Raw genomic sequence first — 281,962 nt, 5'->3', positions numbered from 1 at the left:
CTGCACATAGAGTGTTTATGAGTAGAGGGGTTTAAATGTAATACATTCAAGGCATTGAGGGCTTGTGTGGTAATTTTGCTGGCAGGATGAGCTTCTTGATATTTTTGTCATCTAAGTTTTCCAATCTTGTCTTGCATACTTTAAATCTTGCCTTTTGTGACAACATATCTTTTGTGAAAGCAAGTTGTACAATCTTTGGTGCTGTGATTCCTTTTCCCCCCCTAGAGAAACAATCTTTCTATTAATGCTTGGATAAACCAACCATACAAATTAATCATCCACAAGGCGTGATCTTGGAAGAAATACTAGATAAAAAGGACCGATTGTCAACCAACCTGGCAACCAAGGTGGAGGACTATATTTCCAGTGAATGCCTTGCTCAGTCGATACATAAAAGACACCTGCATGTAGAAATGTGCTCGTCTCTCAATGATCGGCCAAGTTCTTGACGTCCCATGCTTCCATATGGTGCGTAGGATGTAGATAATGTCCTACGATGGTTGTGGGGGGGACTTGGTGGCTGCCCATCAGAAAATTACAGTGGGCACCCCAGATTTTTCAAGCAGTGAGTTAGACATTGTATCTCATAAGCTGTCCTCTGGCAATGGCACGGAGATTGTTGGGAAGGAGATGATGCATCTTGTGGCTCTATTGAGAAGAACGAATAACCTTGGATCTTTTAAGTTGGAGAGGCAGGGTTGATAGAGAAGACGTGATGACCCTTTGTTGGCCCCACAACTATCCCCCAATTTGAAGTCCCACAATGCATCCTTTGGGTCTTGGCTACAATTCAAAGGCTCCCCAACGAAATGCGAGGCAGTTTCAAAGACAATGCGGGATCGTCTCCATACCTCTATCAGCGTAGCAATGGCATAGGGGCGAGCTTGGAGCAAAGGCATCGTAAAACTCTAGAAGCAGTCAGAGGGAAAGTCAAGATTAACTTAATGTGCTCCAACCATCCATCTTGGTATGTCACTCTTCGCAGAAAAAACAATTGATCCTAGGTGGCCCTCGATCTTGGTGCTGACCCTTATTACATTTCCCTCTGCCTTTCCTCGACTTTTGACTTGGGTGGGTGCTTGTCTTTTGGCTTGGCTTTCTAAGCCACTTGGTTATCCACGGTGCATTTCTTGGCATACCAATACTCCGAGAAATCATGCCTAAATTTGGTACCTGCATCACAATAGTTGGTTCTACACTTATCCTCATTGATTCTACATTTGCCTTAGATACCTAGATCTTGCAAGGCCTTCTTAAGCTTAGACCTAAGCTTCTCTCTTTTTGTTGACGTCGAATGTCTTCTTCTGCTTGAACTTGGTTGTCACCACTCTTTTCCAAGGAAGGGCTTGGTTCAAGATCTCATCATATGGCTTAGTTGGGTTCACAATCTCGGGTGGACACAAATCCATCTACCATGTACTCAATTGATTGATGAGGGCCCGCATATGTAGCACAAAATCATGTATAAGCTCGTCCTTTTTTTGCTTCAAGTCATTCAACTTGGTTCGAGCATCTTCGTCATTGATCTCTTGCTTGATTCTTTTAAGGAAAGCCTCAGATACATGCAATCTCAAATCGAGGTGACCAGATACCCAAGCTATGAGATGACACGAGCATGGGAAACATTTTGAAATATGAAGGTAAGCCTAACCATGGTTGATCTTTTGCAATTGGCTCCTTGCTACCATGACTTTCTCATCAAACCCACGTAGAAGTTGTACCAGTTGTGGATTTCCTAACCCCTGTGGTTGACGAGGCAGTCTTAATCATTATAGCAAAAATTAAGAAGCAACAATTTCCAAGTGTCATTGTGGATGGTGGTTCAGGAGTAAATATCCTTTCAAAAACGGTTCAAGCTCAAGAATGTGAAAACCTCTCCATTTCGAGTACATATGGCGGATCAAAGACCAGCGGAACCTATGGGCATGCTATCTGATGTGGTAATCATAGTTAGAGGAGTTCACTACACTGTAAGTTTGATCATCTTTGCTATGGTGATGAATGCCTATCCATTGTATTGGGTAGTCCTTGGTTGAAGAGTGCAAGAGTATTGCATGATTGGGGTTTAGAGATGATGACAATTAAGATTGGAGACAATGTGGTGAAAACCCTAACTAACCCGAGCAAGGTCCCGTGTAGCTATCAACCCAAGGACTTGGAGGTTGATGACCAATGTCCACAAGATGTCAAATCTCGATTGAAGAGATGCATATCTTGCTTCTCGATTTTTTAGGTGGTTGCTGACATCAAAAGATCAACGAAGATAAGCTTAAGGACTAGAAACAATTGTAACGCCAAGCATTTCATTGAATATTTCGTCAAGAATGAGAGCTAGCCAAGCCAAGGGTGACAATAACTCAACTCGGTACTTAGAGCTTGGTTCCCAATGTAGCCTAGGAACTGAACTTGGGTTCGAATGAAGAGCCCCACATAGTCTTGATTGGTAAAAATATTACCAATTACCAACTTCATGTTGTCAAAACTCTTTTTAATGCAATATATGAATGTGTTTGCTTGGAGCTACAATAATTCTTGTGGAGTGCCTTCCAATATATGCTAGCATCGAATTATGTTGATACCCAATGCCAAGCTAGTTTGTCAACAGAGAGCAAGTCAAAGCTGAGCTCGATTAGTTTATCAAAGCAAGTTTCATCTATGCAATCGATCAGAGCAATTGGCTATTTTAAATCATGGTGGTGCCCAAGAAGAATGGGAATCTTTGAGTTTTCATTGATTATTGCAAGCTAAATGCTCACATGGTACGAAATCCATTTACGATACCTTTCACTAACGGCATTCTAGACCAGGTAGCAAGACACGAGATGTACTCATTCATGGATAGTTATACTAGGTATAATTAGATTTCATTGGCACTTCAGGACTAGCAAAAGACACATTCATCACCGAATGTGCCTACAAAGTTATGCCATTTGCAATGCGGAATGGCCATCAACGTTCCAAAGATTTATGGTCGAGACCTTTAGGGAGCAGGTGAGTTCATTGCTTTTGATTTGGATGATTTTTGTGTTTACTTAGCAATCTTCCTTCATCTTGCTTGCCACAAGAAAGTCTTTGCCAAGTGCAGATAGGTAGGGTTCTCCTTGATGAATGTAGCCAAGTGTGTCTTTTGTGTCAAGATTGGCATACTAGTTGACCATGTCATTTCCAAGGAAGGCATCAAAACTGAGCCGACGAGCAAGATCCGAGAAATCGAGGAGATGCTAGAACCCAAGAATTTGACACAACTCCAATCATTTACTAGGTTCATTAGTTTCTACAAGAGGTTTGTAAAGGACTTTTCCAAGGCTGCAACATGTCTCTATGAGCTTACTAAGAAAGACATCAAGTGCTAGTCGAATGAGGAGTTGGATCAGCTTTCCATGCTCTTAAATATCAAGCAATTGTGACACCAATTATAAGGCAAACAAGGTGGGATGTAATCTTCCATGTTCATGGAAATAAATCACGGTCATCCATCTGCATCCATTCGGCACAACTGGATGGTAGTCTGGATTATTCGATGTACTGTGCTAATAAGCTTATGAGCCCACCCAAGTGTAATTTCAACACTATTGAGTGAGAAGCTCTTGGGATGGTTTACATTGCTCAAAATTTTTGACACTATTTGCTTGGAAATCCTTTTATTTTCTATGCTAATCACCAAGCTCTATTGTATATGATTACCAAAATAATCATCTAAGGATGACTAGTACATTGGATATTCCTATTACAAGAATTCACTTTATAGAATGTTTGTGTCGGTCTCTCTATTTTTGCTAGTCAAGGTTGTAGTAGTAAAATCCATGCCATTAAATTTTGTTGCAAATAGTACATCAATTTTTCTTAGAACTACATGCGATTTGTAGATGTCCCTATACAAGGACCTAGGATTCCTTTTCTTTGCAATCAATGATGCTTCGTTAGGCAGACGCTTCAATTCTACAAATGGCAATTTATGTAGCACATAATGTTATATCCATATTCCTATTACTGTCATTAACACAATATATGTTTGGTCCAATACGCATTCATTGATTGCAAAAATGATTTTTCTTTGGAAAAATTTCTCTCTATTTTGACAAATCATGCTTGATTCCAATTTATACATGTTGATTATGATTTTTGGAAAATCTAAGAGCCATTAGGGCCAAATAGAATTCTCTTAGGGCATGATATCAAGTATATTAATTTCAAAGGTGGAAGAGATTGATGAAATGGGATTGGAGAACATATGCATAGGCATAGAGAGGGAGGGAGCAGGTGAAAAGTAGACATTAATGGAAGGCTCGACTTTAGAAAGGGGGGAAGGTGGACCCCTTTGTCATACATTTAATAGACCCATGTACCTCCTCCAACCATGCCTAAAATAGGATTGGCATCTTACCAAATAACCAATTGCCATTTGACCTACCAAATTTTAGATAGACTTATCGGCCCTGCTAGGAGGGAGATGGATGGCTTTTCTTTCCAAAGTGCCTTACTTGTTTATGGTTTGCGTTGTTAAGGAGGCAATTAGTGTTTTAAATGATGACAAGGAGATCGTTAGTGTTTTAAATGACTTTAAAATGTTAAGTTAGCTTAGTCTTCTTGATCTCATCCTTTCATTAAACAAATCATTAAAAGCAGGGCCATGGTGGTTTTATTGTGCCCATCAAAATAGACGGAGGTTTAAATTTTATAAAAATCCTAATTTTATTTTTGAATGAAGTGATTTTATTTTAGCTGAGAAAAATGTCCAAAACTGGCATGAAATCTCAAGCATGCCTAAAACACCTCCAAAACATATTTTGCACTTCCAAATATCACCACGATTGAGTCAAAATTACACTTTCAACGAAATATATGAAATTATTTGTTATTTGAGAAGAGCATATGCCCCCAACGCGGTTGAATGCCTGCCTTAGATGGAGTGCCCATTTGTCCTCTGCAATTTTCTTGCTAACTGAGGGGACAAAATCACACTGCAACATGGAGATTTCGCTCCCAGATTGTCCTCACAAGAGATGTGAGCCTCGTCCAATATGTGGTATTGCGACTTCGTTGCGAGATCCCCCCATAGAACCCAAGATCACAAGGTGGCCGTTGCAACACTAGAAGTTAGACAAGCAGGAGGACGGCATGCCCCGCAATTGTCACAGGAGACCCTTATTCATAGATGCGAGTACCTACCTATGCTACTGTGAACAACCGAAACACACAGATGGATCATACAGACGAACAGGTGAACCAAGATCAAGGGAGCGATTGCACAAGCACTGGCATGAAGAGCACCCGGCAAAGCTAGTGGCTTGCTTGCACATTGGCTTACGAGTATTTACATTCCACCCAGCAAATGAATAGCAGTTATGCAGATGACCTTTCAGTAATCGATGGTCCCTCTTTCGAAGATCTCTGGAGAAGGCAAGAGAACGTGTTGGGGCTTGATGATGAGCAAAAGAAACACGCGCTAGCTTTGTTGCAAGGGCCCAAGGCGATGTGCATACCGGAAGTTGTGAATCCAATGCAAGCTACGAGCTGGTTCGCCACGTGCACCTCGTAGAGAGTGTGAGCCATGTTTAGCATGTCACTGCTGTGAAGATAATAAGATAATACTTTACTTCACAACTTTTGAGATTGGAGTCTTGAAAACATTGTAGTCTTGGACCAAAATATTTTTTGTGTTTGATTAGGTCTTGAAGGATGTCCTTTCTCCTTGATCTTGAGCTTGCAAAAGTAGCACATGGAGAGCTAATTTACAATCACATCCATGCCATCTTCAGGTATGCCAAATTTTCCCTTTCTACCATCTACGTTGTATCTTAGTAACGTCTCTACATTCTTTTCTCTTACATTTCACAATGAAAAACTTTACATATGCATGTAGCCATGTGTTTCTACTTAACGATGTTGCATGTGTGCTATGTGAACTACTTTGAATTAGGCTTCTATCATCAATGTGGCATGTCATGGCATCTTGTATATATGTTACGGCAAGGTCATGGTATCTTTTGGAAATTGAGCTTCATATTTTAATAAATCTCCTCTTAGGGATTGTAATTGATTGACATCTATTGCATAACCTGGAAGGCATACACCTTTCTAACATTAGTGCACCTATGTGCACATGGGTGAATATACTCAAATATCCTACTGTTTAAATCTCTATTATTTGTCAACAAAAAATTCTCGATATAAATGCCTCATAGGTTGCATTGACAAATTTGTTAATCAATAGAATAAAGGAACAAATATATTTATTTATCTTTGTTAATGTATGCATGTATAAATAGCATCATAGGTAAGGAAATCTTGTGAGTTGATTCTAATGAGAGGCTGTATGTGTAGGTTGCATGCAGAAAGATCCCATCTTTACATTTAATGATAATGAAAGAAAGTTTGATATTAATTCTTAGTGTCTTTCATTTGTTATTGCATGTCCATTGTTCATTAGGTGCATGCGTATAAAGATGCAATTGGAAATAGTAATGAAAAGATAGACATTCCTTTAGAATGTGGCAATGTTATAGTAGTCATAAAGCTACTATGCACATCTAAAATAGGTATATTTAGATTGCATAGAACTCTTAAATCTAGATAGAGGGAGTAATGATGAGCAACTAGGTTGTGGTAGGCTGCCTAAGGGGAAAACTATTAGAATGGATTAAATAAATATATGCCATTGTTTAAAACTATTTGCTTCAACTAACATGAAGCAAATAGACAATAACTCGAATTTTCTACAAAATTCGAATGTGGTTATATCAATGCATAAATGGCAATGTCAATACCTGGCTACAAATTAAGTAGGCAATAGGAGGCTGGAGTAAATCTCGAGGAAATAAGGCGTGTGTTTGCAAAACGATAGCATTCCCTTCTCAAGATCAAGTACCTCAAGACACAAAATCAAAAGCATTTAGAATATGTAAAAATAAAATACAACAAAGGACTAGAAATGAAATTTATTTTTTTGATAATATGTAATATAATTAGTATAACTACACATAGTGTTGGTGGGGAGGCGGTACACTTTCATCCCAAAGAGTTATAATCCGAGGGAACGGTCCCTTCTCTACGCACCAAGATTGAGAGCATCAAGAATATTAGCATCGAGATTGAGTCTTGCAAATATATAAGAGATTGACATATTACCAAAATGTCAAGGGTCATATTGTGTTACAAGTTGAGCATTCAAATTCTTATATGCACCACTCACATAGGTATGTTTCACTTTTTGCAAAGATGCAAAAAATAGATTCAAAATTGAAGGCATATTAAATATGGTGTCTATTATTGTTCAACAACAATTTATTTGTCACAAAACTTCATGTACGAATTACCATATCAATTGTTGCAATCGTAAGAGAAACTTTTTATGATATATTTAAGAAAATATCTTTTGTCATTGAGTACACACACACACACACACACACACATGCAGACACGCACATGCACACACACACACATATGTATATATGCTTTTTATATACAAGGAAAGCCAAAATTTTGATTTTTGCTTTTGAACGTCTTGTGCACATAGTATTATGTAGGCAAATTATTGCTTTATTACTTTATGAAATAGAATTAAAAAAGCTTCAGCCCAAAATCTATTCTATTTAGTTTGTTATTCAAGGAGGACGTTAATAGGCTAAATTTTTGACCCTGTGCAATCGCAACTTGATCACCATGATTACATTCTGAAGTCATTGTCCCAAGGTTCAGAACTTGGCTTAATGGTTTAGATGAAAAAAAATTTTAAGAGACTCAACGGACAATAGCTAGATTTTCTATATGACTCTCGGCAATCTCTTTTGCAAATTATCAATTGTGTATGTATAGTTTGCATTATATTCAAAATCCTTTGTCTCAACTCTATTACTCTCGTCTGCAGCAGTGAGGATTGATTTCACCTTGGTTGCATCGATTCATTTGCGAAACAGCGATCAATCTTTCTTTTGTACCTTGGATGGATCTCTGCAAACAAAAGCAAGCTTTGTCAATCATTCAATCAATTCAAGTTGTATGCTCTTCTACTCATGTTAGTTTATGTCCTTTCTCCCTCCCCTTGAGATAACCATGTATCTTTTGGCAACTTTCATGGTACTTTTTTTTTCCCTGGAAATAGACCGGCAAGGTGTTTGAATCCAATTATGAAGCATGGTTGGCCTTTTTCTAGCTCTCTGTGAGATGAAATGGTACTAAAAAAAATCTTCCTAGCCTTACCTTTTACACTTGTCCTTTGAACCTTGCCCTTCCCCATCCTAGAGTCACTCAGTACCTCATGTGATGATTGCCTCTGCTTTATCTTGGTTAGCACATGCATGAAATCGATAATGAGCTGCAATCACAGAGGAGTTGTATTCTCCCAAGCAAATGAGATGAAAATTCTTGCTAGACAGCTCCCAACACTAAATAGCCACCACCGGAGTCAACGTTGGCCTAATACAATGCGGCTTGAGTGTTTGCACACTCAAAGAGGAACCAGAGAATTGGGGAACTTTGTAACGTTTACAATATAAAGGTCTCAACTTGTAGCTTTCATTCTAGTCCAGATCGATGGATTGGCCTCAAATCTCTTGTTGTTCACATACAAATACATTACAAGGTCTTCATGTAGCCTGTAAATAAAGTGAGCCCAGTGCTTTCATCGATGATACCATAGCATCAAAGTATCTATGAAGGCTGTAATAGAAATCAAGTATATCACCACAAAAGCAACGACGATTATAGCATTCACCATTACTAGAACATAGAATATGATTAGTGCCAAAGCACATCAAAATCCTGCTCATCATGACGTTCCTAGAGTCCTCCACTTGCAAGGCTAGTAAGATGTCATTTCTCTTCTATGTAAAGCATGCAGTTGGTCATAGAGCTACTCACAATTCTCAAAGACATGAAAGCAGCATTGTTTTGATAGAACATTTCTTAACTCACTGCAGGTAGAAATGGAGGAGTTTCTCATCAAGCGTACACTTGTCGCTATTGACTCACTCACTTCTAGCACAATAGCAAGTGCATCTATGCATGTGCAATTTTTGATTTGGAGAGCTTGGATGGTTTTGTCGAGGTTGTAAAATGCATCATCATTAGGGGAATTTTGGATTAAAAAAGGGCATCTTGGATTAGTCCCTTAAGATTTGTGATTAGCAAACCAGCCAATGGGAAGGCTTGGGCATTAAAAGAATGGAGGATTCCATATTGGCCTCTCATTGGTGGAGAGTCCTCCTTGGTCCCCACTATGCGTCCACTTGCCTCTCTCTTGCCCCCACCACCTCTTGAGGCATTTACTCCCCCCTTTCACTTTTGGATGGTCCCCATACCCTCCTAGGCTCTCTTGGTAGGCCCCCAAATCCGTGCATTTTGGGTCACAATGCAACCATCTACAATAGGTCCATTCAAGGTTTCTAGAAAGGGTAGAGGAAAGAAAGAGAATCATTGGAAGGGTCGCATTTTGGGTTTTGTAATACAAAAAAAGGACTTAATGTGAAGGTTTAGCATGTGTACATGGCTCGAGACATGAACTTGGATCCTGCCAATCAAACTTTCTTTCCTTCAAACTGTATCTCTCTTTTACATTAACTTTTTTTCATTTTCAGTTCAATTGTGTATTCTAATGATTGTATGTGAGCATGCATTTTGAGAGAGGCTGTCTTGTGGTGATAGTAGAGGGGGAGGGGGGGAGGGAGAGAAGGAGGGGTGTTAAGGGGAGATAGTAGACGGGAGAGATTTGCATGTGTGTGTGTGTGTGTGTGTGTGTGTGTGAGAGAGAGAGAGAGAGAGAGAGAGAGAGAGAGAGAGAGAGAGAGAGAGAGAGAGGTGTGTGTGTGTGAGAGAGAGAGAGAGATAGGTAGAGAGTGAGAGAGACAGATTGATTGGCCCATTAACATCTTTCTTTGCTTTCTATGTAGATATCTTTCCCTCTACCAAAGTTGAAACCTAGCCTTTGGATAGTCTCACGGGAATATTTCAAGCTTTCCATTCAAATATTGGGGAATTAATGTTCTTAGGACAGAGTGCTGCCATCTTGACAAAGTCTAGTGTTTTTTTCTATAATTCATGTTACCAAGTTCCTTGAAGAGAAGGTGCATATGGAAGCCTACGTCTTATTCCTCTCCCTAACTTTGATAGTCCAAAATGGCCTCTTCTTGATCCATTCTCTAAAGATGCATTTAGAATGAAGATGAGATCACATATTCAATCATCAATGAAGTTTACTTTCAGTTCAAAATCTGTGGGTGTTAGTTGGTTCATGCCCTCCATTACATTTTATTTATTTTTTCAAATCAGTCTTCATTCACAAGGACAAAGACCATGTGGGTATGCAAAGGCCTAGAAAATGAATTTCTTGATAATCTTCTATACCCAATGTGGGATGTTAGGGAGAGTTTGCAAAAGGGAGACCATTTTCGATGTATACTTACTAAAGAAAGTATAGTAATAAGATATCAAGTAGTGCGGAGTATTTGCTACATGAGATATGCTTACAAACGTCGAAAAAATAATCATGGCCAAATAATCATGGCACATGGATACCTATGGATTGTGATGTAGTGGACATGATAGAGGTAGAGGTACATATACCCAATGGGGATATCCAATATCTTGACATCACAGGTAGTTGGAGCTTGAAGCACATTCGAGAATACATCACTGTCACCTTTGATGATAGTGATTTTTTCTTTATACTAAATGGGAAGATAGTAAGAAGGTGACTTGAAGGAACATGAATGCTTGAGAAATGGAAGCCTCCTTGTAACTTGTCCATTCATACTAGTATTGAATAAATGTAATAGTTTTTGAAGTGTGATGTCGTTTGTACTGGTAATGAGTATACTTAATAGTTTTTCATGTGTGTTGTAATAGTTTTGAAAATATGATATAGTTTTTGAAGTGTGTTGTAATATCACTTGAATAAATGTAAAAGTTTTCAAACTGTGTTGTAATAGTTTTTGACTAAATGTATAGTTTTTTTTAAGTGTGATTTCATTCATACCATCATAGGGCCCCCTAAATTCCAAAAAAAAAATCCTTTATTTTGGGTGGCGGAGGAGGCGAGAGTGCAATATGATGGCAAATTATTTAGGCCAATATATTACATTGTCCAATATTTTATTACCTAAATTGTAGTCATACTTTTAAGGTATTTAAAGAGACTGAAGTCAACTATATAAAGGGCCATTAGGTATGACATAGCCTTTATTGTCATAACCTCCTAGACAGCCTACTCTTGCCATCTTCCACAAACCTCCAATGGCCACACCCCGCAAGGCATACCATGAATTCATCACTTCTACTCGTCATTTGAGTAGAGAGGCAGAGTTGTATGACATTTTTGATCATCAGATAGATGTCATCGGCACAGTCCACAAGCATCTAGATCTCTTTAGAGATGTGGTAGATTACGTGAGAGAGAAAATCAAGCCTGACCTAATCCGGCTAGACATAGATAGAGTACAGTGGGTTCTTGTGAATCTCCTTATTGACTATCGCTAGGCTGATAGCACTTTCAAGTTTAGGTTGCAAAGAATTTACAAATCCCTTAGTCCAAAAAGTTTTAGAAGGATTTCCAAGGATGAAGAGTTGGATCTGCAAGCGGGTCCTACATGAACTCATTTTGTATCCCTGGAAATAGCCTATTGTGTAATTCTTTTGGAAATGGATGACACAGATGCACCTCCATTCATCAATGTAGAGCCAACTCTTCTTCTAGCAGCAGGGCAAGATGTGGACATTGAGGAGACTCTTGATGTGGTTGTGGAAGCCGCCATTGCTCTAGATTGGTCTAGTGCAACTTTGGACAAGGGAAAGCACACAACGGAAATACAACAGATGACAGAGTTGGTTGTGGTTCCCAAAGCAAGTGGGACATCATCCCCCACAGGATAGCTAGAAGAGGAAGAGAAGGAAGGAGAGCAAAAAGAGGAGGAAGAAGGTATGACGGATGAGGTTTTGATGCAAACCCTTCCATATATTTTGATTGAAAACAGAGAATATTTATTATTGATTGACATTCAATATATTAAAAATTTGAGAGAAGAAGTAGTACTGGGGGCACTCTCCGCTTGGGAGAGTCGTAGTAACATAGGTTACCCAAAAGAGGGGCTAGATAGGTGCACAGATTTAGCACCTGCAAACACTTTGGAGCATCCGATCTTAACTGTGTGGGAGGAAATGCATGACTCTACTAATGCAACAGTTATAGAGATGGAGTTCCATGAGGTCCAAGAAAGATTGGAGGCAAAGAGGGTGCAGAAATGCCAGAGACTTGAGAATACTACAAAGGCCTCATCATTGGCACCACCTCCAGAAATTGATAAGAGCAAAAGCTCCATCAATATAACTCGGCCGGGAATGGATGAACAAGATTCTACCCACATTGTAAGTTCATGATATTTTGTCAATATGAATGAATTTATGTTCTTAGTTTGGCATTGAGAAGATTACTGATGTTATCTCAATTTTCATGACATCATTGAAGTTGATAAGTTTGCAACACGTAAAGGGGGTCAGGGTGACAGCATCAGTGTGGATTCAACACTAGGACACTACATGGGAATGTTTGAGTGCCATAGCCTAGTGTGCTTCCATACTTTGTTCTCCCCTTATGGGAAGGAAGAGATGATAAACTACAGGGCACTTTCGAAGCTAGTCTCCCTTGTGCCTTTACCCCCTTCTACGTGTGAGTGTATTTTGGTGAGATGAGACTTGGTACTATCTACTTTTGGAGAGAACCTAGTAGGAAGAATCATGGCGATTGCTGTTATGGGTGCTTCGGTAGGTGTTTATGATGCTGGGAAGCTTGTAGAATCTTTTAGTGAACCCACTATTTTCTCAACTCAAAGGAGAGCAGCAATAGTAGCTAAAGTTAAGCAAGCAAATATTTTGTAAAAAGTGCATCTATTGGATGCAATAATATACAAGAAATATTGTATAGACATCAAATTTTAATATATATTTCTCTTGTTTTCCAGATGGGTGGTGTTTTGCATTATAATTGAGTTTCATTTATTGGATTTTAGTGTATCCTTAATTTAAATATACGGTTGATTTTGAAGAAAAGTGCATTCGCTTATCAAAGGTTTCAAGAATTCTTCAAGTTACTAGGTGTATGAATAGATGAGATCAAGATTGCCGATGAACTCTAATCAAGATAGCAACAAAAGGTTAAATTGGATGCACAATCTCAAACCTTTCATATTTAGATTCATCTTGGGACTAGAACAATAATATGGTGGCTAATTTAGTTATGTGCATGGTTAGTTGGAAGGATTAATGTAAATTAAGAGGATATATGCTCCATGATTGAGATGGAAAGCTCTCACTTATGCCAATGATTCCACATGGAGATGGCAATAATCCACACATATACTTGGTTGGTGTTTGTGTATTATCAAATTTGGATAGAGAACAAGCATATGACTGACTCAATCCTAGCATAGGAGATTGGGTTTTGTCTTTTATGGAAATTGTGGCTAAGGGGTGCTACACACAATTGAAGATGTAGGCCCTTATGGGGTAAAATGTTGTAAAGTATGCTAGGAATGGCCAAAATTGATTTAGAAGTGTGGCTTGATATTATGAAGGCATTGGTGATGACTGCAATGAAGTTTGATACAAAATGGTAAGGTTGACAAATGGACTGATAGCTATGAGCAACAATGGATTAAAATGATGTGAATAACATGACATATAAAACCATTATTCAAAGTGGGTCTCAATTTTGAATGCTAATGATCAAGATATGGGTTTATAAATTGGGACACATTTCAAGCATGAAGAAGCAAATTGATTTGGGCAAAATTTTTGCATCTTTGATTAGAAGGTGGCCATGACATAGGCACTTTTTTTTTGTTTTTACATGTTAGGACCATCGATGGCACAAAGCGATGGAAGGATTTTGCAAGCCATAAGATTTAACCTGATGAGTGGCGTCGCCCAATTGTCCGAGAAGGAAAAGGCTACCATACGAGCCGCGTAATGCTAATGCAAGCTAGGTTAGGTCAGATGGAAGCATCACCGCTGGTTGTGAGAAGAAGAGTGGCTGGTAGCATAGCCTTAGTTAAGGCATGAGACAAGAGGAATCCAATAATGCTTGCAAGGTCGACCTCAATAGTGGAGACTCAAGAGGAAAATGGGGAGAGGAAAGGAAAGAATACGGGATCTAGGTGGAGGAAAGTGGAAAAACGTGGGGGAGGAGAAAATAGAGAGAAGCCCCAGAGATCTGAGCTCACACGACAAGGAGGTATAGGCATTGCATGCTTGTGAGAGATGTAAGGTAGCCGGTGTCCTTGTGCGAAAGGTAATGGAATCTAGGCTTCACTGTTACATCTGATTTCCTCATGAGTGCCACAACTAAGATATGTACTCTTAAGGGTATAATTAAGTGAGTGGTCCAAAAGAAATGTGAGGTCCTTTGTTCAACATAGGGTCCTTGTAAGCATGAAACGTATTAATTTCGAAGTAATAATTATCTTACCATAGTCCCGTTAGTGGACCTAGTGGTAAAATGACCCCAAGGATGAAATGACGTCTTAAATACCATCTTAACAAATGAAGTCAACACCTAGGGGAGGGTGCTAACATCCGTTATTAGATGTAGCTAACACTGGATTGAGAATTCCCCCTACTGTAAGGGAAATATAACATAAAGACATATGGTAAATTGGTGCCAAAGGACAAGGCTTGCCAAATGATAACCAAAAATCCAAGGATAGGAGATATCCAATCTTAAGGGCATTTTATGGCCTTATCTAGCTAGATCACATTAGTCGTGAGGTGCCAAAGGGGATGGGGGAAACGGAAATATAACCAACCTTTAGAGTCAACCTTATGGAGAGGCATGTTATTGTACTTAAGAAGACAAAGCCAAGGTTAATGATGACGGAGTAAGAGAAAGAGATATCTTAGACAATCATTTCCATAGCAACATCGTGAGAGAATCTGACAAGGGAATAGGGGTGTGTGTGTGTGTGTGTGCATGTGCGTGTGCATGTGTGTACCCGCCCTAACTCGGGTCTGCACACCTGAAAAAGTAAGGGAGTGGGCCCCTACCTTTCCAGGTGTGGGGCCCATTTCTCAAGATTAAACAATAAAATGTAGTAGTAGTGGCAATCTAAATGAGTTCATCACCAAGTGGAGGTAATCTTATACCATTTCCCATTTAGGAGAGCCCTGGTATAGGCACTTTTTTTTGTTCTTTTTAATGTATTTCTTGTGTGTGTGATGGGTGTGTGTGTAAGTGATGGGGGATGCATCCCCTAATTAAAAAAAAACAAAAAATAGCCCCTAAGAGGCCCAGGTGCACGCAGACAACCCAAAGTCATGCCTGCGTGCACCTGGGCCTCTCAGGGGCTATTTTTTGTTTTTTTAAAATTGGGGGATGCATCCCCCATCACTTACACACACACCCATCACACACACAAGAAATACAAAAAAAAAAAAAAAAAAGCCCCTGAGAGGCCCAAGTGCATGCAGGCACGACTTTGGGCTAGACAAGGACCCCGTCTAGCCCAAAGTCAGGCCTACGCACACCTGGGCCTCTTAGGGGCTATTTTTTGTTTTTTTTAAATTGCGGGATGCATCCCCACACACCCATCACACACGCAAGAAGTACATTTAAAAAAACAAAAAACAAGTGCCTATACTAAGAAATACAAAAAAATAAAACAAAAAAAGCCCCTGAGAGGCCCAAGTGTTCGCAGGCATGACTTTGGGCCTGACGGGGATCCCGTTTGCCCAAAGTCGTGTCTACATGTATCTGGGCCTCTCAGGGGCTTTTTTTCATTTTTTTTAAATTGGGGGATGCATCCCCCATCACTTACACACACACCCATCACACACACAAGAAATACATTTAAAAAAACAAAAAAAAAGTGCCTATACCAAGAAATACACACAAAAACACTAAAAAAAAGCACCAGGGCCTCTCAAGGGCTTTTTTTTGTTTTTTTTTTTTGTGGATGCATCCCCCATCACTTACACACACACACCCATCACACACAAGAGAAACAAATACACCCATCACACCCTCGGGGGCTTTTTTTTTGTTTTGTTTTTTGGGGGGATGCATCCCCCATCACATACTAGTGTCTAATCACATTCTACCATGATTATTGTGACTAATTACATACTAGTGACTAATTACATTCTACCATGATTATTTGCCATCAACAATCAATTACGTTATGTACATACATCAGATATGGAAGTAAATAATACATTGCAAGATTCCACTTGAAAATGAAAGCTCAAAGTTGAAAATCTACAAGAAAAATAGTTTCCAAAGTATTTTATTACAAAAAATGTTTACAACCATCTTTGCACAAAATTGCTTTTGACAACCAAAATTGGTGTCCATAGTGAATAAAACAAAAAATCTGATCTATGGCCCAAGTTGTGGGTCTTCTCTGATCCGCCTTGCTAGCTGCATGTCTTTTGCCATGATCGTAACCATCTTAACATGGATTGCACACAAGTTTGTGTCCTCAAGAAGAGTTACAATCTCCACTTCTGTTGCTTCTTGTATGGCAACTAGTGCGATTGATTGAATACGATAGTCATCCCTATACGAGTGCATAATCTCTTTCACCAATCGAGCAAATGAAGCTCTTGGGATTAGAAGGTTCACGCTACTTTGATACTTTCTTATCTCTTGAAGCGCCTTCCTTCCAGGCTTTCTGCAGTGTCTTCTAGGGACTCCACCTCCACCTCCACCTCCACCTCCACCTCCACCTCCATTTGCTATGTGATGCAATTTTGGCAAAGATTTTCCACCTTGTCTAGAATGTGGAAAGTCCTGAGTAGCATTGTGCCATGCGGGTCGTCATTGTTGGCTCTCCATTTGTGCCCTTTATTGTTGATCCAACCGAATTTGCATTTGCTTAGCATCTTCTTATCCTTTGGCCCATTCTTCCAATCTGCATCTTTTGCACTCCTATTCTTCTGGTCTGCTTTCTAGCTCTTGAGGTGCCTCAGGCTGACTCTGAGGATTGGATTGCTCCCCATGATCTTCTTCATCGTCATCTGTTTGCTCATTGGTTTCTGTTCTTTCCTCCTCCCCCTACCTCCTCTTTCTTCTCTCTTTGATCATTGCATTGTATACATCGAGAGGGATTGGGAGCTTTGTTCTGGAATCAACCGGTCTTCTAGTCTGCTTTGTTCTTGCCATGTCAGTGATGGTGGGGCTATGGAAAATCTGATGGTAGGAAGGAATGCACTAGTATAAGAAAGTACGGTGGTACTGAGAAAATGAAGGTATTTGCATATATATAGGGGTATATTTATTTTGTGCATCATTATTAGTTAGCCCCCCTCCCTCTTCCCCCTTTACCCCACCTCAACCCCTCCTCCCCCCCCTATTTGTCATTGTCCCCTTGGGGGTTAGCCTCACAAAATTTTAGTGTACCACGTGCATTGCAAAGAAGTGAACACCTCAAGCTCTATAATAAGACATTTCCATCCCTTGAGCACTCCAAGCATTCAACGAACCATATTGGCAAAGAAACCATGGACCATGAGCATAAAGAATGTGCTGCATACATAGAAAAAACACATGAGGTAAACAAGAATTAATTGATTGCAATTAAAATTTTGAAAATAGCAAAGACCAAACACACCATGTAGTGAGTAATGTGTGATTCACCCCATCCATCTACCATGGCTTCAATGAACTCTTTCACTATGACTTTATATAGTTGCACATCATCATCGTCTATGGAAGGCTTCCTCAAGATCTTTACCAGAGTATCCAATTCTTTCTAATTACATATTCTCAAGGTTCTGACATGAGGATCAGCTTTCAAATTAGTCGTGCAATCACATAACTTTTTCCAATAATTCCAATGCAGATTTAATCGATGTTTTCCACCGTGATTGGACAAAAGCCTTGGTGCCTTAGAGCCAAATGTGCGTCTTTGATTAGCTTTACATTCCCCCCATGTAGACCCATGCTCGAGAGTAAAGCTTCAACCCTTGCATGTTCCATGCATATACAATGTGCAAGTAAAACAATTTATCAATGAACTGCATCTCCACATGTAACACACAAAAATGCACTCTTTGTAATGGAATGTTTAAAATCGGATCCCAAATTTTCTCGTTTTGATCTCTATTGGGTGCAACACCCTGATTGCAGCTCATTACTCCATTGCTCTAATATATCCGTTTGTTAGCCTCATCATCTGTGATGTCATTCATTACATCTTTAGCATTCCCAAAGTCTTTTCCTCTTTTTACTTGCTCTTTCCCTCTATGTATTCCTATGTTACTACCTCAAGTTTGGTGTGAGTGCATACAATAAAGACACAAATATGTCACATTTGCACTCAATTCCATTCCAAACATACACCTCAACATCTTAAGATCTCCTGCCATGTGCCATTTAACTTTAAATGATCCGAACCTTTCAACTTGAAGCCAACTTGAAGCAACTCTCCTTTCATTTGCGCATCTATGACACTTGGAATTTGAGATCTATCAAATACCCATTTCAAGAATGAGTGTGTCTCTTTAGGAAGTTCAAACGCAGCAAGCCACCAAATGTGCTTTTTTGATTGCACACTATAATCTTCCCTAATTTCCTTATCTTTGGCATGTCCGAGGGCTTTATTCATCAAAGTAATACTAACCCTCTCCAACTCGTTGCCTTTTACAAAATCACACTCATCCAATTTGATAACGAATACTAACTTTCCTTCACAATCTGAAAGATTAAAAGATTTACATGATTAGAAAAGATTTCAATAAAAATTCAAACTCTCTAAATAATATAATTTTAGCATACCCCATGCTTTCATGTTGTAAAACTCCACCATTGCAGCTTGGACCCTACGTACATCCAAAAAAACATTATTATGCTCTGTGTACTCAAAAGTCCTTGGTCCTTGCTTTGCCCCTTTAGTAGTTGTTCCTTCTTTCTTTTTGCTATGTTGGACATTTGTCTTGTTTGTGCCTTCCAACGTCATGCTTTCTGAGATGTGTATAAATCCACCCAACAAATCTTGAATAGCAGAATTTGTTTCTTTCTCGGCAATAGAGGGTTCTTAATGCCTCGAAGTGCATTTACAAAGACATTATACGTAGCTAAGTACCCATGCCGACTAATGCTAGTAGCATCACATGCATGGACAACTTCCGATGGATCTATAAGATTCTCTAAATTAGTTGCAACCTCTTGTAAAAGGGTGTCGGAATGCACGCTGACGAGGGTCCCTAAGAATAGAAATGAATTCTTTCTTCTTAATTACACTCTTTACGACACAAAGTTTGTCAAAGGAGTTTCTTCTAATAAGCTCCTCCATAAAATTTCTACAGAAATCATGATAACATTAGAAAAATAAATGATTCATTTGTAAGTAATGCTTCATAATTACAAAATAGTCCAAATATACATACCTTGTAGCTTTCCCTGCGCTTCCTTGCTCCACTACCATATGCCAAGCTCTCCATTTGTTGCACGGGCTTGATCCTATGCTTGTAACCTAGAGGGGTTCTTTTGATCCTTTCTAATCTCCTAGTCAATGTAGCAAGCTCTTATTAGATACACCAAGCCTTTTTCAATAGTTTGTTCTTCTCATCTATTAATCTTGTGATTGTCTCTTGTGACCTCTCTTTTGCAATTTCTGAGTCAGCAAGTTTTTTTTGTTCTTGGGTTAGTTGTTCTTGGAGGTTATGCACGGTGTCTCTAAGTATCTTTGTCTCTCCTTCCATTCTCAACAAGTGAACCTTTGCAAAGTGTGCTTCAGCATTGGAATGGCCGATGCATTTACAATATCCTAGTAAGCCTTGAAGACCATCACCTACGTATTGAATCAAACTCGTCACATTTTAAACAAAGGTGGAGCACCTGTCAAAGGATCCACTGAATAGAGTCCACCAACACTCCATAAGTCGACATGCTTTGTTCCTTGTTGTCATAATTAATCTAGTGTATCTTTGCTAGCAACCTTGTGGCCATAACATTGATGAGTTGTGGCATACTCTAGTGCAACTTTGATGTGCAAGGTGCTTTTTTGTGGCTTGTTGGTGTGATCTTCCAATGCCATGAGAGGGATTTAGAAATAAGGCCTTGGATCAGTTCAAAGAATAGAATAGCATCAATGGAAACAAGTTTGGGACAATGGAAAGATATAATAGGATCAATGGAAGCAAGTTTGGGACAAAATGATGAGAAGAAATTGGATTTGGGTGTTGCAAAGTGCTTACAATAGAAGGAGTATGAACATGGGATTGGAAGATGATTATAGGGTAAGAAAGAGTAGTATTTAGATGTTGAAAAGTGATTTGGGTGCATAGGCATGGTTTGGGGAAAAGTTTTGAAGAGTTTTGGGCCATTTTGAAAATTTTTAAATTTTTGGGCTAGGGTGTACCCGCGAGATACTTTTTGGGAATGTGGACCACCTAAAGGTTGTTAAGAGACTTAACGTTTTGAGAGTTGGGGGGGTGCCTCCAACTGGGAGAGGGAGGTGCACTTTTGGGAACCACCAAGGACCTAGGGAGATGTACTTTTTTGTCCCCATATGGGGTGATGGGACCCTTTGTAGGCCTTATTAGTTCTTAATCCATTTTGCTAATCCACTCCTTATGAGGCCCTTTTTGAGTCCAAAATTCCCCTAATGCTCTAGTTTGGCAAAGGCATGGTAACAACATCCACTACTATTTGGAGATTCCTCAGGCATCGTGGTTTTGAGAGATGTTTTGAGAGATGCAATTCCACTATCTTTGCAACTCTGAGGCATCCTGGCAAGGCAAATCATCAGGCAACTAGGGAGCAAGTAGATGGTGGAGGACTTCAAGCAGACTCTTGCCTAAATTACAATGGTTGCATGGCTTTCTTGTGATTTTCACTACAGATCTTGGCCTCATCTTGGCACATTCTTACACTTCTCTTCTTATCCTATGACTTTATGTTCAGCATAACTCTTCCTACCTAACACACTTCTTGGCAAAGAAACCCTCCCATATCACATAGAAGAAGGTCGTTGCATCCTCTTACCAGCCATGTACCGATCACTCTCCTATGTTGTTCTATAACTCCTCAAACGTATCCTTTATCTCGGCCATTAACAATATCTTCACGGCGGCTGAAGAGTCGATCATTTTGGCCATTAGCGCTATCCCATCAACCCTTTTGGCCCTTTTGGGTCTCACACTCGTGTTTCAATCTTGGGCAACACATTTGAAGCAGGTCAGGATCAATGATAACAGCACTAAAGGAGAGCAAGTGGAAATGAAGCTCGCTACTAGCTATGATATCTACAATGGAATTAGTTTGGACAAGTTCCCAAGGAGAACATAAGAAGCAAAAGAATACTACGATTGGTGGCAACAACTTGAGATTGGATTTGTGCAGCAAACCTCTAAAATTGCCAAACATTTTCAAAAATTGTTGTTTATCTATAAGACAATTGATTACTCACACAATATCATGGGTAGGACAACAACCATAAAAGTAAGCAATGCATTCTACTTTTTGAACATAAAACATCACACTAGAATGTCAAAATTTATGAAATACCTCGCTCGAACCGTCGCCTCCCTCGAATGCAGTCGCTCGAATTCTGGTAATCCTCTGCGGACTCTGATGTCGTATTGACATACAATCAGCTGGAGAAGCATCTTCCAAATGATCCTAGTGATTGTAATCATGGGATGCATGTCTTAATGCAAGTGATTGATAACCTTAGATCCATGGTAATTGTTTGTGTGTGTTTTGTGGTTGTTTGTATTGGTTTTACACTTCTGTGTAGTCTCTGATTTGGTGTTGTTTGATTTGCAAGTTTGGTATAGCAAGAATCGTGTTAGTTTGAAGGGTTTAAGCAAGTTTGTGAAGACCATTATGGATTTTGTTGGCTTTTCTGGAAATTTCTTGAATCTTAGTCTTCGTGCTACTCTTGCAACAAGGTTGGGGATGTGTAGGGCTCCTGAATATGTTGCAATAAAGGTGACAGGTCACAAGAGGGCTAATAGTCTTAGAAAGTATAATAGGAGCAAGTCTGTGAAGGTTGATACTGCACTGGAACTAGTTGCTAATCCCTTTGATGATTCTAGTAATTTGTGAAGCTAGGATGAGGTTTTGCAGAAGAACATGGAGTTGTTTTTTAGGAATGTTGATGTAAGAAGGTGGGAGTTGTTGATGCATCTAGTGGAGTGGGTGTTGATGCAGGGAAGGATGTTTTGGCAGGTGGTGGTGTTGGTTCTATTTCTAGTGTCATTGATGGTGGCTTTTGCGATGATGTTGCTGGTATTTTTAAATTTGTTTCTCATTGTATTCTTGGAGATGCTCCTCTTGGTGGTTGTATTCATGGTGTTCTTTGGTTTAAATAGGGTTTGTTGGTAGCAAGTCTATTGGTGGTTCCATTTCTACTGGATTTGGTGATTGTGGTGCAATTGGTGGTTGAGCAAGCTACGCATATTATGAAATGTATTTTGTGAATCACACAAAAAATAGCTACAACAATCGTGCATTGGATTATGTAAGCTAGCATATGCAATGATCAAAAAAGTTTTTCAACAAACAAATTATATTGTTTTCTATAATTATATTATACTTGTAGAACGGATTTTGAAATGATATTTTATAGAAAAAGTAAAATCTTATGGAGGAATATGATGAAATACCTATGCAAGATGAGGGTATTTATATTCAACCCTTGGACTCGCGTGCTATATAAGGTTTTTACATAGTGAATCCCTTGGGTCTTTGAGACACGGTAAAAGATGAATTCTGTCCAAGAGGAAATAGTTAGTACATACTAAATGCTCAATCATCACACAACTAGGAATAAAGTCTTAATCTATGGAGTATAGTAGCCCTTGACGAGGAGTTAGAGAATTTACAACTTGGTGGGACAAGGGTATCAATAGAGTGCCCTTGATAAATAGGAGGGGGAGGTTTTACAACTTGGTGAATTTAGCCCCTGATGAAGAGGAGGGGAAGAATTTAACTATGGAATACAGTAGCCCTTGATGAATAAAGTCTTTATCTATGGAATATAGTAGCCCTTTCTAAATAAAGTCTTAATTTATGGAATATAGTATCCCTTGATGAATAGGAGGGGGAGAATTTACAACAAGTTGGTGAATAAAGACTTAAGCTATATAGTAGCCCTTCATGAATAAGAGGGGGAGAATTCACAACTTGGTGGGACAAGGCTATCAATAGTGGTTAGAGAGTGGAAGGTAAAGTAAGAAAGGTGAAGAGAAGAGCAAGGAAAGAGAGGCAAACATCAATATTGAATGTCAAAAATAGAAATGGAGAAAATCAAGATTAGAAGAAGGGAAGTTTGTCGAGATGCCATTGGCAAAAGCAACAAGTATTATGATGTGGCATCAAAGTATAGGCAAAGATATTCTAATAAATTAAATGTTTAGTGATAGATCATAGGGTTCACGTAATTTACTCAATCAAGGATGCCGCTAAATATTACATTCATAAGTATCACTCACACCATGATGCTTACTCTTAATGGGAGTTTCCTAGCTAGACTAAGGCTATGAATCATGTTGTCAAGATTTAAACCATCAAGAGGAGACAATTTGACATTTTTAAGAGCTCAATAGCTCTAAGAGACTATGTTAAATTATGCAATTAGTGATGTGTACATCGAGATTCTAGCAAGCGTTGCTTAAATAATGCTAACTGTAGTCATGTTTCATAGGAGACCATATTGAAGAGACTCTATCCTTGGCCTCCTTTCAGATCCTCTATGTTAACGGATTATGCTACATTGCAGACAAGGAGAAGGAGGAAGTACTTGAGGAGGAAGAAATACCCTTGACAAATGAGGTGGGGATATTAGAAAGATAGTTGTAAAATCTTCAACATAGGCGCATGCATCAGGGTCATCCCTTAACTTAACAAGCCGTAGTTGATTTACAATGATTCACATAAGAGATCATTACATTGCTAAGGATACGAAGGATGTAACAAAGTGCCAAGTTCTAGTTATAAAAGCCTTTAAATTCATTCACAAGCTACAAAGTCTTTAACCTTGGTTATAAAGCGTATGAGATTTGGTATAAATCAATTTACATAAAAGATCATGACATTACTACCAGCTAAGTTCATAAGGATGTAACAAGGAGCCCACTTCTAGTGTAGAAGTCTTTAAAGTAATTTTAGAAGTAGAAACATGTAAGTTTTTAGCTTTGTTATTTTTTATTCCAAAGAAAAGGGTCCAAAGAATTTTTCAACGCTATCACAAAAATTTGCTCCTCACAAAAGCATGTAAACAGAACATGTAGTGAACCAACTCGCAGCAGCTTGCATTGTATTGACAACTTTCGGTATGCACTTTTCCTTGGCCCCTTGCAATAAAGCTAGAGGTTCATCCTTTCTATCTCCATCAAGGTTGTTGGTTGGCCAATCTCAGCCATCTTTGTAAAAACCTACAGCTTGGAATACCTAAATACGATAAACACCAACGGAAAAATCTTTCACCACAATAACTAACAACTCAGCATAAAACCATGGAAAGTAAAGCCATGTCATAAATTAAACATTAACAAATAAAAACACATAAACAAATTACACCAACAACAATCTGCCACCTATAACTTCCATTTATTCAAAAAGTCTCTTACAAAATGTTACTAGCAACCAGATAACAGACATCAAAACTACAAAATATTACATTTTTTGAAGAAACAAAAACAGAAACGATGGAAAATCTCAAAATCCCTTCTTCTTCATCACAAATGGAGCATCAACACCAGAGTTAAACACACAACTCTTGAAACTCCCTCTAGAAACCAAGCCGCCTCCATCTCCACGCACCATGCAGTACAATTCCTCCATGAAAATCCTGTCACTCACCTCCACAAATCGTCATCACCAACATCCAAAAATTATGCTACATTACAACCAAGAGAAGTAGAGATAGCACCACAAACTACTCTGCCTTCAACTCCACTAGTATCACAACTAGCAACTCCAAGAATAGAAGCAATCGCATAAGTAGAGAATGCAACACCAAGAGATGTCTGCACAACAACATTACCAGAAACCGAATACATAAATTATGCATTGCTTAGCAAAATTCGACAAAGTTGACATTTAAAATAATATACACATCCAAACTTACATATGAGACCAAAACATTACCAAATTGTCTACTTGAATGACATCATTAAATCATTTCAAATGCTTTTTTGCATGCACACTAAAGGAGAAAACCAATTGACAATAGTTGGCATAAGTTAGGAAGTGCATCTAAAAATATGTAGCCATATGATGTGGGTTCTCAATATAAGGGGTTTTTTAATCTTGCAAATTAAATAAATGTACAGATATTTAATTCACAAAATCATAAATTTTCACTTTTTTATGAAGAAAACGGAGTGGATTGTCGAAAAATAGATGACCATAGCATCCAATACCAATGGGTATATGTATGCCTAAGTGGAGTGGGTTGTTTAAGGTTCTAGTTGTGTGCTTGGCTGCAATACAGCAATCAGCTACAATCATCTCCTACATCTGAGACACTTGGAGGTGGAGTGTTTAATGCAAGACATGTGAATTATTGCCCTTGCCTATTTAAAGTCTTGTGCATAAGTGTGTGAGGAATCTTAGTCAGTAGGCTGTTGTTTTCTCTTTGTGATCAATACAAACTTTGCATTGCTTTATAATACCTTGTCTCTTAAGCTTTCCTCTTTGATCGTTGTAGTTGGTCTCTAGACTAAATCAAAGAACTCTCTATAGGGCTGAGGGCTCTTAGTAGTATCTAGGCTGGTCAAGATCCTTGAGTAGTGCCTCGATTTATTTAATGGTTGCCACTCATTGTCAAATCACCTCAATGACATTCTCTCTCTTTCTTTGTAACAACTCTATATTGACATTACTAAGAGACTTAATCTCTCTTCCTAGTGTATCATGAGTTGCCTCTGAGAAATAATGGTGTGGTGACTAGTCTTGTAGGAGGCAATCTTAAGCGATCCCATGGTAGCATTGTATTGATGAAGCAAGATTCCATGGTTAGCCAAGAGGTGTGGCCAAGAGCTCACCAGGAGCTATTTGTAAACAAGGGATATTTGCATCAAACTCATTCTCCAATTCCTCCACAAGATCTACAAGATAATCATAAAATCTATGAGCTCTCTGGTGTAGAGGCTATGCTCCTATTTCTCAAGAGGCACCCAAGTGGTAGCAATGTGCTATGATATGCGTGCTTCCTTGAGCCTTGTCTCTCTAAGTTGTTGCTATCAATTGGTATTGATTGCCTCCATGGTTTTGAGGTCTTTAGAATGGGATAGAGGGTGGATACCCTCACCTGATGTCCTCACTTGTCTTTCATTCTTTGCCATTTCCCACTCGATGTCTTCATTGCCATGTTGTCCTTGTCTAGGGTTACCTGTCTTTCATTATTTGGCTTAGAATTGACATGGCCACTCACATCATCTTCTCCATCTCCTTCATTATTGGCCCCCTCACTCTGCTTCTCAGCATTAACAACAATAGATTCTCCACCTATGGTCGTATTTCTTCTATCTACCTACTCACCTTGTCTCGCTACTCCACATTTGGCCTAATTGGTAAGGCTTGTGTGTAAGGAGGAAAGATTTCTTACTTCCGATTGGTTAAAGATGAGTTGATGTGAGAATTTGGGGAAGCTGGAAGAGGAGGTTCATATATGGTGTTAGGGGGAGAGACTAGCTCATGTGTGGAAGGGGGAGAATGGGAGGCTTAGGAATAGGCAGAAGAGATTTTCTATGGAGACGAAAGGTGGTAGACTGAGTTTGCTAGGAAAATTTATTTGGAAACAAAGGGGGTGGAGGAGGTTTAGATTATGAGCCCAAAATTCTTACCTTGTCCAAGTCCGAGTCTTCAATACTTGGCATGTGCCTACAATTGTCCCAAACCACTCGCTTTTTCAGATTTACTTGGTGCATATTTCCACAAGAGTTATGAAGTTGGACCTTCCAAACAAGGCGTCTCTAGCCATATCACACCTCCCAATCCCATCCTATGTCCCTGAGGGATTCACAAGGGATATCATGTGAGTGTACAATAGGGGGGTTTTTTGAGATGAGGCATAAGCTTATACATAAGGGGTGGGGGCCCTTTTTAATTTTTCTCAATCTTAAATTTAAGTTAGGGGGCCTTGACATCTTTGGAGAGGAGGAGGGGTATAGGGAAATACAAGTTTTTACCCCCTAAACATAAAATGTACACACACACATACACATTTGACTAGTGACAAAACAATCGGTCATGTGCCAATTGCGCATGAACCCAAGTCAACAGCTGAACTTTCTTATGATGTAATCCAAATTGAAAAGACGATCAGTTTTCCTTTTTGGAGCGTGTGCAAATTCTTCCTTTTTGGAGCGTGTGCAAATTCTTCCTAGATTGGAAGTTACGGCGTGTCGAAGATTCTGTGACGAAGAGGCCTTTGATGATGTGGCAAAGGGATTCACATGCTGCATTCACACTATGCTTCGCACGGGGTATGTGCTTAGGTGGCACTATGCCACGTGGCATTGTCTGACTAAACTGAATTAACCGAAGTCTAAGAAGACTGAACCATGGTCATTATGGGTTCACTTAACCATTGACCTAGGTTAGTTGAAAGCACCTCTGGTTAACTTGGTTAACTAAAACCTTAGAGAAGACTTTGAGGCAATCAGGAGCTTCAAAAGACGAAACAGGAGGGCAGTTCACGAAGTTCACCGGACGGATCTGTCGCAGAGTTTAGCTGGCTGGAGTTTGCAACAGCTAAGTCGTTGGAAGGCGTCAAAGAAGCCGGGAGCCATTTGCTATGTTGATTGCAGGAGCTACTGGAGTCCCTGGCACTGTGTGGTGCTGTTCTTAGCGTTGTTGTGTATACGCTGGAGCTTCCGTTCGGTTGAACGGGTGCTGGTTAGGAGCCGTGGCGCTGTGACTTAGTGAAGCTTTGCGAGCAAGAGGCTGTGGAGCCTAGACGCCGTTCATCTCCGTTGCTGTAGGCTTGAAGCTGTTTTGCATTCCCGTAAGCCACAGGTTGGAGGATCCGGTTGGAGAGGGCGTCGTTGTGAGTCGTAGAAGAAGGCCAAGCTTTTGTTGGAGGAGAAGCCTTGGGATGTTGCCTTTGCTATGTAGTCATTTGGAGGCGATTGGTGGAAGCAAGGCGTGACTATAAGCCATGATGACGAGTAGAGTCGGAGCACATCAGGGCTTGCCCTCGCCCTTACGATCCATAGGAATGGGACAACCAAGCAGTTCTTCCAGAGATCATCAACACATGCAGTAGATGTTGCAAGACTATGCAGCTAGACAGGACGCGCAGTCGAAAGACAGCAGCTCTTAGACATCGCCGCCTCCAGAGGAGCCGATACTCATGAAGACACAAGTGAGGCCGGAGGCGGACAAATCTACTCTCCACCATGAGACAATGATACGCATTGCCGCTTCAGACATAGGAATAGCACACCTGCTACATCGCAAAAGCCATTTTCAGTTTTGCTCACCATGGTCTCAATAAGCTTATCAGAAGGGCGTTGTACGGTGATGCCGTTGAAGACGGTTGAGCTTGTGAAGGTTGCTGAGAGCTTGTAGGTCGCGCTGAAGCCGTTGTTGCAGCCCGTGTGTATTTGGAGGCCTTGGAGATCCATCGTTTTGCATGCGCGCGGGCTGCTTGCTCGTTGATAGGAGGCTCTTAGTTAGGCTATGAGCTTGAAGGAGCAACGGGCTTGTAGCTCTTGTAGCATCAATCAAAGAGAAAGATCCCTACCGGCCTCGTTGAAAGAGGTCAAAGTAGTTGTAGGAATCTTGCTAGGCAACTCTAGAAGACACGAAGTCTTTCTCTTGGATCTCTCTCTCTCACAAGCAAGGTCTCTTCCTATCTCTCAATCGCAATCTCTCTCATAAGGATGGGTGAAGATGTCTCTCTCAATATCAATCTAGACTTAGCTAAACCTAAGCTCTGATACTATGTTAAAGTGCAGATCATACTAGCCTAATCTATCACTTAATGAGCACAAAGATCACTGAGGATCAAACCAAGTACGCAAAGCCATGGGAAACAGACAAGAAGTATGAAACACTCAATCTATTCTAATGTGAAGAGACAAGAAGTATGAAACACTCAATCTATTCTAATGTGCTATGTGAACAGTACATGATAGGCCTCTTATATAGAGAGTGCCCTTTGAATAGTCAACACATGTGGGATCCTCTGATCCACATCTCTCCTTGTGGATATCGTCAATCCACATCCCCACATCATATAGTCCACATCCTAGGGTGGCTACTTTAATTCTTTGTTAGTCCATGATCATACTCGTTGGTCTCCTCAGAATCTAGACTTTCTGTGGATGACTTCTCAAAATCTTCTTGCCAAAACCTTGAAAGTAGCTTCTTTATTGAAGGCCTCAAGTCATCCTGAACACAAATTTGGATCTAGTTCACTACTTGTGTCAGTGGTAATAAAAATTTACTTCTGCTTGCCTCAGCTAAGACTTAGGTCTCTATGAGCCACAACACAAACTCTACCTCCCTAGCCTCTACAACATAAGACAAGACTAGTTGGGGTAAAAATCCTCTTGCAACTTAGGCTCTACTCCTATATACTCAGACTCTCTCTCTGCTTGGACTAAGACAGTCAATTTAGCTACCTTTCTAACTCATTTCCACTGATTGCTAGGCCACTTTTGTTGATTGGCCCACAATTTCTCCCTGGCTCCTCGTATCTCCATAAAGTCTAGGGCATCGCTTGCCTATTAGTGTTAACCAAATCCTCTTGCTAATTTCATGCATGGTCTTGATTTGATCTAGCTCAATCCTAGTGGCACAACCCAAGTTGTGACCATGTCTAATTTTCCTGTTAACCCATGGATTAACACTAATAAATCTCTTACTATCTTTTGACTGCAAAAATAGTGATGTAATCAACCAGGTGGTCAATCCTCTTTCTAATCCTCTCAATTCCAATTAATCTTCTCCAACTTGGCTATCTATAACAAAAGACGTGGATGCTTACTATTTTTTATAATTGAAAGGCATGGCATGGGAGTACTTTCTATAATGGGAGGCTAGTGCTACTCTTTTTGTGCTACTATGCCTTTGTAGAAATGCCTATATGTTTTGTTCTACTATGTCCATGGAAATTCCAACCTAGTCTCTACTATATCCATCCACTGGCTATCTCTATAGGAAGACTTGATAGCTGATTTGTTGTCATTATCTATTGGATAGGACCTCCAAAATATATGAAACCAAAAATATGTTCCATATACACTCATTTATTCAAAAATGTCACAATTTTATATAATTGATACTTTTGCATGCCTAAAAGCTCATTTCCTAGTGGGTTAATGTGATTGTCTCATAAATCGACCTGATAACTTCCTATGTATTATGTTTTTCTATAGTTTAATGGATGTTCTTAGCTTGGTCAAATTGTTTTTCCAACTAGATAAGTGGTTGAATCAACTACGCTTTTTAATAGTTTAATTTATGTTCTTATCATGCCACCAACCCATCGGGCAAGTTTGAAAGCATCCCAATAGTTAAGCTAACTCGGTGGCTTAAATAGCATGTTGTTAAAGTTTAATTTATGTTTAAAAATTGTGGTGGTTGATAGATCCTTCGGTTTTAATTTAATTTATGTTCTCAATGTGGTATTAGCTCATGGTTGAGCCAATCAACCAATTGGAAAAAAATATTATTATAGTTTAATTAATAGTTTCATTTATGTTTAAAACCATCCTAGTGGTTGGAACAACATGTTGGATGAGTAGACAGAAGTGTTATCTAGATTTATGGCTGAGAACCATGACCTTCTAGGCATTGTAAGCCCTTGGTACATTAAGAAACTAAAAGATAGGAATAAATGTTGTTGCGAAATACATATAGATATTGACCTAGCCAAGTAATCTTTGAATGAATTGAGATGCATTCATGCTAGAGAATTTCTTCATGGAGATAGATACCCATGTCTTGTAAATGAATGCTTAGTTTGTAGGGCCACCTAGATCCTCATCATGTGTTCAAGAGACCAAGTTTGGTAGCCTCATGTGCTGCAAGGGAGACCAAGTTTGGTAGACTAAGGTCCGTTTTGGAGCCATTGCTCTATCAAAAGGGAGACTCTAAGTGGTACTCCATTAAACACATTCATGGAAAATGCTCACACTATTATGTGAAGGTGAAGCAGACATATCTACCTAAACAGAATGAGGGAAGAAAGCCTTGTTTTTGTAAAATGGAGGTGATTTGAACATGTTAATCTTGAAGGATAAGACAAAAAAGAGATGGCTACTATAGTACAAGAGCACTTAACTAAAGGGAGCTTATAGGTCACTTCGTTAAAATTCACCTCTATAGACGTGCTTTGCAATTTGACAGCTAGCTGGCAAGATAAGGAATTCATGACATGGCTTGATAATTTTCCTCATGACACAAATATCGAGTCTATGAAAGATTTTGCTAAAAATTATTGATTTTAAGAGCAAGGTGAGATACAAACTACTCACAAGTATAACAAGTACATGTTAGTGCATATCACATATAATCATCTACTTAATTCTTCTAGTTGTTGACTCATATGAGTCTAGGAAAGTGCAATGCATATACCATTTCTACATTTCCGATGATAGGAAACACGAACCTTTTTTATTCAGTATGATTTTCTATTGCATTGTAAATGGTCGAAGACTAGATGATTCTCCCCCTCAACTTAAATTAGTTCATGGATTCTACTTTGTCTCAAGGTTAAACGAGGTGATGTTATTCATGCCCTTAAGAAAAGTTCCATAATGCCCAATGCCCATGATCCTATAACATGGCTTGTTGTTAACCTCTCCATGAGGTCACAATGAACATACAATCAACAAATCCTCAACAATAGTTTAGCGGCACAAGGTGTTACATGAAGTCCAAGTGGGTGAATCACAAAGGAGAAATAACAGAGATTAAATGGGCATGCAGTTTGCATAGCATATGGTCCTTTTCTCGTCCTTTTCAAGCAATCACCTTTTAATCAAAACATGAAAGCTTTCTTGTTTTTGTAGTGCAGGCATCACATGGTATCATGACTATTATGAGGACATTACATTTGTGAAGCAATGGTAGCTATGTCATGTTTTTCCTTTATTGTGGAAACGGCTCCAAAGGGACACCAAAGACAAACCACAATTCAGGGAAAGTGTTAACGACCTCAGTGATTCTTTGGAAGAGGGGGATAACTCTGCAATTGTCATTAACTTTGAGAAGAATGAGGAAGATGACCCATACTTTGTGTTGTAGTGTACTAAACCTAAACTTAAGCTTGAGAAAGTATTTAAATATCATTTTAGAAAAATATATGAGAATTGGGATGTGGCGTGGAAGGTGGACCGACACATTGGGAAAAGAGGTAGATGAATCTCCTACCAAGGAAGTATGAAATGGCTATATCTGGGATCAAAAACATCCAAGAAAGACCACAATTACAAACTAATACATAAGAGTCAGCAAGATGTATGTGTACTCTCACTAGTGAGAGCTATTAAGTATCTAATGCAAGTAGTGTCTAGACAAAAGAATGGAAAAAGTATCTTTAAAATGGATTTAGACACACATGATCACATCATGGGGTATCTTGGAGTAGAGGACTAAGACAATGTAGAAAAATGTCTTATAATTGTGTAACTAGTTTGTTTATAGTCCACAATAAAATGATGGCAAATAGTAAGACTCGACCATGCTAGTTGTAGTTAATTCTAAACCAAGGAAAATGTATTTTTCTTATCCAATAAATTATAACTTATATTGGTTGAATAATCCTAAACCTCATATCTTAGAAAACCACCATGCTAGCTAAAACTAATCCTAAATCACTTAACTGGTTCAACAATTGTCTTAGTTACACTTAATCCCAAAGCCTCCATGGTGGTTGTCATTACTCCTAAACCAAGGAAAGAAATTCCATTTATCCAATAAATCCTAAACTTATTGTGGTAAAAACATGCTAAAGAGGTGCTAAATAGTGGTCAAACAATGCTAACAAGTGCCCAAAAAGTGCTCAAAATTGTTTTAGAAAGTGGCCAAAAAAAATATTAAATCCTATAAACCACATTGGTTGTATCTAATTCTAAATCATTGAACTTGTACAACCATCATGCTTTATTGCAATTAGTGATAAACCACTTATATTTTGCAACCACTGCAATGGTTGCAATTGAATCCTGAAGTAACTTGCATAAAGAAAAATTGTGTTCTCATACTAAACATATAAGAACTCTAGTAGAATGGTTTCATCAATAATTGAACATGTAGATCTCAAAAACTATTCGAAACCATCATATCTATGGCTTACCTTTTTACTTTGACAACTCTTCATCAAGTTTATGAGCTGATGGGAGCTTCAATTTGGTCTTGGTCTTGGTCTTCCCTTCATCAAGTGGCTTAAGCTTGAGCCCTTCATGAGGGGCTTACTTCCCTTCATCAAGGGGTTTCATTTTTCCTTCACTAGGGGGCTACTTCTTTCCTTCATCAAGAAGATCCTTTGTTTTTGTTGCCAATGCACATACAGCTACTAATTTCTTTGGGTGGATAGTTTCAGCAAGCAGGCACAGTTGGTCTCTACATGACTTGAAAATCTCACAACAGACTATGCACATATGACCCCCCATTAGAGGAGGGTATTCTTTTTATTTAAGTATTATAGTTGTCACGATTGCAGTCTTCACCTTAACCATGAGCAAGCTATTTCTTGATTCCTTCCTACCTCATCTTGAGAGTAGCGAGTGTTCGCCTTCCGCTACTCCACTTGGTTCTTGCGAATGGCAATAGCTATAAATCCAATTGTTCTAGGTGCAATTAAACCTCTTTAAATTCTTTAGCAAATTCACCGTAGGCCTCTTGAAAGATTGTTGGAGAAGTTTGGGTTTCAAAAAGTATGGAGGATTGCCTCTCCAAATTTTCAAAAGTTGCTCCAATAGGGAATTCTTCTTATCCTCCCAATATTGTGCCTTCTCTTTTCAATATTGCACCTTCTCATTCTACTGTGTGCTCCTTCAACTAGGTTTTTCTTTTCCTAATGGCTACTCGCGCTTGGTTCTCTCTTTGGAGCCTCATGTGTTCTACGCGAGACACAAGATTCATCATGGGATCTTTTCGTTCAATGACATTTGGTTGAGTCATGCTCTCTAAATGACACTCATGGCTCTCCATATAGGCATGCATAGGACTTTATGGACACCTCATGGATTTTAGTGATCATATCATAGTGGCATATTTGGAGATCAAGATGCATAGAGGCTTTGGAGCAGATACAATACACACTCTAGTGGCCATTTCGGGAGCATGCAAGTGTCTTCAAGGGTAGCCTCTACCAAGAGGTTCAAGGAATCAAGCAACTCCCCGTTCTTTTCAAAGTCTCACACAAGGTACTTTTAGCCTCAACCTTGAATTTTCCCAAGCTCCCTTATAGGAGTTTGATTTTGCCCTATTAGGGTTTTCTTTTTTAATGCCTCGCACGATGTAATTTTCCCTTGAGCTTTACCCTCGTAGTTTCTTTCATATTATTAATTAAAGTCTTTTCTTTGAAAAAAAAAAGGCTTAACATCAAATAAGATAGTACAAAATCTATAATCTAAGAGAGGGGTTTGATCATATCTCGCTCCATGACTATAACTCACTTTGCATGGATACACATAAATGAAAGTCCTCTAGAACTCCAATAAGAATCTATTTTGAGACCTCTTATAATGCCACCAAGCCACCTAAACTAAAGCATACATCTCTTTTGTATTGTTGTGCTATCTCATGTACCACATGCTAGAAGGAGGCATGAGGGATGAGGTTCTCCAAGGTAGTTTGGTACTTTCCAATCTCCTCGAGAGAGTTTGAGCCTGATTGCTTCCTCCTCTTCACCCTGGGAGCTTGTTGGTGTGCAGCAACAATATTCCATCTTTCTTCGGTTATCTTGTGCTTCCTCCTCTAATGTATCACTCTACTATACAATCATTTGCTTGTTGTTGTGTTGATTGTTTTTATAATGTTGTATTAATGCAAAAATTAAAATGTTAATGATATCCCTAATTGTTGGCCAAAATTCAAGTCATACTAGCTCATATTCACCAAGTCTAGAATAAAAAACAACAACACCTGAGATGTGTGACTTGGGTTATGGCATGTATCAATCAACAATAGGATTAAGTTTCGGTAATGAACGTTGATCATCCATTAACATTAATTGTGCTAGCCACTCCTTTGATGTAGCATCCCTGTTATTGGCATTGTAATTTCCATAAATTTAGCAAGAGCAACATTAAGCATGAGCATCTTTTTAAAACTACTATTTTTGGGGTTTTTAAACTATATAAGGTGTAAGAGAATTTGTTATTCACTTTCACTATTTGTAGCTAAAATTTCCTTAATCATCCTACTAGTCCCTCCTTTTTGTAGCACCCCTATTATTATCATCGCAATTTCCATGGATTCAACACAAGCAACATTCTATGATTTCATCTCAGAGACCTCATTTGTTGATAGGGAGAATGAGCTTTTCCCCCTAAAGGGCAGTATTTAAACCTTTACCAAAAAATTGATCTTAAGAATTAAAAAACCCTTCATATATACATTTTGGTGCATTGTTTGGATTGGATTAAAAGACCACTTATGTTTAACCTACGATGTATAGATACATATTTTAAGGTGCACATGCATGTCATTTTTAATGTAGATGGATGTTACTCAAATTTCCAAATACCTTTTTGAAATTGATGAATTGTTTGGATTTAAAAACCCTTTATATTAAGCCCATGCGAGTGGCAATTAAGTACAATTTAAAACGTCAATTTGAGCACTCAAGTTCAATGAGGACCTCCGCAACCCTCCCAAGACCTTCCAAACCTCCTATACAACTCTCTCTCTCTCTCTTGGCCGTGTGTGCATGCATGTGGATCACAACCAACATGTCTATCACTCAATGTTTACAAAGTTTTTGGTTGTGCTATGTACTTAAATTACTGTGTATTGCATGTTCAATACTTGGATTTAATCATATGTGGCTCTTGGTTTGTTCCCTGATGTAGAAACTCCCTCCAAACCCTTAAAAATAGTTGCATAACAACCAACACTTTTGCCGCTCACTGTGAGCAAACTTGTTGGTTGTGTTTTTGTACTTAAAAGAATATGTGTTGTGTACTTAAAAGAGTATGTGTTGTGTACTTAAAAGAGTATGTTGTGTGTACTTGAAAGAGTATGTGTTGTGTTCAATCCCCATACTAACGTCTAATGAGTAATATGTGGCTTTTGGCTTGTGCTCTAATGCAAACGCTCCCTCAAACCCTCATATATAATCACATCACGACGACTAACTTTTTTGTCGCTTTGTCGCTTACTAGAAGTAGACTTGTTGGTTGTGGTGTGTATTCAAAAAAGTGTGTGTTGTGCATTTGATCTTTGGATCAACTTTTGATGAGTCATATTTTTCTCTTGGCCTTTTCCTGGACGTAAAACTCCCTCAAACCCTCGAATATAGTCACATCATGACCAACTTTTTCCAATCGCCGCTACTAAGAGTAGACGTGTTGGTTGTGCTATGTACTTAAAAAAGTGTGTTCTATTTTCTCAATCCTTGGATCAACATATGGTGAGTTATATGTGGCTCCTAGATTGTGCCCTGATGTAAAGACTCCCTAAAACCCTCAAATATAGTCGCGTGACAACCAACGATTCTACCGTGTTTTGTATTCGATCCTCAAATCAACATCTAATGAGTCATATGTGACTCCAAGACTATTCCCTCATGCAAAAACCCTAAAAAGTGTGTCATGTGTTTGACCCTCAGATCGACGCCTAATGAGTCATATGTAGGTCCTAGCTTGTGCCCTGACATAAAAACTTCCTCAAATACTCAAACATATTTGCATCAGGAACAATCTTTTTGCAACTCATTATGAGCAAACCTGTCAGTTCTGTTATGCACTTTAAAATAGTGTGTTTTGTGCTTGATTGCATGGACCGATGTCATATGATTCATATATGCCTCCTAACTTGTACCTTGACATAAACACTCCCTCAAACCCTCAAATATAGGCGCATCATGAGCAACATTTCTACCACTCACTGTTGTGCGAGCAAAAACTTGTTGGTTGTGTTGTGTCCTTGTAAAAGTATAAGTTGTGTGCTTGATCCTCGAATCAACATTTGATGAGTCATATGTGGCTCTTGGATTATGTCATGATGTTAAAAATTCCCCTCAAACCCTCTCTCTCTCTCTCTCTCTCTCTCTCTCTCTCATACACACACACACACACACAAAAGAACTCCTCTTTAGTTTTTTTCTCTCATTTGCAATGTGACCAGCCTTTTCTTAGTAAAAATATTTTCTTTTCTTGTTATACCCAATTTCATCTGACTTGTCCAACCTCCAACTTGTCATTGCCTTTGATTTTACCTTGATGAACCAACTAATAGCTCATGGCCACGTCACCATGGCAAGATAGTCATGAACCTAGTCCCCATCCTCCATCCTCATTGTGAAAAGCTATTCGAGGCATGGTTCACCTTGTACATACATATAAAATCTTATGCCATACCTACAAGCTGGGGTGGGGTATGGCCAAATCTATAATAGTGCCAATTATCTTTGTATCAAATCATGCACTATTGCGCGATCTAAATGTGTTGTCACTTTGCTCATGAGTCCATCACATCTTTGGGCTTCTACTCAACTCTTTCCATGAATTCCAAAATCAACCTTACCAACAAAATGACTCTAGATCTTCACCTTCTAGATTCGATAGTTTGTACAATCCAAATTCTTGTTCCCATGAAAGAGCTAACAAAACTTGGATGATAAAGCTTCAAAAAAGTGCAGTCCTTAAAATTGACTCCAAGTCTTCTTCTCAAAGGGACACTTTCCGTCGAATTGTTGAACTAGATCACAAGAGTTCCATCTTGATTTTAATACCATGATAGAATAAGGGTGGACTCCTTATAGTAACCTTGTATAGCTCAAAATCTCTCAAAAAGTCTAGAAGTCTCAAATCTTCTTAAAGAATGGTAGAATGGTGAAGCAATGACTGTACAATTTATACTAGAGCAAAAGTACTCACCTCGAAAGACCTACTTAAAATGACTTACAAGCCTCCAACAAGAGCTGGCAAAAGTATAGCAAAGAAGTGTGCTATTATAGCATTAGGAAAGGGCTTCTATGGGATGGAATGAAGAGATCAATGGCTCTTCTTATATAGGGAAGAGAGAGCCAAAAATGACCAAGTGCACCAAGAAAAGACCAACCTAGATAGACTGACTTTTTGTCAACTAGAGGGGCAAATACTGTCTACCAAATGGATAGCTACCAACCAAGTCTGTTTAGACTCAAGGTTTGCCGGGCCCCCTACTATCTCCTACTCCTCGCCAAAAGTTGCAGCCATATAGAAACGACAACTTCCTCCAAAGATGTGGTCATATGTGCCCATCTACTCCCCCTTTCTCCTACCTATATTTACCCCAATCTATTGCACCCTAGTTTTCACATGAGGACTCGTAAGTGGGGCGCTGACTCCCGACACTTCTCTCATACAACACCATTTGTTCACATATTACATGGTAGCCAAAGCAAAGATATCATTAAGCAATGGCATCATAATGTGCTTGACCAATAATTTTTTATGAAGATTGCATTACAACTGATGGGATGCTCAATCATGACTATTTTCCATTTTGCATCAAAGGGCCTTGGATTTGGATTTCCAATATGGACGAGGTCCATTTTAGTCATAGTTTCTTGATCAATTGAACTTGTGCCACAAACCTAGATAGACCAAGATAGACTCCACGAATGTCCCCTTCATAATCGTATGCTAAGTCAACAATTGAGCCTTTGAGTGTTTCATGATTCAATCACAGAGATATCTGAGGTTTGTAAAAAATTGTGTTTTTTTTTTGGGTTAGAGATGGGATTGAAACCTAACAAAGGTACAAGATTCAAGGTAGGCAATCGTTGACTAGGTGAAGTAATACGTGGCCACAATGATGTAGTGTGCCTGTGTTTACTTAACAACTAACCATGTGGGTATTTGAGGTTTTCTTTTTTTTTTTCAAAAAGGGAGACAGATGACTAAGGCAATTATGGCAAGTATGACAAGTAGGGTCACTGGAGTTAACGCAAGTACCACAAATATGGCAATTATGAATATATTATTCTATGCTTTGTAGCATTTGTTTCATGCTGGTTAGCACATGTTATACTCTTTGGAAGAAGAGCTTTGGACATGCTAAAATCCCAAAGAGGCAAAAAATGTCAAAGTGTAGTGTCTGTGATGATTAAAAGCGAGCACTTGAGAGTGCAGTCTTGACAATAAAGAGAAGCATACAAAAAAGAGAGAATTTCATCATGAACTTGTTCGGCATTCTAGAGTAAAATATGCATTTTGGAAGAAGCAAGCTATTTCTCGTTCAAATGAGTACATGTGCGTTATTGTAAATGGTATGGATCAAAATACAACATTACCTCGATTCATTAACACTCCACTATTGGAAATGCAGTATGGTTGTTTACGAAGTGGTCTTTGAAACATGACCTTTGATATTTTAATATCATTTATAGAGTGGTCATTGGAGTAATGTGGAAAGTAGGGCAAATATGGCAGTTATGATTATTGCAATTTAGACCCATAGTATGGTTGTTTATGAAGTGGTCTTTGAAACATGACCTTTGATATTTTGGATGGAGTGTCCTTTAGTTAGGAGTAACTCCCAAATATGTTTGGATGAGAAAATCCTAAACCAAGAGTGTTCCTTATCAAACAATCTAATAGCATTTATGATATCAATATTTGGTACACATTAATGTATATTTCATTCTCCTTTCATACTTTCCATCGTCTTCAAGAACACATAGGGCAAATGGAGGATCAACACACGTTTGCTCACTCACATAATAAAATCATTCACATTATGATACAAAAGATAGGTACAAGTAGCAAGGGTTTTGTTGGTATGAGCACAACTATTAAAAAATAAGCAAGTATACCTTTCTCGACACTTTGGCTATATCTGTTTCCACCAAGTCTTCTTTGTACTTTGATAAGATTTTATTATGGACATACTAAACAACTAAAAGGACATGAGGTGGTGACACTATAGCAAGCAATGGCAAAAGATGATGATTAGCTATTATTACTAGAAATTCTAAGACCATGCAATCTATTACTGCGCTAATGTTGATTCCATATAAACTATGTTGGTGGAGACCAAACTTGGAAAGAAAGTTTTAAACTTGCCACCAATGTGACAAGCAATTATGTGCATGGCAAAAAAAAAGCAAGAGTCAATAATCAACAAAAATATGAAATGCAGTAAGGTTCAAGACAAAGACTGAAGTCCGACGATTTAATTCACGTCAAATTCCGACACTTTTGTGCACGTTCGTCGAACGACACTTTTTCGTGCACGTTTGGTACTTCCGTGCAATCTATCATCGTCCGTACAGACTTTTTCGTGCAACCCGTGTGTGTTCCGTACAGTCCCATCCTACAGAGTCTCTTCCGTACAGTTTACCCTATACGAACCCTGCCGTACAGTTCTGGTTTTTTGTAGCTTCATCAATCCTGCCCTGCTTACCTCCATGGAGGACCATCTTAAAAGTTATTCCCAAAAGGACTCGTCCCGGGACCCCAAAAGACAGCAAGTCGAATTCTCTACCTCAACCTCTGTAGATGCTCACTATGTTTTCGATATGCTCAAGGATGAATTTCACCACAGCCGGAAGGAGTGGGCCAAACCTCCCCCGGCCCTTAAGTATAAGCTGAAGCTGCCCTCATTAGTCACTCGTCTCCGGAAGTTCTCTCAGCAAGCAGTTATGATTTTCTTCCCTGGGAAGTTACCTTCTGCAAATGATGTGGCTCAGTGGGTTCAGGCTTTATTGGGAGGTTGTTTTGTTGAAGGAGTATACTTTGCTTCTCGAGGTTTTTATGAAGTGCACTTTTTGGATGCCTCATATCATCAGCAGATATTGGAGATGTCCCCTCTATTCTATGGCAGACAAATGGTGCATGTCATGCCATGGTCGCCAAATAAGGATTATCACGGTCTCATTCGACATCACTACCTTGTATGGGTTGAGGTAGTGGATTTTCCGGATTATATGAGGGCTGAGTTACCAAGTCCGGCAGCCACTTTGGGGCAAGTTGTATGCCCACCCCGTCCTTCGGGTAATCGAAATCGGTTTTGTGTTCTTTGGGATACAGATCACCCAACCCCTCCTTCCATTGCGGTAGAGGTGGAGGATGTTCCTCTAGGCAAAAAATATTTTGACATGAAATGGGGAGTATTTGCAGGTGCTTGTTTCACATGTCATAAGTTTGGCCATCTAGCTTCACAGTGTCCTGCAGTCCTGCATCAGCTCCCACCTACAGCTATCGCTCCAGAAAATACAACCCCTCCAACTTATGGTCCGGGGCCTAAGGCTATGCTTAGCAAGTTGGGTGATGTGGCATCTAAATCTGTTCCTCCCAAAGAAAGTGTGGTCCAGCAGGTTTCAGCCAAGCAAAAGGATAAGGGAAAGGGAAAATTTTCAGAATCTAATGCCTCTCCCCAGGGTGCCTAGCAGCAACCCAAAAAGGTATTTGCGCTTAAGCCACAACCGTTACAATCTCGGCATTGGGATGCCTCTACTTCCACCCCTGGTCAAGCCTCTACCCCTGCTGATAGCCTGACTTCTCGACTGTGGGTTGATGTGCTCAAGAAGGGTATTCTTGTATGTGACAATGATGAGGACTATAGAGCTAATGATCCAGGAGGCCAGGTGGACGTCGATGTCATGGCTGAGGCCTGACACCTTATATACTCTTGGTTCGGCTGTACATATCTTCTATGTCTGCTTCAATTACTTGCATTACATACAATGTTCAAGGTCTTTGCAATGTCAATAAGTGGAGACTTTTTTGGCACTATGTACATAGAATGCACCTCGATGTAATTTCCTTACAGGAACACAACCAACACTTCTTGGCTAGCCAGCAAGGCCACTTTGCAGGTTATGACATCTTTTATGCTGGTACAATGTACTTTTCGGGGGTATGCATGTTGGTGAAACATGATATGCAACCCACGGTTGCTCACAATGACCCCCAGGGTCGATGGATGGTGATCAGATGCATCTGTCATGCTGATCTTTATGAAATAGCATCGGTTTATGCCTCTCAAACTTCTGCGACAAGAGCTCAAATGTGGGCCTCCCTCAAACAATATCCATGGCTGTCTAATGCCTTTTTGTGTGGAGACTTTAATAACTCGCCTGCCATCCAAGACAACACCACTCATCGTTCTCACATGATCCCCACTGAGCTTTGACATTGGGAGGATATGCTTTCTTTCTTGCATTCAGAAGATTTATGGCTCTCAACAAGGGATAGAGATATGGGTTATACATACCGTCACAATGCCTTTACTCATTACTGGGCTCGACTTGACAGATGGTATTTGTTGCATGCTCAGCAGTATGCTAGTTTCACATGTGCATTATGGGTTGACCATTCCCTCTTGCTATCTGATCACTTTCCAATATGCTTGACATTATCTATAGCATGTTTGACAGATGATATGCCTTTTTATGGTCGTCGCCTACTCCATGTTAATAGTGCTTATTTGCTTCATCAACAATTTCAGAACATGGTGAGAGTGGCTGTCCGACCCCTTCTCTTACATGCTCAGGAGGACATGGATTTCGCTTGGATCATTCTTGCCCATCGCTTGCAGGCTATTATTCAAGATTATGGACGGAGTCACATGGAAAACCTTAGGCTTAAGCTGAAATGGGCTCAATCTCACAAGCAACAAATGGATGTAATCAGCTCTTATAGGCAGCTCACCTCCTTTGAACAGATTCTTGCGCTTATGCGGTTCATATCATCCATCAAAATGATCTTCGCAAATTAAAGAAGTGGCAAATCCGAGCTCGCATGAAACCCCTTTTAAATAAGGGCTACTCCTCCAAGGCCTTCTTTATAAGCCTACATGCGGATAAGCGAAAGAAGGATATCTGCAGGATCAGGCAGGATGATGGCACCTGGACCACCTCCAAATCAGAATTGGAATCGCAATGCTCTAGTCATTTCCAGCATCTCTTCTCTCCTCAGCCTAATTATTCAATGCAAGTGAATGCAGCTAGGTCTCAATTTCTTATGCATGTTCAGCCTATATTGTCTCGGAAACAGGCTCATGCATTGGAGCAACCATTTATGGTTAATGAACTGGATGATGCTTTGAGTCATTTACGTAAAGGCAGCTCTCCTGGATGGGATGGATTGACTGTTGAATTTTTCCGTGCATTTTGGGGTGATCTCAAGAACACTCTTCTTCTTATGATCAATCATGCTTGGGCAGAACAATCTCTTCCTCCTTGGAAACATGGCCTTGTCAAATTGATCCCCAAAAAAAGGTTGTGTGAGACAATGGCTGATTGGCGGCCCATATCTCTTATGCCAGTCATTTACAAACTCATTGCCAAGATGATTGTCCTTAGGGTTCGATTTATCTTGCAAGCAGGATTTCATCCCAGGCAGTATGGGTTTGTTCCCAGAAGGCAGATTACTGACAATGTCTCCAATGTTTTGCTTGCAATTGAGTATGCCAAAAATTCTAAACAAGATGTTCTCATTCTGCAAGTGGACATTGCAAAAGCATTTGATACTGTCCATTGGGATTTTATTTCTTAGACTATGCATAAATTGGGATTTGGCCCTCAGCTGGTCCATATTATTTACTGGTTCTATTCTCATGCCACTGCGCAGTGTCTGCTTGGTAGTGGGTTGTCAAGGACATGGACTATGACCCGTTCAGTGAGACACGGTTGCCCTCTTAGTTCGCTACTATATGCCATTGCTACTCATCCGTTATTGTTGCATATGGACCATCTTGCAGATACAGGGCAGCTTCATGGCTTGCAAATTCCAGGGGCACAGCCGTTTCTTGCACAGGCATATGCTGATGATTCATATTTCATGCCCAGGAATTCTCAAAGTGACCTCTCTCATTTGATGCATACTCTGAATGATTTTGGCATAGCTGCTGGACTGCATATCAACTTTCAAAAATCGAATCTTCTAGCATTAAAAGAAGCTGATTGGCATGTACTTTTTTGGCCAGGCCACATTATTTCTTCCCATACTATTGTGAGGCATTTAGGGTATCCCATAGGTTGGAATATTACCCCTCAACAACAGCTCAAACGGGTGCTTCAAAAGATTAACAAGAGCTGGAATACTAGCACTTGTCAACTTGGCCTTTGCATGTTCGACTTCGGATAGTACAGTCTATCATTATGGCATATGTGCAATTTTATTTGCCTCTTCTTCACTGGTCTTTTAAGCATTTGGCTTCCTATATGTCCCAAGCTATGGAGATATTTTGGAAAAGCAAATCTCACAAAAAGGCTTTGCGACTACTTCCCATGCAGTCTGTTTGTTCTCCTAAGTCTCATGGGGGAGTGAATATTCTCAATATTCAATTTCATATGTTGGCAAGAAAGAGCACTATGATTGCTGATTTTTTTCAGCAAAAACAACCATGGGCTGTTATGTTAGCAACTATGTTAGCAACTATGTGTGGATTACAAATCACTGGGAAGCAGTCATGACCACATTTCAGGGGAAAATTCCTGGCTATCCTGTTTCTACTGCTTTTATTCATGATTGGAAGAGAATTCTCTCTTATGCTAAATGGTCAGGTGCTTCCTCCCATCATGGTAATTCTCTTCGCTTGGAAAGCATCCATTGGAGCAAGGTGTTTGAATCGTCTCTTGCATTACAGGCACCTATTAAAGCATATAATCTTATGAAATTGGGCATAAGATTTGTCGGAGATGTGGTGGATCAACATGCTTATGTGCTTTCATTTCCACAAGCTTGCAGGACATTCCCCTTGGGTCTGCATTTTGGAGAATACTTACAACTATGTTGCAGCCATTTGTTCCTGTTTCTCCACTATTTGTACAGGACAGATTACTGGACTAGAATCTGACTTCCTTATCTCCTGCTACCTGTTCACTTTCAATGCATAATTTGGCATCCTCGATGGTCTACAGATTTCTTCTTCCACCACCATGGATTGATAAGCATGCCAACACTCTTTGGAGTTTGGATAGGCCTTTATCTTGTGACAATCACAACTCAAGAAAATTTGGAAAGCTAAATTGCCATTGAAACAGAGGCTTTTCTTTTGGAGATGTATAGTGGGAGCTTTTTCCATTGGGGTGAAATTGGAAGCACGACGTATTGCTTCCTCTTCCTACCCCCGTTGTTCTCATCACCGTGAGACAATTTCCCATTTGTTATGGTCTTGCCCGCACTCTCGGATATTGATCACTCGTGTCTCTCATTTGCTGCGGCTTCGGTTTCCCTCTATCAGATTCGGGAAACTCTTCTGGATGTTTGGATACTTCTCATCTCAGACGTCTCCATTCCTCCTTTTCTTTCACTGGGCTCGTTTTTGGATACTATGGACTATTTGGACACAGAGATTGCATTTTAGGATGGGACAACAGTTTCCTCAGGCATATGCTTTCTTCAAAATGTCCCTCAAGCAATCTTTATATGATAGTTATGCTGCGAGGGACTTGGATGCTACTGGCCTTGAAGTGTTTTCTGACAGTTTTTTAGTTCTTCCATTAGGCTCTCTTTTGGAGTCTAATGTCATGTACATTGATTTCATGTTAATTTTATAGTTACTGGTTTCACAAAAAAAAAAGCATGTACGTCAAATTACGACACTTTTGTGCATATCTGTCGGTCAAATTACCCATGTTCGTCGTTCTTGTACTTCTGGAAAAAAAGAACTTACGCTCACCCGCAGACCTTCCCAATTTCCTGCGTTACTCATGCAGCTACTTAAAGCAGTTTGTCCACGATCCGTTGATATATTGGCCTCTCGCAGAGCCGTCGCGATGCGGAACCTTTCGACCCAACATCGAAAGATTTCCGACAGTGAGCTGTGCCAGGTGCAGTTCGCACGACGACATTTACGTTCATGTATTCGGTTAGCGAAGCGGCTGTAGAGCCCAGTGTAATGAACTTATCAGTTTCCTCTCTCAGTCCTGTGTTCCAGCAGCCTTGCTCCCCCAATCTCCTTTGACAATCCTTGCAGCTTGGAGGCCTCCCTTGGGAGCCCTCGTCCAATAGAACATCCGCACCATGATCTGTTGTCCGAACCTTCCGATATTAGCTTTCCCCTTTTTTCAGTCACCCACTAATGCCGCCTTGTATCTCTGCTCGTCCCCGTTGTGGCCTCACGGAGCAGAGGCTCGTCGACCATGCTGCGTTCCCAACTTTGTGGCTCAGCTGTACCTGTTGACCTTCCACAAAGTTCGAATCCTTGTGCGACATCTGTCGCAGAGAAGCGTGAGACTCAAGACACCTTGTCCGCTCCATGTCATGATCGGAATATGATTTTGAGGAGTTTGACATTGTGTTGGATGCAAATGCATGGTCTAGCGTATATCTGCTTTCAAAGCCTAGACTCCCCTTGTATCGATCCTTCAGATCAGTAGATGTTTTCCAATCAACCCTCCCATTATCCCAAATAGCACGACCCCACCATATGGCTTCACCCAAACTGCCATCTCCTCACCGGAACTTTCCACACTCTTACTTGAAACCCAATTGATATCCAATGTTCTTGAAAAGGTTTCTGAAACCTGGCCGACTAATACTGTGTTTTCTAAAGCTGGTTTAATCAATCAATGGTCATCAAGAGAACTTGTTTGAAGAAACTATCTTCAAAAGTGGCTTATAAGCCCAGTTTAAATGAAAAATAGAAGCTGCCAAGAAACAGTAAATGGTGGGCAGGGCAGAATTCAGGATATTTGGCAGGGTTGTAGATTCGGGAAGGGCAGCTTTTTGCTCTGGAAGATTATGCAGCTTGGTCTCCCTGTGAGAGGCTGGATTGCTAAATGGGTGAATGTTAACCTGCCCTCTTTGTGGGGTTGCTGTGGAAGAGATCAAACATCTCTTTTGGGTGTGTCTTGTGACAAGAAGTGTGTGGAGCAAGATGGAGTCTGTGATCAGAAGTTCAGGGCTTATGGCCAGGTTTAGCTTCAGATCTAAATGGAAGGAAGTTCTATTTGGTGATACGGATGGATTTTCCTCTACCATGGCTGCTTGTTGGCCATATGTACGGGCTTTATTGGAGCTGGCTATTTGGTATAATAGAAACCAGGTTGCTTTCACGGGATCGAAAGCAGCCAGCCATGTCACTACTTCCATCATTGTAGCAGTAGTTGGTATGCTTCTTGATATTGGTGTGATAATTGCTCACAAGGGCAATGTTGTTGGGGAATGGTTGTTGGTGCTGGGGTCTCTACTCAGTTCAAGCCTTGTTTAGTTTCTTTTTTTTTGGAAAAGATGTTGGAATCGGAGTCCTAGTGTGTGTGGTCCTAGAGTCCTAGGAGTGTCCTACAGTTGTGTGAGTGTGAAGAGTCTTGAGGCCACTTGTGCCACCTCATGTGGTAGGTGTGATTCCTCCCCTAGATTATAGGATCTAGATTCTCTTGTGTGTGACCTCATGTATGAGGTGTCTGTGTGGGAAGATAAGGCTTGCCCAGCCTATAAAAGAGGCTATGTACTTGCTGTGATTAATCAATCAATCAACATCGGTTCGTGCCTCAGCTCTTGTTTCCAATCATGTGTCTCTCACCCTCTCCCCATTTTCAACAGTTGGTATCAGAGCAGGTCTTCCCTGACTGAGCCTTGCCTCACCAACTGCCAATCCTTTAGTCAGCTCTGAAGCCTACAAGAAGATCGTACAACCCATTGCAAATCAGCTGTATAGCCTATACGGCTTGACTGCCGTACGTTTTGTCCTGCTTGCCTGCCGTTTGTACTGATCGGCGATATTGTCACAACTACTGCATGAAGGAGCTGATCTACATCGACGTGTGCTACTGATACTCACACTGGATGTGCTGCCCATTATCTTCCTGAAGATGTTGCGCACCATTATCTCTAGTTACTGCCCGACATATTCTTTGAAGTTGCATCGCCTATCTACAGCTGTTCATCGCGTATCTCTTGGGCTGATTGCTTGAGTACAAGTAGCGAGGTAGGCAAAGGTTTCCTACGTGGCTGCTCTGCGTTTGCATTCTTCCCACGCTTTCCTCTGCAAACTACCCAGTTCGTGATTACCTAATTTGCAAGCTGGAGTCTAGATTCTGATCTAATGACGTTCCTCTTTCTCTATTTGGAGCCACGCTGTTGATTTTCTTCAAACACCTCCCTCGCAATCTGCTCACGCATCCCTCGTAATCCTACCCGCTACCTCTCTCCTCTGCTGGGCCACTCTAGTTCTCTTCTCCTTCCTCCAAACACTCCCTCTTCTTCGTTTGCCTCTCCACATGAGCTCCTACCCAAGCCTCATCATTGACTGCTCTTTAGCCTCAGCATCAGTGTACAAGAGCCCATATCAGCCCGGACCTATGCCTCTCCATTAACCAGCAAACAGGCCGTACAGCCGTACGGACTGTACGGACTGTTGCGCCGTACAAACAAGCCTGCTGTCCGCACACTTTTGCAGTATTGTCCGTACAGCCGGCCTTGAAATGTGCGCTATCTTCTGCAAACAGTCCGTCTGAGATATTCTGCCTACTCTCATGCTCACACTTTTCCTGCTGCATATCTGAGCCCAAAACCCTAAATTGCGCTTTTCAAGAATTTTGCCTTATTTTGGGTGAATTTGTTGGGGCTTTTATGATCTGAAGCTTCCCTAGTATTGCTAGAACACTATGCTCTAGGAAATTTTGAAAAGCCCCAATTTTCTGCAAACCCTAATTTTGCAGCAACCCTAACCCAAAAATTTAGGGCTTTTTTGTCCTGTGTCTTCCTTTGGCATAATTGAAGCTTCTACCATGTAAAATTTGGGCCTTTTTTGAAATTTGAGTAAACATTGTAAGGGATTTAGACACTGGCTGTAATAACAACTAAGACCTTCCCACCAATGGATAGCATAAGAAACTCCTCGTTCATCGAGAAATTCTCAGGGAGCAATTTCCCAACTTGGCAGATGAAACTCCGGCTTCTTCTTATGCGAGAAGGGATATGGAATATCACCAATGGCAAGGAGCCAAAACCCCAAAGTGATGATGCTAGAATCAGTTGGTGGAAGAACCAAAATGATAAAGCAATGGCTATCATTGGCCTAGCTTTAGCTGACAACCTTATCCACCATGTGGATTTTGATAAGACTCCAAATGACGTTAGGAAAAATTAGAGAATTTGTTTGGAAATAAGATCAATAATTCCAAAGTATTTCTCAAAAGCTCAAGATGAAGGAAATTGAAACCCTCAATGAACACTTGAGCAATCTTGGGTCAATTCCCATCCGAGCCATTGTTGAAGATGATGATCAAGTTGATGTACTTCTCTCAAGTATTGAAGACATTTCCAAGTACAATGAGATCCTTGTTGTCCTAAGAGTCAGCCGCAATATGAGCTTTAAGGATATGGTAGCTCATCTCATTGATGAGGACCGTAGGCTTAGAGAGAAAGCAGAATCTTCCTTCAAATCTGGCAAAGCATTCTTTCTCAAGAATAAGCCCAAGAAGAAAGGAAAACCTCTTAAATGTAATTACTGTCAGAAACATGGCCATCCAGAGGATCGTTGCTTCAAGAAGATGGCAAAGGTACAAGCCAAAGAACATGCCAATCTGGTTGTGGAGCAGAGCGAGGACGAAGACGATGAAGCTACACCTTCTGGACCTGAGGAACAAACTTGCACTGCTGCTGTTTCTGGTCTATCCCTCCATGAGGTGATAGATGAAGAGTGGGTTTTCTAGAGTCATGTGTGTTAGGTACTCTGCCTTGGGTAGTCCCCCTAAAATGATGTAATAATTTGTCATTTTGTGTGCCTTGTCCTATAAAAGGCTCCACTTATTTCCATGTACCCAAAAAGGAGACAGGGGGGTTGTTATGTCTTTCCTTTATCAGGCCTGGCCGAGTTCCAGGATGTTGGTGTACTCCCTAGACCTATGAGTTGGTCATGCATCCATGCTGAGATTTGAGTCTCTAATCACGTTGACACCTAAGCCATGAGAGTGCTTGGTTCAACCTCTAAATTATGCTCAGCTGTTAGCCTCTGAAATTGCCTGGGATGCACAGTCTGGAAGATATCATAGTTTCTCACCCTAGCTGCGAAGGGGGGTTTGTTGGAATCGGAGTCCTAGTGTATGTGGTCCTAGAGTCCTAGGAGTGTCCTACAGTTGTGTGAGTGTGAAGAGTCTTGAGGCCACTTGTGCCACCTCATGTGGTAGGTGTGATTCCTCCCCTAGATTATAGGATCTAGATTCTCTTGTGTGACCTCATCTATGAGGTGTCTGTGTGGGAAGATAAGGCTTGCCCAGCCTACAAAAGAGGCTATGTACTTGCTGTGATTAATCAATCAATCAACATCAGTTCGTGCCTCAGCTCTTGTCTCCAATCATGTGTCTCTCACCCTCTCCCCATTTTCAACAAAAGAGTGATATATTTCATTCAAAACAAATCATACAACAGGTGGGAGAGAAAGTACTCTATCCCTAGCCTCAACGATGTGGCAAAAAAGCCATGGAGGTGGTCTAAAATGCCACGACATCCCAAAAGGGGTCAAATGAAAAAATAATGAGCAGTCCCATGTCCTCATGAAGGATATAAGTCTCCCACAAGCTGCCAAAGAGGTGCCTGTACACCGCTCCCACTGACTCCTGAGAGTGAAGATAACAACCAAAGAGAAGTGCAAAGGCATGAAGAAAGAGCATTTACAAGAGCCGACCGGAAGAATTCCACTGAAAAATGCGAAAAGAAGCACTTCTATCGCGAAGAAGTGGGGGTTCTTGGGCTCAAAAGAAGTGTGCTTCAGAGAGGAATGCATTGAGAGGGTTTTGGAGAACTTTCATCGCCGAAAAGTCCTCCAAAACTGAGAAAAAACAGTCAACCAACGCGTGGGACCACTCGAAATTCAACAAAAAGCTATAGCTTTGGAAGAGGAGAGGCCCAGGAGGCCGTAGAAGCAAAAAGGTCCAGAAAAGGCCACTTTTGCAAATTCGACCGGCAAAAGAAGTGCTCAACTCTGCCCGTTCTACCAAACGCACGGAGGGAAAAGCATATCACTGTGAAGGAGACCAAGAGGACATAGTAGCCAATGCCCAATTGCATTCTCAGCCAAAGAGGAGTGCAAAGACATGAAGAAAGAGCATTTACAAGAGCCGATCAGCAAGAATTCCACTGAAAAATGCGAAAAGAAGCACTTCTGTCGCGAAGAAGTGGGAGTTCTTAGGCTCAAAAGAAGCGTGCTTCAGAGAAGAATGCATTGACAAGGTTTTGGAGAAGTTTCATCGCCGAAAAGTCCTCCAAAACTGAGAAAAACCAGCAACCAGCGCGTGGGACCACTCGAAATTCAGCTGGATAGCTTTGCAAGAGGAGAGGCCCAGGAGGCTGTAGAAGCAAAAAGGTCCAAGAAAAGCCACTTTCGCAAATTCGACCAACAAAAGAAGTACTTAGCTCTGCCCGTTCTACCAAACGCACGGAGGGAAAAGCATATCACTGCGAAGGAGAGGCAGAGGGGAAGCCATCGAGGAATCCAAATGGAAGTCGAGGATTCCAAACGGTGAGGAGTTATGAAGAAAAACGGAATTCAGTTGAAGGAAGCTAAGAAACCAGTCCAAAATCTCAACAAAGGGAGAAGATGAGAGAGAAAACCACACATGAGAAGTTTAGAAGGCCCAAGAAGGTCCAGGAATGGCAAAGGAGCATGTAGAAGCACTTCTGTCGCGAAGAACGCCCAAATGGAAGCGAGAGTGTCAGCCTCCGTGCATAAATGGCCCCCAAGGACAAAAGAACATCGCGAACACCATATCCGCCATAGGGTAATGCTGGAAATCACCTCCCAAGCTGACCCTGAAGCTGAAGTAGGCATGGAATCCTAATCTGGTACCGGTACCAAAAGTAAATCCTGCGGCTCCATGATGCTGGCCTCTGTGGAACCCCGTCTCTGGCGACGCTGCATGAAGAAACCGTGGTCTCCTGGCTCTGACTCAAAGAGAGTAAAGGCTCCAGATCCTCTCCCCCAAAGGGCAGCGCCCCAAGTCATCAGAAAGGACTCAGATGTAACATATGAGGACAACCTGAAGATACTTGTCCATACCACTCTAGAGCTGATGCAACTCCATAAACAATGCTTGCTAGATTCCTCTGCAAGCTGACAACGCATACACAAGGAGGGTCTACCCATCTACTGAAGCCAAGTACCCACAGGTATGGCCCTATGTATAGTGAGCCAAAGAAAGTAGGAGACTTTCCTGGCTCTACTGATGCCCCAAAAGTGGGTATAGTAGCTCTGCAAGAGCTCTGCACTAAGTCCCTGTGCGTGCCAATGCTGGGAAGCAGATGGTTGGTGATGAGAGTCTCTCTGCTGAAGCCTGTAACCTGCCCTCGTCGAGTACTGGAAAAATGAAAGAGGACGAACGCCTGCCACTGGAGCAGGCCATGCCCACTCACTTGGGTCCCAGTCAAGCTCCGCAAGAGGTCGACCCTGAAAAATCCAAAGTCTCCATCTAGTATCCTTTGCAATGGTCAACCTGGAAGGATTTGTGGCCCATTCCTTACCCAGGCAACCAATGACCCTGACTCTCTGCCAAAGGAGCTCCTGTCGATCCAGGGGCTGAGTGGGATACAATCTGTGAGAGGAGTCCGTCTCAAAATAAATAAACGGTGCCGGTCCTAAACGAACTCCAATGCATAGCCCAGCCCTACTAAAACAACCTGACCAAGTAGAGATGGGATGAACATAGGCGGGAACTGTAAGTATATCCCTCCACTCCTGAGGAATGGCTCTCATGATCAGTAATCTAAAGGCAACAATCTGTCCAAGTGGCTCATGTCTATCTCTGATCACTTCCTCTGACATCTCCACACCTCCCCTGAATCAATCTACGACTGTCACAACCCCCTGAGCATGCCATCTGGCCAAGGTAGTCCTAAGTTCGGTACCAGGGGAAGATCCCTGGTACCGAACCAAGGGGTTATGGTAAAGTGGCTGTCCGGCAATTTCCTCTCTGGAGGAGGGAACTACTCTAATGAGGTGCTGTCGAAAATGATCCCATATCTGAACAAGCCTTTTCACAAGTGGTGAGGAAGGCTAAGAATGCTGGTCCATCAGGAAGATCCAACTGACTCTACCTGCCCACTGACCTGCTGCTCTGGGGGTGCACTGGTGAATCCCATGCAGTAGGAACTGCTTCCATGGCTAATCTCCTGGAGTCAAACCTCTTACAAGAAGTTAAAAGGGCTCTCCTCTGCATCTCCGGATCAAGAACCCCGAGCCCTCCCTTCGAGAAGGGTAAAGTGATAGTATCCCATGAAACTCTGGCCCTAGTGTCCTCAGAACCATCACCACCACTCCATAGAAAGTTCCAAAGCAATCTCCTCACCTGACAGATCGAGTCAGCATGAAAGCACCAACATGACGCAACGTACCACATAGTCGCTAGTAGAACCTGGTTGAGTACCAGTGCTCTTCCGGCCAAAGAAAGTCTAGCCTACTCCAGTAGGCTAGCTTTCTCCGGATACACTCAAGAACTGGGGCAAACTGTTGCGTCGAGGACACCTCAATGCCAACCTGGAAGCCTAGATATCTCGTGGAGGTGCCTCTGGGTATCCATACAAAGCCTCTGTCTCCTCCCCATGCTGGGGTATCTTGCTGAGCTCCAGTCCAGATGCCTTTTGATTTGTTCCAATCGACAAGTCCCCCTGAGGCTAGGCAGAACTTGTCAATTGAATCCGCAGCAGTAGCAAGACTATATGCATCTCCTCTGACTCTCAGTGCCGTGTTATCAGAAAACTCAGTGTCCAGAAGCTCCTGCTCCTGCCGGATAGGCAGATGAAGGCCCAAAGTGCCATGACTGGTAGCCTGCATAAAGTATCCCATAGCCTCCGCTACGAAAAGGAAAAGGTACGGCGCAAGCGGGCATCCCTGTCGTACCGATCTAGATATCTGAAAAGCCGGTCCTCTGCCTTCACAGATCACCATCCTGCTAGAGGAGTGAGAGTAAAGTGAGGAGACCCATAAAATCCATCTATCACTGAAGCCTAGCCTCCTCATAGTGCCCTCCAAGAAACCCCAAACCACCCTGTCATAAGCCTTCTCAAAATCGAGAAGGAGAACTGCAATCTCCTGCTGACTCTCCTTCGCCCAGTGAGTGGCCTCCCAAAAAGTGAAGATATTATCCAAGATACTCCGATCTTGGATAAATCTTGTCTGAGTAGCTCTGATGATATCTGGCAGCATAGGCTTTAAGCGAAGAGCCAAGGTCTTCGCTAGGATCCTGTAGGCTGTCCCTAGAAGTGTAATGGGTCTCCAATTACGTAGGACTGTCTTGTCTCCCCCTTTCGGGATGAGACAAATCATACCTGTGCATAATGTCTCGCCCAAAGATCCTATATCGAGAGCCTCTGAAAAGACAGAAAGTAGATGAGGCCCAATCGTATTCCAAAGAGCTCTAAAAAGAAGTGGCGACAAACTGTCCTCCCCCGGGCATCTGTCTCTGGGCAGCTCATGTAACGCATCCGTGATCTCCAGGAGTGATAGTGGGCTATCCAAAACATGACTCATCCTGTCTGAGACCATCTGGGGGACATGACTCCATATCTCCTCTGTGGCTCTGATCATCTCCTCGGTGATTGGATCGGCGGTGTAAAGAGTGGAATAGAAATCAGAAGTGATCTCAACAAGACGGTGAGGGTCCGTCTGAAGAGACCCGGCCTCATCCATAAGTCTACGAAGACTGTCCGAAGAGTATCTCTGACCCACTGCCATGAAGAACTCTCTAGAGCATCTATCCCCCTTCTGGATCCAGAAAGTCTGCTGTGAGTAAAACCTGAACTGGGCCCTCCTGCCCTGAATCTCCTCTAGTCTCTCCTGAGCCTCCAAAAGCTGCCCTCTGATGAAAAGAGAATGAGCAAAACTCTGAAGTCTGGATACCTCCGCCCTTGCGTTCCGATCTCTGATTCTGAGCTTTTCCTTCTAATCTTTTGCCCTCAACTGGCAGGCCATGCTGACTCTAGCCAAAGCCCTCTACCCACATCAACCAGCCCTAATCCACAGGAGTGTCCTCTGACAACCAAGCCTCTCTCAACCGTTCCACGAACTCTGTATCCTGAAAAACAAAGTCCGGAACTCTCACAGAGCCTGTGCTCTCCAATTGAGAGGTAGGGAGAATCCGTAATAGGACTGGAGCATGGTCAGATAAAACATAACCCGGGCGGATCCCAATCTGTCCTCCTCTGGCCTGGCCCCATTGGCCAATATAAAACCTGTCAATTCTGACCAAAGAAAGAGAGCCATGGCAAACCCCGGACCAAGAGAACTGAAGACTGTCAGCCAAGTGGCGAAAGTCGTCCAATCGAGCTGCATCATGAAGTCCAGCATGCAAAACAAAACTATTCCACTCCACTCTCTCCCTATTAGAAAGGCCACCCTCTGTCTGGCCCGACTTGTCTTCAGAGAATTCAAACATGTTGAAATCTCCTCCAACAATCCAAGTGTCTGCCTGAGGAAGGGACTCTCTGAGCTGTCTCCAAAAAGCCCGTCTGTGGGCTGGATCTGTGGGAGCATACACATTGAGAACACCAACCGTTGTGCTCTCAATCTGAAGAATAACATAGCATGCCCTGCTCTCCACTAGTGTACCCTCTTGGGTGATCTCTGATGCCCACCTGGCTGAAACTGAAATGCAAACTCCCCCCCTCGTGCCATCCGCTGGGCTCCAATATGTCCAGCTCTGTCCTCTGAGTAAGGATCTGCATCTGTCAATCCTGTCTTGGGAGAGCTTATGCTCCTGGATAAGCACAATGTCTGGAGGGGACCCTGAGGAAATAAACCGAAGGAAGTCCATAAGCAACTGCAATCTAGGAACTCCTGATCTACGACCATCTGCATCTGAGGTAAATCTGCGGCCGTTCAGTCCTCTCACATTCCAAGAAATGATGGGCAACCTAGACATCGGATGAAAGTGAGGGGGTGCCAGTGGCAGTGGCACAAATCACTCTCTTTGACGGCGCAATCCAAAGTCGGTCTCTGATCAAACTCCAAATCTGCCCCAACTCATGTAAAATGGCTCCATCCAAGGGAATAGTACTCTGGTGCGAACTGAGGAGCTGAAAGTCAAACCAACCAGCACTCCTGGGTAAATCAAAGTCTCCCTGAACCTCAAAGAACAGAAACAGAAAGGCCCTGCTACCGAAGCCAAGTCGAAGAGTCCTAGGGCAAGAATGAATCTGCGAGCCGACAATACGGTGAACCGAAGAAAACTGAGTCATGCTCATGAGCTGTCTAGCAATCTCGCTGTCAAGTAACTCAGCTGACCAGCTTTCGCTCCCTCGAGATCGAAAGCTGCCTGTGGAGAAACGAAGAATGTGCCCCTCTCTGGAGAGAGTAACAGATCCCAAGTACTCCTCTACCTCCTCTGACCGTCAACAAAATACCGGGAGAAGTTCCAATCGAGTGAGGGAGTCTGTGGAAACTCCTCGAGCCAAAAAGGGCCATAACTCAACGGGCAAATCTCTGTCAACCATCCTGGGGTCAGGTCTAGGAGTTAGAAGAGCTGAAAAGGGCTGAGCCATCACATATTTCGCTCAGTACCCAGACAGGCGTGAGGGATGCTTACAGGCACCTCGTCGCAGATTCTTCCTCTCCCTCTCAACTATTCCAGGAGCAGAGTTAGTTTCTTTTTTTGCACATCTACGTAGGTCTAGGATGGTTTTACATCCTCTTGACCAAGTTTTGTATGGGTTTCTTTTAGGATACTAACCCACCCCTTTCTTTATAACATAGTCGGCTTCCACCCGCCCCCCCCCCCCCCCCAAAAAAAAAAAAACCCTGGACTCCCATTGGAGCGGATCATACGCACAGAAAGAGGACTACAAGCTCCCAATTGGAATCACACGTGTGAGTCACTTTTTCAATTGGTCACAATCAGTGCATATCACAGTCTCTCGAGAATGTAACTTTCATACGACAATACATGGCCTTAGTCTTATACGAAGGGCCTCTCTATGAAACAGAACCTTCTCACACCTGCCATTTGCAATGCATTGCATTTTCATGTGCGCAAAGCAACAGCAATGGCATGGTTATACTAAGAGGACATATTTCCCTTTTAAAATCATTTAAAGATGTATATTAATATTTCAAGGAGGCGTCAACATGGACTGCTTTCACCTTGCTTGACATGTACACAAATAAATACATACTACACAGCCAGTCTATTAATCCATTTTCTGCAAGAGTTATAAAAGCTACAGCAAATTAATGATCAGGGTAAACATACCCAAAAAATGTTATAAATAATTACCTCCTGTCAACACAATCGACTGATCTTTGGTCTTAACATGTCTAGAGAGTAGCACAAAATAAATATTTGATCAACTATTGGAGAAAATAGCAGATGGCCCTTGTTTACCTCCAAGAAGGTAAGACATCGAAGAGACCTTTACAAGAGGCGGTTGCATGATAGGAGGACCATCATGTGGAATTCCAAATACCCAGTCAAGCACATTCAAATATTTTGATCTGAAAACCTCTCTTTCCTGGGCATAACAATGCATGATTATTGATGTAGCAATACTGAAGAGGACAACATCAATACGCTTGGGGGTCTTGGCCTTTAAATTCCACGGCATCAAACCTCCATCACCATAGCAGATAGCAAAACTTTCCACAGCACGTGCAAAACAGTAGAGGGCTATCTCCATTCGTCTGCTCTTCTTCTCGAGCATCACTGCAAGGCCAGTTGGAAACTGGAAACATGGACAGTATAAATCAACATCCTCTGTGTGTGTGTGTGTATTTCACCCAAAAAAAAAAAAAAGTGTGTGTGTGTGTGTTCCTGCAAGGCTACTATGTCAGGCTGTAAATGACAGAGAATATTGCAAATGCCCTCCAATTGCCTATGTAGGAATAAAATATGCAAAATATACTCAACAGGATGTTTTACTGTTCCAAGTTGATATTGCTAAAGCATTTGACACAGTTCAGTGGGATTTTATTTCACAAACTATGTATGCATTGGGTTTTGGGCCAAAATTGCAGCACATTATTTATTGGCTCTACAATGACAGTAAAGCTGCTTGTATCCTATCTGGTGATATTTCTGAAGAGTGGACCCTTCAGTGCTCAGTACAGCAGGGTTGTCCACTAAGTGCACTCTTATATGCCATAGCCACTCATCCTATGCTTCAGTATATGGATTATCTCGTAGCCTCTGATGAGCTTCATGGTCTGAAAATTCATGACAGCAGCCCTTTGATTGCTCAAGCTTATGCAGATGATTCATTTTTTACTCGACAGAACACTCATCAGAACCTAGCTTGCTTGATGCAAGCATTATCATTATATGGATTGGCGGCTGGCCTTTATAGTAATTTTCAAAAATCTAAATTGCTGCCTTTGCATTCTAAAGAGTGCCATGCTCTTTTATGGCATGGGGAAATTGTTCCACCCAATCAAATGGTTCAGCGTTTGGGCTATCCTTTGGGTTGGTTGGTTACACGTCGCCAACAACCTGATTGGATTTTAGCCAAGTTGAAAAAAAAGATGGAATATTGGACGTTGGCAAGGCGGCCTCTTCATGTAAGGCTACGAATTGTTCAATCAATTCCGGTAGCTTATATTCAATTCTATTAGCCTCTCATATATTCAGCAAGGCTGAATTATCTTCTTTAATGTCCATTGTTTTGAAAACTTTTTGGTGTTCGAAACATGGCAGGAAGAGTTTCAGATTACTCTCATTACAGCATCTCTGTCCACCAAAACTGCACAGGGTATTAAATATCCTTAACATTCAAGTGCATATCCTTGCTCACAAAGGAAAGATGATGTTACATTTTCTATAAATTCTCAGCCTTGGGCTGCAATGATACGTCGTTTGTTATTACAGCTCAACACTCCTACTTTTGGATATTGGCAGCCTACACAATGGGATTTTATTTTGGGTTCAGTGGAAGGCAAAATTAAAGGTTGCCCTTTTGTTTCTAGCATGCTGCTAGCTTGGAAGCATATCCTCTCTCATTTGGAATGGAATGGATGAGATTCTTTATAAGGCAACTCTCTCAGAGTAGAAAGTATACATTGGTCTAGAGATTTTGTCCCTCCGTTGCAAGTGCAGGAACCTTGCCGCACTTATTTCCTCAGTTTAAAAGGCATCCATTCAATGGCAGATGTAATTCAAGATGATAGGTTTCCTCTTCCTTTTCCATTGGCTGCTGCAAAAGTTGACCTTGGTATGCATTACATATCTATTTGGCAAAAAGTTACAGCTATACTTCAGTCTTTTCAGCTCATTCCACCATTGAAGCTTCAAAAACATCTTCATGATTGGATTATTACAGCTCCAGGATCGTTCTTGAAACCTTTACGGCTGTCACATATTATTATCTCTTCATTATATAAGGTCCTTTTACCCCCACCATGGGTTTCTCACAAGCTCAACCAGCTTTGGCGAATCATTCGCATGGCAAAGTGGTGGCGCAAAAGATTGAGACATATTGGGCATTCTGAAATGCCACTCAGACAATAAGTTTTCTTGTGGCAAGTACTATTGGGCATTTTTCCATTTGGACAACTATTGGCACGCAAAAATATTGCTCCAGCTGTTTGTCGCAAATGCTTAGCTCCAGGGGAGTCTGTGTCACATCTTCTTTGGCATTGCTCCTCCACTCAGGATTTTCTTACTTTCCTTGGACAACATTGTGAGAAAAAGCGAGAGAGCAAGAGTGACACTGAACTTCTCACGTGGAAGTGCTTTGGTGAAGATGTCTGCAACATTGTCATGTGTTGATACATAGATCATACTAATCTCCCCTACATGCAACTTCTCTCTGACATAATGATAATGAACCTCAATGTGCTTCGTGCGAGCATGAAACACGGCATTCTTTGCCACTATAATAGCACTCTGACTATTCGTGAGAATAGGAGGAGGACCCTACAATATGAGACGAAGATCAGCGAACAAACGTTGCAGCCAAACACACTTAACTGTCGCTCTGAAAGCTGCCCTGTACTCAGCTTCACATGAGGAAGTAGCCACTGTAGATTGCTTCTTGCTCAGCCAAGAAATGCAAGCGTTGCCCAAAAAGAAACAATTACCACTAGTGGACTGCCTGGTATCATAGTCTCCAACCCAATCTGAATCACTGTAAGCATGCATCTGCAAGTCACCCCCCTGGGAAACATCAAGCCAAAAGACTTTGTGCCTTGCAAATATCTGAAGATGCGTTTTACAGCCTGCCAATGTGTTGTCTTTGGGCTGTGCATATATCTGCTCACCTGAGATACTGCATACTGAATATTGGGCTTGGTATTGCATAAGTATATGAGGCATCCAACAGCTTGGCTGTAAAGTGTAACATTCACTGATTCATCAGCATCATACATAGTAAGCTTCAGCCCCGGCTCCATGGGAGTGGCAATAGGCTTACAATCATGCATGTTGAAACTATCCAAGAGTTTCTGCACATACTTGGATTGAGACATAACAATGTCACGCTTGTCTTGTATAAACTAGATCCCCAAATAAAAATTTAACATGCCCAAATCTGTCATGTCAAATTCAGCTTTCAACTCAACTTTGAAATTTGCAATTATATCCTCATTTGACCCCGTGAGTAGCATGTCATCTACATAAAGAATGATGACCAAAATATCCCCCCCATCATTCTTAATGTCGAGTGCTTTCCCTAGGACTATTGTGTAATCCCTTACTTACCAGGAATACATCTATCTTGGCATACCATGCACGCGGGCCTTGTTTCAACCCATATAAAGCTTTGTTAAGCTTGCATACCTGAAGTGCATTGCCAGAAAGTTCAAATCCAGGAGGTTGTTTGACATAAACCTCTTCATTCAAGTACCCATTAAGGAAAGCTGTTTTTATGTCCAACTGATGGACATTCCACACAAAATTTGCAATAACTGACCGTATGGTGGTCATCCGGGATGTAGGAGCAAAAGTCTCCTCATAATCTATGCCCTTCTTCTTGTAGGCCATCTCCTGGTGGTCCTAGTGATGCCCTATAGGCCATGGTATGTGCCTTGTAGGCATAAATATAGGCACTTAGTGTTAGTGCCTTTTAGGCCACATAGGACACTTAGTTCTATGTGACACCTAGGACACTTAGTCCTAGGTCTAGGCACAAGTACCTTGTACTCCTTTTTTTTCTATTATCCTAGTTGATGTGACGGTAGACTCTATCGACTCTTTGCAACCTGCACTCTCTCTTTTCATTTCATCGATCCTATAGTGGTATCAGAGGCAGGTTTGAATCGTCTTCCTACCCCCGGACTCCCTGCACCCCCTTCCGTATAGTCCGTACGACTGTACGAACGATCGCACTCAAAGCCTGCATACAAGTCCGTACTGCGCCGTACATCTTCTGTACAAGCGTACGGAAGGTCTTATATCCATTTCGTACCTATCACGCCGTACATACACGTGGGAGTGTACCTACTCTGTACAACTGCCGTAGAGTTCCGTACTTCACCCACCACACAGATCCGTACAACTTGCTCAGTACTATGTCCGTACCAGCTGCGTACATGCGCCGCCGTACATTGTACAACCACGTATTTGCGTACTGTTCCGTACAGCCACGTACTTGCGCACTGTTCCGTACATCGTACAGCCACGTATTGTTCCGTACAATGTACTTACATCGTACAGCCACGTACTTTCTTTCATACACTGCACTCAATACCTACGCTGTACGTTGTACCTACACCGTACTTGCTCCGGGATTTGGTACATCATTTGGCACATGTGAAATCATTTTCAGACATTCTCAGAATTGGGGCTCTTTGAGGGCTTTTGCTCTCCTTATCTTCCTTCTACTGTTTGAAATCTTCTCAAGTCATTTCAACAGTTTGGAAATCCTACATCTTGAGGTCTATACTTTGGGACAGGTGCACTTTTGCAGACAAATTGTGGACAGCAGTCCTAATTTTGCAGTTGCAAGCCTTGAGGCTATTTCTTTTGGGATTTGATCTGCAATTTCTCGTTTGATTGCAATTCATTGGGTCAGATTGGAGAACATTGAGTCACATTTGCAGGACATTGAGTCAGATTTTCAGACATTGAGTCTTTTCTGCAGGACATTGAGTCAGATTCGCATACATTGGGTCACATTTGCAAAATTTTCAGTAAAATTTGGGACTTTTCTGCATTTTACCTCTTTTTGGCCTATTTGCCCCCATTAAATTTGGGGCTTTTGCCAGATTTGTTGTTTTTGCAGTGAACATTGCCTGCCACAGTCACATTTGGGTCAGATCTGCATTTGCCCTTTGTTTTCGGTTGGAAATTTGCAAATATTTGCTGTTATTTTTGGACAGCCAGCTTTTTGCAATAATAGCCTTGAGGCTTTCGGGTTTTCAAGTCTCTTGTAGGATATCACATTTGCTATCGTTGGGAACAATCAAGATCTATTTGGCGTTCTTTGTGAAGATGATAAGTTAGATGGCACCAACTATCCGATGTGGTCTTATCTCATGAAACATATTCTTGTTGCAAAGCATTTGTGGAATATTGTTTCTGGGGTTGATCTGAGGCCAGCTGATGTGATACATACAAATGTATGGGGTTATGCCCAAATCCACAGCATCAATGGTTCACTTTACTACTTGACTTTCATCGACGACTACAACAGATATTGTTGGGTCTACTTTCTGAAAGAGAAATCTGAAGTGTTTTCCAGATTTCAAGAATTTAAAGCCATGATAGAAAACTACAGAGGCAGAAAGATCAAAGTCATTGATCAGACACAGGAGATGAAAACATGTCTTCAGCATTCATGAACTTTGCTGGTCCCTCTGCAAAGGGTACTCCTCCTGATGCCTCATCTTCTAGCACTCCTACCACTGCTCTTCCAACTCAGGAACAGTCAAGATGGGATGCAAGAGATGCAAATGCACATCCATGTATTGCTTTATCATGCAAGAGAATCATTATTCCACAGATCCGGTCTTGCAGGACAGCAAAGGATGCTTGGGATAAATTGGCTTCTCTCTATCAGATTTCCAATGTGGCACGTGTTGCATATTTGAGAAGCCAAATACAGGAAGTCAGTATGAATGAAGGTGACTCTATGGATGCATACCTAACAAAGGTCAAGGACCTCATGGAACAACTTGATGAGGGGGTGCCAAATTCACAGCTCGTCAGTACCACACTAAATGGACTGCCATTATTCATGATCATGCATTTGCTTCACAGCAGACAGGAAGAGGCAAGGCTTCCAAGCCTATGGCCAAGCCAAAATCTGCGCATAGCAGCTGCAATTCCTCCCATGCATCTAAAAATACAGCAGATAAGTCAAAGAAGAAAAGATGCAACTATTGTCGCAAGCTTGGAGATGACATTTCAGAATGCAGGAAGCGCATTGCTTTGGAGAAAAAGAAAGCAGGATTGACAGTTAATGCCTCACATGCTATTGAATCCCATGAGCCAGCAGATGCTTCACATGCACATGCTCTTCCGGATGATTGGGCATGGGCTGTCCATTGTTCATTTGATCCCTCCAAAGCTGATGCATTCTTTACTGCTAATGATGCTCAGTACTGGTACTTTGATAGTGGTGCTTCAAAGCATGTCACATCTTGCAAATAGTTGTTTCACTCTTTAGCTGACGCACCTCGAGGGGGGTCTGTCACATGTGCTAATAATGCTTCATATGCTGTAAAAGGAATTGGAGATGTGCAGCTCACATCTATTTCAAGTCATCCTGTCACATTGACAAATGTTCTCTTTGTGCCTCGAATTGAAATCAACTTGATTTCAATTTAAGCAATTGCCACTTCGCGTTTCAGAGTGATATTTGATGGCTACAGATGCCTAGTTTATGATCTTCGTGATGACAATGCCATAGTTCTCACTGGCACTTTGCAAAAGGGGCTTTATCACCTTGATCATCACTCAGCTGCACTTTCTATTGAAGCATTTGCTATTTCAGATTCACAGCTTGCTGAAACTCATCTTTGGCATGAGAGAATGGGTCATCTCAATTATACAGCTCTTGCAAAGCTACATTCACAATAGATGGCAAATGATATACCTCAAACTCACACAATTTCCAAACATGTGTGCGAGGGTTATCTTTTGGGTAAGATGCATCAATTTCCTTTTCAAAAGAATTGTCCAAAACTCTCACAAAGGAAATTGCAGCTAGTACATAGTGATGCCTGTGGTCCAATGAGGACAAATGCCATTGGGGGGTACAAATATTTTATGACTCTCATTGACGACTTCACAAGATATTGCTGGGTATATCCTTTAAAAGTCAAATCTGAAGTGTTCTTATGCTTTCAAAGGTGGCTGAATATGGTTGAGAATGAATCAGGATGCAAGCTTGTCACCCTCAACATAGATAGGGGGGGGGAGTATATGTCAAAGGAGTTTGATGCATTTCTCTCTTCAGGAGGCATTATTTACTCATGCACTGCTCCTTACACTCCTCAGCAGAATCTTGTTTCTGAAAGGAAAAACAGGTCCACAATGGAGATGGCCAGATGCATGCTCAAGGCCAAGTCTTTGCCCAATAAATTTTGGCTTGATGCAGTAATGTGTGCCAACTATGTGCTGAATACATCACCTACACGGGCATTGAAGACTGTTACATCTTATGAAGCATGGAAAGGCAGGAAGCCTTCACTTTCACGCATGAGAGTTTTTGGGTCTCTTGCATATGTTCATGTACCATCTCAGCTGAGACATAAGCTTGATGACAAGGCAATCAAATGCATATTTATTGGTTACAGCCAGGAGAGCAGAGGGTATCGGTTATACCAACCAGATACAAGGAAGATTATTGTCAGTAGAGATGTAATCTTTGCTGAACATTCAGCTTCTCCTCTTGTGGACTGCAAAGCTAAGCCAGATCTTGACATGTTTGATGCCTTTGAATCTTGGTTACCTCTGCCATCCTGAGAAGAGGACTCTGACCAGCAACATGGCCTCCTACACGCCCTCCACCAAGCAATAATCAGCCACTACCCCATGCTGATTTGCAGGTTTCTCTTCCAGCACAAAATGATCCCACTATTCATGATGCAGTAATTTAAGAAAGAGCTGTCAATAGACAACAAAGACAAGTTCCCAGATGGCTTCTTGATACATTGAGGGACAGCAGACAAGATCAACCTTTTGCTGCCAAGGCAAGATCACTTTTTTGAGTTTGCGCTCCTTGCTACAGCTTGCAATGAAGAGCCCTTGTGCCATAAAAATGCTTTAGACACCAAAGAGTGGATGGATGCAATGAGAGCTGAGTTACATTCCATTGCTTAAAATGACACATGGGAATTAGTAGATCTCCCTCCCGGTAAGCATACCATTGGTACCCGGTGGGTCTACAAATTAAAAAGGTAATCTGATGGTAGCATAGATCGATACAAAGCCCGTTTTGTTGCAAAAGGGTATACCCAACAACAAGGCATTGACTTTGAGGAGACCTTTACTCCCACATCCAGAATTACTACCATTAGATGTGTCATTGCCATTGCAGCCCATCATCATTGGCAAGTGCACCAACTTGACATCAAGACTGATTTTCTTCATGGGGATTTGCAGGAAGAAGTCTATGTCACACAACCTCCTAGCTTTGAGGTTGTTAATTCTGAAAACAAGGTATGCCGGCTTAGAAAAGCCCTTTATGGTTTGAAGCAGGCACCCAAGGCATGGTATGCCAAAATTCATGCACACTCACTATCCCTTGGTTTTCAGAGTAGCCCCACAAAACCGACTCTTTATGTCCATGGGAGTGGATCTGATTTTTTAGTGCTGATTTTATATGTGGATGATATGCGCATCACGGGCCCCGATACTCAGCATATTGTAGCTTTCAAGGCTGATTTGAAGCAGGTTTTTGAAATGTCAGACATGGGACAGCTCCACTATTATTTGGGCATTCAGTTTGCTCATGTTGAGGGGGGTATCATGATGTCACAGTTCAAGTATATTGTACAACTCCTTGATCGTTTTCAGTTCGAGGATTGCAAACCAATTTCTACTCCAGTAGACCTGGCTTCAAATTCTCAGCTCATGATGAGAGCCCACCATGTGATATCACTCTTTATCAACAAGCTGTTGGATGCCTTATTTATTTATGTCACACCAGTCCTGACTTACAGTATGCAGTATCTCAGCTCAGCAGATTCATGCACATGCCCAGTTCACAGCATTGGCAGGCAGTGAAGAGAGTCTTCAGATATCTTAGAGGCACTTAGGATTTAGCCCTCTTCTATGGTAAACAGGGTTTACCTACCATACATGCTTACACGGATAGTGATTGGCAGGTTGTTCCGACACCAGAGTATCACATACTGGCAATTGTTTTTTGCTTGGCAATTCATGTATCTCTTGGCTCAGCAAGAAGCAACCAATAATTGCCACATCTAGCTGTGGGGCTGAGTACAAGGCAGCTTTCACCGCTACAATAGAGTGTGTTTGGCCTCGACGGTTACTTACAGATCTTGGTATTCACCAAACATCCTCCACTATTGTCTACACTGACAACCAGAGTGCTTTGGCCATTGACGTAACCCAGTGTTTCATGCGCGTACCAAGCATATTGAAGTTCACTATCATTATGTTCGGGAGCGGTTGTCAGCAGGAGACATAGAGTTGTCCTATCTTCCCACAGAGGACAACATAGCAGATATGTTTACAAAGGCACTTCCTCGTCCCAAGTTCGAAGTCTTTCGACAGGCTTTACACTTGGTTCCCTTTGTTACATGATCTGACATTCCTTGTACATTCATAGGTGGCTATATCCTTTTGGATGAACATGTGCCACCATGACCAGAAAATACCACGTATTCTGAGACGTTTCCAAAATACTTCAGCCCATCCCATGGAGGGCGGTTTGTAGGCCATCTCCTGGTCGTCCTAGTGATGCCCTATAGGCCATGGTATGTGCCTTGTAGGCATAAATATAGGCACTTATAGTGTTAGTGCCTTTTAGGCCACATAGAACACTTAGTCCTATGTGACACCTAGGACACTTAGTCCTAGGTCTAGGCACAAGTATCTTGTACTCCTTTTTTTTCTATTATCCTAGTTGACGTGACAACAGACTCTATCGACTCTTTGCAACCTGCACTCTCTCTTTTCATTTCATCGATCCTACACTTCTGTGCATAGCCTTTGGCAACCAGCCGTGCCTTGTACTTGTCAATAGACCCATCTGATTTGCTTTTTACCTTGAAAACCCACTTGGTACCAATGGCATGCTTACCTAGTGGCAAATCCACAACATCACAAGTCTGATTTTTCTCTATGGACTGCAACTCATTGTGCATGCCATGCATCCAATGCACAATATCCTTTGCTTCTTCAAAAGAGTCACGCTCCTCTTCATCAAGAAGAGTCCCTGCATAAGTTGTCTCGACTGAAAGAGCCCCCCCTGCGTGCCTTACTGCACTACGAGTCCTGCCAGGCAATGGGGCGTCAAGCCTACTCTCCCTGAGAGTCTAAAGCAACCAATTCGGGACTGTTTTGGCTGCGTGTTTCTCTTGAATCTCTTGCCTGACAACTTCATCCACACCCTGAGGTGGTACAAAATCAGCTGGTGGCTGAATCGGGGCATGTGGATCTGGAGGAGGTTGCTGTAAATTCTCAGTTTCTGCGGGGGAACCTAATGCTTTTTACCTTGAAAACCCACTTGGTACCAATGGCATGCTTACCTAGTGGCAAATCCACAACACCACAAGTCTGATTTTTCTCTATGGACTGCAACTCATTGTGCATGCCATGCATCCAATGCACAATATCCTTTGCTTCTTCAAAAGAGTCAGGCTCCTCTTCATCAAGAAGAGTCCCTGCATAAGTTGTCTCAACTGAAAGAGCCCCTCCTACGTGCCTTTCTGCACTATGAGTCCTGCCAGGCAATGGGGCCTCAAGCCTACTCTCCCTGAGAGTCTAAAGCAACCAATTCGGGACTGTTTTGGCTGCGTGTTTCTCTTGAATCTCTTACCTGACAACTTCATCCACACCCTGAGGTGGTACAAAATCAGCTGGTGGCTGAATTGGGGCATGTGGATCTGGAGGAGGTTGCTGTAAATTCTCAGTTTCTGCGGGGGAACCTAATGCTATAGGAAGCATCCCCTCAAACACATCATCTGAAGAAGCTGGAATCTGAAATTCAGCATGTATATGTGCTGAACTTTCAGAGAATATAACATCTCTACTAACAAAAAATTTGCGTGTAGCAAGATTGTAGAGACGATAGCCTTTGCTTTGTGAACTATAACCCACAAAAATGCATTTAAGTGCCTTATCTGACAACTTGTGTCTAAACTCCACAAGCACGTGGGCATATGCAACACAACCAAAAACTTTGAAATGGTCCGCTGAAGGCTTTCTCCCATGCCATGCTTCATAGGGAGTGATTGTCTTTAAAGCCTTTGTAGGAGCCCGATTCAGAATATAGTTGGCACACATGAGGCCTTCAAGTCAAAACTTGTGAGGCAACTTCTTACTTGTAAGCATGCATCTATCCATCTCCATGGCAGTGTGATTCTTCCGCTCAGCTTTGCCATTCTATTGAGGTGTAAGCCTCACTGTAAGCTGATGCGTGATGCCTTTCTCCTTCAAAAATGCCTCAAATTCATGAGACATATACTCTCCCCCTCAATCTGTGCGAAGTGTCTGCACCTTGAGTCCTATCTCATTCTCAACCATAGCCACAAAATGTTTGAAATGGATAAACACTTCTGATTTTGCCTTGAGACCATAGACCCAAGTGTAACTGGTGAAGTAATCTATGAATGTAACAAAAGAGAGAGAACCCCCAAAAGCAAGTGTCCCCATGGGACCGTAGACATCACTGTGAATAAGCTGTAATTTTCGTGTAGCTTTCACTACACCACCTTCTTGAAGAAAAGTCTGTGCATCTCGCACAGAAATTCTGTGTGCCTACCCCGTGATAGACTGTTAAACTAATGATGTGAAGCGAGTTAAAGATAGTGATTGTAATATTTTGGTATCAGAGCACAGTGTTTGGTGATTGTCGTGGTTTGGAGCTGCACATCGAGTTGACAGACTAACGATGAATTGAGATTGGAGGGATTTGGTGTTATCTTTTGTTATTGATTTGAAGGTGTGGAAGACAAGATTACAGGAGCCTGTGAGCACAGGCTAGATTTGCAATTGTATGTATCGTGATTCCGTTGGTAGTCAGGGCCAGTACTTATGTACGACAGTTTGGTGGTAAGCGGTGCGCTCACGATTCTTGCCTTTGTATGGTGCTAGAGAGAGTCCGTGAGTAGTTCATATAATTCTATCTGGTAATTCAATCGATGTGACCTATGGGTTGACGGCGGTCATTAGGCAAGATCGCGGGAGCACACAGTCTATTAGATGGCGTAGTGACTGGCTGGCGGAGCTTTGGGTAATACCAAAGGCTGGAGCAAAACATCATATGGTTGTTGGCGTTCGAATCATGGGTCAATTACTTCGCAAAGTTCATGCGTTACAGTAGTCAAATGGCTTTGCTAGTTGTGGGCTCGGCTATTGGGCCTAGTAGTCCGCAGAGCTATGTGCAATAGACTTAGCTTCAGCTCTTCATCTCTCTGGAAGCTGAAAACCCCTCATCAATTGCAGCTGGCTCACTGTTTGCCATACAAGATCGCTGCATGTGGGTTCTCCCCTCGCCTTCACATAGTATCCATGACTGATGATCCTCGTCCCATCACGTCAAGCGTTGTATCTATCAGCTACTCTGATCTTGAGGATAAGAACGCTGACATATCGAAGGAATTGGAGGCAGGATTTGGCCTGATGGTCTAGGCATCGTTGCTGTTCCTGGGGTGGTTGCAGGACAGATTATATATACAGATTGGGAGTGGCTTACAAGGACTAGTTGATCTCTTCATGCAGCAGAAATATGACCAGGGAGCTTTCTATACCTGTTAAATTTTGTTGTGGTATATGCTAGTTATTTGCCCTCGGTGTTTGCGTTATTTGAGATTGCAGATATTTTCCTAGTATAGGGAAAAGAGATTTACCTTGGTTCTCAGCTAATTTCAGTTGATGGTTACGCCTGTTTAGACACCTTTTGTGGTTATGAGATTGAAAAGCAATTTGTAAATACAGTTTTAGGCGGTGTTTTTTTTTTTTTTTTTAATAAACACCCCCATCAACCTAAATGGAAGTAGAAGAAGAAGCTTCTAGGGTGAATCCCGTAGAATCAGGAGTCCGACCAACCCCGCAGGTGTCGCGCCCAGCAGGCCATACACTATCTGGCAGAATTGCATTATTGGAGGATGCCTTGCAACATATTTTAGCGCAACAGTTACAAGCAAATGTAGGGCAATCTGAGCCCAGGAAAATGGTTCATAGTATGTCTACTAGACCATCTTATGAAGAGAAAGGTAAAGCTCCAATGGAGCCTAAATCCAGTGTTCATATGGTCGAGCCTAGGAGGGCTAAGGTGCCTAATATTGCCAATTATAGGCAAGAAAAGTATTCTGGTCGGATGTCTGACCGTAGTTCCGATATCATAGAGACTTGGTTACACAAATGGGACGAGGCCTTCGCCATTTGTGAAATCAGGAATGATATGAAGAAAATCCGCGAGGCCACTCATATGTTTAATGAGGCAGGTGGTGGATAAAACATCAAAAAGATGGAGTGGCATCCACTACTTGGGAGGGGTTTAAAAAAGAATTTAGAAAACACTTCTTACCTCCTAACGAAGCATCCCGAGCTTGGGATCAGTATCGAAATCTTCGTCAGAGAAATTTATCAGTGGCGGAATACACTAATCAGTTCAGAGAAAGTATAATGAAAGTTTATGAACCTCTACCTCAGTCAATCCAGGTAAAAGGTTTTATCTTTGGACTAAATGATCGGATCAAGATGGAAGTTCGGGCTAAGTATGCGAACACGCTAGATGATGCAATTGCCATAGCCCTGAACTATGACGATGCGAAAAGGAACAGACCAAGTGGGTTTGTGCAAGTTAGGACTCGAGATGAGTACCCGAAGAAAACTGGGTTTAAGAAGAAGTGGATTAGCAAAGGGAGTGACTTATAGCCTAGTGGTTAAGCCAAGCAGGCGAAGCCAGTTGAGACTCCTAAACCAAGTACCACCATTGGAATGAAAAGAAAATTAACACCAATAGCAGCCCGGGCTTGGTCGAAGTCTTCTTTGAACCCAGAGCAAAAAGAAAAAGCGAGGAGAGAAGGCTTATGTTTTGGATGCCTTCAGCCTCATCAGTGGAAAGATTGTCCATGAAACAAGCATCGTCGGATGGCTAAGATGGTGATCTCCATATGCGACGTCAAATTGGAGGAAAGTCCCAAAGCAGAACAGATGCAGATTCAGCTAGTGGAAGCTTCTCAAAGGTCAGTACATGTTTTGTTATCTATGTCTGTTGCTAAGCTGGTAACTAGTGCACCTGATAATGTCCTGTCAAAGCCCACAGCAACAAGGTATACAGCCTTTAACGATACATAGTTAATTAAGATGAAGGGGCAAGTAGCTAATCATGACATCATTGTGTTGTTTGACTCTGCATTAACGCACAATGTAATTAACTCCAAGCTTCTAAAGAGCCTGAATTTAAAGACTAGTCCATCTGACAATGCATATATAATCAGAACGGCAGACGGAAGTTCAACTGAAGTATGGGACCAAAGGGTTACCCAGTTGGAACTTCGAATTCAGGACTATGCTGAAAAGCTTGATTTTGAAATGACAAAGCTGGCTCACGCAGACATAGCCCTGGGTAAGGCTTGGCATTCTAGGAGAATCCAGCCATAGATTGGAAAAAGCACATTTATCAATTCAAGATGAATGATGTGATGTGTGTCTTACGAGGTGAAAAAGATATACCTCAAGGACCGTTGGTTTTCGTAATGGAAGTTCGAAAAGCTCAAGTTTTTGTTTCTTTGTACATCATCGGTAGAGCCGATTGATGGTCTTTCGGCTAGCACTAATGTTACCCAAAATGGAGAGATGGTCAAGCTGGCTGATCAAATAGCAGAGGAGTTCTCTGATTGTTTTAGCGCTGAGTTACCTTATGAGTTACCTCCAGAGCAGAATGTTCAACATAAGATTGAGCTAATCCCAGGGGCAGAACCCATAAATAGACCTCCCTATAGGTTAAGTTTTACCGAAGAAGCAAAGATACGAAGACAACTAGAAGAATACCTCGAGCTGGGGCAAATTCAACCCAGTTTCTCACCTTTTGCTTCGCCAGTGATATTTAAAAAAAAGAAAGATGATACTTTTCGCCTCCGTATAGATTACAGAGCATTAAATAATATCACTATTAAGCACAGATATCCGATGGCTCGGATTGTTGATTTGCTAGATGCGTTACATGGGGCCGTAATTTTCAGTAAGATAGATCTTAAATGTGGCTACCATTAGATCCGTATTAGAGCTGAGGATGTGCATAAAACCGCTTTTAGAAGCAAGTTTGGACATTATGAGTTTTTGGTAATGCCATTTGGACTTACCAATGCTCCAGCTACATTCGTCATGCTTATGAACGATTTACTACATCCGTATATCGAAAAGTTTGAAGTACATTTTGTTGACGATATTCTTGTGTTCAGCAAAAGTATTGCTGAGCATCACGAACACTTAATAATAGTGTTCAATACTTTGAGGAAAGCCGGTCTTTATGTAAATAAAAAGAAAATTGTACTGTGTATGGTAAGACTTGAATATTTAGAATTCATTATTACTCTTGAGGGGGTAGAAATGCATACAAAGAAAGTGGCTGTGATACTGACTTGGCCTATCCCTCAAAGTTTGACCGCTTTGCGATCATTCTTGGGATTTGTCCAATTTTATCGAAGACATATCAAAGGATATTCCGAAATAGTATCGCCATTGACTGATCTGACCTCAGATAAAGTACCTTTTATATGGGGACAAAATCAACAAGAGGGTTTTAACGCCATAAAACAAGCTGTGGTCTCAGAACCGGTGTTAAAAATAGTTGAATTTCAGAAACCGTTTTTCCTTGAAACCGATGCAAGTGGCATTGCGGTAGGAGCAGTTCTCCTCCAAGAGGGAAGGCCAGTAGCCTTTGAAAGCAAGAAGCTTTCTCCCTCTCAACGAAATTGGCCAACTCATGAATTAGAGTTGTATGCTATTATCCATGCTCTGAAAACATAGAGACATTATTTATATGGATCAGAGTTTTATGTTGATGTTGATCATGATACTCTGAAACATTTTTGTAAATAACCTGACTTGAGAGGCCGCCAAGCTAGGTGGACAGAACTCATGCAGGAGTTTAACTTGACGATTCGGTACCGAAGAGGAAAGGATAATAAAGTTGCTGATGCGTTGTCACGCATTATGCATAATATGAGTTTCATGGTATTAGAGAGTGCTCTAATGACCGAGATTAGAGAAACTCAAAAGGTGGACGGGTTCGTCCAGAGTCTTTGGCCTAAGGCTCATGTATTTAAACCCGGGGAAAAGGATGACCTGCCATCCAAAAAAGGCCAAACTTATGCAAGATATACCATAAGAGATAATATGCTGAAAAGAAATGGCAAGGTAGTGGTACCTAATCAAAATGATCTCAGGCAGAGAGTCATTCAACAATGCCATGATAGCCCATGTGCGGGACATCCAAGAGTCGAGAAAACGTATGATCTCGTGAAGCGAGATTTCTTTTGGCCGAAAATAAAAAAACATATTCATAAATATGTGACACCTTGTTTTTCGTGTCAAGTAAGAAAGGCAGAGCGGGTGAAGCCAACCGGACTTTTACAACCTTTGGAAAGAACACTAGGTAGGTAGGAGAGCATTTCCATGGACTTTATTGTAGGTCTGCCTACGACACAAGGTGGATATGATTCTATCCTTGTGGTAGTTGATCGTTTAACCAAGATGGCTCACTTCATTCTAACTAGAGAGTCTGTTAGTGCCCCGCAAAAGGCGGATTTGTTTATTAAACATATATTTCGTTTGCATGGATTACCCAAATCCATAGTGTCAGACAGGGATGTCAAATTTACCAGTCATTTTTGGACTGCAGTGTTTGAGACACTAAGGACTGAGTTGGGAATGAGTAGTGGGAATCATCCAAAAAAAAAAGGTCAGACGGAAAGACTCAACCAAATTTTAGAGGATATGCTTAGAGCATATGTGTCATTGAGGCAACATACATGGGACAAGTGGTTGCCACTGTTAGAATTTGCCTACAATGATAGAAAACATTCCTCTACAAGTTCAATCCGTTTGAGCTGAACTATGGTTATAGACCAGCAAATCCAACTACAGTTGGAGTACCTCAGAAAGTGCCTAGTGCCGCAAACTTTGTGGTTCAGATGCGAGAGATGCTAGCACTTGCGAGAGCTAACATCCGCGAAGCTATGGATAGAGCTAAGGCGTATGCAAATGAAAACAAATCCGTTAGAGAATTTAAGGAATGAGAAAAAGTTTTTCTTAGAGTTTCTTTGCACTCTAAGTCTTTGACTGCAGGAGAGTGTGCAAAGTTATCACCCTGATATTGTGGGCCGTGGTTAATTCTAAAAAGAATAGGCAAGGTGGCCTATAAATTAGAATTACCACAAGGTTGTAAGGTGCACCCAGTGTTTCATGTTTCTCGTTTAAAGAAACTTTTGAATACACGTGACTCACTAATCGAGGATGTTGTTTTGTTTCAGGAGATAGAGGATAATGCAAGACGCAAACCAATAAGAATCCTGGACCAAGGAACAATGTAAGTACGCAATCGAAAGATACCCACGGTGTTGGTTGCATGGCATGGTTTACCTCTATCAAAAGCTACCTGGGAATCCGAATACCAATTACGGAGAGCGTTCCCAGACTTTATCATCGAGGACGCTGATGCTGGAAGAGGGAAGGAATGTTATGCTCAAGTTAAGACAACACGACCTCGGAAGGGTCAGTCGACATTTTTCTTTAAAGAATCAATGTTTGTATTATATTTGTTTGTGCTTCACGTAAATGATAAAAAAGGAATTAAGGTCAAGGTCCTTGGTGAGGGTGACATGGCACAAGACTAGGTGGATCTAAGGCTAAGGGGTCTAAATGCATTAAATAAGCCAAGGGGCAAATGATTTCAATGTTATCCCAAGAAAGGAGTAAATGATGCATTGAGGAGATGCCCTCAAATGTAGACATGTGGCATACTAGATCCATCTAGGGAATTGGGGCTTGGTGGAATCTACAAGTTGGAGCTTTCACGTATGTGGACTATTCTAGAGTTTTGCTACCACCAAGGTTGGCTGGGAGAAAATTTTGTGTGCCTGTCCCGTGATAGACTGTTAAACTGATAATGTGAAGCGAGTTAAAGATAGTGATCATAATGCTGGGAGCAGGGAGCAGGTCTAGAAGGAAGTGCTCTGATACCAAATGTGAGAAAAAGCGAGAGAGCAAGAGTGAGCAAGATGGAGATTGAGCTCAGCGTAGTTCACTCCCAAATGTCAACTGAACTGAAGTGAATGAAGTGTGTGTACAAGGAAAAGTGACAAAACCCTATCTAATCACTAACCGTAGTTAGAGATTAGACTGTGGTGCCCCTAACTCACTTATTACATTACATTGGCCACTACCTAGAATATATTAATAATTCTAACATGCGTTTACATGCCAAATTTTCAAATGCTGTCTTTGGAAAGTTTTTTTGGATCTTTGGGATACAAAAGAGTTTGATTTCTTTTTCGTTTGGGTTCGTTCCTCGGTCTGGTGGACTCTATGGAAGGATAGAAATCATAGAGTCTTTTGTGATCCCACTTTTTCTATTTTTACTTTCTTTAGGTCCTCTCTACAGCGATCTTTCTATGATTACTTACAGACATAGTGCATAGATCATAATGTATATCTGTCTTATATTACGGTGTTCTCTTGATGTATTTCCCATCAACCTATTCTAGGATGATGATTTTGTACTAATAAAGCAACTCCATTTTCACTAAAAATGTGTGTGTGTGTGTGCGCGCGTGCGTATTTCCTCAAGCTTCTTTTATCAAGATTTTTTGGTTATTTTGGATCTATCCTCAACGGCCGGGTTTTGAGCTATTTTTACCTAGGTTCTCTATTGGGCATTTTGGACTCTCTAGAAACATAGAAACCACAGAGTCTTTAGTGATCCAGTTTTCTCTCCTTTTGTTTTTTTTGTTGGTCTTTGCAGCAATCATTTTTTGATTGTCTGCAAACGCGCTACATAAATCATGATGTATATTTGTCTTACATGGAGATTTTCTCTTGATGTAAACTTTTAGCTTATCTGTTTCTGGGTTAGCTCTCTTGTAATATAAAGCATTCAAAGTTCTCACCAAAAACAAACAAAAACGTGTGTGTGTGTGTGTGTGTGTGTGTGTGTGTGTGTGTGAGAAGTAAATCAAGAGTTAGTGCACGTAGTAGCTGTCCCACTCTAAGAGCTGTCCCACTCTAAGACAGCTATGAATATAAACGCTTTCTTAATCCAAGATTTGTTCTACAACCCCCCCCCCCACCCCCCGTTAAAAAAAAAGTATGTGTGAAGTAAATGGGCTTGACTCCCTATCGCATTGATTGATGAGATCTTTTGCCGAGACCTTGAGAAACGTTGTGTGTGTGTGTGTGATTCACCCACACCAAAAGGGTTTTAGTTTGTTTTTTGTATGGGTTCGGTATTGGGCACTATGGACTCTCTGGAAAGATAGAAATCGTAGAGTCTTTGGTGATACCTTTTTCCCCCTATACTCTTTCTTCAGGCACTCTTTGCAGCAATCTTCTTTTGATTTCTTGCAAACTGGGACTTTTGAGCATGATTTATATTTGTCATATCTTGAAATCTTCTCTCAATGTACTTGAGCACATCTTGCTTTGGGATTGTGACTCTGTAATATAAAAAATAACTCTTTTCACCCAAAGAAAAGTGTGTGTGTGTGTGTGTGTGTGTGTGTGTGTGTGAGTGAGAGAGAGAGAGAGAGGGAGAGAGAGATATATATATTTGGCATATACAGAGATTTTCAACTGATGTATTTTACAGTGCCTCGTCTTGAGGTGGCTATTCTTGTAATATAAACGATCTTGGCTTTCACTTTAAAAAAAAGTCTGTGTGTGTGTGTGTGTGTGTGTGTGTGGTGTGTAGTGTGTGTGAGTCCTTTGGAAGAGCGTGAGCGCTTGGAGAGAAAGACAGTCCGGCCGTGAGAGCCCCGTACAGCTCCCCCGTCTGCTCCGTACACCTGTACGGCTGTCGTACAGGTACCGTACACCATTACGGACAGCCCGTGCGACTAAACTGCCTTTTTTGCAAATCTTTGCGTCATCCCGCTCCAACCCTGCGTGTGTGTGCGTCGCTATCTTTTCCTTTCTCCATAACCTTACTTTGTGCATCCGTACACTTCCGTACATCGCAAACAGATCATCTTCCGTCAACATCATCCTCTCTGCGTCATCCTCGTCCGTACGCATGTACGGCGACCGTACGTCTGTCGTACGTTTCCGTACAAATCCAGCCCTACCGTATAATCTGAATCTTCTTTGGGGGTTTTCCTTTCGCCTTTCTTCCCTAGCTGGTCTTCTGCCAACTCCTACCTATCCCTTTGCTCTCTCCTTACTAGTCACACAATTGCTCTTCTCTCTTGTGGGCTTCTTCTCTTCTCTCTTGTGGGCTTCTTCTGATTTTCCTTTGGGACTGTTTTTTTGGCTTTCGCCACCTTCTTACAGGTACTTCATCCTCAAGCTCCTTTTCTTACCAAGTCATGGCAGAGTATTCATATGAAAAAACATTTCAAAAGGAGCGCTCGGCTCCCTGCAAGAAGCAAAAGCAGGTTGAGGGTCAGCATGACCCAATGCATGATACACTTGAGGCTCAACTAGTGTATGAAGTAATGCATGAAGGATTTGAAGATACGAGAAAAGACTGGAAAGAATCGGTTCCCTCAGTTGGCCTCATGGTTGAGGTCGATGAAATTGTGGATCCAGTCAGAGAGTATGCCAAGAATGCAGTTATATTATTCTTTCCAGGCCGGATGCCACCTGCTGCAGAGATAGGCAACTGGCTGACACGCACTTTGGCTGGCTCTTTTGTTCGTAAAGTACACTATGCAGCCAGGGGCTTTTTCGAGGTTATCATGGTGGATGAGATCCACAGACAAATGCTTTTGGAACATTCACCTCTTTTTTTTGGACAGCAAATGGTGCATGTCTTGCCATGGTCTCCCACAAGGGACTTTCAGGCTTTAATCAGACATTTAATCAGACACAGATGCCCAGTCTGGGTTGAAGTCGTTGATTTCCCCCAATGCATGGCCTCACTTTTGCCTAAAATTGCAGCCTCTTTAGGTAAAGTGGTCTGCCCACCACGGCCAAATGGCAATTCAAACAGATTTTGCATTCTCTGGGATACTGATAATCCCACACCGGACTCTTATTCAGTCACGGTGAACAATGTGAACATGGGGAGTGCATTTTATAAACTCAAATGGGGTTTATTTGCAGGGGCCTGTTTTGAATGCAAAAAGTTTGGACACATGGCTTCACAGTGTCCACTGAACCCACATAAAATGCCTCATGTCACCTTGCCGGTACACATGCCTACTAAAGATGCTCCTACTCCAGTTGCCAACAAAAATAAAAGCAGTAGACAGCATCCTGGAAGTCAGGAAAAAGGCAAAGATTCAGTAGTTACCAATATGAATCTCACTTCACATTCACCTCCTGCTACTCAATCCATGCCCAAAGGAAAGCAACCTTCAACTGATGGCTGGCAGAGCCCAAGAAAAGTTATTTCTGCTCGAAGAATTCCACCCCCCCGCACTTGGAATGGTGCATCTTCTAGCGGAAACACCCCAGAGATCAATACAGGAATTGGGATTACATGGGCTGCAGTAACAGCCAGCAGAACACTCTTCCCTGAAGAAGAGGTTGCTGCCTTGCTGTCTACTTCTCAGGCGACTACTTCTTCTCAGGGGCAAGGCCTCGACCCTGAGATAGAAATGCAAGGCTGACCTCATACTTTTTGCTGCTGTACATAGTTGTTACATTACTATAAATATCTGTATATATGACTGCTCACATCACATGTTTTACACTCAATGTCCAGGGTATATGTGACAGTAGGAAATGGAAATCTGTGTGGCTGTACATCAACAGATTTCAGCCTGACATAGTGGCATTACAAGAGCACAACCAACATATTTATGCAGGCAAGACAGGACACTTCTGTGGGTATGACATTTTCTATGCTGGGAAGCACTCTTTCTCAGGGGTTGTCCTTCTGATCAAACATGAGCTTCAACCAGTCATTGCATTAAATGACAACAAAGGTAGATGGCTTGTTCTCCAATGCATTATTAGAGGAGAGGTGTTTGAATTTGCTTCAGTTTATGCACCTCAGTCATCTCGAGACAGAACTGTAATTTGGGATGCTATGCAACAATACCCGTGGAGATATCATGCCTACATATGTGGGGATTTCAATAATGCTCCACAACAGGGAGACAACACTTCCAGCCACGATCATATGTTATCTCCTGAAAGGCATGCATGGTCTCAACTACTTTTGCATTTAAATCTGGTTGACCTTTGGAAGGAATTGCAGCCTTTGTCACCGGGCTACACTTTTCAACATAATGCTCTTTCCGCTTATCAGGCAAGACTGGATCGTTGGTATAGTGTCGCTCCCCAACAAAATGGGGATCTCGCATGCAAAATGTGGATTGATTATGCCTTTGTGCATTCAGACCATGCACCACTATGGCTGCATTTATCTTTTCATAAGATGCCAGAAGATAGATTGCCACAAAGGCGACATCTAATCATCAACAATAGTTATTTGCAACATGTTGAATTCAAGGCAATGGTTACTGAAGCAGCTCATTGTCTTTCCTCTAGCAGCTATCTTCATGCTGATGATGCCTGGGCTTCTTTTATTTCTAAAATGCAAATGGTGATCAGAGCTTATGGCAAGTCTTACATGAGGACTCTGAGGGAAACCATTACTCAGGCCAAGTCTACTTGTCAAGACCTCACTGAACTCAGTCATCATCGTTCGTTGTCCATGCATGAGCAAACCACACTATGTCAGGCTAGACATTGTCTTAAATTAAATGATCACAAGAAACTGGCAAAATGGGAGACTAGAGCAAGACAAAGAGCCTTCACAGATAAAGGTTGCTCTTCCAAAGAATTTTTCAAAAGTTTGCATCAGAGGAGAATCAAAACAGAAATTTGCCGAGTGCTTATGCCCGATGGATCATGGACTACTTCACGGTCACAGCTTGCCTCTGTTTGTGTGCATCACTTCTCCCAGCAATTTGGCTCTGCAGCTCCGCCCTCGCAACAGGTTTTGCTTGCACGGAATTTACTGTTGCAAAATGTTTCTCCAATAATTTCCTCTACTCAAGCTTTGGAATTGGAGGAACCCTTTACTGAGAGCGAACTGTCAGATGCAATCAAATCATGTGGCAGATGGAAATCCCCCGGATGGGATGGTTTAACAGTCGAGTTTTTTCTAGCATACTAGCCTATTTTGAAGCATCCATTACTATATATGGTGAATGCTGCATGGCAACATCAGAAAATGCCAGACACATGGAAGAGAGGTCTTGTTAAACTCCTTCCTAAAAAACAAATTTGTGAGTCTTTGGCAGACTGGAGACCTATCACTCTTATGCCGGTAATTTACAAAGTCACTACCAAAATGATTGTTGCTCGGCTAAAGGGGTTTTTACATGATGGGTTGCATCCTGCACAATATGGCTTTGTCCCGCGTAGGCATATCACCGATAACATTGCCAATGCCTACATTGGAATTGAATATGCCAAATACACACAGCAGGATGTTTTGTTATTGCAAGTTGATATTGCCAAAGCTTTTGATACAGTTCAGTGGGATTTCATTTCATCGACTATGCACGCTTTGGGTTTTGGCACAAAAATGCAGCAACTCATTAATTGGCTATATCAAGATAGTGAAGCTGCCTGTATACTTTTAGGAGATATTTCTCCATCCTAGACTCTTGCTTGCTCTGTCAGACAAGGATGTCCACTGAGTGCTTTACTTTTTGCCATAGCCACTCATCCACTGCTTCAATATCTGGATCACCTCTTAGACACTGACCAGCTGCACGGTTTGGAGATTCTTGGCAGTCGCAGCATGATTGCTCAAGCATATGCTGATGATTCTTTCTTTACTCCAAAAAATACTCGGGCTGATCTGTCCATGATTATGCATGCTCTTTCTACATATGGATTGGCTGCTGGCCTTCAGGTCAATTTTCAAAAATCAAAATTGCTGCCTTTACATGCACAGGACTGGCACAATCTTTTGTGGCCTGGGGAAATTGTCCCTGCTTCTCAATTTATTCGACACCTTGGTTATCCTCTAGGCTGGGGACTCACCCGTTCACAACAAACTGATTGGGTGTTAGTAAAGTTAAGGGCAAAACTTGAATTTTGGAAGCTTGCAACTTGGCCATTACATGTTCGTCTGCGAATTACACAATCCATTTTGATAGCATACATACAATTTTATCTGCCTCTCACTATGTTCACTAAGGCAGATTTGGTTTCATTTATGTCAGCTATCATGGAAATTTTCTGGCGTTCAAAACATGGCAAGAAAAGTCTCAAATTACTCTCCATGCACCGTCTCTGTTCTCCAAAGATGCACGGGGGTCTGAACATTCTCAATATTCAAATGCATTTGCTTGCTCACAGGGGGAAAATGATGATGCAGTTTCTACAAGGAGATCAGCAGCCTTGGGCTTTTATGATCCGCTCTCTCTTATTACATCTTCATACATCTGCTTTTGGGAATTGGCAGCCTACTCAGTGGGAATTTTTATTTGGCTCTATCCAAGGCAAGATCAGAGGATGCCCTTTTGTCTCCTCTCTGCTTCTTGATTGGAAACATATTCTATCCCACTTGGAATGGAAAGGAAGGGACTCACTCTCGGGCAACTCTTTGAGGGCAGAGAATCTCTTTTGGTCCAAAGTATTCCATCCACCTTTGGCCATACAAGAACCCCGACGTTCTTATTTTCTCTCCTTCAAAGGCATTTCATCTGTGGTGGATGTACTTCAGGATGATGGCACAATTCTATCTTTTTCTTTGGCTGCTCGCAAATATGGCTTGGGAGCTCATTATCGTCCTTTATGGCATAAAATTTCAGCAATGCTCCAACCGTACTTGCCGGTACCTCATTTAGAAATTCAGCATCGGCTTGAGGATTGGAGTTTACGCTATCCTTCCTCATATGTCCGTCCTTTAAAGCTTTCACATATTACAGTGTCATCACTATATAAAGTGTTATTACCTCCACCTTGGATTTCCAACAGAGTAAATACTGTTTGGCATATGGATCGTCCAATGAAGTGGTGGAGGAAAAGGCTGCATCTCCTTTGGCATTACAAAGTCCCTCTTCGACAACAGCTTTTCCTATGGCGAGTTCTCCTTGGCATTTTTCCATCTGGACAGTTACTCGCACACAGACATATTGCTTCAGCTGTTTGTCACAGATGCTCGCACTCTACTGAATCAGTGCTCCATATCTTTTGGTCCTGTCCAAACACTTCTGATCTCATTGCTCTCATCAGACAGAGGCTTCGACAACGATTTCCTACTGTCACTTTTGGCACATTTTTCAGTTTGTTTGGATTTCATCCCCAGAGACAGGGTTTTGATTTATTTTTTGTATGGGTGCGATATTGGACCCTATGGACTTTATGGATGGATAGAAATCATAGAGTCTTTGGTGATCAAAATACCAAACAAGGACTACCAAAGTCTGATACGTCATCATTGTCCTGTATGGGTTGAAGTTGTTAACTTCCCAGACTATATGCATGAAGAATTGCCTGGCCTAGCTGCTTCATTGGGACAGGTCATTTGTCCTCCACGCCCCATGGGAAATCGTAACAGATTTTGCATCCTTTGGGACACTGACACACCTACCCCTCCTTCTATTGCAGTGGAAGTTGAGGGTGTGCAATTGGGCAAAAAGTTCTTTGACTTGAAATGGGGTGTATTTGCAGGCGCTTGCTTTGCCTGCCACAAGTTTGGGCATCTAGCCTCTGAATGCCCAATGGTATTGCATCAACCCCCTCCTAATGCCTTGCCGCCTCAGACAAGGGAAAAGAATGAGAATTTGCAAGCCAAGGTAGCAAATCGAAATGGGGCAAAGAATGCTAAACCACTTAATCAGGTGCAATCACTTGTTGGAAAAGGGAAAGAAAAAGAAAAAGAGAAGATGAAGGAACCTGTGGGGATAGATCGGGATGGTTTTCAACAGCCTAAGAAGGTGGTTGTATTGAAGCAACGTCCCTTTCAATCTCGGCAATGGGATGCTTCCTCTCCCTTACCAGGACAGGCTTCCACTTCAGCTCTAGTCCTTCAAAATTGGGTGGGGGTTTTGAAGAAGGGTATTCCGATATGTGACTCTGAAGAAGGGGAGAATGCCATATCCTTTATGGATCATGAAAGCCTGCAACCCATGCAGGCAGAGGCTTTGCCTCTCTGATATCTTGTTTTATACTTATACTCTCCTGTATATATCTCTTTCATGCATCAAACACTTAAGTGCTTTACATACAATGTACAGAGCCTCTGCAATGTCTCAAAGTGGAGGCTTTTCTGGAATTATGTACATAAAATGCAGCCAGATATTGTTTGTTTGCAAGAGCATAATCAACACTCTAAGGCTGGTCATAATGATCACTTTAGCGGCTATGATATATATTATGCTGGTACCACTACCTACTCAGGGGTATGCATGATGGTCAGACATGAGCTGGAGCCCCAGCTAGCATTCAATGACAGCAGTGGCCGATGGATAGTCATACAATGTAATGTCAATGGTGACATTTTTGAGCTTGCATCAGTTTATGCCCCCCAGACCTCTGCCATGAGGGCTTCTCTATGGGATTCTTTAAGCAAATATCCATGGAGATCCAATGCATTTATCTGTGGAGATTTTAAAATTCTCCTCTGCTGAGAGATAACACCACTTCAAGATCTCATATGCTTTCATCGGAAAGACAGAAATGGGATAGCATGCTTTTTTCTGTGCAGGCTGAAGATCTATGGCTGCTTCTACAAGGGTCAGCGCCCGGATATACTTTTCATCATAATGCATATACTACATACTGGGCTTGGCTTGACAGATGGTATTTGTTCTATCCACAACAATATGCAGATTTTAGCCTTCATCTCCACATTGATTTCTCTTTGGGCTTGTCAGATCATGCCCCATTATGGTTAAATCTGCAATTTGGTATGCCACTGGATGATTTGCCGACTTTCTCCAGCAGATTATTGCATGTTAATCAGGCTTACCTTCGACATCTACATTTCCAGCAAATGATTAGATTTGCAATTCATCCCTTGCTTTTGCATGCTCAGGAGGACATGAACTATGCTTGGGACAGCTTTGTCTCTCGCATACAGAATGTCATTAGGGAGTATGGAAACTAGCACATGGCTACATGGAGGAACAAGGTCAAATGGGCAAAAAAGGACAGCACAACAGTTGACTGAATTTTCACAGTTAAGGCCTCTTTCTGATTCAGAAAATGATTCCCTCTCACAAGCCCGGATCAACCTGACTGATAATGATCAGCGGAAATTGCACAAATGGCAGATTAGAGCAAGAATGAAGCCCCTTATGGATAAGGGCTGTTCATCCAAAGCCTTTTTCAAGGGACTGCATGCCTCTCGAAAGAAAAACTCATGTCTAAGGGTAAGGAAGCTAGATGGCTCTTGGACGCACTCCTTCTCTGATCTCCAAGATGAATGCCAAAATTAATTCCACACACTGTTCTCTGCCCCTGGCCCCCCATCAAATCAAATGACTGATGCGCGGATTGAATTTCTTCAATATGTTTCTGGGATAGTGGAAATGGATGATGCTCTTTTATTTGAGAGACCTTTTACTGACACGGAACTTGATAATGCATTGTCCCATCTTGGCAAATACAAGTCCCCGGGCTGGGATGGTCTTATAGTGGAATTTTATATTTCTTTTTGGGATGATTTGAAAGATGTTCTTTTACAAATGATCAATGTTGCCTGGCAAGAAAATCAATTGCCACACCTTTGGAAGCATGGAATAATTAAACTTGTGCCCAAAAAAAATCTCTGTGATCGTATGTCAGATTGGAGGCCTATTACTTTGATGCCTGTAGTTTACAAACTCATTGCCAAAATGATTGTGTATAGGCTTCATGGGATACTGAATGCGGGCCTTCATCCTCATCAGTATGGGTTTGTGCCGCGAAGACAAATCTATGACAATATCTCCAATGCATTGACTGCAATTGAATATGCCAAGTACTCGAATCAAGATGTGCTCATATTGCAGGTAGATATTACTAAGGCATTTGACATTGTACAATGGGATTTTATCTCTCAAACCATGACAAAGCTGGGGTTTGGTCCCAAGATAGCAAATGCAATCTATTGGCTTTATTCTGGATCTACTTCCCAGTGCATTCTCGTAAGTCATCTATCTCGGTCATGGATATTGGGTAGATCAGTCCGACAGGGCTGCCCCCTTAGTGCTCTTTTCTATGCCATTGCGACTCATCCCCTATTGATGTATCTTGATCATCTTACAAACACAGGACAGATGACTGGTCTTAAAATCCCTGGGGCTGCATCTTTTTTGGCACAGGCATACGCTGATGATTCCTTCTTTATGCCACAGAATTCTCCTCGGGAAGTCAGCATACTTATGACCACATTATATTTGTATGGATTAGCAGCGGGATTGCATGTCAACTTTGACAAATCCAAATTGCTTCCCCTGAAACAATGTGACTGGCATTCTATTCTCTGGCCTGGTCAAATAGTGCATTCCAAAGATGTAGTCAGGCATTTGGGATATCCTATAGGATGGCATATCACCAGAAAACAGCAGCTAAAATGGATATTCCAAAGACTTCAACACAAATTGCAATATTGGAAAATTTCTACTTGGCCACTTCATGTCAGGCTCAGAATAGTCCAGTCTATTGTTATGTCTTATGTTCAGTTCTTTTTGCCTTTGCTACATTGGTCCTCCAGAGATATCTCACGCTTTTATGTCTCAAGCTATGGAGTTGTTATGGAAGACAAAAACTGCAGTGAAAGCATTGAGACTGCTGAAGATGGAAATGGTATGTTCCCCTAGGATGCATGGAGGACTTAATGTATTAAATATCAGATATCATGTACTTGCAAGGAAGGCGACTATGCTCCATACCTTTTTCTGTCAAAAGCAGCCATGGACTTGTATGATAGCTTCCATGTGTGTCAACATGAGGACAACTGCTTATGGCCATTGGACTACTGATCATTGGGAGGTTGTCATTGGGAGATTTGTCGGGAAGATTCCTGGATGCCCTTTTTCTACTGCCAAACGTCACATTGCACCACCCACCTGTTTACGGTGTCATGCTCCTTCAGAGACTGTCCCTCATTTGCTTTGGCATTGCTCGTCTACTTGCAATCTCCTTGGGAAAATTTCAGATCTTCTTCGCCTCCGTTTCCCAAGTCACATATTTGGGAAACATTTTTGGCTATTTGGCAGATTTAGAAGGCCTTTATCTCAATACTCCCTCTTTCTCTCATGGGTGAGATATTGGGCGCTTTGGACAATCTGGGAAGAGCACAATTTGGCATACTTGGGCCGCCAGTTTCAAAATTCATATGAATATTTTAGAGCCTCATTGCGGCAATCTTTATATGATGCCTGCCATGAGGGTGATCTGCATGCATCTTGCATTGAGCTTTTCTTTTTATGCTTCTGATCTGTGGGATACTCTCCATTTTTTGGAGACTTTCCCTCTTGTAAAGTTATGACAATATAAATACACTGCACTGGATTTTACCAAAAAAAAAAAAGTGTGTGTGTGTGTGTGTGTGGATTAAAAAGTCCCATAAACAATTGAGCCATACAATTAATTCCATCAATTGGATAAAAAGTTAAAAAAATGGGGAACAACTAGAGTTTGCAAAAGTTTCCACAAAAATTAAAAAATTTTAATAATATTGAGTTTGACAAACACAATATTGAAAGAAAGATGTTGAATCCTCAAGTAGTCCAAGTTCCAGGATTTCACCCACACATAAAAAAGTGTGTGGAGGTAAAGGTCTCCTAACCGAAACAAATTTCCTTGGAGATGCTCTTCTAAATCCTTTTTTCAAGGGTTACATGCTTTCAGGAGAAAGACATCTTGCCTCAGAGGCCGCAAACAGGATGGTGAATGGACTCGGTCTTTCTCAGAGCTTCAACATGAATGCTTTTCTTACTTTCAGAAGCTGTCTGCACCCCCTAATACTACTACTTTGCAAGAATTACAAGCTCGGGAGACTCTTTTGCATCAAGTGCATCCCATTATCAACCCACAGGAAGCTCTCAAACTGGATATGCCTTTCACTGATAAAGAGCTTGATGATGCCTTGTCTCATCTTAGCCCTGGTAAGGCACCGGGGTATGATGGTCTCACAGTGGAGTTTTTCTTACACTTTTGGGAGGATCTTAAAGGTGTCATCCTACAAATGATTAATAACTCTTGGCACACAGGAGTACTCCCCTCCTCATGGAAGCATGGCATAGTTAAACTCATTCCCAAGAGGAAATTGTGTGAGCATCTTATGGATTGGAGGCCCATCACATTGATGCCCGTTGTTTATAAACTCTTTGCTAAAATGCTAGTGCACCATCTTCATTAGGTGCTTTATGAGGGCTTGCATCCTTTGCAATATGGCTTCGTCCCTCGGAGGCAGATTCATGATAATATTGGCAATGCTCTCATGGCTATTGAATATGCAAAATATTCTGAACAGGATGTCTTCATTATGCAAGTGGACTTTGCCAAAGCTTTTGACACGGTCAACTGGGATTTTATCTCACAAACAATGGCTAAGATGGGCTTCGGGCCAAAAATGGCAAATGTCATCTACTGTTTATATGCTGGCTCTACAGCCCAATGCATCCTTGGAAATCATCTCTCGCAATCTTGGTCCTTGGGTCGTTCGGTTCGACAAGGATGTCCACTCAGTGCCCTGTTATATGCCATTGCTACTCACCCACTTCTCTCATATTTGGATCATCTTACCGCACAAGGTCTTCTCACTGGTCTTCAGATTCCTGGAGCCCTATGCAAATGATTCTTTTTTTACGCAACATATTTCTCCACAGCAGTTGAAGACTATTATGGACACTCCTTCTTCATATGGCTTGGCTACTGGCATGAATGTTAATTTTGATAAATCTAGCCTCATACCTTTGCATTCATATGATTGGCATACTCTTCTATGGCCTGGGCACATTATGCAGCCCTATGATGTGGTCCGCCATCTTGGTTACCCTATTGGCTGGCACATCACTAGGAAACAACAGTTAAAGGGGATTTTTGATAAGCTTCATGCCAAACTCCATTATTGGAAGCTCTCCACTTGGCCACTCCATGTTAGGCTCCGGATTGTCCAGTCGATTATTATGGCTTATGTTCAGTATTATTTGCCTTTGATGCACTGGACTTCTCAAGACATTTCCGCCTTTATGTCTCACGCTATGGAACTGTTATGGAAAACAAAGTCTTCTGCTAAAGCTCTAAGACTTATGAGGATGACAAAAGTCTGTTCCCCAAGGATGCACGGTGGATTGAATGTGCTGAATATTGCGCACCATGTCTTGGCCAGGAAAATTCCTCTTCTACTCACCTTTTTTCGTCAGAAGCAACCATGGACTCATATGCTTGCAACCATGTGCACGTCCTTACGTACTACTGCACATGGTGCATGGATCACTGATTTTTGGGAGGTCATTTTGGACAGATTTGTAGGCTCTATCCCGGGTTGCCCTTTTGCTACTTCACTTATTAGCGATTGGCAACAGGTCCTTTCGCATGCTCATTGGGCCCCTTCCGTTTTGTCTCATGCCAATTCCCTTCGGCAAGAAAGTATTTACTGGAGTGCTGTTTTTGATCCTCCATTGGCCCTCCAAGAGCCGATTCGGGCATATAATCTCAGCAAATTGGGGATCAGGTGTATAAATGACGTTGTTGATGCTACTGGTCAAATGCTTTCCTTCCCTCAAGCCATGGCTTCTTATCCACTAGCCATGCATCACAGGTTTATTTGGGGAAAAATTGCTGAATTGCTGCAGCCTTTTCTTCCCATCCCTCCTTTATCTAACAGGGACCGATTACACGATTGGCGGTTACACCCGGTGGGCTCAAATTCTCGTCCTGTTACTCTTCTTGACCTAACGGTTAGCACGACATACTCTTTCCTCCAGCCGTCACCATGGATTCACTTACATGCTAATTCTCTTTGGCATATGGCAAAATCACTTGCTTGGTGGCGAAAGAATCTCCGCAATTTATGGAGAAGCAAATTGCCTCTCAAGCAAAAGCTTTTCCTATGGCATTGTCTTACAGGAACCTTATCCGTGGGGGTCACTCTGGCTCAACGAAGGATTGCATCTGCTTCCTGTCTTCGATGCACGGCCCCTTCTGAAACGGTGCCTCAGTTGTTTTGGATGTGCTCCAGCACTAAGACCTTCATATGCAAAATTTCCATGTCGCTTCGCCTTCGTTTCCCTAACTCTCCTTTTGGGAAACTTTTTTGGCTTTTTGGCAGACTTCCTACAACCCTGGTCCATTACTCTTTATTTTTGAACTGGGTCAGATATTGGGCTTTTTGGACCATATGGCAGGATCACAACATGAGATATTTTGGGAATCCGTTCTTGCAATCTTATGAATATTTCAGACTCTCCCTACGGCAATCTATCTATGATGCTTGCCATCAAGGAGATCTTCCTCAGTCATGCCTGGAAATGGTTTTTCTTTGCTTTTGATTTCCTGTTGAGGCTCTCTGTTTTTTGAGACCCTCATGTAAATTTTGCTGATAATATAATCATTGATTTACCAAAAAAAAAGTGTGTATGTGTGTGTGTGTGTGTGAATCGGTTTCCAACAAGAAACAAAAACAAGTAATGGATTCAGATGATTCCCTTCATGACTGTGCTAAGGCTCAGCTTGTTTATGAGGTTATGCATGAAGGGTTTGAAGACACCCGTAAAGGTTGGAAAGATCCACTTCCCACCATTGGCATTATGGTGAAAGTGGATGATATATTTGATCCAATTAAAGAGTATGCAAAGCATGCCATTATAATTTTCTTCCCACGACAGATGCCTGCTGCTGCAGATGTTGGGAATTGGTTGACTCGAACCCTAGGTGGTTCTTATGTCAAAAAAGTTCATTATGCAGCGAGGGGCTTTTTTGAGATCATCATGGCTGATGAGCAGCACCGTCAGGTTTTGCTGGAGCACTCTCCTCTTTTCTATGGCCAGCAGATGGTCCATGTTCTACCATGGTCTCCCACCCGGGATTACCAGGCATTGATTCGGCATCGTTGCCCTGTTTGGGTAGAAGTTGTGGATTTTCCTCAATGCTTGTCTTCTCTTCTACCTAAAATTGCAGCTTCCCTCGGTAAGGTGGTATGTCCACCACGACCCAATGGAAATTCGAATCGCTTCTGCATTTTGTGGGATACAGATCATCCCACTCCAGCTTCATATTCGGTCACTGTGAATAATGTTTCCATGGAGAGTCCCTTTTACAAGCTCAAGTGGGGGCTGTTTGCAGGTGCTTGTTTTGAATGCAAGCAATTTGGGCACATGGATTCACAATGCCCTTCCCGAGCTCCATGGGTGCCAGTGCAAGCTGAAATGGTTCAGCCTTTGAATAAGAATGCAAATGCCTCTTCTGTGGTAAAAAACAAAGGGGTCAAACAGTTTTTCTCTGTTCAAGACAAAGGCAAAGCCCCGGCTGTCTCACATGGTAATGCTTCTTTTCCTGTGCATTTGTCCTCTCCACCTCAGGGGAAGGGGGAAATTTTTTTGACTGATGGATGGCAAACTCCTCGCAAAGTGATCTCCCCCAGGCGACCTTTGCCTTCTCGGACTTGGAGTGGTGCATCCTCTCATGGGAAAACACCTGCTGAAAACTCTGGTGTTGGCTTGACCTGGGCTGCTGTGACTGCAAATCGGACCTTGTTTCCTGAAGAAGAAGTTGCTGCACTTTTGTCCTCTCCTCAGGCTGATGCTTCATCCCAAGGCAGAGGCCCGGACATTGAGGTGGAAATGCAGACGTAGACAGCCCGTTAGTTGCTGTACATACCTGTCCCATAACTGTAAATATGCTTGATCATCTGAAGTGTGTTACTCTCAATGTACAGGGAATGTGTGATGGTCGCAAATGGAAACTGGTCTGGATGTATATCAAGCAATTGCAGCCTGATATAATTGCTTTGCAAGAGCATAATCAGCATATGTATGCTGGTCAAATACGCCATTTTGCTGGTTATGATATCTTCTATGCTGGAGAGCACTCCTTTTCTAGTGTAGCTTTTTTGGTAAAGCACGACCTTCAACCTATTGTGGCTCTCAATGATCGCCATGGTAGATGGATTATTGTTCAATGCCTTGTTCAAGGGGAAAATTTAAAATTTGCATCGGTTTATGCCCCCCAGTCTTCTCGTGATAGAGCTTTGATCTGGGCTGCCATGCATACTTATCCATAGTGACAACATGCCTTCATTTGTGGTGACTTTAATAATGCCCCTCAATCGAGTGATAACACAGGCATGGTCTGATTTTTTGCTTCAGTTGCGCCTGGTTGATCTCTGAAGGAATTACAGCCCATGCTTCCGGGTTATACCTTTCAGCATAATGTTCAATCTTCTTATCGGGCACGCTTGGACAGATGGTATCACATTGATCCACAGCATTGTGATGCCTTTACTTGTCAAATTTGGGTTGATCATGCTTTCACACATTCGGATCATGCTCCTCTTTGGTTGAGGCTTTCCTTACATGAATTTCCCACTGACAGATTGCCTTGCTGAAGGCTTTTGCTGATTAATAATAGTTATCTGGAGCATGCTGACTTTAAAGCCTTGGTCTCTGATGCTATTCAGCCTCTCTCTCGTCAGATACGCATTGGTTTGGATTATGCCTGCCAGGCTTTTGTTGCTCGGATGCAAGCAGCTATTCGAGATTATGGCAAATCCTATATGCAAGCCACAAGGGAGACTGTAGCACATGCCAAATTTACATGTCAGAGTTTGACCGAGCTTGCTCATCTTCGCCCTTTGTCTTCAGAGGAAAGCATGCTCTTATGTCAGGCTCAATTCTCTCTTCAATCTAATGATCGCAGAAACCTTGCTAAATGGGAAACTCGATCCAGACAACGAGCATTTTTGGATAAAGGCTGCTCTTCCAAGCAATTTTTTAAGAGTTTACACTACAAAAGACAGACTGCCAATATCTCTCGGATCCGGATGCCTGATGGTTCTTGGTCAACATCTCGTTCAGAGCTTGCTGATTTATGTGTGCAACACTTCTCCACTCATTTTGGGCATCTGGATACTCTTTCTCCTCGGGTCATGTCTGCACATCAGCTTCTTTTGCAACATGTTCATCCAATTCTGTCTGATGCTCAGGCTTTGAATCTTGAACATCCCTTCACTGAAAGGGAATTGTCTGATGCACTGAGATCCTGTGGCAGCTGGAAATCTCCACGATGGGATGGTCTCACTGTTGAATTTTTTCTTGCATTCTGGGATCTTCTTAAATTCACCTTGCTGCAAATGGTAAATACAGCATGGCAAAATCAGCAGATGCCTTTGTCATGGAAAAAGGGTCATCTCAAGCTGATTCCAAAAAAAGCAGCTATGTGATTCACTGGGTGATTGGAGGCCAATCACGCTCATGCCAGTCATTTACAAGATCATTGCCAAAATGGTGGTTGATCGGATTCAAGGTTATTTGCATGATGGGTTGCATCCCTCCCAATATGGCTTTGTTCCACGTCGCCATATCACAGATAACATTGCCAATGCTTATATTGGGATTGAATATGCCAAATACATGCAACAGGATGTTCTACTCTTGCAGGTAGATATTGCAAAAACCTTTGACACAGTTCAATGGGATTTCATCTCACAAACTATGCGAGCTTTGGGGTTTGGACAAAAAAAGCAGCACGTTATTTACTGGCTTTACAGAGATAGCAATGCGGCTTGCATTACCTCTGGGGATATCTCTGATGAGTGGACTCTTCGTTGTTCGGTCCGCCAGCAATTCCTCTTGCTGAAGAAGCTCAGGATTGCATCCTTGTTGAGCACCATCAGTTTCCTTCTACTCATGATATGGATGTACCCCTTGCAAAGGGCATTTTGCAGGATGATATGCATGCTCTCTCTCAGGATGCTGCCCCCTGCTCTTACTTAGATTCATCCTTAGATAAAAGCTCAAATGCTAAACCCTGCTTTATCAGATGCAGTTTTTTCATCGGAAGATACAGATGTTGATTTATCTTCTCTACCTTTGATGCCTATGCCAGAGTCTTCTTCTGTCCGGGATGCAGAAGTACCTTTTTTACTGGAATCTTTTCATCCCATGTTACAACAGGTTTTTGACCCTCTGATTCAAAAATTTCGGGTACCAACCTATATCAAGAAGAATCACAAGGGCAAAAAACAGCTTGTTTTTATTGATGGTGTGGTTTCATCACTGCATCAGTTTTTACAGAGCAACAATTTGAAGTTGGAGGATGCTGTGTTTGATCCTCCTCCGGCTTGATATGTCACTTTTTACTTGGCTACCTCATGACTTTTGCTCTGAGGTTTTACTTGTAAAAACTTTTTCCTTGTACTTATTGGTGGGTTTTTACTTCTTTTGAGATTTCCCACACAGAAATATAAAGATTTCACTTTTAAAAAAAGTATGTGTGTGTGAGAGAGAGTTTGTGTGTGAGAGAGAGAGGGCAAGATTGAGAGAGAGGCCTTAGCCCCTACTTGCCGTACGGTACAGCCAGCACCCTTCTGCCTGCCCCTTGCTCGCCGTACAAACCCGCCAACGTTCAGCCTCGACCCCCTTTCTGTCCGTACAGTTTCCGTACAATCATTATGGAACCGTACGGCTGTACGGACTGCTATTGCTGACGCTGCTGGGACCTGCACGTTGTGGAAGGCCCTTCTTCTCGTTCGAAGTCTTATCCTGCTTGCTCTTCCTATCAAATTCTCTCTCCTTTCTCTTTGTATGCTGTTTTTGTGTTTGTTCTCAAAACTTTTTCTCTTTCCTCACCAGAACTTCTCTTTTTTCTTTGATTTCTAGTTCATCTTGGATCTTTTTCTAGTTTTTTCTCTTTTCCTTCTCCAGAACTTGTATTTTCTTCTCTCTAAATCCCTAAATATCTCTTTCCTTTTCTTCTCCTTGCAAATACACTATTTCCTTCTTTGTGGCTTGTTTTCTCATGATTGTTTTTTCTCTTTTATCACTTTACAGGTACCCCCTTTTTGGGTTCCATCTTCTTCAAAAGATATGGCTGAATACTCTTATGAAAAAACTTTTCAAAAGGATCGATCGGCTCAATGCAAAAAGCAAAAGCAGGCTGAGGGTCAGCATGACCCCATGCATGATTCTATTGAAGCACAACTGGTCTATGATATCATGCACGAAGGATTTGCAAACACAAGGAAAGAGTGGAAACACTCTGTTCCATCGGTATTCCATCGGTTGGTCTCATGGTTGAAGTGGATGAAATTGTGGATCCAGTTAGAGAATATGCCAAAAATGCAATCATTTTATTTTTCCCAGGTCGGATGCCACATGCTGCAGAGGTAGTCAACTAGTTGACCCGAACACTGGCTGGCTCGTTTGTTCGTAAGGTACACTATGCAGCCAGAGGCTTTTTTGAGGTCATTATGGTAGATGAGGTTCACAAGCAAATGCTTTTGGAAAATTCGCCACTCTTTTTTGGGCAGCAAACACGTTTTGCCATGGTCCCCCACAAGGAACTATTAGGCTCTGATTCGACATCGATGTCCGGTCTGGGTTGAAGTTGTAGACTTCCCGCAATGCATGGCTTCACTCTTGCCTAAAATTGAGGCAACTTTAGGCAAAGTGGTTTGCCCACCGCGGCCTAACGGCAACTCTAATCGATTTTGCATTCTCTGGGATACTAATAATCCCACACCGGAGTCTTATTCAGTCACGGTGAACAATGTTGACATGGCAATTGCATTTCGAAAATTGAAATGGGGATTATTTACAGGGGCTTGTTTTGAATGTAAAAAATTTGGGCACATGGCTTTGCAGTGTCCAATGAGTCAACACAAAATGCCTCTTGCTACTTTGCTTACTTAGATGCCCAATAACGATGCTTCTACCTCTATTGGGAATTTAAAAAAAGGTAATAGACAGCTTTTTGTGAATCAAGATAAAGGCAAAGCCCCAATTGCTTCAAATGGAAATGCTTCTTCCCCTTCACTTCCTGCTATTCAACTTTCAGCAAAAGGACCAAACTCTATATATGCACCTCTGTCTTCTCGAGATAGAAGCGCAATTGGGGATGCCATGCACCGATATCCATGGAGATATCATGCCTTTTTATATGTGGGGATTTCAATAATGCTCCGCAACCGGGTGACAATACATTAGGAAGTACTCATATATTAACCTCTGAAAGGCATGCATGGTCTCAATTACTGATTCATCTTGATTTGGTTGATCTTTGGAAGGAATTGCAGCCTTTGTCACTTGGACACACTTTTCAACATAATGCCTTTTCTTCTTACCAAGCACGTCTGGATCGCTGGTATAGCATAGCCCCGCAACAAAATGATGATTTTACATGCAAAAAGTGGATTGACTATGCCTTTGTTCATTCAGATCATGCACCGTTATGGTTGAGGCTATCTTTTCATGATATCCCAAATGATAGACTGCCTCAAAGGCGACATCTAATTGTGAACAATAGCTATTTGCAGCATGTTACTTTCAAGGCAATGGTAACTAATGCCTATCAATCTCTGTCTTCTCAGAGCCACTTTGATATTGATAATGCATGGGATTCTTTTGTTTCCAAAATGCAAGTTATAATTAGAGGTTGTGGCAAGTCTTACATGAAGACTATGAGGGAAACTGTTGCTCAGGCTAAATTGACTTGCCAAGACCTCACTGCACTCAGTCACTTTCGTCCTTTGTTCTTGCATGTGCAAACAACACTATGCCAAGCTAAACATTATCTCCAAATCAATGATCACAGAAAATTTGCATGATGGGTTGCATCCTGCGCAATATGGTTTGTTCCTCATAGGCATATCACAAACAACATTGCTAATGTAGAATATGCCAAATATACGTAGCAGGAGATTTTGCTATTGCAAGTTGATATTGCCAAAGCTTTTGATACTGTTCAGTGGGACTTTATTTCACAAACAATGCAGGCCTTGGGATTTGGCACAAAAATGCAGCTTATCAACTGGCTATATCAAGATAGTAAAGCTGCCTACATACTTTCAGGGGATATTTCTACAACCTGGACTCTTGGTTGTTCTGTTCGGCAAGGCTGTCCCCTCAGTGCTTTACTATTTGCCATAGCCACTCATCTAATGCTTCAATATATGGACCACCTTTTGGACACTGGCATGTTGCATGGATTGGAAATTCCTCGCAGCCGTAGCATGATCGCTCAAGCATATGCTGATGATTCTTTCTTTACCCCGAAAAATACTCGAAGCGATCTCTCCTTGATTATGCAAGCTCTTTCCACATACGGCTTAGCTGCTGGTTTTCATGTGAATTTTCAGAAATCCAAGCTATTGCCATTGCATGCTAAAGACTGGCATAGTCTTTTGTGGCCTGGGGAAATTGTTCCACCTTCTCGATTGATTCGACATCTTGGCTATCCTCTAGGTTGGGGGCTCACTCATTCTCAACAAACTGATTGGGTGATCACAAAGCTGAGGAAAAAACTTGAATATTGGAAGCTTGCAACTTGGCCACTACATGTTCGTTTGCGAATAACGCAATCCATTTTGATAGCATACATACAATTCTATCTGCCCCTCATCATGTTTACTAAGGTAGATCTGGTTTCCTTTATGTCTGCTATCATGGAGATTTTCTGGTGTTCAAAAAATGGCAAGAAAAGTCTCAGATTACTCTTTATGCATCATCTATGTTCTCCAAAGATGCACGTGGGTTTGAACATACTCAATATTCGAGTGCATATACTTGCTCACAGAGGGGGGAATGATGTTGCACTTTATGCAAGGGGATCAGCCTTGGGCTTTCATGATCCGCTCTCTTTTGTTGCATATTGATACTTTTGCTTTTGGGCATTGGCAGCCTACACAGTGCGATTTTCTATTTGGCTCTATTCAAGGCAAGATCAGAGGTTGCCCTTTTGTCTCTCGTTTGCTTCTTGATTGGAAGCATATTTTATCCCACTTGGAATGGAATGGCAGGGATTCTTTGTTGGGAAATTCCTTGAGGGCTGAGAATATTTATTAGTCCGAAGTATTCCACCCTCCTTTGGCTATACAAGAACCCAAGCGTTCTTATTTTATATCTTTCAAAGGTATTGCTTCTGTGGCGGATGTACTTCAGGATGATGGCACTCTTTTATCTTTTACTGCGGCTGCTCGCAAGTATGGTTTGGGAGCTCATTATCGTCCTTTATGGCACAAAATTTCAGAAATGCTTCAACCTTTCTTGCCGGTACCTCGTTTGGAACTTCAGAATAGGCTTGAGGATTGGACTCTCCATTCTTCCTCTTCTTCAAAAGCTGTCACATATCACAATGCCTTCTCTGTATAAAGTGTTGTTACCTCCGTCTTCGATTTCTGACAGAGCCAATTCTATTTGGCATATGGATCGCCCATCAAAGTGGTGGAGAAAGCGGCTGCGTCTCCTTTGGCATTATAAAGTCCCTCTTCGGCAACAGCTTTTTCTTTGGCGAGTCCTACTTGGCATTTTTCCATCTGGGTCGTTACTCGCGCATAGACATATTGCCCCGGCTGTTTGCCACAGATGTCTACATTCTGTTGAATCTGTGCCTCACATTTTCTGGCACTATCCACATACTTGTGATTTCCTCGCTCTCATTCGTCAAGGGCTTCGAGCGAGATTTCCTACTATTACTTTTGGCAGGTTTTTCTCGTTATTTGGTTTTCATCCCGCTAGACAGAGTTTTGATTTCTTTTTTGTTTGGGTGCGCTACTGGGCACTTTAGACTCTATGAATGGACACAAATCATAGAGTCTTTGGTGATCCTACTTTTCCATCTTTCGTTTTTTTCAAACGATCTCTGTGGCAATTGTTTTATGATTGCTTTCAGACTCATTTGATTGATCATGATGTATATATGGCTTATACTCAGATTTTCTTGAGTAGTGGTTACTCCGCTTTTGGAGTACCTATGAATGTGATTATTTCACAACAATAAAATATTTCGTCTCACAAAAAAAAGTGTGTGTGTGTGTGTGAGAGAGACAAACCCCTCACTTCTCTTTTGTACTTACTTCATTTCAATTCACTATTCAGTACACTTACGTTTTGCTCACACTCTCTCTTGCTCGTCACTCTTGCTCTCCATTGTGCTCACATTTGGTATCAGAGTAGGCTCAGCTCCCGGACTTGCAAATAGAATTGAATGTAGGCTACCAAAATGGATTGAGCAATTCGGAGCTGGACATGCAAAGATAACTTCCAATATTCAAGCTTTTTCTTTAATTTGGCAAGGACCCAATCAGTCTATTGACAACCAGTAATCATCCAACCTAGAGGATAAAATTGGGGAGCTGGTTAACTGGAAAGCCGTTTTATTTGAAGAAAATCAGCCATTTCAATTTGGAGGAAGATCATGATAAGCCCCCTCACTACTTCCACGAGAAACCTCCTTCTCAAGCTAAAGCTGCTCAGACCTCTGCTCAAGGTATTGCTGCTCAGAACCCTACTTCGTACCAACTGAGAAGTGAACCCAGGTAAAAAACACACACACTTCTTTTTGGGGTGAAAAGAGTTATTTTTTATATTACAGAGTCACAATCCCAAAGCTAGATGTGCTCAAGTACATCAAGAGAAGATTTCAAGATATGACAAATATACATCATGATCAAAAGTCCCTGTTTGCAAGCAATCAAAAAAAGATTGCTGCAAAGAGTGCCTAAACAAGTATAGGGGGAAAAAGGGATCACCAAAGACTCTATGATTTCTATCTTTCCCGAGAGTCCATAGTGCCCAATACCAAATGCATACACAAAAGACACACACACACTTTTTTTTTTTTTGGGGTGAAAATTGAGTTGCTTTATCTTACAAAATCATCATCCCAGAATAGGCTAATGAGAAATACATCAAGAGAAACCTCGATATAAGACAAATATACATCATGATCTATGCACTTTGTGTGTAAGCAATCATAGAAAGATTGCTGCAGAGAGCGCCTAAAGAATGTCATGACAAGAGAAATGATTATTTTGTTAATTAATAGTCATTAGAACCTTATTATTGTTAGGCGCCAATTTGATGGTGCGGTTATATGTTTGTATTTATGACCGATCAAGCGGTGTAAATAGTACCGCCAAAACTATGTAACATTGGCCAATGATTAGTAATAAAGATGTGCACACACGTGTCTAGGTCCTAGGGGCAATAGGAAAGGGAAACGGTGCATTAGAGTGCATTGAATGGTAGGTGCATGGGTCATAGGATAAGGGTAGGTGTAAATGGGAAGATGGAACTTGAGTGATCTCAAGGGACATTAATGAAAGGGTATCACCCTTTCATTGTGAATCTCACGTAGCATTCTATCTACCACATTGCATTCATTCGCCATCTCTCTCCCACCTTGCATGTAGGTCAAAATAGAAACAAGTACTCTCACGAGGGCACTCTTCCCCATTGGAGGGCCAATTGGCATTCGAATTATGCATGCATTGCACACATTTGCATTCTCGAAAAGTCTGGTTTTCACATTTGGTATCAGAGCGGCGATGGTCCACGATCGGGACAAGAAGAGGGCGAGAGAGCAACGCGCAGAATTGTGGCGGACATGACGGAAGCACTAGTGGGAGGAAGGCACAGTCTGCGACAGCCGCGGATGACGAAAGAGAAGGACGACAGGAGCAAGCACGGCCAGGGGACAGCGCAACCTGGGCTCAATTTCCGGGTTGCAAACAACTCCTTCCCACCCAACCCTGAATTCTCGAGGTTCCGAAACAAGGGATTTTTCTGAAATTTTTTTGTCTTGAACAATGAACGGGGTGTGCTAACGGGATGCGCACACACTCCCCCCCCCCCGGGTCCCCATGTGAATGTACCCTTAAAATCCTTAAACCATGAGGAAAAGAGACCCCCCTCCCGTTCTCCCCAACGGAAAGTCGGATCGGAACAAGATTTTAAGGGGGTGATCCACCCATCAAGTACCCCCTATAACAGTATCTAAAGCTCCAATCCGCTCAAAACAAGTAGCCCAAACGGAGCGTACCAGTTTACAGCAGAAATACAAGAAGAAAAGCTTAAAAGAAAAGGAAGAAGAGGTCATTTTAAGTGTCTTCTCAACACAAACGAAGCGGAAGTCGGATAAGTACCAGCAACTCTATAACACTTGACTTTTGCTGTAAAATAAACCCCTTTTTTGAAATTACAGCAAGTCATTTTCTCTCTTGTATTACTAGAAGGAAAGAATGGAAGGGAAGGGAGATATACAATGAACTTATTCCTTTTCCTCCATTACCCTAAGGAGAGAGAAAGAACACCTTCACCCCCTCCTGAAGAGGATCGATTAGGTGAAACTTACACACATCTTGAGTATGATAACCCACAAATAGATTTAAAGCAGTCTCTCCTTCAAAAACCTCTTGATAGGGAGTTCTCCTTTCGTAATGAAAAAAGAAATGAGACCAGCCAAGAACAAGGTGATGAGTTTACACCTTCAACTCAAAACCCAGCACACATAGATTATAATCCAAGTGCAAGAGAAAGAGAGGAGAATCATGTTGATAAGCTAGTTTTCCAACTTAGCAATATGATTGAGCAGTCCATTATGACAAGATTAGGGACTAAGAGGACTTTAAACTTTGGGGATGAAGAGTTGAGTACCCCTTCTAAGAAATCCAAATTCCAACCACGAGAGAGAATTGAGTTTCCCAAATATGATGGGGCGAGGGAGGCTGACAAAATCCTCAATTGGATTCACCATTTTGAGCTACAACTTTGTCCATCAAGACAAGACCAAGCAAGAGAAGCTTGCTCTTGCCACATTGCATCTGCAGAAGGATGCTCTAATGTGGTGGTCTTTGTCACAAACACAAAAAGAGCCTATTCATGAATGCGCTAAGTTCGCGGAGCAACTGAAAGCCATGTTCATGCCGCCACCGAGGCATGAAGAGAACCTAACCTTTCGTTGGGAGAGATTTAGGCAGTTTGATAATGAGAGTAATGCAGATTTTACAGCTAGATTTTGGAAACTCTCTCTAGAGTTACCCGAAAAGAGTGAGGAAGATAGCAGAAAGAAGTATTTAGCAGCCTTAAGCCCAAAAGTAAGGTACGAGGTTGAAATGTTTAACATGACCCATAGTTGCCAACCAAAACGAAAACGGAAGAAACGGAGTTTCCGGCTCCCGCCGAAACGGAAACGGAAGAAACGGCAATATGATACAATTTATGTATAAAAATTTATTTTTTATACGTAATATAATTATCAATAGAGTGCAAATTATACATAATACAATTATCTATACTTGAAGCATCATGCATGCTTCTATGATTCTAAAATTCCTATGATGATTGATCTATCTCATATCATCTATTATTCATGAATGATGCTTCAACAATCAACATGTGTCATGAACTAAGTTCTAAGTTCCAAGTTCCAAGTTCTAACAAGTTTGAAGTTATCACAATCCAAAGTTTGAAAGGGAGGATGGAGAGGTGAGAAAGGATGGAGAGGTAGAAGGAGGATAGGGAGGTGAAAGAGGATGACGAGGAGGTAGGAGTCAGAGGAGGAGGATAAGAGGTAGAAGGAGGATGGAGAGGTAAGAAAGAAAGAAAGAAAGAAAGAAAGTTTATGAAAGTCTTCGGAAGACCGATGGGTCTATGAGACTGTGAAAATCTTGATACAACGAGCTATGGCCAGAGGTCCTTAGAGTTGTTACTAAACAAAATGTTCAGTAGCTCCTCATCGTTTCGACGAACGAAGACTAGTTTCTTCCTCCGTACCAGTCTACGGTATTCACGTAGCATATCTGGTGCGCTTGGAAGAATGTTTTTGGTTCCAAATCTGAGTTGACAGCATAAGGCCTTACACTCATCATCGTACCAACTATTATAGGGTACAGTTCTAGGGAGTGGTGGGTCGGTGGAGCAGGTGGTGTGGGAAAAAGCGTGAATGGCAGCCTCGTGTAGTGAGTGGATGACAAGGGCAGCACGATCCTCTAGAAGGAGTATGAAGTCAATATAAGCGAGAAGTATGTACAGACGGCCAGAGTAAGAAGGTGAGTGATCCCGATCAAAGCGTATATCGTGCTAGGTGGAGTAAGCACTGAGTGGGGTGGAAGATGCTGTGCGAAGGGAGGTGGAGATGGGAAAGAAAAGGTATGTATGATCAGCCCCTGGGGGGAGAGGTGCTACAATGAAGTCAGTAATGCGAGATGTGAAGACAGGGGATCCCATGATGTAATCAACAACACTGGAGCCCCCCCCATGTGGAAAGCATGTGAAACCACTTGAAGTGGGCCATCTGTCAAGACCATTATAGATAATGAGATCATGTATCCTGCCTAGGTCTAATAGGACCTACCCATAAGATGAGAATGGACCTCGCCTGTCAGTCGAAACCTGTAGCATATCTGCCTCCTCAAGGTCAACATCTACCAGTAGAGTGGAATCATCTCTGAAGTCAAGAAGTAGTACCTGACGGGCCCTTGTCCTCACGTTGAAGTCCCCCACTAGGACTTCTCCGCGGCTAGAAAAGTCAACGAGGGACTGATAAAGGGCAGCAAATGGGGATGTCTCATCATCACCTCGGATATCTCTGGCAAAGTGGGAGGTCTCCGAAGGGAAGTAGCAAACTGCGACAAACAGATCCCAATTGTCCATGTGTCGAATCCGGATCCAAAGAAATCTGGAATGTGTTTCTCTTTGCTCTACTGAAATGATCCCCCGAAGTGTGGATCTGAAAAGGACTGCAACTCCACCTGAACCTCGAACTCCTCCTGTAACCCTCGTCTCATCTCTGTAGGCAGGCTCCCAATTATATCCGCTGACTATTAGAAGAGGGCGCTCTAAACTCTAATGTGTCTTTGTATGAAAGACTATGTCGTGGCCTTTATAGGAATCCGAGAAGTTCCCTGGTTCTGACCATAAGGTACCATTACAGTTCCAAATGGTGCACGACAGGGTCTCAGATATTTGAGTCTCATAGACCCCGCTTCCCTATGTAGCGGAGGAGGCAAGTGCCCTATGGGGGCTTGTAAGAAGTCGTCCCTCGTACCACTGTCTACTTCTCCTCCTTCCGAGCCTGATCCCGCTGCTGCAGCAAAGAGCACCTCTCCTCAACCTGTAGAGGTGTGAGGTCCTCATCCATAGAGATCGATGGCTGATCTCGAGGGACTAACCTGCGTCGTAGAGCTGAAAGTCGTGCCTGAGTGTCATGGAATCGTATGATCAGGGGTTGCTCTCGGTTGGGATCTCTCCCCACCCGCCATGCCCTCTCTATCCTCTGCTCAGCCACACCCAGGGTAGCAGCCACGAACGCAGTCGCATCTACCATCGGTGTAGCCTCAGTGTGTGGGATCCCGCGTACTCTGATGTTGAGAGCCTTACTGGCTCTCTACTGCTGCTCCATGAGGGTAGCCGAAACAGTTACCCTTGCGAGTTCCCGTTTGGCCACGTCAACCCATCTGGAAGCCTCCTCAATAGTAGATTGCATGCTCGCAATCTGTGCCTCGACCATCGGGGTACTCCCTGGGACAGTGTGTATGGCTGTGACCTCCTGTCGGAGCTGCATGATATCATGTCTGAGTCCCTGAATAAGACCCGCCTACTCCCGAATGGCCCTAGCCTGCTCCTATATGATGCGGCTCTGCTCCTGGTTGAAGCGGACCTGCTCCCGTGCGAAGCGAGTCAGCTCCATCTCACGCTCATGAAAACTATGTATCTCCGTGAGCAAGGTCTCACGAGCCTCTGGTGTATCAGCCCAACCATGTCCATGCTGAAACTGTGGTGACTGTGGCATGAAAGAGTGGGACTGAGTCCGAAAACTGGACGGTGACTGAGTGAGAAACGGAGATGACAATGGAATGGATGAGGTAGTCCCAACGGGGTGTGGGAGGGTGGGCTGACTGAGAGGGAGAGGGGAGAGTGAAGCGCAATGCGGCACAGTGTATGACACCTTCGAAGTAGGGGTCATAAGCTATGCGAGAGCTGTAACAGGAGAAGAGGGGAAGGGAACAACAACCGGCACCATGGGCATGAGTATGTCACTGATCGTAGATGTAGAGGGAGCTAAGACTGGAACTAGAGCTAGGCCTGAAGCGGGGACTGAAGTCGAAGTAGAGATAGAGATAGAGATAGAGGATCTGAGGCTGGAGCTGAAAACGAAACTGACACTGTAGCGGGAGTTGAGGTTGAGGTAGAGATAGAGGCTGAAGAAGCTGAGGCGGGTCCTACCTTTGCCTTGTTGTCTACCCGGAGTCCACTTCGGTTGTAACGTGTGTTCGCATCCTCCAATTTCAGTTGTGTCATTAGTTTTTTTTTGTTATTGTTGTTATTGTCATCTTTCTTGGCTCTGTCGCCCATTTCTCTTGGGGTGCATGTGCAGATCTTAGTGTTCGACCGGAAGCAGGAGCACCGGTTCCCCCCCCACAATAAGAGGCACGTTGAGTGCGAGGTGGTGAAGAGGCAGGGCGGAAGCCTAAGGTGGAGAGGCAGCCAAGAGGTGGAGAAGCAGGAGAGGCTAAGATGGCGAGGTTTTTTTTTTTTTTTTGAAGTTCCAAAAAAAAAAAAAAGAGCGCGAAGGTGGCGAGGGGAGCAGAGAAGGGGGGGCGGTGGATGAGCGGAAAAGGGGGAGGGAGGTGGCTGAGTGAGGGGGTAGCGGGGAGCGAGGGGTGGCTGAGGGAAGCGAGGGGCTGAGCGGGGGGCAAGGCTGAGCGGAGAGCAGGGGTGGCTGAGCGGGGAGCGAGGGAGCGAGGGAGCGGGGAGAGGGAGAGCGAGGGAGCTGAGGGGGGAGCGAGAGAGCGAGGGAGCTGAGCGGGGAGCAAGGGAGCGAGCTAGCGGGGAGCGAGGGGTTAACGGGGAGCCAGGGGCTGAGAGCGCAAGGGAGCTGAGTGGGAGAGCGAGGGGAGCTAGGAGCGGAGAGCTGCTGTTGCGGGGAGAGCTGTTGCTGCAAAGAGCGGAGAGTGAGGGGGGCTGAGCGAGGGCAGCTCAACGAGCAAGGGCTGAGCGAGGGGAGCTGAGCAAGCGACAGGGACTGAGGCGAGGGAGAGAGGGGAGAGGGGAGTAAGAGATGGAGAGTCGGGAGTGAAGGGATGGAGAGCACACTGAGGATGGAGAGCAACTGCCAGCCTGCAAGATGGAGAGGATGGAGAGAAGGCTGCAGCTTGTAGGGTGGAGAGCAACCTGCTGAATGGAGGGATGGAGAGGAGAGCAGGCTGCGGGTGCCAAGGACAGGAATCAAAGATGGAGAGGCTGGAGAGTAGCAGCACAGGAGGTGGCGGAAATGACGACATGAGGCGACGAATCGACGAAAAATCTTTTAATCAAAAGAGGGCAAAAAACAATTTAATCAAAAGAGAGCCAACCACCCCCAACAAAACAACCCCCCCCCCCCCCCTCCCCCTCTTTACGCAAAGCCACCCAACAAACAAACCCACACCCAAAAAAAAAAAAAGGTATTACGAAACGACGTTTCTTCAAGAAATTGAAGAAATGCCGTTTCCGTTTCCTGGCAAGAAACGGCCGTTTCGTGCAACTATGACCTGACCACGCTTAAGGACCTCACTAAGCTAGCTGAAATAGCCGAGAGGAAATTGAATCCTCGTAAATCCTTCAATAAGGAGGGTGGGTCATCAACTAAGACCAACAATATACCCACTTTTAGGAAACCAAACCGGTTTAAGAATAATACAATGGTTGAAGCTTATCCTTTAGATGAGGACTTCGCTGACATTTATGGAAAGATTCAGCGTAATGAGGTCAGGGGTTTAGAGGCTTATTCCATCGTGGATGGATACTAGGACGTGCCATATGTGTACCCAAAACATTTCGGTATCTAGTCATGAGTGAGTTACATGCGAGTCCATATTCTGGACATAGAGGCATTAGAGGGACCATTGACGATATTGAGAGGTACTTCCATTGGCTTAAACTTCGCAAAGAAGTTTCAACCTTTGTTCAACAATGTGATGTATGTCAGCGCATTAAATCTGACACAAGTAAGACTCCTGGTCTTTTGCAGCCTTTGCCTATTCCCTCTGAAAGGTGGGAACACATTACAATGGATTTTGTGTCAGGTTTCCCCAAGGTTGGTCAGTTTGAGCAGATTTCACTGTTATAGATAGGCTGAGTAAACAGGCTCATTTTATTCCCTGTAAAAAGGAGTTGTCTGCTCCTGAAACAGCAAGGTTATTCATTAGGGAAATCTTTAGGTTACATGGGTTACCAAAATCTATTGTATCCGATAATGATGGCCGTTTCATTAGCAACTTTTGGACAGCCCTATTAGAGAATCTTGGAACCAAACTAAAATTTACTACAGCCTTCCATCCTCAAGGAGATGGACAAAGTGAGAATGCCAATCAAACCATAATTACTTTACTTCGAGCTTATGTCCATGACCAACCTAGAAGGTGGCCAGAGTTCTTACCCATGTTAGAGTTTGCTTATAATAACACTGTACATACTTCCACCAAGAAAGCCCCATTTGAAATCATCTATGGGCAATGTTTACCCACTCCAATAACACACTTGGGGGGGTGAATTTTTGCTGCTGACCAGTTTGCTGAGGATATGTCATAGGTTATTGAGCAGGTAAAAGAACATATTAAGAAGGCCTAGGTTCAACAATCCAAGGCAGCTAATTAAAAAAAGAAACAAAGTTTATTACAAGGAGGAGAATTGGGTTTTACTGAAGATTGATAAAAGAAGAATCAAGTCAGTGAGAGGAAGTACAAAACATGTCAAGTTAGCACCGAAGTTTTATGGTCCATTTCAGTTTTCAGCAGCTTTATATCGAGAAGAAGGATCCAGAGCGTATGAGCTGAAATTACCAGCCCACTGGCGTATGAAGAATATCTTTCATGTGAGCAATTTGAAGAGATACCATGGCGATACTGCTGCACTTTTGGATACTCAGCATCAAGAAGAACCTGAACTTGAAGAAGGGACTGAAGTTCTTACTCCGGACAGATCGTGTACCATAAAGAGAAGAGTACTCGTGGAAAGTAAAGATATATGTATTTACTGAAGTTTAAAGACCAGCCAGCTAGTGATGCACAATGGATGGAAGAAGAGTTCTTTACAGATTTTCCATAGATAATCGCAGATTATAAAGAGGCGATGCAATTGCACAAGTAACAAGACAAAGTGCACGTAAGAGGAAGAGACAAGCAATAATCCAGAAGAGGACTTCTGCTCATTCAAGCATGAGGGAGTGTCATGACAAGAGAAATGATTATTTAGTTAATTAATAGTCATTAGAACCTTATTATTGTTAGGCGCCAATTTGATGGTGCAGTTATATGTTCGCATTTATGATCAATCAAGCGGTGTAAACAGTACCGCCAAAACTATGTAACATTGGCCAATGATTAGTAATAAAGATGTACACACACGTGTCTAGGTCCTAGGGACAATAGGAAAGGAAAAGGATGCATTGAATGGTAGATGCATGGGTCATAGGATAAGGGTAGGTGTAAATGGGAAGATGGAACTTGAGAGATCTCAAGGGACATTAATGAAAGGGTATCACCCTTTCATTGTGAATCTCACGCAGCATTCTCTCTACCACATTGCATTCATCCGCCATCTCTCTCCCACCTTGCATGAAGGTCGAAATAGAAACAAGTACTCTCACGAGGGCGCTCTTCCCCATTGGAGGACCAACTGGCATTCAAATTATGCATGCATTGCACACATTTGCATTCTCAAAAAGTCTCGTTTTCACAAAGAAAGTAAGAAAATGTGGGATCACCAAAGACTCGATGATTTCTATCCTTCCATAGAGTCCAGAGCGCCCAATAACAAACCAAACAAAATGTTAGAAACATGATGAAAGGAGAGAGAGAGTGTGTGTGTGTGTGTGTGTGCGAAAATAATGCTCCAATGAAGACATGAAGAAGACTTTCATTCATCCATTAAGTATATCAAGACAAGTGAAGTACAAGCCTTATGTAGGCTACTCACTCACACTCGACAACCTAGTGCATATGGGATAATGCATATGGGATAAGTCCCATGATGGCACGTGGCACACACAAAAGACTCACACACATAGACTAGTACTAGATCACCTAGTACTACACACTAACACTTCACACCAACACACTAGGTCCCTATGCTATGTGTGTTCGTGTTGAGTCACATAAAGGTCTCCTCAAGTCTACTTTGCTGCAAATTATAAATTGTGCTTGGAACAATCAACACATGCCGGATTCCTGGAAGAAAGGGCTTGTACAGCTTCTGCCCAAGAAACCCATCTGTGAATCTTTGGCTGATTGGAAGCCTATCACTCTTATGCTTGTTATTTATAAGATCATCACCAAAATGGTGGTTGATCATATCAAAGGATAGTTAAATGATGGCCTTCATCCAGCGCAATATGGTTTTGTTCCTCGCAGGCATATCCTTGAAAATATTGCAAATGCCTATGTTGGGATCGAATATGCCAAGTACACGGAGCAGGATGTGCTCTTGTTGCAAGTTGACATTGCCAACACTTTTGACACAATCCAATGGGACTTTATTGCGCAGACCATGCAAGCCTTGGGTTTTGGTAAAAAATTACAGCATATTATCTATTGACTCTATAGTGATAGCAAAGCTGCTAGCATACTGTCGCGGTATCTCTAAATCTTGGACCCTCCGATGTTCAGTCCACTAGGGCTGTCCTCTTAGTGCCATTTTATATGCTATAGCCGTGCATCCCATGCTTCAATATATGGATCATTTGTTGGCGACTGACATGTTACATGGTTTGGAGATTCCTAGAAGTCGCCTTATGGTTCCTCAGGCTTATGCAAATGATTGCTATTTCGTGCCATAGAATACTGACAGGAACCGTTCCTCACTTATGCAGACCTTCTCTTTTTATGGGCTGGCTGTTGGCCTTCATGTGAATTTTTAAAAATCTCACTTGTTGCCTTTGCATTCTAAAGACTGGCATAGTCTTTTGTGGCTGAGGAAATTGGGCACTCTGGACTCTCTCGGAAGATAGAAACCACAAAGTCTTTGGTGAAGGGCCCTGAAGGGGGAATGAGAGCAAGAGGAAGAGAGTGAGAGAGAGAGACACTCAAAATGCGGGTGTGAAAATGATGAGCCACACCACAAACTCAGTTGTGTTTTTATTAGGATTAGGTTTACCCTATGACTGTCTTAAGACAGTCATAGATGTCCTATCTTTTAATGAAGGGTTGGCAATGTGCCTTTACCCCAACAACCTCCCACCTAAAGGCCAATGTGCCTAAAGGGGAGAAAAGAATAAAAATTACAGCAATATACAGTTACTGTATACAAGACCATAAAATAAGAATGGTCTCATCCTAATCCCATGATGTGGCGGCAATGTGCAAACCGCTCTGTAGGCAAGCTCTTAGTGAGCAAATCTGCAGGATTATCATCAGTATGCACCTTCACAACCTCAAGTCGCTTGTCTTCCAGTACCTCTCTGATGAAATGATATTTCACTTCTATGTGCTTGGTCTTCTGATGAAAGACCGGATTCTTTGCCAACATGATAGCACTCTGACTATCACAATGCAAAACTGGCATATCTCCTGTAATGCCCAAATCTCCCACCAGCCGAGTAAGCCATATTGCTTCCTTGCAGGCCTCAGTGACTGCAACATATTCAGCTTCAGTGGTTGACAGTGCAACGCATTTCTGCAACCGAGACACCCATGATATAGCACCTCCTGCAAATGTGAAAATATAACCGGTAGTAGACTTCCGGTTATCTGCATTCCCTGCATAGTCTGAATCTGTAAAACCATGCACCAATGCATCCTGCCTACCATAGCATATGCACAAGTCTTTGGTACCCTTGAGATACCTCAAGACACCTTTCACTGCTTCCCAGTGCCGCTTGCCTGGATTTGCCATATACCTGCTGATGACTCCCACCGCAAAAGCAATATCCGGACGAGTGGCAACCATGGCATACATCAAAGAACCAACTGCAGATGCATACGAAACCTTGGCCATTTCAGCCTTATCATCATCTGATCTGGGGCTGTCCTTACTGCTGAGTTTTAAATGTGGAGGCAACGGGGTACTAATAGACTTCCCCCCCTCCATTTTAAACCTCTGCAGTACTTTGTCAATGTACTCCTTTTGTGACAGAAACAAAAGTCCCTTGGACTTGTCACGAGTAATCCACATGCCAAGAATATGATTTGCATCACCCAAGTCTTTCATGTCAAAAGACTTATGCAGTTGTTTCTTCAAAGCACTAATCTCATGCTGAGATTTACTGGCAATAAGCATGTCATCCACATATAGAATGAGTAGCATCAAACTGCCATCCTTTGCCCGTTTGGTGTACAAGCAATGATCGGTCTCACACCTATGATACCCTTGGGACTGCATGAAGGCATCAAACTTCTTGTACCATTCTCTTGGCGCCTGCTTGAGTCCATACAAGCTCCTCTTGAGCTTACACACAAGCTGCTCTTTCCCTTTAACAGCATATCCCTCTGGCTGACTCATATAGATCTCATCATGGAGATCTCCGTGAAGAAAGGCTGTCTTCACATCCATCTGACATAAATCCATGTCGTCATGAGCAACAAGAGCTAACACTGCTCTCAAAGTAGTCATCTTGACTACAGGGGAAAAGATCTCATCAAAGTCAATGCCCTTCTCCTGCTTAAATCCCTTGGCAACCAATCTGGCCTTATACCGAGGTAAAGCATTTGAATCCACTTTGACTTTGTAAACCCACTTGCATGGCAGAACTTTTCTGCCTGCAGGTAACTGCACCAAGTCCCATGTATCATTCTGAAGTAGGGAGTCCATTTCTGATTGCATGGCTTTCTCCCACTTCTTTTTCTCTGTATGGCTTGACACCCTTCACCCTTATGGGCTTAGCAATCTTCTTTAACAGAAGTACATTCAAGCACTGTTCTGCCCATAATGCATAGTTGTGTGCTCCTTCCATTTTCTTTATGTTCAGAATTGAAGAATCACTTCCCCCTGATGCCATATCAGATGAGGAAAGTACCTAACTCCTTGGAAGTAAAAAGACTGAATAAAAATTCTGATTTCTCAGAAAAACCTGCTCTATTCAAGAGCCAGAAGCACTCTCAATGGTGCTGTTTTTACTGTCAGGAAAATCTGCAGCAAAACAGTAAATGACCCTGCAAATACTGTACCTTCTGACACACTGTACTGTGCTCAAAGAGGCATAAAAACAGTAATTTCAGACTGCTGCAGCTGCTCAACAAGTGCATAACAGTGCACAATCATCTGACAAACCACAAACACTGCTGTAAACACTGCTGTACTGACTGTACTGATCACTTCTCCCACCTCAGATGAGGTATTGCACTGAGTTAAATTGCAGAAACCACTTGGCAAACACCCAAAAAAAAAAATGACACTTCAGCCTGTCACAAAACCTGCAACAGTAAATGGGATAAATCCCAAGCAATCACCCTTATACCAAGGGGAGAAAATGCATCTGAAGATCTCTGTCGGTAACCCAAGTGCTATGAAACAAAGTCTGGGCAAAAGCCCTTTGATCTGACACCTGAATCAAGTGGAGAACACCTCAACACTGAGGTAGCATGCAATATGAAAATCTCTCTGACACTTTTACCTGACAATGTGCAATGCATAGACTGCCCCTGTGTACTCAGTAACAACACAAATCACAACGTACAAACACCAAGAAGAAAATCTTTTGAGCACTGTCAACGATGGGCAGTTAGGGACCGAGTAAACTCGATGCGCCTTGACCAAGCGTGGCTCAACTGAGATTTTCAAAGTGCGTACAAGGAATGTGACCTGCAACAAATGTCACCAAATGCACTGCGGAAACAAAGCAAATGTGTGCTCCCTGGCTACACACTGCCTCAAGGCATATACTGCAGACACGTCCAGGCAAAAGCCCTTTGAAATTGTCACCCAAAACTGAGAATTGCACTCAGTAAATGCATAGAAGCTTCTGCAAAACAAGCATCTGACCTTCCTGAAAGACAAGTAACTGCGCAAACACCACCACTGTGGCACAAGTCACCTCAAGCGTGAGGGACACGAGAGTACCTGCTGTACCTCAACAAATGCACAGTATACAGCTGAAATGCTTCAGGAATGCATCAGGAACGCTTCATGTACTTTTGTACTTGCGCGTACATGCATGTACCACGCACAAAACAGAGTGCTTCAGCACTATTCCTCTTCCAAAAAAAAATTTGTGTGCCTGCTGTACTTTTCTGTACCTGCAGAGTACCTGGTACACTTTCTGTACCTGCAGTAGGCACGCTTCCCCAAAAAAAATTCTGTCGAGTCTTTTCAGCGAAAAATCGAATGCTATACTTGCCTGGCTCTCTACGCGCACACACGCACGTAAAAGGAGATCCAGCTGCGCGATGCCTCGAGAGGCTTAGCAGCTAGTAGCAGCTGCTATGCAGCGGCTGGCTGCTTGCTTGATGCGGCACCTCGAGTTGCAGCTAGCAGCTGCTATGCAAAGAGGCCCGCGACCCGCGTCGCCGCCCGTGCCCAAGCCACAGCCCGCGCCCATGCCCGCGCCCGTGTCCACGCCACAACCCGCGCCGTCGCCCTGCAGCCCGCCTTCGCTAATGCGCCGCCGCCCAGCACAGATCTGGCCGCTCGAAGTCCGTCCGTACGACTGTACGGATGACGTACGGTCGTACGGCGCTGTCCGTACGTCCGTACAGAAGGGGGGGTGGAGTGAAGGGAATGGCTCTGATACCAGTTGAAGGGCCCTAAAGGGGGAATGAGAGCAAGAGGAAGAGAGTGAGAGAGAGAGACACTCAAAATGCGGGTGTGAAAATGATGAGCCACACCACAAACTCAGTTGTGTTTTTATTAGGATTAGGTTTACCCTATGACTGTCTTAAGACAGTCATAGATGTCCTATCTTTTAATGAAGGGTTGGCAATGTGCCTTTACCCCAACATTTGGTGATCCTACTTTTGTTTTCTTTTGTTGTTCTTTGCAGCAATCACTCTTTGATTGTATGCAAACTCACTACATAGACTATGATGTATATTTGTCCTACATGGAGATTTTCTCTTGATGTACTTTTTCAGAGCTTCCGAGTTTTGGGATAGCTACCTTGTATTATACAGCATTCAAAGTTTTCACCCCCCCTCTCAAAAAAATGTGTGTGTGTGTGTGTGAGAGAGAGAGAGAAAGAGAAAGAAACAAAGAAAGATTTATTAACATCTTGGAAAGGCCAAAGGCCTATGAGAACAAGTGTGAATTACGTCATGAGAAAACACCCCATGTAGGGGAACGAGAGGTGTCTAGCACACTCCTTAAATGTCTAATGTAAACTAAAGCTGTATAAAACTGAAACTGAAAAACCATGCATGCGCACGCACACACACAGTACATGCATTTATGTACACCAAAAAGACCTTTTGTGGATGTCAAGTTGTATTATCTTGCAATTGAACTCATGGCTACAACTGAACATCACGGCCTGAACTCATGTCTACAGTTAATGTGACAAAAGTATGGCCTTTAAATATAAACAGAATCATTACAATTCAAAAGTATAGCATTTAATTATAAACATGTATCATTACATAGAAAACTACAATGATATGTATTTGTAAATAGAAACAAAAAGCCACATACGGTTCCCATTGCAACGATGGCAGGGGTAACTCTTTTGACAGCTCGAAACAGCATACATGTCCACCACCTATGGTCAACCATCGCATGAATTAACATCACATTAGTACATATTATTTCCACAATTATTATGTGTATTTCTTGTTCCAGAGTCTAAAGGCATTGATGATTAAGGAAATTCCTACCATATATATATTGATATAAAGGACACATTCAAAGAGAAAATTTTGGAACAGATGGCAAAGCAGATTGCTGTCTAATACACAAGAAATACTCCTAACTATGAAATGTCGAAGAAGTTCACAGTTAGTGAATGCCTCAAACTACAAAAACAAAGGGACGCTCAACGCTCTCACACCTCTGTGGGAAACAAAACTGTTGGACACTATGGGTCTCTCTCCTTTATAGGGGGGAAAAACAAGGAAGCAATGTCACAAAGTAACTGTTCTGCTCAAAATCTACACAACCAGCTGGAAAGAAAAGGGCTTCAAGAACAAGCTTGAGATTTTCCTCGACATTTACAATTACCTTTAATAACAACAAACCAAAAGAAATATATATTTTGCATGCAGCCACGAGTAGCTCTCGGTCCCAAAATTACAGACACCAATAAAAGAGCAGTGACTAAGTGCAAGGGTACGTTCTTTTATTTTTTTGAGCTATACTCCTCAGATTATAAATCATGTAAAGCACATGATGGCAGCTAAGAATATTTGGGAGCACCTGGTGTCACAGGGACGTGAAAAGTCTATTGTCACTCAACCCGGGGTTAACCGTGGTTAAGTCAAGTAATAGTTTGGCCGTGAGGGACTGGCTAGAGGAAGTGCAAACTTCCTAGAGGTTCCTAGGGGCAAATTCTAGGTGTATCCACTAGGTCCTAGGGGCAAGGCAAAGGCATTAAACACGAGTAAACCTGCATGCACATGGGGCTATACGGAGCAAAAGTAGGGGCATACGGAACCGTATCTAGTCGCCATCTGTCCGCCACTGTTGCAAGGCCATCCACAGAGCTTCGGGGTCATGTGTCCCTGGGCCTACTACAAGACTAACACCAAGCCGCATTCACTACGCCTAGGTGGCGCCTTCGTCGGCAGGGTACCCATGTCCCTAACCAGGGCCATATGACCAAACGACCTGGTCGTTGGGCCTGGGGGTCGGCCCCCTAGTAGGCTAGTTTTCCCCCCTCTAGTCGGTTGTTTGGGGCAAGGGGTGACCCTATATATAGGGCCCCATCCCTCATTGTTTTTCATCTCAGTGTTAAGCAGTTCTCTCACTTGGAGTTGAGGCTTTTCCCAATAGTAGAGGGGTTTTCTCCTTGAGATCCTCATGCAAGTCTCTCCTGGATTTCTCTGTTTTCCAATCCTGTTTTGTGAGTTGTTCGCTCTCTTCTCTCCACACTTGTTAGTACCATTGTACTTCTCACAATTTCTTATCCTTGGTATCATGATTTCACATTGAATGACTTGGATGTGACACACCATGTACCGGAGTTCCCAATTATACTACGTATCCAAGGTCTCCCCAACATTTACAGCTCTATCCTCCCTTCCATTGGAGCTTGTTTTGGCTCGTGTTGGACTTCCAATACTAGCTTCGGTACTCACTGATGATGGAGTTCCGAAGATGTGCCTAATAGTGGGACTCGCGACTTTGATTAAAGTACTATATGTCAAAGAGTTAAGATTCAGGTTTATCCAGCCAATGCCTACCGTGCAAGGAGATGCTCACCCCAAAGGTAGGAATTGGTGTTGGAGATCACCATGCCCCTAGTAATCAATCACATCCTCTCGTAAACCACTTCCTTGATACTGTCATGACAAGAGAAATCACTAATCTGTGAGTAGTAGACATTAGAAAATTATTATATAGTATACGCCAATGGTGTAACATGTAATTGTATTTATGATGGACACTGACCAAATTATTATGGCGGTGGATCATCTGAGTAGATAGGGCTAGTCGAGCTGGAGCCACTGCTTCAAACGGCATCAAATTTGGACATGTAACACTAATTTTATTAATAAAGATGTGCACCCACGTGTCTAGGTCCTAATGGCAATAGGAAGGGAAGGGTGATTGAATGGTAGATGCATGGGTCAAAGGCTAAGGGTAGGTGTAAATGGGAAGATGGAACTTGAGTGATCTCCAGGATCGCACTAAGGTGCATTTAATGGTAGATGCATAGTCATAGGCTAAGGGTAGGTGTAAATGGGAAGATAGAACTTGAGCGATCTCAAGGGACATTAATGAAAGGGTATCACCCTTCATTGTGAATCTCACATAGCATTCTCTACCACATTGCATTCACCCGCCATCCCCCTTCCACCTTGCATGTTGGTCGAAAGAGAGACAAGTACTCTCACGAGGGTGCTCTTTCCCCATTGGAGGGCTAATTGTTTCAAATTCTACATGCATTGCACACATTTGCATTCTTGAGAAGTCCAGTTCTTCGCATTTGGTATCAGGGCAGCAACAATCCAGAACTAGGACGGGAAGAGAAAGAGAACAAGCGAGTAGGAGAGAGCAGAAGCGTGAGGAAAGAGGCACGAGCAACCAGCGCAGCACAACGGAAGAGTGTACGTGAGCGAGATGCAAAGGCAGGCAGTGCGCGGCAGAGGCCCGTACGGGGAAAGGCGCATGTGCGGCAAAGATCTATGAGGGCAGGGATGCGCAACTTGGAGGTCTGCGCAGCTGGACGCACAAACCAAGAAAGTACCCTCGTCTGAAATTGAAAGTGGGTGCGAGGGACGATGTATGAGTCTTGGGTCGGACTTATGTTCGTGCGGCCTGCAAATCCCAAATTGCTGCCCTTGAAATCCTGAATTTTGGAGGTCCTAAGGCAAGGGCTTTCTCTGAAATTTCTGGTTTTTGGATGAGGAATGGGGTGACTCCCCCTGCGTGAATGTACCCTTAAAACTCTTAAACCATGAGGAAAAGAGCCCCCCCGTTCTCACCAACGGGAAGTTGGATTGGAACAAGGTCGTAAGGGGGTAATGCACCCACAAGTACTACCCCCTATAACTATGTCTAGAGCTCCAATCCACTCAAAACAAGTAACCCAAATAGAGTGCACCAGTTTACAGCATAAAAACAAGGAGGAAAAGACAAAAGTGAAGGAAGAAGAGCTTATTTCAAGTGGTTTTTTTACAGAAGCAAAGTGGGAGTCAGATAAGTAGCACCAACTCTATAACACTTAACTTTTGCTATAAAATAAACCCCTTTTCTAAAATTACAGCAAGTCATTTTCTATCTTATATTACTAAAAGGAAAGAATGGAAGGGGAAGGGAGATTTAAAAATGAACTTGTCCTTTTTCAAGGGATAGGGAGAGAACACCATCACCTCCTCCGTAAGAGGATAGTTTAGATGAGAGTTACACACATATTGAGTATGATAAAACACGCACAGAATTACCTTCATCTCTCCTTCAAGAACCTCTCGATAGGGGGTTTTCCTTTAGATATGAAGGGAGAAACGAGTCCATCCAAGAGCAGGGCACGGAGTCTACGCCTTTAACTCAAAATCCCATACACATGGATTATAAAGTGCAAGAGGGAGAGATGAGTCCCCCATTGATAGGCTGGTTTCTCAGCTTAGTAATATGATTGAACAGTCCATTATGACAAAATTTGGGACTAAGAGAGTGCTGAACTTTGGGAATGAAGATTTAAGTACCCCCTCGAAGAGAGCCAGATTCCGAGAATAGAATTCCCAAAATATGATGGACCCAGAGAGTCAAATAAAATCCTTAATTGGATTCGCCATTTTGAGCTATATTTTGCCCATCAAGATAAGACCCCGATCGCGAGAAGCTTGCTCTTGCCACATTGATGTGGTGGTCCTTTTTACAAAAGAGAAAAGAGCCTATTCTCCAAGTTTGTAGAGCAGCTGAAGGTCACTTTCATGCTTCCGAGGTATGAAGAAGAATTGACCTTCTGTTGGGAAAGGTTTAGACAATTCGATAACGAGAATAACACTGAATTTTCAGCCAAGTTCTGGAAACTCTCTTTAGCGTTATCTGTGAAGAGTGAAGATGATAAAAGCAAGAAGTATTTAGCACTCCTAAGCCCGAAAGTGAGCTATGAGGTTGAAATGTTCAACCCAACCACCCTTACAGACCTCACTAAGTTAGCTGAGATTGCTGAGAGGAAATTGAATCCTCGTAAACCCTTCAACAAAGGAAAAGAGAAAGCTATTGTTCAAAATGTTAACAGCCGATCACATCTTCGATGGATACCATTTCCTTCCATGATTGACGAAGAGAAGAAAGGCTAATTAAGGAGGGTAAATGTTTCAGATGTAAGAAACATAAGCCAAGGCATCCATGGCATAAATGTCCTATTCTATTAGCCAAAATTTCCAAGACCAATTCTATAAAAGGGAAAGGCAAAGCATCTAAGCAGAAGGATGAGGCTTCTACCTCCTTATCCCAAAAATATGTGGTGAACATAGAATCAAGAGTAAATCCTATCGATTTAGCCAACAATGGTGTATGGATTTGTGAATTGGATAGAGAGTAGATATATAGTCATGTAGAAAGGATAGAGAATAAACGATTTTCTCCTCCATGTAGAGTGTCTTATAGGATGAATAGGGCTGAAATAGAAGAGTTGAAAAAAAGAGACTAATGATATGTAGTTTCTATAGACTAAGTAGTTCTCAATTGCAGAATCATTTATGGCCAAGGTCTACCTAGTTTGTTAAAAATATGTTTCAGCTTATTGAGCACCTTATTACGAAGAGATTTCAGTTGATATTCAGAAGAGGATTCTGAGCATGAAGAGATATTGAAGCTGTAGTAGTACTTCTGCATTGTGAATATTCAGCATCAAGAGGAACCAAAACTTGAAGATGAGATCTAAGTTCTGATTCAGAAGAGACCGTGTACTATCAAGAGAAGACTTTGTAGATTATGAAGAGGAGATGCACTCATTCAAGCACGAGGGAGTGTCATGACATGACAAATCACAAATCCTTGATTAGTAGACATTAGCACATTACTATATATTATAGGCCAATGGTGTAACATTTAATTGTATTATGATGGATAACGACTCAATTATTATAGCGGTGGATGATATGACTAGATAGGGCTAGTCGAGCTAAAGCCATTGCTTCAAACGGCATCAAATTTTGACGTGTAGCACTGATTCTATTAATAAATATGTGCACCACGGGTCTAGGTCCTAGGGGTAATATGAAGGGAAGGGTGCATTAAGGTGCATTGAATGGAAGATACATGGGTCATAGGCTAAGGGTAGATGCAAATGGGAAGATGGGACTTGAGTGATCTCAAGGGACATTAATGAAATGGCATCACCCTCCATTGTGAATCTCACGTAGCATTCTCTACCACATTGCATTCATCCACCATCTCTCTTCCACGTTGTATGTAGGTCGAAAAGAAAAACAAGTACTCTCACGAGGGAGCTCTTCCCCCATTGAAGGGCCAATTGGCATTCAAATTATGCATTCATTACACACATTTGCATTTGTAGGATCGATGAATAGAAAGAGTGAGAGTGAAAAGGTACAAAGAGTCGATAGATAGTGCCGTCACATCAACTAGGATAACGAAAATAGAGAGTACAAGGTACTTGTACCTAGACCTAGGACTAAGTGTCCTAGGTGTCACATAAGACTAAGTGTCCTAGGTGGCCTAAAAGACACTAACACTACCAGTGCCTATATTTATGCCTACAAGGCACATACCATGGCCTATAGGGCATCACTAGAACCACCAGGAGATGGCCTACAAACCCCCCTCCATGGGATGGCCTGAAGTACTCTGGAAACGTCTCAGAATACTTGGTATTTTCTGGTCATGGTGGCACATGTTCATCCAAAAGGATATAGCCACCTATGAATGTACAAAGGATGTCGGATCATGTAACAAAGGGAATCAAGTGTAAAGCATGTCGGAAGACTTCGAACTTGCGATGAGGAAGTGCCTTTGTAAACATATATGCTATGTTGTCCTCTGTCCGAAGATAGGACAACTCTATGTCTCCTGCTGACAACCGCTCCCGAACATAGTGATAGTGAACTTCAATATGCTTGATACGCGCATGAAACACTGGGTTATGCGCAATGGCCACTAGCTGTCAGTGTAGATAATAGTACAGGATGTCTAGTGAATACCAAGATCTGTAACTAACTGTCGAAGCCAAACACACTGTACTGTAGCGGTAAAAGCTGCCATGTACTCAGCCTCACAGCTAGATGTGGCAACTGTTGGTTGCTTCTTGCTAAGCCAAGAGATACATGAATTGCCAAGCAAAAGACAATTACCAAGATCTGACACTCTGGTGTCGGAACACCCTGCCCAGTCACTATCCGTGTAAGCATGCATGGTAAGTGAGCCCTGATCACCATAGAAAAGGGCTAAATCCTGAGTGCCAATGCTGTGAACTGGGCATGTGCCTGACTCTCTTCACTGCCTGCAAACGCTGTGAACTGGGCATGTGCATGAATCTGCTGCTGAGATACTACATACTCTAAGTCAGGTCTGGTGTGACATAAATAAATAAGGCATCCAACAGCTTGCTAATAAAGAGTGATATCACATGGTGGGCTTCCATCATGAGCTGAGAATTTGAAGCCACGGTCCACTGGAGTAGAGATTGGCTTGCAATCCTCAAACTGAAAATGATCAAGGAGCTGTGCAATACACTTGGACTGAGACATCATGATACCCCCCTCAACATGAGCAAACTGAATGCCCAAATAATAATGGAGCTGTCCCATGTCTGACATGTCAAAAATCTGCTGCAAATCAGCCTTGAAAGCTGCAATTTGCTGAGTGTCTGGACCCATGATGAGCATATCATCCACATATAAAATCAGCACTAAAAAATCAGATCCACTCCCGCGGACATAAAAAGTGGGTTCTGTGGGGCTATTCTGAAAACCAAGGGATAGTAAGTTTGCATGAATTTTGGCATACAATGCCCTGGGTGCCTGCTTCAAACCATAAAGGGCTTTTCTAAGCCGGCATACCTTATTTTCATAATTAACAACCTCAAAGCCAAGAGGTTGTGTGACATATACTTCTTCCTGCAGATCCCCATGAAGAAAAGCAGTCTTGATGTCAAGTTGTTGCACTTGCCAATGATGATGGGCTACAATGGCAATGACACATCTAATGGTAGTAATCCTGGATGTGGGAGAAAATGTCTCCTCAAAGTCAATGCCTTGTTGTTGGGCATACCCTTTTGGAACAAGACGGGCTTTGTATCGATCTATGCTGCCATCAGATTTCCTTTTTAATTTGTAGACCCACCGGTTTCCAATGGCATGCTTGCCGGGAAGGAGATCTACTAATTCCCATGTGTCATATTTAGCAATGGAATGTAACTCAGCCCTCATTGCATCCATCCACTCCTTGCTGTCAAAAGCATCTTTATGGCACAGAGGCTCTTCATTGCAAGCTGTAGCAAGGAGTGCAAACTCAAGAAAGTGACCATGCTGTCTATTCCCTGATCTTGTCCGGGCAGCAAAAGGCTGATCTTGTTTGCTGTCCCTCAATGTATCAAGAAGCCATCAGGGAACTTGCCTTTGCTGTCTATTGACAGCTCTTTCTTCAATCACTGCATCATGAATAGTCGGATCATTATGTGCTGGAAGAGAAACCTGCAAATCAGCATGGGGTAGTGGCTGATTATTGCTTGGTGGAGGGCCTACAGGAGGCTCATGTTGCTGGTCAAAGTCCTCTTCTGAGGAAGGCAGAGGTAACCAAGATTCAAAGGCATCAAACATGTCAACATTTGGCTTAGCTTTGCAGTCCACAAGAGGAGAAGCTGAATGTTCAGCAAAGATTACATCTCTACTGACAATAATCTTCCCAGTATTTGGTTGGTATAATACCCTCTGCTCTCCTGGTTGTAACCAATAAATATGCATTTGATTGCCTTGTCATAAAGCTTATGTCTCAGCTGAGGTGGTACATGAACATATGCAAGAGACCCAAAACATCACATGTGTGAAAGTGAAGGCTTCCTTCCTTTCCATGCTTCATAAGGTGTAATAGTCTTCAATGCCCGTGTAGGTGATCTATTCAGCACATAGTTGGCACACACCACTGCATCAAGCCAAAATTTATTGGGCAGAGACTTGGCCTTAAGCATGCATCTGCCATCTCCATTGTGGACCTGTTTTTCCTTTCAGAAACACGATTCTGCTGAGGAGCATAAGGAGTAGTACATGAGTGAATAATGCCCCGTGAAGACAGAAATGCATCAAACTCCTTTGACATATACTCTCCCCCCCTATCTGTGTTGAGGGTGACAAGCTTGCATCCTGATTCATTCTCAACCATATTCAGCCATCTCTAAAAGCATAAGAAAACTTCAGATTTATCTTTTAAAGCATATATCCAGCAATATCTTGTGAAATCATCCATGAGAGTCATGAAATACTTGTACCCTCCAATGGCATTTGTCCTCATTGGGCCACAGACATCACTGTGCACTAGCTGCAATTTCCTTTGTGAGAGTTTTGGACAATTCTTTAAGGGAAATCGATGCATCTTACCCAAAAGACAACCCTCACACACATGTTTGGAAGCTGTGTGAGTTTGAGCCATTTGCTGTGAATAAAGCTTTGCAAGAGCTTTATAATTGAGATGGCCCATTCTCTCATGCCAAAGATGAGTTTCAGCAAGCTGGGAATCTGAAATAGCCAATGCTTCAATAGAAAGTGCAGCTGAGTGATGATCAAGGTGATAAAACACTTTTTGCAAAGTGCCAGTGAGAACTATGGCATTGTCATCACAAAGATCATAAACTAGTCATCAAAAATCACTTTGAAACCTGAAGTAGCAATTGCTGAAATTGAGATCAAGTTGACTTCAATTCCAGGCACAAAGAGAACATTTGTCAAAGTGACAGGATGACTTCAAATAGATGTGAGCTGCACATCTCCAATTCCTTTAACAGCATATGAAGCATTATTAGCACATGTCACAGTCCCCCCTCGAGGTGCATCAGCTAAAGAGTGAAACAACTGTCTGCAAGATGTGACATGCTTTGAAGCACCACTATCAAAGTACCAGGACTGAGCATCATCAGCAGTAAAGCATCAGCTTTGAAGGGATCAAATGAGCAATGGACAGCCCATGCCCAATCATCCTGGAGAGCATGTGCATGCGCAGCATCTACTGGCTCATGGGATTCAATAGCATGAGAGGCATTAACTGTCAATCCTGCTTTCTTTTTCTCTGAAGCAATGCGCTTTCTGCATTCTGAAATGTCATGTCCAGGCTTGCGACAATAGTTGCATCTTTTCTTCTTTGACTTATCTGCTGTATTTTTAGATGCATGGGAGGAATTGCAGCTGCTATGCGCAGATTTTGGCTTGCCCGTAGGCTTGGAAGCCTTGCCTCTTCCAGTCTGCTGTGAAGCAAATGCATGATCAGGAATAATGGCTTGTCTATTAGCTCTACTTTGCTCTTCCTGCAAAAGCAAAGTAACTAGCTGATCAAAAGAATAGTGGTCTGGATTACCCATGGCCACTAATCGAAGGGTTGTAGCAAACCCTTGATATGTATCTGGCAGTCCATTCAATGTGGTACTGACAAGCTGTGAATTTGGCACCACCTCATCAATGTTGGCAAGTTGTTCCATGAGGTCCTTGACCTTTGTCAGATATGCATCCATAGAGTCACCTTCATTCATGCTCACTTCCTGTAATTGCCTTCTCAAATATGCAACACGTGCCTCATTGCGAATTTGATAGTTTATCCCAAGCATCCTTTGCTGTCTTGCAAGACCGGATGTGTGGAATGATGATTCTCTTGCATGATAAAGCAATACATGAATGTGCATTTGCATCTCTTGCATCCCATCTTGACTGTTCCTGAGTTGGAAGAGCAGCAGCAGGAGTGGTAGAGGATGAGTCATCAGGAGAAGTATGTACCCCCTGCAGAGGGACCAGCAGTAGAGGCAACCACTGTAGCATTGGCTGGCCTCAGATCAACCCCAGAAACAATATTCCACAAATGCTTTGCGACAAGAATATGTTTCATGAGATAAGACCACATCGGACAGTTGGTGCCATCCAACTTATCATCTCCACAAAGAACACCAAATAGATCTTGATTGTTCCCAGCCATAGCAAATGTGATACCTTGAAAGAGACCTCAAAACCCAAAAGCCTCAAGGCTATCACTGCAAAAGGTGGCTGTCCAAAAATGACAGCAAATATCTTCAAATTTCCAACCCAAATCAAAGGGCAAATGCAGATGTGAGCCAAATGTGACTGTGGCAGGCAATGTTCACTGCAAAAACAGCAAATCTGGCAAAAGCCCCAAATTTAATGAGGGCAAATAGGCCAAAAAGAGGGCAAATGCAGAAAAGCCTCAAATTTTGCTGAGATTTTGCAAATGTGACCCAATGTGTGAGAATCTGACTCAATGTCCTGCAAAAGTGACTCAATGTCCTGCAATCTGACCTAAAAGTACTGCAAACAAACAAAAGATTGCAGCCCCAAATCCCAAAGTCCCAATGTTCTTGCAAGAAATTGCAACCAAAGAAGGTGAAAAGAACTGAAAGCCCCAAGAACTGCCAATGTCCGGATTCACAGCCAATGCCAAGTAGTACGGATTCTGATAACAGTTTCACATGTGTGAAACTGTACGGAATACCTGGAGTGGGTACAAGCTGTACTGATCTGTTACATTGTATGGATCTGGTACGTTGTACGACAAATGTACGGAAGCATGCACGATGCTTGTACGGAAGCAAGTACGATGCTTGTACGAAAGCAAGTACTGAACAGGTACTGTGCCTGTACGAAGTGCAAGTACTGTTGTACGACGATGCAAATACGTTGTACGAAAAGTACGGAATCCAATGTACGGATGCAATACGGGGTAAGGGTACCACACAGTACGATGTACGGCGGTGCAACCACTGAATGCAGGACGCAGCTGGCAGAGTAGGGTTGCCCTATGTGCATGTAGAGTACGATCAGTACGGCTGCACGGCTAAGCAAGTACGGAGCAAGCTGTAGGTACGATCATCTGTACCGTACGACTATACGGATGAAGGGGCAGTGAAGCTGAAGGGAGCTGATGTGAGTCCAGGTGCAGGAGAAGACGAGTCAAACCTTGCTCTGATACCACTGTAGGATCATGAATAGAAAGAGTAAGAGAGCAAGGTACAAAGAGTCGATAGATAGTGTCGTCACATCAACTAGGATAATGAAAATAGAGAGTACAAGGTACTTGTACCTAGACCTAGGACTAAGTATCCTAGGTGTCACATAGGACTAAGTGTCCTATGTAGCCTAAAAGGCACTAACACTAGAAGTGCCTATATTTATGCCTACAAGGCACATATCATGGCCTATAGGGCATCACTAGAACCACCAAGAGATGGCCTACAGCATTCTTGAGAAGTCCGGTTCTTCACAGATACAAAGACCGGATTCGTCTCCCTTCCCATGATTATGTGCATCCTCAGCAGGGGCAAATTGCCCCATAGGCCCAGTCCTCTATGAGGACAACTGCACATAGGAATTGGACTAGAGTAGCGAGGAACAGAAAAGGTCTATATTTTGCAAGAGGAGGAAAGCCCACAAAGACAGGAAATCAAGATTGACCATGACAAATCCCCCAATGATACCAAGATCAGAAACCCAAGGACCCTTCAGCTAGAGCAGATTCGCTGGAGGGAGTTGGCAGATGCCTGCACCTAACTACCTTCCCTTTGAGCCCCTTGCAACAAAGGCACTAGTTCTATTGGTGCCTCAGGTAAGTCTCCCAATAGGTCCCTAGCCCACGGTACATAGGATTTGGCAGTGCTCCCTTGGAATTGTCAGTAGGATGCAGCTGATTCGACACATATCCATGTGGGGTATGGTAGCCTGACTAATAGGGGGCTATTTGGTGGATGTGAGATCCAAGATTCAATGCCTCCCTTTAAATGGCATCCCGAGTTCTCACTAGAAGACAATGTATGGGAGACACTCTCCAGCACGTTACCTAGAATACCTGGGTTGCACATCATAGTCTCATATGAGAAGGCAGCAGGTCCATCCAGCTGCTACTTGTAGGCTAGGGCAAGCAATGGAAGCTTAAAATAAAGGAGAGAAGACAAAAAAAAAAAAGATGTTGTAATGAATTGCTACAAAACTGAGTGGAGGCTCAAGAGAGAGCCAATATAAGAAAACCTTAGGGCTAAGAGCCCTAACTGGACTAAGTGTCCTAACTGTCCTAAGTGGTACATGTACTAACTGTACCAACTGACCTAACTGACTGTAACTAGGCCTACAAGGCACACATCAAGAAATGAGTGACACCTATGGATAGCCCATAGAGTGACCTACAAACCCCCCTCTATGGCATGGGCTGAAGTATCCTAGACACATCTCAAAATACCTGAATATCTAGTGTCATGGTTGCACATGTTCATCCTGTAGGGATATAGCAACCTATGACTACACAGAGTACAACAAATCAAGTCACAAAAGATACTAGGTTTAAAGCTTGCCGGAAAGCTTCAAACTTAGGTCGAGGAAGAGCCTTCGTAAAAAGATCTACTTAGTTGTCTTCCGTGGAAACATAAGACAACTAAATATCACCTACTGATAATCTCTCTCTCACATAGTGATAGTGAACCTCAATATGCTTTGTGTGAGCATGGAAAACTGATTCCCTGCAACAGCCAAAGCACTCTGACTATCAGTGAAGATGAAGGTAGAAGTAGTCTGACATGCATGACGATCTACAAGTAGCTTCCGGAGCCAAACACACTCCATTGTAGCTGTAAAAGCTGCTCTGTACTCAGCTTCACAGCTAGAAGTAGCGACTGTAGTCTGCTTCTTGCTGAACCAAGAGATGCTTGACGTACCAAGCATGAAACAATTGCCACTATTTGACACACCGGTGTCCGAACAGCCAGCCCAATCATTATCAGTGAATCCATGCATAACAAGTGAAGAATCAGCCTCATAAAGGAGGTCCAAATGCTGAGTTCCTTCAAGGTACCTGAAGACACGCTTCACGGCTTGCCAATGATGCGTAGAGGAGCTGTGCATATATCTGCTCAATTGTGAGATAGCTGCAGATCGGGTCTAGTATGGCATAAATAAATCAAACAACCAAGTGCCTGCTGATAGAGAGTGACATCACAAGCACCGCTGCCATCCTCAGCAGATAAGTCTAATGGTATATACCTGGATTGTGACACCAAAATGCCCCCCTCACTGCTAGCAAATTGAATGACCAGATAGTAATGCAAAACACCAAGATCAAGCATAGCAAATGTCTTCTGCAAGTCAAACTTAAAAGCTGTAATTTGCTCAGCATGTGTCCCAGTCACAAGCATGTCATCCACATAGTCCAGCCGTAAAATCTGATGCAGCAGATCCGTACAGCCAAAGAAAGGTTCCGTACAGTCATAAATGAACTATACGAAATCCATACAGATCTTAAATGCTGGAAAAAACAGGCCGTACAGCTCCAAAGGGCATTAAATGCTGCTGAATCAGTCCGTACAGCCTCCGTGAGGTATTAAATGCTGGCTCATATTTTCGTATAGGTTGTACTATGCACTAAATGCTGGTAGAATCTTCTGTACAGGTGTAAGGAAGCCGTACAGCAGCTTGAATACCACAAGTGTGAACCCACACAGCAAGAAAAGCTTCGAAATGCGTCTCCCTTTGCAACGGGTGCTCCAAAATGCAGTCTTCAAATGAAAAAACAAACTTCCCATGACGGAAGTGCTTGGAGAGTCTCAAATTCTCACGGGTGAGTAGAAAGCCAGCAAACCAGCAGAAATGAGAGGTCCAAGGGCTGCCAAACAGTTTGAACAAGCTGCCAATGGCTGTGGGAAAGAATCCCCAACTTGCTCTGATACCATTGTAGGCTAGGGCAAGCAATGGAAGCTCAAAATGAAGGAGAAACGAGATGCTGTAATCAATTGCTGCAATACTGAGTGGAGGCTCAAGAGAGAGCCAATATAACAAAACCCTAGGGCTAAGTGTTCTCACTGGACTAAGTGTCCTAGCTGTCCTAAGTGGTACATGTACTAATTGTAACAACTAACCCAATTGATTGTAACTAGACCTACAAGGCACATACCAAGGAATGAGTGGCACCTATGGATAGCCCATAGAGTGGCCTACACTATCCTAGTCAATATTTGTGTCAATAGCATCTACCTTGCATGTCATTTGGAAGCAAAGAATAGAGGGTTCTAGGAAGACCACCAAGAGGCATGAACATTTCCCACAAGGCTGGGCCTATAGAATTTTTACATTTTCCACCGGTTATATAGTCCACCACACTGGTTGTTGGCACCTGCTTCCATGGTACCCTAGGCAAGCAGATGGGACCCCATGAAGCAAGCTGCAGGACAAGTACCTTGTTTCACAAGATAGCTGACTCCTTGTATTGTTTTCAAAGTTTTAGTAGAAGGTTCTTTACTCGAGACAAAAAATGAATGCTTTAACCAACCATTGCACCAAAATACACAATTTATTTTCATGGTCATCCAGCTACATTTGCAGCATGAACCAAGAGCTTGAAGCCTAAAACAAAGGTTCTACAACTTCTCTTGTTTTACAGTCATTTCATGTTCTGAAATTATTAGTTCACAGGCCCTTCTGATTCCCTTTGATGAACAAGATATGAAGGAAATTAACATCCTTTAAATATCATTGTATGAATGTTCTAAAAGATACGTTTGATTATACAATACAAAAGATCAACTTAAAGTCTTTCCATTCTCAACAACCAAACACATCACAGTTAGAAACGTATGCCTTACCAAGCAGATGCACAATATACGGACAGGAATAAGCTGGATCTTGCTGTTCCAAGAAGAGTTTTGGATAAAATAGTAAAAGGCCTGTCAAAAGACAAACAAATCATCAACCACAATAAAACCAGAAAACATATATAACTCTAAATCTAGAGTTATATACTAAAGGCACCATAATATAGAGATTATGGTGTACTTTACAGAGATTAAACACAATGTACTTTTCACCTTCAAAACGCCAAAATTAAAAATAGGATTTCGCTGAATATCTATGAAACTAAAGAAATATGCTAAAACAACAACATTTCTAAGTGTCATCGTTGTAAGATGTTTGCAGAGGACACTGGGCTTCCATGGAAAAAAATTTGGTCAGAGCTAGCCCCATCTGTAATGACTGCTCCAATTGACTCAAACCTTCCAAGCTTTTGTAAGATATACTACTTCCTTCCATACTTTGGTCTGCAAGAAGCCTCCACTCCAACTCTGCAAGTACCTTGTGGTTCTATGACTCACTCCCTCAAGATTGTCATACTATTTGGCATAAGCTCTATCCTCAACCTAGAATGCCACTCCACACCTTTCCTCCTGACCACGATACTCATGGAAAACGGGGATGCACAGTACACAAATATCAATAAAATGAACAATAGACTAAGAATGAACTAGACATCAAAATGAACCAAGGGCAGACTCAAACTAGGTCAACAATGGAGTATTGAACATGGGATACAAAGCATTCTATAACAAAGATCACACTATGAAAACCTTCAAGCAAATGGCTTGCCTATTCTCCTCTCTTCTACCCTCTCCTTCTTTCCTTCTCCTCCCTTCCTTCCCGCGAGCGTCCTATGAAGGTCAACTTTTACAGAGACCATTGCTTGCGGATTTCAGCAAGGGCTTCATTGATACACTAGGGTACACATGGATCCACCTTCCCCTCTCCTTGAGTATGTCTATGAAGCAATTCCCCAAATAGGCACAGTTATCGTTGTGAGGGACCTCAATGGTATGACAAGTTTCAAACAAATCCCATAACAATGAATGCAAGTTTCCACTTTGGATGAAGAGACTAACATTGATGATAAAGGAGACATCACTACCATGGACAGATTTGATAAGAGTTAAGATTGATGTTAAAGCATTGGAAGCAACCACATTGCAAATAGTCAGTAAAAACAAAGCACCCCATAAACAAAGTCGGATCACAACAACTCTAATGTACTTAATTAAAAGTTGGAGCTAGCTTTGACCACGTGTGAATGGCAAGGCAACTCCATTGAGACGACCAATCACTCGATAGACATATTCGAAGAAACATTCCTTACTTGTTCTAAAGGAAAGTGAAAGTAGGAGCAAAGGAACGCCATGCAATGATTGGGATGGCGTAGAGTGGAAAGATGCTAGGGAGGCTTGGAACAACGCAAGTAAATCAAACAATTGGTATGATGCAGTGTAAAGATGCACGTGGAAGGCGCTAGCCAATCTAGAAAGAGATTTATAAAAGAATAAACATTTGAAGCGGTATGAGCAAAGGAAGAGAGACCCAAGAGGATTCTTTGGAAACCTCCACATGAATAAATTTCAACAAAGGAAGTGCAAATTAGGAAGGCATAATGTTCTATAGGGACTATCCACAAGTTAATCAAGATTGGGAAATTCAATGTTGAGGCTACATGAATCCAGGATCTAGATGTATCTAGGATTTGGAAATATCTATCCTAGACCTCAAAGATTTCCATCTATAACACTAAACATTGAACAATCGTTCAGCAACATGTTTGTCCGCCAACAGATATGAACACTCAGACAACAGATAGAGGACTGCTGCAATGATACCACACTGCAAGGTTTTCATCCTCCCCACGGGTTCAAATATTTAGTATTCATAGTCAATGATGGCTACTGATCATTTTGAGGCCGTGATGGAGGGCTAGCTTGTTTTATGTTGTCTAGATTATTCAAGGGCCATTTTGGATTGAGGGAGAAAGGTTAATTATGGAGGCTAGTCCTTAGGAGGAGGCAGCACAAATGATCATGTCTTGATGATCATCTTCATGTTCCTCCTCTCTTGTGGTCTGTTCTATGTTCACCTTCATGAATCTATACACACTAAGAGCTTCATGGGGCTCTTAGGGTCAACCACTATCAACTCTTAGATCAACTTAGTGATTAGCATCAATTGAATTGTAGAAACTTTTAGCATGAGCATGAGTCCACTAGGAGTGTAGGGTCCCTCATGGTCCATGTTAATTCACATCAAAAGTTTTGGTGTTACACAAAACCTAGGCTTTATAGAATGGCAAAGATTGTCTTGGCTGCAAATGCCCATTTAGTGGTTCCATCCTTTCAGCTCCTTGTCTTCCGGAGACTTTTAATAAAATCTCTCTCTCTCTCTCTCTCTCTCTCTCTCTCTCTGTGCTTCCGATGGGAGATGCCAAAATATTGTTCACCAAAATGGGAGTCAATCTCGCCTACAAGACAACCTGGAGGGTGGGTAAACTTGAGGCACCCTCAAAACCACTAGTGCTGAAATTCCAGACAGCAATGGACAGGAAGACCCTCATGAGCACGAGGGTGACTTTGAAGGGAACCTGGATCTACCTCGATGATGACCTCACACTCCTACAACAAAGACACCGTAGAGAAGGTATGATAAAAGTAATGGCAGCAAGGGAAACAGGGAAATGGGCTGTCTATGGGGATGGTAGGATGATTATCCGAGAAAGAGGATTTAAGGAGGATAAAGAAGAGAAGGAAGAGAAGGAAGAGGGAGATTTGTGATGGTGTCGAGCTCATAGGACGTGTGCATATACCGGACTGAAAATAGCATTATGGAATTGTAATGGCACATTATGGTCTGACCCAGGACGTTTCCTAGAGACATATAATGATTAGAGATATGATTTTCTACACCAAAGCACACGAGAGCCTAGAGTGAGGGATACCCAAAGTGACTGGATACACATGGGAATCAGCTCACATAAGAGAGTTGAGAAGAGATAGCGGAGTCCGAGGCTCTGGTGGAGTGGCTGTCCTTTTCAGATCACAATTGAGACCACTCATATCTATGGTTCGGAGAGAGAAGCATCCACAACAAATGTGGATACGAGTTCCGCTCCCAGATGCTCGGCCTATCTTCATTGCAGTGTGCTACTTTTGTCCATCCAATGCACGAGAGGTCACTACAAATGGACACAACCCATATGAGCCAATCCATGATGACATCACGGAGTTTTCCAGACATGGAGACACCTTCCCATAGGGGGACTTCAATGCACAGACAGGAAATAGACAAGTGGGCCTACTTGATTTCTCGGATGATGACAAAGACCCACACATAGTCCCGGAACTATATGCAACTGAGCTTGGGATAGTAAGGCATTCTGCAGCTGCCCCATAGGTGACAGGATATGGACGATCTGCTTGAGCTGGGGACAATCCACGACCTGATCATCTTTAATGGCCTTCACAAATGGCCATCTTTTGGGAGACTCAATTGCTTCCCACATGGTGGTGGATCTAGTAGAGTGGACTATCTACTAGGCCCACTAGATTGTCTCACGGATACACGATTTCTCCATACCTCCCTCCTCACTCATACTTGGCCTTCCATATTTCCACCACCATGCCAGCCATAGCAAGAGCTCCCCCCACGCCCTCACACACTTAGATCCACTTTGCCCATGCTCTTTACCCAGTGTACACAAGCCATCTGGGTAGGCAGCTGCCGGCTCTACTTGGAGATGACATAGACCTCACCAGTGCCTCCAACACCCTTGACGCTGCTATCAGATCTTTCCCACGACTCGATCCGGGCGAGCCAAGGATGGGAAGATGCCTCAGAAACCTTGGTTCGACAACGAGTGCAGAGAGGCGAGAGCCTACTTTACACAGCAGCAGGCTTTGAGTCATCTGACGCCACCTGAGGCACAGAGGATCTATCGACGAGTGGCGTGTCGTAAGAGACGAGCTTTCTCAAACATAGGATGGATGAGATTTTCAAATCGTCCAAGGAGGAGACCCGACCACTGGATGGGGATTTCTATCAGAAGGGAAGCCACCTATTCCCATCTCTAACCCAGATGTGTGGCACACGTATGCATGCTCCCTCTATGATGCCTAGATGCAGACACCGCTGGATATGTCCTCCATGCCTAGGCCCACCACTTGTCATTTGTTCACTACATAGAATGTACGGGCTGCACTTTGCTGTCTACACAATCGGAGAGCACAGGACCACGAGGGCCTCCGGACTGAGCACTTTGCACATGGACAAGGGGTCCTAGCCTCGATCCTAGCCGGCTGTGTGTCACGGTTTTCCACCTTGGAATACCACCACTATTGTGCCGATACACAAAGCCCGAGACCATACGGAGATGGGGAACTATTGGGCAATTATGATTGGCCTCACTCTGGCCAAGATCTATGGATCAATTCTAGAGACAGAACTCAACAGTCATACAGAGGCTCGGGGGCAGCGGGCACTAGGATAGGCAGGATTCCAAAGCACTCTACCCCAGATCACGTCTTCACTAAAAGGGCTATCATTGAGGAGGCGAGGTCTAGACACCAGAAAGTCTGCATATGCTTTGTAGAATTTCGGAAGGCTTTTGACACTGTCCCACGATCCCGCATGATTAGAAGATTACAGGAGCTGCAGATTCCAAAGACACTGATATGGGCGGTGATGAGCCTATCCGAGTCAGTCAGAGGCACAGTTTGGGCCCCACGTGGCCTATCGGATTGGGTCAATAGTACGATCGGAATGAAGCAGGGTTGCCCCCTCTCACCGACTCTCTTCTGGCTGTACATTGATGAGATCACCTCTTTCATAGACCGCCTAGGGGGTGAAGGATCCCTACTGGCCGATCTCATGATATAGATATTGTTATACGCTCATGACATAGTCCTTATCTCATCCTCAGCGGAGGGGCTGCAAAGACACTTGGAGGCCCTAGAGGTGTTATGTAGAGAGAGACCTTACAATCAATCTTGGGAAGACCAAGGTTATGGTCTTCAACACCTCATATGCAGCAATCCGATGACTCAGTTTCACTTATCGAGCCGAGCCAGTGGAGATAGTGCAGTCCTACACATATTTGGGAGCAATCTTCACAGGACCCCTTTTCACTATGACACATGCAACCTAGGGACGACTCACACTGGGACGGGGTGCTCTGGCCCGATTGGAGAGAGAGTGTTTCCAGGCACACTTTCAAGATTCACCGACGAAGTGCTAGCTTTTCGATATGCTAGTGCGACCGACTAGCATGAATTCAGCACCCTTCTGGGGATGTGATCTACCGATAGCAGTTTGGAAGAGATTTGAGCATCTACATGTGACCATGGGATCTAGGATGATTTGTAGCAAGACCTAAGTCCCGCATGAGATAGTACAAGCAGAGTTCGCCATGACACCACTACAAATTGATGCCATCTTTCAGACAGTGACTTTCATCAATAGAGTATGGGACTTACCTCACTGGAGACTACCGAGACTGGCTCTGGAGTCATCCAGACGACTAGCTTTCGACAGCACTCTATTACCGACCTCATGCCTCCACTGCCTCATCCATCCTAATGTCCTGTTGATGATGATGCTGAGATTGATATATAGTTGACTACCGACATGACTATGTTGTACTTAGGACTTAGTACCTCCATTTTGCATTTTTTGCATTTTGCATTGGTGTGGATGCTCATTTAGTAGCTCCACTACCACAGCTCGTTGTATCAGGTTTTTCACAGTCTCATAGACCCATCAGTCTTCCGAAGACTTTAATAATCTCTCTCTCTCTCTCTCTCTCTCTCTCTCTCTCTCTCTCTCTCTCTCTCCCCTGCCCTCTGCCTCTCAGTTGGCCCACGCTCCCTCACCCTACTGGAATCGCCTCATCATCCCCATACCGCACCCATCTTACCCATCATCCCCCTCTCTCTCTCTCTCTCTCTCTCTCTCTCTCTCTCTCTCTCTCTCTCTCTTTGGAGGACAGAGACTTAGTACCATGGGTCGTTTTTCGGCCCCCAGAGAGCGATAATACAACATTCTATTCTATTCTATTCTATTCTCTCTCTCTCCCCCCCGCCCTCTGTCTCTCAGTCAGCCCACGCTCCCTCACCCTGCTGGAATCGCCTTATCATCCCCATACCGCACCCATCTCACCTAGTCATCACCCAGCCTCCAATCTCTTCCTCACACTTTCAAGCCACAGTCCTTTCAGTTTCCGTTAGAGCACGGACGACGAGCTGACCCATCAGAGGCTTGGGAGTACTTGCTGATGGAGGTCCAGAGCATCCGAGAGCGCGAGAGGAAGCTGTCACGCTTCGCACAGGAGCAGACACGCTTCACCCAGGAGCAGGCACGACTCATACAAGAGCAGTCTCATGCAATCCGAGTCCAGGATGATCTTATTCAAGGGCTCAGACAGGAGATCTCACATCTCCGACAAGAGGTCACTGCTGTATGTACAATCCCAGAGAGCACCCCAATTGTGGAGGCATAGATTGCGAGCCTGCAATCTGCCATCAAGGAGACGTCCAAATGGGTCGGCGTAGCCAAACAAAAACTTGCAAGGGTGACCGTTTCAGCTACCCTCCTGGAGCAGCAGCAGAGAGCCATCAAGGCTCTCAACATCAAAGTACATGGGATTCCCCGCATTGAGGCTACTCGATGGCAGATGCGCAGGCCGTGTGACCACTACCCTAGGGACGACTGAGCACAGATGTTAGACACAACATCTAATTCCTACTGCAGATCACAGGAGCAGCACCAATTCTTTCCTCCCAGCCAACCTTGCTGAAGCACACGAGCTGACAGAGAATTCGAATCAGAAAAACATACGTGAATCACACATTCTCTTCTCTCTCTAGCTTCAACAAGCCCCATCTCCCTAGATGGATCTAGATGCCACATGTCATCATCACAGGGCCTTCCTAATGCAACATTTCACCCCTCTCTTGGGATGCACTAATATCCTTTGCCCCTAGGCACATTCCTTGCATTAGGCCCTTAGCCTTAGATCCACCTACTCTGGTGCTATCAACCCTCACCTAGGACCTTGACATTAATTCCCTCCCGATCATTTAAATGAAGCGCAAACAAATATATATTACAAATATAGATCCTTTAAGGGAAATGTCGACTGATTCTTCCGAGGTCATGCTACCTCAGCTAGAGCGTAACATTCCTTTCCTCTTCAGACATCAGTGTCCTCGATGATAAAGTCTGGAAACACTCTCCGCAACTGGTATACGGATTCCCAGGTAGCTTCGGATAGACATGCCAATTTCAATTTATAGGCTACCTTGCCTATTCTCTTTAGAATTAACCACGGCCCACAGTCTCGAGGTGATAACTTAGCACACTCTCCTGAAGTCAACGACTTGGAGTGCAAAGGAACTCTGAGAAAAACTTTTTCTCCTTCCTTAAATACTCTTATAGACCGGTTTTCATCCCCATACACCTTGGCTCTATCCATAGCCTGGCGGATATTAGCTCTCGCAAGTGCTAGCATCTCCCGCATCTGAACCACAAAGTTCGCGGCACTAGGCACTTTCTAAAGTACTCCAACTATAGTTGGATTGGCTGGTCTATCACCATAGTTCAGCTCAAACGGACTGAACCCTGTAGAGGAATGTTTTCTATCATTGTAGGCAAACTCCAACAATGGAAACCACTTGTTCCATGTATGTTGCCTCAATGACACATATGCCCTCAGCATATCCTCTAAAGTCTGGTTGACTCTCCGTCTGACCATCCGTCTCAGGATGATCCCCACTACTCATTCCCAACTCAGTCCTTAGCATCTCAAATACCGTTGTCCAAAAATGACCGGTAAATCTGACATCTCTGTCTGACACTATGAATCTAGGCAATCCATGCAGACGAAATATATGTCTAATAAAAAAATCCGCCACTTGCGGGGCACTAACAGACTCTCTAGTCGGAATGAAGTGAGCCATCTTGGTTAGACGATCAACCACCACAAGGATAGAATCATACCCTCCTTGTGTCGTAGGCAGCCCTACAATAAAGTCCATGGAAATACTCTCCCACTTACTTAGTGGTGTTTCCAAGGGCTGTAAAAGTCCGGGTGACTTCACCCGCTCGGCCTTACTTACCTGACACGAGAAACACCATGTCACATATTCATGAATATGCTTTTTCATCTTTGGCCAAAAGAAATCTCACTTCACAAGATCATATGTCTTCTCGACCCCTGGATGTCCCGCACACGGGCTATCATGGCACTGTCGAATGACTCTCTGCCTGAGATCATTCTGACTAGGTACTACAACCTTGCCATTTCTTTCTAGCATACCATCCCTTATAGTATATCTTGCATATGTTTGGCCTTTTCTGGATGCCAGGTCATCCTTTTCTTTTTCCCCGGGTTTTAACATATGAGCCTTAGGCCATAAGCTCTGGACAAACTCGTCCACTTTTTGAGTTTCTCTGATCTCGGTCATTAGAGCACTCTCTCCGTGAAACTCATATCGTGCATAATGCGAGACAACGCATCAGCAATCTTATTATCCTTCCCTCTTCGATACCGAATCGTTAAATTAAACTCCTGCATGAGCTCTACCCACCTAGCTTGGCGGCCCCTCAAGTCAGGCTGTTTACAAAAATGTTTCAGAGTATCATGATCCACATCCACATAAAACTCTGAACCATACAAATAATGCCTCCATGTTTTCAAAGCATGGATAACAACATACAACTCCAATTCATGAGTTGGCCAATTCCTTTGAGAGGGAGAAAGCTTCTTGCTTTCAAAGGCTACTGGCCTTCCCTCTTGAAGGAGGACTGCTTCCACCGCCATGCCACTTGCATCGGTTTTCAGGAACAACGGTTTCTAGTATCAGATCAGTCAATGGCGATACTATTTCGGAATATCCTTTGATATGCCTTCTATAAAACTGGACAAATCCCAAGAATGATCGCAACGCAGTCAGACTCTGAGGGATTGGCCAAGTCAGTATCGCAACCACTTTCTTTAGGTCCATTTATACCCCCTCTGGAGTAATTATGAATCCTAAATATTCAAGCCTAACCATACACAGTATAGTTTTCTTTTTATTTACATAAAGACTGGCTTTCCTCAAAGTACTGAACACTATTCTCAGGTGTTCACGATGCTCAGTAATACTTTTACTGAACACTAGAATATCGTCAATAAAATGTACTACAAACTTTCCGATATACGGACGTAGTAAATCGTTCATAAGCATGACGAATGTAGCCGGAGCATTGGTAAGTCCGAAGGGCATTACCAAAAACTCGTAATGACCAAACCTGCTTCTGAAAGCGGTTTTATGCACATCCTCGGCTCTAATCCGGATCTGATGGTAGCCACACTTAAGATCTATCTTACTGAAAATCACTGCTGCATGTAATGCATCTAGCAAATCATCAATCCGAGCCATCGGATACCTGTGCTTAATAGTGATATTATTCAATGCTCTGTAATCTATACGGAAACGAAACGTATCATCCTTTTTCTTCTTTAATATCACTGGTGAAGCAAAAGGTGAGAAACTTGGTTGAATCTGCCCCAACTTGAGGTATTCTTCCAGTTGTCTACGCACCTCCGTCTCTTCAGTAAAACTCATTCTATAGGGAGGTCTATTTACAGGTTCTGCCCCCGGAATCAGTTCAATCTTATGCTGAACATTCCGCTCTGGAGGTAACCCATAAGGTAGTTCATCCCTAAAACATTCAGAGAACTCCTCTGTTATAAGATTAGCCAACTTGGCCATCTCACCACTTTGCGTAATATTAGTGCTAGCCGAAGAATCATCAACCGGCTCTACCGATGCTGTGCAAAAGAATAAAAACTCTTCTTGAGCTTTTCGGATTTCCATCACGGAAACCAACGGTCCCTAAGGTATATCTTTCTCACCTCGCAAGACATAAAGCACATCAATCATCTTGAATTTATATACGTGCTTTTTCCAATCAATGGCTGGATTCTTCCTAGAATGCCATGCCATACCCAGGGCTATATCCGCATGAGCAAGCTTGGTCGTTTCAAAATCAAGCTTCTCAGCATAGTCCTGAATACGAAGCTCCAACTGGGTAACCCTTTGGTCCCATACTTCAGTTGAACTTCCATCTGCCATCCTGACTGTATACGCATAGTCACATGGACTTATCTTTAACTTCAGCCTCTTCACGAGCTTGGAGTTAATTATATTGTGAGTTGACGCCGAGTCAAACAACACAATGACATCATGATTGGCCACTTGCCCTTTCATCTTAATTAACTCCGTATCATTAAAGGCTGTATACCCCGTTGCTGCGGGCTTAGATAGGATGTTATCAGGTGCACTCGTTACTAGCTTAGCAACAGACGCACATAACAAACAAGGTACTGACCTCTGAGAAGATCCTCTGAGAAGATCCCGCTAGCTGAATCTGCATCTCTTCTGCTCTGGGACTTCCCTCCATCTCCACGTCGCATTCTGAGATCACCATCTCGGCCATCCGACGATCTTTGTTACGTGGACAATCCTTCCACTGATGAGGCTGAAGGCAACTAAAACATAAGCCTTCTCTCCTCACTTTTTCCCTTTGTTCTGGGTTTAAGGGAGACTTAGACCAAGCCCGGGCTGCCATTGGGGTTACTTTCCTCTTCACTCCAATGGTGGTACTTGGTTTAGGAGTTTCAGCCGGTTTCGCCTGCTTGGCTTGACCACTCGGCTGAGAACCACTCCCTCTGCTAATCCATTTCTTCTTAAACCCAGATTTCTTCGGATTTCCATACTGGGTTCCGACCTGTGCAAACCCACTTGGCCTGCTGCCCTTGGCATCTTCATAGTTCAGGGCTATGGCTATTGCATCATCTAACGTGTTCGCATACTTAGCCCGAACTTCCATTTTTATTCGATCATTCAATCCAAATATGAAATCTTTCACTTGGATTGATTGAGGCAGGGGTTCATCAACCTTCATTACACTCTCTCGAAACTTATCAGTGTATTCTGCCACCGATAAATTTCTATGACGAAGATTCCTATATTGATCCCAAGCTCGGGATGCTTCATCAAGAGGTAAGAAGTGTTTCCTGAATTCTCTTTTAAACCCCTCCCAGATAGTGGATGCTATACCATCTTTTTGTTGTTTAATCCACCACTGATCCGCTGCCTCACTAAACATGTGGGTGGCCTCACGGATCTTCTTGATGTCATTTCTGATTTCACAAATGGCGAACGCCTCGTCCCATTTGTGTAACCAGGTCTCAATGACATCGGAACTACGGTCGTTCATCCGACCAGAATACTTTTCCAGCCTGTAATTGGTAATATTTGGTACTTTAGCCTTTCTAGGCTCGACTGTATGGACACTAGACTCCGGTTCCATTGGAGCCTTTCCCTTCTCCTCTCGAGAAGGTCTGGCAGACATACTGTGTATCGCTCTCCTAAGTTCAGACTGCCCTGCATGGGCCTGTAACTGCTGCGCTAATAACTGTTGCAAGGCATCCTCAAGCAATGCAATCCTGCCAGATAAGGTATGAGCTACTGGGCGCGACACCTGCTGGGTCGGCCGGACTCCTGACTCACCAGGGTCCCTCCTGGAAGCCCCTTCTTCTGCTTCCATTCAGTTCAATGGGTGTTTTGTTTTGTTTTGTTTTTTTTTTTATAAACACCGCTAGAAAACTATACTTACAAACTGACGCAATTCAGTGTACTGACACTCTGACACAATTCCCTATACTAGGGAATTCCTGCAATCCCAGATTCACACTAATTAAGCATTTGATGCAGGCATATATCTCAAACAGCGCTTTTCCCTATCCTAGGGAAGCTCCTGCAAACTAACTCTGACTGAAGCACATAGGCATAATCTCAAGCATAATCTGTCCCTGCTACAGCATCAAAGCTTCATGCAGACTAATCACTTACGAGATCCTGTTTATGAAAGCAGAGCATCAACCGACTAAATCAAGAAAAAAACACGGAATTGATGGAGGTCAAAGAGAGCTCCCTGGTCATCAACGATTTCGTCACAGCCTTCTTGGATCCATGCAAATCCAACCAATAGTCTCCCGCACTGTCTACACAATCCCACTGCGTGCACGACCAAGGGAAATGAGTTCAGCTTCGCCCTCGCTGTCCAAGTCCTGAATACGTGGCTAGCTGCTCGTCGAATAGCGCTCCACCATGCGTCACGCCATGCTGCATCTTGGAATCCCTCGATACGTATCTCTGTCACGCTTCCTTTCACAAGTGTGTTTCGTCAAAGTCTTTCATAATCTCTGTTTACGTGGCCTCTTATCCTTGCCTACGTTCTCTGGCTACAGGTCGCCCATCCACGAATCATCGAAGGCCTCCCGTCATGCTATCATTGTTTCCATCGTAGACCACGGGCAGCGCCAACCTTCCGTCGTAGACCACGGCAACGCCAACACCTTGCTCACGGTTTATTTCGTGATCACCCCTAAAACATTCGTCAGACACGTCGCAGGTCAGCGTTGATCCCGTCTGTCCGTCGTGCGGAGGTCACAAGTAGTCGAGTCGCCACACCTACGCTCCACGCCTGCTGTCCGCTATCACCGATCAAGTGATACACCCTTCAACTGATAGCACTAACAATATACCAATCGTAGCTTTCGTCACAGCTCACGAACCCCTTCCCTTGGTCTCTTCCCTTGGGCTCTGATACCAATTGTTAGACACAACATCTAATTCCTATTGCAGATCACGGGAGCAGCACCAATTCTTTCCTCCCATCCAACCTTGCTGAAGCACACGAGCTGACAGAGAATTCGAATCAGAAAAACATACGTGAATCACACATTCTCTTCTCTCTCTCTAGCTTCAACAAGCCCCATCTCCCTAGATGGATCTAGATGCCACATGTCATCATCACAGGGCCTTCCTAATGCAACATTTCACCCCTCTCTTGGGATGCATTAATATCCTTTGCCCCTAGGCACATTCCTTGCATTAGGCCCTTAGCCTTAGATCCACCTAGTCTGGTGCTATCAACCCTCACCTAGGACCGGGACATTAATTCCCTCCCGATCATTCACATGAAGCGCAAACAAATATATATACAAATATAGATCCTTTAAGGGAAATGTCGACTGATTCTTCTGAGGTCATGCTACCTCGGCTAGAGCGTAACAATAGGTTTGAGGACATTGACCTTGAGGAGGTAGGTATGCTACGAGTTTTGGCTGACAAACGAGGACCGCTCACATCCTATGGGCAGGCCCTATTAGACCTCGGCAAGATGCATCATCTCATTATCTATAATGGTCTTGACCGATGGCCCGCATCAGGAGGCTTCACTCGCTTTCCACATGGGGGAGGCTTCAATGTTGTGGACTACATCATGGGATCCCTGCCTATCTTGCATCACTGACTTTACCGTAGCACCTCTCCCTCCAGGGGCTGATCATACCTATCTTTTCTTTAGCATTTCTACCCCCCGCCGCATAGCACTTCTACCCCATTGAGTTCTTACTCCACCTACCATGATATACACTTTGATCACGATCACTCACCTACTTACTCTGGCCGTCTCTACATACTTCTTGCATACATTGACTTTATACCCTTATTAGAGGACCGTGCTTCCCTAGTTACTCGCTCACTACACGAGGTTGCTCTTCACGCCTTCCCCCACACCACCCGCCCACCACCTCCTAGGACCGTACCCTGTAAGAGCTGGTACGATGATGAGTGTAAGGCTTGATGCCGTCAGCTTAGATTCGAAACAAAAAACAGCCTTCCGAGCGAGCCAGAGACGCTACGCGAGTACCATCGTCTAGTACGTAAGACGAAACTGGACTTCGTGCGTCGAAACGAGGAGGAGCTACTCAACATTCTATTCGGTAACAACTCTAAGGACTTCTGGCGGAGATTTCTAAAGGGATGGTTCCCCCCACCACTCACTGACACAATTATGCACGCACGCTCTATGATATCCCAAATCAGCCCCTATCACATATGCCGCGCCCCACATCCTGCACCCTCTTCACTAGGGGGGGTAAAGGATGCCATAATGAAACTTCATAATGGCTGAGCGAAGGATCATGAGGGACTATGCACTAAGTTCATTGCATATGGGATTAGCCTCCTAGCCCCGATCTTAGCCAAGCTATTTAATGAAGCCGTTTGCTTGGGGTTTCCATGCACCTAGACCATCAACACTATCTCACCCATCCACAAGGCAAGGGTTCATTAACGGAGTGTCGAGGACTCAGAGCAACGCGACAGGCCAGTTTCAGACGGGATCATGGGACCATGGACCACATTCTCGAGCTCAGATGTATCATCGAGGAGGCGAGGGCATGGAAGCAGAGGGTTTATTGTTGCTTTGTGGACTTCCACAAGGCATTTGACACCGTTCCGAGAGCTCGCCTCATATGACACCTATAGGATCTAGGTTACGATCAGGAGACGGATTAAGGAGGGATCTTTGCAACCTCCATGTTCAAGCCGAGGCACCGGCTTCTTCTGAACTCCTCGTTAGTGAGATCGGCCAAGCGCGTGAGGTCAAGGCGGAAGGAAGAGCCACGGCAATTATGGCTATCGATGTAGATGAGGTTCTTTCAGAAGATTTCAAAGCAACGGTGTTTTTCGGGCTGCTGTTGGGAGAGTAATGCTTGCATGGTGAGAGTTCCAAGAGTCAAAGACGAGCAGTGAGGACTCTGAGGAGGAGCCATCATGTTGCACAGCCCGTTGCTTGCAGGTCATTGGATCTTAGCTCTGGATTGCAGAGTGCATACAGAGAGGCGTGAATCCGCGTGATGGCTTGAGGAGGGTGCAATGCAGTTGAGCCATGAGCGTGCAGAGTCTGCAAACTCACTCACATATCATACTTGGGGACATCCCGGTCTTGCTTGAATTTATGAAAGGATATCTCATCCTCTAGAGAGAGAGAGTTGCCACTATTAGAGGTGCAAGCCAAAACAATTTCTCTTAGTTTCAAAGCAACCAGATTCAAAACTGTCAATTTCCAATGTGATAAGAGACCTTCAACCCCTAAAGATTCTCCTACTTGGATAGTGAACTTTGAAACTTCTTTCCCTATGGCTTTTAATAGGCATGAATCCTGAGAAGAATTGTGCCTTTTAAGAAAAGCTCCCTTGAAAAGATAGTAGCAAGGATAGAAGTATCAGTAGTAACATGTCAAGGATGCATTGTAGGTTTCTACCAATGTATGCATAATTGAGGCCCTTTTGTCCTAATGTTTTCACATGTTTTCCAAGCAATCACAAGATGCTTCCAAACTCCTCTAACCCAATGAGGAAGAGCATTCATAACTTGAGCTGACGAGCTTAAATCTTACCAAGACTGGGGGAAGTAAATATAGCGATCATAAGCTATTTTCTTAAAATGAGAGCAATTCTAAGACCAAGAACTTGAGACTAGAAACTTCTCTAAAAATGAAAGCCATGTTGATTTCTTAAATGAAAAGCTTGACGAGAGAAGTTTTTCTAAAGTATGTAGAAGTCTAAAAGGAACCTTAATATTATATCTATCAAAAACCTCCAAAACATAAGTCGATCCAAGAACTGTAACCTTCTATTATAGTCTCTATACAGAATGGCCCTATATTTGGCTTGTGATTGAGTGGCATGAGAGGCGGATGAGACACACTCGAGCAAGCGCTTAGATTGCAAGTTACCCTCCATTTGCTTCTATATTCACAGATGTGGCTTATATGTAATAGACAGAAGTGGCTTCCAAAGTCACTCAGATGCAAGTTCCACCAATCCACATAAGCATTGCCAAGACAAAAACCATGATCATTGTGTACGACACAAACAAGTTGAGTTACAACTTCACTTCTACACATTATGTAAAGCCTTGCAACTTTCAAGAACTTCAACTTACTTTTTCAATAGTCCTCTTCTATGAACGATCACAGCAGGAACAAGATAAACAGGAAGATATACGGGAAGAGATCGGAGATAAGCTTGGCCCAAAAACCAAAAAAAATGTGGGGTACAATCTTGGTTCCCGTGCACTAGCTGCCAAATACAAGAAAGGAAAACGTAAGAGCAAGTAGCTTTTGAAATCACAATATCTTGCCTACCTAGAACTTCTTTAGCAAGCAATATAAAATGTGAAACACATCTCATCCGTTTTACATCAAGTAGAGTCTTCACAGCAATTTGCAGATTGTTTTCAAGTTCCTCACCGTGCATGGAATAATCATGTTCGGATCAAGTTGAACATCCATACCCATGGACTTGTGATATTTCTCAACTGTTTTCAAGCTTGTCAGTGGATTCTTAAAAGCTAATTCCTTGAGTGATTTTACTATTGTAGTGTCTTTTCCTCCATGCTTGTTAAGAAAGGATATATACGATGATGGCAAGCTCTTGGGTTTGAGAATCCATGCAGATCTGACACATGAAAGAAGCCAGCATGAGACACTACACTTGAGCGCTTGCAGCATTAAATAGATCATACAACCATAATATAGAAAACATGTTTAACCATGATGTACTATATAGTATTCAAAAAAGAACACTCCAGCAAAGTAAGTCCCTGAGAGTAAAAAGTTTTGCTGTTGGCTACAAATGTTTTTCCATGTCCAGCGAGGAGATAAGTTTGAACAAAAAAAACCATAAGTGAGTAATAAGAGTAAAACTATATCTAGATGAATCCAACCACAACTTACCCCATAGGAGGACATCTTTGTAGGGACTTCTTAGCTCTCCCCTTTCCCTTTTTCCAACTCAGGTGGATGGGTTATCTTGGCTGCCTTGCTCCCCCCCCCCCCCTTGCTTTCTCACCCCCCTCCTCATTCCCAACACTCTCCAGTCCCCAATTTCTTCACTCTCAGCTTGCCCCCTCCCCTTTTTATTCCTCTCTCTCTCTCCATCTTCTCATCTCACCACACTTTCACCTTGGGCTTCTAGCTTGGCAAATACAGAGAATTGTGTTCCAAGGTCTTCTGGCCTCAAGAGCAGCTCTTATGCAACATCTTCAACGCCTACCACAATTCCAATTTCACTCTTTCCAGAGGACAAAAAACAGGTTGAGCACACAATAGAGGAGTTACACAGCAGTACAGCATATTGATGGCTTCATCCCTGGAATTCAAGGCAGCATTATAAAAAGAGTTTGAGATGACAGATTTGAGACAGCTACATTATTTTTAGTATAGCAACAAACTAATGGCATCTTTAAAAGTCAGACAAAGTATGCTAAAGTCTTGCTGGAAACATTTCACATGCAAAACAACAAACCAATTTCCCAACAGGATTGGAATTGATGTGGATGTTGCTTTGTGCATGCAGTTAGTGGGCAGCTTGCTTAATCCTATGACCACTAGCATATTTGGATGAGAAAGATAGCACCTCTGCAAAGTTTTGTCAAATGTCCATGGCACATCCTAAGTCCAGCCATTAGTGAGCAGCCAAAAGAATATTCTGGGATTTTTTTATTAACAGTCCAAAACTCTACAGTTGCAAGGCTTTCGTGAGAGTGATTGAGCAAGTAGCAAAGCGATAAAGTTTACTATAGGCTACGCTTTTACCAGTATTTCATGGGTGAGCAAAAGCAAAACAAAATGCTCTTTCTTCCAAAGGCCAAGTAAATGGCAGTACTGTAGGATCGTTAGATGATAGAGAGAGAGCAACGTGCACAGAGTCGATAGAGTCTTAGCCGTCACATGAACTAGAGTGTTGTTAAAAAATGACAGTACAAAGTACTTGTACCTAGACCTAGGACTAAGTGTCCTAGGTGTCACATAGGACTAAGTGTCCTATGTGGCCTAAAAGGCACTAACACTATCAGTGCCTATATTTATGCCTACAAGGCACATACCATGGCCTAAAGGGCATCACTAGAACCACTAGAAGATGGCCTACAAACCACCCTCCATGGGATGGGCTGAAGTATTCTCGAAACGTCTCAGAATACCTGGTATTTTTTGGTCATGGTGGCACATGTTCATCCAAAAGGATATAGCCACCTATGAATGTACAAGGGATGTCAGATCATGTAACAAAGGGAACCAAGTGTAGAGCCTGTCGGAAGACTTCGAACTTGGGATGAGGAAGTGCCTTTGTAAACATATACGCTATGTTGTCCTCTGTCGGAAGATAGGACAACTCTATGTCTCCTGCTAACAACCGCTCCCGAACATAATGATAGTGAACTTCAATATGCTTGGTACGCGCATGAAACACTGGGTTACGCGCAATGGCCAAAGCACTCTGGCTGTCAGTGTAGACAATAGTGGAGGATGTCTGGCGAATACCAAGATCTGTAAGTAACTGTCGAAGCCAAACACACTCTATTGTAGCAGTGAAAGCGGCCCTGTACTCAGTCTCACAACTAGATGTGGCAACTGTTGGTTGCTTCTTGCTGAGCCAAGAGATACATGAATTGCCAAGCAAAAAACAATTGCCAGTATGTGACACTATGGTGTGGGAACATCCTGCCCAGTCACTATCCGTGTAAGCATGCATGGTAAGTGAACTCTGTTCACCATAGAAGAGGGCTAAATCCTGAGTGCCTCTGAGATATCTGAAGACTCTCTTCACTGCTTGCCAATGCTGTGAACTGGGCATGTGTATGAATCTGCTGAGCTGAGATATTGCATACTGTAAGTGAGGTCTCGTGTGAAATAAATAAATAAGGCATCAAACAGCCTGTTGATAAAGAGTGATATCACATGGTAGGCTCTCATCATGAGCTAAGAATTTGAAGCCAGGGTCCACTGGAGAGAAATTGGCTTGCAATCCTCAAACTGAAAACGATCAAGGAGCTGTCCAATATACTTGGACTGTGACATCATGATACCCCCCAGAACATGAGCAAACTGGATGCCCAAATAACAGTGGAGCTGTCCCATGTCTGACATTTCAAAAACCTGCTGCAAATCAGCCTTGAAAGCTGCAATATGCCGAGTATCTGGACCCGTGATGAGCATATCATCCACATATAAAATCAGCACTAAAAAATCAGATCGACTCCCATGGACATAAAGAGTGGGTTCTGTGGGACTATTCTGAAAACCAAGGGATAGTAAGTGGGCATGAATTTTGGCATACCATGCCCTGGGTGCCTGCTTCAAACCATAAAGGGCTTTTCTAAGCCAGCATACCTTGTTTTAAGAATTAACAACCTCAAAGCCACGAAATTGTGTGACATAGACTTTTTCCTGCAGATCCCCATAAAGAAAAGCAATCTTGATATCAAGTTGGTGCACTTGCCAATGATGATGGGCTACAATGGCAATGACACATCTAATGGTAGTAATCCTTGATGTGGGAGCAAAGGTCTCCTCAAAGTCAATGCCTTGTTGTTGGGTATATCCTTTTGCAACAAGACGGGCTTTGTATCGATCTATACTGCCATCAGATTTCCTTTTTAATTTGTAGACCCACCGGGTACCAATGGCATGCTTGCCAGGAGGGAGATCTACTAATTCCCATGTGTCATTTTTAGCAATGGATTGTAACTCAGCTCTCATTGCATCCATCCACTCCTTGCTGTCAAAAGCATCTTTATGGCACAAAGGCTCTTCATTGCAAGCTGTAGCAAGGAGTGCAAACTCAAGAAAGTGACGATGCATCTGTCTATTCCCTGATCTTGTCTGGGCAGCAAAAGGCCGATCTTGTTTGATGTCCCTCAATGTATCAAGAAGCCATCTGGGAACTTGCCTTTGCTGTCTATTGACAGCTCTTTCTTCAATCACTGCATCATGAATACTGGGATCATTCTATGCTGGAAGAGAAACCTGAAAATCAGCATGGGGTATTAGCTAATCATTGCTTGTTGAAGGGTCTGTAGGAGGCTCATGTTGCTGGTCAAAGTCTTCCTCTGATGAAGGCAAAGGTAACCAATAGTCAAAGGCATCAAACATGTCAACATCTCGCTTAGCTTTGCAGTCCACAAGAGGAGAAGCTGAATGTTCAGCAAAGATTACATCTCTACTGACAATAATCTTCCCAGTATTTGGTTGGTATAACCAATACCCTCTGCTCTCCTGGCTGTAACCGATAAATATGCATTTGATTGCCTTGTCATAAAGCTTATGTCTCAGCTGAGATGGTACATGAACATATGCAAGAGACCCAAAAACTCTCATGTGTGAAAGTGAACGCTTCCTGCCTTTCCATGCTTCATAAGGTGTAACAGTATTCAATGCCCATGTAGGTGATCTATTCAGTACATAGTTGGCACACATCACTGCATCAAGCCAAAATTTATGGGGCAAAGACTTGGACTTAAGGATGCATCTGGCCATTTCCATTGTGGACCTGTTTTTCCTTTCAGAAACAAGATTTTGCTGAGGAAAGTAAGGAGTACTGCATGAGTGAACAATGCCCCGTGAAGACAGAAATGTATCAAACTCCTTTGACATATACTCTCCCCTCCTATCTATGTTGAGGGTGACAAGCTTGCATCCTGATTCATTCTCAACCATATTCAGCCACCTGTGAAAGCATAAGAAAACTTCAGATTTGGCTTTTAAAGGATATATCTAGCAATATCTTGTGAAGTCATCAATGAGAATCATGAAATGCTTGTACCCCCCAATGGCATTTGTCCTCATTGGGCCACAGACATCACTGTCCACTAGCTGCAATTTCCTTTGTCAAAGTTTTAGACAATTCTTTTGAAAAGGAAATCAATGCATCTTACCCAAAAGACAACCCTCACACACATGTTTGGAAACTGTGTGAGTTTGAGGTACATCATTTGCCATCTGCTGTGAATGTAGCTTTGCAAGAGCTCTATAATTGAGATGACTCATTCTCTCATGCCAAAGATCAGTTTCAGCAAGCTGTGAATCTGAAGTAGCAAATGCTTCAATAGAAAGTGCAGCTGAGTGATGATCAAGGTGATAAAGCCCCTTTTGCAAAGTGCCAGTGAGAACTATGGCATTGTCATCACGAAGATCAGAAACTAGGCATCTGTAGCCATCAAAAATCACTCGAAAACCTGAAGTGGCAATTGCTGAAATTGAAATCAAGTTGACTTCAATTCCAGGCACAAAAAGAACATTTGTCAAAGTGACAGGATGGCTTGAAATGGATGTGAGCTGCACATCTCCAATTCCTTTTACAGCATAGGAAGGATTATTAGCACATGTGACAGTCCCCCCTCGAGGTGCATCAGCTAAACAATGAAACAATTGTCTGCAGGACGTGACGTGCTTGGAGGCACCACTATCAAAATACCAAGACTGAGCGTCATTAGCAGTAAAGAGTGCATCAGCTTTGGAGGGATCAGATGAGCAATGGACAGCCCATGCCCAATCATCCTGAAGAGCATGTGCATGTGAAGCATCTGCTGGCTCATGGGATTCAAAAGCATGTAAGGCATTAGCTGTCAATCCTGCTTTCTTTTTCTCTGAAGCACTGCGCTTCCTGCATTCTAAAATGTCATGTCCACGCTTGCGACAATAGTTGCATCTCTTCTTCTTTGACTTATCTATTGTATTTTTAGATGCATGGGAGGAATTACAGCTGCTATGCGCAGATTTAGGGTTGCCCATAGGCTTGGAAGCCTTACCTCATGCTATCTGCTGGGAAGCAAATGCATGATCAAGAATAATGGTTTGTCTATTAGCTCGACTTTGCTCTTCCTGCAAAAGCAAAGTAATTAACTGATCAAAATAATAGTGGTCTGGATTATCCATAGCCACTAATCGAAGGGTTGTAGCAAACCCTTGATAAATATCTAGCAGTCCATTCAGTGTGGTACTGTGACATAGAATTTGGGGGCTTAATTCTAGTCACTCCTTAGAGTTAAAAGAACAAGAGGGAAAGGAAAATAGACGAATTAAAGCAAGATAAAGATATAAACATCAAAGGTGAGATCATAGTTCAACATGGGAAAGAGGAAAGGTTGACGGGAAGCATTGATTTCTGCCAAGCGTTCGGCGCCAAATGTAAGAGCAAGCCTCTGTTGGAAGAAAATTTTCATACTAAGAACTACATGGATGGAAGTGAAGGAGCTGAATTGTAGGGCACATTCTGACATATGGGGTTGTTGGGTCGCATCATCTTGATAAAGCTCAACACGAGAACCCACAATTATTGAAAATAAAAATACAGCTATGATAGCATGAAAATAGCTCTTCCTTTGACCCTCAAAACCCAAAACAAAGAACACATGCTTGTAGGGTTTGAAAAGACAAAACAAGAGATGAAAAGTTAGGACCATTTTAGTAACAGACTCCAAAACTGTCCCAAATCCAAGTCTACTCTGTTCCGCACACTGTAACATTTTCTCAACAAATCAGAACATGGAAGCAAAAAAATAAATGGATAGAGCTCAAAGAGACGAAGATTTTGATACAGGTTTTGACCAAAACGGAGTAGGGAGCAAGAAGTTATGGCCGTTTTACCACCGGGTACCAAAACAGTCCATGAGCGACTTGAGCAATAGGAAAAGGCAACGATTTCTCTTGCTGAAGGGGTTGCTTCCACAGTACATATTGGAATGAGGTCGCCCTAAAGGGTAGAGAATCCCCTCAGAACAGATCCCAAAACAAGCCATACATGAGCACAAACGGAGCTCCCGAGCGAAGAGGAAAAAACTATGAGAAAATGAAAAAAGAAGGGAAGATCTTGATTCTAGAAACCAAGAAAGCTTCCCAATGGGAGAGAACTACAAAGAAGAGAGGGGCTAAGGCTCAAGGAAAAGGAGAGGCATGGAAGGAGCTAGATACAAGGCAACGGCAAGGCTACAAGGAGAAAATGAGATGCTTAAGAAAGAGGGGAGGGGCTTCTTTTATAGTGCAGTTCTCACCTTCCTTCACCCTATTACATTTGCTCGCAATAGATTCTTTCACCCCTTTGTGACATAAGGGCATGGGTCACCATCCATTGTCCTTTTAGGACGATTTTGACAAGTGTCCCATCACAAGATGCTTCTTTATCCTTTTCAGTAGAAAAGTCAATAGTCCTCTCACATGGAGCCCAAGAGGACCCTCCTCTTTTCCACATGTCAACATCCTCCACATTCCATATAAGAATTCTAGAAGGATTCCTTTTGACTCCATACTCCTCCATACTTCCTCATGCCCTGCACATACTCTCCATGTGCACTCCCTATTATTTTAATACATTATTGAGTCCATGTAGGCTTTTGGCCCACTCTAAATATATAACTCATTTCTATTTTGTTAGAGAATAGGAAGGAATGAATCACTCATACCTCCACCCAAGATCTCTCCAACTCTTCCACACACTCAACTCAGATAGAAGATCACAGATGCAATAAAGAGTCACTCAGAGATAACTGACATAAAATGGCTCCAAGGGAGCAATACAAAACTCAGCGAAGTGCTGGAGAAAACTGATGGAACTCTCTCACACAAACTGAACCAGCTCTGAGTGCACAGCACAGCCTTGGAAGGAGGCTTTCAGTCTTGCACTGGATGCTGGAATGACTGAAGGAGTGGGCCTTTTATAGGCACTGGGGTCGGTACCATGTTTGGTGGCCGACCAGATGGCCCTAGAAAACCGACCAGGGTTGGCCTTGGTTGGGTTGACTTGGCCTGCCACAGGCCCCTATTTAAGGGTGCCATGTGCAGCCATTCCGTGCAGCTGCAGGCGCCTCCAAGTGAGGCCCAAGGCCCTTGTTTCCTTGCTGTTGCAGGCAGCAACCAGCCCGTGTGCTAGTTGCCTATGAGGCCAGCCTGAGTCTCTCTCTTTCCCAATCCTCCTACCTCTCACTGCCCCTTGTCCCTCAAATCGGGGGCTCACAGGTGGGCACGGTGAGTTTCTAACACCCCCCCTCAATGTCACAACTGTGGGCCAATCTTGATGCGTTTGATGAGGTGCTCCATCTGTTCTCGAGGGAGTGCCTTCGTGAAGAGGTCGGACAAGTTGTCGGCCGTCGAGCAGTAGATAAGCTCGATCACGTCGTCGATGATGAGCTCTCGAACAAAGTGGTAATGAACTTCGATGTGCTTGGTCCGCGCGGTACACTGGATTCTTAGCAATGGCTATGCAACTCTGATTGTCGCACATCAGCACTGTTACGTCCTCCTGACACACGTCCATGTCCTCCAGAATCCACCTCAACCACACTGTCTCACAAGCTGCTGTACACGTAGCTCTGTACTCTGCCTCTGTAGATGAAAGGGCCACTGTGGGTTGCTTCTTACTCAGCCAAGAGATGGCACCAGATGCAAGTAAGAAACAATACCCTGTTATCGATCTTCTGGTGTCAGCATCACCTGCACAATCACTATCACAGAACCCGCCTAGTTCGATGCCTTTGGTGCAGGTGATCCCATAGGTGCAAGTAGCCTTTAGATACCTCAGCACCCGTAAACCTGCATCCCAATGACTCTTCTTGGGAGAAGCAGAGAACTGGCATAATAGCCCAACTGCATAACAAATATCAAGTCGGGTATTGGTAAAGTAAAGCAAACTTCCTACCAATCGTCAGTACAAGGGAGTATCGACTGGCTGAGATGTGTCGTGAACACTTAGCTTAAGCCCGACCTCCATGGGAGTTACTGCTGTCCTGCAATCCTCCATCTGAAATCTCTTCAGAAAATCTCTGCAATATTTCTCCTGTGAAATGAAGATCCTGCCTTTGGTCTGCTTTACTTCTATCCCAAGGAAGTAATGTAATAACCCAAGGTCAATCATCTCAAACTCAGACATGAGTAGCTCCTTGACCTGTGAAATCTTCTTGACATGATCACCTGTGAAGATAAGATCATCAACATAGAGGAAGAGTACCAGTCGCAATTCCTTCTCAATGAACAAGTAAAGGTTTGCCTCAGAAGGACTCCGACTTAGCCCTATCTTTTGAAAGAATACATCAATCCTTTGGTACCAAGCTCTAGGGGCCTGTTTCAGCCCGTATAACGCCTTCTTCAACCTGCAGACCTTTAATGGGGACCCTAGATCTTGAAAGCCCGGTGGCTGCTCCACGTATACCTCCTCCTCCAGGGTTTCATTAAGGAATGCGGACTTCACGTCCATTTGAAAAATAGGCCACTGGAATTGGGTAGCAAGGGCAATCACTGTCTGGATAGTAACCATGCGGGCTGTGGGAGCAAAAGTTTCATCAAAATCCATGCCTTCACTTTGAGCAAAACCTTTGACCACTAACCTTGCTTTATACTTATCCAAGTTGCCATCTGATTTGTATTTAAGTTTGTATACCCACTTAGTGCCGATGACTTTCCGTCGCGGGGGCCTGGCCACTAAGTCCCAGGTATTGTTCTTCAGGATAGCATCCATCTCTGCCTGCATGGCAGCCTGCCATTCTAGATTGTCCTTCACCTCCTCGAAGGTCCTTGGCTCGTCAAGCTGAGCCACCAATGCAAAATTCACGGATGGCGTCTTGTGAAGACGTTGGGACCGACGCAATCCAGAACTGCTACTCTCAGGTAATTCAGTGACCCGAGACTCTTCCAATGTCCGTAGGTACCATTGGGGCAACCTTTTCTGCTTCTCAGTGGGAGGAGGAACTAGAATTGCTTCTAGAACATCCTGCTCTTCCTCAGTATCTTGTGGAACATCAGCTTCTGATTTTGCCACCTCTTGGATGGTCAACCTGGGGCGGGGTGGGTTCGGGTAGCCCTGTTCTATCAGGGTTCACTTAGCATGCATGCTTACATGGATAGTGACTGGGCAGGATGTTCCGACACGAGAGTGTCACATACTGGCAATTGTTTTTTGCTTGGCAATTCATGTATCTCTTGGCTTAGCAAGAAGCAACCAACAGTTGCCACATCTAGTTATGAGGCTGAGTACAGGTCAGCTTTCACTTCTACAGTAGAGTGTGTTTGGCTTCGACAGTTTTTTACAGATCTTGGTATTCGCCAGACATCCTTCACTATCGTCTACACTGACAGCCAGAGTGCTTTGGCCATTGCGCGTAACCCAGTGTTTCATGCGCGTACCAAGCATATTGAAGTTCACTATCATTATGTTCGGGAGCGGTTGTCAGCAGGAGACATAGAGTTGCCCTATCTTCCCACAGAGGAGAACATAGCATATATGTTTACAAAGGCACTTGCTCGTCCCAAATACTTTTGCCGTGAGAACTCCCCTTCTATCTATTTGAAGGCTTTCAGAACAAACATTGTGATCAGAGCATGCAATTAGATTCAACATCAATGCACAAAGAGAAATGTAACTTCGTTCTTTTTCTTTTGTTGCTTGCTATTGCAGCAAGCTAGCCTCCTTGAAGTACTAGATAGATCAGCATCACCATGAAACTCTAAGACCCCACATAGCTGACCTGACATTCTGGCAGGGTCAGTGCAAAGAATATAGAGCCGTCTGCCATGCCTCCATTTGGCCCTTTGTTGGGCTCGCCACAGCCCCAACTGTGAGCCTTTCCATGCCATAGATCTGCCCTCTTCCAGCGCTAGTTCCAGCCCCAGCCAGGCCTCTATGCTGGGCCACGCACGTAGTTCCACACTGTTCATGTGGCTGTTCCATATGCTGCCCATGTGGCACCAATACAATCCAAACACATGGCAGCTTGTCTTATGCCCTTATTCTATGCAGGTGTCTTGTATCGACCTTATAAGGTGCTCATAGGTGGGGCAATGTCCATCCAGGATGTGGCGAAATTGTTCTCGAATAATAGAGTAGGTTCAGGTAGAGGTTCTAGATATCCTCAAGAAGCCACTTTTCCTCAACAAACTCTCTTATTTTCAGCAACAACTTGGTGTTTGCCTGAATAGATTACAACTTTAAGAAGGGGAATTAGACTTACGTATATCTTTCTCTTGCTGTATAGTCACTGTATATACTGCACATACTGTTATGATTTTTGCATTTTAACTTTTCAACTTTGAGAAAACTAAACAACTGCTTCGTAAGTTCCTCTCGCTACTTATCTAGTTCATTTTAAGAGGAGATGCTGAGAATAATGTAAATTGCACTATTCATGACACTTAAATCCTAAGGAGTTACGATGTATATGTTCATCTTATGTTTATTATCTAAATCTTGAGGGTTTATGATGTATATGTTCATCTTATCTACATTATCAATGTAATGTATAGCAGTTCACGTTTGAAGGGCCACCTATTGAGATTGTTTCATCATATACATACCTTGTTGTTATCTTCTCTGGACCTATCTTCACCATGAGACCCACGATGCAGGCCCGTCTGAGCAGGGGATACGCTTCATTGGCCAGATTAGAGAGGCAGTGCTTCTGCTCACACTTTCAAGATCCGTGGTCGAACAATCTCCTCCTCCTCAATCTAAGGCTCCCCCTGGGGTTCACGTTCCTTTTCCTCGAAGACAACATCCCAACTGATAAGGATATGCTTCTTTACTGGGTCGAAGAGTCGATAGGCCTTGGATTCTTCGCTATACCCAACAAAGATACATTTTCTGCTCCGAAAATCAAGCTTGGTCCTGTCTTCCCTGTGCACATGCACCCATGCGTTAGAACCAAAAATGCGAAGATGAGTGATAGAGGGCTTCTTACCATAAAATGCCTCATATGGAGTCTTCTCCTTGACGGCCTTCGTCTTGGTCCTATTGAGAATGTGTACAGCTGTATTGATAGCTTCACTCCAATAGGCTTTAGAAAGATTCCTCCCTCGGAGCATAGCAAGCCCTGTCTCTGTGGTAGTTCTATGCTTCCTCTCGGCTACCGCGTTTTGCTGAGAAGTATGTGCTGTGGTGAGTTGTCGCTTGATCCCATGCTTACGACAAAATGTGTTGAACTCAGTTGAGGTGAATTCTCCCCCCCTGTCTGTGCGGAACGTCTTGACATCCTCCCCTGTCTCCTTTTCAACTCTGGCCTTCCAGTCCTTGAACTTCTCGAAAGCCTGAGACTTTTTAGCCAAACAATATACCCAGGTCATTCTACTGAAATCATCCACAAAGAGAAGTGAGTACCTCGATCCTGCCCACGATGCTGTAGACATTGGGCCACAAATGTCGGCGTGAACCAACTCAAGTGGTTTGCTGGCCCGAAACGAGGCCTCTTGTGGGAACTTATCCCTGTGCTGCTTTCCTTCTAGACAAGCCCTACAGACATCATCCTTGCCTGTAATTGGTGAAAGTCCATCCACCATCTTCGACTTTGACATTTCAGCCAAGATTCCATAGCTGACATGACCGAAGCGCTCATGCCAAAGTTTGGACTTTCCGTTGTCTTCATGAACCAACATTGCACTGAGACGGTACAGTCCGTTCTCTTCAACTCCTTGAGCCACCATCTGTCCATTTGCTTTGGATGTCACGGTGACCTTGCCATCTTGAAAGAGAACTGCCATGTTGTTTTTGTCCATCTGACTTACAGACAGTAAATTCTTGCAAAGGTTGGATACATAAAGTACTCCAGAGATATCCTTCTCCTCACCCGCGGTTATAATGAAAGGAATGCTAACGATGCCCTTCACAGGACACGTCGGGCTATCCCCGATAGAAACTTTGAAATCCGGGTGTGTACTTTCCATGGTTTTGAACCAAGTCCTTCTGTTGGACATGTGCTTGGAAGCACCGCTGTCAACATACCAACCCTCTTTACCTTCACTGACTGCATATGCTGAAGAATGTTCACTGATTAAAAACAACTATCCAGTCGTCACATTGGCAGAATCATTCTTAGGTTCTTCTTTGTTCCTGGCTTCTCTCTTCCGCTTTTGATCCACCTTCTTTCGGCATTCTTTGGCAAAGTGGCCAAGCTTTTCACAGTAATAGCACTTCATTTTCTTCTTGCAATCAACGTCCTCTGACTTCTTGGACTTTTCCAGGCTTGCCTTTTCCAGGCTTGTCTTTAGCCCCTAATGCCTTCTCGTCAATTTGCATAAAGAGTTTCTCTCGAGCCTCCTCCTGAAGCAGGAGTGGGCCAAGCTCCTCAAAGGTGATTGGCTTAGTCCGTTGACCCGCAGTGACCGTAGTCACAAAACTTTTGAAACTCCGTGGCAACTTGTGGAGTGTGAGCAACGCCAATTGACTCGAGTCCACCTTCTGACCAACCGCTGCGAGCTGGTCCCGCACGACTTTCACCTTTGTCAGATGGTCATGCACACTATCACCCTCATTCATATTAAGATTATAAAGCTAATGCTGAAGAGTAATGATTCGGGCTGTATTATCGGTTTCATACAGCTCCTTCAGTATGGCCCACGCCTCTGAAGACGTCTCTGCTAACTGGATATGAGAAATCACCGCATCTACTGTCGTGCCAATAAGCATCGCTAAGGCTTGAGCATCCCTCTCCTCCCATGCACTGAGTTCATCCGCATCTGCTTCAACTAAAACTTCACCTCTTTTGTCCACAATGTCCTCCGGCTTCTCCTCAATCACTATCTTCTACAGCTTCCGTGCCAACAGAGAGCTTCGAATCTTGACTTTCCAGATTGTAGTTCATCCCATCGAGCTTTCCAGCTTCACCAAAATTGGGAATAAATGAAGAAGGAAGATGACTGGAGAAGGAGGAAGGACGAGCAATGGGTGTAGAGGCTTCTAATCGCTGATCTATCTCAGTGAATAGCAAACTGAAAAAACTGAAGCAAAAAGATGTACTGACCTCCCGTGCTAGCCTGAGCTGAAAACAGAATCGCCTTTCTGCCAAGGGACTCCTTCCTTCAGAGAGTGCTTTGATGAAGAAGAGTTGAGAGCCTATGGCTCTGATACCATGTTAGAGAATAGGAAGGAATGAATCACTCATACCTCCACCCAAGATCTCTCCAACTCTTCCATACACTCAACTCAGATAGATGATCACAAATGCAATAAACACTCACTCAGAGATAACTTAAACGGAGAGAGAGAAAGAGTATATTCATCCACCAGAAGGTGGGCAGAAAATGGCTCCAAGGGAGCAATACAAAACTCAGCGAAGTACTGGAGAAAACTGATGGAACTCTCTCTCACAAACTGAACCAGCTCTGAGTGCACAGCATAGCCTTGGAAGGAGGCTTTCAATCTTGCACTGGATGCTGGAATGACTGAAGGAGTGCACCTTTTATAAGCACTGCCCAGGCCTTTGAGTTGACCGACCAGTAGGGTCGGTACCCTGTCTGGTGGCCGACCAGATGGCCCCAAAAAACCGACCAGGATTGGCCCTGGTCGGTGGCCCTGGTTGGGCCGACTTGGCCTGCCACAGGCCCTATTTAAGGGTGCCCTGTGCAACCAGTCTGTGCAACTACAGGCGCCTCCAAGAAAAGCCCAAGGCCCCTGTTTCCCTACTGTTGCAGACAGCAACCAGCCCGTGTGCTGGTTGCCTATGATGCCAGCCTGAGTCTCTCTCTTTCCCAGCCCTCCTACCTCTCACTGCCCCTTGTCAAATCAGGGGCTCATAGGTGGGCACAGTGAGTTTCTAACATATTTCCCAATTATAAAGCAAATAATATATCTCCCAAACCATTCTATCCCTATACCAAGGTATTTATAATTCATACCCGTGGTATTTACAATGATGCACTCCACTCATGATCACATTTGCAATCATTTTCACTAATTATTCTAATTAGTGTCAAACCCACATTAATGATTACATGAAATAAAGTAGTCGACATCAAAAGATTAACAAGCCGCAACGAGAGTAGCCACAAAGAGCCGTCTCCCGCCACCAACTTCTATGTCACGCTTCTTGGTTCTTTGTCTCTATGGCTAGCTTTTGTCACCTTGCGGGCCCCACAAATCCTCCCACATGTTTCAAAACAAAATATCTTTTTTTGTTGTCACATCTTTCTCCCCCCCCCCAGCAGATCCCCGTGCTTGGCATGGGGATCTGTTGGCCATGGTATCCGCAGATAAAACACTTTTAACCGTTACTCATTGGCACGTCCAGGGACCCCTTGACCATTTGCATCTTCCAAAAGATAAGTGTTATTTTGGAACTTTGTCTTCACCCTGAAGGGACCTTCTCAGCGCCGAAGGAGTTTCTTGTGTAGCCGCTTCTCCACACGACCATCAAACTTCATGACCAAGCTTCCTTCTTTGAGTTCTGGGTTCTGCTTCTTCTTGGTAAGAGCATCATACCTTGCTTTGCGACGTTGCTATGCTCCCTCCAAATGTTGAAGTGCTTGAAGCCGCTTCTCATCCAAGGTCTCTAGCTATACTAGACGTTGGGCATGTGTCTCTTCTTCGTTGCACAATCGAGTGCGAAGACTTGAGATTTCCAATTCTATTGGCAAGATGGCCTCCACTCCATAAACTAGCTGAAAAGGTGTGAAACCAAGGAGAGCTTATGAGTGGTTCTATAAGCCCACAAAACCTCTGGTATATGCACATGTTATATGCACATCCCACTTCCTTTTCATGGTGTCTACTAGCTTAGACAAGGACCCACAAAGCAAACCATGAGTTTTTTCCACAAGACCATTGCATTGGGAATAATATGGAGTTGATATGACATGATTTATTTTCAATTTGTGCACCAAAGATTCAATCAAGTCACTCCTAATAGACCTTCCTCCATCTGTAAAAATTTCCAAAGGGTAACCAAAACGAGCACATATAAACTCCTTGAGAAATGATGCCACCGTTGTTACTTTGTTATTGACAGAAGCTTTTGCTTCTGCCCATCTAGTTGCATAATCAGTCACAACTAATATATAATACTTTCCTTGTGAAGAACGAGAAGGGGGCCAACAAAATCCAAACCCCACCTCTCAAATAAACCATATGTTGGAATGGGATTCAAGGGCCCAGAAACCAATTGCTTGCGTCCATATGCTTGGCATACCTCACAACTTCGGCACCACTCATGGACATCTTTGTTGAGTCGGGGCCAATAATACCCTGTGTTAAGGATCTTTCGAGTAGTGTTAGTTGAAGCAAAGTGACCTGAACATTCATGACATAGCTCCATATTCCTTTTACATTCTTCCAAGCTCACTACCCTCCTAAGAACCTTATCTTTACCCTGCTTGTATAGAACATCCCCAAGGTGTATAAGTGAGCCTCTGCTTCTGTTGAGGGGTCAATCCATGAGGAAAATGTCCTTTATCCAAGTAATATTGAACATCTTGGAGCTCTGGCCAACCTGTATCTATCAATGCAAGAGTAACTTCAGTGAAAGAAGCCATAGCTTTAGTAGCCATCTCATCAACTTGATGATTATCTTTTCTTTGAATATGCACAAACTTGCAAAACTCAAAAGCTTCCTTTAACTCCATCGCTCTTTTATAAAGATCTTGTAGATTAGGACTCCGTGCGTTATTAACACCTTTCATTTGCCTAATGACCAGTTAAGAGTCTCCTTTAACCTCTACCTTTTTCACTCCTTCCTTTAGGCAATCTTCTAATCCACAGATCAATGCATTGTACTCAGCCACATTATTTGATATTGCTTCAGGAAATTGCCTACCCTTGGCCCATACCTCTTTTCCTTCTGGATCAAATAGAATTATCCCCCCAGTCCCACATTTCCTAGAAGGCCTAAAGGCTCCATCAAAATGCAGCTTGAAAGCTGTTGGCGGGGTCTCCAACTCTTCATATAAGTCTTCCTTTGTCTTTACTTCTTCTTCTTCCTCCTTACCTGTAAGCAAATCTGCAAGAGAAGCTCTAGTGGTGCTTTCTGTAATAAAAGTGAAAGAGAACTCTTGAAGCTCACAAATCCACTTAGCAAACTTTCGAGCAGGATTGGGTTTGCGAGCCTAAAATTGTAAAGCAGGTTGAGATGTAAGGAAGAAAAAAAGGCGAGGCAGCAAGTATGACCTAAACTTCTTCACTGCAAAGACCAAAGATAACTTTCTCCATTTCACCGTACCTCTCCTTAACCCCCGTGAGTTGCCGACTTCCATAATACACTGGTTGCATGCGTCCTTGCTCACCCTTCTGAAGTAGTATAGCTCCCATTGAATGAGTTGACACACTTGGATTCACATAAAAATCATCCTCCCACCTAGGAGGCTGCATAATTGGCCTTTGGCTCATGCATTCTTTAAGCAAACAAAATGCCTTATCTTGCTCTAGTCCCCATTGGAAAGATACATTTTTCTTTGTCAATGAATTTATAGGATATATCTTTTCAGAAAACATATCAACAAAGCGCTGGTAATACTTTGTTTTACCCGAAATGCCTCTCACCTCTCTGACATTACTAGGTGGTGGAAAGGCCATGATTGCTTGTACCTTCTCAAGATCCATTTCTATACCTCCTGTGAGATAACATGTCCTAACAGAGCCACCTTCTTCCTGGCCAAACGGCATTTTGAAGGATTAAGGCAACCTTTTGCGTCATCAATACTTTTCAATGCAATCCTCAACTTTTCCAAGTGATCCGCACGGCTTGAATAAATGCAAAAATCATCCAAAAACACTCTTATGAACTTTCCCAAGTAGGGTGCAAATACCTGGCTCCTGAAACGTTGGAAAGTTGCTGGTGCATTAGTTAAACCAAATGGCATCACCCTATATGCATACACCCCCCATGGTGTACAAATGAAGTCTTCCTTTGATCTCCTTCACAAATCCGAATTTGGAAGTATCCGGAGTACCCATCACATACTGAATATATTTCATGGCCTACAACTTGATCCAATATCTCATCCTGAAATGGTAGAGGAAAATAATCCCTCTTTGTGCATGCATTCAGAGGGCGAAAGTCCACACAAACTCGCCATTTCTTTTCTTTCTTGGGAGTAACCACCACTGGAGAAACCCACTCTGAATTCTCAACTGGAAAAATAAACCCAGCTTGAAGCAAGTTAGTTACCTCCTTCCTAAGCACTTCTGCTTGTACCACACCCAACCGTCTAAGCCGTTGTACCACTGGCTTGCTTTGAGGCTTCAAGTCAATTTTGTGCTCCACTAAGGTAACGTGGCGCACTTGTGAGTAACTATTTGCAAACAGATTAGAAAACCCATCAAGCATTTCTAGGTATTCATTTCTTTCAGTACTTGTTATAGTCTCATCAAGAAGAATCTCATTTTGTTGACGAAGACTAGTGCGATCCACCACTTCCTTATACATGGTTGAAGATGATTCTCCTTCTAAAGCTCCATTTCCTTGATTGTCCCCCCAGTCAACACCAAGGCAAAGACCAAACACCACTCCTTCCACCTCTCCTTATGAGATGGATTCCTCGGAGGTGCCATTTGTCTCGTGATCGGATGACTCGGACTATGAGCTCTCGGAAGTTGAAGTTTCCTCCTTTACCACCTTCTTGTGGCGACTCTTGATGTTGTAGCGGACCTTCCTATTCCCTCCTTGGAGAATAAGATCACATGTCTCCCACTTCTGTACTGCCTTCACTTGACGGAGCGAAGGCCTTCCCAAGATCAATGGGTAAGCCCTAGCATTTGGTTTTGTAGGAATAACTTGAAATATTGTAGGTACAGAAATTCCACACACATCCACTACCAAATTCTTCACAACTCCTAGAGTTTTCACTCTAGTATTATCAACCAACTTAATGCGATAAGGAGAGTTAAAAGAAGATAACTTCAAATCAGCATCTTTCATTGTCTTTTCACTCATAACATTTATAGGACTAAGTGTCCTATGTGGCCTAAAAGGCACTAACACTATAAGTGCCTATATTTATGCCTACAAGGCACATACCATGGCCTATAGGGCATCACTAGAACCACCAGAAGATGGCCTACAAGTACATGCAATAGGATGTGAGGCAAATTTGTTTCAGACATACTCAGTGATCTTTGAATCGCAGAGGAGCGTGCAATCCCTTTTGGTTGACAATCGATCATGTATTAATTTAACCAATATTTTTAGGCTTATTAATTTAGCCAATATTTTTAGGCTTATTAATTTAGCCAATATTTTTAGACTTTAATAAACTTTCTTTCTTTCTTTCTTTCTTTCTTTCACCATAAATTGGAGAATGCCCTCATGGATTGTATTATCAAGTCCACAATAGATTATGAAATGTATAACTAGTTTATAGGGTATAGGGTCCTCAATGATTTGTAGAGATCATATCTAGGATCTAACTCCAACTCAACGGAGCCTAGGCTTCTCCATAAGATGCAAAAATGTCTTTTGCAACATATATGTGGCACTATGCCATGTTTTACTCTAAACCTTAATTTTCTCAATCTTTCTCCAACATTGTGAGTGCTCTCCACTCTCACAAACTTCACAAGATCACTTAAGGCAAAATTTATGGGATCCAATCACTCTCATTGAATTGAAGTTTCTCATGATAGCATCCCAAACTTCAATATTTCTAAAGATCTGCTAGATAGCTAATAACCACATTTTAACCAAAACATTGCAACATTCCATTACTGAGTCCTATAACACAAAATTTCTGAAAAGTTGAGTGTTAATGAAGAACCTACAAAATCTGGGAAGATGACAAGCACATCAAGAAAACATCTCCATGATTCCAAGCAAGAGGGCGACAAAGCCAACCAAAGTGCTCGCTTTTTATCCCACACCGTGCAGCAAGGACACTAGCTCGCAAAAGAATGTATATAGCCATGCTTGTATGTTGCACTTTAGGTCCTGTTAGTAGCAATGATGGACCGGCTATAGCGCCAGCAACCAATGATCGCCATCTTGCTGTCCTGTAATACAAGAAATAGGAATCAGCACGACATTCCATGCATGCCATTGGAAAACGTAACATCAAATAATAGTCCACTGAATTTCCTTTCCTTTCTAAAATACTGCAATGGTTCAACTAAAAGATACCATATCTCACATGTAGATTGTATAAGCAAAGATACCATGCAACTAGTAATCATGCAAAACCAACCCTTTCTATGGTTTCACATTTCTAAATCATTCCAAACTTCATAGTGTTTTCCACCGCATCTTGTTTGCAACAAAAAACCAATGTTACTGGATATGTAGTGCAGTCATTAGCGTATACAATTGTAAATTACCCAAGATAATAAATTCATAATTTCCTACATGTAAAATACATGTACAAGGTGGGAAGTACATGCTCAATCTAGATTTGGAACTCGATTTTCTTTCAATTCCCAAACATCAAGTTTATATGTATTCACTTAGGAGCTTGTAAGGGAGGAATTGTACAAAACGAGTAACCACCCAAAAATCAGGTTTCAAATAAAAAGGAAAACAAACAAGGGTGTCCTTTGTCGCCTATCTTCTTTGGCCTCTACATTGACGAGCTTGAGATAGTGATGCAGACATAGGGGGGTGTAGGTTGCTCTCTTGCGGGCATGTTGATCCAGATTTTGCTCTATGCAGATGACGTGGCTCTCTTCTCTTCCTCAGCAGAGGAGCTTCAGAGATACCTAGACGCACTACAGTCCTTTTGTGGGTCCCATGATTTGAAGGTCAAACTGGGTAAAACCAAGGTCATGATCTTCAATACATCTCGAGCCATCATGCGTCAGGAGCAGTTCACATTTGCGGAGTCATCTGTTGAGATAGTTTCATCATACACTTATCTTAGGGTTATCTTCTCCGGACCGAGCTTCACTATGAGACCCGCAATGCAGGCACGTTTGAGTAGAGGGTATGCCTCACTGGCCAGGCTAGAGAGGCAGTGCTTCCGCTCGCACTTGCAAGATCCACGCACCAAGGGGTTGCTTTTTGACTCCTTAGCTCGGCCAAATCCTGAGTGCCTCTGAGATATCTGAAGACTCTTCACTGCCTGCCAATGCTATGAACTCGGCATGTGCATGAATCTACTGAGCTGAGATATTGCATACTGTAAGTCAGGTCTGGTGTGAAATAAATAAATAAGGCATCCAACAGCCTGCTGATAAAGAGTGATATCACATGGTGGGCTCCCATCATGAGCTGAGAATTTGAAGCCAGGGTCCACTGGAGTAGAAATTGGCTTGCAATCCTCGAACTGAAAATGAAAGGAGCTGTCCAATATACTTGCACTGTGACATCATAATACCCTCCTCAACATGAGCAAACTGCATGCCCAAATAATAGTGGACCTCTCCCATGTCTGACATTTCAAAAACCTGCTGCAAATCAGCCTTGAAAGCTGCAATATGCTGAGTATCTGGGCCCGTGATGAGCATATCATCCACATATAAAATCAGCACTAAAAAATCAGATCCACTCCTAGGGACATAAAGAGTGGGTTCTGTGGGACTATTCTGAAAACAAAGGGATAGTAAGTGTGCATGAATTTTGGCATACCATGCCCTGGGTGCCTGCTTCAAACCATAAAGGGCTTTTCTAAGCCGGCATACCTTGTTTTCAGAATTAACAACCTCAAAGCTAGGAGGTTGTGTGACATAGACTTCTTCCTGCAGATCCCCATGAAGAAAAGCAGTCTTGATGTCAAGTTGGTGCACTTGCCAATGATGATGGGCTACAATGGCAATGACACATCTAATGGTAGTATTCCTTGATGTGGGAGCAAAGGTCTCCTCAAAGTCAATGCCTTGTTATTGTTCATATCCTTTTGCAACAAGACGGGCTTTGTATCGATCTATACTACCATCAGATTTCCTTTTTAATTTGTAGACCCACCGGGTACCAATGGCATGCTTGCCGAGAGGGAGATCTACTAATTCCCATGTGTCATTTTTAGCAATGGATTGTAACTCAGCTCTCATTGCATCCATCCACTCTTTGCTGTCAAAAGCATCTTTATGGCACAAAGGCTCTTCACTACAAGCTGTAGCAAGGAGTGCAGACTCAAGAAAGTGACCATGCATCTGTCTATTCCCTCATCTTGTCCGGGCAGCAAAAGGCTGATCTTGTTTGCTGTCCCTCAAATAATCAAGAAGCCATCGGGGAACTTGCCTTTGCTCTCTATTGACATCTCTTTCTTCAACCACTGCATCATGAATACTAGGATCATTTTGTGCTGGAAGAGAAACCTACAAATCAGCATGGGGTACTGGCTGATCATTGCTTGTTGCAGGGTCTGGGAGGCTCATCTTGCTGGTCAAAGTCTTCCTCTGATGAAGGCAGAGGTAACCAAGAGTCAAAGGCATTAAACATGTCAACATCTGGCTTAGCTTTGGAGTCCATAAGAGGAGAAGCTGAATGTTCAGCAAAGATTACATCTCTACTGACAATAATTTTCCCTGTATTTGGTTGGTATAACCGATACCCTCTGCTCTCCTGGCTGTAACCCATAAATATGCATTTGATTGCCTTGTCATAAAGCTTATGTCTCAGCTGAGATGGTACATGACCATATGCAAGAGACCCAAAAACTCTCATGTGTGAAAGTGAAGGCTTCCTGCCTTTCCATGCTTCATAAGGTGTAACAGTCTTCAATGCCCGTGTAGGTGATCTATTCAGCACATACTTGGCACACATCACTGCATCAAGCCAAAATTTATTAGGCAAAGTGTAAAGCACTCTTTCCTAGTTCTCTAATTCATATCACGGGAGCAGCACCATGGTTAACCTCCCAGCCAAATCTTGCTAAGGCTAACAAGCAGACAGAGATTCTATTCGAAAAATTACGTGAATAATTCCTTCTCTTCTCTCTCTAGCCTCAACAAGCCCCAATTCCCTAGATAGATCTAGATGCCACATGTAATCCATATAGGGCCTTCCTAATGCAACATTTCACCCCTCTCTTGGGATGCATTAAATTCTTTGCCCCTAGGCACAACCTTTGCATTAGGCCCTTGGCCTTAGATCTACCTAGTCTGGTGCTATCAGCCCTCACCTAGGACCTTGACATTAATTCCCTCCCGATCATTTACATGAAGCGCAAACAAATATATTACAAAGATAGATCCTTTAAGGGAAATGTCGACTGATTCTTCCGAGGTCATGCTACCTCGACTAGAGCGTAACATTCCTTCCCTCTTCAGACATCAGCGTCCTCGATGATAAAATCTGGGAACACTCTCCGCAACTGGTATACGAATTCCCAGGTAGCTTCGGATAAAGGCTGACCATGCCATGCAACCACGGTGATGCAACCAACACCGTGGTATCTTCCGATTTGCATTGCTCCTCGGTCCAGGATTCTTGTTGGTTTGCGCCTTGCAATATCCTCTATCTCCTGAAACAAAACCACACCTTCGATTAGTGAGTCGCCTGTATGTAAAAATTTCTTTAAGCGCGAAACATGAAAAACCAGGTGCACCTTACACCCCTGTGGCAATTCTAATTTATAGGCCACACTGCCTATTCTCTTTAGAATTAACCACGGCCCACAGTATCGAGGTGATAACTTAGCACACTCTCCTGAAGTCAACGACTTCGAGTGCGAAGAAACTCTGAAAAAAACTTTTTCTCCTTCCTTAGATACTCTTATAAACCGGTTTTCATCCGCATACACCTTGGCTCTATCCATAGCTTGGCGGATATTAGCTCTCCCAAGTGCTAGCATCTTCCGCATCTGAACTACAAAGTTCGCAGCACTAGGCACTTTCTGAGGTACTCCAACTATAGTTGGATTCGCTAGTCTATAACCATAGTTCAACTCAAACAGACTGAACCCTGTAGAGGAATGTTTTCTATCATTGTAGGCAAACTCCAACAATAGCAACCACTTGTCCCACGTATGTTGCCTCAATGACACATATGCCCTCAGCATATCCTCTAAAGTCTGGTTGACTCTCTCCGTCTGACCATCCGTCTCACGATGATCCCCACTACTCATTCCCAACTCAGTTCTTAGTGTCTCAAATACTGCTATCCAAAAATGACCGGTAAATCTGACATCTCTGTCTGACACTATGGATCTAGGCAATCCATGCAGACGAAATATATGTCTGATGAACAAATCCGCCACTTGCGGGGCACTAACAGACTCTCTAGTCGGAATGAAGTGAGCCATCTTGGTTAGACGATCAACCACCACAAGGATAGAATCATACCCTCCTTGTGTCATAGGCAGCCCTACAATAAAGTCCATGGAAATGCTCTCCCACTTACTTAGTGGTATCTCCAAGGGCTGTAACAGTCCGGGTGGCTTCACCCGCTCGGCCTTACTTACCTGACACGAGAAACACCGTGTCACACATTCATGAATATGCTTTTTCATCTTTGGCCAAAAGAAATCTCGCTTCACGAGATCATATGTCTTCTCGACCCTTGGATGTCCCGCACACGGGCTATCATGGCACTGTCGAATGACTCTCTGCCTGAGATCACTCTGACTAGGTACTACAACCTTGCCATTTCTTTCTAGCATACCATCCCTTATGCTATATCTTGCATATGTTTGGCCTTTTCTGGATGCCAGGTCATCCTATTCATTTTCCCCGGGTTTTAACACATGAGCCTTAGGCCATAAGCTCTGGACAAACTCGTCCACTTTTTGAGTTTCTCTAATCTCGGTCATTAGAGCACTCTCTAATACCGTGAAACTCAGGTTGTGCATAATGCGAGACAACGCATCAGCAACCTTATTATATTTTCCTCTTCGGTACCGAATCGTTAGATTAAACTCCTGCATGAGCTCTGCCCACCTAGCTTGGCGGCCCCTCAAGTCAGGCTGTTTACAAAAATGCTTCAGAGTATCATGATCCACATCCACATAAAACTTTGAACCATACAAATAATGCCTCCATGTTTTCAAAGCATGGATAACAGCATACAACTCCAATTCATGAGTTGGCCAATTCCTTTGAGAGAAAGAAAGCTTCTTGCTTTCAAAGGCTACTGGCCTTCCCTCTTGAAGAAGGACTTCTCCTACCGCAATGCCACTTGCATCGGTTTCTAGGAACAACGGTTTCTGGGGATCAACTATTTTTAACACCGGTCCTGTGACCACAGCTTGTTTTATGGTGGTAAAACTTTCTTGTTGATTCTGTCCCCAAATAAAAGGTACTTTATCTGAGGTCAGATCAGTCAATGGCGATACTATTCCAGAATATCCTTTGATATGCCTTCTATAAAACTGGACAAATCCCAAGAATGATCGCAATGCGGTCAGACTCTGAGGGATTGGCCAAGTTAGTATCGCAACCACTTTCTTTGGATCCATTTCTACCCCCTCTGGAGTAATTATGAATCCTAAATATTCAAGCCTAACCATACACAGTATAGTTTTCTTTTTATTTACATAAAGACTGGCTTTCCTCAAAGTACTGAACACTACTCTTAAGTGTTCTCGATGCTCAGTAATACTTTTACTGAAATCAGAATATCGTCAATAAAATGTACTACGAACTTTCCGATATACGGACGTAGTAAATCGTTCATAAGCATGATGAATGTAGCCGGAGCATTGGTAAGTCCGAAGGGCATTACCAAAAACTCGTAATGACCAAACCTGCTTCTGAAAGCGGTTTTACACACATCCTCGGCTCTAATCCGGATCTGATAGTAGCCACACTTAAGATCTATCTTGCTGAAAATCACGGCTCCATGTAATGCATCTAGCAAATCATCAATCCGAGCCATCGGATACCTGTGCTTAACAGTGATATTATTCAATGCTCTGTAATCTATACAGAGGCGAAACGTATCATCCTTTTTCTTCTTTAATATCACTAGCGAAGCAAAAGGTGAGAAACTTGGTTGAATCTGCCCCAACTTGAGGTATTCTTCCAGTTGTCTACGCACCTCCGCCTCTTCAGTAAAACTCATTCTATAGGGAGGTCTATTTACAGGTTCTGCCCCCGGGATCAGTTCAATTTTGTGCTGAACTTTCCGCTCTGGAGGTAACCCATAAGGTAGTTCATTCCTGAAACATTCAGAGAACTTCTCTGATATCTCTTTAGCCAACTCAGCCATTTCCCCATCTTGGGTAGCCTCAGTGCTAGTCGATGCATCATCAATCGACTCTACCGATGCAATACACAGACACATAAACTCTTTCGGAGTCCTTCGAATTTCCATGGCTGAAATCAGTGGTCCTCGAGGTAAATCCTTCTCAACTCACAAAACATATTCTACCCCATTCATCTTGAACTGGTAAAAATGCTTCTTCCAATCAATGGCTGGATTTTTCCGAAAATGCCAAGCCATGCCCAGGGCTATATCTGCATGAGCAAGCTTGGTCATTTCAAAATCAAGCTTCTCAGCATAGTCCTGAATCCCAAGCTCCAACTGGGTAACCCTTTGGTCCCATACTTCAGTTGAACTTCCATCTGCCATCCTGACTGTATACGCATAGTCAGATGGACTTGTCTTTAATTTCAGCCTATTTACAAGCTGACACAATTCAGTGTACTAACAGTCTGACACAATTCCCTATACTAGGGAATTCCTGCAATCCCACATTCACACTGATCAGGCATTTAACACAGGCATATATCTCAGATGGCGCTTTTCCCTATACTAGGGAAATTCCTGCAATCTGACTCTGACTGAAGCACACAGGCATAATCTGTCCCTGCTACAACATTGAAGCCTCATGCATGCTGATCATTCACGTTATCCTGTCTATGAAAGTAGCGCATCACCCTACTAAATCGAGAAGAAGAAAAAAAACAACACAAAACTAATGGAGATCAAAGAAAGCTCCCTGGTCAAGCCCTGCGCTTCTACGCCCAATCTGCATCCCAGATTGTCGCTGGATCATAGCTCCCAGTCATTGCTTACGAGCAGGTTGCTTGGCGCTTGAGAACTCAGAGCACACGTGTGCCAAATCAGCAAATCACGGGCTAGCCAGCTTGATCTGCGCCACCTCTGCGTTCCAAACGGTCTTAAGATGCGACGGATGACGTTCGACTAGCGCACTGCGTCGATTCAGGCACCGTCACGAACTCCTGCTGCCTTTGGTTGCAACCGGTCCCGCTTGTATGCTTCAAAAGCACTCCATGGTTTTTCTTTGCGGGGTCTAGCGCAAGGTTGTGATGAGGACCATCTGAGTTGCATAAACGGTACCGTCCGCGGGTACGAGGATCGTCCTGCCGTGACAACCCATACTCTGCAAGGGCCCACGATCCCGGCCAACGCAGAGTTACCTGTCTCAGCCCGAGGGGCAGACAAAGAGAGCACATAATCACTAGCGTGTAGATCCGGGGCAGAGCCACTGGCGCAAGAGCTCATGGCGATGACAACTTGTTCCATTATCATCTAAGTTTCATCAACGTACGTAATGCGAGCCCGGACCTAGTGCACCATGGACTAAACGCAAGGATTGGGTAAGAAAAGCAATGCTTTCCAACAATAGAATCATGTTCTTTACCTAACCGAAAAACGCAAGGATTGGGTAAGAAAAGCAATGCTTTCCAACAATAGAATCATGTTCTTTACCTAACCGAGGCTTCTTTATCAAGATGCCAAGGGTAACTAGTGAAATCGTGGGATTTCTTTGACTAGTTGGGATTCCTCTGTGGTTTGCCTTTAGAGAAGGAATTTGACACTGGATTATTGTATGAGAATTTGGAATCGTTGCTAAGCTAGTTGTTTGAGGAAGGTACCTAATGTAGGAGATTCAATGAGGTTGATGGTTGATGCGATTGCATTAGTGCTTGGTAAGCTCTTGCGATGGGGATGATAAAAGGGGAGGATTAGGCCATATAGGATTGGAAAAGCCGGATGCGATTATCCAAGGCAGGATTGGGCTTATGAATTGGGATGAAGGAGTAATATGTTGCTGATTGTTGTGGGCTGCGATGCTTTTCTAACGATCTACCACAGCATAGCTTTCATTTCCTTGTTTGGACTAAACGCAAGGATTGGGTAAGAAAAGCAATGCTTTCCAACAATAATTGCACCATGTAAATCTCATCCACGCGCCCTGTTTTGGTCGTCTCTATTTGATACGCCAGGAGCGCCTTCCTTCTTCGAGGTATTAGTGCAGCAGCATGGACATGCGTGGGCTGCGTGGACTACTGCATAGGAGATGGGTGATGTGAGCCTGGCGTTTAGGGGACCGCGGCCTTTGAGATCATCGCTCAGTGCTTCACTTTTTTTTTTTTTTGATTCGGCCAAGAATAGAAAAGCAACGCTGTTTTTGGCAGCATGCTTTTGGAAAAGTGTAAATGAGCTTTTCCTAAAAGCCCCTGTGTTTTTTTATTCAAACCATTAGGCTTTTAGGATTCTCACCTTTATAAGACTCCCACCCTTCCTCTCTTTACCCTGATTTCCCCTTCACCCTCTTCGTTATCTTTCCTCATTCGTTGCTCTTCACACCTGGTTCGCTATTCCTATGGAAGGCCATCAAAGCAATCAAACTCCATGGCTGGACTATTGAGATGGAGGACGAGGCTACATGGAAGATTATTCCTCGTAGACCTCATGACCTGCTACGAGAGATGGATTCCTTGATGGATGAACTCTGGGCAGATCTTCACTAGTATAAAACCCCTAAGTACCAGAAATATATGAAGAAGGCTTGTGTTGTTCTAAATGTAGACAACTTGTTTTAGAGTCTTTATACCGCTTCCGAGTTATTGAGAAGCGACGAAGAGGTTGAAATCCTCAGTTTTGACCGACACCCAATTATTTTTGGCTCAACTGGATCTTTTGAACCACTCTTGCTTCAAGAAGCTCCCCAATTTTGTATGAATTATGTTCTAAATTGTCTTGTTATTAAATTGACAGAGTTTTGGTTAATTTGGTTTTGATTTGTAGCTAAGTGGCATTTATAATTTGATTGGTTTTTTCAAATTATATAACGTGTACTTTGTTCCATATATCTTGAAGTTTTTTAGATATATGGTACATTGAGGATGCTAGAGACTTTATTACATCTTAAACTGGACTTAACTAAGACAATTGGATTTCCCTTTCTCGAATCTTGGTGAATAGAGTCCTATTTGGTTTGTATTTGAAGTCTTGATCTCGATGCGATTGTGAGTTATGACGCTTCTTCGAGTTATTGTTTGGACATATTAAGGTGCTTATTGATTAGACCAGGATGAGTCTTGTTGGATACCTTCTTTGAATCATGTCCAAAGGCAGGGTCATTCTCATTCTCACTCTTTTTGCCCGAGGTCATGGATAGTCAAGATTCAAGAGTTGTCAGGGATGCTACCTACTCGTTTTCTTCTTTGACCTATTGGTTGGGGTCTTGTAACCCAAGGGGGTGATATAATCACATTAAGAAAAGGATTGAGAACGGATTTGCCACCCTGACTCAATCTGGGATCATCTTTGTTGAAGAGGGATTGGCTACCCTGATTCACTCATATTGTCCACTCAGTTTTTTACTTGCAGTATACTTTGGTGGTATGGGACACTAAGGTATGTTACATTTAAGATTCTATGATGTGGTGGGGTATAATCTAGCGTGAAACAATACCCAAGGACCTCTAGGCTGAAGTACAAGTAGGCTGAATTGAATTGGGGGCAACCTGATTAGATTTCTTGCGAGGGCTAACTAAGATTCTTTACCCTAAGAGAAGCCATGTTTTTTTTTGGGGTTCAACCCTGGAGCTCCATAGTCTAGACTCAATCTCAGGGAGGGTTACCACATCTCTTCTGATGATGGTCTGTCACTGCCTTGTTTGGAACTTGATGTTCCTAGATAAGAGATCCTAAGAATTGGATGATCCTGTGATCGGAGCGGTTTATTGTGCACAAGTTTATACAGGATATTCGATAGTGGATCTTGTTTTAAGAGATTTCGGATTGTATGTTTCCATAGTCTTTGGATCACATAGGATGTTATTCCTATGATGGTTGACTATATACGTGTTGTGCAAAAAGTGATCCTTTACAAATGTTGAGCTTGGGCACCCGGACTCTCTAGGACTTTTGGGAAAGAATAGAAACTTTATACGAGCGCATTCTCATAGGGGAGCTAGGGGTTAAGACACTGTACACAACACCCTACCCCATCCTATTGGCTGAGACAGGTATGATATCTCTTGAAGGGGAGGCATATGTCAATTCATGTCTCACCTCAACAAAGTTGAGAAGATGGATGCCAACAAGATACCACACAAGGCAATGGAAGCTTCGCAAATCACGGGATGCAAATTTCGGTCATCAAACCCAAAAGTGGAATCCCGAGATGATACAGAGGGAATGAAATGGATGGAATCATGGGGCAAGATAGCCACTGGTATACCAGAAGATGCATGTGAAATCAAGGAGATAGTGACGTAGAAGACGCTACAGAAATTATGGCATAACCCGGGGACAAAAATGCAGATCTACAAAAGGAAATTCACCCAATGGACAGCTATGGAATGCAAAAATGCCTCGGGGGAGACATATCAATGTTCAAAAGGCATCTAATCTGCAAAATTAAAACCAATTCCCATGATCTAGAGGTGTAGAGGGCAGGTGGGCAACACCCGGGATCCCCAAAGAGGAAACAACCTGCAAAATCTGCCCCAAAGGGGAGGTAGAAGACGAACAACATGTGCTACTAAGGTGCACAGCCTACGCACACATTAGAGAAGATATGGGGACGGCAAAGGAAATGTGAAAATGCTATTGGAACAGCCAGCCAAAAAGCTAGGAAGCTACTTAAAATAAGTTTTGGAGCATTAGTTTAATAGTGGTCACCAGTCCCATAGATCCTAAAGGGTCTCACACAAACTTTAATACAATCATCTCTCTCTCTCTCTCTCTCTCTCTCTCTCTCTCTCTCCCCTCGGCCCCTCCACCTCAGCCTCCCTCACCCGCTCAGCCTCTCCCGCTAGCCCCTCCGCTCAGCCTCTCCGCCTTAGCCTCCCTCACCCGCTCAGCCTCTCTCTCTCTCAGCCTCTCCGTCACCACAAGCAGCAGCGCCGCCACAAAAGAAGCCAGCAACCGCCGCCAACAGCAGCCACCACTTGCCGCCAGTAGAAGCCACCGTCCGCCTCAGCAAGGGACACATAACCCCAAGGTTTGGGCTGAGCCCCAAAACCCAATCCTAGCGGTTAGTTACAGCAAGGGGCGCCTGAATATATGCAGGCCACTATGGATGGGGATGCCAAGACACTTGTCTAGACCCTGACAAAAGCACTATATTCCTCCGTTGCAGCTCTCCCCTCGCCTCCCCCCTATGTGTTTGCAAAGACACCTTCCCCATATGCAAAGAACTATCTACAGCAGAAGAGAATGGTAAGCTTGATAGACCCACGAGAGCAGATTTATTACTTACAGCAAGAAATCCGTGAGCTCAAGCTCAGACTTGCAGCTTTGAAGAGGAAAACAGATGCATGGGAAGCACAAGGAAAACAGGAAATTATTCACAAGGTACTGCAAATACACAATACAGCAGCACCCACACCACAATTGGTGACTTAAGTCCAGGACCTGGTCACAAATCAGCTCCAATCAGTAAAACAAGAAATTACAGCAACACTGGACACTAAAGTTAACACATCGGATGTGTATGAAGAAGTACAAGAACACGAAAAGAGGGTGGCTAATACACGACTCATACGCATAGGGGGGCTACCAGAGGGCTGGTTTGAAGGAACTCAAAAGGAAAAACTGGAAAATATCATGGAAAGAATCCCACAACTAGAATGGGATGCTGAAGATTAAATAGGTGTCTTACAGGAGGGAAGCCAAAGTATGTTTCCAGAACAAGATGAAAAGAAGCAAGATTCTTAAGCAAACCAATAAGCTGAAAGGCACTAAAATATGGATAGCGGAGGAGCTCACCCCAACTCAGCTCAAAATGAAGGCCACTGAATTGGCTAAAGTGAGGGATGCTCGAAAGAAAGGAAATTGGGCTGTTTACAAAGATGGAAAAGCACTTATAAGAGACTTCAAATCCAAACCTAAAGACTCTCAGTCTTAAACTGATGTACTGCAGGCCGTTGGTAGTAGACTGTAGTTAGCCTATAATAATTTTGTGAGTGCTATATACACTCTCAAAAGACTCTCAATCTATAACTGGTGTTTTGGTGTTCACCTTTTTTGTGTGTGTTTGTCCCATAGGCCCGTGAGCCTCCCAAAGATGTTTATATTTCTTCTTCTTCTTCTTCTCTCTCTCTCTCCACAAGTCGGGGGACCCTATGGAGCCGTCGAATCACAGGACCATCATGATTGGCCACGTTATGGCCAAGATCTATGCATCAGTTTTGGAAAGCTGTATAAATGACCACCATGCCGAGACGACAGGACTCAGAGCCAGAGGGCAGGCTGGATTTCGCAGGGATCATTCGACACTTGACCACATCCTCACACTCAGGGCACTGGTAAAGGAGGCGAATTCACGAAGGCAACGGCTTTATTGTTGCTTCGTGGACTTTAGGAAGGCATTTGACACAGTTCCGCGATTCAGATTGTTTCAGAAGATTCGCCAGATGGGCTTCAGTGGAGAGATACAGTGGGCTATCATGGCTTTGTATGAGAGGGTCACTGGTCGAGTTCGGACACGTGAGGGGCTCTCAGAGGAGGTATGCAGCACGATTGGGGTGAAGCAGGGTTACCCGCTCTCTCCTACTCTCTTTGGATTATATATTGATGAGCTAGAGATGTTTGTACAGATGACAGGCGGTGTGGGCTCTACTCTCTCAGGATCCTCCATTCCTATCCTCCTATATGCGGACAATGTGGTTCTCATTTCCTCTACTGCTCAGGGCCTCCAGGCACATATTGAGGCACTCCACAGGTTTTGCCAGGACAGGGGGTTGACCGTAAACCTTGGCAAGACCAAGGTTATGGTTTTCAACACCTCTGATCGTATTTACAGCACGGATGAGTTTTGCTTCACTTATGACGGACAGCCCATTGAGCTTGTTAGAGAGTACACTTATTTGGGGGCAGTTTTCAGGGGACCGGTTTTCACCATGACATATGCAGCACGAGATAGGATTATTAAAGGGTATGCTTCGTTGGCTCATCTTGAGCGTCAGTGTTTTCAGTCCCACTTTCAGCATCCCGATACGAAATCCTTGCTTTTTGATACATTGGTGAGACCAGCTGCGATGTATGCAGCTCCTTTCTGGGCAGGAGACCTCGGCGCTGCAGATTGGAGACGAGTAGAGAGGTTACAGATCATCATGTTCTCTCGGCTCATTAGGGCCAAGGCTACAGTTCCGCACGAGATCATGCTAGCAGAGTTTGGAGCTACTCCCCTTGCATTGGATGCAGCGTTTCAGTCGGTCATGTATTTGCACAGGGTTAGGGAGTTTGGAGACTCAACAGCAGGCAGAGCTCGGTTGCCATAGCTAGCACTTGCATCTTCTATGGAGTTGGCACGATCTGGGGCCCGATACTGCTGGTACTTTAGACTCACATCTCTTGGACTAGACATGGATAGACTGCCTCCCTTCCGATACAACATAGATGCCCCTCATCTCGAGTTGACTCGCCACGAGCTTAGCCAGGTCACGAGAGCAGACTTGCTGCAGCTTCATACGTATCGCACTTGGATTTATCCCACGCAGCTTCCGACGAAGATGGCCACATATCATGACCACTTCCTCGGATCTCAGAGGATGGATTTGTCATTCCACCAGGCTATACAGGTATCCACATGTCCCACTCACTGAGGATTGCCCTTGGCCAGCTTAGAGTCTCTTCGCATCAGCTCGAGATAGAGGCTGGTAGGATGCGACGCATGGAGGATGGACGGCGACCAGGCCGAGAGACCAGGATCTGCCCTTGTTGCACCATGGGAGAGGTGGAGTCAGAGGAGCACTTCATTTGCAGATGCCCGCTATATTATGAGCTCAGAGGTAGATTCCACTGTCTCTTCACGGATGCCTTTGGACCTCTCTCACGAGTGATGGACTACGAGGATCAGCATTGCCTAGCTCTTTATGTCAGGGAGGCCACTATGCTTCGACGAGACTACCTCAGAGACCATCAGCACAAACCGGAGCGTGATAGAGCCCAGCCTGATAGAGCTCAGGCACACGCTATACCAGAGGACAGAGACCAGGAGGAGCACGAGGAGGTCAGAGCTCACACAGGACACATGCCTCCACCCTGTGGATGTACATATGAGATGGTTTGTAGACGCCGCAGGATCTTGTTACATAGGGGACGTACTCGCCGCTTCATCTCCAGACGATCCAGGATGATGGCAGCTTTTCGGAGGAGACTTACTCATGGAGATCTCGCCCCACCAGCCGCTCACCTCACCTTTGCTCAGATTTGTACTCTCATAGCAGGAGGCAGAGTCGATGGACAGGATTTCCAGTATTATTTTGGTTCTCAGACTCCGTGACACCTAGACTTGTATCTTTGCATTGGCATATTGTACTCATCCCCCCATTTTGCACCCAGGGGCGGTTTCCTTGCATCTAGTTTACTTTGTATTTAGGCTCAGATTTGACATTATGTACTTTCACTTGCATTGTATTGCGTAGCACTTAGATGATATTCGACGATGCCTCTTCTTTGTGGCACGTTGATTTTGTGCTATCTTGTATGCAGAGTTCTTGATGTCCCATGGGCCCATTTTGGCCTTTAGTGGACAATAATACACTTTCTTTCTTTCTCTCTCTCTCTCTCTCTCTCTCTCTCTCTCTCTCTCTCCACAGACCTACAAGCTAAGCATCTACTAGCATAACATGGCCTAGTGATATGCTCAGTATGGCCTTATGGGAAGGTTTCCCATAGGACCAGGCTGCAAATTGGATAAAGCACCTTCACACTACCATACCATTACGATTGGTTCACATTATCACGAGAGCTCCTCAAATCCCATCAAAGAGCTACCAGGGTGCCTGGATATATGGAGCATTTGCGTGTACTCGGAGCATTAGCTGTGAGCACCTGATACTATTTTGCTATTTTGCACACTAGTTTAGCACTGTAGCTTTCAGCAAGGGCCTTAGTGAGCACTTTGCTTCAGCCCATAGTGGCTTGTATGAGTAACTTTTTGTACTTTGTCTCATAGGCCCACGAGGCCTCCTGCAAACGTTAATACATCTCTCTCTCTCTCTCTCTCTCTCTCTCTCTCTGTGGCTCCATCCTCGACTAATTGTATCAGTTTCTTTTAGTCTCATAGACCCTTTTTGGTCTTCCAGAGACTTTTAATAATCAATCTCTCTCTCTCTCTCTCTCTCTCTCTCTCTCTCTCCACACACCTGTAATGAGTGTTTTTCAAATAAAGTTATTTTTTGTAAGGCAGAATCCAGATAAAAGAGTTAGCGAGCGGAATAGTTCATGCCTTGCCTTTTCAAACCCCCAAATGCCGCTACAAGTTCATCAACTGTTGAAAATGTGCCTGCAAATGATCCCAAAAATAACCCATAGCGCATAGCTTCCTTCAGAGCTGAGCTGATCAATGCTGGGGTCGGTTCTTTTCTTTTGGATCTGTAAGATAGAGGATAGGAAGTGATTTGTCTTGGTTGCAATAATTAGTTTATATTACTTTAAAAAATGTGAAGGATACTGAGATTGGGGAGGGTAATAACTGGTAGGCCACCCAAGCTGACCTTTTTTGCTTCAGGCGTGACAGAATGGAAAAGAGACTCAGACCACCACGCAAGCCTGCGCCTATCGCAAAACCTTTCACAGCTGCTGTAATGCAGCGCTCAAACGCTCGCCACTCTTCACTTTCGGTGTCTGCCGAACCACAACAAGAACCCGCCGTCCTCTCTACTTGTGGAGCTGCGTTCTCTTGATCGCACTCTGAGTTACTCGAACTATTTCCAGGCGAAAGCTCAAATTGCCGTCTCTCTCCAACCTTCACGGACCCATTCATTCCTTCGAAATTTTCACGTTTGAACGTCTCGGCGGAGAGGCCAGGTGACACAGAGCCATTGAGAGCTCCAAAAGCCGGTTTCTGGCGAGCTGAAGGAGGCGGCAAGTGAGAATCAGGCGAGGGAGAGAGATGAGGTGGGGGCTGCGAGTCGACCATTGAAGCGGGATAAGCAAGCTGGAGAAGCCAAGGCCAAAGATCGCAAAGTGGAGTGAAAAGAAGAAGGGAAGGTGGTGTGTGAGTGTGTGTGTATGTGTGTGTGGCGGGAGTAAAAAGCCACAAGCTAAGATAAGGGGGGGATGGGGAGGAAGGGAAGGAGGAAGGATGATGAGATGTGGGATTGATTGGCCGGTTGGAGCAGTTGGATGGTAGCTGGGAGAGGAGGCCAATTTTCCTTGAATGGTGAAACGACACAGAAAAGCTCTCTCCACCCCCCTTCAAACACAGCCTCCCCCCCCCCCCCCCCCCTTAATTTTAGCCCCCTCGAACTTTTATTAGCGCCCCCCTCTCAAATTTCAAAATCAGCCCCCATCCAAGCCCTCCACATGGAATTCCAATTACCTCACCATCTTCCCTCCACGCAAAACCGGCTGAAACATGATTCCACCAAGGAGAGAAGAGGGAATGGGAATGGGAATGGGAATGGGAATAGGAGAGGGGAGAATGAGATGGGAACGAAGGGGAAGAAGATATGTGGCAATTGCAAGAGGCGAAGTAAGGGAAACAAGAGCAAACACAATCGAAGAACAAGAGAGCTTACACTTGGATTCCCAAATGGGAGCATACAGCACACACCTGAAGATGAAAGTTAAAGGTCTTTCCTTTTATATAGTCTACCTTTTGAAGGGAGGGCCAACCCTCTACTCTCTCAATTCTCCTCATCACTCTCTTACTTCCATTCTCATGAAACCAATTGGCTCTAAGGCACAATCTATCTCTCTACTCCACTAATCAAGCTAGTCAAAACTATGAAAATAATACAACATGGCCAAGAATAGCAAAATTGGCCCTATTAACCAATGTGGTTAACAAGAATATTGGCCTTGAGATGAAAATTGATGTTAGTGGTGTGTGGGAATAACAAGTGTTGGATTAAGCCTCGAGGCTTGACCCTAAAGATTTTGGGATGTTTGATTTTAGGATTGGTTTGTTATTTATTCAATAATTTGTATGATTTCTTGTTTGAAAAATGTACAAGAGCATTATTAGAATTGTTATATATGATGTAGTAAATATTTTGGAGAAGATAGCTCTCAATTCTTGCATATATAGACCAAGTGAGTCGTGACGATAAAAATTGGAGTTCGAGACTAGTGTCTCAATGTGAGTAGCTAATGATGTTGATGGGCTTTTTTGTGCGACTAATATCTTTTTGTATCAAATGAAAATGCTATCAAATGGCAAGGAGAATACGTGAGTGAAAGACTAGCGACACTGGTTGTGGGATCGGAAGAATTGTGAAGGAGGCTGTGGTCTCTTGTGTACCAACTCTTCTTACTTAGAGGTTCGTGGATGTTGAGAGAGCTTGTGGAAACTCTCAACAGTGTGTCGGTGTCACAGTTGGTAAGGGGAGCCTCGCTTTAGTGCCATCTTTAGCATGGATGGATGATTTATAGCCACAAGGAAGGTTTTGTGTTGCTCTAAGTCTGGGGTTCGGTTCTACGAGGTGGCAAAGGTTGTGGGAAAGCTCGATAAACCAGTAGATAGTATACCAACTAGGCATTTTATGAGGCACCACCCTAGCAATCGAGGCCTTCTGACTCATTCAGCCTTTGATTGGATCAAGTAGGTGGCGGGCTGTGGATCTGGCCATCTTGGCTGAGGAGGAGCGCACTGTTGTCATCAAGCCTAGTCACGACTGGAACGAGTCTTGCATGCATATGAACGAAGTGCTAGCTTTCGTTGTAAAAACTATAAAGAATTGCACAGTCCCCAACTTTAATACTAAGACTTAGTGAAGCCAAGCTCTATGCTACTTATGCAGCGTAAACAACAACAGTTTGCAGAGTCCAAGAAAGACCATGTAGGACTTGTAGATGCCCACAACAAGCCTGAGATGCGCATGCAAAATTTTGTGGAAACATTGTTGCTAATAAGGGTCCATAGCATCTCTAATTTGATCCATTGAGAGTCATGGAAGATCAGATGGGCACGGGCTACTTTGTGGTTTCTTTATGCATGTGTGGATTGAGCATATAAGGTGGTGAAGACGAGAATCTAACCATAAGACAAAGTCTTATGATTTACTCAAGTGCTCTAGAAGGGTACAAAGTTGAGAACAAGTCCGAAGTTCCATTCAAAGATCTGGGCATCCAATCGGTCATATTGGTAGCAAAGTCTTATCTGATCCTACAGGAAGGTTGTGATTATTATATACTCTAGTAATCCACTTGTATTTCCGAAAACTATTTGTAGCTATTGGTATATGGTATTTCTCAGCGCTTCCAGTTTACAATGATTTGACTTTGTGTTGGGATTGCATTTCTTCTCGATGTGTTTGCAAACGTGATTGTTCATCTAGCTATAAAGGCATTTCAAGTTAGCTCTGCCAGTCTCATCACCGTCCCAAATGATGGCTATTGGGCTAAGAAAAACGTCCCAAATGGTGGATATTGGGCTTAAAAATTTCTCCAAATCTTTGATTTTTGGAGTGTGAAATTGAGTTAAAACAAGGCTCAATTTGGTGACATGCAAGCCAGTGAGTGAGTCATCTAGACTAAACCATAGTGAGAGACAAATCATATTAGCCAGTGAGTGAGTCATCTAGACTAAACCATAGTGAGGGCCAAATCACAAGGAAGCCATTGCATCAAATGGAAGATACCCTAAAGGAACCATGCCATACATTTCAATGAAAGTCTAGCACAAGGCTTTAGAGAATCTACCAAAATGGTGGAAGAGTAAAATCAAAGGTGAGGTGCGTGGCATGGAGTTGTGAGAGTCTATAAGGAGGAGGAGTGCATCACAGAGGTGTTATAGTTTCAATTTTGAGTTCCAAAGTTGAGTTTGGATTATAAAATAAGTGTCAACATTACTACTTGTGTAAGTTGCTACATTGCCATGAATGATTGAGGATAGGAACTTGGTACTTAGCAAATGACTAGTTGAGGGTGTGAGTCTATAAAAGGTATGGGTGTAGAGTTCAGCTATTTTGTATTACCTCCCATAGAGTTGTTGAAAAGAATAGAACACCCTTTTAATCAAGACTTGTACATTCTCTAAGCAACTTATGCATTGTGCACTTGTGCTTGACTTACATTCATCCATCATTCTTCCCTTCTATTAACAACTAAATTGCATGAGGGGTTATGAGCATGTCAATTTGTAGGATCCTGGACAACAAACATTCTGAATGGAATCTGTATGTTAATCTATATGTACTTAACATTTTGTGTGTCTTGTTGGGGAATGTCTACATAGGATATACCAACAAAGACACACACGCACGCACGCACGCACACACATACACACACACACACACGCATGTGATTGCTACTAGATGCACACATGCACCTTAGGGCAAGCCCTTGATCACAAATATCGCGACATCCTTGGGGTGACTATCATCATGTGTCAAAAGTATTACATTGGTGACTGGGATAGGATTGTACCCATTTTTGTCCCATCTTTGTGGATGTAGGTTCATCCCTTCAATGCTCTACATTTTGTCATTGAGTTACTCATATTTCTTTGCATATTTGTGGTTTGTCAATAATTGCATCCTTTGTTGGGGATATAGGGTTTTCAATTTTCTTGATGCATCTTTTTGGAATCCTTTCCCAATTTAATCTTATATCCAAGTGTTGATGCTAGTTAGCACAAAGTGAAACAAATACAATCCTAATTTGTCTGGAGTGTATCCCATCATATAGATTGAAACACTCTTTCTTTTTCTCTGATAGGTCCATGTTGACATTTTTTTGGATTGCAATTTAATTGAGCGAATTGCTTTTAAGTCCTCTTTTACCAAGGGATTTGCTTTGGAGTCCTCTTTGGCATGAGTTTCTTGTAGTTCTTTGATAGGGCCCTGATAAGGCTTGGCTTGAGTTTCTTGATAGGGTTTGGTGTCATTTGCTAGCATTTGTTTGAGTTTGATGAGCTCTTTCTCAAGTCTTGTCTCACTTTCTTGTTCTTCTTGACATATTGTATGTCTTTGTTATTGCTTTGCAACTATAATGATCCATTTGTTGATGTGTCTCTTCATGCAATACTTTGACAAATATAATTATTGCTTTGTTAGTGACATATTTCTTGTTATGATAGTAATTGTAGCATAACAATATAATCTATCAAGGTATCCAATTCTTTTGAACTGCCATTTGCAATGTTTGTTTCTCAATACCTTTATTTGATCTTGCATGACTCCTTGAGCTTATGGATGACACACTTATGGTTGATATCCAACAATGTTGTAAATTAACGTAATAAATAACTATATGTTTCTTTGAGCTTATGGATGACACACTTTAGATCATGGTCCATGAATTCTATGTCTCCACATCTAAATTGAGGTACCAATCATATGTTTACCCTACAAAAGCTTCTTTCCTCTAGCTTTGATGTGCCTATTGATAGCATTCTTCACTAGAACAACATGATGAATTCCTTCAAGTCACCCCTACTCTCGATAACATTTGCATGAAGGCAATCATTGTGTTTTGGGCTTGGCTCTAACTATGGCATTGGGTGCAATCTTCTAGACGAGGGGCCATATGGCTTCCATTGTCATTTCTTAACTCCTTGACTTGCTTTGTACCTTATCTTTTGGAACTATGGGTGGAGTACATGAGTTGTAATCCCATTGAGGATGAATTATTTAGCAATCGGTTTTTTGTAGCATGACACCTCCTTGGGTCCTTATTCTCCTTATAAGGGTCAAAAATAGCCCTAGTTTGTGATCATCAAGGTTTTATTGGTTGGTTTTAACCTTGTGATTTTCTATTGTTGATGATTAGATTAGAAATTTATATGGTTTAGTTTGATCAATGCCTTTGGATCCTAACCAATCTCTAATAAAATCATGAACTTGCTATTGGGTGAGACGATTTCGTATGGGATGTCTGGATGAACCATGAGGAGACAATAAAGCAAGAGGTATATCTTTGGAATTTTGTAGTCCTCGTTAGTGACTTAGGTGACATGGGGAACTTGCAAGAAGGATGATGAAGTGTGCAACTCCAAACCACTCTCGTTGAGAATAATGCAAGCACAAGCCATCTGCGTGTGTCACTCACGTGGCTCCCGAGTTGCTGCAATTGTAATTCCACAAGGGAGAGAATAGGGAAGGGGAATGGGGAAGAGAATGAAGGGGTAAGGAAAGATATGTCGCAATCACAAGAGGCAAGTAAGGGAAACAAGAGCAAACACCATTGAGAACAAGAGAGCTTGAACTTGCATTCCCAAACGAGAGCAACTGAAGACCAAAGTCAAAAGTCTTCCCTTTTATATAGTCCACCTTTTGAGGTGAGGGCCAACCCTCTACCTCTCAAATCTCCTAATCACTCTCTTACTTCCATTCTCTTGGGAACAATGGCTCCAAGGCACAATCTCTCTCTCTACTCTGCTAATCAAGCTAGTCAAAACTATGAAAATAATACAGCATGGCCAAGAATGGCAAAATTGCCCTGCAGTTAACTTGCTTCCCTTCCTGATGTCGATCCATACTTGGATCAATATTGGAGAAGGATGGTGGAATATTGGGTGGCTTGAATTACTTAGCGGTGGTCAAGCTGCCTTTGGAAGATGCAACAAAAATTTTAGTAGGGCTGCCAAAATCTTGTATCTTGCATGTCGTCGAATGTGCAAATATGATGAGCATGTAGATTGTGGACATGAAGGTACATTTCGTCGTGGTTGGGACATGAAACAATATATTTCCAGTGGCTTTGTATTTTAAGGAATGGAACACTTAGGTTGCATGCCTACAACTTCATCTATTACTAGCAGAGTGGATCTCAAGGGTTGTTCATAGCCACCTTGAGTTCATGTAAGATGCTATTATCTCCAAGGTTAATAACTTATTTAAATAAATATGGTTAAAGCATGAACTTCCATGATGTTAGCAATTCTTAAATTGTAGCTATGGAGCTTTCCTTTCCAGCAGCATTATTGAGGTCAGTAATGTCATCAAATATTTGAAATGAGGAAAGGAAATTGTAGCCATTCTTAAATTGTAGCTATGGAGCTTTCTTAAATCAGTTGTGTATGGGGGAAGTGGGTTTGTGAGATCTATGTGATGCTAGACAGAGGCAGCGATTAGTGCGTTAAAGTGGAAGTGCAACATGTCTTCTACAATGCATGGGTGAAGAGCCTGGTTAACCACATCGGTGGATACCTTAAGGAGTTGATCGGCTATTGCTTTGCTAGGACTCCATTGCTACATAGATTTGCGGACCTTAGTGTACTTGGTACATTCCAATTGGAGATCTTGGGCCCATTGCTTGTAACTATCCAATAGGTAGTGCATTTGCGCAATGTGTTGCATATTGGAAACTTGTTCTTTATCAATCGCATGATGAAATTTTGTGCAATTCTACTCAACTGTAGCTTTGTAAGTATGAATGTCCCACTGGGCATTGGTCATGAAGCTAGTAGTAATCTTATTTATTGGCATAGTTTGGGCTAGAGAAACACTCGATGGACTCCATAATATCTAACCATTGTGGCTTTAATTGGAGGCAGATCAACACTCTTTCCTTTCATTGAGGAAAGGCCAGTTGCAACCATATTTTTTGTAGCATGGTGGTCCTATTCTGAAGGTTCTTAGAGGGAAGGTTTGAAGCTTGGGTCACCTTTGCATCTAACGTTACTCCTGATGTGGGAGTTACTAATCAAATTGAGGGTCCTTTTATACTTCTTCAGAAGCTTACATGCTACCTTAGCCTCACGTTCTTCCATCTCTCTAAGGAAATTGGCTCCCATTGAACCCTTGCATCGTATACTTCTTTCTCTTTGGCAGCCCTTCTCCCTAGTCTTATGTGAGCTTCTCCTTATCTTGCTAGTTGCGGGTTCCTAAAGTGGAAGTTGAGAGCTAGAGGCCCATCGAAGGGGGTCCTTGGATCACAACCCTGGTCTATGCTACATACCTAAAGTCATTTGGTGGCAAAGGCCAACAGGCAAGATGATACATAATAGGCATGAAGAGCATCGGATTGTCAATTTTGTGACTGTGTTATGTGCAAGCTAGCTTCAATTCTTGAAGAAGTAATTAGCCCAATTTGTGGGCTTTTGTGGGGCTAGTGGAGGTGGGCAAGATGATTCAAAGCGAGAACATTCTGATGGTTAAAGAAATCTACCTTGGTGAGGAGCCAAGGTACTTTGGTGGGCTTTATGAATTTTGGCTTTTGCAGGTAACTGAAGCATATATTGCCTTTATACTTGTAGATGGAGTAGTCAACAATCCCTGTAGCTTGTCATTGAGACTATGGAAGTTTTTGAAGGGTTCCTGGACAATCAAGAACTGATGTGAATTTCGAACCTTGTCCATACTTAAGGTAAGCCTCTTCTCTTGGCCATAGAAGTCTTCAATATGTGTGGTGTTCATATTAACATTGTAATCTTCAATATGTATGGTGTTCAATGACACCATCTTGAGATCCAAGTGTTAACAGCGATTGAGCATGCTAATGGATATGGCCTGTCCAAACCCTATGGGTTTTGAGCCACAAATGGCTCAGTTTTGAAGTAGTCACCAGGATCACCCCAATCGGCAAAGATAATACAAGAGCCATTTGCATCCCGTATATCTCCAGAGATGTAATCTTTGATGAGGAATCAGAATGGAAAACCTCACCTACATGTCATAAAAGAGAGAGAGTGGTACAAGGAATAGGGTTTGCCCTCCCTTTGAAGGTGACATGTATAAAAGGCCAAGTGGTTGACTTTGGTCTTCATTGTTGTATGCAACCTTTGAGAAATACAAGCTCTTTTCTTGTTCTTGTGTTGAGACTGAGGTTTGCTTGCTCTCCTTGTTTGCCTTTGGTGTTTGCCATGCTCCCCTTCACCATCTTCTCCTTCTCCATCCCTTTCCCTTCTTCCCTCCCCCTCCCCTCTCTCTTTCTCACCCCCTTCTTCTCGGTGGAAACCCCATTGCAATGATTCGGTAGGCACTCGAGTGACATGAGTGAAGGATTTACTACATAATGCTCCCAGAAGGAGTAGCGCGGGAGTGAGGAGCTCTGTCGGCACACTTCTAACATCCCCACGACATGCGTTTTTCTACCAGACAACACACCAAGTGACATGAAAGCGTTGTGACCATGGAATTGAGACCTAGGGCCTCCAAGTGTTGTACTTTTTGATCCTTAAGGCACTTGTAGCAATTGGTGCTGTGGTAATTAACTTTGAAGTCTGAATTTATAGTGTATTTGAATTTGAAATGGCCATCGAAGGATCCAAACCATTGTTGTCCCAAAGAGAAGTTAGTGTCATGTTGAATAAGGACTTCTTGGATTATCATGGTCTAAGGTGTGTTGTGGAACTTTGATCAGCATCGGTGTTGATGTCATCAAATGTGATTTTTATGTTCAATCCAAATATCACACTTACTTAGCTCTTGTTGTTGACTCAAAGTGATGTGCTAACTCAAAGTGGTAAATTGAGCTTGTGTACCTGACATGGGGATGATTGGACTTGTGCAATTGTAATTCCTTGCTAAAGCTGAGTAATTTCTTCCCTTACATGATCCTGATGAGCAAGACATGCTATAACCCCAATAAGTGATGTGATGTGCTAAGGACCTAATAATATTTGTGTAGAGTGTGTGAGGCCCACGGATGGAATTCTATGAGTTGACTCTCAATAGTTGACCTAGACATTGACTGGTTGGATTGGATGTCAAACGACAAGATCAAGAACTAGAGTTTTGTCCTTAAGCTAAGGAATAAACCACACCTACACCTAGAAGATTAGATTTTGAATGAGTTTCACAGCTAATGACTTGGTGTTTGTGAGTACTCAATAAGTGAGTGACATGGATTTTAAGACCAATTTGACTACACTTATCGAGACCCTAAGGACCAAGAATGCAATAGTGTTGCATACCTTGTTGATAGCCATGAAGAATAGGTGTTGAATGTTTCTACCAATTGGGTACACATCATAGATTAGCACCATTAAGAAAAAGTGCGGTCGTGACATCGATGATAACCTCTATTAGCGAAGAGTTCTTTTCCAATGGCAGAAAAATTGCCTTGATATCTTTGGGTCCTTCCCATGCAACAGGTTCTTGGCTACTCCATTTTAAGGAGTCAGTTCTTGTGGCTTTGCCATAGTAGAAGTGGATGAAATGTTGTGCTCAAAGAATGAATAAATGATCAGTTGTGTAGCCATACTTTGAATAGTTTTTTCTTTTGTAGCTCTAGTAGTAGGTTCTTGTGGTTCTACCAATACAAAAGTGGATGGGATTCTGTGTAAAAGCATTGACCAGAATCATTTGTGTCATGATCCCTTGAGAAAAAACCATTGGGGTTGAGGACTTCGGAAGGAGCATAGTCTCATCCCTTAAGCAGTAGATTCTTATGTTTCTACTACTATTGTAATTGTCACTACACCTATCAATGTTGCATCCTTCTTGGTCTCTGCTAATACTATTGTGGTTGTGTAGGTGGATAATCATTTTTGGTGGTGGGGCGACGAGGGTCACATTGGTGAGGCTTTGGTACCCAAATGCAAGTATTTCCTTCATAATATCCTTGTGATTGCAATAATGATTTAAGCACCCATCATTTTTGCCACCTTCTCATGGGCAATTCATGTCTTTAGGAAGGAGCTTGATCAGGTTGAACGTGTATGCTTGGAGGAGAGGGTTGTTGATGGAGTGAAGTATGTGGTATCCATAATTGACCCTGTCTTTCAAAGTAGTGATGGGCTTGAAGTAGATCCTTTCTAACCCACAACTTTTTGTGTTGCTATTGTCTTCACATGCAATGTGTTGGTGTGGAGGACTGGCTTGTCAAGTCCTTTCTAGTAGCCAAACACTATTGCGAGGGACTTTCTTCCAGAGGTGGTGCGGCCATAGTTTTTTCTGCCTCCTTATAAAGAGATTTTAATTGAGGTTTGACCTCCATTTGCCAACATGGCTATTCTTTCTTGCCAGCTGACCCATCCCAAAATAACATGTTCTTCAATTGTTCCACTAGGCATCTCGTCTAAATGGTTATTGGTAGAGACTTGGAGCGTGATATAACCCAAAGTGGTCAAATCTTAGTCATTAATGGCTCTAATTCTTGTAGAGTTATGGTTGATAGGTACTTGTTGCAACTTTTCCCATATGCTATGACAATATGGCTAGCACCTGGATAGTGAACTGATACCAATATTCAATTATGAGCCTACAAAAACACAAGCAATCTAGCATGATTGACTATTAAATCATCAAAGATATTCTCATCCTCAACAATTTCTTTATAACGAGTCATAGGTGTAGCATTTCTAGCTTTGGCTTCTTTGTGGGCTCATCTTTGTAGTAATTTGAGCTCTTTCTTTTGGTTTTTATTGTATTGAATAGCTTGGAGGGTGTGTAGGTTGAATGGTCCACATATAAAAGCTAGTGTGTCATTCTTTGGTCCAAAAAAGCACCACTAAAAGATTATACAAAGGGTGAGCAATGTCAGTGCATAAAAGAGTATAAACCTCCTATAGTATCCCACACGCCCTGTAAAACATTGTATGCACTTAAGGGGGTGGTAGCTCCAAAATGAGCTTGATCTTGTTATAGTCTATAGAAATTCCATGTTGGACACATAGTGCCCATTTACATGTGCACTAATAATTACTTCATCTCGAAGCCAAATCTTTGCATTCCCTGGTACAGAATCGAGTAATTAAACCATTCGTAGAAAGGTAACCCATTTGCAGTTGAGCTTTCCCTTATCACCAAAACTCGCACCAAAACAACCTGCTCCATGAGGAGGGTCCACATGATATCCTTCTCTGTCATTGCTGGATCTAGGAGGAGGCCCTTTGACTAAAGGAAGGTTGCTTAATTAGAAACTGAATAAGAATTTACATGTGCACTAACACTATGCCAACAAAGCATGGTGTTGTGAATGATCATAGTGTAAATAGATGCTTACTCAAGAAAGAGAAGGATGTAAGAAAGGAATTCTATGAAAAAAGTTCTGTTAAACTCAAAAAATTTTGACATTTAGCAGTGCTCGAATGCTGCAAAAAAAGAAAATAATGCATATCGTGGCAAGGTTTTAGTGGCTTCTTTTTAAATATAACTATATGTATATCTATATGTATAAATCCTTATTTGATTGATTGATTTCCAATATTTTTATCGTTTCCATCTTTAATTCTACAATCAGTTTTATAAATATTTTTTGTCTAGAAGATTCAAAAGAAATACTTGCCTACACGTGCTAGAGAAGAGGAGAGGGATTTCTAAAATGCTAAAGTAGTGTGACAACTCCCCTGCTCCATTTGTTGTAACCTATTTTAATTTCTACATGTATTTTGTAGGAAAAAAACTTGAAAAACATTCCTCTTGCACCATAGTAGTGTGTGGGGAAGGAGAATTGAATTTTTGTTCTTTTGGGAGAGAGTACCATGGCCAGGTTTACTCATTAGAAATTGGACAGACTTAGTAGAAATAACTTCAAATGCATGCTCTTGGTATTGTTAATTTTTGGCCTTTTAGCTTCATAATCAATTTATAAATATTGAGAGTTCTAAAAACATGAGGACATTGTGTGAGTTGTGATCACTTTACACATTGCTTCCAAAGGGTAACACAGTCCCAAATTCTAGGAAAGAGGGAAAGCAGGTTCTCACAACTTTTGGTTTTGATTGCAACTCCATCCATGCTTTCCCAATGATTGTATTCAACACAACATTCAAAATTTTTGGACTTGTATAAAGTCCAATTTCAAAAAGTATGGATTAAAGAGTCCAAAAATGATGAATATTATGCTAATGCAAATTTTAAAGCTAACTTTTAAAACCAAAGTTTAGTGAAAAAAGCAAATACATCTGACTTTTGCTCCAACTCTAGGATATGCTATTGCAGCCTTAGTGTTGATTTTGTAGATCATATGATGAGCTTTGTGAGGTAATATGTGAATATCTTTTCATAATATAAGATGATATAATTTCTATGCTAAAAAAGTTAACTTTGAAAACCAAAGTTTAGTGAAATAACCAAAAACTTGTTGAGATTACTAAAATACTTCCTATGATTATTCAAGCATGAGGTCATTAGCAATCTTCTTCTAGTAGGTTTACCTCTTTGACCTTAGTGGATCATATCTAGAAGGAAATTGCCATGAGAGATGTTATAGACACTTGGGGAAACATCATTGGTAGAGGATCCTTTGTAGTGAAAGGACTCTTCTATGCAAGGAAGGATGAGACAACCTATGAATTGTTGCATACCAAGCCTAGGGTGTTTATATATTCACATCTAGTTTAGGCCATCAAGTTGCCAATGGTTGAGGACGAAAGCAATAATAGCTTATTCAGCTTCTCACCTAGGTATAGCCGTGAACCTTAGTTTGATGAGGAGTAATGATGAGTAATGATGAGTTGTGGTGGCTCCAACATACCTAAGCCAATACGAATCAGGTTTTACAATGAGATCAACATTTCTCACCTTGGAGGCCCTAAGCCAAATTGATCATATTTATTGCACAAACACCTCATGACTTGCTCATAAAGCCCTTCGAATAGGATGAGCCTTATAGGTAGCCATTTGAATATCACCAAAACTGGTTGCTTAGTTAAAAAATCCTGATCATTCTCCTACATTATCTTAGCATAATGAGTAGTCACCATCGATCATAGCTTATGCTTGTACTCAATGGCAAAGAAAACCATAGGAATATTCTCCAACATGGCAAGGATCCCCGAGTGTGTGTATGTGTGTTAGAGCACCGTCAAAACCCATCGAGATGCATGAATGGTCTACCTAATAGTTGGCTTGGTTTTGAAAGGCCATCACTACAAACCACAAAAGGTAAAATCAAAGTTTTGACTTTAATATCCCTAAGTACTCCATTTGGCTGGGCAGTTGCACCATCAACCAGTCTCACGATCAAGGAAGTGCTTTCAAGGTTGAGCTTTTCCCACTTCTCCTAGAAATGTTGGTAATAATGTTAAAATTGGATCCTCCATCTAAGATTGTAATAATCTTTTCATAATGGTAGGATAGGCATATCACTGCATTTGTATCATCATTCTTAAAGTATTGGCCCAATTTGTTGCTTGGTACCTTTGAAAGAGCTTCAGATCCTTTCGAGGATTCAACCATCTTGGGGTCTGAAGGCTTGGGTGCCATGATTTGCTCATTCATCCAATTTGAGAGGCCTCTCCAAAGGGTGGGATTACCTCAAAGTAATGATTACTAGAGTTGGATTGCACCTAGAAATGGGCACTTGCCTCAGTATAGTCTTTTGCTAATATGAGAAGCAAATGAGAAAGCTACAAAGAGAAGCCACCCATGCAACATCAAATGGTGCAAAAGGAGAAGATCCTTAGGGAGGGTGTAGAGGCCAAGGTAGAGCTAGTACAAGCCATGGTAGGGGAGGTAGAAGCAAAGGCTGTGCACGCACAAGGGCAAGCCAAAGCCATTGAGGCCCAAGCAAGAGAAGCTTAAAAAATGTCCAAGAAGGAAAGGCAAATAAGAGAAGATGGAGAGAGGTAGAACAAGTACCTTTAGTGGTGACACTTTGAAGACACTAGAATGAATGAGAAACTAAGCAAAGCCTAATCTAGCAAAAATGAAAGAACAATGTGATAGTCACAGAGCAAAAAAAAACTCTTCAAGATGCAGAATGCATTGAACATTGAGAACAAGGGAAAATGCACATTGTGGTTGTGATACAAGAGCTACAAGAGAGCTTTAAAGCCATGAAGGATGCATATCAATAAGAGAAGAGGAAGGATGAGATAAAAAAGAGAGCAACCAAGGTGGAGCACATACAAAGAATGAGAATGTGAAATATTGGAAAGAGAAGGAAAATTATTGGGAAGACAAGGACAATGCCCTATAGTTTTAAATTAAAATACCATTGTGGAGTAGCATACCATAGCTCTTGCAAATTTGGAGAGGTAGTTGTCCATCCTTTTGTGAAACCCAAAGTACTTTGGTGATCTTACAAGAGGCCTATGGTGGATTTGCTAAAGTATTTAAAGAGGTTTGATAGTAGAGCTGCAAGCATAATATAAACTTGTTGTTGCCATTACTAAGAACTATGTAGAGCACCTTGCTGCACAATGAGACATCCATACTCAAGATTAGGCAAGAAGCAATCAAGAAATAGATTGATCATGTTGTATGAGGCAAGACTGATATTAACAATGCCAATACTTAAATCAAAAGAATATCCTCTTTCAATGCGGTAGGGTAGTATCTACGCAATTTTTCATGGGCACATTATAGATGAATGCAAGATACGATGGCCTCAGTGTGGCCATTGTGATGCCAAAAATTGATATCTTTTATTTGGCATTGTTGTTGCTTTTTTTTATGTTTGATAAGAGTGTGAGTATCAAGTGATAGCCTAGTGGCTCTCACTTATTTCCATTTTCTATGATATTGTATGGGATTGAGAGGATGAGTGGAATGGATTATTGTAAATACCATGTGTATGAATGATAAATACCTTGGTATGGGGTGAGAGCTGTTTGTGTATGGGATATTATGGGGTTTTTAGAAAGTAGGAAGAGTGAGTCATACAAAAGTTGGGTCTCATGTCCATGTCTTCCAATAATATAAGAGAGATCACATGCCAAGCATGTGGAAGGCATGTGGAGGAGTGTGGAGTCAAGAGGAATCCTTCTAGAATTCTTATGTGGAATAAGAAGGATGTGGACATATGGAAAAGAGAGGGTCCCTATGGGCTCCATGTCAGGAGACTCTTGAATTTCTCAATATTTTAAGAGTCTTGAGCATCTTTTTATGGGACACATATCAAGAGTAGCCAAATTCTCTAGAAGAAAGAGAACCTGAAGTGACCTTCATTACCAACAATGAAGTTCCAAAGTACCCTTTTGCATTGCTTTGTTCTTTCTCTCTTTTCCAAAGTCTTCAAAAGATATTTCTATTCAGCCACTCATTGTGCATACATGGTTTATCCGTTTTTTGAGCAACAAAGGGAGATTATCCTTCTCTACTAGGCCTCTATGGGACTTGGATTGTTGATAAAGTCTGATTAGACATAAACTTCACCCAACCCCATATCTTGGAGAGACTGAATCAAAAAGTTCCACTTTAACTTAATCATGAGCTTTGATAAAACCAACTTTCAGAAAACAAATGTCTTGCCCTACATCATTTGCATGTTCACATCCTTCCTAGATTTTGATAATAGCCTCTACTAAATGTATCCCTTTAATAAAACCCTTCCATTTTTTCAATCTAAGCTACATCCTTAAGGAGAGGGGATTTTGCAAACATGTTATAGCTACAATTAAGCATAGTAAGGGGTCTCCAATTCTTGATCTTGTCCTTCAAATCCCCTCTTTGCCATGGGTATAATGTTGATGATTTTAGCATTTATATAGTAGGCTAATTGCAAGGATTTAATGCTCTCTTTATAGATTGAGAGGATATAGGGTCCAACCAGCTCCCAAAACACTTTATAAATCTCAATAGGCAATCCCTATTCATCATCTAGCCATTATGACAACAAAATTGTTAAGTTCTTTTAAGGTTAATGGGAGTCCATAAAGAAGTTATCAAAGTTTTGAATTGATTTTCCTCTAACATCTTTGCACTTTACTCTAGCTCTTTATCATCATTGTATTGATGTATTGATATTCTTTGTTCTTTATTCTTTATTTCATGAGCCTATATAGTGACTATGCAAAAAAAGTTTGTTTTGAAAGTTGACTTAACAATGATTTTTCTTTTAAGTTGTACATGGTAAATCATTCTAATTTGTTTGCTGAAATTATGAAAACTTTCAATTTTTGATAGTATTTGAACTAGGCTTGAACTGAACTAATTCACATGTAGCATTGGTTGGTTCCCAATATTTTACTTTGGTTCCAGATGAGGCCATGATTGGTTGTTGTTTTATTTGCCAAGACAAAGTTATTGAACCAACACTAAAATTATATCCACTTGTACATATTTTGTCATCTACAATTCTTGCCCCTAATTGGCATCAGTGTATCCGCTATGAAACTTGAGATATGATCATCCTATGTTCACTTGTCATATTTTAGTCCATAGTCCCATGTACTAACCCTAGGGTGATCTAAGTTCCATTAATTTTTATGAATTTGTTTTAATTAAAAAAGTGCAAAAAAATGCAAATTTCTTCTTAAAACAAATAAAAAAAAATTGTATTTTGTTCGTATGAATAACTTACTCATATGAATAAAAGTTTATTCATATGAATAAAAGATTATTTGTACGAATAAGCTTTATATTTAAAAAAGTAATTAAATTTTTAATCAATTTTTTATTTGGACAAGTACAGTTTCCTCCTATCCACGTGCCATGCTGACATTCTACCCCCCATCTTGCCTGCCACCATCATATTTGCTAGTATTCTTGCACATCATGTTAAGGTACACCTTTTTTTTGAAGTTTTTTTTAAATGCTCAGCTAGCACTGTAGTATGAGTTATTTGTTTAATAGAATGTAGTTTTTCCCCATGGTCTAGCACTCATCTCTCTTTGAGAGTTGTGTGTTGCAATCTGAGTTATATGTTTGTATTTATAAAATGTTTGCATATTTATATTGGGTTTACTCTATCAGCCTGACACTCTCTCTCTTAAGATTTTTGTGATGTATTTTGAGTTGTATATTCCTACTATGTAATATGTTTGCATGCTTATATAGGTTTGGAACTTAGTCTAGCACTCATCTCTCTAATGAGAGTTGTGTGACTTTGGTCTGAGTCTTATGTTAGATATTGTTTTTATCTTAGTCTGGCACTCATCTCTCTAATGAGAGTTGTGTGATGCACTCTGAGTCTTGTGTTTAGGGTTGCTTGGATAGTCTCAAGCTAGCACTCAAATTTCTATTGAGACTTGTATGATGTAGCTTGTGTCTATATAAATGCTTAGTATGGCACTCATCTCTCTCTTTAGATTTGTGTGATGCAGTCTAAGTTTAGGGTTGATTGCATAAGTGTTTAGTAGGCATGACACTCAGAGATGCGTGATGCTTTACGATATAGATATATATATTTACACAAACTTCTAGTGTAGCACTTGACTCCCTTGATACTTGTGCATTGTAGTACTAGTTTATTGTTTGTTGCTTGTGTTTGTATACATGATTAATTGCTTGCATTGAACCCTGATCTTGAATTCTATGTTGTAGCTTGCATTCATATTAGATTACTGATGCTGGCAACAAGAGAAGGACCGATCATCTTGATTTTAGTAAACCCAAAAGTAAGGTCCTCAAGAGCAAAAATGTTGAATTTGATGTTTGTCAATCAGGATGTCATCGTCGAGACTACTTTCAACAATGGAAAAAGTAGCATGTGTGATCTCACAATGTCCATGGTAGAGTGGGGAGTACGAGTGTTCCATGAAAAGTTTCTAGATGCAGAATTTGGAGACTAACACATGCATCAATTCATCTTCGAGAGCCAAGGATGTCTCAGTCAAATAGATCGAGACATCATTGGTTGTGACAAGCAGTGGGAGGTTTGAAAATTAATGCACGATTTGCATACATCAAGGATGCATGGCGTGCCATCAAAGGCAAAGGAGATGCATCAGTGCCAATTCCACCTATTCATCCACGACATCTTAGTTTGTATTTTGGAATGCCAAATTGGCATCATCTATAAATTTTTGATTAACTAAGTGTTTACTTGAGGGCACCCCAATCCCCCTAATAGCTCCCTCTTTAATTCTTTTAGAAAGCAACAAACCCAAGGAGCCAGCAGCTATAGCAAAGAGGAGAGGGAAGATAGGGCATCCTTTTCAAGTGGACCTTTTAATTATAAATGAATCTATCATTTTTCCATTCATATAGACATTGGCATTTGCATCGGCAAGGATAAGTCTGATGTAAGAGACATAAGACTCACTCAACCCCATATCTTAGAGATAATGAATAAGAAGGACCCAATCTAAGTTGTCATAAGCTTTTTCAAATTTGACTTTCTTTCAAACAAATATCTTGCCTTGTATCCCAAACAAAAGAGGGGACAATAGGAGGCCTCCTCCTCAGACCCTAAGGAGAAGGGTCATGTTGCATATATTTTGGAGATGGAAGTGCCCATTGATAGTGAAGAGAGCAAAAAAAAATATAAAAGTTGTTCGCTTCATATTCCTTGTCCTTGCTCATGATATAGCCTTGGCCTTGCAACTAGGCTCCATTGAGGAACAACTCGTTGCATTTAGTGCTTGCCAATTTTTGTGACAATTCATCCTCATTTGGGAGTTTCAATGTGGTTTGACACATGGGAATTCTTAATGGAGATTCAACTTCTTGCCACTTGGAATCTCTTTGTGTTGGCCTTGTGAGAGCGAATGGCTCCTTTATTGTGGTTTAATTGAAGGCCTATTTCCTTTGCAACTTCTTCAATGTTTGTAAGTGGTTTGATCTAGTTGGTGGTTACTAGTGGCCAACTTCATAGCTAGATCTTGATTATCTTTACTTTTTCAACTATTTTGTTTTCTTTGTTATTGGGGAGGTATGTTTATCTTTTGTGGTCACCTTTTTTTTTTTTGTAAGGGATGCTCACCGTGCTATTGAATTCAAATTCTTTTTCCTCCTAAAGAGTTAGCTTATGCAAGGATAGTAAGGGAGTGCAAATGCAAACTTATGCAAACTATAGGAGGCTAAAGGAGTGCTAAAAGAAGCTACAAACATGGACAAAGGATGTTCTCTCTTATTGTGAAAAAGAAGCACAAAAATGCTATGATCTTAAATATTGGAGAGTTTATATTTCCTTTCCATGACTACCTTTATAGTGCTAGCTCACTACCTCTTGAAATCATGAGGCCTTCTCCATCATGAATTCCCCCCTTTTATGGCATCATGGGATTTAATAGCTCTAGAATTTAATGACTAGATTTGGTGCCTCTTACTTCCATGATCATGGCCATTCCTAGACATTGATAATAGACTCTAGTAAATGTCTTCCTTTAATTCAAAAAATTGGTGCCTCTTACTTCCATGACCTTGTCCATTCCTAGGAAATGCCTTCCTTAATAAAAGGTCCAATTTTTCATCCTAATCTGTACACTTAAGACTAGGGCTTTTGCATAGATCCTATAGCTGCATTGAGCATAGTAAGGGCTGCATTGAGCATAGTAAGGGGTATCCAATTCTTGATCTCATCCCTACTCCCCTTTTGGGTGTAAGTTTGGTTATTCCACCATTTAGATGGTTAGGCAATTGCTGAGCCTTGTTCCCATCTTTCGGTGTAAGAACAGTGATTACACCATTTATATGGTAAGAAAATTGCTGAGCCTAAATGCTTTCTTCCCAAATTAAGAGGAGATAGGGTCCAACCAAATCCCAAATTACCTTAGAAAACTCAATAGGAAATCCATCTTTGCCAAGGTTCTCCCTTCCATTCATTATGTTAACAATATCTTTGAGTTCCTTTAAGGTTAAGAGGGAATCTAGAAAGAAGTCAGTAAAAATTTAAACTACTTTTTCTCTATCATCTTTGCACTTTACTTTAGATCTTTTTATTGCATCATCTATCCCAACTATGGGGGGGAGGAGATTTCAGGAAGTGTTGCTAGGTAAATCCAAGATGCTTTTGACTATTTGCAACATTAAATGGAGCACTAATCTTTGAAAGAGGGATCCTCTCATTGGTTATCTTCCTTCTAATAAGTTTGAAAGTGTGTTTAGTAAGCATGTCTATTGTGTCTACCCACCAATCTCTATAATAAATCTTTGTCTCTGCAGTTTTAATCTACTCTTGCTTTCTGAGTTATCTCTTAGTCAAGTGAAGTTGCATTTGAGCATTCACATCTCTTTATCTGGCAAGGCCCTCGAGGGTTTCAATGCAAGTTTTAATCTAGTCCATTATCTTGGCCCTAATTAAAACTCTGTGTATAATGTGGTCATCAGTTGCTTGCATCCCATTACTTTTTTGCAGATGTCCTTCTTATTTGAAGAAAATATAGTGTTCTTATGCTATTACAATGTTCCTTAGCAATGACCTCCTTGCATTCTATTGATGCCCATAGACTCCTCACGTTAGGATAGAGATGCATCGCTTCCACCTTGTGGGGAAAATCTCTAGAGCCATGTTGGTGCTTTTGATTGACAACCATTTTGATGTTGTGTGCCTAAGCCATTTGTTTCAAGGGACACTAGCATAGCTAATGTCTCCCTGTTTGTAGCTAGTTAATCCAAGCTATGGACCCCTTTCAATTTGTATAGGACAACTCTTAGTTTTGCGAGTAAACTCACCTGGGTGTGCATCTCTTAGTGTGTTGTTCTCACACTATACAAGCTTGATTTTGGGTACATGCTATATCCTATACAATCTAAGATACATATGCAAAGTAGCCGTGGGGCATTAACTATATATAAATCCTTTGTATCTTGTGAGTTCAAACTCAATGTCTAATTTAAAACTCCCTTATCTATGATTTTTTCATAAATAAAATGCACCTTTATTTTATTCAATTTGTGCATCCCCCCTTTAAATGGTACCCTGTTGTATGTAAAAAAACTAAAAAAAAACCCATCCTATTGAACCCACATGCTACACTTGTGTATTTGTGAGTGAACACCCCAAACCCCCATCCTTCCTATTCTCGTTTGTTTCAAGGACACCAACATAGCTAATGCCACCCTCTTTGTAGCTAGATGATCTAAGATGTAGATCCCTTTCACAAAGCTCTTCTTCCAAAGCGTATACAAATTGTGAAAAGATGTTGGAGCATGCCCTCTTTGCCTCTGTGTTTCTCCAATAGACTTAAACACTTCTTTTTTTTGTCAAACCTATCAGAAGATGCATTTCCAATAGATGGAGTTGAGGTAAAGCATTTTCATGAATGTAGTCTTTTAAAATTGCTGTTGCCGAGACCATTGAGGCTCTTGTTTTGGGCCTTCTTGTGTTTCCATGAATGTTAAACTTTACTCTATACTTTGCTTTGTTAGCCAAATCCTAATATGTGCCATGTGATAATCCAGTAGTAATGCGATATGCATTATTACAAATACTTTTTCCATTTTATATGAGGCTTTATCTGTTGTTTAAAATTTGGCTTTTTCGTGTCATTTACCAGAAAGCAAGATAGCCTCGTGAGTAGATATTCATTTCTTTTGCTCCCTCTTCTTTGCCACCCCTATTCTCTACATCCCTTGATGTCAAGTAAGTTAATGAAATGCATACAATTTCGCTTGCAACATGTAGATCGCATTGCTTTTAGCATAACATTTTCATTCATTACTCTTATTCTCTTTGGTTGATTTTCTACATCTACCTGGACTCGCTTTTTTTTCATGCATATCTGTACGTTTGTACACTTCTCCCTATCAAATTTATGTCTCTTTATTTTCATGGGATGTTGCATCCTTCATCTTATTATAATCAAAGTCAAATACTGAATAGTCCTTTGTTGGTTTCTTTTGTACATCCTTTTTGGAAATTGTCCACTTCTCCTCGTCGAATTTATTTGTCACTGTGTTTTCATGTGATGTTGCATCGTTTATCCTATCACTATCAAAGTCAAATACCAAATAGTCCTTTGTTGATTTCATTCTTGTCTTTGAAGTAATCTTTGGACCATTTGAGTCAATATCCATGTCGTCCATGGTTGATAAGCCAACACTTTCGAACTCTTTGTGCTCCTTGACAATGTGTATGAATTCATCCACTCCAGATGAGACATCATTTGTGAAACCTTTTGCTTTATTGGTATCAATGAACTCATCCACTCCTGACAAGACATCACTTCTATAGTTAAGTGCATTGAAATCATCCAAGTTTGAGGAGACAACACAAATGATATCTTTATCTTTCTCGATGTGCGTGGACTCTAGATAAGACATCACTTTTGGAGTCTTTTGCCTTCATAGCACCATTGAACTCACCGATGATATCTTTATCTTTCTCGACGTGTGTGAATTCATCGACTCTCGATAAGACATCGCTTCTGAAGTATTTTGCCTTCACAATACCACTGAACTCATCCACTCTTGATAAGATGTCACTTCTATAGAGGATTGCATTGAAATCATCTAATTTTGAAGAGACAACACTTTTGATGCCTTTTCCTTTCTCAATATGCAAGAATTCATCCACTCCAGAGCAAGCATTGCTTCTGAATTCTTTATCTTTCTTGGTATCAATGAACTCATCCACTCTTGATAAGATGTCACTTCTATACTTGAGTCCATTGAAAATCATCCACGTCTGAAGGGACAAATCTTGGCTTGTAGGCATATTCTTTAAGTCCTTTGAAATTGTAGTATACTCTATCTTTGTCATTGAAAGCCACATGTCCCTTTTTAATCTTCAAAATTTCCATGCTCCATCTCAAATATTTTCCTTCCTCATAATAGGGACCATCCAATGACATTGCGTTATCATGCATATCATCATTAGTATTTTTTTGTGCAAAAAGTAGTGCTAGTTATATTGGTTGAAAATGAGAGTACAAGAGGGCTTAAAGGCCAACGGGCTGCTAGCCCGTGGTAACAAAATATTAATTACAAGCCTCTCAAGGCATAATCATCAGAGTGTGGACAAACAGCCACGGTGGGGGGGAGTAATGCCACTGAAGACTCTGAGTAAAGTGATGGAAGAACAGCTCTCGATGGTCCCAGTTGCGAAGGAAGCGCCGTCTCTTCTCCTTCCCTGCTTGGGACTCCCCCTGAATCTGATCCCACTGACCCTTGAGCATGTGAATGATCGTGCTCCAAATATCCGCTAGGGTCTAGGTAGCAGAAGAAGCCTGATCTCCTAAGGTCTGCGTGCATCTGGAAGTCCAGATATGCCAGCCTACAATACTCTCTATGATCTCCCAAACTGGGTGCCGAGTCATCGCTCTTGCATCTGTCTCTGTCAGATGCCAAGGGAAGCTGTCCATGTATGCCCAGGTGGCCTGCGTGATGAAGAAAACTGGATCCTGCCTAGAGAACTCATAAGCCAAGTGATGCCCCATCTCGATGCTGCACCAGCAAACGGCTCCCCAAGTGACCGGTCCTAGCTCGGGTGCAGCCCTCGCTAAGATCCCCATGACTCCCTTCCACACTGTCTGAGCGTGCGAGTAGCTCCAAAGGCAGTGCTTCAGGGACTCCTCCTCCTGAAAACACACCTAGTAGTGCCCCTCCTGCCCGATCTACCTCAGCCAGCTGCCAACTGTAGCCCCTTGTGGGCCACCATCCAAAGAAAGTAAGAGATCTTTCTCGGCCGCCAGCTTGCCCAAAGACTCTTCCAGAATGTGTGAAGAAAAACTAGAGATATCCCTTGGGCATACCAACTATGTGCCTGTGTGGGTGGCCTTCACTAGAGAGCCCCAAGAGCATGCCTACCAGTACGCGCACTGTATGAGAAGAAGGGGGTAGGGTTCTCTGAGGTCTCCAGTGGTGGCCAGTGCCACTCCCCTGGGTCCCACTCCACCTCTATCAAGGAGCGGCCCTCCCAAATCCAGAGTCTCCAGTCCTGGTCCTACATAATCAAAGGGTCTATATGCCACGTTTTCCCTTGCAGCCCTATGATGCGAAGGTGCTGCTAGGGAAGCTGGGGGTCGATCACGGCCTCTCTGCTCTAGAGACGGATCATCGGCAATGGAGAAGAAGTGAATCGAGGAGTCCGAGAAAAGGCCTGCAACCACCAAAGGAATGCCACGGGGTGTGAACTGCCCTAGCCACCTCTCATCTCCTGAGAGGAGCTGTCTGGTGATCATGGGAATCCTCCAACCTATAGGAATGGCAGCATCGATCTCCGCTCGTCGAGCCTGGATCCCACGTGCCATACCTACTGCTGCTGCTAGTCGCCTGGGCTCAATTGGCTATAGACGTCCCTCCAAACCCGGAGCGAGTGCGCAGGCCCACACGCCCAAAGCACCCATGGGATATGGAGTCTCTCTCCAAGCTGGCGACTTGTATCATCTGTCACCTGGCTGCTCCAGATCAGGGGCTGACTGTCTATCTCCTCTCGGCTGCTAGGGGGAACCTGAGAGAGGCCGTGCCGCAACTTCCTCCAGACTGAGACGAGGCTACGGAGGAAGGGGGAACGGGGCTGAGTCAGTGGGGCAGAAGTGAAAATCCACCGGATAGACGGCTGCCAATCACCCCCTCTCTGGGGGGTACATGCGCTGAGACCATGCTGAAGCAAGAGCTTCCACGTCTGCCCTCTTGGGGTCAGACCACGGATGATTAACTTGCCAAGTAATGCCTAACTCTGCAGTTCTGGATCTATGATGCCAAGACCGCCCTCTCTCTGGGGGAGAATGACCGTCTGCTAGGCGACCTGGGCTTTGGTGGTGCCGGAACCATCTGAGCCAGACCAAAGAAAGTTCCGCACCAGTCTCCTCAGCTGGGCTACACACGATCTCGAGAAACACCAGCAAGATGCCACATACCAAGCAGTGGCAAGAAGGACCTGGTTGAGCACAAGGGCCTTGCCTGCCAAAGATAGCCGAGCTGTGCTCCAGAAGGCTAGCTTCCGTCGTGGAGACTAGGATCGGTAATTGCTGAGTCGACATGATATCCAAACCTACCTAGAATCCCAAGTAACATGTCGTCTGTCCTCTAGGGATCCAGTGAAGCCCCAGGAAAATACCCCACTATGAGCTGGCTCCTGGATCCGTAAGAAAACCAACTGACTTATGCCAGTTGATTTTCACCCCAGTGGCTAGGCAAAAAACCTCTAAAGATAGTCTCACTCGCTCCAGTGACTCGATATCATCCTGCACATATAGGGCCATGTCGTTTGCATACTCGGAGTCCAGAAGTTCTGCATTGTCCCGAATAGGGAGGCGCATCCCTCGAAGACTAGTGGTATGGGCTCGTAGGAAGTGAGTCATGGCCTCTTCAAAAAATAGAAAGAGGCAGGGCGCAAGCGGGTAGCCCTGACGCACCGAGCGCTCGAGGGTGAATCTCTCCCCCATCCTGCCACTGATGATAACTCGGCTGGAGGCCGACCTGTAGAGACTAGCAATACCTCTGATCCACTCATCCGAAAAATCGAACCGAGAGAGTGTACCTTCCAAGAAGGACCAGTCTACCCTGTCATATGCCTTCTCAAAGTCAAGAAGGAGTATGACAAGTGCTGGCCACTGTGCTGGGCCCACTCCATCGCCTCTAAGAATGTGAAAATGTTGTCCAAAATGCTGCGATCTTGGACAAAACTAGTCTGGGTGTCATGGATCAAGTCATGTACAGGGGGCGGATGCGGCTACTGATCATCTTGGCGAGGATTTTGTAGGCAGTCGGGAGGAGGGTGATAGGGTGCCACTATCTGATCTCTTGACGGTCCCCCCCCTTTGGGGATGAGGCAAATCAAGCCTGTCGTAAGGCTCTCTGGCATCTGTCCACTGGAGAAGATATGCTAGAAGGCTGCGAGCAAGGGCTGGTGGACCTGCTCCCAGAAGGTGGTGAAGAAAGCTCTAGAGAGCCCATCCTCACCTGGGCATTTCTGCCCATCAATAGCGCTCACCGCATCCTGCATCTCTGCCATGGTGAAAGGGGCGAGAAGGGTTTCACTCATGCTAGGCTGCACGAGTGATGGTGTATACCTTCACATCTCCTCCCTGCAATGGCTTCACAATCCTCATCTTCGCAAATGATGACTGATCCCAGTGTTCAAAGCCCAAAACTTGACCTTCCACTATGTTCTTATTTGCAAATGATATCATTTGCAAAATATCTCCCACACTGAAATCCAAAGAATTGCACTTTGTATTCCTGATGATATGTGTTGTATAAGTTATCCCATGCAATAAATGATTTATTGAATATAATATTATAAGGCATAACATCTCCAAGTACTTCCATATCTCCACACTTATGCTTTAGCTCAACATGTGCACTAAGAATCTTTGATACAATAACTACAACCTTATCTTCGTGAAGTCTTTAAAAGTGACAAAGAGAATTTGGATCACTATCATGGATTGTAGCAAATGCAACTACTTGCAACATAAAATCACCTCCATCCTAGGAATGAAATCTGTTGCCATCAACCTGTGGAATAATTATAAAAAATATTAGTCTCTTTTGAATATTTTTCCTATTAGTTGTAACTTTTTATTAAATTAATATCTTTTATTTTAATTTTACTTTATTTTATTAAATTTTGATGGTGATACAAGGATATGGGTTTTCAATGATGGATTCATGTTTAGCATTTAGCTAATAGAATCTCTAATTTAAATTTGTGATTTTACAATTTAGAATTATAAAAGATCATATAAAGGATTTAGTATTGAGTTGCATGGAATGTGGTGTGCCCATCCGATAAGTACTTGTTCGGATAACACACCTAGGAGCATGTTTTTTGACATGCATCACATTGAGGCAAAAAGGGTGTTTAATGCTTGATAGACAATGCAAAGCCTATCCAATGGGCACAATACTTTGCACATGCCTCAATCTAGGTGGTATTTACTTGCATGCAAAGTGGCGTGCCCATCCCATAAGTACTTGTTTGCATAACACACCTGGGAGCATACTTTTTTACGGTTGTGCATAACAGTAGGGGGAAAACGATGCATAATGCGTGATCGACCATGCAAAGCATATTTGATGGACACAATACCTTGCACACACCTCAGAGCACGATGTTCCATTTAGAAAAATGTACATTCGTAGCTGTCCAAAGTGGAACAGCTACTACTCAAAAGAGAGGCAGAAAGAGCTCTAAAAAGTAGCACTTTTGAATGTATTTGAGAGATGTAAAAGAGGATGTTTTTTGATGCTTGTGCATGACACTAAGGCAAACACGGAGTTTAATGCTTGGTCGACAATGCAAATCATAGCCGATGGGCTCAATACTTTGCACAAGCCTCTATCTAGGTGGTATTTACTTGAATGCAAAGTGGCACGCCCATCCCATAAGTACTTGTTCAGATAACATACTTGGGAGTGCGTTTTTTTATGGTGGTGCATAACACTAGGAGGAAAACTATGTATAATGTGTGATCAAGCATGCAAATCATATACGATGGACACAATATTTTGCATGCATCTCAACCTAGATGGTATTGAATTGCATGCAAAGTGGAGCACCCGTACGATAAATACTTATTTGGATAACACACTTAGGAGCGTGTTTTTTGATGGATGTGCATCACACTGAGGAAAAAACGATGTTTAATGCAAGAATCAACCATGCAAAGCATATCAGATGGGCACAATACTTTGCACACACCTTAACCTAGGTGGTATTTACTTGCATGAAAAGTGGCAAATCCATCCCATAAGTACATTTTCAGATAACACACTTGGGAGCGCATTTTTTAACGGTTGTGCATAACACTAGGTGAAAAACGGTGTATAAGCATGATCGACCATGCTTAGCATATCCGATGGACAGAATACTATGTGCACACCTCAACCTAGGTGGTATTGAGTTGAATGCAATGTGGTGTGCCCATCCGATAAGTACTTGTTTGGATAACACACTTAGGAGCGTGTTTTTTACAGATGTGCATCACATTGAGGCAAAAACGGTGTTTAATGCTTGATCGACAATACAAAGACTATCCTATGGGCACAATACTTTGCACCTACCTTAATCTAGGTGGTATTTACTTGCATACAAAGTGGCACACCCATCCCATAAGTTCTTATTTGCATAACACACCTGGGAGCATGTTTTTTTACGGTTGTGGATAACACTAGGGGAAAAACGGTGCATAATGCATGATCGACCATGCAAAGCATATACGATGGTTAAAATACCTTGTATGCACCTAAACCTATGTGGTATTGAGTTGCATGCAATGTGGCATGCCAGTCGGATAAGTACTTATCCGAATAACACACCTAGGACAATGCTTTTTGATGCTTGTGCGTGACACTAATGAAAAAACGGAGTTTAATGCTTGGTCGACCATGCAAATCATATCCGATGGGTAAAATACATTGCACAGGCCTCTATTCAGGTGGTATTGACCTACATGCAAAGTGGCATGCCAATCCCAGAAGTACTTGTTCGGATAACACACATGGGAGCACGTTTTTTGACGGTGATGCATAACACTAGGAGGAAAAGGATGTATCATGCATGATCGAGCATGCAAGTCATATACGATGGACACAATACTTTGTACACATCTCAACCTAGATGGTATTGACTTGCGTGCAAAGTGGAGTGCACATCCAATAAGTACTTGTTTGGATAACACACCTAGGAGCGTGTTTTTTGATGGATGTGCATCACACTGAGGCAAAAACGGTGTTTAATGCAAGAATCGACCATGCAAAGCATATCATATGGGAACAATACTTTGCATGTGCCTCAAACTAGGTGTTATTTACTTGCTTGCAAAGTGGTGCACCCATCCCATAAGTACTTGTTCAGATAACACACCTGGGATTGCGTTTTTTGATGGTTGTGCATAACACTAGGGGAAAAACGATGTATAATGCGTGATCGACCATGCAGACCATATCCAATGAGGACAATAATTTTCACACAGCTCAACCTAGGTGGTATTGCATTGCATGCAATGTGGCATACCAATCCGATAAGTACTTGTTGGAATAACACACCTAGGACAATGTTTTTTAATGCTTGTGCATGACACTAAGGCAAATGCGGAGTATAATGCTTGGTCGACCATGCTAATCATATACGATGGGATCAATACTTTGCACAAGCCTCTATCTAGGTGGTATAAACCTACGTGCAAAGTGGCATGCCAATCCCATAAGTACTTGTTCGGATAACACACCTGGGAGCCCTTTTTTTTACGGTTGTGCATAACATTAGGAGGAAAACGGTGTATAATGAGTGATCAAGCATGCAGATCATATCCCATGGACATAATACTTTGCAATAATCTCAACCTATATTGTATTGACTTGCGTGAAAAGTAGCGCACCCATCTGATAAGTACTTGTTTGGATAACACACCTAGGAGCATGTTTTTTGACGGATGTGCATCACATTGAGGCAAAAATAGTGTTTAATGCAAGAATCGACCATGCAAAGCATATCAGATGGGCACAATAATTTGCAAGCGCCTCAACCTAGGTGGTATTTACTTATATGCAAAGTGGGGCACCCATCCCATTAGTACTTGTTTAGATAACATACCTAGGAGTGCATTTTTTGACGGTTGTGCATAACACTAGGGGAAAAACGGTGTATAATACGTGATCGACCATGCATAGCATATATGATGGGCAGAATACTCTGCATGCACATCAACCTAGGTGGTATTGAGTTGCATACAATGTGGAGAGCCCATCCGATAAGTATTTGTTTGGATAACACACTTAGGAGCATGTTTTTTACGGATGTGCATCACATTGAGACAAAAACAGTGTTTAATGCTTGATCCACAATGCAAAGCCTATCCGATGGTCATAATACTTTTCATGTTCCTCAACCTAGGTGGTATTTACTTTCATGCAAAGTGGAACACCCATCTCATAAGTACTTGTTCGCATAACACACTTGGGAGCGCGTTTTTGTACGGTTGTGCATAACACTAGGGGAAAAATGGTGCATAATGCGTGATCGACCATGCAAAGCATAGTCGACGGGCGCAATACTTTTCATGCACCTCAACCTAGGTGTTATTGAGTTGCATGCAATGTGGCCCACCAATCTGATAAGTACTTGTTGGAATAACACACCCAGGACAATGTTTTTTTATGCTTGTGCATGAGAGGTCAATTATAGATCAATCATCTCTTAGATCCAATGCATATCTTCAAGAAGGTGGGAGTTTCTATTTGGGCATATTTGGTTGGTGAGAAAGGCACAAGGGCAGCACAAGAAGACTTAAGGAAAATGGATAGGATGCCCAAGCTTTGTGGTCCCAAATGCACGGTAGCAAAGTAGTTCTACCAAAAGCACCATGGATATTTTCCAAGTGAGAGGAGGCAATAGTCAAGAAGGACATTGCCTCTTTCAGGACACCAACAAGACACATGCATTGACTCTTTTAGGACACGAACAAACCCATGCATTTCTTGAAAGGAGAATTTACAAAGGACTATAAGCTTAGTGGCCTCAAGTCCCATGATTGGCTCAAATGCTTATAGGTATGCCCCGGGGGGGTCACTCATAAATATGTAAGCATGGCACTTGGGTTCAACAGAAGGATATTTTTAAATCCCCTTTAAATATATTTTTCACATAAAAAAGGTTATCATGTAAAGGAGGTGTTCACATATTTAATAGAGAAAGGGTGTGTTGTATTCAGATAAATTTATATATATAAGGGGTTTTACAAATAGACCCTGAATGCATGTGATGTATAGGGTTAATACATATTAACCCCATCGAGAGGTAAGTAGCCATGTTTAGAATCATTATATATATATATATAAATTCTTAAACATTGCTCTTATGATTGTGTGCATTACTATAACTACAAATGTGATGAACTCGTATTAATAACTCTTTTCATTGCTTGGATAGTTTATCCTCCCAATTACAATAAAAGCATTTTTATTAGAAGATGTTAGGAAAGCTATCTACAAGATCAATGGTATTGTGAGGTATGCTTACTATCATATCACCTTCTATTCTATTTACTTTTGACTCAAGTGCACTTGCTTTTACACATAGTAGAGGAGGTTGCCATTGTAGGAATAGTTCATAGTTTTTGGATATTATTCCTTGAATGGTTTATGAAAACTTTGAAAATATTTATAAGGCCAAAAGCAAGACCCAAGGGATGCATGGTAGATGATTAGCTTGTTCAAGAGTCATTGGTATATATCATTGAGTTTCTTGCATCCATGGATCTTGATATTCCACACGCTTGACACAATAAGGATTATGATCGTATTATTGCCTAGATTGCTCAAGGAAAAGGGATTTGAAGAAAGATGGACAAAGAGATGAGGGATAAATTCGACAAGTTTTGTATTTTCAATAGAAAGGACATGCAAAATTAGATTTAGAGATATGAAGAGGCAAAAATAAAAAGATAATGGGTATAAATTCTTTGTTTTACACATATGCTTTGTGAATGTACTAATTTATGGGTTTTTAAATTCAATTAATATACTTGTTTCCTATTTTCTCATCCATTATCTCTTTTCTTCGATCGATAGCAATATCCAAATTGTACCATATTGTCCTTGAAAGAGAGTCACTAGATTTTTGTAAAAGATCTTGTAGATAAATTGTTTTTGTATATTTAAGAAATATAATAATGTAGCCTAGATTTCCTTGGGCTATGGTGTTCATACAATAACATAGAGATATGTATGCCCAAGGTGATTTCTAATGTAACAAAGTAATTATAAAGAGGTGAACTTCAAGCACCATTCGAAACAATTATCCATACCCTTGAATAGTGATTCTTCTTTACTATTTACATTAAATCAATATTGAAAATGAGGCATTCAAATATGTGAACCATGTTTATTAGATGAAACCTCCACATGGATTAGTTATAGAGTGAATGCACTAATTATCATGATACCTACACTTCGCTCTACCATTGCATCATAATTCTTGATATTATGCAAATGTAGTAAATCTAGGATTATTTCTTAGAATATAGTGACTATCACATAGGTTAAGCTTTTTAATTTAGTAAATATTAGTGACATAAAACATTCATGAAGTGTACAAGGCAAGATAGGTGGTTATATGTGAGATCATGTAATTTTTTGTGTGGCTTAGGAAAACAAAAATGGAATGCTTTGATTGAATATACTAGTAGTCATATGCTACTATACTAGATATTCATATTTTATTCTATAAGTTATGATATTTCAACAATATTTGTTGTTTGCAATTAAATTTCTTTAAACTATGATTTGGATTTATTTATCTATGATTTCAAAACTACCAACAATGCCACTTGTGAGTGTCAAGGATGTTATACTCTAGTGTGTGTTAATTTCTTAGTTGTGTTTTGTTAATTATTTAGCTTCTTTTGAACTTCTTAAACTTTAATAAAATAACTATTTAATTTAATAGATATAATGCATCATTTATAAATTTAGAGTGTTATACAAGCATGCATACAAAACTTGTTGAGATATGGTACCGTGTGCACATATTATCTAGAGGCTAAGGTATGGTATAGGAATGTATTAAAGTAGCCACCCTAGGATGTGGACTACATGATGTGAGGATGTGGATCGAGGACATCCACAAGGAGAGATGTGGATCAGAGGATCCCACAAGTGTTGACTATTCTAAAGGCTCTCTCTATATAAGAAGCCTTTCATGTATTGTTGATTACAAATTGCAAGAGATATAGATTTGCTATCTCCCTCTCATGTCTTATTCAGTGTGCTTTGAGCCTCCATAGTTCTTATGCTCATCTAGTCACACTAGGCTTAGTAGCGATCACATGTTGTCTCTTTAACATGGTATCAGAGCATAGGTTACCCACAAGCCTAGGTAGTTTAGAGTGAGTGGCACACTCTTATCTTGTTGTTAGGGAGAGTTTGTGAGATTATGTCCATGAGATAGTTTCAGTTCATGGTGGATTCTTGAGTGTTCATTATTCTATTCTCAGGAGAGAGTTATTGGTCATTCCTTTGCTTAGGGAGAGAGAGATTTCTTTGAGTGATTTCTAAGTGTTTGAGTTGTAAGGTTTCATATTAGAGAGAGAAAGTTATCGGGTCGCTTCCCAAATGTTTGTTTCCAAAGTTCATTTTCATGCTCTTTTCATGCAAGAGCTTTGAGTCTCTCTATTGGTTTTCTTGTCCTCCAAACACATCTGATCCACAAGCTTATGAGCCTTTACTGTAAGGTGACTCGACAGCTATGAATTTTGGGCCTTAGAAGAACTTACTCAACAAGCAAAGACGAGCTCTACAACCTCGGCTTTAGCCACCACGAGCTCTACAACCTCTACAATGCTTGAAGTCCTCCAATGTCTGCAGCTCCGTTGCAAGCTTTGGAAATAGCAAAGCAGGGAGCCCTTGACAGCCAACTTCTCCAATGACCGTAGCAATTAGCATCAACGCATCACTAAGACGAGCCATTTGTTGAAACGTTCATGTTACTCACAAGCAACAAATGACTCTATTAGCGAGCAGTCCAACCAACGACCTCAGTGCAACACAATATAAGTGGCTACAAGCAAACAGCTGAACTCTAGCGCCAACTACAAGTTGACCTATGAATTCTTGTCACATGAAGTAGATTCAACTCTGAACTCTGCAGCCACCCGCAGGTAGTTGCGACACTAGTAGCCAACATGAGTAGCTACTACGGTTTGATCAACGCCAGTGACAATGAACCAAGAGAGTCTTGTGTGAAGCTATTAGAGTCCTTGATTTGGAGAGGTTGAGCTCCAAGCAAAATAAAGGCGACAGACCAACAGTACAATCCCTCCTACAAACAAATTTCTTTCAAAGGTTGACTTGACACATGGTAGATAGGGCTGGTTAGATAAATCAGGCTAGGTTGGTCAGTGGTCAATGGATTAACGCATGGCAGATAAGCAACATGACTTGTGTTAAGGCTATGTCCTTGGGTTAAGTTTATTGTTAGACTAAACTTACCATGGTTAAGCTTCTATAGGTTTGGTTAAGTCAACTTGCTACCACGTGGCATATTGCCACATAAGCACAGAGGCCCTTACTAAGCACAGTGTGTCTGCAACATATGAACAGCCTCTGCTACATCATCAATTGCCCTTCTTCTTCACAAAAACTTTGACAAGCCATAACTTGTAATCCAGGAAGAATTTGCACATGCTCTAAAACGAAAAAGTGATCACCTTTTTGATCTCTACATGCTTGTGAATTTAGAATCATTGTTAGCAATTAGACACTGCCATTGAAGCAAAACAAATCTCATGATAAGACCTTTGCAACAAATGGAAAAGCAACATGTGAATGCACAAAGCATGCCAAAAGCACAAGTGCATCAAGCAGGTCAACTACGTGGAGTCATCATCAAGCCATGAGTAGAATGACAAGAACAACATGTATTGAGAAGCAAAACCCTTGCCACCTTTAGCCCACACGTTTGTAAATTAAACCTGACCACCTGAGAGTAGCCATGTAAGCACCCAGGAGAGGATTTGATCTTATAACTCACATCTAACCACCTTGCAGTAGCCAATGGATCATGGTACTAAGGGGAGGTGTTAAGATATGGTGCCATGTACACATATCAAAGGCTAAGGTATGGTATAGGAATGCATTAAAGTAGCCACCCTAGGATGTGGACTACATGATGTGAGGATGTGGATCGAGGACATCCACAAGGAGAGATGTGGATCAGAGGATCCCACAAGTGTTGACTATTCTAAAGGCTCTCTCTATATAAGAAGCCTTTCATGTATTGTTGATTACACATTGCAAGAGATATAGATTTGCTATCTCCCTCTCATGTCTTATTCAGCCTTCATAGTTCTTATGCTCATCTAGTCACACTAGGCTTAGTGGCGATCACATGTTGTCTCTTTAACAAAACTTTAGTCAGAGTACAAGACGACAATGAATTTATTTTTCATAAATGTTTTCATCAAAGAGTTTATATAACATGCTACAAAATTATTTAAATGTTCAATGCTATTATATCCATCAAGGCTTTAAAAATGATATTCATAACATATCTTAATGTGTTGGATTCCAAACCTATCTTACATATAGTATAATTTGGATCGTATAAATCTTTTGAGTGTCCTAGAAAAGAGATAGTGAGCATGGACCATGTGTATCAAATGCATGCCATGAACATGTACTGAAATTTAAATATAAGGTGTGTTTTCTAAAGTAATCTAGTAGCATGTCTAGGTTATTTGCTCAAGGATTTAAATATCTTTTTATTGAGGCCAAAGACTTTCATCGATCTCCTTCTTCAAACATTCAAGCTCTAGAGGATGCTACGGTAGCCTAGTGGTAGGGCTACCTGCCTAATAGGGTGTCGGCCCTCATTCGACGATCACTAGCAACTTGTTGTGTAGGCGTAGGGTGGGGCCCCTCGATAGCACCAAGTGGGTGGGTGTGTGAGCCCAAAAAAAAACATTCAAGCTCTAATTTTTATAGTATTGCTCCCTCTATCTGGCTTCAATAGTTATGTGTAAGAAAATTTAAAATATACCTATTCAAGATGTGCATAGTAGTTTTAGTGTAACTACAAGATTGCCACATTCTAAAGGAATGTCTACCACTTTTTTCTTAATTTGTCATTGCTATTTCGTTGTACACACATAGCTAATGAACAATACACATACAATAAAAAATGAAATGCATTAGGAATTAAGACCAAACGTGCTGCACTAGGATCCCATTTATTGATCTCATATTATATCCATACAATAAATGGGATCTTTATGCACTCAACCGACCACATACTACTAGTCTTATTAGAATCAACTCACAAAATTTGTTTTCCTATGAGGCTATTTATATATCCATTAACAAAGATAAGTAAATGTATTTTGTTTATTTATTCTATTCAAGATTAACAAATTTGGCAATGCAAACAATGAGACATCTATATTGAGAATCATTTGTTGACAAATAGTATGGATTTGCAGAATAGATATTTGAGCATTTATATTGAGAATCATTTGTTGACAAATAATATAGATTTGCAAAATAGGATATTTGAGCAGTGCACTACTTAACTAGAAAGGTGTATGCCTTCTAGGTCGACCATTCTTTAAAAGACAAACTACATATGCATATAGATTTTGACTAATTGGCCTTTACAATGTCCAAGAGGTGATTTATTAAATCATGTTGCTCAATTTCCAAAAGAGATCATGACGTTGTGTTAACGTATATTCAAGATGCCATGGACATGCCATATTGATGATAGAAACCTTTTAAGTAGCTGTTCAGAACTAGACATGCAAGATGTTTTATAAGTAAAAGTTTTTCATTCTGTAAAAACAACATTATTTAAAAGTAATTAGGTACAATATAGATGGTCCAAAGGTAAAATTTTGGGATACCTCCAAGCATTTTGGAATAAAGATGCATGACAATTGTCGATGACATTCTAGATCAGCTCTCCATGTGCTCATGTTGCAAACCTCAAGATCATGGAGAAAGGACATCCTAACCATCACAAGAGTATAATTTTTTTTTCCCCCAAGACTAGATAAAACACAAAATTCCAAGACTAAACATATCTCAAAACTTGTGATGTAAAGTATTCTTCACAATGAAATGTTACAACCATGTTAGCTTCCTACGAGGTGCACGCGGAACCAGCTCGCAGCTTGCGTTGGATTGACCACTTCCGGTATGCACATCGCCTTAGGCCCTTGCAGCAAAGCTAGCGGGTCTTCCTTTTGATCATCATCGAGCCCCAACTCGTTCTCTTGTCTTTTCCAAAGATCTTCAGAAGCTGCGCGACCATCGATCAATGAAAGATCACCGGCATAACCGCTATTCGTTTGCTGGGTGGAACGAAAATACTCGTAAGCCAACGCGCAGGCAAGCCACCAGCTTCGCGGGGTGCTCTTCATTGTGCAGTCGCTCCCTGGGGCTTCGTACATAATCTGATATGCGGCAGGAGCCTGTTCCTCTGTGTCATCCATCTGTGTGTTCCGGTTGTTCACAGAAACTGTAAGGTACTCACGTCTGCGAGTAAGGGTCTGCTGTAACAATTGCGGGGCGTGCAGTCCTCCGGCTTGTCCTTCTTAAACTGGAGAGGGAAGCTTGTGATCTGGGATGTTATCGGCGGGGTCTCGGAGGGAAGTCGCAAAGCTCCATTGGGGACGAGGCTCGCAGCTCTTGCGGGGACCATTTGGGAGCAAGGTCTCCATGTTGCAGTGTGATGTTGCCCCCTTCGGTCGGCAAGAAAATTGCAGAGAAAAAGTTGCAGTGCGCATTCGACCGGGTCATTTTGACTCCTCTTTTGGAGAATTGAGAGTCGCTTGAGATTTGATCAAATTTCAACCACACAAAAACAAATAAAAAAGAAATTAAGGATACTTTAGAAAATTTAAAAGTTCTTACATTTTGATGAGCATAACAATAGCAAAACCACTATGGCTCTGCATTTAATGAAGCGTTTAATGAAAGGACAAGTAGATGGATGACAAGAAGAGTAAGCTAACTTTACATTTTAAACCTAGTCGCTCTTCTTCAAAGACGGCAAGGTTAGCTTTTTTCTTTGAAAAGTGGAAACTCTTCACCATGTGATGCTCCATTGCAATGTTTCGCATACAGCTTGGATGAGGACTAAGAATGCCATTCAAGCCTCGGGTCTGATGAGCAAGTTTTTCTTAGGTGGCAATATGCGTCTCATTTTCACATGTGATGCCTCACACCTTCCCTTTACCTTGACGGTGTGCTGGCAGTACATCCATGCATCAAATACAAACGAAAAATATGGAAGGCCCTTTGATGCAAAAGAACAACCATCTTCCCATAGTCCCTTAGTAGGGCCAATAAGTATGGGAGGTCAAAATCATTTGTTTATTTGGCAAGATGGCAATCACATTTAGGCATGGTTGGAGAAGGTACATGGGTCTATTAAATTATTTAAAGGCTTCCACCTTCTACCTATCCTACTAAAGGCCCTTGCATTAATGTCCCCTTTTCACCTTCCTCTTCTACTCCTCTCTAGACCTATGTCTATGCTCTCCCAGTCGACTTCCCCCCTTTCACCTGTCTCTTTCATCTTTGAAATTATTACACTTGATATCATCCACTAAGAGAGCTCTACTTTGCTCCTAGTGGCTCCTAGATCTTCCAAAAATCATAACTCAACATGTATAAATTGGAAGCAAGCATGGTTTGTCAAAATAGAGAGAGAAATCACTTGCAATCAAATCGATTCTTTAACATTATATGAAGCATATTAAACTACAATTTGTAGAATGAACATCATTCCGAGAAAAAATGATGTATTTGCAAAAGCACAGCTTTTACTATTGCCTTGATTTGAGGTAGTAGAGCGAGATTGATTAGCCTTTGGTCCAACTTTTAGATTATGCATGGGATTAGTGCATTCAATTTTTGAACATCTGACATGGAAAGATTGCTAGTTGGGAGAGCTATAGCTCATGATAATTGCAATGATTTTGTATGCATTCTTAATTCACTAGGAATTACTTGCCTTATAGGTTCGAAGAAGGCACTTGGATGGCTTCCTCAATCAGATTAGTGCAATCAATTTTTGAACATCTGACATGGAAAGACTATTCATTGGGAGAGCTGGTAGCTCATAATAATTGCAATGATTTTGTATGCATTGTTAACTCACAAGGAATTACTTTCCTTATAGATTCAAAGGCACTTGGAGGTCCAAAATCTTTGGTGCAGTGTATTCTTGTGAATATTGTCCAAAGCAAGCATGTACATTTTGTTATTTGTAATCACTTTCAATATCATAGGATATGTCACTATCATCCCCTACTCTTCTATGCCATCATGAGCTACACCTATGAGGTATTTGACTAGTCATGGCTTGCTTTGATTGATTCATTGCATAGTAAGCAAACAAATCAAAAGTGTTGCGATAGATTTTGATGAAGAAGCATCAAGAACTCTCTTTTTCATCAGACTTTTTACTGTCTCATGCATGACTAAATGACTTACACAGGAAACTTAGGCCTTCTGATATGTTTGTCTCATCAACTTTACTAGGACAATTCTAGTTCTGAAAGCAAATACCAATGTTGAATATGGTGATCTTGTTGAGCCAAAATGACATGTCTTGTAACTACTTAGGACCAGGCTCTATTTACACACCATCAAGAGAATCATACCATCCAACTACTTAGGACTATACTCTATGTACACACCATCAAGAGAATCATACCATCCAAGTGTCTCCATCTCTTAAAACAACGTGGAGGAATGACCATATTATGGGAGAAGAACCATTATGGGAGAAGAAGGAATCATCATGGGGGCAAGATACATAACACTCCCCGATAAAATCAAGTTGCCCCCCTCCTTGGATTACCACACCTCCCCTTAGCCTTTACAACTAATTAATACATTCTAGGACTATTTCTCAAGTTGGGGGGACCCATTAGTGACTTTGGTGGCTTTGTGTATTAGTGTATCAAACAAGGCACACAATCACCACCAAGTGCAAGCTTGCAAAGAAATCATGGTGCTTTACCAAATCTTGATCATCAAATTATAAGGGCTCTCTGAAATTTTAAATAAGATGATACATAGGAGGGGGGGCAAATTTGTGGCTAGGAGACTGTATTTGTGAGACTCAAAGGGGCCTATAAAAAAGAAATAAAGGTCATGAATGCTTTTTAATTTTACCATGTTAATGCTAGCACATTCCAGTCTTGCATTTGGCATCCACAAGCTAGCCACTCTTCAAACACATGTAGCTTGTTGACTACCTACATTCTCATGCACTTATATCTTTGGGTCTCCCTACCATGCGCATCTATATTCTCCATCCAATGGATTACCTTAAGTTATTGATTCAAGGCCATTGATAAAGTTAACACACGTTATTAGCACTTACACTTAAGGCAAGTCTTATGATCATCTTTTTAGGGGAAAAATATAACCAATATATCTCCATGCAAATGGTCATGCCATGAAACACGAACATCATTATTAGTATAGGCCTTTTCTATATACTCTACATTCCATGTATCTAATTTGGTATGTTAAGGGTTGGTGCAACTTTATAGGATCACTAGTACATAAAAAAGCAATAAAAACTAACATCTCCCTTAGTATTTGTTGTTCAAACATGAACATTTCAATTAAAAAATGAGTCAAAAATGCAAAGAAGTCTAGAAGATATTAAATCTTCAGTGTTTAGAAGTTGATGCACTATGCACCAAACGAGACCTAGGACTGTTCATCTAGAGAGATAAAATTCATGTTTAATGTTTGAACTTAATGTGCTATGCACAAAAGGAAACCTAGGTTTGTATGATTTAGTCTCTAAATATTTAGGCTTTGTTGATAATTTCATATTTTGTTGGTACTACGATTAGGGTTGTCCAACTTGAGTATTTCCTAGTGGGAGAGAGGAGAAAAAGTCAAGAGAAGGGGGTAGCTAGGGAAATACAATTTATAGTTGTGTGTGTGTGTGCGTGTATGTGTAAGCGTGTGTGCATGTGTGTGTGTGTACATGTGTGTGTGTGTGCGCATATGTGTGTGTGTGTGCATGTGTGTGTGTGTGTGTGTGTGTGTGTACGCACATGTGCACAACCATGCACGTGTTGTTAAATTACACGGCACAATGGAACAGAAACTGAACAAAGAATAGAGAATACACAACAAACTAAAGACGAACAAAATTTTCCTTCAATACTGATGTAGTACAGATGATGGCTCTGTCCACCCGTGCGCTTCCACAGTGGAGCTTAGATGGCGATCTAGACAGATACTAAGTGAAGAGCTACTAGCTGGAAGATCTCTACTGGAAGATCTGATATGGTACAATGGATTGGGGAGGTCGCCCCTTTATAGCTATGATGGTGGTAGTCAAATCAATGTAGTCGGTGGAACCGATCAGTCAACCTAGTTGGTGAAGCCGACCAATCAACCTAGTCGGTGGAACCGACTAGTCATCCATGGAATATTCAAGGAATAATCCCTATACCGTTGCCTCGGGGGCTCTCTCCCCTCAGGGGGGCCAACGGCCCCCCTGGGATCCCCCAACTGGGGGCCAGTTGGTCCCCAGGACCCAGCAAGAGCAAGAATAAGGGGCTCCCACACAATCACCTTTCCACCATCAATGGTCTCATTGTTGATAGACCTCATCTGACATGCAAGTCAGGATCCACCCAATGTCTCAGGCTCACACCTTGCTTCTCCTCATATGGGGGCCTTACAACTTGAGCACCTTGGACCACTGGTGGTTACCAGGAGGGTAGGGCATTGAGCATATCTAACACCCCCCTCAATGTCCACCCGTAGGTGAACTACCTTCTCGACCCAATGTCGAGTCTTTGAAGATGACCCTGAAGCTAATCCTTCCCGAGTGCCTTGGTGAAGGTATTTGCTCCATTTTGCTCTGTTGGATAGTAGACCAATTCCACTATCTCGTCCTCGATCAAATCATGCTCATAGTGATATTGAATCTCTATATATTTTGTGCGCGCATGAAACACTGGATTTTTAGCAATGGCCATGTAACTTTGATTGTTGCACCTCAGCACAGTTGCCTCATCCTCTTGCACTCCCATGTGCCATAAGATCCTCCTCAGCCACACTGCTTTACAAGCAGCAAAACATGCTGCCTTGTACTCAGCCTCAGTAGAAGACAATGCAACTGTTTGTTGTTTCTTATTGATCCAAGAGAAGATACCTGAACCTATAGAGAAACAATATCCAAAAACTGATTTCTTGGAATCAACATCTCGAACCCAATCCGAGTCATAATGACCAGCCAAGGAAGTGCACATACCATAAATGATGCCATAATCAAGAGTGCCCTTCACATACCTAAGCACCCGCATCCCTGTATTCCAATGATTCTCCCAAGGCTTATTGGAGAAGCTGCTCAAAATGCCAATAGCAAAATTGATGTCCGGTCTGGTGTTGCATAGATAGATGAGACTGTCGACCAACTTCCTGTACCTCCCGATGGTGGTGAAGCATCCTCCATAGATAGCCTCGCATTTACCTCCATAGATGTAGCTATCTCCTTGCACTCGGACATACCAAATGCCTTCAAGATCTCCCTTGCATATTTCTACTGAGAGATGAAGATCTTGCTTGGCTCTTGCCAGACTTCAATCCCCAAACAGTAGTGCATCAAGCCTAAGTCTGTCATCTCAAACTCTGTGCTCAATGCCTTTCTAGTCTGTTGGATCATGTCTTCATAGTCACCTGTAATAAGGAGATCATCCACATATAGAACAATAATAGTAGATTTTCCACCTTTCATGTACACATACAAGTTAGCATCTGAGGCACATCTTTTGAAGTTTAATTTATGAAAGGATTTGTCTATCTATTGGTACCATGCTTTTGGGGCATGTTTCAGCCCATACAGAGCCTTCTTCAGCTTACATATGTTGTTCTCAGAATGGGGGGCCTCAAACCCAAGTGGTTGAGCCACGTACACCTCCTCCTTGAGGTCACCATTCAAGAATGCTGATTTAACATCCATTTGATAAACTGGCCACTTTTTATGAGTAGCCACTGATAGTATTGTGTGAATAGTGGTCATTTTGGTAGTCAGAGCGAAAGATTCCTGAAAATCAAACCCTTCAACCTGTGAAAATCCTTGTGTAACCAAATTGGCTTTATACTTTTCCAAAGTCCCATCAGCCTTGTACTTTACCTTCCAAACCCACTTGGTGCCAATAACCTTTCTGTTAGGTGGTCGATCTACCAGCTCCCAAGTTTCATTCTTCATGACGCTATCATATTCTACTTGCATAGCATTTTTCCAATCTCGGTCTGCAAGTGCTTCCTCCAAACTCGCAGGCTCCTTTACTTCTATAATAATCTCAGCCATCAAGGCCATATTATCTATGTGAGGAGAAGCCCTCCTTTGCTCCTCGATTCTCTAAGACTGCCTTGGTCCATTTGCATGCTGCTCAACAGACATAGGCATCTGGTTATCATGGTCATAGAGCTGCCTTACCCATTGTAGCAATGGCTTTTTCGGTGGTGTAACAACAAGTTGGTGACTTATACCTTCATCATTTGATATTTCCTCCTCCTTTATAGCTCTTGGGATAGGTCCATAGTGAATTACCTCTTCGCTTGATGTGCAGCATTCACACCCAAATGTTTTGAAGTGGGAGACAGATGGCTTCTTACCGCTATTAGCCTCATGTGGTGTTTTACCTTTGAGTGCCTTTGTATAGTTGCGATTAAGGATGTAAACCGCAATATTGATAGCCTTAGCCCAAAAGTAGTTTGGCAGTCCAGCACCTTTCAACATACACCTCCCCGTCTCCACGGTGGTTCGCATTCGACATTCAATAACCAAATTTTGATGAGGCGTATGTGGTGTCATCATTTGTCACTTGATCCCTTTGCTCTTGCAAAAATCTCCAAACTCTGTAGAAACAAACTCACCACCACCATCCGATCTGATTTTCTTCACTTTTCTCCCTGTTTCATTTTCAACAAGTTGTAGCCATTATTTTAATTTACAAAAAGCTTGAGCCTTTTTGGAAAGAAAGTACACCCACATCTTCCTACTATAGTCGTCGACAATCAATAAAAAATAGGAAGATCCCCCTAAGGCCTGTGTAGGCATCTTACCGCACAAGTCAACATGCACCAACTCTAGAGGAGCGTTTGCTCTATTCTTGCTTTCTTGTGGGAATGACTTTCTCTATTGCTTGCCCATCATGCAAGCTTCACATGGTTCTTTGATTTCTACGACTGCAGGTAAGTGAGCAACCATACCTTGCTTCTGCATCTCCTTCAGCACTGCAAATCTGATGTGGCTTAATCTTTTGTGCCAAAGTCTGCTTGTGCCCACTCCAACAGTGGCTGTAAGAGCACTTAGCTCATACAGGTTGTTCCTCCTTACTCTTGTACCAACAAGATTGCCTGCATTATCTAGAATTTTTGCTCCTGTCTTGTTGAACCTCACCTCATGGTCAAGGTCGGTTATGGAAGCAATTGATAGCAAATTTCTCTTGATTTGTGGAGCATATAGCACATTAGATAGTTTCTTAACATCTCCATTTACAGAAACAAATGAAACCGTACCTGTACACTCAACAGGGCATTTTGCATTATTTCCAACCATCACGGTGATGGGTTCCTATAGAGGCTACATGGAACAATATAGACTTTTCTTGTAGGTCATGTGACGGGAGGCACCACTATCCAACACCCATGAATCAGTGGTTGACGCTTCTTGAACTGAGGAACACTCTTCCTCAATGGCCAGAAATAGATCCAACTCTGCTTTCGCTATGTTAGCTGTCTCTTTCCCCTTATTTGTCTTCTTCAGGGTACCATTTTTTCATCTGCTTTCTTGACCTGGCAATCTGCAATCACATGGCCCTTATTCTTGCAGTAGAAGCCTTCTCCCTGAAACTTCTTCTTGCCGCCCTTCTTCTTTTTGTCACCACTAGTAGAGGACTCACCTTTGGTGGAGGAACCACCTTTGCCTTTTGCAGTGGCGGAGAACGTAGCATCCCCATTGTCGCCTCCATCTCGAGCTTTAAGCCTCAATTCCTCCTCCATAAGTAAAGCACAAAACTCCTCAAATGACAATGGTTGGGGTCTCACCTGAGTGTTAAGAGTTGTTACCAGTCCATCAAACCTTGTTGGACATATCCAGAGTCACCACCGAGCTAGCTCTTTACTAGTCTTTTGTATCCCAGCACCAGCCATATGGTCACGTAGATTTTTGATTCAGGTCATGAACGCCTCCACTGTCTCTCCATTGAACTTCTGAGCTGCGAGCTGATTCTCCAGGTTTTGGATCCTTGTCTGATTCCGCATCTCATACTGACTCTTCAATATGTTCCAGGCCACAGTTGCCTTAGATGTATGTTGAATCAAGGTCAAAACACTATCAGTAGTACTTGTAACCAGGGCACACAAAGCATTTGCATTCCTACATTTCCAAGCTCGTAGAAGGTCGGCATTAGGAGGTATCGTACTCCTCTGATTTGCTAGGTCAAGGGTTCCAACAGAGGTCACGTAGATTTTTGATTCAGGTCATGAACGCCTCCACTGTCTCTCCATTGAACTTCTGAGCTGCGAGCTGATTCTCCAGGTTTTGGATCCTTGTCTGATTCCGCATCTCATACTGACTCTTCAATATGTTCCAGGCCACAGTTGCCTTAGATGTATGCTGAATCAAGGTCAAAACACTATCAGTAGTACTTGTAACCAGGGCACACAAAGCATTTGCATTCCTACATTTCCAAGCTCGTAGAAGGTCGGCATTAGGAGGTATCGTACTCCTCTGATTTGCTAGGTCAAGGGTTCCTTGTGGTTCAGCATTAGTCCCTAGTACTGTCTCTAGAAGCTCATAAGAATCCAGAATAGCAATAATTTTAAACTTCCACAGAAAGTAGTTCGTACCATCTAGCTTTCCTTCAGTGAAGGCTGGTGGGCGAATCCTCAATGCTTGGATTGTTGGTGCAGCTGGTGTAGCTGCACCTGCTGAACTCGAGCCGCTTCCTGTTGCCATCACTCTGTATGTTGTTTAAGCCCTCACCTCTCTTCTACTCTTCAATCCTTAGAGCCGTCTGGGCTCTAATACCATGTTAAATTACACGGCGCAGTGGAATAGAAACTGAACAAAGAATAGAGAGTACATAATAAACTGAAGACAAAAAAAATTTTCCTTCAATACTGATGTAGTACAGATGATGGCTCCGTCCACCCGTGCGCTCCCATAGTGGAGCTTAGATGGCGATCTAGACAGATACTAGGTGAAGAGCTACTAGCTAGAAGATCTCTGTTGGAAGCTCTGATCTGGTACAATGGATTGGGGAGGTCGCCTCTTTATAGCTATGAGAGGGGTAGTCTGATCAACGTAATCGAAGGAACCGACCAATCAACCTAGTCGGTGAAGCCAACCAGTCAACCTAGTTGGTGGAACCGACTAGTCGTCCATGGAATATTCCCTATACCGTCGCCTTGGGGGCTCTTGCCCCTGAACCCCCACCAAGGGGGCCGTTGGCCCCCCTGGGACCCCCCAGCTGGGGGCCAGTTGGCCCCTAGGCCCAGCAAGAATAAGGGGCTCCCACACAATCACCTTTCCACCATCAACGGTCTCATTATTGATAGACCTTATCTGACATGCAAGTTAGGATCCATTCAATATCTCACGCTCACACCTGGCTTCTCCTCATATGGGGGCCTTACAACTTGAGCACCTTGGACCACTGGTGGTTACCAGGAGGGTGGGGCATTGAGCATATCTAACACGTGCATGTGTTAACACTCTTTTCCCATGTTCTTGAGTTGACTGGCTAATTACTTATTTCTGAGTTTAGTGCACAAGAGTTCAAAAATGAAGATGATCATTCTTGTAATGCACATGTTGTTTGGAACAAATGAGACAAACATTGGAGAATTAATCATAGGGCAACACATCAAGCAAGAAAACCATATGAAGTCAGACAACAAACCATATGAAGTCAGACAACAATGCTTGAATGGAAAGAGAATAATAGTTGACGGATCCTAGAATCAATTATGTTATCTGCCGATGGCTCTTTATTTACATGTAGTACACAATAGTTCCACTCAATCACTCACTAGCTCGGGCTTTACCTTGACTGGGCAAGAAGCTCTATAGTCCCTTACGGCTTAGACTCCCTAGCATAAGACTTACACTCACAATATAGAGAGGAATATTAAAACATATAAATGCATGAAAATGGATACAGTAGAACATGTGTATCTTGTGGGTGTAAAATCAAGACTAGGATGTGCTAGGTTTGAGTCTTAACACTTTAAATTCCCTCTCATGCCTTGTACTATTTGGATTCTTTTGGCCATGCTAAGTCTTTATGGAGGGATGGAGAAGGCTTTTTTTAATTAGCTTCATTATTTAGAAGTTAGTTCATTTGGTCAAGTTGACCATGTCAATGGCATGTTTATGGGTGTTTAGTGTTAGGATTAGTGGTAGTTTAGGCATTGTAATGAGTTTTAGGTTTAGTCTTTTGTCTTTTTGTGAGGGTCATAAATGATTGTCACTTAATGCGGATTTAGTCTTTGTCCTTACATGAGAGATAGTGAATTATTTTGTCATTTAGAGCTCTTCTATGACACTACCTTTATTAAAAGCATGTGAAACAAGGGTCTCTTGCCAAAATAGCCATGCTCCCACTCATAGTTAATAGCATATCCCCTCTTTCATCTCGTTTGTCTTCTACCTTGTCACTCATCTACCTTTCCCCATGTTCATTCACCTTTACTTGCATTTTTCTCTTTCCCTTTCGTATACCTTTCGTTTCCCTTTTATAAGTTGTGGGAAAATGTTATTTTAATATTTATCCTAGCTACTTTATATTTTCTCTGAATGGCTAGTTAGTGATTGTGTCACTTTGTTGAAAGCAAGGCTTATACTGGTGATTTCAGCATAGATACCTCAAAAACTACCATAATCAATAAATCTACAAACCATGATGGACTACTTTTGATTAAACTTAGAATTCAAAGAACCAACAACTTACTCATTTGCATAATGGAGAGACTATTGCATTGCATACATTTATGCATAATGCACACTAACAATTACAGCTACAATAACATTCCAAAAGGACGGGACTCATTGGGACCTCTTGTGTTGTCTTGTCCACATCCCCGATCTCATGGGTATAAGATATAAGACTATGATATGCTCGGTTTAAGTCTTCACACTTTAAATGCCATCCCATGACCCTACCTTGTATTAAATAGATTTTTTTGGGGGCCCTTTTATAATGATCTAAAAACTTGCCATGTTCTATCTACATTGGTTTTTTCCCCCCTTCATAATGATTTAAAGACGTTTTCACTTACCCACATCCAAACCCACTCTCGGCTCATGTATCATCTTGCTTAACCATTAGAATCATGACATGTGGGCAATTCTCATCTAAGAATCGGTGAACTTGTACAAGGATGGCCATGTAAAAATTTTAGATCAAGCCACCTTAATCTTCCACTTGGTTGCAAGTCATGTGACTCGTTTGACATTTTTTGTGTATATATATAATATATGAAGAATAACATCTCTACAGTTGCATTTGGGAATCCTAACTCAACATAATGAGCCAGTTTGTCTTTTGCATTTTTCTTGCCATGGGAAGGGAGCAAGATCGGAGTGCAGCATGATGAATTTTCTTCGAGAGTTCATACATAGGGGTTGTGAGAATAGTCCGAAATGTTGCATTGGAGTTTGCTCAGCGATCCCATGCCCCCTCCAATTTGGGTAGTTGTAGCATAAGAATGTCAGATAATCAAGAATACAACACACTCGAGAATCATTTGAGAAGGTCCTTTTGTCAAAAATGGCATAGAAGAACTTAGAACACGATGTCAACCAAGACAAAAAAGGAGATTCCACTACAAGCATCGGCACAAAAAGCCCCGTGAAGCTGGTCACTCATCTCACATGGGCTTACAAGTATTTGTAATCGACCCAACAAATGAATGGAATTAGGTGGCATTCATGTCGTGCTTCTGGCTACATCTAGAGAAGGCAAGAGAAGGTTTTAATGAGGCTTTATGGAGATTGAAAGGATGACACTCTAGGTTAGTTGCAAGAGTGGCTAGATAGTGGAAGGTAAAGTAAAAAGGTGAAGAGGAGAGTGAGGGAAGAGAGGCAAACACCAACACTAATGCCGCAAAAATATAGGAATGGACAAATTCAAGATCAGGAGAAGGAAAGTTGGGAAAAGCTCTCCTAGTCACTGAGACAACATCCTAATACAACACTAATCTAAGGAGGATGCAACCTAAGTGCAAGTTGCCATTAACAAAAACAATGAATAATATGAGGTGGCACTAAAGTATAGGAAGAGATATTATGATAAATTCAGATAAACAAAACACCTTATGTAATTTACTCTTCAGAGAAATTTTTTATTTAACATATCACAAAAAATTGATGCTCAACATGTTTGTGAACAAAACATCATTTCTATGAAGTGCACACGGTGAACCAGCTCAAAGCTTGCATTGGATTCACTACTTCCGATATGCACATTGCCTTGGCCCTCGATAGTTGTAAATTCTCCCCCAAGCTCCCATTCATCAAGGGCTATTACATTCAATAAATTAATACTTTATTCCTAGTAGCTATGTAATGATTGAACATTTAGTAGGGATGATCTTTTTCCTCGGGGGCGGAATTCATCCTTTACCCTTGAGTCAAAAGGCTTGAGGGATTCACTATGTAAACACAAGGTTAAGAACATATATAGCACATGATTCCAAGGGCTGAATGTAAATACCCTTATCTTGAATAGGTAGTTCTTTATATTCCTTCGTACAATTTTATTGTATCTCTTAACCACCATTTCAAAATCCCTTATACAAGTATAACTATGAAAAAAACGTATAAATTGCTTCATCTTTTATGAGTGCACTTGAACTATCTTACATATGCCTGACCGCCCCACACCCCCATCCCCCCTCTTCTCGTTTGTTCAAGGACACCAACATAACTAATTCCACCCTCTTTGCAGCTACATTATTTTAGCGAACGATGCTAGAGTACAATGATGATATAGGAGATCAACTCGGTATAGAGTTGGAGATAGACTTGTTTGGTGCGCAGGACTAGGATGAGCCATTGATGTAAATGCTCTTGATTGATTTTTTTCATCTCAAACTTGGACATGAATATATGAGCTTCAAACTTGATGTACATGCTCTTGTATTTTCATTCTTTCAAAGGATCAAACATGTATGAAAAGAATTTTTTTTTCTCATTGGGAAACACTCTGTTAAAGGTCGGTATGGGGAAAAACACTCTCTGTAAAAGGTCGGTATAAGAAAGCATTTGCCATCTCAGAGTCGGTATATACCAACCTTTTATACTTCTGTTTGAAGTCAGTATATACCGACCTACAGACTTGTAAAGGTTGGTATATACCAACCTTATGAGTTGGTATATACCGACCATTAACAAGTCTGTCAAAGGTTGGTATATACTGACCTTTTTAATCCTTCCATACATACCGATGATTAGCGCTAAACATTAGTGCTTAGTCGTTAGAACAAGGCCCGTGTGTAGTACTGCACAAGCATCATTACATCCACCACAGTCACAAGCATCCACCACAGCCACGAGCAACACTGCAGCCATGCCACACATATGCACCAATGCATCCACCACAACCCTTCTCCCGTATCTCTTTTTTTAGAAGTTCTTCCTGTACATGGTCTCCCCTATTTAACCCCATCATCTCCATACCCACAAGAAATTCCTCCACTTGTTCCACATCTCCCATCACATGCACGCCCAAATTTTGCAACTTCTTTTACATCTCCGTTTGTGCCTCCTACCGCATGTGCTCACTAGTTTCCTTCTCCTTCATACTCACTTGCACCAAGAATGCACAATCTATCTGCACATGTTGATAGGGTTACCTCTACATCATTCTCTCCTTCATACTCGCCTGCACAAGCACCACTTGCATCACATGGCCTGCATGAACATGCACACGTGGCAACACCCATGTGACCTATTGGAAAATGTGGGATAGAAGAGATGCATCTTGGAAGAGAAGTGAGAAAACAAGATGCAAATCAATGTGTTGTTCTATTGATTGTGAGAGAGGTGACTCTCTCTTATAGAAATGGGGAGAGGGTGGCCTAGATCATAGGCACCTTCCCTACATTAGTGGCAATCAGCCCCTACATCATAGGAATTGGCTAAATCAAAGGAACCTCCCATGTGGGGGCCTTTGCACTTACATCATCACTTATGTCATGGTCTACACACCTCATAGCACTAGGTGTGCTTCTACTACAAACACACACACACACACACACACACACACACACACACACACACACACACACATGTGACTCCCCTAGATGCACACATGCACCTTAGAGCAAGCCCTTAATCACATTTATCCCAACATACTCTCCCTCAAGGGTTTGCCTCTTGCTATGTCAAGGATTCATCTAGTCACATAGTTTCTCAGGCCATCTCATGGTGGTCACACATGCCGTCTCATGGTGGTCAAGGATAAATCTATGGCTAGGATCTCATGCTAGCAGGTGCCCAAGGGTCAAGGTTTACAAAAATGGGATAGACCAAACACATATCACATGGCCTACATCATATGGTGACCAGAGGTGATTTACAAAAGACAAAACACATAACATTCTTTTTTGGAGTACCACTCCAGGTAGAGAACCTCAAAATTTAACCAAGTGATGATAAATAAAATTTCAAAGACAAAGTGCTTAAAAGGCAGAGTCCTTGTCTTCTACCATAAAGTTTGATTCTTCATTTGTTGATGGAGGATAAATCACCACATCATAGAACTCAAAAAGTCTATCATCTTTGGCTCTTTCCCTTTTCTTGTTTTGTCCACAAACTTGCTTCTCTTTAGCTACATTAGAGCGGGTGTAGTATTTGATGTAGAAGCATGATTTAGTGGTGCAAGGTTTTGCCCTCATTATTGGTTTCATCTCCTTGATTATCTCGTGGTCCTTCAAGTGCTCAATATTGGAAGAGAAACATGACAATGATACCATGTTGGTATTCTCTTCCTTCTCGGCATAACAAAGATTTCCTCCATTAGTCGTCATCTCACATGTTTTGCATAGGAAAGCCATGAGAGGGTCTTACCCACAAGTAGGGTAGTTACTAATCTCTTACAATGCTTCAATGTTTTTAGAACTAAAGTCTCCTATCAATGCATCAACCTCAACACACATTTGCACTTATTTCAAGCATGAAACCTCTCAAAACTATTTTCTTCTTCTTGATGTAGTTAGAGTTTCGTTCAATAACAACAAGAATTGGGCATATTCACTTCAACTATCACTTCAAACTAGTCAAATACTTGCAGATGAATAAAAGTCTTGAACTTCCAACACTTGCTCAAAGTCAATGCAATGGATTCTTCAACAAAAACTGTCAAAATTCTCCAAACAGCAAACATGGAAGTTGGAGACCGAAATTCACATAGCTCGTAGCTCTATCCAAGGGGATTTTTATGAAGAAATTGAGGCCATATACCAGAGATTATCCTCAACCAAGAAAGAGTGAAATGTTGCGCTAGGTCGCCATAGCTAAGCTTAGCAAGTTTGACTGGTTTTTTGTCTATTTCTCCTTGAATACTTGACCAAACGAGCTCAAGATTCATCATAGCAGCTTGCTTGTAGCATCACCCAACTTATGCTCAAAGGAATTTTGAAATAGCTCTCCCCAGAGAGCGAATTTGAAGAACATGCGCCGAGCATGATTGATGAATGGGGGTGATACAATACAATTACAATTTCGCTAAATCCTCTAGTGTGTATGGGTGCCTAGGCAAGATGGTTCTCCAGTAGGAACATCTCGGGAAAAGGTTGACTATAGGTAGAGAATCAGCTCTCACAAAATTTTGGAACGAAAGGAGAAAATGGAGGTGGAGGAATCTTTGAAAAAACTAGGAATTCATGCTAGAGAGAGAATATAATGCTAGGCTAGGCAAGATCTAGAACCTAAAGATCTGATACCAAATGTTGGAAAATGTGGGATAGAAGAGATGCATCTTGGAAGTGAAGTGAGAACACAAGATGCGAACCAAATGTGTTGTTCTATTGATTGTGAGAGATATGACTCTCTCTTATAGAAATGGGGAGAGGGTGGCCTAGATCATAGGCACCTTCCCTACATCAGTGGCAATCAGCCCCTACATCATAGGAATTGGCTAAATCAAAGGAACCTCCCATGTGGGGGCCTTTGCACTTACATCATCACTTATGTCACATGTGGTCTAGACACCTCATAGCACTAGGTGTGCTTCTACTACACACACATACACACACATGTGACTCCCCTAGATGCACACATGCACCTTAGAGCAAGCCCTTGATCACATTTATCCCAACATGACCCATATTGCTTCAACAATATGACATTTAATTCACACCTAGTGCAGTTGTGGGCACAAGCACACACAAAACTGTAAGCATGTGCAATCTTCTTATCGTGCCATTGGATACATGTACAATTTATATGGTGGCATCATTTGATCCATGTACAATCTATCCATGTAAGGTGCTGAACCATTATGTTCTTAATACCGATATGTTGAAGACAAAAGCTTGGGAGGAAGCCACATGCCTGGTGATGTCATACATCTGGGCATCATCCGAGCTATAGGTCTAGTACATGATGATAATTCAATGATAATATTTCTGTTTTGGAATGGAAATCATTTGGAAAGATGGCTGACCTCAGACATGATGAAAAGAGACCATCTTTGGTGGGACCCAGAGATGATGCAGAAATACTTGTTAGATGTCTATCAGCATGTTTTTACTATTTTAAGTGCACTTGTATGCATTATTCATTACATGCACCAACACAATGTACTACATAATGATTTGCATGCGCAAAACATTCTACTACATTTCTCTGAGTCATTCGAGGAAGTGTATTTGGGCATTTGTGATTAGGGAATGACGAGACTAACAAAAACTAGTAAGCATTATCCATCATTACTCAGTAATAGTCCCAACACTGAGCAGAATTCTCATCTAATATTTTGCCATGTTGCTGTGGAGTTCTTGTGCAACAACAATTCCCCACCTTTCGACATTGCATAAGATGATGTGTACACAATGTCCCATTACATTTTGAAGATCATAGACATTTGTGGACCATGTACTAGTACTGGAGCCACAAAAGCTCTAATCGAGTGGCTATGACGATTTGCAGTTCAAGGAAAATCTGCACAACCAAACAGTTGTCCAAGCACTACTGATTTTTGTGGTGTTTTTTATATATCTCCCAGATGCAGCATACAACTTAGTCCCCACACCAAGGACTTAGACGAGTAAATGATTGAGTCTCTCCTGAACAATTTGTAATATGAATTTTTAAACATGATTACTTGTAGAATTCCTATTTTTGTATATCATTTGAGTCTCCGGTCCATGATTCAAGTTTGTATATTTGAAATTCAACTTGGTAATATTTAAGGTGATATGTGTCATGTTGGTATGATTTCATGAGATATTGTTTGTATAAGAATTGATGCAATAAGTGTCATGTTGAATTTAATCAAGTTTAATTCGGTATACATGATATAAAAAAATTCTATCTTGTTGTCATTTTTAAGGTTAAATATGACCAGGGAGGGAGAGAACGTTCTACCATAGGATCCTTCCCAACCTCTTCCCAACTAGAGGATCTAGAAGCATCATTTTTCTCAAGAGGCTAATTTAGCAGACCAACTAAATCACGCTGAGACTCAAGCTATCTTGCAAGCCCAAAGAGAGATTTTGGGAAAGGAGGGATGGGTATGTTCACTAGTCCAATGGATGATAACACCATGCAAGGCAACCCGCTATCTCTTTGGCCAGTACAAAGGCTTTGTCCATTGGGGAGTTCGTAAGAAACACCATTTTTCTTGCCCAAGTTGTTAAACCTGTAGCACAAAACCCTTGCCCACATCCTTCTCTAGCGATTCATAGAGGTGGAATGGAGCATTATACATGCTAGAGGCTGAGCTTGTGTGCTAGAGCGATGCTTTCGAGGACTTGGATGTCACTGAGGGTATTTACACATTTTATTTTTAGGACCTCACCAATATAGATTCGCAAGTTGTAGGACCAAGCACTCAAGAAATTGCAAATGTGGAACCTAGTACATTACTTTGTAAACTTCATACATAACTCTGTAATATTCATCTTCAAATTAATGATCTAGATTAAGTGTATAATGTGGATTAATGTAGTTTAAGTAGTCAGAATTGATTAAGTCGTTTAAGTGAGTGAAGTGGATAGTATGGAGCTAATGTCAAGTTATAACGATTCAGATTAAGTGCATAGTGTGGATTAAATAGATTATGTGGATTAAGATGGATTAAGTGGATTAAGCAGATTAAGATGGATTAAGTAGTTTAAGTGTTTAAGTGGTTTGAATGGAGTAATTGGATTAAGTGGATTAAGTGGTTTAAGTGGATTATGTGGACTTTGTAAAGTTAATGTTGAAATATATCAAAGTGGATTACTACACATGATAGCTAGATCAACCCTTGTGACTTGAAAATATAAACTTCTATTGTGCATATATGATTGTTCTCCACTTTTTCTCGATGTTGCCTTGAAAATATTTTCCTATGTTGATCTGTGGGTCAAGGAACCCCTTTGCTTTGGATTCCTGCCAGAGGAGAAGAAGACGAGGGCCACCTGTCCCAAAACACTTGGTAAAATTCAATTGGGAGTTCATTTTCACCACGATCTTTTCCTTTTGCCATAGAAGTTACTATGCCTTTTAACTTTTCAAGGGAGAGCTCCTTGTCTAAAGATGGAGTCAAATCATTGAATTATCCTCCTTTTGACATCCGGCATTTTTCCCTTGCTTTGCTCTTTTCCGTGGTTAAGATCTCACATTCCCCAAGTATTCTCTGAAAGTGCTCTATGACAATCTGTCCTATCTCTTGTGGATCGTGAACTAGGCGGCCCTCGTGTCCTAGAGACTCAATCAATTCCTGAGCGTTTTTTCCTAAGGCAACGAAACATGTCTTCATTAGGTGTGTCACCTTTTCCTGCCCTCTTGTGTAAAGTTTGGATTGTGTTGCCTCAATGATAGCTTCTACTTTGGCCTTGTTTTTGAAGGCTTTGAGCCTTTCCTGTCCCTAGGTTGACTCGTCCTCCTCCAGGAGATTGATTTGTTCTTCAAGTAGTTTGCGTCTGGCAGCTTTGGCAAAATTTGCTTGCTTTTTGATAGCTTTGAAAAAAATTCGTGTTCTTTCTGTAGCCCTAATCCACTTTTCAGTTGCGCTGGCTATGCCATCAAAAGTTTTTCCCCTAATCCTGTTTATCTTCTGTTGAATGCATGGTAGGCAAAAGAAGAAAGCGTTAGCTTTGAACCAAGACTTTCTTCTCTTGCCTTGGCTTTTATCCAAAGAAAATAGGATTGTTTTATGATCCAAGAAGGGAAGCGAAACAAGGGCTTCGCTTTTGTAAGATAATGCTAAATCTACAATGTCTCTTGTGTGAAGATTGTGGGAGAGAGGGAAGGAGTCTCACTTGCGGCTTTCTCACATGCACAATGGGGGAATACACACAAAGGTGGAGGCTGAAAACAGTTTTCCTCTTCTTAGTTGTGAAAGCCAAAAGAACTCTAGTACAAAGAAATAGAAGAACCCTATATGTGGGTCTCAAACCAAACTCAACTAACTAAGGTGGCATACTAACTGAGCCATGAACTAGTGTAGATAAGGATAGCTGTCATCCAGCTATTATTCGTGGGCGGTGTACCAACTGCATCTCCAGCTAACAAGTCGGTGACATAAGTACACAACGGTCACCCTGGCATATCTCGAGTGGAGCTCGATATCTCAACACTCCCCCTCGAGCTCAATCCCAAATCCTGCACACACCAAGCAGGTCTCTGAACTTGTGCAGCTTCTCTGTGCCCAATGCTTTCGTGAATATGTCAGCTACCTGATCCTCTGTGCTGACATAAACTAGATCATTAAGACCTAGTAAAACCTTCTCCCGCACATAGTGATAATGCACCTCAATGTGCTTTGTTCTGGCATGAAAGACTGGGTTCTTTGCCAAATGTATACTACTCATGTTGTCACAATAAATGACAACTGCCCCATTTGTAGACTGATGCATATCATAGAGTAGCTTATGCAACCAAGCTACCTCACATGCAGCCATTGCTGCACCCCTGTACTCAGCCTCTGTCTCGACAAGGCAACTGTAGGCTGTTTCTTGCTGCTCCAAGTGACTGCAACACTCCCAAAAGAGAACACATATCCACTGGTAGATCGTCTATCAGAAATACTACCAGCCCAATCAGCATCAGTGTATCCATGCAACTGTATCGAAACCCCAGCCTCATAAAATAGTCCATACTGCAATGTGGACTTCACATACCTGAGTATGCGTCTAGCCGCATCCAAATGCGGTTTCCTTGGAGCCTGCATAAACTGACTTACCAACCCAACAGCATAGCTCAAAAGCATAGCTCAAATCTGGCCTGGTAATAGTCATGTAAATCAAACTTCCTACTATGCGTCTGTACATAGTAGGGTGCTTCACATTCTGCTCCAAAGGAACTGAAATAGGCTTACAGCCTGTCATCCCATATTTGGACAGCATGTCCAATCCATACTGCCTCTGCAAGAGCTGTATCCCACTTGGTGATCTAATCACCTCAATGCCCAAGAAATAACGCAGCTCTCCCGAATCCTTCATCTCAAACTTCTGCCTCAATAGCATTTTCACATGAAGGATATCTTCATCACTATCACCTGTGATGATCAAATCATCAACATAAATGACCAGCAGCATAATCCCTTTCTCTGTTTTTCTCACATAGAGTGAGAAATCTGCCTTGGAAATTTGAAAGCCAATAGTGACAAAATACTGTCCTATCTTGTCAGCCCATGCTCTAGGTGCTTGCTTCAAGCCATACAAGGCTTTCTTCAACCCACAAACAAACTCAGGATGAGTAGCATGAACATAACCTGCTGGTTGCTCCATAAAGACCTCTTCTTGCAAATCACCATGCAAGAAGGCATTCTTTACATCCATCTGATGTAAAGACCATCCCTTTGATGCAGCCATAGCAATGGCTGCTCTTACGGTTGCCATCCTTGCAACCGGGCTAAAAGTTTCTTCATAATCAATGCCATATGTCTGTGCATACCCCTTGACAACTAATCTTGCCTTGTATCTATTCACAGAACCATCTGCATTGTGCTTGATCTTATAAACCCACTTACAGCCAATTGCATTCTTGCCTTTAGGCAAAGGCACCAATTCCCATGTAGCATTAGCATCCAAGGCATCCATTTCTTCATCCATGGCTTTCTCCCATTTTTCATTTCCCATGGCTTGCTCAAAAGAAGTGGGTTCTGGTTCCTGTATCACTTTGACCATATAGGCATAGTGAATGGCTGTAAATCCATCATATTTCAGCCTATCCACAGGATACCTAACCCTAGTAGACCTGCGCAAAATAGGCTCACTTCCAGGTGCTCTCAAAACATCCCTGGTCTTCCTTACTCTAGGTGTAACAACAGAAGGAATACCCAACTCATCATCAATGCTCTGTTCTGAGCCACTGGATTCACCATCCACACAAGAGTGACCTGCATTCACATCAAACATGGGCTGATCTACCTTCTCTTTTCCTTTTCGTGATACCTGTGTACCACTCTCTGCATTGCTTTGAGGGGATTCTCCTGATCTCAATCTGCCTGTCCATGGCGAAGTATGTGAACCACTGGTAGAGGACACTCCAGGTCCACTGATATTTTGTGATTGCTGCTGTGCATTCTGTGCAGCATTACCATTTTGTGCATCTACATCAATCATCACATTTACTGGTTTATACCAGCTGCTCATCTCATCAAAAACAACATCTCTGCTCACTATGAACTTACGTGTAGAAGGGTTATAGCATCTATACCCTTTCTGCTTCAGAGAATAACCAATAAAGATGCACTTCTCAGCTTTTGGATCCAACTTGGACCTCAGCTCATCTGGCACATGGACATAGGCAATGCAACCAAAAATCTTCAAATGAGAAATATCTGGTTTCCTACCAGTATACATCTCCTCTGGCGTCATGCCATGTATTGCTGCAGTGGGAGTCCTGTTCATTATATAGACTGCTGTAGCAACTGCTTCAGCCCAATAATAATCTGGTACATCTTTTTCATTTAGCATAGCCCGAGATACCTCTCCAATATGCCTGTTTTTTCTTTCTGCAATTCCATTTTGCTGTGGGGTATGACTGCATGAATATTGCTTCTTTATACCATGCTCCTGCAAGAACCTTGCAAACTCATTTGAGAGGTACTCTCCCCCTCCATCTGACCTTAGGCATTTTATTTGCAGGCCTGTTTCTTTTTCAACCATAGCTTTGAAAGCTTTGAAGTGCCCAAACACTTCACTTTTCTTTTTCATAAAATACACCCACAGTTTTCTGCTGAAGTCATCAATAAATGTGACAAAATAGTGACAGCCTCCAATAGATGCAGCTTTTGTAGTCCACACATCAGAGTGGATTAATTCCAATGGCTTTTTACTCTCTTGAACATGCCTAGGAAAAGGTTTCCTTGCCTATTTCCCAAATTGACAGGCTTCACAAATCTTGTGCATTTCTGCAACCTTGAATTTTGGCAATCCTGCAACAATATTTTGGGCTTGCATTGATTTAAGTCGCTGTATATTAACATGACCAATGCGTTTGTGCCAGATATCAATATCTGCAACTACACCGGTCCCATGTGCAAACGTTGCTGCACTCAATTCAGGCTTGTCTGCATCCAACGTAAACATCCTGCCCTTCTTCTTTCCTTTTGCTATCAAGCAACCATTATTTTTCATATCCTCAACAAAGCATCCATGAGGATTAAATCTGACCTGCAAGCCCTGCTCAACCATCTGACCAACAGAAACCAGGTTCTTGGTGATGTTCGGGACATGAAATACATCAGACAAGTATTTCTTTTTCCTATCCTACATAGACAAAGGAATTTTGCCAATCTGCATAATAGGATGTGCAGTATCATCACCAGTCTCCACAAATCCTGGCTTTTCCATTTTCCTTGCATCTTGCATCCCTGTCATGTGGTTTGATGCACCTGAGTCAACATACCACACATCATTTTGTTCTTCTACACTTGTCACAGAATTGGTCATATGCTGCACCATAAATAGATGCTCATTTCTATCATCACCCTGCCTGCTAGAAGATGCATAATTGCCTTGCTACAATTTTCCATTCATAATGTCATTCTACTTTTTGTAGCAGTCCTTAGCCATATGACCCATTTTGCCACAATAGTAGCATTCAACATTGCTGTTTGCATTTTGGCTTCTCTGCCATCCACCACGACCTCTTTGGCTCCCCCTGCCTCTAGAGTTACCACGTCCTCCTGCATAGGACTAGTTTTCTTGCGTTTGCTGCATATTCTGATTTCTACCACGGCGGCCTGCAGATCGGCCTCCTCTACCTCTGCCTCTACCTCTGCCAGCATTTGAGTAGAAGACAGTTTCTTTTGAAGTTCCTGCTGAAGAAGATGCACCCCCATTTCTCTGCTCTTCAGAAATTAGAAGAGCAATCAGCTCCTCAAAATCAAGAAATTTTTCACGGACGGCAATGGATGTCCGGAACTGTGCATAATCCTTTCCTAGCCCATTCAAGGTCACAGAAACCAAATCATCATCATCCACTGGCAACCCAATGGAAGCAAGTGCATCTGCAATTTTCTTCACTTTCATGTGGTAGTCATTTATGCTCAAATTTTCTCTCTGCACATTGTGCGACTCCTGTTTGAGTTGCATTTTCCTGGCTTGCGTATTTGTGCTATACATTTTTGCCAAAGTATCCCATGCCTCCTTTGGCGTATTTGCATCCTGAATATGCACAATCATGGAGTCCGAAATACTGATAGACAGCCAGTACATAACTTTCCTGGCTCTCTCATGCCATCCTTTGAATGCCTGCATTTCCTGTTGACTGGGAACATTAGGAAGAACAGGTTCTTCATTTCCTGTAATGAATTCCCAATAGCCTTTTCCGATCAAGAAATTCGTCATTCTAAACTTCCATGCCTGGAAGTTGTTCTTGTCAAGCTTTTCAGTGACAATCTGTGAAAGAGAATCAGATGCCATTACAGAACACTGCAAAATATTCTGTCACTGCAAAAAACACAATTTTTGCCACACACGGGCAGATCTGCAAAACTGACGAAAGTGGTATTTCACCACACAGTCACTTCCTAGTGATGATTTTGCATCAACAGGCAACATGCATGAATCTGTAACTCCCAATATCTCTGCACACAGGCATACGATGCAATTTCTGCGGCACCTTTCCACCGACTAGCCGCGCAGTGGTCGCACAACCAAAAACAGGGCCTTTTTCTGAGTGCTTGCGAAGAACTTCCGCCTTCAAAACGGGCCCCGTAGCATATACTGCGCTCTCACCACACCGCGAAGGGCGGCTCAATCTGAAACAGTGCACTCCTGCACTTCTGGCTGTGCTACCTGCAGAGATTTGCTCCCAAACTCGAAATAGGAAAGCAACACTGGTCCTCTTACCAGGACACCACGAACTTGGCTTGCTTTCTTGAGCTCCTTACCACGAACAAGGCTCTGATACCATGTGAAGATTGTGGGAGAGAGGGAAGGAGTCTCACTTGCGGCTTTCTCACATGCACAATGGGGGAATACACACAAAGGTGGAGGCTGAAAACAGTTTTCCTTTTCTTAGTTGTGAAAGCCAAAAGAAATCTAGTACAAAGAAATAGAAGAACCCTATATGTGGGTCTCAAACCAAACTCAACTAACTAAGGTGGCATACTAACTGAGCCACGAACTAGTGTAGATAAGGATAGCTGTCATCCAGCTATTATTCGTGGGTGGTGTACCAACCGCATCTCCAGCTAACAAGTCGGTGACATAAGTACACAACGGTCACCCTGGCATATCTCGAGTGGAGCTCGATATCTCAACATCTTGAGTAGTACACCCTGTCTATTCTTGCTTTCCTATGGAAAAGGCCAGATTGGTTGTCAATCTAGGTGAAGGACATGTATGAAGAGATGTCAATGAGCACATCAGAATCTTTGAGAGCATTCCAAGAAGATAGTCCCCTGCCCCTTAATGTGTTTCTTAATCCATTCCACCTATCTCTGCAAGATTCTACCATATTGAAGTTGCATAGAAGAATAGTATTGCTTTGAAGGACCTTGCCATCCCAAAGAAGAGCCCTTTCCCTTGCAGAGTTAGGGGCATCGATAGAAAAATTTGACAATTCCGATGAGGATGACAAAAGTCAACTCCTATCCCGAAAGTCACAAAAGTGGGTAGTGGGCACGTGATTGCTTGAGTAAGGTGAGCTACTATGCCCATAATTGCTCCACCTCTCTCTTCTTCGTGGTTGGTGCAAAACCATTGTCTTTTGCCATCTATCTGGCTAAGCTTCTAGTGCAGCTTAGCCCTTGAAACTTTAACCTCCTATAAGGCTATGAAATCAGGTCTAATGCTTGATGAACCTAGCCACCTTTTAAAAATAGTAGGTTTCAGGTCATTTGTTAAGCCTTGGACATTGATACTCTCAGGAAGGAGAAGTTATCTTGCATCATTGTGCAGTGTTTTTATTTCTCTTCTTGAAGCTGACTGGGTTGTTCTACATAGATAATTCAAAACCTCTTGACATCCTTCTTTTCTCTCTCTCAATTGAGCTAAGTTCCTTTCCTCTAATGTTTACCTCTTTTGCTTGTGCCTTTGACTTTCCCACTTGGTTGTCTTTTCTGTCTTTGACAATTATGACGGGATGACCTTCCTTGTCAGCTATTTCATGTTCTACCTGTTCCAAAAACTACATCTCAAAATCTTGGGTGGTGAACACAAATTTCTCTTCACTCGAGCTATCCTCCATCTTTTCTTCCGTGTCAGTTCTGATTGTCAGAAGCTTACCTTTGAGAGGCTTTGAAGAAAAAATGAGGATAGCTTGGGTGAAGAGGAGTTTGTGGTTGTCGCCACCCAAGATTTTGAGACCACAGGAGGTGAAGCAGGAGGAGAAGACCTTGACTATCAAAAGCTTACCTTTGAGAGGCTATGAAGCCTTTGTAGCATTTGGATTAGAGGAGGGATAGAGCTTTGTTGGTTCTATGCTTATGGAGGATGCGGTGTCACTGAAGATTCTCCTGGCTCGTAAGGCGAGCTGCTCCCAAGTTGACTGTCACCAGAGCGTTGTAAAGGCTTCTACTTCTTCCACTGACAGCACCAGCATAGGTTCTTTTTGGCAACTTTGACATGGAGCTCCCTTTCGGGACCTGGTGCACTAAGGGCTTGGAGGCGCCCTTGGAGCGAAGTTCCTTTGTAGTAAAGATGACAAAAGGGGGCTTGTCCTTTCTTTGACTGTTACTAAAAAAGTTTTTGGATGGCGTAGTTTTGAACTTAGCAATAAGTTTATGTCGTGCGTCAGTATCCTTGCCTCCTTGCTAGAGTTATAATTTGTCGCTTTCACCCAGATGAAGGGTGAAGGGAGGGAGAGGGGCATCACACTTATCATGAGCTAGATCCTTCATGATGGTATCCCAGGCACTCTTGATGACTAGTTGATTAGATTCCAGATTGATAGGGACTAGACTGATGGGATGGGGACTGGGGGGACGGGATGTGAAGCCTTCAGGAGAGGAAGCCTTATCAGAGCTACCATCGCTAGAGGAGGGAAACCTTATATGGGGGCTGCCATCACTAGAGGAGGCCATCTTCACTAAAGTATTTCAAGGTCTTTCTTGTCACATGCTCAAATTTTAGATTTGGCAACAAATTAAAGGCCTATTAGAAGATACTCTTCTTTCTAAGCAAAAGCATGTATCTATGTTTGAGCTATGAGGATCTTTTATATAATGTCACTACGTTCCTGGTTGCACACATAAATTCAAAAAGACATTAGTAGCATCAATAACATTGTCATTAAAAACTTTCACACACCGTGAAAAGCAAATCGACCACAATGTCGAAGCTTGGATGGTGTTCTAGTTTGGGGAAGATTTGCTAGGCGTGTCTCCCAAGAGAAGATAGGTATAGTTTAGAGGTAGCCTAGTGTGATGGATCTGAGTTGAGGACCATAAGGTTCTTGATAGTCTACAATTGAGTAGGTGTGGTATATCCTCTTGGGCACTTCTACACCTATTGCAAATGTTGTCTCCGTGACCGATCCTAAGAGATCTTCTAGTAGTCCAGACTCGCTTGTGTAGGATTAGCCAGAGTAAGCAGGATTGCTTCTCAGACATATTTTGTCCCACACCTTTTCAAATCTCTTTACCCAAGTTCCCCAAGACTCTCTCTTACATCATTTTAGGTTGAGTGTCTATTATTTCTTCCTGGCCTTCCACCCAAATTGGGACCGGAGTTAATTGGTTTTGCACAACCCATCTGAATTCCTCAAATATGGTTTGAATTTCCTTAGAGATGGTTTGAGACGGCCTCCCATCCATGACAAGCTTTCTCTTGATTAGAGCCCCTTTCTCCCATGTAGTAGCCTCGGGTCAAATCTATTGAGTCGATATTTAGTTGTCAAGTTTTTGTCTTCCAACCATTTACCTTGCTCTTGGTTCCATAAGTCGCCCTAGGTTCAAATCCTCTTCTTGTTTGAGCTTGAGGGCTCCTTTCAAGTCATCGTCGCTTACATGTGCATTCGGCCAAATTATCGGGAACCAAACTCAATCTTGACTGTAGGAGGTGCCTGTTTTTCTTGAAAAGACCTTCCACTTGATGTAATGACGTGTTGACTCCCAAGATGTCCTTATTTGCTTCCATAGTTTTGAACCCTTGGCTATACATGTTTCATTTCCTAGAAGTGCCACATCAAAGGGAATCTGCTCCCAATATTTGCATCTCTTAAGCATGACTTTTTTTATTGGGTTAGTGCTATGCACATATGATCACATGATGGTGCTATGCACACATGATCACATGATGTTGAGCATGATCTCTCAACACCAGCTTCCCTCAAGATCAACATCGTGAAGTAGGCCTTCCTTGAAGATGATGATTCTAGGGAATCGAAGGACTAAACATTACATTCCATCACACCTCTTTAATGGGAATGTCCTTCCTCTGCGTCATAGTCGGTGTTTCTCGAAAAGCTCTTTACCAAGTGGTTTGGTAAAGATGTCTACAACATTCTCTTTGCTATCACACTGCTACAGTGTGATGTTACCAAGTAACACTCTTTCTCTGATGAAGTGCTTCCTGACATCAATATAATTTGTCCTAGAGTGATATACTAGATTCTTGGGCCAATGCTTGAGCCGATTGATTATCATAGTATATTGTTGTTAGATTTGACTCATCAAAGTAATCTGTTTCTGACAATAGTCTTTTGAGCCATATAGCCTCACATGCACCTGTAGTGAGTGCTCTATATTCTGCTTTAATCAAAGACAAAGAAACACTTGGCTGTTTGTTTGACAACCATGATATAGCAGCTTGACCAAGGAAAAATGCATATCCCTATGTGGATCTCCTGGTCTCATGATCTCTAGCATAGTCACTCTCATAGAATCCATGCAACTGTGGATGACTTCCTCTATATTTGTTTTGAGAGATGGCTTTACTGTGTTGGGCTTGCACCCACGAGACATCTCATGGAGAACTCTTTCCCCCCACCTTATTTATTTGGATGACTTCCTCTATATTCTATTCCAAAACTATATTGTACCTCTAATGTATCTCAAGACTCTTTTGGCTGCATTCTAGTGAGACTGTTTTGGATTTGCCATAAACTGTGTAAGTGAGCTTACTGCATAACAAATACCTGTCCATCTGATAGTTAGATATATAAAAGATTCGATGAGTTGCATGTAGTATCTATCATTGACTTTAGGCTTTTCTGAATCTTTGGTAAGTTTCAAACTCTACTCCATGGGAGTGGCTGCAATCTTGCAATCTTCCATATGAAACTTCTTCAAGAGACTGTCAACATACTTGAGCTGACTCATAAAGGGGTGCCGTCTAAATCTCTCCAGAACTCAAAACCAAGACAATAGTGCATAATTCCAAGATCTTTCATGTCGAACTTTGCAGATAAATCTTTTTATTCCCAAAGTCATCATCTTGAGGGAAGGCCTACTTCACGATGTTGATCTTAAGGGAAGGTGTTGAGAGACCATGCTCAACATCATGTGATTACATGTTCATAGCACAAACACATATAGAGTGCTATAAAAGAAAGGGTTAGATGCCCTAACCCTAACCCTAAATGGGCTTGTATATATTCTACATTTTCAGCTAAATCTAGTGTACAATTAGTCATTTGTCCTGTGCTCTCTAGCTGTTCCCTCTCCCCTCATCTCTACTCTTCTCCTGTCCCCTCTTTATATTTTGTTCATGATAGCGCTATGCTCTCTTGGATGAGACATTATTGATGCTTATGCCTATGGATGGTGTTTATGCTTGAGGCATTTAGCTCTTATTGGCATTGGGTTTGCCATTTTTTTGTCATTGCAGGTTGACATTTTATTTTCATGTAGATTTGCTCATGTGGATGCATAGTATATGCCCATGAGTTAGATGCATTTTCATGCTTTAAGCTTTGAGTTTTTGGTGATATTACCCTCTATTGTGTGGCAGACATATTTGGGTGTACCTAGTATTTAGTGTGATTCTTTCTTACAGGCACTAGCATTAAGGATTTTTCTTTATTTGCATGATGGCATCCTCTTCCATGTTTGAAAAGGAGTTTTTCAGCATTTGATAGTTGATGGGAAAATTTTGTTCTCTATGGAAAGAGCAGATAAGGGATGGGATTATTTAAGAGAAGAAGATTAAACCCTAGGAAGGGATTGTAGCTATGTCTGAGAATGATTGGAATGAGTTGGATACATTAGCAAAGTCTACTGTTAGACTTCATCTTGCAGAGGTAGTTTATTTCACAGTAGTAAATGAGCACACTATTGAACATTTGTGGAAGAAATTATGTGCCACTTATGAGAAGGAGAGGTTGTTTGAGCTGTAGATGACCTTAACACTATTCGGGTTTTGACATTTTGCGAGTAAATCTTTTTGCAATTTTGCGAGTTTTTCAAGTATTTTTATGTGTTAATTTTATAGCTAGTGGCTAGCTATAATTCTTGCATATGACCACGCAAGTATAAATAATAATAAATCAAGCAATATATATCTCAAACATAAGAAAAACTCAATGGAAATCATGGAGCTATTCTATTAGCAGCTTTAAATTGAGAGAATATTGGCACTTGGTGCATGAAAGATAGACATCCCCGAAATTTTTGATTTTTTGAATCTATATCTATTGTTTTGATAATATGAAAGCATGTGGATCTAATCTTGCTGTTGTTTTATTGAGTATTGATTCTACAATAAAGAACATGAGAGAGGTAAAGAGAGAGAGAGAGAGAGAGAGAGAGAGAGAGAGAGATTATCTGCTAGTGCATATTTGGACTAGAGTGAGAAGAGCATCATGCAATGACAAACCTTTGCACTACAACCCACTCAGTTTGAGTTTCCTCATGGAGTGCTAAACCCCATTAACAATCCGTCACACAAGTGATAAATTCATGTGCATCACTACACAATTGAGAAAATATTGTGCATCGACTAGAATGGGTGGACTAATGGATGGAATGACTGGCAATGTATAGCAAACTGGTCAATGACTTGGTGGACTAATGGATGAAATGATTGATGATGGGACATGGAATTTATTGATGAAAAACCTACATAATGGACTCATAGGTAGACTAACAATCCAACTAACAACATACTAGTTGGCTATCAAAATTGTGATGTTAGAATCCATCATCAAATGACAATATTAGATACTATAAAAAGGAGAATAGTTGATAGGATTTATAAGAAGATGCATGCCATCCTTGGATTTACTAGTAGATGTATAGAACTATGGTCAACATGCATAGTATCAAGACCAATTAGAATCACAAATACTATTGAAACATTGTTCTGTGTACCATTTTTTTGTTGTGATCCCAAACTTTCTTCCATTGATCCTATTCTACAATGTGCTAATCTAAATCCAATTTCTTCTCACCATTTTGTTTTGTTGTAATTCCAAATTTCTTCCATTGATCCTATTGTACTAACCTAAAATCTTTTCTTCTCTGACTTTTAGTCCAAGAAACTATTTTTGAATTCCTCTTATGGCTCCATTGGAATATATCATGAACAAGCCACAAAAAATCATCTTCCACATTGAAGTTCCACTAGAGTATGCTATGACTCATGGCCACAAGATTGTTGACAAAGAAATACTAGATCAACTATGACAACAAGGACCAAGGTATGTTGACTTGTATTGTGTTGGTGGACTTTATCCAATGGACCCTTTAACACATGCTCCTCCTATGTTTGAAAATGTGACAAGTTTGATTCAATGCATAGGAGTTGGCCTTCAAGGCTTACCTGGCTGTTGTAAATACATCAGGCATTCCAATGCTGAAGCACAATTTACCAAAGCTCACTTGTTGAGAGGAGGGAAGGAGAGAGTAAAAGACTTAAAAATACCATGCAAAACGTTCGTGAACAAACCAAACTTGCTAATTTTGAACATGCAAAATCAAGGTCACAAGAGACAATCACAAGATCAATTAATGATAAAAACAAATTGTTGAAAGAGACTTGGTCCCTCCAAAAAAAGCCACAAAAAATCATCTTCCACACTAGAGTATGCTATGACTCATGGCCACAAGATTGTTGACAAAGAAACACTAGATCATTTATGACAACAAGGACCAAGGTATGCTGACTTGTATTGTGTTGGTGGACTTTATCCAGTGGACCCTTTAACACATGCTCCTCCTATGTTTGAAAATGTGATAAGTTTGATTCAATGCATAGGAGTTGGTCTTCAAGGCTTACCTGGTTGTTGTAAATACATCGGGCATTCCAATGCTGAAGCACAATTCGCCAAAGCTCACTTGTTGAGGAGGGAAGGAGAGAGTAAAAGACTTAAAAATACCATGCAAAATGTTCGTGAACAAACCAAACTTGCTAATTTTGAATGTGCAAAATCACAAGAGACAATCACAAGATCAATTAATGATAAAAACAAATTGTTGAAAGAGACTTGGTCCCTCCAAAAAAAGCTTGCTACATTGACTAAGATATTAGAAAAATAACAAGGACCCCTTCAAGTTACAAACATAGGATCAAGCGTTTGCAACCAATGGAGACATTGGCATATGGTAGTGGAGCAAGGAAGTGCAGGGTGGAAGCTATACGGTATGTATGCTTGGACGATTTTGTAGTTAGGAAGTGCTACTTACAAATAATGTAGTTTATTTTTTTAATGTTATGGTTTTTGCATAAATTTTATGAACGATGTTACTGGAAGAGATTCATCTGACAAATTTTATGCCATAAAAATAAATTGTACCTAAGAAAAAAGAATTCATTTCTAGTCTTAGGGATCATCATCATGCATTACGACATGCAATACTACAAGAGGTTGCAACTACTTTAACTCTGTCAGAAGTTGTCCATGCATGTGATGCTTATGGCATTAGACAACAAGGATATTTAGCTATATATAATGTCTTCATTAATGCACTTCAAGATCAAGGTGTAAGGAATCCTTTATTGCCAAGATGAATCCATGTTAGAAATGCCAGGACAAAAACAAATTCTATTGTCCAAGATTTATTGGGTGGATTTATACACATTAACCATGATGTTGGAAGGAGGCTGGAAGACACACTCAATACAAAAGGCCAATTGAGCAAAAAAAAAGGTGCAAAAACTACCAATGGCAGTAAAGCAAAGACCAAGCAACTTTGAGTATACAAAGTTTCATAATGTCTTTTTGGATGTACGTAGGGTCCAAGATACAATGCTATAGTTTTAAAATATGAAAGCATGGGGTGAGTGACAATTTTATTGTTTAGTTGAGAGACAACTTTAAAGTGGTCTTTTCTAATGGTGTAAATCTTATATTTTTTTAGATTTTCAGGGAAAGTTAGCATTTGTTATCAAGATGGATGAGTACGAAATTGTAAAAGGCCACAAATTGAAGAGGGTTAGTATTAATCTGATGAAACAATCTCTTAGACATGCCAAAGATAAGGAAGTTAGAGAAGATTTTAGTGTGCAATCGAAAAGGTACATTTGGTAGAATGCCACATTTGATTTGCTAAAGAGACACACTCAAAATGGGTTCTTGATAGATTTCTAATTCCAAGTGTTGTTGTTTGATGCCTAGACAAAAGGGAAAGTTAAAGCTTTTGGATACTTCAAAGTTGAATGGTAGATGGTAGGATACCTTAAAACATTGAAATGTATGTTTGGAATGGAATTGAATACAAATGCAACATATCTGGCCTTTTTTGTATGCACTTACAACAACTTTGAGCGAGTAACAAGACAAGCACAAGACAACATAGAGGTAAAGGGAAAACAGAAAGAGGAAAGACTTTGCGACTTCAAAAGATGTCATGAATGACATTGTAGTAGATGATGATGCTAACAAACGGATGTATTGGAGCAATGGAGTAATGCTGCATGCAACCAAGATGAAATTCATAAAAAATGGGATCCAATTTTCAAATCCCATTACTAAGAGTGCATTTTTGTTTGTTGCATGCCAAGATGTGGCTCATTGATAAGTTGTTATGCTTCGCACATTGTATTCGTATGGAATATGAAACCGAAAGAGAGCACAACATTATGTATAGCAAGGCTCAAAGCTCTTCATTCGAGCATGAGCCTATGTGGAGAAAATGTAAAGCTATCCTAAGACACACAACTCTTAGGAAAATAAAGAGATCTTCCAAAAAACGTGTCCTTGGGAGACTCAAGGACACAAAGGTTTTGGTCCATTCATGAGAAAAAAAAATTAAATATGCATTGGAATTATTGGAAAGAGTTATGTGATTGTACCACAAATTTGGAAGTTGATCCTCATGTGCAGACCGTGAGAGGACATGTTATGGAAAGAATTGGACAACAAGGTGAATATCTTGATAAATCCTTCCATAGATAATGAGTATTTATAGCGTTATAAAAGCGTTGTGAAAGAGTTCATTGAGATAGATAGGGCCCACATATTATTCATTGCATGGTTTGTTTAGTTGTCACATTTTGCAAAAATTTAATTGCAATCAAATTTATTTCTTAGATGTTAACCTCATGTACCTTTCTTATGTGGATGAAGCACATTCTTTATGCTCATGGTCCATGCTTCCTAGAACAATATGTTTTGTTGAATTTTTAGAGTGCCCAAGGGATGGAGACGTCACATTATAGATATTGAGGTGCTTATTTCAAAATTACAAGGCACGAAGGTGGGACTCATGGAATTAATGCTCTTTGTGAAATGTTTGAGTGGTTATATCGCAGTATAATTTGGTTCTCCTGTGCAAGGAAAAAAGCTTTACAAACAAATTTAGCCCAAACAATTCATTGGGTTCCAATGAGTAAAAAGAGGAGTTTGTGGAAATTTTTGCAAGCTTCCCAAAAACAAAAAAGGCAGTTAGCAATCAGAAGTCATGTAGGAAAGTGTTGGATCACCAAAAAAATTGTACATTGATGTTAATACAAATCTCAATTTAATATTTATTGTAGTGTTTTAAGAACATGTTTGACTCAGTGGCTCAATTTTTCACTTTAAAGGAGTATTACATTACTTGCTTATGGACCTAGCACTTAGCATCGCTCTCCTTTTATAATCATGCACATTCAAACAATAATATTTAATTCATGCACTACAGTAATAAAATGGTCAATATGGGTATACTTATCAAAAAAATTAAGGTAGTGATTTTTTTGGAAAGGAATGAATCCCTATATAAAGGTAAACATATTCATTACCATAATGATTGATAAAAGAACTGGATGCTCAATCCCCATTGAGATATACAACAACATGATTTGGGATTGAAGAAAGAGGGCACAAGAGGAGGAGGTAATAGTATCAATTGAAAACATGGTGGACAAGAAGGAGAGATGGGAACCATTAAACCATTAGGGATGGGCGGAGGCAATTGGAGAGTTGAGAGCACACCAAATGAGCAAGTATGCAAAAGATGATGCATGGAGGAAGGGGCCAAAGCACAAGATGAAGCCAAGAAACTTAGGATTCAAGTGTACCAATAGGAGAGGAGGTGACAACTACAGTAGCATAGTTTTTCGCGAGTTCGATGAACTCGTGGAAGTGCTTGCCAAACTTGAAGAAGAAAGCAACTCTTAGAAGAGGCAAAGAGAAAGGTGGAGGTGGAGGACCACCTATAGGGAGGTGTCATAGAAAGCCTGGCATGAAGGCTTTGTTTGATCAATAAGTATCAGAAGAGCATGAAGCCTCCCATTAAGAGAGATCCATTTTCTCGATTAGTAAACGATATCATGCAAGAGTACAAATATTACCTCTAGATTTAGTCTCTCACACTAGCATCTCTATAGGAGGCATGTGAATACAGAAAAAATTAAGGGCGAATTTTAGCCCAAGGGCTAATTTATAGGCTTTCCCAAGTTGGTTGGGCTAATATTTAGAGCTTTAAATTTGATAAATTAGCCCAAAAATAAAGGTGGGCTAATTTTTAGAGCCTCAAATTTGATAAATTCACCCTAAAAGTGGTAGTAGGGCTAATACTTATAGCTCTATATTGGGAAATATTTGCCCATTGACCTACATTGTCATAATCTTATTGTTGAGAGTTGTGGTGCCATGAGCACATGTAGAGCAAAGGTATGAGTAAAGGGCAAGCTGCCACATGGCATGGAGGAGATATCCCACATGTGAGCAAGCATATGGATGTAAGTACCCTCACCTATAAAAGGGAGGTTCATTTGAAGTAATATCAATCAAGCACTTTGCACTATCTCAAGATTCTCTTTATGAGTCCAAGCTAATCTATCTTGGAACCTAATTGACTTGAGTTATAGATCATGATCACTCTTAGGATGCATCCACCTTAGATTAGTGCTATCATTAGAGTGGATTAGGGTCCACAAGAGAGCTCGGTCCATGCGCTTTTACATGGTATTAGAGCTTAGGTCCTAGCTCTCCTAGATTAGATGTAGATTTCTTGATTGAGAGATTGAGAGCTTCTCAAGTGTTCTTGTGAGAGTTCACTTCCGTAGAGAATTTCCGTTCATTGTAAGAGAGAATTCTAGCATTGAGAAAGAGATTTTCTATTCTTTGATCGAGAGCTTATAGCTCATTGAGAGAAGTTGAGAGAGAAAGAGTTTATTCTTTCATTGAGAGAGGATAGGTATGTGTGAGAAAGAAGAACTGCTCTACTCCTAAAGCCCCATTCAATTTCGCTCAGACTACACAAATTCATCATATCTAAAGGTTTGACTGCGACTATAGCTTTGCATCTAAGCTCTCAAGATTGTGATGGTGATATTCCCAAAGTCTCCATCCTGCAAGATTCTCAGAAAAGAACTGAGAAAAACTCTTGAGCAGTAGTGAGATATCCTTGCATTCCTATCCGTCGGTAGCCTCGCTTTAGCCGCCTCACAAAGCCTTTAATGATGGGATTAGCACCTCCCAACAAATGACGCCCTTATAGACTCGCCATAGCTAGCCGCTTCCAATGCTATTGTTGTAGCTAGTCAAGCACAGCTCATAGCTACAACAACCTATGAGGCCAACACTCTAACGCCTTCCAAGCGACTTTGCAGCAATCAATGTTCGCTCCAAAAGCCTTGCCCATGTCTAGCTCTCCTACAAACTGTAGCCTCCATTATGCCCAACGATCTATGCTCATCCATCGCAGATAGACCGCTTCTCCATAGCCAGCCCTCCGTCTCCTTCAATAGACCTCCAACACTCAAGTCGACTCCTACTAGCACTGCATGCTATTGACTAGCCTCCTACAAGCTGCTAAGGAGTCATCTACATCTGACTCAATGCCCTGCAACAGTGTGCCTCTGTTCTTCCATGCCGTCGTCGCCCAAGGTCTTTGCAGCTTCAAAGGTTTCTTTGTAAGGTTTCCAAGGTGTCAGAAAAATGCCACGTGGCACATGATAAGATGTAACTATGGTTGAGTTTGTAGTCACTAGGGTTAGTTCAACCTTGGTCAATGGTCAAGCAACGCAAAATACCCATGGTTAAGTTAACTTACCAGCAATAACCATGGTTAGGGTAAGATTAGTTAACTGCCACATGTCACAGCCTCCTGCTAGGCATAGTTGCCTCCTCATAGGCACAGTTTGAATTTAGCATATGAATAGCCTCTACCACATCATCAAAGACCCTCTTCTTCAAGAAAATTTCGACAAGCCATAACTCCCAATCCAGAAAGAATTTGCACATGCTCCAAAAAAGAACAATAACCAGTTTGTCAAGCTCTACGCGCTTGTCAACTCAGATTTTCTATTTGCAATTAGACACTGCCAGATTTGAAAGTATCTTCAATTGGTAAGACCTTTGCAATGGCAATATGCACCCCAACTGTTGAGAAGTTCATTGGGGAAGGATTTCACACGTGTTCTAGACAAATGAGGTATCTTCTGATGCATCAAAAGCTTTGGAAGAATGTAAAAGAAGAAATACCCACTGCACAAAATCATGCTTGGAAGGAAAAAGATGAAGCAACACTATCACTCATTGGTTTGCACTTGGGTCCAAACATAATTCATCATATAGAATCCAAGGATCATGCCAAGGATGCATGGGATGAGTTGAACACAGTGTTTGGTGCAAAAGCCAAAAACCAAGAAATCCATCTTAAACTTGAATTCTATGGTATGCACATGGGCTTCAATGAATCCATGGCACAATTTGTCAACAAAATCAAAAGCATTATGACCCAATTAGAAGGCATAAATGCAAAAGTAGGGGAAAAATATGCACTTGCAATTCTCCTTAAAAGCATGCCTACAGAGTATAGTGCACTGACAACCACTTTGAAGAAGTTTCCAGATCCAAAGTTTGAGGAATGTGTATCCTCTCTTCTTGAAAAAGAAAGAGAGTTGAAGGCATCGACATCGACATCTACATGCAACAGCTATAATGAAGAGAACAAGCACGATTTAGTAAAACATCAATGAAGTGCTACCATTGCGGAAGGATGGGTCACTATCAAAGTGACTGCAGACTAAAGAACAAACCAAAGTGTCACCATTGCAAGAATCTAGGACACAAGGAAGAAGATTGCAGATTGAAGAACCAGCAGGTCAACTACATAACATCGTCATCAAGCCATGAGCCAAAAGGTGACATCAATGGAATGTATTGAGAAACAAAAACCTTGCCAACCTTGCTTGTATTTTGTAAATCAAACCTGACTACCTGAGAGTATCCATGTAAGCTGTAACTCACATCTAACCACCTTGCAATAGCCAAAGGATCATGCCACCAAGGGGAGGTGTTGAGAGTTGTGGTGCCATGAGCACATGTAGAGCAAAGGTATGAGTAAAGGGCAAGATGCCACATGGCATGGAGGAGATATCCCACATGTGAGCAAGCATATACCGTTACCTATAAAAGGGAGGCTCATTTGAAGTAATATCAATCAAGCACTTTGCACTATCTCAAGATTCTCTTTATGAGTCCAAACTAATCTATCTTGGAACCTAATTGACTTGAGTTATAGATCATGGTCACTCTTAGGATTCATCCACCTTAGATTAGTGCTGTCATTAGAGTAGATTAGGGTCCACAGGAGAGCTTGGTCCATGCGCTTTTACTCTTATTACCCCCTTATTTTTTACCTTGCATGTAAAATGGCTTTGGTATGCCTTCTTGAGGACACTAACTTCTGTGCAATCCATGCCAAGAGGGTTACGATCATGAGGAAAGACATTTAGTTGGCTAGGCAGATAAGAGCCAATCCAACCTTTAGGTCATAAACGGTTTTGGAAACCATCTTGTAATCCTTGGAGGTTGTAATGAGTTAGGACAACATATTTGGTGGGCATAAACAATTTTGTACAATTTAAAGGTTGTAAATATTTGTAATACAATATATTTGGATACCAAAGTTGGTGGTTGTACCACTTTTGATTTTTCAATGCCATATATGAAGTTGTTTTGAGTAAATGATGAATTCTTATGCTTATTTTTTATGATTTTTTTTGGTGATTTGGAGTTTGTGCAAAAATAATTCATCTTCCCCATTTTCTCTGCCATAATATTTTTTCTAATAAAAAATATTAGAATTTTGTGGCTGAAATTAAATATAATTGATGTTTAAAGCTGTGCTAATCCATTTACAAAAACAAAACTGTGCACATGGGGTATTCTGGCTTTTTAAAATTCTTTAAAAAAGAAATGGCTTCAAGGCACTTTTATGGAGACATTGCTTGGATAAGAAATTAGTGAATGCCCTAAATATTTTTGCCAAAATTGGCCAATGGTGCATGAGCCCTAAATTTGTGAAATTTGACAAAATGACTTTAGAAAAGTAGTGAAAGCGACCACGGAGGGTGTATATTGGCATACATTTCTTATTTGCGCAAATTTTGCATTAAAAATTTTGGTCTTTACTAACAAAATGAATAATTTTGGGAAATTTTCTTTGATTAAGTGTTTAATGGCAACATGGAGATTGCATTTAAGCAAAAATTTTGCATTGTTCCCAATTTCTTTTCCAGATTCTTCTAATCTCCTCATATTGGTCACTTCTTTGTATTTTTAAGGCATTGAAGATACATGGGCATGTTTTCATCTCTAGAAGCAAAAGTCCTCTGGAAAAAAAAACCAAAAAAACATGCCAAATCATGCCCATCTGCATGCTAATGCATAATGCGGCCAGATAGCATCACCAGATGGCAATGTCATCTCACCAAATTGTGCATCAACATGCACATGGGCATGATTCAACATTTTTTTGTTTTGTTTTTGGGGTTTTACTTTTGGGGGAATGAAAATAGCAATTGCACACATTGGATGCATTTTCCCCAAAAAAATTGATTACATTTTGGCAAAGTGTTTGGGCCCTTTTTGAATGTCTCTTTGAGGGGTTTTCCTTCTGGAGGCATGTAGATAGGTTTTTGCAAATTATATGCATTTCCCCTAAGAAAAGTTGCCAAATTCGGCCACGTGGTATTTTTTGAGAAAATCCTTTACATTTCATGCAAATTCCTTGGCAAAATAAATGGAAACAATCATGCAATGTCCTTGTTAATCCTTTGCAGCTTTTGACAAATTATTGACATTTCATTCAAAGTCCTTGGTGAATTACTGAGACTAGTTTTGAAAACCTTTAATTTAATATTTCACATTAAAATTGTTCACAATAAATGCACATAATGTAAAGATAATTCTACCACAATGAAATTTTATGTCATTGTAAATTAACATACCTTGAAAAAAAAGAGTATAAATTAGATTTCCACTTGTATTTACAATGTCTTTGGTATACCTAAGTCGTTACAACATGATATCAATGAACGTGATTTCCTCTACAAGATATTTGCTTGCTTTTCCTCCTTGACTTAGATGAAAGTTGCAGATCTTTGCTAGGGTGCTAACACAATTGCTGGCGTGAAAGTCTCCATAGCTTGAGTGGCATCATAAACACTTGGTGTAGCCCCCAAAGTAGTAGCCACCACCAACAGCCTTCCCTATTAATCTTTCCACAAAAGTGTTCTTGAAGAGATGAAAAGGAATAAAAGAGAATAAGTAGAGAAGTGCATCAAGCTATGTATTAGAAGTTTGATGGAGTTAGAATACATGGGGGTAATGTGGAGTAAGAACTAGCAGGAATGAAAAAAGTTCTTGAAGATCATAGAGTTGAAAAGGAGGCTCTTTACTAATGGCTCATTTGTGCATTTCGTCACAAGGAACCACTTGACATCGGAAAGACTGGAGAATGTTTTTTACCTCTATGTGAATGGCAGGTTGTTGGATGATGTGAAAGGGGTATGTAGTGATGGTTATATGCCAAAGTGGGTACACATGGATCTTCCAGGTCCCTTGCATGATGCCGCTTAGGGATGATGTTTTCATGTTAGTTTCGTTAAGAAGAAAAACTTTTATATTCATGTCGAAAGTTTGTATGCCCTAATAAAATTAAATCTTTGAAACATTCACCAAGATTTGAAACTTTTATGTGAAAATTTTTGAAGTTTCGACAACATTTATATATTTTACTTCAAATTTCAAAAGAAAATATACAAAAGAGTACTATATTCTATCAATATTGTGAAACTAAAAAAACTAGCTTGATAAACTTTTGCCATAATTTTATATTAATATATAAACATACCTTCGATAAAAACATCCATGATGCCCCTGTATTGACACACCCTGAAACAAATTATAGTGACTCAGAAGAAGAGACGTTGTTGTGATGTATGATTGTGTTTGATAAATGTTGCAATTGGAAGTAACATGCATATGAGACATTGCAATTCACACTTCTCTTTTGTCATCAAATTTGAATGTTGCAATTGCAATTGCAATTCATTTAACATGCAATCCTTTTGAAATGCAATTTATTTAAAATACAATTCTTTTAAAATGATAGACTTTTAAATGCAATTTTAAAGTAAACATGTGCATAGTTTACAAAATTTATAGTTACATTTGAGGTGGCTATTCACTCCCTCTCTCAAACAGCCTACTGATAGTTAGCCAAGGTGAGGTGAATCCAACCAACCGAGGCGGGTCATCATCTGGCCCAACTGACCGACACTAAAGGCTATAGAAACTCACCCAAAGACTCAGGAGAGATGTGGTAGAAAGCTACAGGTAATTAGTAGGGTAGTAGTGGTAGGGGTGGGGTCCTTTAAAAGGATTTTGCCACTACACCACACAATTCCTTCTTGTACCACGTGGTATGTCAACGTTCGAGATTGCAAATCATTCCAAATCGGATGATCCATGATGGAACATGTGACAATATGACATCTATTGCACAGTATAGGTGGGTTATCATGTAGTGTCTCATGGCACCCTAAAGAAAACTGCACGGTATTGATGCGGGACTGTGCGGGGTAGCTCATACCACTTGGTATGGCTCGATACAACCCAGTTTTTTGGATGTTATACCATTTGATAAGATTACAAACCGTGCGGTATGCTCTCGGTCAATGCTCTCATTCAACGACCGGTATAAAGAACCACATTTTTTGGCATTTAGGGTGTTAGGCCGTGTTCTTTAATGAAAAAGTATGTATTTTTATTTTTAAAAACATACTTTTTAAATCCCTGATCATCATCATGTGGAACATTAGTCATATCAACCAATGTGAGGTACTCATACTCTAGATCATAGAGAAGATCATAATCAACATGAGAAGGGATACGTGGTGGATACTCAAAAACATCAAGACGAACATTAGAAAGTCCATGCCAATATTGTGTAGCCTCATGGTACTATAGACCATCTATAATTAAATCCCTTACTTTGCTAGCCAGTATGCTCTTCCATGTGTGCTATTAACTTTGTGCTTATTGTCCCATACTGAAGGAAATCATGGAACAAGGATTTTTTTCAAGTAATGCTATCACTATTACTAAGGCTAAATACCTCATCTTTAGAGCTATAATGGAGCAAGTTTTCTCCAACAACTTGTTTTTAATCAAGGTAACAAGATGCTACAAGGTAGTAGCCGTTTTCTCACATGAAAAACCAATATCTTTATGCTCCCTCCTACTGATTAGATTCTTCTATCAAGAAGAAATCATAGTGCAAAGAGAGGGGAACCTGCAACATATATGCATATCTTGAAGGAGCTTCCAAATGAAGTGAATCAACTCCCATACTAGAATAACTTGGAGGACCTCTGAAAGTGAGGCATCAAATCCTATTCACTAGAACTATCTCGGCTCTTTGTGCACATTTCATTATGGATATGGCACACTAGTGGTCGGCACATCAAGACCAGCACCAATAGGTAGAGAATTTGCAAATGGGGGTGGCTATGCTTAGATGGGAGCATATAATGCTATGGACTTAGGATTGTTTTGCAAGTAATGTTGTATCTATTACTATGGCTAGATACCTCATCTTTAGAGCTATAATGGAGCAAGTTTTCTCTAACGTATGATTATTCAAAACTTGTTTATAATCAAGGTAACAAGATGCTACAAGATAGTAGCTGTTTTCTCACATGAAAAACCGATATCTTTATGCTCCCTCCTACTGATTAGATTCTTCTATCAAGAAGAAATCATAGTGCAAAGAGAGGGGAACTTGCAACATATATGCATATCTTGAAGGAGCTTCCAAATGAAGTGAATCAACTCCCATACTGGAATAACTTGGAAGACCTCTAAAAGTGAGGCATCAAATCCTATTCAGTGGAACTATCTCAGCTTTTGTATAAGAGTAAAAAATTCAAATGGGTAGGTGTGGCATGCTAGCAACCACGGTATTGAGCAATGGCTAGGGGCATTTGGTTTCTCTCATCCATGGGAGTGCTAAATAGTGAAGGGGAAATAGCCTTGAACAATGTCAACTTGTGGAAAAGGTGTTTTAAAGACAAAAGAATATTCAAAATGTTAAGCTCAGTACTGGCTTTGCATGCAATGTGAGTTAAGTATCATCCTGTTACAATTTCAAAAAAATTGGCACAAAAAATATGGGCATGTGAAATTCACAAGGTTGATGTAGTATTGAAATCAAAACTTGGCAATTGGACTCATATCTCTAGAAATTTATGAACCTTGTTTCTTTGATAAACAAGGGAGAGTTAACTTGCAACCTCTTAAAAACTTTGTCCAGTGCACTTAACGATTTTCTTTTTTGGATCTCCTAAGAGGTGGGACCTAATTCTAGTGCTTGATTCCATGAGCTCTTTCCCACATTTTTTACACTTCCACTTATTAGATGTTTCAATCATAGTGACCCAATTACTCACACTATTAGGTGCATGATCACATTTCTTTAGAGGCATGATTACTATCATACAACCATAAAGGGGAAATAAAAGCTTAGCAACCACTAGAATAGTGTCACCGAGGAGTGTTACAGCTAGGTTTTGGAATAAGTCTTTCTACAGGCATGACTATACAATTTCTATTTAGATGAGGGGATTGATCACCATGGCAAAGCACCAATCAATGGCCTAGGCCTATGTCTTGAAGGAATGAATTCATGTAGAGGCATAGAGGGTATCTTTGGTGCATTCTTGGGATGCTATTGTGAACACCAAAATTGAATAAATTCTTTCATTACTCTTCTCCATGTCAGAGGCCAAGGTGTAATAGGGCGCATGATTCTTCTTGAAGATTCAAGGGAGGAGGTGACTCATCCGGATGAAACAAAAAGAGGAATATGGAGGAAGGAAAAACAATAACAATGAAAAATCTACACCCCCACAGTTTCTGGACCTCTAGGCAAATTGCAGGCAAGCTCCCCACCCCACCCTATGACTATGGTGATGGTAACTTCAATATCTTGAGTGATGATGAACAACAACCACCCGTGGCCTAGCACTAAGGCAATCTCCATGATCACTAATTCGGTCTATGTTTCTTTTTTTACTTTTGATTTGGGCTTGCAATGATGGAGGCAAAGGATTTTGTAGACAACCAGCTCAAGCGCTCATGCAAAGGCCACAATGTGGATGAGGAGAGGGTGATAGTGACATTGACTCAGGTAATGTGTTCAAGTTCTCTCCTTTTTTCTATAAGTTACAACAACAATCGGCTCAACTATGACAATGTTTCCATGGTGCGCACTGTAGTCAACGACACAAATTTCCCAATTGAATGCTTGTGCACATTTCATTATGGATATGGCACACTAGTGGTCAGCACATCAAGACCAGCACCAATAGGTAGAGAATTTGCAAATGGAGGTGGCTATGCTTAGACAGGAGAATACAACGCTATGGACTTAGACAGAGTCCATGAGGTAGAGATACACCTCATTGCCTTGGATTTGAGGGTTTATGAATTCAAGGCAACGACAAAGAGCACCCAACAACTCTATAGGAGTACATACTGAGTATCAATAGGAGCTACTATGGAGACTCAAACATCAAACATGATTGTGCATTATTTGCAAGAATTCTTGGGTAATGTATCAGTGAATTTGGGACAATTGGATGATCTCTTGAGCACTCTTTAGGCAAAAGTGCATCAGGAGTGGGAAACACACATTCAGTGTTGGTGCTGTGCAACCCTTTTGGCAAATTGCCATCGACTAGATGTGGGAAGTCGGGAACTAGATGCAGACTCGCGGTGTAGGTGGTGATATAGGTGGCTACTTTGAATAGCGGCTGTGCTTCTGACAATAGGGAAAATAAGACTCATAATGCGACAATATGTGGCAACAATAAGGGTGCGGCAGATAAAGATAAAGGAAGAGACAGGATGGTAGATGACTCAAAGAAATGGGAGACATAAATGGAGTAAATGGAGATGAAGGGAGCTGAGCCAAGTCTCTAAGTGCACTAGATTAACCTTAATATGAAAGATGTAGTCTTGGTTGTGTAGTAGAGGTATTGAATGAACCCCAATTATGAAAAGCTGGTGAAAGAAGAAATCGACAAACTCCTCAAAGTGGGTTTGATACACCCACTCATGTGGCTGTCTTCAATAGTCCTACTTCCAAAGCAGAATGGGAAAGCGTAGATGTGTGTGGACTACAATAAATTGAATTCACCTACAATAACCAACCATTCCTTCTCCGATTCTCTGACACCATGTTGGATGCGATTTCCAAAAATGAAATCTACCAAATTTTGGATGGACTTAGTGGATCCAACCAAATCTAGTTGGCTAAAGAGGATAAAGATAAAACGGCTTTTATTATGGAATGGGGGGGGTGCACCAGAAATGGGCTGAATTTTGGGGTGAAAAATACATACCTCCAATGTTCCAAGGCTGGATACAAAAAGTGTTTGCACCATATTTAACAATTTTTAGGAGGGTCTTTCTTGATGTGTTCAAGCAAAGTAAAACACTCTTGCCTGCACTTTTAAAGTCACCATCACTACCCAAAATAGTCAAGTTTGGCAATTTCATTAGGGTTTGCATCAAGTGTTTTTTGCCAGAGCTTAATGCACATTCATTGGCACTGTATCTACCATGTTGCCTACCTTGGTGAAATGCGGCAGACCAAATTTTAAGAAGGCACTACTCCTAGGACCACACATCTTTTGCACCATTGTGGATCCCCCATATCTATTCGAGAAGATCTATCAATGAGTACCCACTCAACGTGAGCATATCAAGGTTAATTTGCCTTGGGGTGCATTGATCTAGGAGTAGATGGATAGGGAGCATTGGATGGAATTGGCCCACATGGACTACAATAGCCACACCTAGTGTATTGGTTGATTGACATGGAAATGACCCAGTGCCAAGAGCAATACATTCCTAGCATGAGTGGAAAAAGCTGCGGAGCACCAACAACAATGCTTGCTGTGTGGAGAAAAAGGGGCAAGCACCAGCGAGGTGGGTGGCCCAAGTTCTAGGAAGGAAATGGGGGTGATAATACCTCATTGTCATAGACAGCAAGGATCTTGAAGAAATAAAGTGGATGATTCCTCCTGAGCAATTCTTGTGGTGGACCATGTGAATCAACAATGCCGATCGACTTCAAATAGAAGTCAAATATGTGAAAAGTGCATGGCATTGATTTTTGGACAAGCCAAGTTAGAGAGCCCGTGCATGCAAAACTAATCTCTAAGAATTCCTCAATGCAATCAGGTGGTCAAATGCTAGTGGCTCTCAAGGGTTGAATGCATAGTCTCCGCACTTTTGTGCTCATTTATACATACATTCATCATGGGTTTTCACAATAGATGGAACTTTCATGTTGTAGTCTTTCTATTCTTTATCCATACTATGTATTTTCATTTTTCATTTGCATTGTCTACATATTGTACTATGATGTCACAAATGATTATCGGTAGTGTTGACTTCGATAGTTAGGGGTGCTATAGTTACACCTCAATTTTCAAAATTAGTGTCATTTATCTTGAAGAATGAGAGGGTTAAATGTGTGCTCTTACGAAAGCTCACAAAAGTGTGGATATTGGGAGGCCTACTCAACTAGGAGATGGATGATTATATTAAATTTATGTTACATATTGAAAAGGTGTACAAAAGTGACAAGGGAAGCACACACAAAGGAGAACTCTCATTGGTACACCTCAAATCTCTCTCTCATCCCTTGAAATTAGGAAAAACTAATTGGAGGCCCTTTTGAGACCCCATTTCTCCCCTAGTGATTGACATGCTCCATGATCCATCCAAGAAGGATTCTTGAACAAAACTCATGCACTAAAACCAACTATATCTTGCAAACACAACTCCTACCACAATCTATAAATCCCAGATCAACCACATTTCCTCCACATTTGAACAAATTTCCCCACACAAAATAGTCACATAGGCACAATGAGGCCAACTACACTGACCAATATACATGTCTTGTCAATTACTGCCACACCCCCACCACATACTTCATATTTCAAAAGAAGGTATATACAACAAACACTAAAGAGGTTACTTAACTGAGCTGACCACATTCCTGTATACACGACTTATAAACCACATATTCCATACTTTAGAATAAGATAAATACAACAAAAGATAAAATTATGCTTACATTTTCTAAGAGGCAGTACGCTCAAGCACTCAAGCTCTCTTGTATAACAAAGACCCAAACTTAGACCCACTCAAGGTAAGGGTACTAAAATTGACATACCTAGGCAAGATAGCGTACTTGACTTTAGTGGAAAAACTCTTGATTACTTCACAATAGCCACACCAATAAATTGCAAGTACATGCCCAAAATAGTAGCTGACAAACTAGATAGCTTGACAAAACAATACTTAGAGCTGGAAACGATTATATTAGATGAAGTCTCACTAATGAGTGAGACTTTTAGTGGCTTGAATGTAATCATAACTAGTGACTATACCTTGTTCTTGCCAAGTGACCCTAGCAGAACTGCCATCCTTCATACAAAAATCAAATTGAATAAAAATATGGTCATAGAACTATGTGTAGGGAGTTATGATACCAATGAGGCACTCATAAATGAAGCTAATGGTGAATAAAAATATGGTCATAGAACTATGTGTAGGGAGCTATGATACCAATGTGCCTCATAAATGAAGCTAATGGTGATAATTCAAATCCACAACACAAGCACAGTTAGTCATAGTTATATGGATACAAGTCTCCAACAAGTCCTATGGAATGCATAGCCGCAACTAACGAAATACCTCTATAAAGACTACATTGAACAAACTTGGGCAGCAATAGTCCCGATTACCAAAGAAATACAAATAGGAAAAAATAGCAACTACACATTCACATGAACATAATATCCGATACAAGCGGCCTTAGTAAGAACCATTCATCGTGCAGAAGGACTGACATTGGAAAGTCTATGCTTTGATCCCATAGGATGTCCACAACATACAACCCTCTCACCAATTCATAGCAAAGACATCCTTTCTAGCGAAACCTTTACCTGATTAAATCTTTGAAAAAGATCCATTTCCACTTAGACACATATGTTAAAGATGAAATGGAAAGGCTCCTTACCTCTATAGCTTGGCAATTTAGCATACCATGCTTAGGAAAATGGACTCAAACTCATACAATCATTAGCATTACAATTTGACTTTAATGAAACAAGAATGAAACTAGAACAATAAATCTAGCGGTGTACATTGATGCCCAAAAGTTTTATACGATTACAACATTTCACAAAATGGACATAACATTGTTGTGTAAGCCTACACTTCGTTTAACTTTACAAGAAACAATTATTGCATTTGCACTTGAAATAATCGTTGTACATTTCCAACCATATCCCAGTCAGTCAATGTTAATAGTAGCAATGTATCGCACTGAAGGATGTAACTTCAACATGTTCTTAGATAGCATGGAACAAGCATTGAACCAAAAGCCAGTGTGCTGTCTAACCTTCATGATAAGATATTTAAATGTTGGCAAGTTATAAGATTCAACAAAAGGAAAAAAATTGGCGCACCTGGTGCAGAAACCTGATCTACACCTTGTAAATAAATTGCCAACCACGATTTACAAATCCATTATTGATCATATATGGACCAATGCACCTATGACCACTAGCCATGTCGTAAATAAATTGCCAACCATGATTTTTAAATCCATGATTGATCATATATGGACCAATGCACCTCTGACCACTAGACATGTCGAGAAAGTAATGCATATTGTATCACACAATTTGAGAGCACTATCATGCACTAACTATTGTCCATAAATGACAAAGAAGCCTTTCTTCCCTATACTTCTCCAATACCTATGAGAAAGTGCTCGTGCTCTCTTGTTTCATGTTCTATCAAAATTTGATGATAACTCTTATACCTGTCCATAAAAGAGTATAGAATATGCCATCTATGAAAGGAAACCACATGGACGGTGAAGATGATTACAAAGGAAGAGGCATACCTCTATTGTATTTCACATTTAACTAGAATGGTAAGAGTCTTCTCCGTCATAGAAACCTGAACATGTATGGCACGAGTCTTCTCCGTCATAGGAAGCTTAACGTGTTTATGAAGTATGGGAAGTGTCTTCTTCGTCAAAGAAACCTTCCCACGTTTATGAAGCATGGGAAGAGTCTTCGACTTCGTCATAGACAGTTTCACATGTTTATTAAGTATGGAAGAGTCTTCTTCAGTCATAGAAACCTTCCCACCTAAGAAATTCGTTACGTCGTAAGCGACGAGGCGAACCAGCTCGCTGCTTCTGTTGGATTGACGACTTCCGGGATGCACATCGCCTTCGGCCCTTGCAACAACGCTAGTCGCTCCTCCTTAATTCGACCACCAGCCTGCAACCGCAGCTCTGCCCTTGTCGAAAAATCGTCGGACGTAAGAAGATCGATTGCCCAATTAACAACGTTAGCAGCATCCTCGTGATCCGTCTGTTGCGTCGAGCGTAAAAATTCGTAAGCCAACGCGCAGGCGAGCCACCAGCTTCGCGGCGAGCTCTTCTTGCCAGCGCTTGTGGAGTCGCTCTTCTCTTGGGCTTGGCCCATCTCATTTGCGGCAGAAGCCCGTCCTTCTGCGTGAACCATGTTTGTCTTCCGGTTGTCCACAGCCCTCTGCGGGTCACGTCTGTCAATGGATGCGTCAATAAGGGCATTCCCGAACAACCGTCGAGCGTGCTGTTTGCCCGCTTGCCCAACGTCCTGGCCTGCTCCATCCCAAACTGGAGGGGGCATCGTTGCTTAAGTCCTATCTCGTAGAATACCCGCAACGCTCCACTATGGACTGGTGTCGTGGCATTCTCGCAACAACGTTGCGATGCTACAATGTGGTCTTGCCCTCTTCCGGTGATACAACAAGTATGCAGAACTGAGCATATCAGTAGGGATCGAATCGTATGAGGCGCCGACGTCGTGAGATTCCGGAATCCAAAGAAAGTTTTAAACTTTACTCTATTCTTTACTAGAACGATTATCCTGCCCTTTCGTTTGTAGTTAGAAGATTGCCAGCCTCAAGAGATGCTCTTCATGTTTTATGAGTCTACTAGAAAGAGATCCTCTCTTTCGTTTATACTTTAAATATTGCGAGGGTCGAGAGATGCTTTTCATGTTTTATATAAGGTTTAGACATGCCACTTCACGAGCAGAGATGGAGTAGGAATTGCTGGGGGAGACGTTTACTTGGAGGAAACTGGTGTCCTTGGCGACCGGCCAGGAGGTCGGAAGCTGTTGGCGCCGATTTTTGACCATCGGTGATTTTCGGCTCGACCGAGAGTCGTTGGCGTCCATTTCTAACTGTTAAACAGCGACCACCGACGGGCTCAACACGTGGCGCATATCCAGGAAACAAGATTTTGATCGAAGGGCACGCGAGCTGCGCCTTCATTCCATCGTTGGATCAAGAATTGGATCGAAGGGCTCACGACGTGCGGCTTTTCATGACCTTAGGATCAAGAGTTTGATAGAATGGTTCACAACCTGCACCTTTTCACGACCATAAGATTGAGACCAAGATCTAATGGCATGGAAATCTTGGTGTTTTATGGCCATTGGATCTTACTTAGATCAAAGGGTACGGGTTGGTCGCCGCTGCCAATCGCTGCCAGTGAATTAAATTATCTGGTCAAAGGTGACCTGGTGGATTCCGTCGATGGTTAACATTATGATTCTAAAGGTTTCTTGATCCAACGGCTACGATCGACTTTTAGTCGACCCTAGCCATTGACGAATGGGAACCATAACAAAAGTTCATTACGGCAGGCACCTAGCGGGCAATTTTCCTTTGGAGCCCTCCTTACACCACTTTGTGAGGGTGTATCTTCAAAAGATCCAATGGTCTAAATTGTGCTTTACTTTTCTAGGTGTGGTTTTTTTTTTTCAAGTAGCTTTTCGCATATAAAAGGGAATTTAATGAAGAGGAGAGGGATAAAGAAAAGCGGAACAACAATAGAAAGCCAGGAAAACTGTCATCAAACTCGAGCAGGTGCCTCCTCTGCTACACACACGAACCACAATCAACGGCTTGCGACTAGAGTGGATTGCATAGTTCTCCAAAACTGATACTGACATCTCTGCATTCTCCAAAACTCATACTGATATCTCTACTGACGTTTTGACATCAGGGGCAACCTGTCCTATTTCCAGGGGAATGACACTAATAATCTGTTATTCTTCCAATGCACGAGCACAAGATTTGTCAAGTTTTCAACCAACGGAGGAATGCAACTAGAAACATTATTACTATAGAGGAGAAGGTATTGCAGGTTGAATAGTGTGCCGAAACTTGGAGGAAGCAATGGACCCTTTGAGATAGTTCCAATCAAGATAGATTTTGACGAGACCGCTGCAATTGCTCAACGAGCCTGGAATGCGGCCCTCAAGATAATTTGAGAACAAACTAAAAGTTTCTATTCCAACGGATTTGCTCCAATCTGTCAGAATTTTGCCTCAGAGGAAATTGTCTGAAACATCAAGATCTACAAGCATGGACGTGCAGTTTAGGATAGAAAGAGGGATGTTTCCACTTATATTGGTGCTCGGGGGGTGCACTACTTAGAAACCCTATGTATTACGTGCGTTCAAGGGGTATTTAAAAAACCCTGCAACTAAAATTTCCCCCCAATAAAAAAACCCCTCTTTACTTACAAACTAAGTGATTTTTTTCTAAAGTGAATTAAAAAACCCCTCTTGTTATTGTAAACTTGCTAAAATTTTCCAAAAAGTTAAATTAAAATACCCCTCCTTTTGAATGCACGTGGTACACTAAAATTTTATGCGGTGAACCCCCCGAGTATTGGCATTTGAAATTTGAAGGCGTAGAAGATTTGAAAGCAAGTCGATTTGTGTTGGCAATGGACTTCCAAGAAAATTGGCACAAGAAAGATCAAGGTAGTACAGGGAAATGAGGTTGAGTAGTAAGAAGATTGCCATAGAAATTGAGGTATTGAAGGCGAGTGCAATTAGCAAGCGAATTGGTGAGCTGTCCCCGGTAAGCGGATTCTATCTAAAATCAAGCATAGTGAGCGGGAGGTGGCTGAGCTGCGAGGGGAGAGGACCGTAAAAGAAGTTGAAAGAAAGGTTGAGGTGAGGTGTAGGAAAGATCAAGGCAGTACAAGGAATTGAGTTTGAGTAGGAAGGAAGTAGAAAGAGCAATGAGCTAACTGCCACCATAGAAATTGAGGTATTGAAGGCAAGTGCAATTAGCAAGAGAATTGGGGAGTTGTTCAATAAGCGAATTTTGTGTAAAATTAAGGATAGTGAGCGAGACGTGGCTGAGCTATGAGAGGAGAGGCCCGGAGAAGAAAAATGTTGAGGTGAGAGAGGTGGGACAATTGGCCCAAGCGAGGGTTGATAAAGCCATGCAGGTGCTTTCAAGCATGATAGCGGATGGGGACATTAGATAAAAAAAGTCTCCTAGCTTAGAAAGTAGTAGTAAATTTGTTTATAAGTACTTGTGTAAGTAATGCTAGCTATTCCACTAGTGTGAGTGAAATACAGACATCCATCAATGGAGCATGATGTTATGGATGATCATGGTGTAGATAGATGCTTACAAGAGAGAGAGAGAGAGAGAGAGAGAGAGAGAGAGAGAGAGAGAGAGAAGAACTTGGGAAAAAGCGATTTTCCATCCCACACCTATTTTAACAGGTAGAATACCACATTCAAAATCATGCAATTCTATCGAGAGGGGTCAAGAAAGTTGGATGATTTCTCTTTCTTGAGGTCTAGCAAGCTTGTATGGAGTACTCTAAGTTAGTGTCCCAAAGAGCCACATTGATTTTGGATGTAGAACTATAAACAATTCCAAATATTATTATGTGTCCTAAAAGCTAAATGATATGGTAGAATCCAAAACATGAAAATTTATGTGAATGCACGTATTACTAATATAAACTTTTGTATGTTTCTCTTGCAGCCTTCATTGCAAGCATGGCTCTAGAAAAATGGGAAAGAAACACAACAAAGGCTCAGAATTATGTTATGATGTTGCCTAATAAGAAGTGGAAATGCAACTTTTGTCAGGAGGAGTACTCAAGCTCCGACACGATGATATAGTTGCATGTCACCAATCCAAGCCTCGTGAATCCATGTCTGATGATATACTCACACCTCAAGCTAGTCAATCTATAGATGTGCCACCTCAAAGTAGTGGTGTGGCCTCGTTGACATAGACGGCAAGCTGCTCTATGATGTATATGGAGAGTGGACAAGGTAGCGATGTGGCTCATTCGCAATCGCATCTGCATCCGCATCTGCAACAAAGATATTTGGAAGCATCATTCAAACAACAACATATAGAGAAAGCGCAACAAGACACTTACATGGCTATTTGTTGCATCGGTTACCCACTAAGCATGGTTCAAAATCCGCATTGGAAAAGAGCCATGGCATTTGTAGCAAGGGTGGGTCCAGGCTTTATGATGCCAAGTTCAAATGCTATCCGCAACAACTACTTGGATGCCAAGTTCGAATGCTGTCCGCAAAAACTACTTGGATGCATACTATGATAGCATAAAACAAGAGATGGAGCAAGTAGTATGGGATGGTATTGAGAGAACAGGATGCACCGCTATTAGTGATGGATGTTAAAACGTCACCAAGAGTCCTTTGATCAACATTATGGTTATGATATCGAAGGTAGAGGCTTTTCATCAATCATTGACACAAGTGGCAATGCCAAGACAAGTGAATACATTGCTAAATGTTCAATTGGAGGGTGTAATTCTGGATGTTGGATAGCATAATGTTGTTTAGATAATCACCGACAATGATAAGAACTATAGGAAAGCTGGAATGATTATAAATTGAAAATATCCAACCATTTGGGCATCACTGTGCTCTTGCCATTGCATTGACCTTGTGATTGAGGATTGGTATAAATCAGTGGAACCTCGTGGTTCAAAGCCACTGTAGATGAAGGTCGAAGATTGGTGTTATACTTCCTTAACCATGAGAGATTGTTTGGCATATTCAAAAACCACCAACGTGTTGAACATCCACTAGAGTTCTTGAAACTTGGCAAAACATGTTTCTGAACAAACTATATAATGTTGGACTGTTTGCTCAAGCTACAAGGAGTTGTAACGGAGACATTATTCAATGTAGAAGCCAACGAATGGATAGCTGAGCCAACTTCACAAAATGCTCGTAATGAATTCACAGAGATGAAGCAAATCAGTCATAGTGCTGGCTTTTGGAAGAAAATAACTGATGCGGCCAATGCAATGAGCCGGTATGGTTTCCCATTCAAATATGAGGCATGAAAGGTCCAAGTTTGGGCAATGCTTACATGGCTTGGTGGACTCCTGAGCGAGACCTATTGAAGGAAAATAGAAGATCCACAAGTGACGACATTGGCTACAACATTGGTCGTCTTGCTTTTTTGCAGAGGATGTTTTGAAAGAAATGGAATCATGCTCACAATGACCTTCACTATGATGGTCATATTTTAGATCTTCAATGGTGGGAGTATCATCCGAAAACATTGGAACACGTAATGCAGCCTTGGCATAATCTCTTGGGACAATTTTTTGAGGATACATCTGAATATGATGCTGTTGTCAAGGAATTATCCACTTTTTGAAATAGGGAAGGGTTGTTTGCATATACAAGAATACGAGACCTTGCAAAGGAGATGCCTACATGGAGATGGTGGGAAGAGTGTAAAGCATTGACAACTCATTTGCAAATGTTGGCTTTGAAAGTGCTATCCCAACCTTGCTGCAATTCGTCGATTGAACAAAATTGGAGGAAATACAAGTTTGTACATTCCATCACAAGAAATTGCTTGAAGATAGAAAGAGCAGAGAAATTGGTATATGATTATGCAAATGGTAGAGTTTTGGATGATGTTCAGGGAGAGAGTAATGATGGATATTTAGCCAAGTGGGTAAACTATGATCTCCCAGGCCCATTGTATGATCCTCCCATCGTTGGACAAGTGCAAGTCATAGCCAAAGTCCAACGATGGGAGGATCATACAATGTCGAGAGCCAGGCCCATTGTATGATCCTCCCATTTGATATATTAATACAACCCTTGATTTTTTAGGGAAAAAAAAGAAGATGATCTTCCCCATGAAGAAAATAGCCTGCTGGAGCAGATACAATGACTTGGAGAGAAAGAAGCAAAGAAAGCCAATACCAAGCTCGAATGAAAGCCCGGCCCTTTTGCAAGACACTACTCCTCCTATCTCTCATGATTCTTCTTCTATACCTGCCTGTGCACCTGAAGACAAATCAGTGATGCAAAGTGTCATGTATGCCCAAGCACAAAAAAGCACTACCCTCGCTGAACTAAAAAAAGCATTGCCAAGCCCACCCTTCATACAAAATACCAATTTCTTGCACGGCCCCAGCGAGTGTGTCGGCTAAAGTGTGTCGAGAGCAATTCATGCTGACCCTTCATCAGTGACAAGCCAGAGAAGCAGCATGGAAGGATCATAAACATTGATGCCCATGTCCTTACCTTCACAATAGTTGTTAGCAGGGTTGTATCCCACCTGGTTCCGAAGGACGAAGTTAATTGAACTACCTGCAAGACTACCTAGATTAGTTGTCAGACTTTTAGATTTCAGTATGGTCTCCCCCCTGTGTAGGGGAAGGAGATTTTTTTATGTTAAAAACTTGTATATCTTCTTGAATTTATAATATAGACCCGTATTCTACAAAAAACAAAAACAAAAAACCTCTTGTTATTGTAATAGTATTTAATTTGAGAAGTTTTATTAAAATACCCCCCCTTTTGAATGAACATGGTACACTAAAATTATGTGAGGTGAATGCCCCAACAGGTATCACATGGCCAAGTGATTAATCCTATTTTGAACTTGCTAATTACCTACACATAAGCTTTAAAACTTTCCTAGAAATGGCATACCTATGAGGCTTTCATATTTCCCATTTTAGGCCAACAACTATTTGCACTCCCTAGGGTATGATTTTATCCTCAAAGGAGGCCAAAGTAAGTTTGGTCAAATATATTTTGAGTAATAGCCAACACGTTTTTGGCTACTATAATGACATTCTCTAGCTTACTTGGTGGGTCAAATGGTAGATTTTGTAGTAGCTTTCCTCTTATGGATTGTTGTGCATTTTGTTATGGAGATCATGGTGTCGTAAGCTTTTAGCTCAATCAAATCACTCACCAACTCCCTAATTTTGGGATATTGTGGATGTGGAGAAGTGTCTTTCCCTTTCTTAGTTTTAAGAAAGGGGGGAAACCCCATAGTCTTGTGGATTGATTTTTTATTTTATTTTTATTATTAAAGAATACCCTACCCTCTCCACCCCTTAGAGCCCCTTATCCTACCCTACCCTACCCTTCCATTTGGCTATTCCCTTGCCTCTCCCCTTCTACCTCACTCCCTACTAGAATGCCTCCCCCTTCACCACTCATCCACCTTATCCCAATGATCTTGGACCACCAAACTATTAACGAAAATGGGACAGGGAGATAGAGGAGTGCACACAAGATACTAACTATACACGAACTTGTAATACAAGGATAATAGGAATATATACATGGAATACTTAGGGTTAGGGTTTGTCCCATAACCCTTATGGTGCAATTTACACACCATTCCCAACACCCCCCCTTAAATTACATTGCATAAGAGGGTGCTTTACAAAACTCAATGTTTGGATTTTTTGAATGTTGCATAACGGCAAGAGAAATAAAGGTCAGAAAAGATGCACAAGAGTGCAAAAAGAGCACAGTGGAAAAAGTACATTGAAAGTTGTACAACTTAACCTTCACTTCCCCCTCTTGAGTTGCAATTGGCAAAGACCAAGCTGATGTCAAAATAAACTTGTCAAGGGAAAGTGGCTTGGTCAAGATATCTGTGACTTGTTCTTGTGTCAGACAATGTATCAAGTTGATGTCTTCACTAAGAACTTTCTCATGAATGAAGTAATAATGAACTTCAATGTGTTTTGTTCAAGTATGAAACACTGGGTTCTTTGCCAATTGAATGATGCTCCTATTATCTGAATAGAGCACAGTAGGGTCTCCAAAAAGTATCTCAATCTCTGAAAGAAGCCTTATAAACCAAATTGCTTCACACGTTGCATTATTATGCTTTGGTGGAATACAATGCCATTGTTGGTTGCTTCTTGCTTTGCCATGACAAAGCTGCAGAGACAAGACTAAAGTAGTATCCATTTTACCATGAAGGTATCTGAGTACTCTCTTCATTGCAAGGAGGCGAGTATTCTTGGGATTCTGCATTAACTACCTAAGCACACCAACTGCATATGATATATCTAGCATGGTGATAGTCAAGTAGATCAAGCTACCAATGAGCTGTCTATACTGTGAAGCTGGAGAATTGTCAAGTGGTGACAACTTGATATTGCATTCCATAGGAGTAGGAAGTGGCTTACAGTCATGTAGATGAAACTGCTTAAGTGCCTTTTGAGTGTACTTTACCTAAGAAAGTGTGATCCCTGTGTCATCTCTCCATATTTCTACACCAGGAAAATCATGCAGCTATCCCATATCCTTCATGTCAAACTCTGAGGTGAGATGACTCTTTGTTTCTGAGATGAGATGTCCATTGGAGCTGGTGATGATCAAGTCATCAACATGAAGCACTACACGAAGGATGTCTTCTGTAGTCTTTCTGGTGTAAAGAGATGGATCTGAATTTGATGGCAGAAAATAGATGTAGTCAGAGGACCTAATTCATTTGGTTGGATTTTTGTTTAGTTGATTCTCGAACAAGAAGATACGTGACATGTTGGCAATATACCTCCTTTCCAAATCTTTCCAAGCAAGTCCAGCTGAGGTACCCACAACGAAGAGGGATCATCATATCTTTCACATTGAAGTTGATGATATTCACGGCAAGTTGAGCCTTGGTATCCCACTCTTTCTATTGCTTTAGTTGCTGATCCACGGCGTAAGAATTGTTGAGGTAGGCTTGGGTGTCTTTTCATCTTCTGTGACAATGTCCCACAAGTTCTTCAACTGAAAAATGTTCAACATTTTGAACTTCCAATTGCCATAGTTGTTATCATCAAGCTTGCTACTTTGATCAAGAAATATGACATAATCATGTGATTTCGCTATGGTGCACCAAGAATCAAAACCTATATATAAATAGCAACCAAGTGCCATTGATAGCTAGATGCTTTACAAGTCTTGAAGAAGTGGTGCAGAACAGAATGCCAAAATAGTCAACTAGTGACTTTAAAAGGTGGCATATGAGTGCAAAGGTGCAGCTATCCTAAATTATTAACCCAAAGTACCAAGTGACTCAACAAGATGAATATTTCCTCTGTCAAAGAATGGAACACGTGTGAATATGTGTGAGATGAATGCTAATGATAGGTTTCGTAGGGACTGACGCCGATTGGGAACTAATCAGGGATTTTCGGGCATGGCTTTAGATTGGCTTTTGTGGCTTTGGGTTGGCTTTTGTGGATTTTCGGGCATGGCTTTGGATTGGCTTTTGTGGATTATCTCCTCTAAGGTGGCTAGTCCTATAACTAGTCTACATGTCGATCGATATGAAAAAGTAGCAAAATATATTTTATCTTGATTTGGTTTGTGCTAGGTTTGGAGAGGATGTGATCTGATCAGGAGTGGTGTTGAAGAGGTTTCTACACATACTACAAAGCAAAAATACCAAATGTAAAATTTAATGTAACAAGTGCGTAGAGCGCGAGCTGGCAAGCAATTTTGCTTTTTGGAGCATCTCCAAATTCCACTTGAATAAAAGGATACGACCCTTGGAAGAATGTCAAACTTTTGAGGAAAAGAGGGCCTAAAATGGTGATGTGGATGCAGTCATGATGTGGTAGTGGGTAAGCATAGATGCACTGTGGGCTAGTAGACTAAACATGATATGTAACCATGGTTAGTTAACAATGGTAATCAGGGTTCCTTCTACCCAAGGTCAACTTGACCTCGCCATGGTCTACCACTTGTCATCACTAAACCGAGGTTTGATGTAACCTAAACTTGGTGTTGGCATCTGCCACATGTCAACATGTTAGGCAGTGAGAGATGGTGAGAAGAGTCGGGATCCAAAAACTCTCAATGAGAAATGAATTAGATTTCTGTATCTCTCTCATGAATTTATCGCACACAATGGAACCTCGAAAGAAACTTGAAGAAAAGACTCTTAATGAACTTGAAGAACTAGAATGCCTCAACGGAGGGCTTATTGCCTCGACAACATGCAAGGGCTAGGGAGCACCATATGTTAACGGAAATGAGAGAGGGAGGATAGTCATTACAAGGCATAGGCCTTTTTTGATGAAAATACCGACGCTTTTTACATTAATTCTTTTTTAAACGGGCATAAACGTCATTATTAAAGTCGTTAAAAGCATCGAAAAAGAATGGTCGCTATAAAGCGTTGCTATATAGCGACATTGATAAACATCGCTATATAGTGACACTGATAATCGTCGCTATATAGCAATGCTGGTAAACATCGCTGTATAGCGACGATTAACAAAATTAAAAAAAAAGCATTAGTGGGGCTAAAGAGGGCCATAGCAAGCCCTGTTTTGCCCCACTAATGTTTTTTTTTTTGGTAATTACAAAAAAAAGTTTTTTATTACAAAATTTCCCTTGCAAAAAGGGTGATGCAAAATCGCTCAAATGAAATGATCGAGCAACAAAAGCATATACATGTCGAACATATACAACATTGTTTGTTACAAAATTACCCTTTCTAAAAGGGTGATATAAAATCGCTCAAACGAGCGGATATACAAAATGACATACATGGTGAAGTATATGCAACCTGCTACTACTACTACTACTCATTCAAATCATCCTCGTCCTCATCTTGTTGGCCTATTCCTTGGTCCTCGTGACACATTCTCCCCGACCCTTGTCACATGCATCTGATCCTTGGCCATGGTGATCGCTTGCCTCCGGTGATGGGACGCTCGAGCTTTGACCCTAAGAGTGAACCATATAAATTGAAAATTAGATTGGAACTTCAAGAATAAAACAATTTAAAAAGTGAGATTACAAGTAGGAGTAGACTTATACCGTGTGAGCAGCCACCTCAGCCCAATCGACTGTCGCTCCCATTGCCTCTTGCTCAATAAACCACGGCTTTGTTCCTATGTGAAATGCGCATCACGTCTCTGCATCTGTAGGAAGATGACCCATCGCAGCTTGCTGTGGATCCAATTTACGAGAGTCAGAGTTAGATAAAGTGCATGTAATATGTAGTAAAACAAATAGAACAATACATTAAATGAGAAGAAGTAGCCTTACCACGGTTGCCTCGAACGCCAACCGTCTGCCTGCACTAAAGTGCAAAGTACATATGGTGTCTAGTCGTCTCCTCGCAGCCCTCCTCTGACCCTCGAACATTTCAGGATGGTCCCGATTTTGCTTCTTGAAGAACTTCCAATCAGCTTTGTCTGCCTAGCTGGGTTTAGCATCCCCTTTGCGATGGAAGTACACAAGGTTGATCTATGATGCTTCAAGACCAAACCCATGCGCTCTTACATATAATTCTCATTAAACTCCCAATTTGGGAGCTTAGGGTATTTTTGTTTTAATTCATCGATGACCGCCTGCTTCTTTTGGTCATCTTGATACCGCCAATCGGTAGCAATGCCGCTCTTGAAGTGATGGCCCATCAACCGCCTCATGGTGGCCATCACTGCTTTGCCCTTTCTATCTTCTATTATCTCTTCGACAGCCGTGATTTGATAGGATTGGTCCTCGTCTGGGTAAGGAGGACTGATGGTAGTGGCAGAGTTAGAGCGAGTGGAAGTTGTGTGAGCACTTTCGGAGCGAGGAGTAGCAATGGGAGTAGGAGAGGGCAAGAGACCTGACTGATATTGTGTCTCGAGACCAAGTGGAGACCTATAGGGATGTGAGTGTGCTGACTCATCTACATCTCCCGAGTCAGCACAACATAAGCGACCCCTCCTACTTTTACTTCCCTTAGGCACGCACAGGTGATGACTCCTCGGTTGAAGGGGCACGAGGGATGGCTGGGTAGTAGGTCCAGCCGTTGGTGCAGGAGAGGGAATGGTTGAGGTCCTCTGAGATAGCAAAGAGAAGAATCTCGATGCCTCCTCATTGGTCATCTGCAGGAGAGGAAGAAGAGGGAAAGGAAAAGAGATTGGAAGGGAGGGAAAGAGAGAAGAAGAGGGAAAGGAAAGAGGGAAAAAGAGACATATGCTCATGCATAAGCATAAGCATAAGAGAATGAGACATATGCTCATGCTTATGCTTATGCATGAGCATAAGAGAATGAGACATATGCTTATGCTTATGCATGAGCATAAGAGCATGAGCATGAAAGAGGGGAAAGAGGGGGGAAAAGAGGGAGGAAAAGAGGAAGAAGAGGGAAAGGAAAAGAGATTGGAAGGGGGGGAAAGAGAGAAGAAGAGGGAAAGGAAAGAGGGAAAAAGAGACATATGCCCATGCATAAGCATAAGAGAATGAGACATATGCTCATGCTTATGCTTATGGTTATGCATGAGCATAAGAGCATGAGAATGAAGAGGGGAAAGAGGGGGGAAAAGAGGGAGGAAAAGAGGAAAAGAGATTCAAAGAGGGGAAAGAGGAAAAGAGGAGAAGGAGAAGGAGAAGGAGAAGGAGACATATGCTCATGAGCATATGTCTCCTTCTCTTATGCTTATGCATAAGCATAAGCATGAGCATATGTCTCCTTCTCTTATGCTTATGCTTATGCATAAGAGGAGACATATGCTCATGCATAAGCATAAGCATGAGCATAAGAGAAGGAGACATATGTTCATGCTTATGCTTATGCATGAGCATAAGAGCATGAGCATGAAAGAGGGAAAAGAGGGGGGAAAAGAGGGGAAGAGAGAAGAAGAGGGAAAGGAAGAGAGATTGGAAGAGGGGAAAGAGGGGGGAAAAGAGAGAAGAAGAGGGAAAGGAAAGAGGGAAAAAGAGACATATGCTCATGCTTATGCATGAGCATGTCTCCTCTTATGCTCATGCATAAGCATAAGCATGAGCATATGTCTCCTTCTCTTATGCTTATGCTTATGCTTATGCATGAGCATATGTCTCCTCTTATGCATAAGCATAAGCATAAGCATAAGAGAAGGAGAGATATGCTCATGCTTATGCTTATGCATGAGCATAAGAGAAGGAGACATATGCTCATGCTTATGCTTATGCTTATGCATGAGCATAAGAGCATGGGCATGAAAGAGGGGAAAGAGGGGGGAAAAGAGGGAGGAAAAGAGGAAGAAGAGGAAAGGAAAAGAGATTGGAAGGGGGGGAAAGAGAGAAGAAGAGGGAAAGGAAAGAGGGAAAAAGAGACATATGCTCATGCATAAGCATAAGCATAAGAGAATGAGACATATGCTCATGCTTATGCTTATGCATGAGCATAAGAGAATGAGACATATGATCATGCTTATGCTTATGCATAAGCATAAGAGCATGAGCATGAAAGCGGGGAAAGAGAGGGGGAAAGAGGGAGGAAAAGAGGAAAATAGATTCAAAGAGGGGAAAGAGGAAAAGAGGAGAAGGAGAAGGAGAAGGAGAAGGAGACATATGCTCATGCTTATGCATGAGCATATGTCTCCTTCTCTTATGCTCATGCATAAGCATAAGCATGAGCATATGTCTCCCTCTCTTATGCTTATGCTTATGCTTATGCATAAGAGGAGACAAATGCTCATGCATAAGCATAAGCATGAGCATAAGAGAAGGAGACATATGCTAATGCTTGGAAGAGGGGAAAGAGGGGGGGAAAGAGAGAAGAAGAGGGAAAGGAAAGAGGGGAAAAGAGACATATGCTCATGCATAAGCATAAGCATAAGCATATGTCTCTTATGCTCATGCATAAGCATAAGCATGAGCATATGTCTCCTTCTCTTATGCTTATGCTCGTGCTTGTGCATAAGAGAAAGAGACATATGCTCATGCTTATGCTTATGCTTATGCATGAGCATAAGAGCATGAGCATGAAAGAGGGGAAAGAGGGGGGAAAAGAAGAGAAAGAGGGGGGAAAAGAGATTGAAAGATGAAAAAAAGAAGAGAAGGAAAGAAGGGGAAAAGAGATTGAAAGAGGGGGAAAAAGAAGGGGGGGAAAGAGATTGAAAGAGGGGAAAAAGAAGAGGGAAAAAGAAGAGACGAAAGAGGAGAGAGGGAAAGAAGAGGGAAGAGAGGGGAAGACAGGGTTCCTATGCCCATCACTACAGCTAGCGCTTAAGGCGCTAGCTGCAGGCCAATGCAAATAACAAAAATAACAAAAGGAAAAAAGAGGAAACACTTTCTTACCTGGAATAGTACGTCCCGCTCGGTGTTTTGTGGACTGGCCCTACAAAAGAGAGGAAACATACCATTTCAAATAACTAGTTAGAGGAAGGAGGAGTTTAAAGAAGCAACTTCTCAAAGAGATTGGATTGAGGAGACAAGGAGAAAGTGAAGGAAGAGAAATACAAAAAAGACTAGAAGAGGTGAGTCTTCTTTCTTTCACAAAATCTCGTTTTGTGTCTTCAATCCTTTGAAATCAAGCATGAAAACTAGCACTAGCATTAGCAATACAAGGACAAACATGCTTCCACAGTCACAAAACCAAATCTCACAAAAAAAGAACCTACATTGTTCAAAGAGACTCACCTTCTTGAAAAACTTCTTTTCAAGAAAAGAAAGAGGGAGAAGGATGGAGAGGGAGCACAAGTGTTAAGAGAGAGGTGAGTAGTGGTGAGGAGTGGAGAATAGAGTGGGAGGTCTCATCGGAAAAAGGTGGGAGGAGAGATTGTAGCTTACAATAGAGATTACTAAAGAAAGTGCCACGCATCACGAGATTCGGGTTTTAACCCACAGCATCGCTATATAGTGACACTGGTCAATCACTATATAGCGATCCTTTTAATTAAAAGCGTCGCTATATAGCGACGGAATAGAGCAAATAGTCGCTATATAGCAACGGAACATGTCAAAACATTGCTATATAGCGATGCTTCAAGACACTTTATGTTTAAAGTTAAAAAAGAAGCTCATAGATGCTATTTTATAACTGTTAATATATTTCCTTGCAACTTATTTTGTGATTTTATAAGTGCAGATGGAAGGGACGAGTGGAAGCTCGTCCGATGATGCACCAATGCCCAGGAGCACAAAGTGGCTTACAGAGAGGTTATATTGTCATTGCACTCATTGGAAGCGAGAAGTACGACATCAATGTCGTATTATCATGCGCCACTTGCGGATGTATGGGGAGGATCCCGAACCAGTACCCACTGTTGGTGTTGCACGTGTTGATGGATTATCGGTAAGTCAAAGCTATTTAAGTTCCCGGTTAATATTGGATACCATTATGGTACGAAACCTTGAGACAAGATCTTATATTTACATGAAATCTTAAAATAGGATGAGGACGATGACGAGGGTACGCATATACCTTCACACTTTGAGCAAGACTATAGTCTCCCGGATGATGACGAGGGTATGGTCGACATGATGGATTCTATTTTTAGGGGCACTACATCCCATGTACATGTGATGTTAGAGTCTGAGGTCAAAATGTGAGAGTTGCAATCAACACAATTGTACGAGGGTGCTAGGATGTCTAAACTACGTGCTTGCCTCTCAATCTTGAATCTGCAAGTAAAGTATGGGTGGTCAAATATAAGTGTCTCGGCCTTAATGAGGTTAGCTCTTGCATTAATTTGACTCATTATTTAGATATTGTTTGTTTTGAGAATCATCATGTATGGATTAGTGTACCGAATCATCATTATTCGAAGCCTATGTGTGTTTGAATTGTGCTAGGTTGCTCCAGAAGATGTTGCCTGCACCAAATACCATGTCTGCATCAAGAGATGAAGCGAAAAAGATGCTAACAATGGCGGGTATGGATTATGATACCATCCATGCTTGCCGTAATGATTGTATTCGAGATCTTTTGTCGTGAGCATGGAGATTTTGCTAGTTGTTCGAAGTATGGGGAACAATGATATAGAGATGACTTGCAGGGTGAGTAGATATCGGTAAAGGCCTTGAGATACTTTCCCATCATTGCAAGAATACAGCACATGTTCCGATGCAAATCCATAGCGGAGTTGATGACATGGCATGCATCTCATCGGTCCACTGATGGCACATTGGGGATTCCCGTAGATTGTGTAGCTTGGAAGCACATAGACAATCAGTGGCCGGACTTTGTGAGGCAGCCACACAACTTATATTTTGGGCTCGCGAAGGACAGCATGAATCCTTTCAGATTACGCTCGACATCTTGGTTGACATGGCCCATAGTCATGGTGAATTACAATATCGCACCATGGCTAACAATAAAAAAGGGACATCTCATGCTTGCACTACTTGTGCCAGGGAAGTACAAGGCAAAAAATATGGACGTGTACATGGCACCTTTGATAGAGGAGTTACAGATATTATGGAGAGGAGTGTGGGTCTTTGATATTTCTAGAGCTCCTAGACATACCAATGATATTTTGGTCAAGGGTATCTTGATGTGGACCATGCATGACTACCCAGGATATGGAGAGTGCACAGGTACATGGTTGTGTCTCTACAAGTATAATATAGGATTATGCTTTTATGACTCTCTTTTGCACACATGTCTTATACTAACACATTCATGCACACGTGCAGGACTTGTTACAAGTGGGTACCATGCTTGTCCTATTTGTGGACCGGGTTTGAAATCGCTTGCACAATACTCCAATCATATGAGGAAAAATGTTTATGAAGGTCATGCTCGATACCTTCCGCTGGACCATGTGGAGGTCAGCTTGATCC

At 41.9% G+C, this 281,962-nt stretch overlaps 1 protein-coding gene across 1 annotated transcript; it reads right to left on the bottom strand.

The window, feature by feature from the left end:
* Window positions 1–57,115: 57,115 nt before the first annotated feature.
* On the bottom strand, window positions 57,116–180,217 carry LOC147896163 (uncharacterized). The gene is made up of 8 exons (XM_087382564.1): window positions 179,534–180,217; window positions 179,271–179,411; window positions 163,721–163,948; window positions 144,688–144,895; window positions 144,381–144,517; window positions 128,538–128,618; window positions 113,771–113,837; window positions 57,116–57,705 (listed from the first exon to the last, which is right to left on the bottom strand). The coding sequence occupies exons 1-8, from the start codon at window positions 179,956–179,958 to the stop codon at window positions 57,331–57,333; spliced, it is 1,662 nt and encodes a 553-aa protein (XP_087238690.1). The 5' UTR covers window positions 179,959–180,217; the 3' UTR covers window positions 57,116–57,330.
* Window positions 180,218–281,962: the final 101,745 nt, after the last annotated feature.

This window comes from Dipteris shenzhenensis, chromosome 12, assembly GCF_047967505.1.
Source record: "Dipteris shenzhenensis isolate YYH24624 ecotype China chromosome 12, Dip_SZ_1.0, whole genome shotgun sequence".
Classification (NCBI taxonomy): Eukaryota; Viridiplantae; Streptophyta; class Polypodiopsida; order Gleicheniales; family Dipteridaceae; genus Dipteris; species Dipteris shenzhenensis.
The sequence above is the reverse complement of the archived record's forward strand: the minus strand, read 5'-3'. Positions and strand labels throughout refer to the sequence as shown.

Bases quoted from the DNA above. Each gene is read 5' to 3' on its own strand.
- LOC147896163 (XM_087382564.1), bottom strand. From the start codon at position 179,958: ATGGTCGACTCGCAGCCCCCACCTCATCTCTCTCCCTCGCCTGATTCT. The intron at 144,896-163,720 runs GTAGGTTCTTCA...TTCATGTGTCAG, and splicing joins TTGTCATCTTCCCAGATTTT to ATCTGCATGGATTCTCAAAC. The intron at 113,838-128,537 runs GTAAGGCATACG...GGTTGACCATAG, and splicing joins GTATATTGTGCATCTGCTTG to GTGGTGGACATGTATGCTGT.